The following is a 288358-nucleotide window of genomic DNA, read 5'->3' on the forward strand; positions in this document are numbered from 1 at the left end:
CATGGTGTGTCAAATCTACGTGGATGAAACCACGACTTTAGTGAAGCCAAAAAGCATATTCATAGTGCTGACAAACCTATAAACATAATTATGGCACATCAGGGATTTCAAACCACATTCACAGGTTCCTAACACACCTAAGGGAGGCAACTCTGGACAGCAAATTGTGGGGCCTTTGATTACAGGGCCAGACATGGCCAGTGTATTGGACTACAATAAGACTGAAGCTGTTCCTGGTTGAGCAGTCGTGGCAATATCATCGGAATAATGGTCATTCCACAAACACAGGCAAGATCGGTCGTTTCATTTTCCTTCATCCAAACTTTCTAGATGATGTACTTCTACTGTTTTAGTCAAACTAATTCATATCAGATCTTTAACTTCATCAAGGTACCTCTCTGCATGAAAATCCCAAATCTCTATAGTAGGTTGTGTCTTCTTAACTCCTTAATCAGTGATTCACTGTTAAGGCTTCTAAATTCTCAATAAAACTACTGACTGAGTTTGGTTTTACGCCGCTTTTAGCAATATTCCATCAATATCACGGCGGCCAATAAAACTAAGTTATAGTAGTGAGATGATCTTAACTCCCATACAATATTTAAATGACTGTTATTTTGTCATGTTCTCTTTGAGGAATGGGGCCAAGACACTACTGATTTCTGCATTTCAAAGATGAGTGAGTGAGTATGGTTTCATGCCGCTTTTAGCAATATTCCAACAATATTACGGCGGGGGTACACCAGAAATGGGGTTCACACATTGTACCCATGTGGGGAATCAAACCCGGTCTTGGACGCTTTAACCACTGGGCTACCCAACCGCCCCTTCAAAGATGAACTAACCTGATCAGTCCCTAATGTAGATATATAGTCACTCAAATATATTTCTGTAGGTGTTTTAAACACTGTCACTTCTTTAAACATGGCAACTACACCCAAATGGGAGTACCACTGATGAAATAGTTTTCCTTATGGGTGTATATTAAAATATATATTTCTGAACTGAATTCTTAAAGATACAACGCCAAACTGTGTTAGCGAGCAGTCCGGTTAGCCAAAGACCCAGTTCAAACTTTAGATATAGGCAGTCATAGCAGCGGTTCACCCGACACAACCTCCTTAGGAGACATCTTCATGCAAAGAGGTATATTATCAACTATAACATCTGATTTGACAGCTACTGTCTCTCAATCAACATGAAATAAGTTACTGGGCCTAGATTTTTTAAGCTTTCTTAGCACTAAGAAAGTCGTAAGTGCCACATATTAACATTAACTTACAACTATCTTAGCGCTAAGAGAGCTTCTAAAATCTAGGCCCTGGTCTATATGCTAAACATCAAGTACAACACTACGTCTTCTGCCTTCAGATCAGATACTTCAGACAGTCTTCATGTAAACAGGCACTGGACATTGGACAGATGACAGATGAGAGCCAATTGGCCTCATACAAAAAATTAGACAGTATTGCAATTCTTCGCACTCGGCAATATAATAGACATAAGATTACCACATGAAATTAACCAGCAATACATTTTATAAAATAATTATATTGAGGTGACTCAATTCTGTATAGGATTAAATAAAACTAGGGGTGAAACGGTACCCTCCTGCAGTATAAGGCCTTCAGTTCGGTATATGAGATATTTATTTTATAATGTAGAAAAATAGACAGGAGCCAAACCTTACATTGTTTAATAACATGGAAATCAAATAACCATAATCTTTGTTATTTTGAATGAACAAAACTGTCATTTTATGACTAGATAGAAATGATGGTACGAAAACACCGAATTTTTGGATTGCATTACAGTATACAGAACTGAAGGCAATATACCGTGATTCTACTAATACCTCTGTATACGGTTTCACCCCGAAATAAAACCCTTGCAGTACATCTTCACAATGGTGTATGTGACCTCCAATTGATGATATGGTGTATCCCAAACATAAGAAAAAACAAACCTCATAGAATCCATATTTCCAAATCTATTTTCACATTCGTTGTGAAGCATCAGACATAACAAGATGCCATCTCCATTTTGTGTATCCAAAACTCCATATGTAAGTCTCGTTGGTCACAAATCTAAAACTGAAATCCTGGACTCAAATCCTAAATGTTTTTACACTCTTAGCAAACTAACTTGTAAAAATCACGCATTTCGTTTAATTTACTGTAGCTTGTTCCATGAATAATATTTCAAAAGCCACACTCCTTGTTTGGAGTGACTTTTTTGCGATGATCGGTGAGCCAGACACGTTTTGTGGTTCTCAGTCGAAGGCTGTCATGATGAAACAACATCGATGGCAAGAATCTCCTATCACAAAAGCGTCACTGCGATCAACAAACACATAAACATTAGTGTCTATTAGGAATGATTCTACACTGAAACACACAAAAACACAACCCAACAGTTGTTGATTTCAACAGACTCGAAATATACATCTTCCTTGGAAACAACAAACACAGAATGAAAGAAAGCGAAAATGATAGATCCTTCCATTTCTGAATGAACCTGGCAAATTTCCAAAGGAAATCTGGATTCCTGAAATTAAGACACAGTACAAGTATATATATATGATGAATCCGGCGTTGAAATAAACGTTGCTGTCGAAGTTACTGACCCACGAGGGATAACAGCTGTGCAACACAATCACACAAATCAAAATAGATCCCTGCTAATAAGTTGTCAATAACAGTCATAACACGTCACTTTCAATCCTGAAAATAATTCTCCATGTACACCGATAAATTTCTTCTAAAATATAGATCTCATGTATTTAGATTAAACACTTCTACAAGCAAAGGTTCGAGCTTTGACACGTCAAGCTGAGATGCAAGCTGGGAGCTTGTTTCACCGAGATTTCGTACATCCAATAGTTTGAGAAGGAGCTTAGGATATAGAGATCGAGCTTCCCGTGACTGAGTACAGGGATTCCAAATACGTTTGCAGCCACGTGGAGTATTTTTCCTGGCCCTTGGCAACCATCACTTTGTCTTTCAAGTTTGGACGATCCGAGGAAAAGAGTTCGATGATGAACAAGAGCATCATTACGATACGATTGCTTCCTGTCAAAACGTGAAATGACTTGACGAACTTGATGTGTTCGGTGTACATTTCCTTTCCGAGTGTGTCCTTGATGACAGTGGGGCTGAGCTTTGAAGTCCCTCCTCCCCCGATTTTGTATTTCCACATTTGTTGTTGTTTGTCGAAGCCCATTGCGGATCTCAGCACAAAGATCTCCATGATTCCGCCCTGATTTCAAAGAAAACAGAACAACAAATATCAGTAAATGGTGAAAAAAACATGTTCACAAAGGATCATAGTGCATCTTAGTTCGGACATAGTAGTAGGCTAAGTTAAAGTACTCCCAGTACAATTAAAGATCAACTCCTTCACAGACAATGACTTTGACCTTGTGTTTGCAAATAAATGGCTGAATGAATGATGTTTAATGCTGTAGTCAACAATTTTCGAGCTGTTAATTCATCCTGTAAATAATAAAATTTGGACCATTAACACCAGTAGTCGAGTAAGTAACATGAGTGAGTGAGTGAGTAGCATGAGTGAGTGAGTGAGTATGGGTTTATGCTACTAGCAATGTCACATGGGGGGACACAAGAAATGGGCTTGACACATTATATCCATGTGGGGGAATCGAACCCGGGTCTTCGGCCTGATGAGCAAACACTTTAACCACTGGGCTACCCCACCGCCCCTTCACACATTAAACCCATGTGGTGAATCAAACCCGTGTCTTGGCGTGATGAGTGAAAGCTTTAACCACTGGGCTATGCCACCACCCCTTCACACATTGAACCCATGTGGGGAATCAAACCCGGGTATTCGGCATGACGAGTGAATGCTTTAACCACTAGGCTACCCAGGGCTGGAAATAACTTTAAAATTGCTAGTGTACTCCCGGTACAGTGGCACAAGTAAAATCACTTGCCCTGATAATTTTTCCACTATACTGGCCGATTTTCTTGTTGATTTTTTTAAATACACAACATAATCAACACTGGAAAGTCAACTGGACACTTGTACAGTGTGATATACAAATTTGCTTGCCCGACAGAAAAAAACACTGGACTCAGGTCGGGCAATGGGTTATTTCTGCCCCTGCTACCCTACCACCCTGACAGTATGAGCAACAGTCTACAGTCCTAAACTAAACCATAAGGTCTAAAAGGCAGTTTCTACTTGTTCCCGTGTAACCAGTTTAGGCAGAATCTATGACAGCTCCAGATAGGCAAATAGCAATAACCCAGAGAATTTTGAGCTGCTTGCATAGAAACATGAATGAAAAACACTGTTACATAGCCCATAATTTTCTGTTCCTATCCCCAGAATAGCTTTTCTACACTTACTGACTGAATTCTGAGATCGCCCACGCATAAACTCTATTGCAGTGAATTATACACAAGTGCTTCCTCTTTCTAGTTGCAATCAATACATTTATCACTGTAGTGAGCTTATATAGCTTCTGATTATTGAGGCAACACAAAAAAGGAAAAGGAAAATGAGATGTAACCTGGATCTAGTTCTAAAAATGTCTTTCATTGGTTAAAAATAACCCAAAATGGGTCAGATCAAATCGAAAAAGGAGGCAAAGGAAAAAAAATATGTTGCATACCAAAAGAAAACTAAGATACCCAACAAGAAAGAAAACAGGTGTAAAATACACAATGGCTAAAATTATCATCTGGAGCAGTGTTCTGTGCAGAACACTTCAGGTTTGAGGTAGGAATCTCTACAAACGCAGTCGAAAAACATGCAAATATCATTGCTGAAGTCGTTTGAGCTGGTATTACACATTGTAAATACAACGAAGGAATCAGGTCAGGATGATAAAACAACCTTTCCCATTCAAAGCATAATACAACAGCTTCATCCTATGATGATATTTGTGATGTTAGATTCAGCCGCAGATTATGTGTTGCATCTTTCTTGCATGGTATTTGTAAAGTGTACCTCAGCCAGTACTTGTGATGAAGGTCGTTGCGACCTCTGATTGATGGCTTTCCATAAGCCTGTCATGCGAGTATTGACTTTGTCATGATATTGACAAATACAACAATGTCTGTTAAACACTAAGTGTAAAAACACCAATTCCTCTTCAAATAAATAAGCCAAAGATTGACGGATTGTTATTCTAATGAAGGATGAATAAAATTAGAAAGTGATAAAGGGAGAAGGAACCAAGCAGTGAGTGAGTGAGTGAGTTGAATTTTACGCCACACTCAGCAATATTCCAGCTATACGGCGGCAGTCTGTGAGTAATCGAGTCTGGACCAGACAATCCAGTGATCGATAGCATGAGCATCGATCTGCGCAATGGGAACCAGAGACATGTGTACATCTCCTAGTCTGTCTCACAGTCCCTAAAACCATATTATTTTCCCTACCACCCAACTCTTCCACAGTGCTTAAGTCCCAAATGAAGCAAGTCTAGATTTACTCTGAATCTTCCAACTCATTGGGACTCCTTTTTAATGGCATCGCCAGCGTTCTCACGGTTTTGGGCTTCATCATATCGACCCTGGTCGTATCGCTGATGGGCGGTGGTGGTACACCGCCAACACCAACTAGCCCATCATCAGGCGACGACGTCAGAGACTGGATAAAAACACATTTGAAATATCTCGGCGAAGCCCTGGCTAAATTTGCCGGCAAAGCTGCCAAAGCACTGCCTGGCATCTTGGGCAGCATCATTTCCTGGTTGTTAGGCTCCTTATTGAAAACCGTCACGTGGCTCGGTCAAAACCCTCATCGCCGTGGAGGGTCTGGTGTACGTCGCACCTAAGGAATTTTTAACCTGACCGACCGACCGCGTTCCCCCCCGACCACCAGTGCCGTTTTGCGATCAACGTGCCGCCGATTGTTCAGCTGCATCTGCGGGGGCAGCTGCTGCTGTTGTTGGCGTGGTGGTGCTACTTCTACTTCCAGTGTCGGTTCCACGATGCCCGTTTCGTACTGCGATACGACTCGACTCGCGTTATTGACGTCCTGGTTCAAGCCCAACTTTTGATCGCTGGTGGCGATGATGATTTCGTTGTTGTAGCCCACCACTCTGTTCACCCTCAGTCGCATGTGGCTCGGAGCCATGTACAGTCTCGTTCCAAACAGGTAGTCGACTTTCGACCGGACGTATTCTAGCGTGTTTTGATAGCGTGCGATGGCACTCGGTAGATCGACCGGTCTAGCAATGGCATCCTCGACGTTAGCCACAAACTATTTCTGCGCGTCATAAGCCGTCCCTTCACGACCCACGAATCCGGAACGCGTTTGCGTCTGAGCGCCCAGCACGGCCCACATGTACGTTCGAATAGAATCATCCATCTGACTACACCGGCACGAGTAAACCCTTTCAAAGTGTCCAGCATGAACATTTCCAATCGTCCGACAGGTCCATGCTCAAACCTCCAAACGTGGTTATCCTTGCTGTCGTTGAAAGCCATGTAATCGTCGTTCGTCTTGACGTAATGATACGACTTGTAACCCCAATCTTTCACTAGCTGTTTGCTGGCTTTAACAAGAGACATGTTGTGAACGATGGGAATGCCCAAACTGTGGTTCGGACCCGGCAAACGCCAATCGACTGTCTTCGGATCTAGTTTGAATTCATCGCAAACGCGTTCGTACGCACGTCGGTCGTATGGATTGTTTACGCCATTCCATGCCTTGTCCTGCGGAATCGGGGCACTGATTTCTTTCAGGATACATCTGATCTGGTAGTACACGTGAAACGAGAATACAGACCGACTCAGCACACCCTGTGGTCGCGCACCACACGGCGAAATTGAATTGATTCTGCCAGAATTGCATCGGGTTGTTAAACCAAGAATGTACCGATTACAAAATTCGTGACTGGAAACCATGAAATGTAAACCATCATTAGCATTTACCACAATACTCGGTTGCGTGAAATAGGTAGCACTTACATTATCACTTTTAGAATAAAACACTCCTGGTTTGTACATATTTGAATTGTTATAGTATACATATCTACTTTTTCAATAGGTACATGACGCTTCCGGGAATCACGAGCGGCGAGTCCTTTCAACTGCTGAACACGATCGATAACACGTCCGGTCAGCTCGAAGTCGCGCTCTGCGACATCACCTACTACCCACGATTGACCAACATCCACGGCAGAAACAACAGGCTGTTCGTCAATAACGCCCGCAACCAAATAACGGACAGCTACTACAGCGTGTGCTCGCTCAACGAAAAAATCTTCAAACCCGTTGGAGCCGAACTCAAAATGAACAACTCGAACGGCACGGTCATGTTAGCCAACAATGGAAAAAACGACTTGAGACTCAGTCGGCTGTTGGCTTACACGCTCGGGTTGACGTCGAACAACATACCACCAAAATCACTGTGAACGGCACAAAATTACCCAATCTTGTTCCGTATCGCGAACTGTGCATTCATTTGATCAGCTGAGCACGACCGAAAACGTTCAAGGCGAACGACCTTCCACACTGTTGAGAGCCGTGCCGGTGAAAACGGAAAAGTACAACGATGGCAAAAACGAATCGTTTTCGTCGCGGCATTACAAGAAATTAATCCGAGGCAACATCACGGAATTGAAAATATCGGTTTTAGACATTAAACTTGATCCCATAAGTATAGGATATCTCAGCGCTACGCTGCACAAACGCCAATGACGGAGTCTCATGGTCCAGGAACATGCATTAGAAAATGCACCAACATAACGATTCCGACCTCGGGGACACGCGCTGATTCGATGAACCCGGAGTCGACGGCAAACTGTACGCCTTGCAACTGAAAAACAGCATTTACAAACGCGTCGAACTTCTGCCCTCTACTGCCACTGGTGGTGGTGGCAACGACCTAGGCGATTTCATCGATACCAAAGGAGCGGTCAACAACACTCGGTACGACCTGATACGCAATGATGAGGACGAATGAACGATAACCCCAGCCTTCAGCGGCAGGCTGTTCCACCTGGACGACGTCAAGACCACGGCCGTCTCCAGAAACACGCAGTTCACTCTCATCTTCAATGACGACAACAAATGGGTGTTAGTGCCATCCCAAATCGACCGGAATCTCAACATCACGCTCCACTCCCCACGTTTTCATGGACAACAAAGATCACTACCTGACGAAAGTCGTGAACAACGGAACGCTGCTCGTGGCTTACATCCCTACACAAAGACGCAGCGTGATCGTCAGCACGTTGAGGCAAAGAGTAGCCCACATGCTGTCGAGCAACCCCAATCGTGGGATTGCAGATGCTGTCGGAATTCGACAGCGTGGTAAACGTCCTGCAAAATGTGCCGGCGAAATCCATGCTGTACATCCAAGCCTACCTCGGCGAACTGCCGTCGGCGTGTAACGTCGTCAAAATTGTGAAAGGGATCAAACTCCGCTGGGCCAAACCACAACAATACCAAGTTTGGTCCGCTTACATGCATGTGAACGTTAACGCCTACACCAGTCTGTAGGGAGTCACCGTGACCGTGGAAGACACGATATCGCTCACCGAAATTTTCCTACTCGACAACATACATCTCATGGGTTTGAAGTGCACGTCCGAGGAATTATCCGATAACAAATTGAAAACCATTTCGTAATACATTATATATAAACGAGATGAACCATCATCCTCCCAACGTCACGCTAGCCAATCTCGGGGACACGCGGGGATTCGATCTGCCCGGCGAGGAAAACGCCTTGTACGCCATGCGCTTACAAGATAACGTGTACAAACGACGAGACGTCATCATCGAATCTCACTTGAACTTGATTATTAACCTGGTCCTGACCTACCCCTATCTTATCATGAATAATAATGATGGTGGAGTCTCGCTAAAAAATAACGAGATACTGCTGGGGAGGTTTGATCCGGGAAGAAAAACGTGGATGAGCGTAGCTCCATTACCACAACAAACGGCTAACATGTTAGTCCCCAATGAGAAAAAGGGCGTTGGGGTAGCCTAGTGGTTAAAGCGTTGGCTCGTCACGCCGAAGACCCAGGTTCGATTCCCCACATGGGCACAATGTATGAAGCCCATTTCTCGCCGTGATATTGCTGGAATATTGCTAAAAGCGGCGTAAAACTAAACTCAGTCAGTCAGCCAATGAGAAAAAAGCAGAGTTATTTTTACTAAAATATACTGATATGCCAGACTCGTGGATCAGTATGATAAGGTTCTATTTTTATTATCTTTTCTATTGTCATTTCTTGGAGATGCCCCCCGGAGTAGATATAAACCTTCTGCATGAGTTAAAAATACGCTTGCATGATCGCCATCAACAAAAACGTTGTCGTATTTGTATACAACCGGAAGAACCCCAACCGCAAACCTAGATATTATGATATTTCAAAAGGATTTTATTGAACTCCAGACCATTTATATATACGAAAACTTGTACCTCATCAGCTTAAAGTATATTCATCAAACACTGACTTAGGACCAATTAAATACTATTTTATAAAAAGAGTATATATACAGAATGGGACTGTACCCGGTCATGGATGAAGTGGCGAAAACACTGGAAACCGTAGGCGGGTTTCGTTTGTGACAGATATGCGAGATCAAACAGCAACTAGAACGTGAACGCGATACGCGGTTGGCATTACAGAAAACATATCACAGGGCCGTCAATTCCGTGGGCGGTGTTGACAGCGCTCTGGATTCAGTCGGCATCGGATTAGGCATAGCAGGTATCGGGTTATTATCCAACATCGTGGCCGCACCCGTGGTGCTAGGCATCGAAATAACAGCCGGAGTGGTAGGGTTGATGGGATTGACCCTTAAGTATGTGTCTCGCAGACTGCAACGTAAAGCATTGAAACACGACGAAATTAGAATTGTAGCCGAAGTGAAGTTAAACACGATAGACGATCATATTTCCACAGCGCTCACGACTCTAAAATTTCTGAAGAAGAGTTTCGTTTGGTGCTATCAGAAATCGCAAAATATCACAGAATGAAACAAGAGATTCGGACCAAGTCTCGTAAAAACGCTGTCATTTGCGAAGACAAGAATTTTTTTTTCATAGAACAAGGGTAGCAACAGGCCTGACATGTATTCATTACGACAACCAAACAAATCATACGAGATTCACAATAAACTGTTTCGCGGACATCAACATACCGTAGCCAGCCATCTCAGCGAGCTGTAGATAAATAGCCGAGCCGAGACATACACACTGCGACTCGCCCACAGCGCTCGCTCAATGCTACCGAGTCGACCCATGGGAACTGCCGAGAGATGTGGCATGATTTAGTGGAAATCTACATAACATAGCCAGCCAGCCAGTTGCCTGTACAAGCCGAACTGAGCCACACACTGAGTCTCGCCCACAGCCACAGCGCTCAGCGATCTTCAAACATCTCGCTAGTCAGCTGGCCATGCATCATCATCATAGCCGAGCCAAGAGACACACACACTTATACTCGTCCACGGCGCTCGCTCAAAGCAACCCCCGAGACGGTAGCGAGGTGATGACTTCCGAGACCTGCGATTCATTCAGCTAAAAGCACCTCTCGCCTCGATAATATATAACAAGTACAACAATATGTTGGATTGTTAGCCTTTCGCCAGACCGACCCCATGCTCACTAAAAAGAGATTATTTCCTAAACTATTTAACCGATTTTCGTGTAAATTTTGCATGCATCTCGGCAGATGGTTACGCTATAGGCAAAACGGCATTGGGAACTCTCTCGATGACTGCAATAGATTAATTAAGACTTAATTACGACAAAACGTTGGACATTTTGCCTTTTCCCGACCGACCCCATGCTCACTTATAAGTCAATATTTCAGAAACTATTCGACTGATTTTCATCAACTTTTGCATGCACCTAAGTAGTAGTATACACAATGGGGTTAAGGGATTAGGGACTCATCAAGGGCTCAATTTAAAAATGTCGAATGGAGGTGTACAGACTAATGCTTAGTCTCTGAACATATAAAATAGTATTATGATAATACAGAAAGTATGCTGAATCTGAGGAAGTCTAGACTTGCTTCATTTGTCGTTCAGCATTGCTGAAGGAGCTGGTCGAGAAGGGCTTACTGATAAATAAGTGGGACATATTCACATTACAAAGAAGAGGCTTTTTGAGCAGATGCTTTCAAGCATAAGACTGACTGAGTTTGGTTTTACGCCGCTTTTAGCAATATTCCAGCAACATCACGGCGGGGGACACCAGAAATGGGCTTAACACATTGTGCCCATGTGGGGATTCGAACCCGGGTCTTCGGCGTGACGAGCCAACGCTTTAACCATTAGGCTACCCCACGCCCCTCAAGCATAAGAAGAAGATGATTCAAGTGATAAGTTAGTGATAACAGTGATAGAGATGACGGTGTCGCATCTGAAATGAAACTACAGTAGAATGTTGGAGTAGAGCGTTGGAGCGGAGTTGAGTGTCGGAGAAGTCGAACGTTGGGGCTCAGTTGGAGTGGAGATGGAGTTGGAGCGGTGTTTGAGTGGACAGTTGGAATTGAGTAGAGCGTTGGAGCTCAGTTGGAGTGGAGATGGAGTTGGAGCAGTGTTGGAGTGGAGAGTTGGAATTGAGTGTTAGAGTAGTCTTGGAGTGGAGGGTTGGAGCTCAGTTGGAGCGGAGATGGAGTTGGAGTGGACAGTTGGAATTGAGTGTTAGAGTAGACTTGGAGTAGAGGGTTGGAAGCTCAGTTGGAGCGGAGCTGGAGTTGAGTTGGAGTGGAGTTGGAAGGGAGTTGGAGGGGAGATGGAGTTGAGTGTTGGAGTAGAATGTTGGAATGGAGTTGACGGGTTGGAGTTGAAGTAGAGCGTTGTAGTAGATTAGGAGTGGAGTTGGAGTAGATTGTTGGAGGGTTATAGTTGGAGTGGAGTTATAGTGGAGTTGGAGTGGAGAGTTTCAGTTGAGTGTTGGAGTGGAGTTGGAATAGAGTGAGAGGGATGACGTTGGAGTAGAGTAGCTGCATGAGATCAGTAGTGAGTGAGTGAGTGAATGTTACATCAGGCCCATTCAACAAAGCGATCGTACCTACGACAGATGTAAGTCTATGTAAAAGTGTGGGAGTTACAATAATCTTTGTGCTAAGACCATTTTGTGGAACGGATCCATGGCTGTAAATTAGAATGAATGCATGAGCGAGAATGTGAATGGGATCATATGCTGGTGATCAACACAGTAATATCTATATCATATATATTTCAATTAAACCCCAAACCCCAGTATCATCTTACCTTTAATAGATGAATTTGATCTTCTTGAGCTAAGGCTCGGAACTCTGGGATGAGCTTGGCAAACTTGATAAGTCGACGGATGAAGATATCGGTCATGTTAAACAGATCGTTGGATGTCTGGGGTTGAGTCTCAAGTCGCAAGGCCTGGGTGTCCTTATATGGAGCGTCAAAAATTGAGGTATAGACTTGCTCGATTTCTGCAATACTTTGTCGTACATCCTCAGGCAGAGGCACGGGATATGAGTTGTCCTCTGGTTCTGATTTTGTGGTGACGCTGGTGGTTACGGGATGGGATGGAGTTGGTTGCACTGGGGAGTGTTCGCTGAAGGTGGGGCTGTAGATGCCGTCAGAGTTGTAGCTGGTGCTCACCTCGTCGGAGCTCCCCGATGGAGACTCTGACGATGACAAGGGTTCCTGTTCTGACCGATCTGGGGACTTTGTGTCTTTGAATCTTCGCCGCCGTTTCGCAAGCTGGTCATCACCTGCAAGAAGCATATACAATGTAGACTGCCCAAGGAGTTGAGAATGTAATTTGATGGCATGATGATCCATTGACCAGGGTTAATTATGTTGTACACCATTGCCTATTACTATTGTCATCATTTGACGACGATGACAATGATGATGATGATGATGATGATGTGTGGAGTAAACGGTGAGAGTAAACACTGCCATCTGAAAATGTATGACTTAACATATAATCTAAAGGGAGACAACTGTCAAACACTTTGATGCTCTTTAGCTATGGTGGGTACAAACAGACTTATCTGTGGGCCAAGGTTTCCGATGTTTTTACTTTTACAATAAGAATTGGAGTATCAAGACTACACATCAAATTAATAAATGAATTCTTCAGTTTCTACATCTCATGTATGTCATGACCTGACGCCACCTCTGAAACAAAGTTATGGCAGTGAATGGTTTCAGGGTGTTTATTGCAACAGGATACAAATATTATACCCTGGATATACGCAGATGGTTGAATTTGGGATACATTATTTCATAGTTACTATACTCTGTGCTAGACCTATGTAAAGGCAAAAGAACTGAATTTCAAGGTATTGTGACAAAGACAAGTATATTGCAATATGAAATTCAATATATATGGGATTGATACTGACCAGTCTGCAAAATAGCTATGGGCTAGCGGTCCAATCGGGCCAGTAAATCTTCACAATCACTGGCCTGACTTGCTAATGAATTTTCATGGGGTCATTTTGTAAATATATCACTCTCTCTGACTTGTTAAGTTATAATACACTTCTAAATCATGCACGATTATGGCCTGATAAAAATATTCATCATATCAGCAGCTTAATGATGTCATGCCGACAATATCCTATTCTCATCTATTTTTGTAATCCTTTGCTTAAGTTTCCACATTCAAATTTTGGGCTTGTGAATTAGTTTGTGGGCTAGTAAGTTTCAGGCATAGCTTGCCCGACTGGCTAGCAAAATTTGGAAACTATTTCGCAGACTGATACTGACTGTACATTTAGATCCTATTTTCTACATACTTAAGTCAATTTTACAATTTTAAAATCAGAAAAATCTGTCATGTATACTTGACAAAATAAGTTAGGGATATTGGTATTTTTATGATTGATATTTTTTCAGTGTGTCAATGATCATAATTTCAAAATTTACATATATCCCGAACTATTTTTGTCCAGTATATTTCCGAAACTTTATTATTCAAAATGGAAACATCATTATGAATGAAGTGTAAATTTCAGGTTGCTTGCTTTACAATTCTTGCAGAATGTACTTGAACACAGAAACATTACTGCAATACATATTGTTAGGAAAATACCTGCATACCTGCAGTCCTATTGCATTCTAGAATCTTATGGATATGGTGAGTGAGTGAGTTTAGTTTTACACCGCTTTTAGCAATATTCCAAAAACATCACGGTGGGGAGCACCAGAAATGGGCTTCACACATTGTACCCATGTGGGGAATAGAACCCAGGTCTTTGGTATGACGGGCAAACGCTTTAAACACTAGACTACCCCACTGCCCTTATGGAAATGGACCATTAATCCTCATTAATATATAAATAAATGAAATGAAATAAGGTTTTGTTGTATCATAACAGACTTGGAATACAATCAGACAACCACATTTCAGCTAGAAATTCATGCATGCATGTAACTTCTTTGAGTGGCATGTTTACAAGTTGGAGACTAATGAACAGACAAACTTTATGGATAAACAATTTCTTTATTCGGTAGATGCGACGTTTCAATACAGATACCTGTTTCTCCTTCAGCCACCTGAACTAAAAACCAGTTGCAACACCAGCCGTTGTTTTCAAATTGCCGGACCAAACTTGTGGAATCAACTCCCACAACACCTGAGATCTAACCACGACCTGGACTCATTCAAATCACAGCTAAAGACTCATTACTTCCGTGAAGCATACAGCAACTTTCCATCAGAGTCTCAAGCGCAGCAGAGCAGTTTATTTCTGGATATGACGCTATATAAGTTTTCCATAGATAGATAGATAGATAGATAGATAGATAGATAGATAGATAGATAGATACTTGCTTGACAACGATACAAGAATCTGTATCGAAACGTCGCATCTACCGAATAAAGAAGTTGTTTATCCTAAAGTTTGTCTGAATATGCATGTATGTGTTTCCACTCACCAGTGATGTGAATTTGCAGATTTCTGACAAACATTTTTTAATTCATTTGCTCAAATTTACTTCTCCAGTATTTATTGATAGTCAATCAATATTTATTGATTATTGATCTTTATGACCTGCATTGATATCTACCCCTGGCGGAAGCGTTCCCAGTTAACAGCTCAACTACCAAACAAAGATGGCCGCACTTACTGAGTATCCAGTCCTTCTTCATCCCGATCGTGAAACATTTCTTGAGACGACATCCTGAGCAGAATTTCCTGGTGTGAGGGTCAAGTTTACAGTTGCCGTCAAAACTACAGGAGAATGTCTGCAATACAAGACGCAAGATTACACAAATTGAAGACGTTAGCCTTAACATTTGGAGTGAGTTTAGTTTTATGCTGTTTTTAGCAATATTCCACCAATATTAAGGCGGGGGACATCAGAAATTGGCTTCACACATTGTACCCATGTGGGGAATTGAACCCGGGTCTTCAGCGTGATGAGCGGATGCCTTTATAAACCACCACTTTAACCACTGAGTGAGTAAGTTTTGGTTTTACGCCCCTTTTAGCAATATTCCAAACAATATCACGGAGGGGGACACCAGACTTCCTATCAACAAAATATCCTCAGCACCCTCACCTTTGCTTTCAATGCATTCCTCCTGAAGAAAGCCTTGCATGATTCACACGTGACTGCGTCAAAGTTGTAGCCGAGGGCCTTATCGCCACACACTCCGCACACCATCTGCGTCCCATCTTTCGGTTTGGGACGCCGCTTTTGTTCCTTCTTAATCTTTGGACGGGACTGGCCAAACTGGAAAATGAAGAAAAAAAATATATTGTAAAATATACATCTAATTCTCATGAAAAAGATACAATCTGGCTGCTAGCAAAGAAAGCTATATGACAATCATTCCGTTCACAACCATCACATTAACCCTGACTCTCAAAAACTCATTTTTGCCCTCTTTCATTTGTCTGAGAGACAGATCAATCATTACTTTTATCATATACTGTCAATACCATCATCTATCACAATACCATCATCAGTACCATCATCAATACCATCATCTATCATCAGTACCATCATCTATAACAATACCATCATCAGTACCATCATCTATAACAATACCATCATCAATACCATCATCTATAACAATACCATCATCAGTACCATCATCTATCACAATACCATCATCAGTACCATCATCTATCACAATACCATCATCAGTACCATCATCTATCACAATACCATCATCAATGCCATCATCTATCACAATACCATCATCAGTACCATCATCTATCACAATACCATCATCAGTACCATCATCTATCACAATACCATCATCAATACCATCATCATCAATACCATCATCAATACCATCATCTATCACAATACCATCATCAGTACCATCATCTATCACAATACCATCATCAATACCATCATCTATCACAATACCATCATCAATACCATCATCTATCACAATACCATCATCAGTACCATCATCTATCACAATACCATCATCAGTGCCATCATCTATCACAATACCTGATGATCATCTATCACAATACCATCATCAGTACCATCATCTATCACAATACCATCATCAATGCCATCATCTATCACAATACCATCATCAGTACTATCATCATCTATCATCAATACCATCATCAATCACAATATCATTTATCATCTATCACAATACCATCATCAGTACCATCATCATCACTATCATCATCATACCATTCATCAATCATCAGTACCATCATCTATCACAATACCATCATCAATGCCATCATCTATCACAATACCATCATCAGTACCATCATCTATCACAGTACCTGATGATTATCTATCATCAATACCTTCATCAATATCATCATCTATCACAATACCATCATCAGTACCATCATCTATCACAATACCATCATCAATGCCATCATTTATCACTACCTGATCATCATCAATACCTATCAATATCATCATCTATCATCATCAGTACCATCATCTATCACAATACCATCATCAGTACCATCATCTATCACAATACCATCATCATTACCATCATCTATCACATACCATCATCATCTATCATCATCATCTATCACAATACCATCATCAGTACCATCATCTATCACAATACCATCATCAATGCCATCATCTATCACAATACCATCATCAATGCCATCATCTATCACAATACCATCATCAGTACCATCATCTATCACAATACCATCATCAGTACCATCATCTATCACAATACCATCATCAGTACCATCATCTATCACAATACCATCAATACCATCATCTATCACAATACCATCATCAATACCATCATCTATCACAATACCATCATCAATACCATCATCTATCACATCTATACTCATCATCACCATCATCTATCACAATACCATCATCAGTACCATCATCTATCACAATACCATCATCAGTACCATCATCTATCACAATACCATCATCAGTACCATCATCTATCACAATACCACAATACCATCATCATCATCATACCATCATCATCAGTATCATCTATCATAATATCATCATCAGTACCATCATCTATCATCAATACCATCATCAATGCATCATCAGTACCATCATCTATCACAATACCACCATCAGTACCATCATCAATACCATCATCTATCATCAGTACCATCATCTATAACAATACCATCATCAGTACCATCATCTATCACAATACCATCATCAGTACCATCATCTATCACAATACCATCATCAATACCATCATCTATCACAATACCTTCATCAATACCATCATCTATCACAATACCATCATCAATGCCATCATCTATCACAATACCATCATCAATACCATCATTTATCACAGTACCTGATGATTATCTATCACAATACCTTCATCAATACCATAATCTATCACCAATACCTGATGATCATCATCATCATCATCTATCACAATACCATCATCAATGCCATCATCTATCACAATACCATCATCAATGCCATCATTTATCACAATACCATCATCAATGCCATCATTTATCACAGTACCTGATGATTATCTATCACAATACCTTCATCAATACCATAATCTATCACCAATACCTGATGATTATCTATCATCAATAATCATACATCATCAGTACCATCATCTATCACAATACCATCATCAATACCATCATCTATCACAGTACCTGATGATCATCTATCACAATACCTTCATCAATACCATCATCTATCACAATACCATCATCAATGCCATCATCTATCACAATACCATCACAATGCCATCATCAGTACCATCATCTATCACAATACCATCATCAGTACCACCATAAGTGCCATCATCTATCACAAAACCTGATGATCATCTATCATCAATACCTTCATCTATCATCAATACCTTATGATTATCTATCATCAATACCATCATCAATACCTGATGATTATCTATCATCAATACCATCATCTATCATCAATACCATCATCTATCATCAATACCTTGATGATTATCTATCATCAATACCATCATCTATCATCAATACCTGATGATTGTCTAGCATCAATACCTGATGATTATCTATCATCAATACCATCATCTAGCATCAATACCTGATGATTATCTATCATCAATACCATCATCTATCATCAATCCTTCATCATACCATCATCTATCATCAATACCTGATGATTATCTATCATCAATACCATCATCTATCATCAATACCTGATGATTATCTACCATCAATACCTGATGATTATCTATCATCAATACCATCATCTATCATCAATACCTGATGATTATCTAGCATCAATACCTTCATCAATACCATCATCTATCATCAATACCTGATGATTATCTATCATCAATACCATCATCTATCATCAATACCTGATGATTATCTAGCATCAATACCTGATGATTATCTATCATCAATACCATCATCTATCATCAATACCTCATGATTATCTGTCATCAATACCATCATCTTTCATCAATACCTGATGATTATCTATCATCAATACCTTCATCAAAAACATCCATACCACTACCAGTACCATCATCTATCATCAATAAACCATCAAGCATCAATCATGTCAACTATATAGATGACATTACCACACAGAATCACATACAGTATCCATCTTCAGCTGCTAACACTGATATACCTTCGGGGACCCTGAGATGCTATCCATCAGTATCTTGTAAGTAAACGTTTCCAAGACTGTCGTCTGCTGACGCTAAATGCTAAACACACAGAACTCATGTCTTGTCTTAGAATAAACTGTGACAACTGCGACACAACTCCTAAACAACGGACTTGAGCTGTGTGTGTGGGAAGATCCCGACAGATGCTGCTGCACTAATGCATCTGCTGTATTCAGAACAAGATTGAAACGACCTGTTCATTAAAACCACAACAGCACAATGAATCAAATTGAGCAGAAGAAACCAAACTCAGTTCAAACATCAGATAAAACAAAGAACAGTGCAATGATAGGTTTGTCAGAAACATTGATAGATAGCTTCAATTACATTTCCCATTTTAATAAGCTTTTTAAAATGCCATTGTCCAGGAATAGTTCAATAACAAAATGTGTTATTTCCTGCAAATATTTTGGTCCTCTATGGGGGCCTTTAGGGACCATTCATATATTTATGGCTTGGGGGGGGTTGGGGGGGTTGGGGTTGATGATGATGACTTTTATGGAGAAGAATGTACAATGTGAATGACCCCCCTAAAATTTATGTACAAAGTGACCCACCCCTGCATGTCATGTACAAAATTGCTGATACATCCCTTTGTACATGTGTACAAAATTGATGACTTCCATACCTCCCCAGAACAAAATGGATGACCCCCTTATATTCATCATCACCCCCTAGCCATAAAATTAATGAATGGTCCCTTATTGGCCTTGAAGTTGGTCAGGAGGTGCTTAACAATACACGTCCAGATCTAGCAGATTAAAGTAGAAACTGGTCAAGGGTGCTTATTTAAGCAGAACCCATATTAAGGTCAAATATGTCAATCTGGCTATTTGATGGATGTGATCTTGTCTGTCAGTCTATGAGTCAAATTATTTTGGGATCCTAATTTTTTTCCCTTCCTCCCAAACCTTAGTGTAAATGTAGCAAGTCTAGACTTTCTCAGGTTTTGAATCTGTTGTCTCAATGGGGCTACTTTTCAATTTACCTAAAAGGAGTTAACAGTTTTCATGAAAATATTGTGTTTTCAGAAACTAACCGTTGGTCGAGATCGGATCTTGATGAGGATGGTAGAACATAATGATTCCTTAAATTCTAGTCGACTGCTTGGAGGACTAATACAGAATTTCCCTTTCTGAATAAGTTCTCTGTCAAATTAACCTGCTTATGGTTGCGATGGCATTCTCATATTCCTAGTGTTTTGAAACATTTAATAAACATGATATATTGGCATATAATGCCTGAAGATAATTAATGTATGATCCAAACATAGCATAAACTCTTTAGATTTTCTTTTCCATTTTGTCAATGTTTCTCGAAAAGTTCTTTGAATGGGAACATGGAAGATGATCACATATGCTACTTCCCCGAAAAAAGTATGATAGAATTATGGAAGTTTAGCATTGCTTGTGATCTCAAGACAAATTGCCCAATTGTTTAGATTACTGAGGTCGCATCAGAAACATGTGAAAAACAGCTCTGGTGACAAAACTATGCAGTTTTTAAATTAGCTATGAAAGAACTATTTCACATGAAAGCCTGAAAATAGTGTAAGAATCTACACTGAAACATCGCTCTAAGCAATAAACAAGAGTGAGTGAGTTTAGTTTTACACTGCACTCAGCAATATTGCAGCTATATGGTGGCGGTCTGTAAATAATCGAGTCTGGACCAGACAATCCAGTGATCAACAGCATAAGCATCGATCTGCGCAATTAGGAACCGATGACATGTGTCAACCAAGTCAGCGAGCCTGACCACCGATCCCGCTAGTCGCCTCTTACGACAAGCATAGTCACCTTTTGTGGCAAGCATGGGTTGCTGAAGACCTATTCTACCCCGGATCTTCACGGGTGCAATAGACAAGAAGTTGTGTGCTTCAGCATTGACTCACAAGCCAAAATGCCTATTAAACAACTAGATATGAGTAAGTTTGGTTTTTCGCCTCTTTTAGCAATATCCCAGCAATATCACATCAGGAGGCATCAGAAATGGTCTTCACACAGTGTACACATGTGGGGAATCGAACCTGGGCTTTCGGCGTGATGAGTGAACGCTTTAACCACTAGGCTACCCCACCCACCCCCAATTAGATATGAAAGGGTAGTTTTGTCAATTTAACATGGGCTGAAGCCTTTCTCCAAGGCCTCAAGTCTTAGTGACCTGTGCAAGTCTAGCCTATATCTGCCAGTACCATTAGATGGTTCCTGTTGTCTGTATACTGAGACAGGCCTCAAGTCTTAGTGACCAGTGCAAGTCTAGCCTATATCTGTCAGTACCATTAGATGGTTCCTGTTGTCTGTGTACCGTGTACTGAGAGAGGCCTCAAGTCTTAGTGACCAGTGCAAGTCTAGCCTATATCTGTCAGTACCATTAGATGGTTCCTGTTGTCTGTATACTGAGAGGCCTCAAGTCTTAGTGACCAGTGCAAGTCTAGCCTATATCTGCCAGTACCATTAGATGGTTCCTGTTGTCTGTATACTGAGAGAGGCCTCAAGTGCAGAAGTGCAGGCTCAAGTGCATCGTATTCACGTCAGTCGACATATTTCCAACCCACCACACTAATCCATGGACAAATCCTTGAATGAGGGGAAAAACAAGAATTCAGATGACAAAGGCAGTGATCCAAAATAAAATATTCCCTCATTAGTGGTTCATCTCCTTATCAGAAGAAAATCATCTTTCCACAAATTTTCAAAGCAAACTTTACTGTGTTCAAATGTGCTTGTTACTATGGTAACGGTCAAAGCATTGTAAATATACAACAATCATCCTTTGATAAATAACATTTCGATGACATTTAATCATAGGTGGTTTGTTTTTCTGCCCATCTGCCAATGCATCAACTTGTCTCAAAAAGTTAGCAAGGAGATTTAATAGGAGAATCTTTTAAACCATCTCTTTTAATCTGTTGTTTCAATAAAAATTAATGTCATCAGAATATTGGTTGTCAGTGCCCTCTTTACAGATTTACGTAGCACCATCCTGATGCTGATTTAATGAAAGCCGTCTGGTTTTACAATATTTAACAAGAAGATAAAGTCAACAATATCCCCCGCAATGGCAAAATACTCTTCATGAATATGTCTATGAGTTATGATTATGTCAAATTTTTGGTGTGTATATAGAAAAGTGGAAGGAGAGTATTGAAAGGTTTTTAAATTTCTGTTCCAGGAAGCACTACCACCAGTTTCAGTCTAAGTCAAACTTGTTGGCATGGAAATGCAAAGATATTTTATTCAGAATTCCAAAACTACCGAAAGGCACCAGTACACCACCACACCTATCTATGTGGAAAGTCTGGTGAAGAAATAGTGATCAATTTTAAAGCTCTGCTCCAGAAAAGAGCAGAGCCACCAAATTCAGTCGACGTCGAACTTGTAGCCACGGAAACACAACAAATATTTTCTTATAATATACAAAACTACCAAAAGGCACCAGTACACCACCAGACCAATCTATGTGTCAAGTTTGGTGAAGAAATATTGAATGGTTTTAAAGTTCTGCTCCGGAAAAGAACACTCCCACCAATTTCGCTCAAAGTCAACTTTGTTGCCATGGAAACGCAAAAAATATCATGATCAGAAATCCAAAACTACCAAAAGGCACCAGTTCACCACCAGACCTATCTATGTGCCAAGTTTGGTGAAGAAATATTGAACGGTTTAAAAGTTCCGCTCTGGAAAAGACAAATGTGCATGGACGCACGCGCGCACGCATGCACGCGCGCATGGACGGACGGAGTGCATTTTAATACCCCCCACAAAACGCGTTGCGGGGATAATTAGTTTCATTGTGAAATATACATCTAATTCTTACGAAAATGTTACCTGCTGTTGCTGAAGAAAGTCATATGACAATCATTACATTCAACAAGAAGACATGGTCATCAATATCCCCATGTCAGTCAACTCTGTCAGAAGTTGGTTTTGAGTAAACTGTCAAATTCCTTCATTGTTTCCTTTTTCTTTTCAACACAAATTCCATGTATTTTTTTAGCAATAATAACGGTAATGCTATTTTAGGTCGTGCCGCCAGGGCACATTGACAATATTTCATCCATGCCATTTCAGTATGAACTGGCCATGACACGCAAATGAAGCAGTATTTGCATCCCCCGTTCAGGTTTTTGTTTTCAAGGCGTCACCCACATTTCATACTCATATAATCATGTCACATTGCACATGCATGAAGGGCAGGGTAGCCTTGTGGTTAAAGCATTCACTCGTCATGTCAAAGACTCAGGTTTGATTCCCCACATGGGTACAATGTGTGAAGCCTTTCTGATGTTCCCTGCTGTGATATTGCTGTCATATTGCTAAAAGCGGAGTAAAACTAAACTCACTCACTCACATGCATAAAGGGAATGTATAACATTACATTTCTATTCCAATTTCTATACACTTTACATATAGCTGGAATATTGTTGAGTGAGGCGTAAAACTAAACTCACTCATTCACTCACTCACTCATATATACACTTTACATATACTCTTAGAGATCGAACACAGTCCTAAGTCCCTGACAACAAGAAGACAAAGTCGTCAATATCCCCCTCAACGGCAAAATACTCTTTATAAAATGTCTACAAGTTATGATTATGTCAAATGTTTTGGAGTGTATACAGCAAAGTGGGAGGAGAGTATTGAAAGGTTTTTAAGATCTGCTCAAGAAAGGAGCACTACCATCAACTCCAGTTGAAGCCTAACTTGTTGCCATGGAAATGCAACAAGATGACATCCTCAGTCACAGCTTAAGTCATGTTTCCATGGAAACCGCAAAAATAAAATTCGCATCTGGGGCAAACCCCCATAAGGCATGCATCTAGGGATCATGGTTGACATGTGTACCAAATTTGGTTTAGCTATCACTAATAGTTTAGGAGATATGCTTTGGACAAAGCGTGACGGACACACGGACGCACGGCAAAACTCGTTTCTATATCCCCCGCAACTACGAAGTTGCGGGGGATATAGAAACGAGTTAATAACAGACATCATATAATTGGCTTTGTTGTTTGTTAAAATGAGCATTAGTACAAGCATCAGCATATAGACGACATACAAATACAAAACATACAAACCTGCTTTTCATCTTCTGGGCATTTACTAGCACTATGAAACCAGCTTAAGTCTGGGCTAGTACAAGCAGCCACACATACACAGGCATGCACGTTGTCATATGAGCGAAATATTCTCAAGTACACTGACAGTGAACATTAAACCCCCTTACATCTCACCAGACCGTCTCTGGGCATTTACAGGGATGAGCAGATTGCTTATCATTAACATAACATTTACCTTCACGTACGTTTTGAACACCAAATGTATTATATCCAATTCTAAATTTCAGCCATGCCTTTCTGTAATTCTGCACATCAATAGTTTGGATATACGATTCGAACTGAAAGTTTGGATTTCATGACTGAATTAAATGAATTTTTATCTGCAAGAGATGAAGGCAACTTTAGTTCAGCACAATCATGAACAGGTTGCTTCAAGAAAAGATAGCTGCTTCTTCATTACCAGAATATCCACAAACATGCCTGAAATGGCAGCTACACAGCATAGTTGTAATCTTTATAGTATTGTACAGGGATGGATGAAATGATTGATAATTGGATATATCATTCATGGGAAAAAGTATGATTATCGATAAGAAAATTGTGTTATTAATAATATCACACATATTGTGATGAATTATAGTTTTAATTTATTCAGATAAAACACAAAGTTAGGTCTTTATTCATTAGTTAGGTCTAAATCACGTTCAGGGCATTTTCCTAGTAATCCAAGCCTTAATACAGTTGAACACTGTTGTCTCGATATTCATGGGACGAAGAAAAAATATCAAGTTATCCGAACTTCGAAACATCCGACCACGGCATATCATCACATATCACTATAAAAGAAAATAAAACGCTTCTCAGTATGCTTTGATTCGAAACTATAATCCGTTATCAGTAGTGTTTAGTTGTAACAGTGAGTACTTCCTAATTAATTCCTTCTTAATTAATCCTAATTAAATAACAAACAAGCATCACCTTCAACTCAATTAGCCCTAATTAGTTTACACAACTGCATCCCTTTGATTCATGCCGCACCGTGTGTAAACGTGTGGAAAGAACCTCAGTTCAGAGGGATACTTGCCCATGAAAGGTAGGTGGATATCGAGTTCTTTGAAAATATCGAGTAAAAGGGTAATTTTGCTTGTTGGGACCATGAAATTATATCGAGATATCCGAAATATCGAGACATCTGTATCGAGTTAAAAGAGCTTGAATAATGATAAATTATGAAGGATTTTGCTGGGACCGAGATGTTATATCAAGACAACCGAGATATCGAGTTATCAGAGTTCAACACAACGGTGCTCGACTGTATTTCACAAATTACCTGTGATACGAAGTATGCTGCTTTTGCTCAAAGTAAATTCTGCAATATTTATTGATAATCAATCGATATACAGTTAACGATTATCTTTCTCTGTGATCTATATCAGTAATTACCCATCCTACTATTGCTTAATATGAAAAACAAGACTTAACTTGCAAATCAATATATCAACAAAATGTCACTAGATGTGAAAATCTACAATTTCTGAAATATTATGCAATTGTACAGATTGAGATTACTTTGTGTAACAATTTTGTGATATATGCTCGAAATAGCATTCTAACCTGAGAGCTGACCGATATTATAACTGTGCTGTATCTGAAACCAAGTTTTTCTGTGGTCATGCTATTTCAATCATGTAAACAATATGTTGATACAGAACGTCTGTAAACTATATGTTGATACAGAACGTCTGTAAACTATACGTTGATACAGAATACTCAAACAACAAAGAAGAGTTTTTGCAACTGAATGTTCACTGACTCTATCATGCTCCCTCAGGCTCAGGATTGTTTAGACTTGCTCTAAGGCTGCACCAAATGTATTAGTCAGTGGATGTACAGTAATTCTGTCCTTTAAAGAATCAAGTCTAGATAAGCAGACAGTACACTATGACATCTCATCGGGCCTGCTAGCCTGTGGCTAGTAAATATCCAGTCGGGCCAGCAAATCTCCACAGTCACTGGCTTGACTAGCTAGTGAATTTTCATGGGGTCATTTTGTAAATATATCACTCTCTCCTACTTGATAAGTTATAATACATTTTAAAATCATGCAAGATTATGGCCTGAGAAAAATGTTACACCATATTAATAGCTTAATGTTGAAACCCGTGTCATTCCAACAACATCTTATTCTCATCTATTTTAGTAATCTTTTGCTTAGTTTCTACATTCAAATTACGGGCTTGTGAATTATTTTGCAGCTAGTAACTTTCAGGTATAGCTAGCCTGACTGGCTAGCAAAATTTGGAAACTATTTCGCACACTGTCTGAGCACCAGTTGTTTACAGGGACATCTTGTTCTATTTATTTATATAATCTAGAAACTCTCATTTAAAGTAATAATTACCACCTCAGACACTTGTCAAAGGATTGATCTGTAAGTGGAATTATTACAATTTTGAGCCATAAATCTACCAGAACTTCCTTCAGTGAGAACTCTAAAACAGACAGTGCAGCAGTCCTGATAGCTTGACTTCAGGATCTAAGAATGTCTTAAATGACGTCTATTCACTGTGTCCTATTCAAATGTCCGACAAAGACGACCTTCAGTTCTCGATGAGTCCTTTCAATGCCAGACATGTTCGAGCAGAACTTACAATGGAGAAGTCGGACCACAAGTTGACGCACAACACAACATTGCGTTCTCCATTGCTGTGTGCAGGTGCTTGTGACAATAGTCTTGTGAATGTTTTCAAATTCTAAGTGAGAGTGCGTCAGCATGCTGGAACGCGGTAAGCATCTACAAATCCAACAGATAGCAGACATCAACCATAGTTATGAAATGCATGTGGACCCGTTTTTTTGTAAATATCTCTTCATCCAATGACCCAATCGATCTCAAACTGTGCAAGTGGATGTTTTGTCAGACAACCTAATCACATTGTAAATCACCGATTTTATGCATTTGTATTAAAGAATCTGTCTATGTAACTGTCAACAAAATAAACAGCAGAACGCAGAATTCGTGTAGAGGGAGGGAGCCAATGACCTGTAACAGCGTCAGTGTTGGGTCATAAAGGTCAACGTTCGTCAATATAGGTCAGCTATGCACGTGACAGGTATGAAGAGGTGTCACAGGTCGTGAATAGGGTAAGGTGGGTGCCAACTGTTAACCATCATACAGAGTTTGTTTCTCTGAGTTGTTCAACATTAACCACAAAACCCATTAGTGAGAATTATTCTGTAAGTTAAAATCTTTAAATTTGGCAAATAGCCGGCGAATAACATCTCTGATGACCCTGATGTCAAAAAATCTAACTTTGGATGCCAACCTTTTTGTACAAGGTTTTGTTTATTGGTTGTTGGTTTATTTTTCACAATTTTTAGCACGATGTTCTTTTCATGCCAAGAGCAAAAGTTGTAGTTTCATGTAATCCGACACCGTATAAATCGGTTTGCTACGTTTGCTCTCTTTTTAAAAAAAAATTCAACACATTTCTAATTAAACGTTTAGCATCATCTGAATAAGCTTTCATGATGACAGCTAGAAGTAGTCAATGTGAATGATCCAAACGGTCTATCACTGTGCAGTGCACAGGTAACTATCATGAACTGCACGTGCATTGACCTTTATGACCCAACACTGCCGCTGTTACAGGTCATTGGCTCCCTCCCTCTGCAAAAATTCTGCGTTCTGCTGTTTATTTTGTTGACAGTTACATAGACAGATTCTTTAATACAAATGCATAAAATCGGTGATTTACAATGTGATTAGGTTGTCTGACAAAACATCCACTTGCACAGTTTGAGATCGATTGGGTCATTGGATGAAGAGATATTTAAAAAAAACGGTCCACATGCATTTCATGCCAAACTATAGGATAGGATGACATGTTTGGTATGTTAGGAACATATATTTCCTGGAGTCTTTAAGATAAATCCAATCATGACAAGGAACGAGCTAGTAGTGCTTACGAAACGTAACAGACAAACCAACCTTGTGAAAAATATTGTTAATGCAAACAAGTGTTCCAAAATTGTTTTGTGTTAAATTATGAGAAAACATGTTCGATTGCTTGGTCGTTTAGTCGTTGCGACCAGTCTTCGATTATTTCAATTAATCGGACCACCACTAGTCAATCACCAATGTACCCTTGGCGTGTAACCAGCCCGAGTCTCCAGTTTTATGAGCAGTTACACTTCCACCACAGTGCTAATCCACTCTCCCTCAAAATGAGTGAGTGAGTGAGTTTAGTTTTACGCCACACTCAGCAATATTCCAGCTATATGGCGGTGGTCTGTAAATAATCGAGTCTGGACCAGACAACCCAGTGATCAACACCATGACCATTGGGAGACGATGACATGTGTCAACCAAATCAGCGAGCCTGACCACCCGATCCCATTTATTAGTCACCGCTTATGACAAGCATGGGTTACTGACGATCAATTCCAACCCGGATATTCACAAGTCTATTGTATGTGATTGAGTTTAGTTTCATGCTGCTTTTAGCAATATTCCAGCAATATCACAGTAGGAGACACCAGAAATGGGCTCCACTCTTTGTACCCATGTTGGGAATCGAACCCAGATCTTCGGCATGACGAGCATACTCTTTAACCATTAGTCTATTCCACCATCCCCTTGTGTAAATAGAATGCTAATTTCAATTCTTGAACTATGTGCAGTATGACTCCATTTGAGAGTTTGTCCTTGTGCCAAACCAAAAATCTCATCCTTCTGGGCGCCAGTATATAGATCTAGAAAATTAGAGAGACGAGGAATACCGTCTTGGACTGAAGTCATCAATACAAGACTTCTTTAAGATACAAGACATCGATAATGGTCTTATTGCACAGTAAGCTGGTAGATATATATATCTAGACATATACATAGCTTCGTCAAAGAGTTCCGATCCATCTGTTTATCCGTGCAGACCTCCCTAAGGCAAGGTCAATAAGCTAAAACTACTTCTCTATAATTATAAAATGCCTGCAAGATTATCAATGGATACCATAATCCTCATTAAAAGACAAACTTCAGAGACCTGTGCTCAGACTGAGTTTTGAAGCTTTGAAGCTTTGAACACTGAACAGTGCTTCAGTTACTGACACAAGTCAGCCACAAGATGCTTCTGGTCTGTATAAGGAATTTCAGACTTTATTTTTTAAAGACATTTAAAGGTATTCATGTTTCAGGGCTTCAGATAACTTTTGGGGGTGTGAGTGTACTTACACATCATATTGCAAGTGGAGGTGTACTGAGAATTTTGAAGGAGTACTGACATGTTTTTGTGTGAGCGATTTGGTGATGTGCTTTATCTGGACGATTCATCGATCACTATTTCCAACCATGTATTTGTATTTGAAGACGCGTGAGAATTAACTGAGCGACCGTGTGATGCGCGAAATGTCAGGTCCGACTGGATATAAATAGGAACAGTGTAGTTTTTTGCCACTTGAAAAATAGTGACACATATCGTTGCATGGCAATGCAAGGGATTCCTAATGTTGGGGTTTCCTTACATGTCAAATCGTGTTTCTCAAAGAAACTCTTGACAAGTATTTATCCGAAATAATTTTTTTCCATTTGCAAGATACGCCTACGGAAATTAAATGTTAGACGAAGATATTTATGTGCGTACACGATACGCTTGAAATCTTATATTGTGTCGTACTTAATTGATTTTGAGGCGTACATTACGCCTGTACGCCCCTTATCTGTAGCCCTGATGTTTTTTTTACTACAGTAAACTATGGTGATGACAAACTCAAAGGGGAGACTAATTCTAGTCCATTCATTCCAACCAATACATAGCACAAGTGACAGGACCATAAATGCAGTTCATTACAACATTCATTACAAGCGTGTTCATTGTAAGGTGAGGTGAGGTGAAATTGGGTTTAACGTCGTGCTTGAGAATATTTCGCTCATATGACCACGTGCATGCGTGTGTATGTGTATATCTGCGGCTGCTTGTACTAGCCCAGACTGAAGCTGGTTTTATAGTGCTAGTCCACTGAGATACCATGCCGCAGTGAAGCATGAACACCCCACTCAGACGCATTATACCGACTCCGAGCCGATCAGTCCTTGTTGTACCCATTAATGCCGAGCGCCAGGCAGGGACCAACAAGTACCATATTTTAACTTCTTATGGTATGACGCTGGACGAGGATCGAACCCGCGACCTTCCGCTCTCCGAGTGGACGCTGTAACCACTACACCGCGGAGGTGGTCTGTTCATTGTGAGCGAAGTTTACTGTATTTAATCCACCTGCCAAAATAAATAAACCAGGTGGGTCAGTGGACACGTTACTTGGATAACCACACCTATTACCTACATAATTAAATTCACATTTTGCTTCAGATCACACAGGAAAATTATTAATTGAAAACAATTGAGAAAAGAAGCATGTTTGCTTGGGACAGTTTTTAAATGTGATTTTCCTATGGGGGTATATCAATGGAATAAGCAACAGCCGTAGATAGAAGACATAGCTGATGGAGCTGAGACAATCCAGTGATCAACAGCATGAGCATCAATCTACAAAATTAGGATAGGATGACATGTTTCAACAAAGTCAGCAGGCCTGACCACCCGATCCCATTAGCTGCCTCTTTAATGTAACGATGAGCATGGGTTGCTGAAGATCAATTCTAACCCGGATCTTCTCGATTTCCATGGAAACAGACAACTTTGGCTTTCTCATCGGCCATCACTAGTGGTCTATTAGCAACACACATACTTCCATCTACAATACAATATCAGATTGCACTGTTATCTTAATGTATATGTCAAATGCAATAATGTGCCTGTGCAAAGGAATTGATGTTAAACAAATGCTTGATCTCAACTAGTGTTGGGAATTGGTTAAAATCTCATAATTGATGATTGGTTTATTACAACCGATCAATCAATGAAAATAATTGGTTAACGTCATTTTACTGGTTATGTTTGTTAACGCACAAAAAATAAAGAAAAAAACACGTAGTTCTTTCGAATTTTTTGCAAATTGAACAAAATGAATTTGCAAATTTTACATCTTTAAAGAATGATTTGTATGACTCGTTAGGAACATCAATTCCTGGAGTTTTTAAGATAAATTCAATCCTGATTTGGAACAGGCTGGTAGTGCTTATGAAATGTAAATTTAATGACACAGACAAAACCAAACTTGTGAATTTTTTTTGTTAAAGCAAACAAGAATTCCAAAATTGTTTGTGCTCGATTATGAGAAAACACTATCGATTGCTTGGTCGTTTAGTCATTGCGACCAATCCACTAATCTCAGCATGGTTACTATCTAAAAATATCTAACTATACTGAAAGAACAAATAAGGGAACATCACTTCATGGCAGTGTTTCATTATTTATTCTCAGATTTCCTCCCAAAGGGCTGGTGATGAAAAACTGAAAAACAGTAAAGGAACGCTTGAATTTACCTGTTTCCTTTATTTGTTCCTCTCAGTATATATTCCTCACAGTGACACGTGGCTATTTTAGGGACTGTGTTCTACTGGTTATAGACAAAAGAATTAACTCATAGGACTACCTCCCATATAAATTTCCAACTGGCACACATCAAAGAACTGTCAACTTCTGGGGCTACTTCCTACATAAATTTCCCAAAAGCATACATAAAAGAATTATCAACTCATTTCACTACTTCCTACATAAATATCCCCCCTAGGTCATAAATACTGCATGTGACTTTTAAGACACCAGACTTCAGCTGACATCAAGTATGATTAAACACAACTGACTGTACCTTGGGTATATTTTTACTTACCAAATGTATGTAAATCATTCCTGAGGGATTCTGAAGTCATGCTCAGTGTGATTGGTTTGGTATTTTTTTGCCTGTAACTTTTATCAATGGGGGAAAATTTTCTATGGACATTCTGAGACAAATCAATAATACATGATGTCAAAGACTGGAGACTTAAGAACCTGGTCTAACGTTCTCGACAGACCAGGGCACTTACCAACACATACATACCACTCCCAACAGATGGCTCGCATACATTGAATCACCTGCCAAACATCAATAGTAATCTACGTCCACTTAGTCTATTGTACAATGCAGCCCATGCAAGTCTAGAATGTGTGGCAAGTTTAGATTTCCACAGGTTCAGAAAATAAAATATGTATGGGCTCCTTTTTATTGTATTTTATTTTAATCTAAAACCTTTTTTTCTGCAAAAAATGTTCATTTCAGAGACAAGCTGTTAGTCTAACACCCTCTTTGATAACGAGTCACAGATTCAAGCAGAAAGTTCACTCAACAACCTCACTTGTTACAATTCTGTTAAACAAACACCACCTAGAATTATAATATCTATAAAATTTGAGTAATTAAAGAAATACATCCTCATTGACTTGTGCATTAAGAGTGATTCTTTCTACAATTTCTGCACTTCATTAGTGTGTTGTCTGAAACTGATATTGTCTCGGAATAATTAAGATAACTAGTCAGTGCTGGTTGATTAGGCCAGACCAATTTTATTTCTTGTTTAACGGATAACCTACAGGCAGGAGGGAAAAAAATAAAAATAAAATCACCAGTTAAAGTAATATTCCTTCTCAATATTAAAAGTATTTTGCTTCTGGCAATTTATGAAGTGTATATGGGGCAAAAAACAATCCCAAAAAAGTTTTCTTGTACGTTTACATTTTTGGCCAATAAAAACATAAGGATTTTATTTTTTGAGTGGGGAACATGAATTTTTATTTTTTTTCTTATTCTTGAACAAATATGACCAGTGGATCCGTAAAACAAGAAATAAAATTGGTCTGGCCTTATAACCAAATATTTAAGTAAGTGCCTAATTGTGGCTCAGTGGGTTTGCAAACCTACATAAAAAAACTGAAGTATGAAAACAAAAACCAATACTTTTGACATCAGCTGTTTGGGAGTGAGTGAGTAATATTTATTCATAATGCTGTATCTATTCTTAGCAACATTGATGCAATATCCCAACGACGGACACCATTTACCCAAGATACAGTGTGACATGAACAAATCCCGGGCCTAAACCAAACCACCTTGCTCTGTTGAGAATTAGGACTCCTAATTGAATAACCGCAATAGGTTCCCAGTTCCTTGAACAGCAGTAATTACACCGCTACATAATTGAAGAGGCCAACCTTTGACAGCTCAATGTTTCTAAGGAAAGGGCCATCAGTAGGTATGGGCCCACTGGCAATTTCAGAGTGCATGTAAGTTATATGTTTAATAATTAATTAGCTTCCAGTTACAGCATCAGGCTTTAAGGGGAACGGAATGCTAAATGATGAGGGAGCATTAGCAACTAACGCAATCATACACTGCCCAATATCGATGATTGCTGTCTTCTTGCTCTTTAATGCCACACTCAGCAATAACAGCAGTGTGTAACATAATCCCAGTCTGGACCAGACAATCGAGTGAGAAATTTGGGATACGATGGCATGTGTCAAACGAGTCAGGAGCCAGTCTAAGCAAACTTAGGCTCAGTATTATTCGTTACACTACTATACTGAGTCTAACAAAACCTAGTAGACAGTCGCGTCAGCTAACCTTTGAGCGACCTATGACCGTCCAATCAAACGCAAGACGGCCAAACAGACTTAACCAATCAGACAACGACTACTTGTTAGGGTTCGGCAGGACTCACAAAACAGTTTTTGGATTTTCTCTTTCCTGGTCGCTGACACTGATCTCTCAACAAACGAAAATCCGCATAAAACCCAGATATTTGACCTGCAGTATATACGCTTATGGGTTTCTAATGACATCGTTACTATTAGCTTATATTTCCGAAAGATGACATCCTTGAATATTGACAAAAACGCTTGATCAGCGACTGTTTACTCATTGCGTCTCCATGTGTAACACTCGGAAGTGATCGTGCAGAAAATAGCATTCAGAATCGTTTGAGTTTTTGAGGTAAAGGTTCAAACGGTATGTGCGAATGTTAACTTTCACAATTTGGTGGGCTGTGTATTGATTGGTCAGTCCAAAAGGTTAGCTGATGCGACCTTCTATTAGGTTTTGTTAGACTCAGTAATGAATAATACTGAGCCTAAGTTTACTTAGACTGAGTCAGGAGCCTGACCACCCGATCCCGTTAGTCGCCTCTTACAACAAGCATGGGTTGCTGAAGACCAATTGTAACCCGCAATCGTCACGGGTCCCACTCAACAAGTGGATTTGTCTGTTTCACCTTTAGCAATAGTGGAACAATTTCAAGTTTGGGGATCTTCATGGGTTCCATCAATGATGAATGCTGATGGTGAATGATATATGTTTTTGTGAACACGTGCAACCATGATTCCCCACTAGTAGGGCTCTGAAGGATAGAGTGAGTGAGTTTGGTTTTACGCCGCTTTTAGCAATATTCCAGCAATATCACGGCGGGGTACACCAAAAATGGGCTTCACACATTGTTCCCATGTGGGGAATCAAACCCGGGTCTTCGGCGTGACGAGCGAACACTTTAACCACTAAGCTCCCCAACCGCCCCCTAAAGGATAGAAAACGATTAACTCAAATACCTTTGTCTTATAACCTGATTGCCTGATATGTATACGTTAGCACCCTCCTCAAGGGTGATATGGATTTCAACGCTCGAGCCATCAGGCGAGAGCGTTGAATCCATATCACCCGCAGAGAGGGGGTGCTAACCTACTTATACCACGTGGGCGCCGAATGGACTCGTACATTGCTTGTTGCACGTGCGTTTCCTGCACCACCAAGGTTGTTATCCACATATCAACCTCTGCACGTGCAGATAGAAGGTTGATACGCAGAAAATCAACCTGCCGGAACAATGGACATAACATACCCTAGTGGTATAACGATAGTAATATGCCACTCAGTCAACCTTTGTATGCTTCCCAGCAGAGACTATTGTTTCTGTTACTCCTGTAAATGCATGTATGAGTTATCTCCCCTGGTTAAATAAGTCCTTGACCTCAGATGAGTTCATCTAAACCCAGCAGTATTACTTCTGTTCCTCCAGTCAACTATGACAGTGAAGTCAGGTGACGGATGATGGATTTTGAATAGGCCCAACCCAATTCTCCATTGAACAGGAACACAATAAAGATCATATATTGACAGATAAAATGTCTTGAAAGATGGGGCATTATGCTTTCTTGCATCCAAGCTAAAAAATATGGGTCATTACGCTTCCCTGAATCTGATCATCCAGCTTAATACTGGTGACATTTGAAACTATATACCTTATATCGCCACATATAAAGCAACCCCATGTATAAGGTGACCCCCTTGTACAAACCCTACAAATCAATGTTAATTTATACACTCCATCAATAACGCAACCCTGACTGAAGCACATCATCAGAGGAGTGAGTGAGTGAGTTTAGTTTTACGCCACACTCAGCAATATTCCAGCTATACGGCAGCAGTCTGTAAATAATCGAGTCTGGAACAGACAATTCAGTGATCAACAGCATGAGCATCATCTGCTCAACTGGGAACCAATGACATGCGTCAGCCAAGTCAGCGAGCCTGACCACCCGATCCCGTTAGTCGCCTCTTACAAGCATGGGTTACTGAAGATCAATATTCTAACCTGGATCTTCACGGGTTCATCAGAGGATACATGATCCCTTACATCTGTAGGTAAAACATGTTTGTGTCCAGGAGTCTTTCATACAAATTCTGGACGAATAGATCTTCATCACAAGGCACCGTTTTATGTTTTCACTGCATAGTCCACCTTGTACAATCAATATGCTACGATAGAACTCAGATACAAATCTAAAAGTAGCACATCAGTTGTTGGTCTTCTGCAACGCTTGCTTGTACTAGTATTTGACTAACGGGATCAGGTTGACTAGGTCGATGCAATTGTCATCATGTTCCAATTTCATACACCGGTGCTCATGATGTAAATCATCATATTGTCGGTCCATACTGGTGTATTTACATACTGCCATCACAGAGCTTGAATATTTCTGCATCTGTCATCAAACAAACAAATCCCAGATGTGTACTATCTCTAGAGAACATCACTCAAGTAGTGTACAATGGCAGTCATATAGTCTGTGATACAGACCCTGAAACAAACATATAAATAAAAGACAATGCAAGTCTAGATTATGTGGCAAGTCTAGATTTCCACAGTTTCAGGAAAATGAAGAAAGTCTCAAATCTCCTTTTCATTATATTCTATTTTTTTATTATGAACATTTATTTCTGTAAAATATGTTAATTTCTGAGACTAGTTGTTAGTCTAGTAGTCTAAGAAATTAATTGTTTTCTCTTATGCCCTGTGAAACATACCATTTAAATCTGTCTGTTTATGTTTCTCATCTGACGCTAAATTTCAAAAACTTTTAACATTTCACTCAGAAATGAATGTTTAAGCAAACCCACAGGTTCTGGGACATTTTAACCATGCTGTTTTGATTCTAACAGTGCCACTGGCTCTCCATTGTTCTATTTAAAATCTAGATGCTGATATGATACAATAAGTAGACACAGATCTAGGACCAGCTGTTGTCAGGAGGACATATAAAGGTGTAATAATGGCAGAGAATACCACCAGAACAATGATCTATAGAGAGATGAAGAACTAGGGCAAAGATCTGCTGAGAACATCCAAGAGGTCATGTTTGTGTCTGACCTCTTTTTCTTTTTCTGGTACAGATGTACCGGTAATTATTTTTACACATTTGAGCTGACAGAAGCTATGAAGCACTATGATTGATGGTGCAGACGACGCTGCTGAATAATGTTGCAGGAAAGAGTTGACTCGGATGTGTTTCCTTGATGTATAAAACTGATGGGGTTAACATAATTGGAACAGAATGGAGGGGGGTCATATGTGTTACAGTTACAGAGTTGAAAAGGAATAGTTGAGTTGAGTTGAAGTTTTATGTCACATCAACATTGTTTCAACCATATAGCAACAAGAAGACAAAGTCATCAATATCCCCCGCAATGGCAAAATACTCTTCATGATTATGTCTACGAGTTATGATTACGTCAAATATTTAGGTGTGTATATAGAAAAGTGGAAGGAGAGTATTGAAAGGTTTTTAAAGTTCTGCTCCAGAAAATAGAACTATCACCAATTTCAGTCAAAGTGAAACTTGTTGCCATGGAAACGCCAAAAACATTTTATTCAGAATTCCAAAACTACCAAAAGGCACCAGTACACCACCAGATCTATCTATGTGCCAAGTTTGGTGAAGAAACATTGAACGGTTTTAGAGTTCTGCTCAGGAAAAGAGCACTACCACCAATTTCAGTCTAAGTCAAACTTGTCGCCATGGAAACGCCAAAAATATTTTATTCAGAATTCCAAAACTACCAAAAGGCACCAGTACACCACCAGACCTATCTATGTGCCAAGTTTGGTGAAGAAATAGAGAATGGTTTTAGAGTTCTGCTCCGGAAAAGACAAAAGTGCACGGACGGATGGACGGACGCACGCACGGACGGAGTCCATTTTAATATCCCCCTCAAAACGTGTTGCCGGGGATAACAATACACATGGTCATTACAAAGTTTAAATGCGTTTCTGAAAATAATACCTTTCTCACAACACTATTATCTACGGAGTAGTGGATTGGATTGGAACACAGTGAAGTGGAGCGGGAGTGGAGTGGAGTAGATTTGAGTGGAGTGGAGAGGAGTGGAAAGGAGTCAAGAGGAGTGGAGCGGAGTGGAGATCCCCATGAGAGCCTCGTGAAACTACACAGGGTGGGTAGTGAATGAGTGGGATGGGTTAAAGGCACAATGTCACAAATTTTCAACAATATTTTAACCAAAATATTTTATATTTGGGGGCCTATGCACTCACTTTATCTTCCTATTGATGCTATCCCTTACGACTTGCCTAAAATCGACAATTGAAACTTCGAGGTGAACAGGTTCCAAACACAGAACATTTGCCATATATGGAATGTAAACAATTGCTCCGTACATTTAAAACTGACGCAGGGTTGTCGGTGTTTGCTGAACTGGTTTGAATCACAACTTGTCATTAGGATATTTGTAAAGAGCGTTCCAAGGGGCATAACTCTATGGAGTTTGCTTGAAATAATTGATGATTGGTAGAGGGGTCGAGAGACGATTTAATGCAATGTTGCATTAATTCATTCGAACTATTTAATTTAATATTGTAATCTAAATACACAATTGTTTTTGGAATATATATATACATTATATTATATGGTAGTTTCCCTGAGGGCAGATAGTTAATATTATTGAGGGAAATGCATTATTTATTTTAGAGAAGTGTTGTATCCATATAGTGCCTTTAAGGTTACCTTTACTGCATGTCAAAGTTAAAGTGGACAGAAAATTATGCTGGCAGTAAATATGACAAACAAGGAACAGAATGGAAGCTTAACATTCTAACCCACAGTCTACTGATCCTATGCACAACCAAGGGGCACAACTCCACATAAACAGGAACAAGTCATCATATCGATATATCTCTGGATGTCTGTAATAACAATATCTACAGCATTTCATGCCATCTGTCTATTATATTCTATTCTTTCATTTTCAGGACATAATTTATGAATAGAAGCTTGCACAACTAGGTCATATGCAGCATAGAGTGCCCTGCTTGAGTTCCAACACCACACACATGTGTGTTTACTCATTCAGCTGGTAAACATTATCAACACATCAGCAGTGGAATACAGTCACAGTCATGACAAGTCTTGAACCACGTTCTGCATGAGTGAGTCCCAAACAGCAGAGCACCAACATGACATCCAGTGCATAGCATCAGAGCCCTAGAGTGAAAGGTCTTCTATATTATTGATATGTGCTCTATACAGAGCTGTGCGACATCAATGGGGTCGAAAATGTGTGATCTATAAAAGAGGTAACTTCAAAGCCAGCACAAGCAATGTCTTCACAGAAAGGCAGATTCAGTGAATGCCTGGCATGAAGAGGTGTGGGTGTATAGGTGTGTGTGGATGTGTGTGTGTGTGTGTGTGTATGAGAGAGAGACAGACAGTGAGTGAGTGAGTGAGTTTAGTTTTACGCCACACTCAGCAATATTCCAGCTATATGGCGTCAGTCTGTAAATAGACGAGTCTGGACCAGACAATCCAGTGATCAACAGCATGAGCATCGATCTGCGCAATTGGGAACCGATGACATGTGTCAACCAAGTCAGCGAGTCTGACTGTCCGATCCCGTTAGTCGCCTCTTACGACAAGCATGGGTTACTGAAGATCAATATTCTAACACGGACCTTCACGGGTAACAGACAGACAGGAAAGTGTGAGTGAGTGAGCGAGAGGAAAGTGCGGCATGTGTCATTGGGTCAGTGAGTGAGTGAGCGAGTATGATTTTATGGCCCTTTTAGCAATATTCCAGCAATGTCACGGCTGGGGACACCAGAAATGAGCTTCACACATTGTACCCATGTGTGGAATCGAACCCGGGTCTTCTGTGATGAGTGAACGCTTTAATCACTAGGCCACCCCACCACTCCCGACAGTGGAATGAGCGCTATGGAGTTACTGATTGTGTGGGTGTGTATAGATTTTGTTTCTTGTTTAATGCCGCACTCCTCAATATTCCAGCTATATGGCAGTGGTCTGTAAATAATCAAGTCTGGATCAGACAATCCAGTGATCAACATCATGGCGGTCGATCTTCACAATCGGGATACAATGACACGTAGTCAGTGAGCCTTAAACCATCCGATCCTATTTGTCACCTCTTACAACCAGCATGGGTTGCTGAAGACTAATTCTAACCCGGATCTTCATGGGTAGCGTGTAGATGGGCAAGTGAGCGACCGATTGTGAGCTGGTGTTTAATATGCGTATGATTACATGTAATTATTCTATTTTACCAATTCTAGCCGGGATCTTCATGGGTTGCGCGTAGGTAGGTAAGTAAGGGACATATTGTGAGCTGATGTTTAATATGCGTATGATTACATGTACATGTGTATTTATGAATGGCATTTGGGTGAGTGAGTGGGTTGATGTTAGATGGACTATTGAACACGTATGTGACGTGTAATAAACTGAGGGAATCACATATGTGGGTCTGTGAATGAACCAGTTGATGAACTGATAATCATTATGTGAAGAGTGAGTGAGTGAGTGAGTGAGTGAGTGAGTGAGTGAGTGAGTGAGTGAGTGAGATTTTGCTGAAAGATGGTGAGATGTTATCAGCACTGATGATAAATGTACCAGAGCAGTAAATGAGAGATTGAGAAACAGCAAAAGAGTATGACATTTATCCAACAAAGATAAACTGAAATACAAAGTGTAACATTTGACAAAATGGTAAAAAAAAATCAAATGAACTAGTTCTTGGTGTTTAGCATGAGATAAACACACAATGTAATTTGAATCTAATGTGTCATGTTTAGAAATTAACATGAGCATGAACAATTTTTTTCTGATTTTCTGGTGAAGTATATCATACATTTTCATTGTATTTCAATGTAAAACACATATACTGAACAGCAAAAGAAATGCAAGACTGGCTTTTTGTGACTTTACCATGAATGTTCCATAAAAATTAATGCTTACTTTAATGAGATTTTTCTTAATCTTGCATTTCTTTTGCTGTTCAGTATATATTCATCATTCAAAGTTTGACAGATCATGCCACAGGACTCACAGAAGTGAGATCACTGGCAAAACATTAAAGTGCCTTCAGAATATTTACCCATCATAAAAGAGGTTGAATGGAATCATTGAGTATAAAAGCTCCTTTATTTCCTGATATATCCTTCACTCCTTCCTTTCAAATGAACCCATTGCAACAGACGGGATCAGATCCTGGAGTACAGAACAGGTCCCCATCATAAAATGATGCCACACTTACATGCAGTGAGAACCAACCATCGTAGATATGACAGTATCTAAATGTCACAGTGACTACAGTAAAATCGCGATTGTTGTTTAGCTGTGTAATTCATATACGTGAGTAAGGAAATGGGTCACTGAATTATATAACACTAGTAGATCACTTCAGTTCGACGTGGGAGGAAATCAGTAGTCTGTCTCGCAGTCCTTGAACCACATTATTTTCCCTACTGCCTTGCCCTCTCTACAAAGTTAAAACCCTCAAAGAAGCAAGTCTAGATTTCCCAATGTTCAGGAGCCTTGCTCAAAGTCTGTACTGAAGGCTCTAGCCTTGCTCCAAGCCTGCACTGAAAACTCTAGCCTTGCTCCAAAGCTGTACTGAAAGCTCTAGCCTTGCCCCCAAGGCTGTACTGAAGGCTCTAGCCTTGCCCCAAAAGGCTCGAGCCTTGTCTCAAGGCTGAACTGAAGGCTCTAGCCTTGCCCCAAGGCTGTACTAAAGGCTAAGCCCATAGTGTATAGCAATTACATCCTTTAAAGAGGGAAGTCTAGATAAGTGGAAGGACGCCAGTCTGTTAGAGAGATATTTATATTCTTTAGAAATTACCATTTAAACTATTAATCATTACCGTAGAGACTTGTGCAAGTCTAGGAATCTCCCAACTCCCTGGGGTTCCCATTAAATCTAAATGAGTTATTTATTACTATCAAAATATATTCAGAGACTAAGTGTTAGTCAATGACTGCAGCTGCTTGCAATTGAGTGCTGAGTGAATTAAGATCATTTGAGAGTTGATGACATTTTATCACTATGCAACTTGAACCCCCCTGAAAAGTCCAAGTACACTTACATCAAAAGTATATATCTTGCCTCTAAAATGAAACCTCTAAAGGTTTGTTTGCAAAGGAAGGACGACAATATATGGATGCTCCAACTTCTAAATGCCTCTCAAAGAAGTGATTTGTTTGCTGTCTTGAAGTATACAATAGCTATGGTCCAACAGATGAAATCTAGACTTGTCCAGTTTTTGTACACTTGTTTGACAGTCTTTTGAATATTATAGAGTCATTTGTTTTTATATTCAGACCTGAGACATTAACAAAGAATCTGTATCTTCCCTGATATAATTGTAACCACAGGCATTTTGATTCCAGATTAAACGCGTTGTCAACAAGACCAAAGAGTTTAACTCAAAGAGCAAACTCTGAAAGCCAGTTTCTAATGGTTGCTTTTCCTTTTGACAGTTGTGGGCAGTTCTGTTTGTTTATTGTTTTGCTTTTAATGCCGTACTCAGTGATATTCAAGCTTTATAATGGTGGTCTGAATAATCAAGTCGGGACCAGGGCCCCGATCCATGAAGCTACGACATTCGTTAGCCTATGATAAACTATATAGTTACGACAGTTCGTAACATTATGAACTTTTGAGGATTGGGAACAGATTATCAAGCACACATCTACCTTGTCACAGAGTGTGACATCCTTATCCTCCCTAATAAATTGCGAAAGATCAATTCCAACACTTTTCTACAAAGGTACATGTAGGCAGTCCCATGCTGAAGCATATGATATCCATCGTTCCAAATCATTTAGATTTTTATCTACGGGATAAACAACTTGCTGGCATTAAACTATCAATCTGAAACAATAGCAGCTGATGCAGGGGGTGTATGTAATTTGTCTCGTAGTCCCTGAACCCCACTATTTTACCATCTGTCCATCTGTAGCTGTAATACTCCAGCCATAAATGAAGTTTCCACAGGTTATGAATTTCCCATCTCACTGTGGCTTCAGATTGTTTCTAATCTGTCTTACAGTCCCTGAGCAGCACTATCTAACTGTCTGCCCATCTGTTACAGTAATGCTCTATCCCCAAGCAAGTTTCCACAGGGTGTGAATTTACCGTCTCTCAGGGTCTCCTTTACAACTTAAATGTGGTAGCTTGTTTCTATCAAAATTATACATTTTGGTCTAGGACTGTCCTCACTGCAGTGTAACAATGAAACCAAAGTCAGTGAGTATGGTTTTGCACCACTATTAACAATATTTCAGCAATATCACGGTGGGGGACGCCAGAAATGGACTTCAAACATTGTACATGTGGGGAATTGAACCTAGTTCATCAGCATGATCAGCAAACACTTTAACCACTAGGCTACCCCACTACTTCATTGAACACCCGTGAAGGTCCAGATTGGAATATTGGCCTTCAGTATCCCATGCTCGTCGTAAGAGGCGACTAAGGGGATCGGGTGGTCAGGCTCGCTGACTTGGTTGACACATGTCATCAGTTCCCAATTGCGCAGATCGATGCTCATGTTGTTGATCACTGGATTGTCTGGTCCAGACTTGATTATTTACAGACCGCAACCATATAGCTGGAATATTGCTGAGTGCGGCGTAAAACTAAACTCACTCACTCACTTCACTGAAACCAGACAGATTATATTACATAACACTGGCATATTTCTGGGGGAAACATGTTCCTCGAGCCCGACCGGACATTTGTGCAGGAACTCTGAGTACATCACGTCAACACCAATGAACACACACGTCCTTTTCAACTCAACTTTTTAAACAGTAATATCAACCATTTCACAGACAAATATCATTAAGAATTTTAAATACAGAACAAACAGATAACAGCTAGCCATGTTGACTTAGCTCCTCAAATACAAGGTTCATGAATCCACAAACTTTTATGACATAAAAATATGTTCAGTATTATACAGGATGCGTTGGCGATACACATAAGCTAAAGCATATTCTCATTTCCTACACGCATATGATGCTTTTTACTTTCACCACATTGACAAATTTGTCAACAATAGCGAATATAATTGTACTGAATCATCAACAAAGATATATTTTAAATTACTGAGCAGCTCGTGCGTGCACCTTAAGCACCGCTATCCTCCTCACAACTAACTCTTCAAACATCACATTGATCAAGCTTGTTATCAATAATCTTGCTACATTCCTGCTAACAAAGCCATTCTTCAAAAGTAATTTTTTATGTCTATCTATTTTTATGTTTATCGCATCAGTTGGAGAAAAGAGCCTTCGATCAAGCTTTAATGGCTTGGAATGCATACATGGGTACAACAAGTGCAAATGTTTCTCCATCAGTTGTCAGGTAAATGGTATATTGATTAAGTGATCATGCATTCATCATGCATTAAACTAGTTATTATGCAGGCACACCTGTGAAGGTTGGTTGCATTACTCATCTAATTCAGATTATGAACACTTAATAGGGAACATGACAATCCATTCAGGTCCTTCAATGGGAGGAACAGTTGCTCGTGCTGAGTCCTCCTACGGGAGTTGGACCAACCCTAGATCATGTGGCCCAGGGTTCCGCCAGGACCCACTGCAGAATGTTATGTCGGTGAAGGTTGTCATTTACTGAGCAGGCTGTTGTCACGCAGACCTTGCCGAGCAGGTGGTGGGCTTTCTGGGAAGGGTACTGGGGAGGGAGGGGAGGAGAGAGTATAGATGTAGAATTGGTGGTTACAGGGGGCAGGGATTGATGGTGACCGGGTTGGGCGATGGTGATAGGGTGAGACAATGGTGACAGGGTGGGGCAATGGTTACAGTGAGCGGAGATTGATGGTGACAGGGTGAGATGATGGTGACAGGGTGAGATGATGGTGACCAGGTGAGACCAGGGTGACAGGGTGAGACGATGGTTACAGTGAGCGGAGATTGATGGTGACAGGGTGGGCTGATACTGCTATAATACATAATACATCTACCTGTAAATGATCAAGTCTGGTTCAGTCAAACCAGTGGTAGATAGCATGAACAACAGTAAGACACAAACAGATTTTAACAGAGAGTATTGAATCACTGGATATTGATTGTTTCCTTTCTGTCTTTGATACATTGTTACCCCTTGGGTTCAGTCTTGTGGGTTTAATTTTAAACCCAATGAGTGGCACTTTTTAATCAAAGTTCAAGGTCGAATGCTGTTTCAGGTACTTCTGTTTTTGTCCATGTTTATGTGCCAAAGTATGATATGTTGAAATCGCAGATAGATAGAGTGAGTGAGTGAGTGAGTGAGTTTAGTTTTACGCCACACTCAGCAATATTCCAGCTATATGGCAGGGCTCTGTAAATAAATGAGTCTGGACCAGACAATCAAGTGATCAACAGCATGAGCATAGATCTGCACATTTGGGAACCAATGACATGTGTCAACCAAGTCAGCGAGCCTGACCACCCGATCCCGATAGTCACCACTTACGACAAGCATAGTCGCCTTTTGTGGCAAGCATGGGTTGCTGAAGACCTATTCTACCCCGGATCTTCACGGGTCCAGCTAGATAGATCTTTATAGTGTATTATTTCTGTACTTTATGTAGATGTGATTAATGCATTTTAATAGTAAATATAACCCTGTAAAGAGAATTGATGTGGTACTGTGATTGTAAATACTTGGAACTTATTGAAAGCAGCTACAACTTAACCGAGGATAGTAGAATTTCAGAATACTGACAAAAAAGCAAAATTTGCAAAAAGGTTTAGACACACATGTTGAAAGCCGCCGTCCATGACCACTAAGCCAGGTTCGAAGAGAGACCGTGTTTCTCCTAAAACAATCCAGGAAACACCAAGGAGACCCAGTTTCCCAGGAAACATCCAGGAGACTGTGCTTCCCCAGGTGCCATTGTACATTCGTTGAAGTTCACACTGAATTTTAGTTTCAAAATTCAAGTCCCCTTTAAGGCTTACTCAATGCACCTTCACAATAAATACATAAAACTTTGAGCTTTTACAGATTCTGGTAATTGTGAGTCCATTGGAAACAGATGACCAATGAAATGGACATAATGCTATTGAGGAAATGGAAATGACTTATAACCTTCAAGCACCTAACAGGCTGCTTGTGTAGTATACTCCCCAGGAAGCTGAGAATAAAAACAGAGTAAACACTCATGCAGGGACTAGAGCATTATCAGATCGATCATCATAGTCTACGCATATTTGAGCATGTTTAAACTGGGCAGTGTGTTATCAGTGTATGAAATAAGGCCCGGCATCCGCCTGCCTGAAACGGTCATAATTTCTAACGGACGGTCTAAATTTACAGCTAGCTAGCCCGATGGTCTGGTAAAAAATTAGATGTTCCATACATCTGAGTAACTTCACCATATTTGGTCTGGTTAAATCCATTTGGGGCTGGTAACATTTTGAAATTTTTTGGCTTATTTCATACACTGGTGTTATACAACTTCATGACATTTTAATATTAGACATATTATATAAAACTAACATTGACAATTTTTTCAATTCAATCTTTTCAATATATTTCAACTGACTTCTCTCGAGACTATAAATGATATAATAACAGTTTCAATCTTTAAACCATGTATATACCATAACCCTTTGCCATTCTGAATGTCAAATACTGGTTCAAGGTACAGGTCAATAATCAATGAATCATACAGCGTTATATTATAGTATCTATGAATAGAACAAAAGATACATTAGAGCAAGTTCAAACCATTTCCTACTTGTACATTCTGAAAGCAACACAATTAGGTCGCACTGACCTACATTTATATAGGACAGCAAGTACAAATTAGCCATAGCTGTGACCATTTATTGATTAACCCTGTTTTGAACTGTCTGGCTGTATATCGGCATCAAGTGATGTGGAGCTCAGTGTTTCAAAGTTTCGTGAAAACCACGACTATGCATATGGTAAATGACAACTCATAATCTGGGATTTCATCTCATGGTCAAAGATTATATTAAACAGGGGTGTAGCTACCATTATAAAAGCCCAGGCTTACACATAATTGTAGACTAACAACTAGTCTCTGAAATGAACATATTTTACAGAAAGAAATGTTCACCATAAAAAAATAAAAATATAATGAAAAGGAGCCCTGACACTTTCTTTGAAATCTATACTTGCCACATTTTCTAGACTTGACTGGGCTTTCTTGGATATATTTGCTTCAGGTTCGGTATGACAGACTAACACGATTGTTGCTGAGAAAGTAGGGCAGGCCCTCAATTCTATCTATACATAAAGCTTTCCAACCTATCGGGCTTACACGAAAAACTTGGCTTGCTGCGCACCTGTTAAACATGTTACTTTTCATATTGAAACTACTGTGACTTAACAACGGGACAAATGTGTAACAGATGCAACGTAAATCTAATCAGTGACATGGTCTGACCATAATATTTTGTTTATTTGAGATTTGTTTCATCAGGAGGCAAAATATGCCATGCAAACTGTGTTAGGGGTGGTATGAGGTTAATATTTTAAATAAAAATGAAATATCTTCCAACAAACATTCTAGTTATGTTTTATTTTAGCAAAATCACAACTAACAAAAGCCCTTAAAACAAGAAAATCACCTGATCTGGTTTAAATCTAAATCTAAAGTAGACTGAAACAAATAGGAATTCAAATATACCTCTTTAAAACTTCATGAACGGAATTCCATTTTCAAACCAGATTTTCGAACAGCATGAACAAAAAATGATACCAGTCACAGCCAAGTGAAAACAGTTTAAAAACACTGAAAACACTGAAAATTAAATGAGATCATTCATCTTTGTGACAGACAGATTTCTCCCTTACTCAAAAAAATATTATTAAAAACTTGCTGTTCAGTATGAATTTAATAGATTAGTGTCAGAATAACAAAGACCTAAAGTAATTAACATTCTGATTCAGTCAAAGATATAAAGCATAATTTTTTTGTTGCTGGAAATAATCCAAGTCATTTTATATCTACACTGATCTACACTGCTAATGGTCTTGATAAAGGAAGCGGAGCACATCTTTTGAACAGCGGCCTACTGTGTCATCAGTTATGACCTATATTCACCAAGTGAATGATGTTTACGATATATAAAAGACATGGCTGAGTTTATCTCACCCTCTTTGTGATTGACAGTCTCTGGTGTGCTACATGTCTTTGACATGGCCCCTCGGCAGTCAACTCACGTTAATCCCTCTCAGAGTGGTGGCAAATCAAGAATAAACCAATTTCAGGCGGTTTGAACAAGTCTCTCCACCTGTCTCAGCAGCACTGGGTTTAGAGTGAGTGAGTTTGGTTTTATGCTGCTTTTAGCAATATTCCAGCAATATCACGGCGCAGGACACCAGAAATGAGCTTCACACAATGTACCCATGTGGGGATTCGAACCCGGGTCTTCGGCGTGACGAGCAAACGCTTTAACCACTAGGCTACCCCACTGCCCCACTGGGTTTTGAAACCCACCACTAAACACATACATGTCATCGTATCCCATTTGTGTAATCGATGCTCATGATGTTGATCACAGGATTATCTGGTCCAGATTTGATTATTTACAGACCTCAGTCACATAGCTGGACTATTGCTGAGTGTGGCATAAAAATCACTCACTCACTCACTCACTCACTCACTCACTCAGGACATGGTGGGTTATAGGCCCATAACCTACTGGACCTGATTGATTTGAGAGCCAAGCAAAATGTTTAGAAATTGTTGTGAAGATCACATAATATTCACATGAACGAAAACCTGAGTCTTTATTTAAACAGCATTTGTGACTTATGACCACAGATAATATATATGTAAATATGCACCATGGAACAAATTTGAATTTTAGAGGCTTTATAATATTTGAACATCAACAAATCTTTGACTACATCAAATTTACTTGTCAGTTGTGGAACACCTGGTAAAAATATCAATTTAAATTATACACTCGCTCATGCATAGATTTTCACTTAAAGCTGCCTTTTCACTAATTTAAACATTATTCATATAGCTAACAATGTCAGAAGAGTATGAAAGTAAAAGTGGAAAATGTTAACCATTTTTTCAAATGACTCATAATTTTGACAACAATATTTCAATGCTTTCCACAACATTAATTTTCGACAGAGGGCTCTACAGAGCAATTGTCCCACCTCCTCCGTCTTTGTACAAATACACCAATTGAGCCTTTTGTGTAGTCCTACAGTCATATCACAGTCGGTTATACCAAGCCAGCCCAAACAATACGTATCCTTATACCATAAAGGATAGATACAATTAAAAAGCAGATGTCAATGAGATCAGGCAAGAGTCTTCAATATGGAGTGAGTGAGTTCGGTTTAACACCATTTAGGATTTCAAAACATCGTGGTCGCTGTGCTTGATGCTGAAGAATGCATACAAGTTGTTAGTCTATCAAGAGTATCCATTTATTCAGTATTCAAAAATTCATCCGAAAATTATTTGGATAAATTTATACTCTGCCACATCACAGAAAACCAAACAAGCATTGTCACTAAGGTGACATAATCCCCTGCCGCAAATTATGAAATCAAATTTAAAAATTAATGAAAGTGAAGGTCGTAATTTAAGATGAAGTTAAATGTAAACAAAAACATGACGAGTCAACCTCTCTTGATATCTTGCTCTGTAGTTGTTCAAACGCACAAATATTTTCAAGACTCACTTTGACGCGTGGCGGGGGATAAAAATTAATCATCTTCAGCTTTGTTATCAAACTGGCAAAATACAAAGTCGAAAACTGACTTTCAAGAACTATTTCTTATAATAGTGAGTGAGTGAGTTGGATTTCACGACACTTTTAACAATATTCCAGCAACATCAAGGTGGGGGACACCAGAAATAGGCTTCACACATTGTACCCATGTGGAGAATTGAACCCGGGTCTTCAGCGTGACGAGCAAATGCTTTAACCACTGGGCTACCCCACCACCCATATATCTTTTTAGAAAACAGTACGACCATACATATCCTTACATATATTCTCTTTATATGCAACTATCACAGAGAACTATCACAGTATCACAGAGAACTATCACAGAGAACTATCACGAAGAACTATCACAGAGAACTATCACGAAGAACTATCACGAAGAACTATCACAGAGAACTATCACAGACAACTGTCACAGAGAACTGTCACAGAGAACTATCACGAAGAACTATCACAGACAACTGTCACAGAGAACTATCTAGAGAACTATCACGAAGAACTATCACAGAGAACTATCACAGACAACTGTCACAGAGAACTGTCACAGAGAACTATCACAGATAACTATCACGAAGAACTATCACAGACTACTGTCACAGAGAACTATCACAGAGAACTATCTAGAGAACTATCACGAAGAACTATGACAGAGAACTGTCACAGAGAACTATGACAGAGAACTGTCACAGAGAACTATGACAGAGAACTATGACAGAACTATCACGAAGAACTATCACAGAGAACTGTCACAGAGAACTATGACAGAAAACTATGACAGAGAACTATCACGAAGAACTATCACAGAGAACTGTCACAAAGAACTGTCACAGAGAACTATCACAGAGAACTATCTAGACATCAACAGGGATCATTATTCTGCCCAAGACTGCAGCCACTGTCTGTGGAAATTCTCGAACAGGAATTACAAATATGCCATTTGATGTAATGAAAAAATTATCACCATCACTGACACTATTACACTATAGGTTTTCTTATAAATAAAAGGGCTTTAGTGGCTTGCTTTAGCTGCCTGAACACAACTATAAAATACCTCCTGTTTTCAGAACATTACAAAAACCCTAAATTCTTAAAATATTCACATTTCTTCTCAGTTTGTCCATCAATGGCACTCAGTTACATTCCTAGATGAAACCCCATACTGGTTTATCATAGACAGCTTACACTGACATAAATATTACACATAAACAAATCTTTAAATTCAATATCCCAAAACATATCACTTTGTAAACAGTGACATTAACATGGAAATCACCTAACACATGTTGAAATTCTGTCTTCAGACCGGAAGCCATATTACCAGTTGAAAACTCATTAAACAATATATCACAATCTGAAAACCACCCAAGCATGGCAATTCAGCAATGACAGGAATTTATACATAAAAGGAGCCCATGAAGACTTTGTAACTGATCATAACCCACGTTAGTGATAAAAAACCAAGTCACACTCAACATCAATCTACACAACAACTCGAGCAAGTATTCCGTGGCATGTTAGTGAAGGAGAAACAGGTCAATCCAGTGCAAACAGCTTGTTTGTCCTCCTGACAGTTCATTACGACACTTTCAGACAAACTCGCTTAATGTAAGTATCAACAAAAGCAAATAGGTGAAAAATTTGTCATTTTTCATTCATCTTACCATCTTGTCCATGAGAGCAAACCTCTACCTGGCTAGATCGTCATATCGTAGCTGCCATCTTGGGTAAACTATACGCCTAACAGGAGTTGTCTCCCTTTGAGTTAAGTGACAGCTGTATTGTGAGACAAGCTTCTATATGTTGCATGGGCGGATTCAGGATATTGAAAACAGGGAGTGGGGTTTGGGGGTGTACATGCTCAATGTTCAATTGCGAAATGAAGTCAAGAGACCTCTGTGATAGACACTTGAGTTGAAAAATAATTAATGGTTAATAATAGTTGATAATAATTAATGGTTAGGGACCGTTCATAATTAATTACTCGGGGCGGTGATGATGATTTTTATGGAGAAACATGTACAATGTGAATGACCCCCTTAAAATTTTTGTACAAAGTACATAAATGTGAAATGTGACTTGCCTATTCTAAACAGGGGACTGTATGTTAATACTTTTAGTGAATAAGGTTTTTATTTTATTAACATCACAGATATTAAAATGAACAAATATCAGATATATATCAGATATTAAAGGTGTGTGTGTGTGTGTGTGTGTGTGTGTGTGTGTGTGTGTGTGTGTGTGTGTGTGTGTGTGTGTGTGTGTGTGTGTGTGTGTGTGTGTGTGTGTGTGTGTGATTTATACTAAAATCCCACCAAAGCAAACTGTAAAAGAACTGATTACATCAAATATTATGCCAAAAGATTTCCTCTATGTCAGTGCCCTTCATTTCCTGGCCTGAAGGTCAATGTTTTGTAACAAGGGTGGATGAATAAAATGTCAAAAAAATAATAACAATAATTGAATTTACAAAATGAAATTAAGTTAATAGAAATAATTCATAATATTTTTTTCAATAAATTGTATCCATCAATTAGAATGATAACAGAACAAGTCTGATATCGATGAAGCCGTACACGAACAGACACAAGAAAAATTCAACTTCTGACCTTTCTGATAAAAAGACAATTTTTCGTTACCATTGTAAACTAAATATCTTTTGAAATCTCTGTTGTCTTCAGTTTCATCATGGAATTACAAATCAGCTAGAATATAAATACATTCTTTTATCATTGAACGGAGGTTGCTATTGGTGCAATAAAGCAATCTGATAAACTTGGTATCCAAATCTGATAACTATGCAAATTACGTCAATCCACGAACTACTTTCACAAAACTCCATACACGCCATGCGAATCCTAAAATGTTAACATTTCATTGATGACGTCGTCGACGAGTTTACATTGTTTGTAAACAAACATGGCTGCCCCCATTCTCAAAATTGGTGATTCTGTAAGAATTGATGACTGAGGTTCTGGAGTCGTTACTGCAGTAATTGACTTTGGAAAACATGAAACGGAGTACTTCGTTCACATTGAAGGTACGGATTATGAGGCACGACTGAAAGGCAATAGTCTAAGAAAGGTACCAACCAAGGATTTCGATCTATCTATCACGATGCAGACGACGAATCGATTCTGTCAGGTATCAGAAACTGATATTGATGAGGTGATTACCCGCAATGAAAACAGAAACCCTGCCAGGAAAACCCTGCCCGGTTTTGTTGTTCCTTTTAGACAGAAAGATCTCATTTTAAGCATGAGTTTTGTTTGCACTGTATTAGCAACTAGTCACAACCATATGCCGCTGTCATAAATCACCTTCACCTTGGTGTACCGCTAAGTATTCTTACGCGAATGCTCGATTCTCTTCATATAAATTCACGTACGATTTGCTTCTTTTTTTAGAGTAATTTTAAGAATGCCATTACATGATAAAGAGATTATTAACCTCGTGTGTTTCCATATCATTAATATCATATATTAGGAATAAAAAATTATGTATTACGCTCGCCAAAGGCTCGCATAATACAATTTTAATTCCTAATATATGATATCAATGATACGGAAACACACGAGGTTAATAATCTCTATGTATCTATTATTAATGCACAGTGTATACTTGCATCTAGTGGTTGTCACCATTTTGGTCATATATTTATATGCTGATAAATTACAGTAAAATGTACAGATTTAGAGGCATGAAAACCCGTACTTTGTGAAACATGTACATATCAACATGAGTGAGTTCAGTTTTACGCCGCACTCAGCAATATTCCAGCCATATGATGGCAGTCTGTAAATAATCGAGTCTGGAACAGACAATCCAGTGGTCAACAGCAACATTTTAACATGACAACCCTTACAGAAGAAACAACTGACACGAGACAAACATAATCAGATATTCATTAAAAAGAAAATTTAACAATATTTGATTAAGTTCACATATTTTTCTTTAAACGAGCAGTGAAACAGTTAATTTATTTACAGGCTTCAAAAGTGACAAAAACAATGAATTTCGTATGTCTGATTCAAGGTACATAATATCAATGAAGTGATGGTCTGATTAAAACCTGTTTAATTTAATTTAGAAACAGTCACCAAAACGTAGAAGTTCAAAGATAATAATAGTTAGTGTCATATTTGTGAGGACTACAACAAATAAGCATTTCTGCATTAAATCTGAGGTCCTCATTTTATTTCTTATGTTCCAGCGGCGGTGGGGTAGCCTAATTGTTAAAGCGTCCGCTCGTCACGCTGAAGACCCGGGTTCGATTCCTCACATGGGTACAATGTGTGAATCCCATTTCCGGTGTCCTCCGAGTGATTTTGCTGGAATATTGCTAAAAGCGTGCAAAACCATACTCACTCACTCACTCACTCACTCCTATGTTCCAATGGTATATTCCACTGAAATTGCAAAACAAATCAAGTAACATAGACATGTATGGGAACATACAAGTTTCAATTAATATTGTCCATTATCTAAAAGTGTCAACCACCACGTACAATTAATCCTCAGGTTTTAACAAGGATTTAAATTTGCTTTGACGTCATCTATGATAGCAGAAGTACTAAGTGCAAATTTGAGGTGATGGAGTTAGATCGTGAAAGCTTCAAAGTCATAAAAATTATGGCACAGTTTAATATCAGATAAAGTTGCATTTTCACTTGCCTGAGATAACCGTATGACATCATCACTATCCATGTTACTAATTTTCTGATGAAATTGTTCACGAACAAGCAGGATATCAATTTGAAGGATAGGGGCATGCTGGGGTATGTTGCTGAACTGTACAGTGTTTATAAAATCATGCTATCTGCTTTCAATGGGAGTGGGGAGTGCCTAAGTGAGTTAAGTTTTACGCTGCTTTTAGCAATATTCCAGCAATATCATGGCGGGGGACACCAGCAATGGGCTTCACACATTGTACCCATGTGGGAAATCGAACCCAGGCCTTTGGTGTGATGAACGATTGCCTTAACCACTAGGCTACCCTACCACCACCGCGCTTAGTTTGTGGAATTATAGTATTTGCCTGTGCTGTAATATATACTCACACGCATAAGAAATGCAAGTTTTTTTTATCCAAATAGGAAACAAACTCGGACCCTAAATTGATATGGGTTTTGGCATATACTGAAGCCTGATGATGTTATCAATAATTTTTGTTGCGCTTTGGAAGGCCCAAGCAAAAACACATCAATAGAAGGAATCACCAAAACGCACCATACCAATGAACATGTGGGTATCATGCACACACTTCTCGTGAAATACAAGATGCATGAAGTGTCACCACCATTAGTGGGTATAAGACTGCACAAAAATTAGATTTGTTACTGCTTGTTCAACAAAGCCATGCTTAACTCCTATTGAAAGAAACCAGGCTATCAGGCGTTCGGAAGCTGGAGTGTCTGCCAAAAATGGTGCCCGTCAGTTTGACATAAAAATAACCACTATTTACCGTCTTCAGCATCGATACAACGCTACTAAGACCACAAATGACCTTCCTCAGAGCGGTCGTCCAAGGGTCACCGCTCCTCGACACGATCGACACATTACCCATCAACCCCAGCGAGATCTGTTCTTGTCAACCCCTATACCTATCGAAAACTTAATGATGTCATCAGTCTTGGTAGCCAATGAAATGTCTTCACTCAATTTTTTGTCTATCTGACCCTGTTTGCATTTCGTGTGTTTAATACTGAAAATTACATACATATCTGCTTTATACTTTATTTGCATTACTTTTGCGTGTGAGTATAGATAGAATTTGTGCCAGTACTATATCAGAATATTTACGTAGTTTTGCGAGAACAAAGGGCTCGTCTTCACCCCATTCTTTGTTCCAGCAAAGGACGAAACTGTTTTCCTAACAAAGTGTTCCCACTAGTCCTCTATCTAGTATTTAATGCAAATTCAAGTACAGTTATGCTAAGTTTAAAATGTGAAAAATTGTACCTCTCAGCATTTACTGTACTGTAAATCATGAAATTAATGCGTCACGATGTTTAGTGCGAGTGCAAGGGTCTAGTCTAAAATGCGTCACGAAATTAATGCGAGCTCAGGAATGTGTGTTGATGATAAAATGTGACACCCTGAATCTTTGGTGTTGTTCTTTTTCTTTTCACACTTGTTATTTACCAAATAACCTGAATTGAGCTTGTTAAGCAATGAATGGAAATGAGCTGACAATGTTTTGATTACGCTGCCATGTTTCATCACGTGATTCCTTGCTACTACTTGTCTTATGACAACATGTATAAATGTAATCCGACTTGAAAGACACACGTCATCTACCAAGGTACAACAAACAATTGGCTGAAGAATGTCCTGTCTGTCTGATGTGCTTGAGTGACTTTAAACAATGACCAGTGATTGTAACCAGTGATAATTACATGTGGTTTGAGATACCTGTAATGAGGAAGTGACCTGTATTGGTGTAATGTGTACTGTCAACAGATTTATGTTTTCTGTCTTTCATTAAGTTCTCAAAAGTAGACATGGTCAGACTGAAATGCGTCATTATAATAATGCGAGAAGAGTACAGACGCATTTTTCGCATTAATTTCATGATTTACAGTATTTGAGTATCTGAATTTGAACAATGTACTAAAAATAAATGTTGCAAAAGAGATAAAAATGGCCACCAAAATAACTTAAGAGAAGTTCGTATAATTTCTTTGTCTGCTTAGCTAACATTAACTTCTGAACAAGGAAATTATACTCAGTGACTTACAAAAGCATAAAGAGTTGTTAGTGTATAGGAATACGACAGACACCGGCTGTTGCCTGGTGAAAAACCCATAGTCATTGATCTGTCCTTTCATTCCATTTATACGGCAATATTTAATTAACAGTTGAATGCTCTTCACAGTATATTAATATTACCCTGTTCAATGACTAGGCACACATACAAAATTCATTATCAACTCCCTGGGGATCACTCCCTAGATTTACTATCTCTTCCTACCGGGTACCCTTTTATTGCTTGGTGAACAAAAACATACCTTGAAAAAAAATTATTTCCTGAGTTAGCAATACTCCAGCAATATCAGGCCGGGGGACACCAGAAATTGGATACATACACTATTCATGTGGGCAATCGAACCCGGTCTCCAGAAGCTCTTTAATCACTAGACCACCCCACTGCCCTTCTTGCCAAAGGAAACACATGTAACTATAAGTATCATCAGTAACTTTGTGTAAATATGTATTTATTAAGGCCAGACCAATTTTATTTCTTGTTTTACGGATTATTGTCCTCAGAAAACCCCAAAGACAGGAGAGAAATGACCAAAAAATCTCGCCAGTCAAAGCAAAAACCCACATGAGTTTCCATGTTAACTCTTTCGGTTTGTTTATATCAACTAAATATAAGGTGAGTGAGTTTAGGTTTCACACTGATTTCAAGAGATTTAACTTGTATCACATTAACATTAGGATTTTATATTTTTTTGAGCGGGGGAAATCTTTATTTTTTCTTATTCTTGAAAAAATATGCCTGGCGGATCCATAAAACAAGAATACAATTGGTCTGGCCTAAACATACATAAAAACAATTTCCTAAATAGAGTTAATTACTTCACAGCGACAACAAACTTGGCATTACCTCATCAAGGACAATTTTTTAATCCTAAACATATCACCTACATCCTTGTATCTGGAAAGCTTAATGGAGTGATGACAATACGTTGTCTATCGCTCATCCCGCAAGCCATGCTGTAATTGGTAAACAGTGTGGGTCGTGTCCCTGGTGAAGACGTAAGAATTAAGGCGGTAGCAGGACTAAGACTCTTCTCCCGGTAATCCCAGCATCCAACAGATCAAAAAACACTTTCATTTTGTGAAGCCAGCTAGTCTCATTCTTGTTTTTTGGATTGATGATGTGATCAAATTGCCAGTTGAACCATCTGTTTTATGTTGATTACACAAAGGCAAAATATTTAAGGTTTCTTGCCAGGTTTTTCTGTTGGAATTACATTTCATTGGATTGATGTGTGGCCTTGGTAGTTAGCTTCTTATGTGGAATCAGAAACAGGTGTACATATCAGGCTATATGTAGAAATATACACCACAGGCAGAGTGAGTGAGTGAGTGCGTGCGTGCGTGATGGTGTGTGTGTGTGCGTGAATGCGTGAGTGGGTGGGTGGGTGAGAGTGAGTAGGCGTGTGAGTGAGTGGGTGAGTAGGTGTGTGAGTGAGTGAGTGAGTGAACCTGTTTGTGCATGTGCATGCATGTGTGTACATTGTGTGTAGGTTTGTGTCAACTTGTGGGTGCATTAATTTATGAGCTTTTGTGGGATCATGTAGGTATGCATGTGTCAGCTTTTGAGTGAACATGGGGGTGCTGCATGTGTGTGGGTTTGTGTGAACATGAGGGTGCATGCATGTGTTTGGGTTTGTGTGAACATGGGGGTGCAAGCATGTGTGTTGGGTTTGTGTGAACATGGGGGTGCATGCATGTGTTTGGGTTTGTGTGAACATGGGGGTGCATGCATGTGTGTGGGTTTGTGTGAACATCAGGGTGCATGCATGCGTTTGGGTTTGTGTGAACATCAGGGTGCATGTGTTTGGGTTTGTGTGAACATGGGGGTGCATGCATGTGTTTGGGTTTGTGTGAACATGGGGGTGCATGCATGTGTTTGGGTTTGTGTGAACATGGGGGTGCATGCATGCATTTGGGTTTGTGTGAACATGGGGGTGCATGCATGTGTTTGGGTTTGTGTGTGTGAACATCAGGTGCATGCATGCATTTGGGTTTTTGTGTGAACATCAGGGTGCATGCATGTGTTTGGGTTTGTGTGAACATCAGGGGTGCATGCATGTGTGTGGGTTTGTGTGAACATGGGGGTGCATGCATGTGTTTGGGTTTGTGTGAACATGGGGTGCATGCATGCATTTGGGTTTGTGTGAACATCAGGGTGCATGCATGCATTTGGGTTTGTGTGAACATCAGGGTGCATGCATGCATTTGGGTTTGTGTGAACATGGGGCATGCATGTGTGTGGGTTTGTGTGAACATGAGGGTGCATGCATGTGTGTGGGTTTGTGTGAATGGGTGCATGCATGTGTGGGGGTTTGTGTGAACATGGGGTGCATGCATGTGTTTGGGTTTGTGTGAACATCAGGGTGCATGCATGTGTGTGGGTTTGTGAGAACATCAGGGTGCATGCATGTGTGTGGGTTTGTGTGAACATGGGGGTGCATGCATGGGGGTTTGTGTGAACATCATGCATGCATGTGTGGGTTTGTGTGAACATGGGGGTGCATGCATGTGTTTGGGTTTGTGTGAACATCAGGGTGCATGCATGTGTGTGGGTTTGTGTGAACATCAGGGTGCATGCATGTGTGTGGGTTTGTGTGAACATCAGGGTGCATGCATGTGTGTGGGTTTGTGTGAACATCAGGGTGCATGCATGTGTGTGGGTTTGTGTGAACATCAGGGTGCATGCATGTGTGTGGGTTTGTGTGAACATGGGGGGCATCCATGCATGTGTTTGGGTTGCATCAGGGTGCATGCATGTGTGTGGGTTTGTGTGAACATGGGGGTCCATGCATGTGTGTGGGTTTGTGTGAACATCAGGGTGCATGCATGTGTGTGGGTTTGTGTGAACATGGGAGTGCATGCATGTGTGTGGGTTTGTGTGAACATGCGAGTGCATGCGTGTGTGAGAGTGTCTGTGAAAGAAAGAGGTGAAGAGGGACCATGACAAAAAATAAAATAATAATAAGCTGCATATATTCAAATACAATCTGGACCAGGCACACAGCATGAACAACAATTAGGATGACAACAAGAAAACTATAAATGTCATCTTTGAAAGGAAGTGCCAAACACTATTGGCCAACCCAGAAAAAAACATGCAAAACCCCTCAATTTGCACATTTTCACATAAAAATATACCAACTTGGCCAGTGTTGAAAATAATACTGAAAATCCCTCACCAAGGTTAAAGTAAAATTGATCCACTCATGGCCAAGAACACATAATTCTCCTAGCAATTACATCCTATAGGAAACTGAATCATTGAAACACTTGAAATAGATTGAGTTGAAACAATCCATGAAATTGTCAATAATGAAAGGTCACGAACACTCACTGACATCTTATTATGAGGCTAGACTAATGATTTTGTGATTGATTTATAGATGTTCAATATTCCAAAATGCAGTTGGCCATCAGGATTTACTTAAAATAAAAATCTTGAAATGAAAGTTAGTACAAGAGTAAATTCTTCAAAACCATGAAAATATTTTCAAAAGAATACAGCATTCCACATTTTCTCATTTTAGTTAAACTTAGGACATGCTATTAAGCTGCTTAGTGAGTAAAAGTACATCTTAATTATGAATCAGTTTAAGAATGACATAATATAATAAAGAACATATTACCCTTGTGTCTTCCTTATCATAACTATTATTATCTAAAGACAAAATATATGGCTTCAAAATAAAAAAATTACTTTAAAAATAGGATATTTACGATAAGGAAGGACAGAAATTTAATAACCTGTTTTGACCCATGGCTATTACTAAAAACTTGTTGTGATGTGGTCTGATAATGGATTCCTGACAACTGTTTGGAGTTTTATCATGAATATACTTTTTATGAATTACCTAATTCTTCAACAACAGCGCTGAAAAATCAATTATCACTGGAAATATTTGGCAAATAATATCTGATGAAAACCAATAAAGATCACAGTAAAGAGTTAACTTAAAAAAATAAAAAATATCCAGCACAAATATTGGCCCTAATAAATAAGGTAACAGCATAATTAGTTGTTGGGTAACATCACCAATCAGAGTCAGGAACATCCTTAAGACCCATTTAGAACCATACAAGTACATATCAGGGGATTTAGATGATATTTTCAGCCATGTAATCATTCATGGGTATTAAATTTTTCTTTGGATATTGAGTACTGATTACTTCCATGGGTCCAGTCTGTTTGGCGCTTTTACACCAAACAGATCCTGCTCAAGTAGCTGTTCCAGGTGCCACTATATGCCACGTTCATTGTAAGCAAGCACATGAAGATTAATTGGGTAATGGTGGATTGTTGTTGTATATTTCACTCTGATCCACAGCTCTTCTGGAGTTCTGACAAGACAAATTGTACATTACTTTTCATTCTAGCTAATCCCAGCACTATAACAGTGCTCTGTAAGTAGTACAGATTTGGACCAAACAAACCAATGATTCACATCATGAACATTGATTCAAACCAACAAGACCCCAGTATGAGAGAGTGAGTTTAGTTTTACGCCGCACTCAGCAATATTCCAGCTATATAACAGCGGTCTGTAAATAATGAGTCTGGATCAGACAATCCAGTGATCAACATCCTGAGTATCGTTCTACGCATTTGGGATAAGATGACATATGTCAACCAAGTCAGCGAGCCTGACCACCCGATCCCGTTAGTCACCCCTTATGACAAGCATGGGTTACTGAAGATCAATATTCAAGCTATATAACGGCGGTCTGTAAATAATCGAGTCCAGACCAGACAATCAAGTGATCAACAGCATAAGCATCTATCTGCGCAACTGGGAACCGATGACATGTGTCAACCAAGTCAGTGAGTCTGACCACCCGATCACGTTAGTCGCCTCTTACAACAAGCAAGGGTTACTGAAGATCAATTCTAACCCGGATCTTCATGGGTATATGAATATGTTTGCCTTTAGATAACAGGGAGATCATTTTCGGAATAATGTCAGGAATTCCCAACAAGCATCCTCCCTTTCCCCCCCCCCAAGATGATGCATTTTGTAAAATATTGCTTCTGACACTTCAAATCAGAACAGCAACTATAAAACCTTCCAGAATGTTTTTACATTTCCAGCATGTTTGTTCATAGCCAAGAGAAATCCATACTGTTAAGCATCTCCTCATTGATGTCTGCTGTATCATGTTTGACAATATGCCACTTCATATTCAGATAACAGAGTATTTCTAGCCTCCGTGTTTATCTAAATGAGACCAGATGTATTCAAGATGATGTATTGATCTGGGGAACATTGTCCTTCTACCCAGCCAAATACATCAGCAAAAGATGGATCTGTCACATGATATTTATGTTTATACGAGTTTTGATCAAAATCTTGTATTCCAGATCTGTACCTACTCTTGAGTTAACTCTAAGGAATGAAGTAGACTTGCACAAGTCTCTAAGGTAAGAATTAACAGTTTAAATGAATATTAGTTCTAAAAAAATATAAATATCCCTATAACACACAGACATCCATATCTAGACTTGCCTCTTTAAAGGATAGAATTACTATACATCCATGGGGTTAGACTTCAGTATAGTATTGGAGCAAGGCTAGGAATTCAGATTTGTATGCAACAGAGTGAGTGAGTGAGTGAGTGAGTGAGTGTGTTTTATGCCGCTTTTAGCAATATTTCACCATATCACGGCAGGGGACACCAGAAATGGGCTTTGCACACTGTACGCACACTGAATCGAACCCAGGTCTTTAGCGTGACGAGCCAACACTTTAACCACAAGGCTATGCCACTGCCCCATATGCCACATGGTACCTTACCAGGTTTGTACATGATTCACCTGTATAGATTTTCTATCCTGAATCTTACATGATAACAGCTTGAGGCTTATCAATAACAGACTGCCCATTAAAACATAACCTGATTTCTACTATTACTTTCATGTGATGAAGTTGGCAGTATTAATGGCTAAAATGTCTGGTTTATAATTACTGAACACAGCATCAATAGAGGCATGGGTAGTACAGTCATCTCAGGCACAGGAATTTGTTGTGAAGAGTTTCATCCCTTGGACAGGCAGGATCATGTGATTACAGGTTCGAATCATAAATGTCCTGATTATGATCCTTGGCTTGTGGGTACCATATACATGCTTGTTGGCTTCATACAGGTGCTTGCTGGTTTCATACAGGTGCTTGTTGGTTTCATACAGGTGCTTGTTGGTGTCATACAGGTGCTTGTTGGTGTCATACAGGTGCTTGTTGGTGTCATACAGGTGCTTGTTGGTTTCATACAGGTGCTTGTTGGTGTCATACAGGTGCTTGTTGGTGTCATACAGGTGCTTGTTGGTTTCATACAGGTGCTTGTTGGCTTCATACAGGTGCTTGTTGGTGTCATACAGGTGCTTGTTGGTTTCATACAGGTGCTTGTTGGTTTCATACAGGTGCTTGTTGGTTTCATACAGGTGTTTGTTGGTGTCATACAGGTGCTTGTTGGTTTCATACAGGTGCTTGTTGGTGTCATACAGGTGCTTGTTGGTTTCATACAGGTGCTTGTTGGTGTTGTTGGTTTACAGGTGCTTGTTGGTTTCATACAGGTGCTTGTTGGTTTCATACAGGTGCTTGTTGGTTTCATACAGGTGCTTGTTGGTTTCCATATACGCTTGTTGGTTTCATACAGGTGCTTGTTTGGTGGTCATACAGGTGCTTGTTGGCTTCATACAGGTGTTTGTTGGTTTCTTGTTTGTTGGTTTCATACCAGGTGCTTGTTGGTTAACATACAGGTGCTTGTTGGTTTTGCACACAGGTTGGTTTCATACAGGTGCTTGTTGGTTTCCATACAGGTGCTTGTTGGTTTCATACAGGTGCTTGTTGGTTTTATACAGGTGCTTGTTGGTTTTATACAGGTGCTTGTTTGTTTCATACCCATGCTTGTTGGTTTCAGGTGCTTGTTGGTTTTATACAGGTGCTTGTTGGCTTGTTGGTTTCATACAGGTGCTTGTTGGTTTCATACAGGTGCTTGTTGGTTTCATACAGGTGCTTGTTGGTTTCATACCAATGCATGCTTGTTGGTTTCATACAGGTGCTTGTTGGTTTCATACAGGTGCTTGTTGGTTTCATACCCATGCTTGTTGGTTTCATACAGGTGCTTGTTGGTTTCATACCCATGCTTGTTGGTTTCATACCCATGCTTGTTGGTTTCATACAGGTGCTTGTTGGTTTTATACAGGTGCTTGTTGGTTTCATACCCATGCTTGTTGGTTTCATACAGGTGCTTGTTTGGTTTCATACAGGTGTTTGTTGGTTTCACACAGGTGTTTGTTGGTTTCATACACATGCTTGTTGGTTCAATACAGTTGCTTGTTGGTGTCATACAGGTGCTTGTTGGTTTAACACAGGTGCTTGTTGGTTTCATACTGGTGCTTGTTGGTGTCATACCCATGCTTGTTGGTGTCATACAGGTGCTTGTTTGGTGTCATACAGGTGCTTGTTGGTTTCATACCCATGCTTGTTGGTTTCATACAGGTGCTTGTTGGTTTTATACAGGTGCTTGTTGGTTTCATACCCATGCTTGTTGGTTTCATACCCATGCTTGTTAGTTTCATACAGGTGCTTGTTGGTTTTATACAGGTGCTTGTTGGTTTCATACCCATGCTTGTTGGTTTCATACAGGTGTTTGTTGGTGTCATACAGGTGATTGTTGGTTTCATAACCATGCTTGTTGGTTTCATACAGGTGCGTGTTGGTTTAATACAGGTGTTTGTTGGTTTCATACCAATGCTTGTTGGTTTAACACGGGTGCTTGTTGGTTTCATACAGGTGCTTGTTGGTTTAATACAGGTGCTTGTTGGTTTCATACCCATGCTGTTTGGTTTAATACAGGTGCTTGTTGGTTTAATACAGGTGTTGTTGGTTTCATACTCATGCTTATCGGTTTCATACCCATGCTTGTTGGTTTAATACAGGTGCTTGTTTTTATTTTAAATATACATTTTGATGACATATATTATCAAACAAGATATTTCTGGACTAAATATTAGTTTATACAGAAACAGGTAGCTGGTGATCCATTCTAACCCAGTATTCTGATGTCAAAGGTGAACACATCTACAACTTCTTCATTTCTGTACCCATGAAGATCTGGGTTAGAATTGATCTTCAGTAACCCATGCTTGTCGTAAGAGGTGACTAACGGGATCAAGTAGTCAGGATCACTGACTCTGTTGACACATGTCATTGTGTCTCAATTGCGTAGATCAATGCTTATGATGTTGATCACTGGACTTGATTATTTACAGACCGCCGCCATATAGCTGGAATATTGCTGGGTGCAGCATAAAACTAAACTCACTCACTCATTTTTCACCTCTGTAACCTGAGAGATCCATCTAAACCTGGTAAGTCTCATGTTTGGTTCCAAATCTGTCAGATATTCCGTAGTTCACATTAAAATGGTCTAAACTACATCTATGGTTTTGTAGAGGTGTCAAAAGGACCAATAAACATGAAGAGACTATAATCCTCAGTTCTTCATCACTGCTTGAATACAGTGATAAAATGCCATGATATAACTACCTCAACTGATTTTTTTCAAATTACCCCAATTTGCCTGCCAAGTGCAGTCACTTGGGAATCCTTCACAAATCCCTGGAGATGGGAATGGTTTACAACATGGACGGAACAGTTCAACTATTGCCTTCTGTGGATACAGAATCTGAACAGATGAATCCAGCATGAGCTGGGCAAATTTAAACATGTCAGTTGCAGATAAATTCTGACTGCAGTTAATGTTTAATAAAACGAATATGAACAAAATAATAACAAAATCGTAAAGATATTTTCCCTTTTTAAAAGGTCAAACAAAATGGGGATCGTGAGACTGGAACATAGGAAAACGAAATTGCTTGAGCTTGACAGATAATATGTAGAAAAATAAAACATAAAAATAACTGCATTTGTATCGTTTTCTTGGTGATTCTGCATACTTGTTGATTGCCCCTCGTATATCTATGTCATGCAGTAGCGTAACTTGTGTTATTTTACCAAAGCCCATTACGCCAGTGTCATTCAACTATTATAAAGCAGCATTGTTCACAATGTATTGTTCTTTTCGCTTTAGGTCAGACCAATTTTATTTCTTGTTTTTTATGGATTTTTGTCCTCAGAAAATCTAAAGGCTGGAGGGAAAAAAATATTTAAATAATCACCAGTCAAAGTAATATTCCTTTTAAATGCAAAATGTATTTTACTTTTCGCAATTTATGAAGTGTATATGGGGCAAACAAAAATCTAAACACATTTTCTTGTAAGTTTACATTTTTGGCCAATAAAAACATTAGGATTGTATTTTTTGAGCGGGGGAAAATTAACTTTTATTTCTTTTCTTATTCTTGAAAAAATATGACTTGCGGATCCGTAAAACAAGAAATAAAATTGGTCTGGCCTTATTGGAAATTTCATTTAAATGTTTCAACTTAAGTGATTCCATGAAATGTTGGTTATTTGAATTTTTTCAAATTAAACAAAGTATTCATAGATAAATATTCATGTTCGTGACAATATATTCGTAAAACATTTCACATTTTACTCTTAGCGTATTCGTAGCAGGCCTAATATTAACAGTCATTCTTGCATATAGATCAGATTGATGAGTTACCGTTTGGCTGCCCAACCGATCTGTAATTGTGCAATAAAGCATTTCTGTGGTTTTGTCAAACTGATCATGAAAACAATACACTGACATTCATTGCCAAAGATGTCGTCTTATGTGTACTAGAATGATATTTATGATAAATGCATCGAATCTGAGGTAAACTCAGTTAATTTGAACTCATTGGAAATCTGATCTTGGTTGCTGTAAATGTTGGCTGGTTTGGTGCAACAGACCTGGGTTCAAATCCCCACATGGGTACAATGTGTGAAGATTTTTTCTGGTGTCACTTGATGTGGGGTAGCCTCGTGGTTAAAGTGTTTGCTCATCATGCTGAAAACCCATGTTCCATTCCCCACATGGGTATAATCCGTGAAGCCCATTTCTGGTGTGCCCCACTGTGATCTTGCTGGAATATTGCTAAAAAAAGGCATAAAACTAAACTCACTCACTCTCTGCATGGGTAAACTGGCAGGCTGTTTTCAGGGTTTATTATTATTTTATTATATGGCGGCACTTTTCAATCAGCTTTTGGATAAAATAAATATCATTGTCTGTGTGTATAACATGCATCCTCTCTACATAGGTATATTTTTAAAAAATGTTTACAGTAAATTATGATTATGGCAAACACTTTCAGCGAACTGATATTCATGAACTGGTTTTTGTTGGTCCTGACCACTTGCTGTGTTACTATTTCAGACAAAATTTGTGTTACAAAGACTGACTGACTGACTGAGTTTAGTTTTACGCCGCTTTTAGCAATATTCCAGCAACATCACGGCAAGGCACACCAGAAATTGGCTTCACACATTGTGCCCATGTGGGGAATCGAACCCGGGTCTTCGGCGTGACCGCTAGGCTACCCCACTGCCCCCATGTTACAAAGAAGGGTTATTACCAACTATAATTAGTGGTCCCTTGAATTAGTTTGAATCGAACCTGTGTCTTTGGCATGATGAGTGAACGCTTTAACCACTAGGCTACCTCGCTGCCCCTGAACTAGCTATAGCTATACAGTATACCACATATTAATCCAAACAAACGAGTGAGTGAGTGAGTGAGTCTAGTTTCAACCCACTTTTAGAAACTACTCCCACAATATCATGGCAAGCGACACCAGAAATGGGATTCACACATTATACCCATGTGTGGAATCGAACCTGGCCCTTTGGCATGACGCGCAAAAGCTTTAACCACAAGGCTAACCTACCACCCTCCAAACACAAGAAAATATGGTACTGGAAAACTTGTATTTGTTACCTATCATTCATGACATATTTCCTCTCTATACAGGTATTTTGGGGGAGAAATGTCCATCTACCTGCATGTGAGAAAATATGGTATTTGTGAATACATCGTTGAATTCAATACCTCATATTCATGTTCGCCGCCACGTTGCATTCTGTATCTGTTACACCCATAAGTTTCATATACTGAAGCTCTGTTATGATATTGATCATGTGTACATATGCAGAGCAGTTGAGATTAGTATCTAACATCTCGTCACCATCAAGCTGAGTATCAAGACACATGAATCGATCCAAAGATCAAATAGCTCTCTTCAGCCTTGTACATATCTGATTCCTGTGATCAACAAGATGTTTCAAAGCAAGATAAAAATGTTTTTATATGATACAACAAGCGTGTAGTGAAATTTCAAGTTCACACTTGCAACTCGCACACCTGGCGGTTCCACCAGCAAGTGGTCCTCCCTCATAAAAAATAGCAAAAGTGATAACAAAATATCGATCGTTTGTTAAACAATTTTTTATTCAGGTGTCCAAAAATATGAGACAAATCATCAGAGTTGGTCAGTCGATTTCACATGACTGTGCAAAATTTGGTTTTGTTGCAATTATTAGATTTTGTGTTAGTGAGCAGTTCATCGGTCTCAAATGAAATCAAACGGGCAGTAACTGCTGTTTAACATGGAGGCACATTTGAGACAGTCACATTCCTGAGAAGCCACCCTTCTTTGTAGAACTTGCTGTTCAGTCTGAGGCAAAACCCTAGCACGCTCTTAAGGTCTCCTTCCATCTACTTTTCCCTGACAGCACGGGTTAATCTCACCAGAGATCTAAGATGTTTGTTGTTGAATGTGAGGCATAACATAAGATATATTTGGGATTACCTTTTCTGAGTAAAGAACAGGTTCAAGCACTTCTGCAGGTTGAGGATTTGCACCCCCACACTCAGTGAGTGAGTGAGTGAGAGTGAGTGAGAGTGCAGTGAGACAGTGATTCCTCACATATACAGTGAGTGCGTGATTGATTGATTGAGTGAGTGATTGATTGAGTGAGTGAGTGAGTGAGTGAGTGAGTGAGTGGTAGAGTGAGTGAGGATTGAGTCACATAGTGATAACTGCGTGCGTGAGTGAGTGAGTGAGTGAGTGAGTGAACGTAGAAAGAAGACAGGATTCCTCACATATTAACACGATAACTAGTCAAACTAACTCTAAAGTAGGTTCAGACAGAAGAGTCTGCAGTAAGTCTAACTGTTTATGGTTAATACAGCAACACAATAACAATAATTATTCCCTCCGAAAATGCTGTCTGCTTTGGATACGAAATAAGTAAAGTGTTCTACTTTCCCTGCATATGAAGATTGAACATGTGGTAGAACACATGGTACAGAGTGAGTGAGTGAGTTTATGTTTACACCACTTTTAGCAATATTCAGGCAATAACACAACATGGGACGCCAGAAAACAGGCTTCACACATAGTACCCATAAGGAAATCGAACCCAGGTCCTCGGCATGATGAGCAAACACTTTAACCGCAAGGCTACCCTACAGTCCCCCAACACATGTAGAGTGAGGCACCTAATTGCCAGCATAAAAGAACAGTAATCTAACCCACTTATCCACCACAACTTCCCAAAAATGGCATTGTGTACTCATCAGCATATTTGATACCTGAGAACTCGAAGAACGAGGTTACAACCAGCTCTTTACCACCTGATGCAATAAACTTTACCTCATCTGAAACCTGAGAATACACATGGTGATAATCGATAGGCAAGAGAGAAGCATAGTGCACTTTGGTGAAAGTGGGATACATATCAAATACTGACTATCAAATATACAGGCAAGAGAGCCATATTTTATGCATTCACGTGCTCATCAAGCTGTCTAACCCTCTGCTGCTTCTGACCTGTGAAGATCTGGGTTAGAACTGATCTTCAGTAACCCATGCTTGCCGTAAGAAGCGGGATCGGGTGGTCAGGCTTGCTGACTTGGTTGACACATGTCATCGGTTCCCAATTGAGTAGATCGATGCTCATGCTGTTGATCACTGGATTGTCTGGTCTAGACTTGATTATTCACAGACCGCCATTATTTAGCTGGAATATTGCTGAGTGCGGCATAAAACTAAACTCAGTCACTTGCTGAACTTTACTGAGGAAGAGTAGTCCCCAATATAATATGCATTACATCTGACCACTTTCTAAATGGGATTGTTGGTTCAAACCTTGTGTATCTCCCAGACAATAGAGAATACCCTGGAAGCAGACTCCCATTCAAGTCTAGAAAGATTTGGAAAGTTTGGATTTCTCAGCTCTGAGGATTATTCTGGGGACCATCTGGACTGCTTTTATAGTAAATATATATTTTGATATCATTGAATACAATAACTCTATTTCTGGGACCAAATAACAGACTAGAAACCCAGAAACAATGTTTTTCAGGTGGGTTTGAAAGACGTGGTGGTGCCTTGGACATGGACGGTGCTTGTTTGTCTCCCAGACCCCAGGGAATACATGGATAGAACTCCAAATGAAGTCTCGAATGATCTGTCAAATCCAGAAAACCCTAACTGACATGAAACCAGACAGTTAACAAAAAAGAAGCAAGTCAAGATGGCCTCAGTTATCTCCCTGAAATTAAAAATGGTTTGGGGCTCCATTTAGATTTAAGTTTTATATATTTTGTACACATTCAAAAATATCTTTATTTGTTATATTTATATCAGTAGAGAACAGGGCTGTCCCTGACTGTTACTTCAAGAGATAATTGACCTTTTCAACATCAAAGAAATGAATGACCATTTTCATAATTACCGTATTTCCTCTAATAAGCGTCGGACCTCTAATAGGCGCCGGGGGTAAAGCAGCGGTTTAAGAAATAAGCGCCAGGCCTCTAAAAAGCGCTGTGTACATTTTTTATTATAAATGTATTCTCCCTGGATCCACAAAATAGATTTATTAAGGAATGGTCCCTTCAGTCATAACTTGTTGACAGGTTGATGGATAATATGTAATTGTCGATGATGCAGTCAGGGGGTTTCATGTAAATAAATATGTATGGGATTCAGTGCTAGATGAATGTTTGAACAAGAGCCGGGTCTGGAAGTCCGTTGAAAAATAAGTGCCTGGGCGCTTATTAGAGGAAATAAGGTATCTCCCAGGATATATAAATCTGTCAATCAGACTACCTTCCTTCAACTAGTATTCATATTTTTCTTATCACTGAGATGAACACTGACATTTTAATCAATATGATGTGTCAATATCACAGTATGGGATTCACGCTCGGAGATCACTTTGTGGAGAAAGGAAACGCTGATTTCAGAAACACAAAATATTGGACAATGGCTATATTCTTCTCTGACCTTCCATGACATTATGTAATAGAGAGCGTTTACATGCATGCATGCACAAACACTAATTTACTGCTGATTTCATTTCTTTCAAGGCATTAGATTTAAAAAATTACACATATACATATATTCTAGACATTTGCATATGCATCAACTCTATTTTACAGTTGATTTAATTTTCCTTAAAGGTATAAGAATTTAAAAGTTAAATATTTATATATTCAATGCATGCACACATGTCACTATAAAAAGAAACAGATAGGAGTGTTCGTCTCAAAAGCAAAACCTGGATGGGTGTCGCAGACGATCGTTGGGGCCAGGCTTGGGGAAAGAGATATCAGCTAAGATATGATAATCCTTTAGGGCAATTATACTGGGGAAGTACATGGCATGTCATAACGATTTACAAATAATATCCAGTCCTGTCGATCTTCGCGATCGGGTGGTCATGCCACCTATATATTTTGAGACATTTAATATGATGCGTTTCTATGGTTATCAGGTATCAAACTCTTTTACATATCTCAACATAAACTTTATGAAAGAAAGACACTTAAGCTGTTAATCAATAGATGATGCATAGTCAACACACATGAAAGAGCACAAAATATCTTTGAGATGACCCCTTGGGCGCCTGTAGGCAGCACATGCATTTCATGCCAGGTGAGTCGACGGTCTGTCGTCATACCTGGCTGAGCAATCTAATTGCCATCTATAGTCTGATCTATTGTTTTCAGCAGCTATTCGTATTTTTTTCTAAGTTTTGCCCGATTTTATGAGTAAACATGCTTTTCTGGATATCTTATTACGCATCCCACTGAATGCCAAGTTAGGCCGAAGTGGGTTATTTCGACATATGCTATTTGCAGTTGTGTAAATTTTAGGGATACAGAGTAAGAGCCTAAAAACAGGTTATTTTCTATTTCCGACAGTACTTTAATTTTCAGCTGATATTCTTTTCCTTCAAGGTATAAGATCTCCCAAAAGTTTAAATTGTCAGAAAAATGGAAATTTTAACTGACTAAACATTTCATAATTAACAGATAATATCAAACTGATCATAACGATTGATCAGTTGGAAGATACAGTTTATTTCAGAAGATTGATCACAAAATCTCACCACTGAGTTGTAAAGTCATAAATGTCAAAAAGGAGCTATTTGCTTTAAAAACAAACTTGGTAATAAATGTCAGAAGAGATTAAGATACATTATGACCATTAAATAAATCAGTTACAAGCTAGTTAAATGTTTGACAAAAGCAAACCAACAGATTGACCAGAAAATAAAATAATAAAACCATTTATTTCTCTTCTTTGAGTGTCATTTTAGATGTTGGGAAGTACAATATTTAACAAACTTTATGGAACTACTTCCTTTATTTCATGGTTGTGACGTTTCGATACAGATTCTTATACCGTTGTCAAGCAGGAATTTCTCATCCATCATTTTTGTTTCTGATTTATACATAAGATACCCAATCTCACCTTCCCAGTAAACTCCCAAAATAATTGGTAAATAATCAATCACAGATCAATTTCTTAAAACTGGAACCATTAATCATAAAAAGAAAATAATAATTAGAACAAAAGTACTGACAATACCTTCTCGTCAGATTTCTCCATAGTTTTCTGGAATTTATATCCATAAAAGTCAGAATCGGTTTGAAAGAACATGATCCAGAGCTGCAAACTAAAGTGGGTCAGATCCTCTACAAGAGCATCATCTGACCTAACTGACTCCCCAGCAGGAACCGATGGCACTGAATGACAGGCTGAATCAGGGCTTCACCATCAACAGCCTGACCATCCACAGAGTGACCATCTGTGCACTTCCATTACTGCCTCAGCAGTGGGTCAGCCAGGGAATTGTTGGTCAGTGGGAGTATGGATGATATTAGTGGTCACCGGAAGGAAGGACCATCGGAAAAATCAATACTTGACTTCGAGATAATCCTGTCAGTTCGATTCTCGCTCATTGTACCTGACAACATCGAGGAAAACAAGGGCAGAAGTTGATACCTCATTTGTCTATCAATTTCACATTTTTTCTGCTTGCATACTAACAGTATGTCTCTGAAATGGAAATAGATCAATTTGGTGTTTCAAGATATAAAACTTGGTTCCCAAAAATCTGTTCATGAACTTCATTAAATGAAAATAGATCATTTGAGTGTTTCAAGATATAAAAAATGGATGCCAAAGAATCTCTTCATTTTAAGTCTGCTGTATCTAAAATCCCATGGTACTGTATAATGAGTTTGTAGGAGAATTATTGTGACTTATGGACTCTGATATGAATAAGTGTTAATCAACAAGGACAATTTGATGTTACTTTTAGATATAATAACATTATATTTGTTAATGTAATCATCCTGTGATGGTAACAAGAGCTGATAGAGAGGAGGAAGAAGATCAACCCAATTGAATTGTCATAGATTTTAAGTCCAACTGACAGTCCATAATATACTTCACAAACAAGATTCATGAACATCGTGAGTGAGTGACTGAGTATGGTTTTACGCCACTTTTAGCAATATTACAGCAACATCACAGCAGGGGATACCAGAAATAGGCTTCACACATTGTACTCAAGTGGGGAATCGAACTCAGGTCTTAGCTTGACAAGCAAACGTTTAACCACTAGGCTACCCCACCGCCCCTAATGCTTGATAGCTGTAAACTACTAAAAAGTTAAAGATTATCTGATTTTTTCCACCGGACTGTAGTTAATAATGCAAGGCAATTTCTATAAAAAAAATTAATAAATAAAATAAATTTGCAAATATATTCTGGTTACTTTTATGTTTTGAAAATAAATATTGTTAGAGTAAATTATAAAAAGTAAAAGACCTCCCTTACAGACCATCTCGTGCCATAAGACACTATTTTCTTGTTCACTGTGTTCAAACAGTATAAAGGACTTATTTGCACCGACGTTTATTGTAACAGACCCACAGGCAAGGCTTGTTTCTTTGACAGTTTAATGAAATGATATATCATGACCCCAAGTTTACTGTCATGTGATTAGTAAGCCACTGCGACATCAAGATCTCAATCGACAACAAAGTCATTTACATACATCGCTGTCAGCAACAACACCAATTGATATTGTCTTTATTTGTTACTGGTTTTATCGCTTGTTTTTATTTCTTGTTTTACAGATCCGCTGGTTATATTTTTTTCAAGAATAATAAAAAAAAGAAAGAAAGAAATTCTCCCTGCTCAAAAAACAAGTGTAGAAGTGAGCACAGCTCACATACCCCCGCTTCCCACTTTTGGGACATGGAAATGACTGATATTGATATATATAATGTGACAAGGATCAGCAGCTCACAAGACTTTCTCCTTGACTCTACTAAACTTTATATACATGTTAGATAATAGTTTTGCCATGTACTGATTACAGTAATAATTTATGGAAACATTATTTTTTTATACAATCGAACTTGACTGTCTCATGTTGCACACAATGAATCTAGATAAAGAGAATAAACCACATACTGGTACATATGACACGAAGAAAGACGATGAAAAGTGAAAAGTTAACATCACACTTTGAATAATCACATTTTGCAAATAAATAGCACATGGCATATCTGTACATGATTAACTTGTGTATTAAGTTTGGTGAACCTAGTAGCATGTATAGTTTCGATGATATGCTGTGGCCAGGTAACCATCAAACACATTTTGCACCAAGTCAAGTTTCCATGGAAACAACAACAAAACAAATTCTGAAAAATTTTAATTAAAATAGCAAAAGGCACATCAATGGGTAATGATATCATATCAAGAGATATGCTATGGACAAAACCATCAAACACATTTGGCACTAAGTCGTGTTTCCATGGAAACAACAACAAAACAAATTCTGAAAAACTTCAAAATAGCAAAAGGCACATCAATGGGTAATGATTAACATGTGTGGTAACGGAAGGACAGAATGGCGCTATATACCCTTTACTTCGTGGCGGGGTATAATAAAATCCTAATGTGGTTTTTGGGCCAAAAATGTAAACTTACCCCAAAAGGTTTTTTAGATTTTGTTTGGCCTCATAAACACTACAGAAATTGCCAAGTAAAATACTTTTAGTATTTAAAAGGAATATTACTTTCACTGGTGATTTTTTGTCCCCTACCGCCTTCTGGCCTGAAGGCTATTGTTCATTTTGAATACAAAACATGACATATACATAACCATGGTGACAGAACATGACATTCAATGACATTCATAATCTCAGACAATACTTAGCTTTCAATCAATTTTTATTACTTATAACTATGACAAATTTCTTCTATATTCCTAACAGTCAAGGCAAAGTTCTTCAGTATTTCTAACAACTATGATCAAGTTATATACATAGAGATTATTAACCGAGTGTGTTTCCGTATCATTTATATCATATATTAGGAATACAAATTGTATTATGCGATTCCTATCAACATTGACAAAACCATAAATGAATCACTAGAGGCATTTGAAAAGTCTAACATGCTCCTGCCATAATGACACAGAGCAACCATGTTCCTCACAACTAAGAAGTAATACTGTCTTCCTAACAACTTTTTTCTCCAAGAAATATGTAATCAGTGTTTTATTAATTGTAATGACAAAAATGTTTACTGCAGTGTGGATCCGAATATATAACATCTGTTTGTCTTTGACAGATGCGGGCGATAGTTTCATTCAGTTCGCATACAATCACAACATTTAACTTTGGTATAGATCTGTACACTATTTCCTGTTTATGTCAACAGAGCTGAGACTCCTCAGTATACATTCCATGCCCTGTTGCAAACCAGGTAGTCTGTCTCACAGTCCCTGAACCACATTAATTTCCCTACTGCCAAGCCCTCTCTACAGTGCTAAAGCCCTAAATAAAGCAAGTCTAGATTTCCTCAGGTTCAGGAATCTCTGGTCTCCCTAGGGCTCCTTTTCAATATAAATGGGCTTGTTTGTTACTATCAAAATTAAATATATTCAGAGACTAAGCCTTAGTCTACAAACCAGGAAACAATGACAACTATATTAATGCTAGTAGCTTCATGAAGCTCACAAGTGGAGGAAGGGGGTCAGCGCATGATTTAATTACACTAAGCAGGATCCATTTAACACCTTTGATGTCAGCTCCAATGTCAGAATACAGGCCACCTCAAAATAGCAGGTCAGTGAAATCTGTGGACACATGCACCAAGGTCCATTACATACAGTACAGTGAGAGAGTATGTTTTTACACTGCTTTTAGCAATATTTCAGCAACATCACAGCAGAGGACACCAACTATTGGCTTCACACATACAGCCATGTGGGGAATTGAACCCGTGCCTTCCGTGTGACGAACGAACACTTTAACCACTAGCCTACCCCACCGCCCCTCATAGGTACAGATTGGAAACAATCACGGTGCACTGTATTTATAGTGAGTGGGGGTGAGTTTAGCCCCAGGTCTTTGTGATGAGCAAACGTCTTAACCACTAGGCTACTCCACTGCCCTACTGTATTTATAGCATAGGACCTAGTTCAACAATTTTATGCGTGCATGCATACATCGATCTGTGTGCATGGGTGCTGGAGCACTTGCTGATATGTTTGCATGCAAATGGGCATCTAAGTATGCATATCGAGGGCTTGTGCTTGTATTTTGAGATTTGTATTAACCACTCAATCCAATTATTCAATTTACAGGCATTGTCACAGTTTCATTGTACACATTAAGTCATCCTGTGTTCATCTGTCTGACGAAGAAAATGACAAATGGTTCCCGTGAAATAAAACAAATGTGACACACTGACTCAATTCAGTTTACGTGGCTGTGACATCATGAAAGTCCATCAGCACAAAAACATGCCCTGCGTTCCTGAACAGCGTTCCTGAACAGTGTTCTGATTTCTAATCAGTAGGCTGAAAAGATCAATAATATAAGGTGTAGCATTGTGATGAGTGAAACATATACACATCATGCATGACAGTTTTATTTTTCGTCCCATGTTAGGTTTTATCTGCCGAGCTGGAGGTGAAGTGGATAAAACCTAACGAGGGACACATAAAACCCTGTACACTCTGAATCATGATGCCACAGCGAATTTATCTTATCAAATGCTTAAATTTATCTCAAGCATCATGTGTGAGATTCACACATTTTACTTCAATGTCACACACGTATTACCTCTCTAGAGTCATGCATTACTGATTTTTTTCCATACACTAGCACCAAATGACATAAAAATCATCTTTAAATAACCTACAAATCAATTTTTTGGACCTGAAAGGCGGCTGTGTGGGACCTGAACGGGGGCTGGAATCTGATATGAGTGAGTGAGTGAGTGAGTTTAGTTCTACGCCTCTTTTAGCAATATTCGAACTATATCACAGCGGGGGACACCAGAAATGGGTTTCACATATTGTACCCATATGGGGAATCGAACCCGGTCTTCGGGCGGATCGAATCTAACGCTTTAACCACTACGCCATCAAGATCCGCTTCCCCAAATCTGACATGAGACCATATGGTCTTTATATCAGATTCATTGTCACCAACACTTCTTATAATGGTCTCATATCAGACTCATTGTCACCAACACTTATAATGGTCTCATATCAGATTCATTGTCACCAACACTACCCATCATCATCATCATCATCATCACCATCATCATCGTCATCATCATCATCATCGTCATCATCACAATAGCATTTTCTTTACAACCAGTGCCAAAAATCAACTCTGTCCTCCTCTTAAACCTGTTTCCACAACCTACAAGTCATACAAGTGAATTTTACAAGTTCAAAACTTCATTGTGTTTGAGTGAGTGAGTGAGTTGGGTTCAATGACGCTTTTAGCAATATTCCAGCAACAGTGGATGCTTTAACCTCTTCCTATTCCCATCAATATGAACTCTTTCAATAGTTTCCAGAGGGTTCTGTTGAAGGACTCACGGCCTTAATCACACCTTCAGCTTCCAACATCGACCCCTAACACCATAATAAAGACATTCCAGCAATATCCAGGACAGTATCTGTCCCTAAACTGTGCAAACAAGTGAACTTTCATTATGACAGACCAGTAAATCACTAGAAAACAGCTTTCTCTAAAAGCTCTCTTAAATGTTCCAATTAAAAAGGTCTACCACCACCAAAACATCAACTGAGAAATTTATGAGAACCTTTAAAATAATCAGAAACGAATTTCCTTCCCTGACAAGGTAAAGGTTAAAAAGTCATAAGGCTATTTTAATGCCTACCGGTGTATTTCGGACAAGAATTACCGGATTACTCTCAATCAATGAACTGATGTGTGATAATTTCCGTGCTAATCTTCGCTCTAAGCATGCCGACATTTCCTTTCAGGGTAATAGCTTAATAAGGAAACTCTTGGTCCAGCACGGCTCCAAGAGAGCGGTCCCACAGTGGAGACTCGTGTCTCAGGTTCCTAGTCGATTAAAGGCCCTCTTGTAATGTATAGCCTTATAATTCCTCTGACAGAGGAGGTAAGAACTGACTGAGGAGGTTAAGAAACTGAGACCAGTTGACATGAACATTATTCTTGTTACTGATGAAGGAAATGAAAACATCACTTGTCCACTTGAGGAAATAGCTGGATGTTGTTTTTCAAGTTCCTGACTTTATTCTCAGTTGCACCACCATCATTGCCTACACTGCCGCCATTAAAACACCATTGCTTTCATCATCATCATCATCATCATCATCATCATCATCATCACCAGCAGCAGCAGCAGCATCTCCATTGTCTTTGTAACACAATGTAAATATTGTGTATTTTAAGTATGCATTTACTCAGGTAGATAATTTAGTTAGGTAAGACATAAAACTCTTAAAACTAACCCAAGACCTCTCTACTAATCCCTAGGGAAAGTAGTTATGTAAGCTGGCATTGGGTTCTCTTTGTCTCCAGCTACCTCGTCAAGCCAGGGCTTGGCCAGTGATTACTTCTATTGTTTCTGTAACATGTGGCCAGATCTGGAGTTTTACATACTTCAACATTTCTTCTCTGTCACTGCTGCCTGACTTGCATAGCACTGCACTTCTTGGGGTAAGTTCATTTTGATGTCTTTTGTATTTATCATAAGTAGGTTAGGGTGCGGTGTTTTTGTCCAACTAAAACTATTTATTTATTCTTTATTATTTATATCGTGCCTTTTCCAGGCTTTCATCCTGCTCAAAGTGCACAATCTGATCATTTTACCCTGGATAACCCAAGCTGCTTGTGAAGTGCTAGAAGGTTAATAGTCACATGCCTTATCCCACCGGGTACCCATTTTCTGCTGGGTGAACTGAGGCAATTTGGAACAAACTCACTTGCCTAAGGTGAGACCACATATATCACATGTGCTTCATTGTGGGGCAGGACTATAGTCCTAGAAACTCTCAGGAGTCAAGGTGCCACACATTGTCACACCATTCCAGCAATATCCAGGGCAGTATCTGTCCCTAAACTGTGCAAACCTAGAACAAGTGAACTTTCATTATGACAGACCTGTAAATCAAGGTAAGAGTTCCACCCATAACCCCTGCTTGAAATGTATTTTATTCACTAGGATTATTTCGAGGGTTTAGGGTTAGGTTTGGGGTTAGATTTTAGGGTTAGGTTTAGGGTTTAGGGTTAGGTATAGGCTGTTTATAAAAGCACATAGGCGTATATTCTTAGTAATTTAATGATTAAAAAAAATATGGGTTGCGTTGAAATCTTTCCTAAATCACTAGAAAACAGCTTTCACTAAAAAGCTCTCTTAAATGTTCCAATTAAAAAGGTCTACAACTATTAAAACATCCATTGAGACATCAACTGAGAAATTTATGAGAAACTTTAAAATAATTAGAATTAGATCCTTCCCTGACAAGGTAAAGGTCAAAAAGTCATAAGGCTATTTTAATGCCTACCGGTGTATTTCGGACAAGAATTACCGGATTACTCTCAATCAATGAACTGATGTGTTATAATTTCCGTGCTAATCTTTGCTCTAACTATCATGGAATAATAATTCATACGAAAATTCATTTTTAATTACAACCACTACAAGCGATATATCTGTATTCAGATATTAGGAAAATATAAATATAGAACTTTAGTTTCATCATGTATCAATAATAGCTTAGAGAAAGACTAAAGTCAAAAGTAGTAAAACTCATCTCACAGACATACAATTGAAAAAGGTATAAGTTACAGCTGCACAATTTCACAGATGTTCAAGATAAATCCTAGCCTAGATTTCAAGGACTCAAAAGACAAACGTTATGACTAGACGATTTAATGAACTGCTTTGATAAAGTAAACATGTCATTACCTACATTAAAATATATTGTGCAAACACTTCAAATTAGGGTCATTAAGCCATCTATTGTAACACCATAACCATCCAAGCAACATGTCAGCACAATTAGTGCCAGTAAATTAGAAAGCATCCAGGACATGTGTCAACACAATTAGTGCCAGTTGAAATAGGATTAGCAGGATTATTTATTCCCCTTGTCTGGTCATTTCATTTGTAGGACACACCCAAATTTGTATATTCTGTATTTCATTGGCTTTTATAGGGCACACCCATTTTGTATCAGTCAACCAATCATAATCTCTTCCTTGTTTCAATTTTAGATAAATAGTCACCAACTCTGATTTTTTGTCAGTAGGGTTGAGACTCCCAACACAAGTCATCTCTAGCCCTCAGCCCAAAGGGTTGTACCGACTCTCTGTGGCCACCCCATGTTATTTTTGTTTTGTTAATAAAATTGTAATTAGCTTCTTGTGACTTCGGACTCTTTGCTGAGCTAATTCCCCCAAGCAGGCCAGCACGCCAGTAAGATAAGGGGTTTCACCAGTACCCTCACTTGGACCCAAGACCCTTATCATAATATAAGCACGCCGACATTTCCTTTCAGGGTAATAGCTTAATAAGGAAACTCTTGGTCCAGCCCGGCTCCAAGAGAGTGGTCCTGTAGTGGAGAATCGGGATTCATGTTCCTGGTTGATAAAAGGTTAATAGTCTCATGACTTATCCCACCGGGTACCCATTCACTGCTGGGTGAACAGAGGCAGTTTTGAGCAAACTGGCTTGCCACACGTATCGCAAGTGCTTCATTGTGGGGCAGGACTGAAGTCCTAGAAATTCTCAGGAGTCAAGCTGCCACACATGGTCACCCAGCCAAGGAGTCTCAACGCCCAACATTGCTTAACTTCACCTGATTTTTTACCCGAGCTCTACAGGGCCACACACCACCACATTTATCATTTTAACTGTATGTCTATAAAACTGAACATTCTGTAATGTCATCTACAACATATGCAAACTATATACTTAACGTCATGATACACTGGTATGTTGTGATAAATAACTCCAGTAACCAGTTGAATATGAATTAGTTAGAATGTTTCATAGTATTTCAGTACACTAGTCTTGAATAAGTTGGTGAATTATTATATACATAATTCTGTGATGTGCATTAATGTGTACCAAGGCAGGGCATGTATTAGGTATGCATTACTGTGTGCGAGCATGTGTGTGTGTAATATATATAATGCTTAGATATTCCATTCTATAATTAGCCATTGGAGGCACACTTTCGTTGCTGGGTACCCATGTCCCTGGGATGAGGATTATAAGTATTTATGTACCGACTTTTATTTGTATATGTTACGATCTTGATGTGTATTTTATTTTACATATAGGATTTGTATCAGTAACAGGGGCGGTGGGTAGCCTACTGGATAAAGCGTTCGCTTGTCATGCTGAAGAGCTGGGTTTGATTCCCCACATGGGCACAATGTGTGAAGGTCATTTCTGGTGTCCCCTGCAGTGATGTTGTTGGCATATTGCTATTGTGGTGGTGGCGTGTGGTCCTGTGCACAGAGCTCAGGTCACGAATCAGTTGAAGTTAAGCAAGGTCGAGGTCGGACAGTCCATAGATGGGTGACCGTGTTTGGCAGCTTGACACCTGAGAGTTTCTAGGACTTCAGTCCTACCCCACAACGAAGCACATGTGATACATGTGGTCTCACCTTAGGCAAGTGAGTTTGTTCAAAATTGCCTCTGGTCACCCAGCAGAAAATGGGTACCCGGTTGGATAAAGTCATGTGACTATAACCTTCTAGTGCCTCACAGACAGCTTGGGTTATCCGGGGTAATAATAATCAGATTCTGATTAAGCGCCGCGAGCAATCACTTGGTGTTTGAATAATGTGCGCTATAGAAGATGACTTATTATCATTAAAAGTGGCGTAAAACTAAACTCACTCACTCACTGTATCAGTAACAGCATACTGGTGTCTGTCATGTAGGGGCAGGGTGGGCGAGCTGGCTAAGGCGCCAGGCTAGTGATCCAGCAAGGTTGAGGTGTCGGGATCAAGCCCACCTGTGACCGGGTGTAAAAACCTTGGAGTCAACTTTGTGTGCAGACTCTTTCAGTGTTGTCACAACCCCTAGTGTACAGTACACAACCCTGTGCACTTAAAAGATCCCACGAATCCATTGGTATATGACTGGGAGATGGTGGCCACATGAATACCTGCAAACACCTAGTTGGGGGTACAGCAACGTGCAGTAAACTTGGACAAATTACTGTGACTACGTGTCCCAGTCCACCCAGCTGTAAATGGGTACCTCGTTAGGATGAGAAAGCCACAATAACTCGGTGCCCCTAGTGGCTGCAAGAGTTGTATACTCCTCAGGGAGTTGAGATTGATAATACGCTGTGCCGTTGAGATTAGACATCCAATGATCGAGGGAAAAAATACCAATCCCTTGAGCAAGCACTAGTTGCCATGATATGTGCGCTATATAAATATCCTATAATAATAATAATGTATGATTGTAATGTGTAAATATATACTTAGATAAAATAACACTCATCGCAAAATGAAGATGCTAGATGCAATGATATGTTTGTTTACTTACAGATACTTATAGCTGAAAACCCGCAATTTAAGGTAACTTTTATTCATCATTTTAGGGTTGTTATCCTATCTCTACTGTGTGGGATCATCATATCCTGGATTGTACAGACAGTAAATCTCATAAACAAAAGAAATCGTCATTACTGATTCAAGACGTGAAACCTTTGTTACATCTTCACCAGTTTACATTATCACCACTGTTTTCATTACATATATCATTAGTCACAAAAAATCATTATCATGATGATGATGGTGATGATGATTAATAGTGACTGGTAATATTTGTAATGAAGATAATGGTGATTACATAAAGTATGATGATGATGATGATCATCATCATCCCCATCGTCGTCTAGACCACCACTTATCATCACCACTGACTTCATCACTATTACCATTATAGAGTCATTATAAAATCATCATCATAAGCATCATCATCATAAGCATCATCACTTCCACCACCACTTATCACCATTGTCTTCATCACCAGATTCAATATGGCCACCACCATCAACACTGTCAACACCACCCATGCCATCATTGTCTTCAATACCATCAGATTCATTGCCATCAGCGTCAAACTAAATCTCCTCCACCGACAAATCCCAAGATGGAGACAGTAGATGGCTGCAGTGTATCAATGATTATACAAACAGCTCAATAGAACCTGTCTCCAAGTCAAGGTCAAATCCTGCTGAGACCAAACAATCTGTGCTGACACAAAAAAACACATCAGGGAATACAGAACCATCCTAAAATAGTCAAAGCAATATATATAGGCAAGCCTTCCATTTCCGTCCACGCCATGATTTCTTAACCAACATAGCCTTAGCAACATAACTGATACATTCAGAGTGAGCGCATGAGTTGAGTTTTACACAGCTTTTAGCAATATTCTAGCAATATCACGGCGGGGGACACCAGAAATGAGCTTCACACAATGTGCCCATGTGGGGAATCCAACCCAGGTCTTCAGCCTGATGTCTCAGCAGGTTATTTAAAGATGATTTTTATGTCATTTGGTGCTAGTTTATAAAACAAATTCAACAAGAAGACAAAGTCATCAATATCCCCCACAATGGCAAAATACTCTTCATGATTATGTCTACGAGTTATGATTATGTCAAATACTTAGGTGTGTATATAGAAAAGTCGAAGGAGAGTATTGAAAGGTTTTTTAAAGTTCTGCTCCAGAAAGGAGCACTATCACCAATTTCAGTCTATGTCAAACTTGTTGCCACGGAAAAGCCAAAAATATTTTATTCACAATTCCAAAACTACCAAAAGGCACCAGTACACCACCAGATCTATCTATGTGCCAAGCTTGGTGAAGAAATAGTGAACGGTTTTAGAGTTCAGCTCCGGAAAAGAGTACTACCACCAATTTCAGGCTAAGTCAAACTTGTTGCCATGGAAAAGCCAAAATATTTTATTCAGAATTCCAAAACTACCAAAAGGCACCAGTACACCACCAGATCTATCTATGTGCCAAGTTTGGTGAAGAAATAGTGAAACGGTTTTAGAGTTCAGCTCCGGAAAAGAGCACTACCACCAATTTCAGGCTAAGTCAAATGACTGCCATATAAACCGAAAATATTTTATTCAGAATTCAAAAACTACCAAAAGGCACCAGTACACCACCAGATCTATCTATGTGCCAAGTTTGGTGAAGAAATAGTGAAGCGGTTTTAGAGTTCAGCTCGGAAAAGAGTTCAACCACCAATTTCAACAGAAGTCAACTTTGTCAGTATGGAAATGCCAAAAATATTTAATTCATTCACTACCAACAGGCACCAGTACACCACCAAACCAATCTGTGTGCCAAGTTTGGTGGGAAATAGTGAACCGTTTTAGAGTTCAGCTCCGGAAAAGAACACTACCACCAATTTCAGTCTAAGTCAAACTTGTTGCCATGGAAACACCAAAAATATTTTATTCACAATTCCAAAACTACCAAAAGGCACAAGTACACCACCAGATCTATCTATGTGCCAAGTTTGGTGAAGAAATAGTTAACGGTTTTAGAGTTCAGCTCCGGAAAAGACAAATGTGCACGGACAGACGGAGTCCATTTTAATATCCCCCGCAAAACGCGTTGCGGGGGATAAATATACATGACTTTAGAGAGGTATTACGTGTGTGACATTCTGGTAAAATGTTTGAATCTCACGCACGATGTTTGAGAGTTGACAGGTATGCTGTTGTGCACTTGCAATTCACTCTTTGATGAAAGTCAGCAAGGACTGGTTGTTGTTACTTCTACACCTCATTCTGCCTAGCTCTGACTTTGTCTGCCTCATTGTGATTAGCCCTCTATCTATCTGCATGGCTGCTCACATGAGCTGAATGGTTTTCATTACTGCATTAATTTCTTGCTTGTTCCTTGACCTACAAGTGATTGGGCAGTCCCCGATGGACACTGATCAGTGGCCTAGATCCTGGATGAAATAGGGAATCTACATCATGTGATGCTCATCCATAACCTTGTTCGTTGGTCCTGTGGTCATATGAAGACTGATTGCTAGGACCATCGATTATTGCTAAATATCAGCAAGGTAACTTTGATCCAAAATGACCAAAAAATCTGACAGAAATCTACTCATCTGAGTGAGTGAGTTCAGTTTTATGCTGCTTTTAGCAATATTCAAGCAGTATCACGACTGGGGACACAAGAAATGAGCTTCACACATTGTACCCAAGTGGGGAATCAAACCCAGGTCTTCAGCCTGTCTCAGCAGCCACTTTAACCAGAAGGCTACCCTACCACTCCTGATACATTAAGAAGCATGGAGATCCTCGAACTTTATATTGCTATAAGCGGGGTAAAACCCAACCCACTCACTCACTCTCTCCTGGAACCTGGATTATACATTCCTGGGGGCCAATGCTACTGTATGAGGAGGTATTTTACCAGCGTTTAAAATTCCCGCCTGCCCGACCGTCCGGAACGGTCTATTTTCATCTTGGATGGTCAAACTTCAAAAGTAGCCTGTCCGGTAGTCTGGTAGATGTTTTTACCCCTAACAGTAAATATTTCATAATATCACACAGGATCTCTTGTCGTCAGTTTGAGGTGTTTAAGGTATTATGATAATTATGTTAACCTATTTACGATTGGACAGTTTATTTTACGATAACCAATCACAACACATGTACTTTCAGTTTACCTATACTCTGTGCATTATCCTGTTGGTGCTATGTTGTTCATTGCGATGCCTACACACAATAAAGTATTCAGAAAGCTGATTTTTTTTTTCATTGTTGGAAACCGGACAGGATAGTTTGTATCTGAACTGGTAATTTTTTAAAGTTACCAGTCCGGCTGTCTGGCTTGGAATTTTGGGAGTTTTAAACACCGATTTAACACAGGAGGACTCAGTTTGTCGCTCTGTGTAATGAAGGACTTTATTTGGTTGTACTGATGTGCACTTTGACCACTGCACATACAGTTTCCAGACAATTGTCTTCAAATGGTACTGAGTGTCTGGACAGATGATGGTTTCTTTGCTGCACTGTCCTCTGCACTGCATCCATCACTTGCCCTGTGGAGATCCCAAGTCAGATTATGTATATCATATGCTGTTATCTCCTAGTGGGGTTTCTAGCCAGACTAGGTGCCTGGGTCCCGTTCCTCAAAGCGATCGTAGTGCTACGACAGTCGTAAGTCTTTGTTAAAGTATGGGAGTTACGATCACCTTAGCGCTACGATCGCTTTGAGGAATGGGGCCCTGGTACTTAATCCTATTCTAGTGGGGCTTCAAGTGAGAGTGTCTTAATACATCATAGCAATATGTTTGTAGTACAGCCAGGGCCTTGTTTCAGAAAGCAGTCTTTCCGAGTGAGTGAGTGAGTGAGTGAGTGAGTGAATGGCATGGCATGGTACATCAATTACATCAATGTGACAAGCCTTTTTTCAGAAAGCGGTCTTTTCTCGAGTGTCAGAGCAAATAATACGGTACAGTACATCAATGTGACAAGGCATTTGTTCAGAAAGCGGTCTTTCCTTGAGTGAGTGAGTCACAAGTACAGTACAGTACATCATATCAATGTGACAAGGCATTTTTGCAGAAAGCAATATTTCCTCACTTTACCATTGACAAGCATACCACAGTACCAATGAAGGCATGTTTATCAACCATAGTCACTGTAGACTAGAATAATACTCCACCAAAAACATAAAACATCAAGTGAGTTTATTGTAGTGCCGTGTATTGGTAAACCACTTGTGACAGCATAAAATAGTTGAGTATTTTACACAGATTGAAAAGCAGATTTTATTTCCTATTTACTGAGTAAATATTACGCCATACACCGCCATTCTGTTGTCATGGATACAGGGGAGAACATACAAGTGAAATATCACTTTCGTGTTTCTGCCATTTTGTCAATTTCGAGGGAGGCATTATATGTGAATGAACAGTTTTTGTGTAGAGCTCTGTGTCAACAGAAGATTACCAGGGTAACATATATATAGAATTAGGGAACTGTTATATCTTTTACATCCAATGTATTGAAAATTTCCCAAACATTTTTGCAGCATGTGTTATTTGAAAAGCCAAGTACAGTGTACCAGTATAGTGGTAAGGCTTTACATTCAGCATAATAAGGTTAATTATTTTGAGGAGATCATGAAACAAATCCATTCTAATCTCATTGTGTGTGTCAATCAATCTTCGTGAGTCCCATTCTGGAACAGCTCATTGCTTCCGGACATGTGACAAACCAGAGGTTTCAAAAGTAAAGGGCGGAAGAAATTTATGGATGTCAACTTCTGTAGTGGTGTGCTTGAATGGGTGACCGTGTCTGACAGCTTAAATCCTGATAGTTTCTAGGACTTCAGTCCTGCCCCACAACGAAGCACACGTGACAAGTGAGTTTGTAAATGAATTGCCCTCAGTTCACCCAGCAGAAAATGGGTACCCTGTGAAATAAGTACAGTCAGGCCGCGTTAATCTGAACGCTTCCGTATTTCATAAAAAATGTTTGGATAGTGAAATGTACGGACTACTGAAACGAACCATTATGTACACCACTACAGTAGAGTTACTTCCCTTTGTCATACCGAGATAAGAACGTATACATGTTTTGATGGTGCCAGTTGCGTTTGCAAAAGTAAGACCTATTAATTGATGAAAACCACATACTAACGACATGTTCAACTTGGAAGTGTCACCTCACTTATCAATTACCACTGAAGTTTACTGATGAAGATCAGCTCTAGTCAATGGTGCTCACAAGGTAAGGGGATTATCCGAACCTTTTTGATGTGCCGCTGGATTAATGAAGCAAAACCAAGTGTAATTAGCTAATCCGTTACCGCTAATTAATGTCCGGATCTGGAGAGTGAACACCGGATTAATGAATCAACAGTTAATGAGTTTACATAGAAAACAAGATTGGTTACAGCTAGCTACCGTTCGGATATCGTGGGAATCAGATTATCGGGGTAGCAGACTAATGCGGCCTGACTGTAGTGGGACTTAACCTTCTGGGGCTTCACAGGCAGCTTGGGTTATCCGGGGTAATCATTATCAGATTGTGTGCTTTGAGCAGGATGTAAGCATGGAGATGTGCGTTTTGTTAGACTCAGACTCAGTATTATTCGTAACATTGCTATACTAAGTTTACTTAGACTGTAAATAATAAATGTTCAAAATTGCCTCTGTTCACCCAGCAGAAAATGGGTAGCAGCAAAACACAACATTTGGAGTATAATCTTATTCCATCAGATGAGACCCGTGAAGATTCGGGTTAGAATTGATCTTCAGCAACCCATACTTTCGTAAGAGGCGACTAACGGGATTGGATGGTCAGACTTACTGATTTGGGTGACACATGTCATCGTATACGTATATCGATGCTCATGCTGTTGATCACTGGATTGTCTGGTCCAGACTTGATTATTTACAGACCGCCACCATATATCTGGAATACTGCTGAGTGCGGCGTTAAACAACAAACCAACCCAAACCAACCATCAGATGAACTACGACTAAAAAGCTAGGTAAATATGTACATGTGAAAACAAAACTGCTAAGACCACAATGGTAGACACTTACAAAAGGGAAGCCAATAGTTAATTTGTCTGGAAATTACCTATCAATTATCATGGACTAATCACTTATACAAAATTGAATTATTAATTATTACCATAGCATAAACCAAAACATGAGTCTCATTAACCAATTCAGACAATGACCTACTTTTCAGCTGATCCGAAATTTCTCATGTAAAAGTGAGAAGAGACACTACACATAAATATGGTTACACGAAATTCCAATTCCTTGATTCATAAGAAAATGGTGTTTACAAATGAATTTTAATTTTTCAACTTTAAAAAAAATCTTATTTCTATATTTTATTCTTTGCGCTTATTAAGTGTATGTTTGTAATGTACAATGTGATTGGATATAATATTAAGGCCGTACAAGACCTCCAAACTTTTCTAGCTGCCGAGCCTCGTTTTGAGACTTCCTCAATTTCCAGATTTCCGTTAGTCAGAGCACGCTGTACGACAGACCACGATGCACGATGCGTTTGCAAGGATAGAAGGAGCGTAGCGTTGCAATATACAAGTGAATAGATGTATCAAATAAAACTGATTACTATTTATATATCCATTTGAATGAGTTGGTCTCAAAATATTGAACTGGTCATTGTACTAAGTTGCGCAATAGGACGGAACCCAGTCAGCAGGAAACAAGACCGTTGTGTAAGCAATGTTTTAATTGGATGATATGTCAGGATTCAGATATAAGGACTGACTGAGTTTGGTTTTACGCCGCTTTTAGCAATATTCCAGCAACATCACAGAGGGGGACACCAGAAATGGGCTTCACACATTGTGCCCATGTGGGGATTCGAACCCGGGTCTTCGGCGTGACGAGCCAACGCTTTAACCATTAGGCTACCCCACCGCCCCTCAGATATAAGGAACATATACATACAAAACATTGATTTCACTATGATCAGTAATAGCTTTGAGAAAGATGCCAATCTAAAGTAATAAAACCCATATATTTATATTGCACATATTCAAAAAGGTAAAAGTTACGCCTACTTCGTTTAAAAGATGTTTCCAGGTAAATCCTAGCCTAAGGTAACAAGAATTCATCCCTTAGACACACTTTTCAATGAGACAACTATTATGTCTACATTTTTTAAGACATTGCCTTAATCTACTTTATAGACATAAACCTGTCATCCCATTTATCAAAATAGCATTAAGCTAATACTGTAATTTAGGCTTGTTAAGATTTATTGTCTGTTGAAACATCACAATCTCTTCACAGTGTCTAGTAAATGTGTCAACCAGATCAGTGCCGGTTTAGTGTGGATTAGAAGGATTGGTTGGTTAGTTGTGTTTTTCTTTAACGCCGCACTCCAGCTATATGGCGTCTGTCTGTAAATAATCGAGTCTGGACCAAACAATCCTGTGATCAACAGCATGATCATTGATCAACCCAACTGGGATACGATGACATGTGACAACCAAGTCAGCGAGTCTGACCACCCGATCCCGTTAGTCGCCTCTTACAACAACCATGGGTTACTGAAGATCAATTCTAACCCGGATCTTCACGGATATGGAGGATTGAAGACTCCCCTCTTGCTGATCCGTCATTTATGGTAGGGCACACACCTTTAATTAGCAAAAGCCAATCATATTCTTTGTATTGAAGCTTTTTTATAAAAACAAAATGAACTGCTAGGCTGGAGGTAAACTTGCACAATTTCTAAGTTACTAATTAATAGTGTAAATGTTAATTTCTAAAATATATATTCCTCTAACAGTCCGTACTGTCTGCTAATCTATACTTGCCTCTTTAAAGGATAGAATTACTATGTATCCATTGGCTCAGCATTCAGTATAGCCTTGGAGCAAGGCTAGGTAGGAGGATATAGACTTCCCAACTCAGGTCAGTTCTTGCCCTCAGTTCAAGGGTTGTACCGACTCTCTATCACCCCCTGAACTATTTGTTCTACTAGGAGTTTTACCTGTAGGTGAGTGAGTGAGTGAGTTGGGTTTTACCCCGCTTTTGGCTATAATCCAGCAATATCACGGCGGGGGACACCAGAAATGAGCTTCACACATCGTACCCTTGTGGGGAATCAAACCCGAGTTTTCGGCATGACAAGCAAACGCTTTAACCACTAGGCTACCCCACAGCCCACATTTCACCTTTGAAACCAGACTGGTACCATACACAGTATCATAACACATCCATTATATATAAGAGCTTAGTTAATGTATACATATAGTTATTACCCATACGGGTGAGGAGTGAGTGAGTGAGTTGATTTTCACGCTGCACTCAGCAATATTCCAGCTATATGGCGGCAGTCTTTAAAAAATCGAGTCAGGACCAGACAATCCAGTGATCAATAGCATGAGCATCGATCTATGCAATTGGGAACCGATGACATGTGTCAACCAAGTCAGCGAGCCTGACCACCCGATCCCGTCAATCGCCTCTTACGACAAGCATGGGTTACTGAAGATCAATTGTAACCTGGACCTTCATGGGTATACGGGTGAGGAGATCCCATGTAATATCTTTTTGATATTTGCACAGTGTGCAATTTAGTGATTCTTGACGTTGATTGGTCGATCGTATATTTGTACATTTTCATTGGATGCTGGAACTACTTTCACACTACTACGTTCATTCATAATATTTCATCGATTCATTAATGACACTGTGCTGTAATCGCACTGATTCGAGATTTTGAAACAGAACAAAAAAACATACAGGATTTCGATTTTGATGCTTATTTAATGCTTCATTTCATACCTCATTAACAATATGGTGTTGTTTACTTTTTGTTAATAAAAATTCCTAATCCTATTTTGTAAATAAACATGACTACCCAGTTAACTGCAGTCAACAACAATGACCTGGTCAAGGTGGACTGAGACATTACTGGTCGTGTAACAAGAATAATACAACCACTAAATTCCTTTCTCATGTATGTGATAAACACTGAACATGGTGAAATGGAAGTCGCAAGGTATAGACTGAAAGTGTTCCCAGAAACGATACCAAGCGAGTAGGGATCTTGCCAAAGTCCCCACTTACCGGAGAGTGTCAAAAATGACTTACTGCAAAATGATTTTATTTACCTCCCAAGCGAAAACAAAACTTTTGATAGGTTTGTTCCTGTTTTTGACCATGACATTGAAAACGTTTTGTCTGTGAACGAAAACTGTTGTCAACTTGGACTTAGACTAAATTTAGAGTTATCGTTCCTGACAAGGACACTGACGCGAGCAAAAACTAGGCCATTTCAGCAAAATGCTGACAAACATTCATAATTGTGTATCGATTCCTTAAAAAAAAAGTTCACCATTCCTGCGTTTTATTGTTCCCTTGCAGATTTTCAGTTTTATATGCTAACGTTAAAAAATATTGACATGTTTTTTGCTGTTTTGTATCCAACAACAGTCTGACTAAAGTAGGCTTGATCGACACGTTTGTGATGTATGACTAAAAATTGAATATGTGATTGTTGAAAATATACTTAAACTTTACCATGGGGTGTGGTTAATAAAATCGCCATCAAACGAATTTGGAAACTCTTTAATTGCGTTGTTTTTCATACCCTTTTCTACAGCACTATATTGTGGGTCGAATGCGATTCCATTGAGCTTGAGCAGTTTGGTTTCATCCGCGCATTAATACAGATTAGCTGATTTAGTTGCAAACACTTAAATAAGAAGATTTGAGTACATAAAGACTGGTTTCTCGGTTTAGTTATAGAATGGGTAATAAATAGAATGTCCCACGAGGTACGAGTGATTACGGGAAATATGTCCCTCGTGAAATTAATGTTCAAGTCCTTTGCTAAACCTCTGGGACAGTGAACATTAATTTCACAAGGGACATATTTCCCGTAATCACTCGTAGCTTGTGAGTTATTTTCTAACTATCTGCTTCTAAGCTTTCATTCACATGATGGAGTATACATGTTCTCATATTATCGAAGTTAGCATTTGTAAACTTCCATTCTTAAAGTGTATCACTTCTAAAAGCCATTCAGACAGTTTCAATACAACATCATCAAAATTCAGCAAAATATTGTCATGGTCTATCCTTATCCATCTGCCTACACACCTGCCTACACGTCTGCCTGCCTGCTACCTACCTGCCCCCATAACCACCACCGGTGGGGTTGCCTGGTTATTGAATATGGTTCCATTCTCTACATACAGCTGTTAGGCTTCACAGAGACCCACCTTTAGTAATCAAAGCTTATCTCTTCATGAACATTAATGTATAATAAAATGTCTACAGAAAAACTGACGATTTTTCAAATCTCAAGAAAAATTCTGAGTATGTGCAAAACTAACTCAGGCTTAATCTTTTGCCATACATTTGTGCATTTTTAATCTACATCGAAGGAAATCAGCTCGCTCGAGGACTTACTCATGTTCAAATATTAGAAAAAACACTTCGCGAAAACATTTAAACTCAGCCATTTTTGGTTCTGTTATTTCTTTTAGTCAAACTCCCATTTCACGGAACAAAATATATTTGGGGGGGGATCTCCATTCATGGCCTCAAAGTAAACTAATTTCACAAACATGCAACCTGGTTTCCAGAATTCAGAAATTCCATCTAATAATCCCTGAATTTGTAGATTTTAGTTCCATTAATTTGGGACTTTGTTTCCCCGAAAAGATTGCAAAAACATTTCTCCATCATTTAAACATTAAGCTCTGGCTCTCCAACAATGATTTGGATTCATTTTAAAGGAACGTTAACCTGAAGCAAATACCAGATCCTATCAAATTAACACAGTAAAACCCATCTGACCCAAAATATCATATTTCATAATCATGTGTTACATCTCCAGTCCAAAAATAGGTCAATGGCTTCTGTGGTGTAATTGATACAACATATGGCTTCAGGATGAATATCCCCGACCGCGTCACACCAAAAGACGTTAAAATATGGTACTTGTTGGTCCCTGTCTGGCGCTCGGCATTAATGGGTACAACAAGGACTGGTCGGCTTGGAGTCAGTATAATGTGTCTGAGTGGGGTATTCATGCTTCACTGCGGCATGGTATCTCAGTGGGCTAGCACTATAAAACCAGCTTCAGTCTGGGCTGGTACAAGCAGCCGCACATACACATACACACGCATGCACGCCGTCATATGAGCGAAATATTCTCAAGCATGACGTTAAACCCAATTTCACCTCACCTCACCTCACCTCAGAATGAATGCTATACGACAAACAACAAGCATGCACAAGCACTATGTTATAAATGGTAACATATAACGAACACATTTATAACAAAATAACAGCTACAACAAACTGTTGAGGTTTTGGTCACTTACTGTATATTTTAGTGGAATTGCATATATCGAACGATGTTTATAACAAAAATAAAATAAGAGATCCTTTGAGTTTGTTGCACTTGCAGCAAATTTTTTTGTAACAATCTTGAATGCGGGAGCGCACCATGTTCATGCTTCGGACAGACAATTTTACTAAGAGTCCCCTAGACAGGAAAATATATAGACTGATTATGAGATGGTCCCTGGAAAATATATAGACTGATTATGAGATGGTCCCTGGAAAATATATAGACTGATTATGAGATGGTCCCTGGAAAATATATAGACTGATTATGAGACGGTCCCTGGATATTATATAGACTGATTATGAGATGGTCCCTGACTTTTCCCCCATCAAACATCATCTTGTCACACTTCAAGTTCTAAAATGGTCGCTTCTTCTGTAATCACTCCAGAAAACAAACAGCAACCTTCTGACAAGTGGTTTCGCAAGATCGACAGATTAATCTTAATAATTGTAGCTTTGGTATTAATCTTCATCAATCATGCTACATTTATACCTTTCATGTTGTAATATTGCCGAGGACATTCTCAGGAAATTGACATTTCAGTATTTATCAAAGAGAATCATTAAGAATTACTGAGGGCATGGATATTAATGACAAGTATATATCTTTGCCAAATTTAAAAGGAATCACAAAAAAGGTTCTGTTGGTCGACATTAAACATGAAATTCTTAACTGAAAACGTGGTGTAGACGGTAGGCCATGTATGAAGTGACTGTATTTTAATCAGGTTTGGTTGGTTGGTTGTTTAACGCCACACTCAGCAATATTCCAGCTATATGGCGGCGGTCTGTAAATAATCGATCTGGATCAGACAATCCAGTGATCAACAGCATGAGCATCGACCTACGCAACTGGGATACAATAACATGTGTCAACCAAGTCAGCGAGCCTGACCACCCGATCCCGTTAGTCTCCTCTTATGGCAAACTGGGTTGCTAAAGACCAATTCTAACCAGGATCTTGATAGGTATTTATTAGGAAAACATTGGAAAGGTTACTCGAATTCACAGAAATTAGAAGATAACATCATGTTACTACAGATTTGTAAGTTTCACAAAATATATGATGATAAAAAAGTTCACCTGGAACTGTCAGTATTTAATTAGCTGTAGCTTCCGAAGCTAATTATTTTGTACACCTAACACCAAGGCAAGGTTTCTATGTCAACTTCAATAAAGTTGTAGGGTTGTAATTTAAGGCAAAGGTATCCTTTTCCCATTCTCTGTGTCATAGTACCATGCTCAGTATCATACAGGTTGACCTAATTTGTTAGCTTTGAGTCAAAAGGCCAAGGATGCTAAATAGGTCAATTGCTGTATAACTGTTATTCCCATGAGTCAAGTAGGTGAGTATGTCAGTAGGTCAGCAGGTCATTGGACAATATTCCAAGAAATGCACACTGGCACCCTATTTCATGTATTCAAAAAGCTACCCTTGTTGTGTAAAATGTGAATGTGTTAAATTGCAGGTTTTCTTAGACTCATTTGAGAACCCCAAACTAAAAATATCCCCCTTGATCAACTCAAAGTTTTATCAAGGTCCCCAGAAGTTTGACACGAGAAGATTCGACTGTACTTCAGCATTTCAGGTGAACTACATGGGATGGTTTGGTAGCCTAGTGGTTAAAGTTTTCGTTCATCACACTGAAAACCCTGGTTCAATTTCTCAACAAAGGTACAATGTGTGAATCCCATATCTGGTGTTCCCCGCCGTGATATTGCTCGAATATTGCCCAAAGTGGCGTAAAACCTTACTCACTCAATCACACAGATTAACATTTGTAAAGAATCCAGATGTTCTGCATCAATCAATATTCTAAATGTGCTAAATCAGTCATAACTCCAGGTGCGATACCAATTAACAGGTAATAATTCCTAGTGCTCTTAATATGTCAACTTTCCATGTGTGATAAATTGATAACAATTCCAGGTGAGAGAAAAGTTAGCAGGTAATAATTCCTAGTGCGCTTAATATGTCAACTTTCCATGTGTGATAAATTGATAACAATTCCAGGTGAGAGAAAAGTTAGCAGGTAATAATTCCTAGTGTGCTTAATAGGTCAACTTTCTAATTTTGATAAATAGGTAACAAGTCCAGATGCGATACAAATTAACAGGTAATATTCCAGGTGTGTTAATTAGGTCAATATAAGGTATGTGAACGGGCCATCGTTTCAGGTGTCAGCTAAACATCTTTACAAAACAAAGAATTTGTTACAAGTCAATGACCAGAAACCCCCTCTGTTATAAAACCATCTGAGAATAATGATGACAGATTTAATCATGACTGCACTGTCAATGTAACATTAAACTACACATTTCATATCTTATGTCTGTACCGCCTGATTTAATTTCATGATTTGGCTCATTCAGGACAATGTGTCTTCTGTAAAGTAACCCGATCACCATTTTCTTTTTGGAACTATTTACAATAAAAGCACAGAGCGGAAATTAAGCTGAATCACGAGCAAAACAACATCCATTGATCTTGTCAGAAAGGTGGGCGTACAGGGATGTCAGGTGTCAGAATAAGCAGCCCATCATGTTAAATCAGTATCACAATAAGAGATCATGCTGAAATGAATATGTTTCAGCGATAAGTTGAAAATCTAAGTCATGGCTACAGGCCAGAGTTGCAAGTGAGATACTGATGTGTGTTGTGATTACGACTTTTGCTAAGATTGTTATGCTGTGATTTTATCTTTTCCTTCTTGGGCTCCATGGGGTGTGGCGAGAGGGACATGAAGATCGATATGCAGAGCTGTTCCTTGGGCATCCCAGAGGAGTGAGTGAGTGAGTGAGTGAGTTTAGTTTTACGCTGCACTCAGCAATATTCCAGCTATATGGTGGCGTCCTGTAAATAATCGAGTCTGGACCAGACAATCCAGTGATCAACATCACGAGCATTGATCTATGCAATTGTTTAACATCGCACTCAATTTCCAGCTATATGAAGAAGGTGTGTAAATATTTAAGTCTGGACAATCCAGGGATTGACATCACGAGCATCGATCTACACAATTGTTTAATATCGCACTCAATTTCCAGCTATATGAAGGAAGTGTGTAAATATTTAAGTCTGGACAATCCAGTGATCAACATCACGAGCATCGATCTACACAATTGTTTAATATCGCACTCAATTTCCAGCTATATGAAGGAGGTGTGTAAATATTTAAGTCTGGACAATCCAGGGATTGACATCATGAGCATCGACCTATATCGCACTCAATTTCCAGCTATGCAAGTGTGTAAATGGGACAATCCAGTGATCAACATGACATCGATCTGGCTCAATTTCCAGCTATATGAAGGAGGTGTGTAAATATTTAAGTCTGGACAATCCAGTTGACATCATGAGCATCGAGCAAATGGGATACTGACAAACCAATTCAGTGAGCCTGACAACCCGATCCCGTTAGCTGCCTCTTACAACAAGCATGGGTTACTGAAGATCAATTTCTAACCCTGATGTTCAAGGGTTCATCCCAGAGGAGTGAGTGAATGTTCTTTATGTTGTTTTTAACAATATTATATTGATATCAGAGCCAGGGCACCAAAAGTTGGCTTCAAACATTGTACTCCTGAGAGTTTCTGGACTTCAGTCCTCCCCACAGCGAAGCACACATGATACATGTGGTCTCACCTTAGGCAAGTGCGTTTGTTCAAAATTGCCTCTGTTAACCCAGCAGAAAAAGGGTACCTGGTGGGAAAAGTCATGTGACAATAACCTTCTTGGCAGCTTGGATAATCCAGGGTAATAATTAATCCGTTCCTCCCTGTTGTACAGCTCGTATTTGGATACCAGGAGCCATAGAAATCCTGGTATTATATATATACAGTATACCCTGGTTATAATGCCACTGTATGTCCAAGAGAAAATATGGCATTATATCCAGGGTGGCATTATAACCAGGTAGAACACCTAGCAGCCCTATGCAATCAACAAGGTGATTGAGCTGATGTCTCCTGTAATGAGCCTTGAATGACTGGATAATCCCAGTGTCTTGGGGCTGCAGGTGACTTTGTATATGCAATGTTTCTATATATATATATCTCCTTGTGGTGAATCAAACCAGGTCTTCAGTGCTTGTGCATGCTACTTGGACTTATCGGGAGTAATCCTGGTTTATAGTACCAGCCCACCATAGCATACACTTTAATCAGACACATTATACTGATGACGGATATGATATATATAGATAAACAACTTCATTTGCTTGATAACAGTGTCAGAGCCTACACTGAAATGTCATTCCTATTGAAATATAGAAGTCGTTCATCCATAAATCTTAACCTTCCTTCAGCACAACTTCTAATGCCTCTCAAAGAAGACATTATATAGACTCCGAGTCAACCAGTCCAAGTTCTTCACAACACATATAGAATCTCACTTTCACAATCTTGGAAGTGATGTTCTGATTGGTCAGATGAAAGGTCATTCTGAGGAGACCTGGAATGAAATGTCCTCAGATCTCTACATGTGACCATAGTGAGCGCCAACATCTGATTTTCATGAGAACAGCTCCTTACTTTGAAGAATATTGTAAATCTACAGCATGGAAGGATGCCAGTGGAGCATGAATGATGCTATATTTCAACTCCATCACCTCTGTGACAGCAACTTGAGCTGGTCTTCAGTCTGAATCTCCAAGGTTGCTGATGACCTATTCTCACTGGGAATGAACACTAGTACAGAACATTGTTTGAGGAAATTACCATAACAGATGGTGGAACTCCTTCTTCTGCTTCATCAGATATCAACTCCATCACTTCAGCATCAAAGCGGCAGCTACTTACAGTCAGTTGTCAAGTTTGGAATCCACAGTCGTTGTCCTTATTGTTTTGCGGCATGAGTGGCCAAGTCGTCTGAGGTACTGCAATTTGCTGTGCAGAATTGCCTCCCTTGGGACTGTCAGGAAGCTATTACTGCAGGTTCAAATCCAAGTTCAACCCAATTACATGTTTCTAGGTTTGTCAGAACCATATCAATGCTTGTAAGAGGCGATTAACAGGATCGGCGGACAAGCTCGCTGACGTGGTTGACACATGTCAATGTACTGAGTGAGTGAGTTTAGTTTTATGCTGCTTTTTAGCAATATTCCAGCAATATTCCAGCAATATCATGGCGGGGGACACCAGAAATGGGCTTCACACATTGTACCCATGCAGGGAATCGAACCCGGGTCTTTGGCATGACGAGCGAACGCTTTAACCACTAGGTTACACCACTGCCCCACATGTCACTGTATCCCAAATGCGTAGATCAATGCTCATGATATCAATCACTGGATTGTCTGGTCCAGACTCAATTATTTACAGACCTCCGTCATATAGCTGGAAAATTGCTGAGTGCGGTGTTAAACAACAAACCAACAAAATTACAAGGCTGTTTCACAATGAATAAAACATAACGGCATATCTTCCTTCTACGAAGGCTGCTGGATCGACAAACCTCAGCTGTTCCTATCATTTGTTGCATAGTTACCACTGAGTTTAAATGGGAAGCAATCTATTTGCGGTACATCTAAAAGCAAACCAAATTAATCATGCCGAAGCTGGTCATCCTACGGAGTCATTAAAGTTCCCCAGTGTACACAGACAAAACCTTATTGCTCGTTTACATTGGCTGCGAGGTTAATCTGCACAGGAAAAAAGGAAGATCTCAACACAAGAAAGTAGTTACATAAGTTTGGACTGACTGACTGACTGACTTTGGTTTTACGCCGCTTTAAGCAATATTCCAGCAACATCACGGCGGGGGACACCAGAAATGGGCTTCACACATTGTACCCATGTGGGAATCGAACCCGTGTCTTCGGCGTGACGAGCCAACGCTTTAACCATTAGGCTACCCCACCGCCCCACATAAGTTTGGAGTACCCTATACTCACACAGCAAGTAACCATGATTTTCCTATCCATGGTATTGGTGTGTTTGGAATCGTGAAACATATTAACCTGAAAACTTATTACAAGGCTAGAAAGTAACAAAAAGTCCACTGGTTCCAGCAAGTAAATTTCAGGAAGGACTAGTAGAATTTTGTGGCATGTCACTCTAATAGAATTAGGTAGATGACAGCTCATATTTTATTGAGAGCAAACCTCCAAATTATATTTCAACTTTCTCCTATTATCTTAACACTTAAATCTGGATGTTGTTATACAAACTGTTCTTAGCACTAAGGTTTGTTGCAAAGGTTGCCATTGTCTGTTATACAGACCTTGAAGCAAATATATCCAAGAAAGCCCACGCAAGTCTAGAAAATGTGTCAAGTCTAGATTTCCACAGCTTCAGGGCTCCTTTTCGTTATATTTTATTTTTTTCACTATGAACTTTTTTTTCTGTAAAATATGTTCATTTCAGAGACCATTCCTTAGCCTGAGGTTGCCACAAATTATGTTCTAACATTCTCCAAAATATGTTACACCTTAAATCTGGGTGGCTCTGTACAAATCACCCTTAGCACCAAGGTGACTACAACAGTCTTTACTAAGCCCTAAGATTGGTTTGTATAATGGTGCCAAGAGCATTAGCAGCAAAGATTACTGTTTTGATTTCATAAATCCTGTTCCTCTATGCAATCCTCCACTGATGTTTATGATGATGTTTCTCAAAGCAATCATCCATGATGAAAGGTTTCAGTATAAAGATTTCACATAATTTGTGGCAAGGCAATTGGGGGAATTAGAATAACAGACAGATCAGCAGAATTCACCATTAGCATGTGATTTACAAGGAGGCTAGTATGCCATTTTATGTTTCATGTGACCGTAAAGGGGATTGTTACTACTTCAGCTTTTGTTCAGAGACATTAAAGTCAAAAGAATATTTTTCAAATAACATTCAAACATCTTGAGTCATTGTAAGGCATTTACTGTTGACAATTGTTGCAAGGATTATTAAAGTTTCTGACTGATTAACATTGGTAAGGAATTGGGTGGTCCTATGTTTTCATGATGGAATTGGGTAGTAGGAATGACAAGTCTTTATGGACGATGAACTTCTTTATTGTGCAATAACAATGTTTCGGTATAGATACTTATAAGTATAAGTACCTATACGAAATGTCGCCAATAAACAACTTGATCATCCATAATGACTTGTCATTCCTATTACTTACAACTTCTAGAATGCCTCTCGGGGCGGTGGGGTAGTCTAGTGGTTAAAACGTTGGCTCGTCACGCCGAAGACCCGGGTACGAATCCCCACATGGGTACAATGAGTGAAGCCCATTTCTGGTGTCCCCCGCTGTGATATTGCTGGAATATTGCTAAAAGCGGCGTAAAACCAAAGTCAGTCAGTCAGTCAGTTCTAGAATGCCTCTGAAACAGCGTATTGGATAGTCTTTCGCATTTTCTGAGTTTTGGGGCTTTTTTTTGACAAAATTGAACCAACAGAATTTTGTATAAAACCGTTGTCATACTGGCAATTCCTGTTAGGACTATGACACCGATTTTACTTGAAAATCTTATTTTCCACCTTGGACAGTAAACAGTACAGCATAATCAGTCACCACCATTTTGTCGTCATGGATACAGGGGAGATAACCATGTGTAAGAAACATCGTTATGTGAATGATATTTGCATTGAAACATCACTTGTATAAGTAAAGTGTAGATTTCAGGTAAAAAAATAATAGGAATGAAAATTAATGTGAAGGGGTCGCAGATCTCAAAAGCAAAACCTGGGGTCGGGCTTGGGGATAGAGATATCAGCTAAGATAAGATAATCCTTTAGGGCAATTATACTGGGGAGGGGTACACGCGCGTCATAACAATTTACAAATAATATCAGTCCTGTCGATCTTCGGATGCTCATGCCACCTATATACTACGATGCGTTTCTATGGTTTTCGGGTATCATATTCTTTTACATATCTCAACATAAACTTTATCAAAGAAAGACACGTAAGATGTTAATCAATAGATGAGACATAGTCAACACACATGAAAAAGCACACAATATCTTTGAGATGACCCCTTGTGCCTGTAGGCAGCACGTGCATTTCATGCCAGGTGAGTCGACGGTCCGTCATCATACCTGGCTGAGCGACCTAATTGCCATCTATAGTATGATCTATTGTTTTCAGCAGCTATTAGTATTTTTTCTAAGTTTTGCCGATTTTATGAGTAAACATGCTTTTCTGGATATCGTATTATGCATCCCACTGAACGCCCAGTTAGGCCGAAGTGGGTTATTTCGACATATGCTATTTGCAATTGTGGTAATTTTCAGGGATACAGAGTAACAGCCTAAAAAACAGTTTTTTTCTATTTCCGACAGTATACTTTAATACAATTTGTTTTAATCCAACATACAGGTTCGATTCCCACATCGCTACAATGTGTGAAGCCCATTTCTGGTGTCCCTCACCGTGATATTGCTGGAATATTTCTAAAAGCGGAGTAAAACCCAACTCACTCACTCACTCACTTTAATCCAACATACACAGAAAGAAACTGTGTTGTTACTGGTAATATGCTCATCACGTATCATGTGTCGTACGATCAGGGTTGGTTTCAAATTGCTGATCTATCAGCCTTGATTTAGCCAGGAGAAATGACTCTAGCTTAAGTGATAGATAGGTTACTTGAAAACGAACATTTGAACATTTATCATTGCACAACTAATATGCTTGTGTTTTTCACAAACTAGCCTGCCAGATAACTCGTAATCCTATCAGAAAGCCTGCAGGAAAGGTTGACTAAATGTTGGCCAGTGTCTATTTTGGTAGTGATAATGCTGAAAATGTCTTCATAGAGGCAGAGACATATGTATGGGTTTATTTTTCAGTTACCAATATGTCCATCCTGATCGTTTGGCTTCAGATAAAGGTGACTAGAGGGAGGGTAATGCTATTGCAGAGCTCGTTAGACTTTCATGGTTTTATAAGTACTTTTGCACCAAGATTCTTAAGATGAAAATTTGGATTAAAACCTTTGAGAACCATGCAGGTGATCTGTAAGCAAAGGGACACAACTCTGTCCCAAAAGTCGAGCTGTGACTACGACAGTTTTGTTTTGTTGTTGTTTAAGGCCGTACCGATCAATATTCCAGTTATATAGCAGTGGTTTGTAAAAAATTGAGTCTGGACCAAACAGTCCAGTGATCAACAGCATGAGCATTGATCTATACAATTGGGATATGATGACATGTGTCAACCAAGTCAGCAAGCCTGACCACCTGATCTTGTTAATTGCCTTTTACGACAAGGATGGGTTATTGAAGATCAATTCTAATCGGATCTTCATGGGTCGATTACGACAGTACTGCTGGTACTACCCAATATGCAGATCGATAATCGGAGCTCAGTAATCGATCAATAATCGATTGCAATCGTACACCCATCCACAAATCTCATGTGGGCAATAATGGGACCCAATCATAACAGTACTGTGGAAACGAAACAGGCACCGATTAAGTCTACGATCAAGATGATTGAGGTTACTTCCTGATGCATATCTGTGGGTTGTGCACCTTCATTGCGGCTTTTGGATGCTTAAGAACAATCTTTTATTTTTTATTTTTTTATATTTTTATCTTTATTTCCACATTTTACATAGTACATGAAGAATGCATTCACATAAGTATATTCATATACAATATATCAAGTATATTCAATACACTTTCACAAATCCCCCTCATACAATGAATAGACGTCTTTGAATATGTTTTGTATATCTTATCTCAGTGATTCCAATACTAATAATAGTAATTATATACATTTATTATATGTTTTCTGACCTAGTATTTTCTGTAAATAGATTGTGGAAAGATGACCAGAAGGTAAAAAACTCACTGTTGCTGCATGTAGAATAAGCATTATATTTTGTAGTTTCATAGTATTTTGATATCTCTCTTACTACATGCTTGAAATTTGGAACTTGTTCTTTTATTTTTTGTGTGTATATTACCTGTTTCACAACAAGACATATTGCATTTAAAGAATTATTGTTTTTCCCTTAAGAACAATCTTATATCGCATGGCGGATGATTCACTTCATTAGGTGACTGTACATGGCTCTAACAAAACAATCATTATTATTAACAGACATCAATGGACCGCTTGATTTTCATACCAACCCAAGCTGTCTGTGAGGCAGTAGAAGCTTATCAGTCACACTACTATCTCATCCCACCGGGTACCCACTTACTGCTGGGTGAGCAGAAGCATATTTCAAACAAAGTCATTTGTTGGGGCCACCACATGTAACAAAGGGCAGAACTACAACCATCTTACAGCGGACTCTGGTGTAATGTAACATGGTTGAGCGTGGACGTTGAGAAGCGTGAAGTTGTGGAGCAAGATGATATGGTGAGTGGGTGAGTGAGTTGAGTTTTACGCCACTTTTAGCAATATTCCAGCAATATCATGCCTGTCGACACCAGAGATGGACTTCAAACATGGTACCCATGTGGAGAATCGAACCAGAGTCTTCGGCATGACGACAGAACGCTTTAACCACTAGGCTACCCCACCGCCCCCACAACGATATTGAAGACAATGTGGAACGTGACAAGATGCATCCACGCTTCATACTCGATCTACTTGTCTATGCGATACGTCGACTCTACACGTAAACAACAAACACACCTTCCAATCCTGTCTTTGTTAATCAGTGCACTTTTATTCCATCCCCCACACCCACCCAAACCCCCACGACCATGTGACATTACGGGCCACTGAGTCTTTACTATACATGCCCTGAGTGATTAAAGGCACCACATCACACCACACTTCTCTAAAAATGAATAATGCATTTCTCTCAATAATACTATCAGCCCTCACGGAACCTTAGTGAACATGTAATTTATTAAAAAAAAACCCAACATATTTAGATTACAATATTAAATTAAAAAGTTTGAATGAATTAAAGCAATGTTGCATTAAATTGACTCTCGCGCCCTCTACCGGTCAAACATTATTTCAAGTGAACCCCATAGAGTTATGTCCCTTGGAGCACTTTTTACGAATATCCTATGCACAACATGTGATTGAAAGCAGTTCGGCAAACACCGACAACACCGCAATTGACAGTTTTCGATGTACGGAACAATTGTTTACATTCCATATATGGCAAGTGTTCTCTGTTTTAATTATCGATTTCAGGAAAGTCGTAAGGAATAATAAGTCTTTCATTCCATCAATAGGACGCTAAAGTGAGTGCATAGGCCCCAATATATATAATATCGGCCAAAATATTGTCAAAAATGTCTGACATTGTGCCTTTAACTATTGTGACATGAAAGTATCAGGTGATCCTGAACCTTTTTTCATCAGTATATCTGTACAAGCCTCCAAGGTGTACACATAATACTGCCTTTTTGCATGCCAAGTTGTTTTTCTGTCTTGAATTACTGTTGACATTTAAATCGATACATAAATGTGTTATGTCGACCTGAGCACAGTAGCAGATGCTCTGGACCCATTTTGTTGCTAAAAGTACCCCTGGGGATTGGACGCGAGTATTCCTGTGGGATCTTTCATGCATTAAAGCCGCTCCTACTGCTGCATGTTATTGCAGCAGCTCGTGATAAATTATCTTTTTGTAACTGAGGCCAGACCAATTTTATTTCTTGTTTTATGGATTTTTGTCCTCAGAAAACCTAAAGGCAGGAGGGGGAAAAATAAAAATAAAATCACCAAAGTAATTTTCCTTCTAAATACTCAAAGTATGTTACTTTTGGCAATTTATGAAGTGTATATGGGGGGAAAAAACAATCTAAAAACAAAATTTCTTGTATGTTTACATTTTTGGCCAATAAAAACATTAGAATTTTATTTTTTGAGCGTGGAAAATTAATTTTAATTTTTTTTCTTATTCTTAAAAAATACGACAAGCAGATCCGTAAACCAAGAACTAAAATTGGTCTGGCCTGATATTTTATTACTGAATCCCTGTTACAGGTAGGGACAAAGGAACCAGGGAATTCCCAGCCCTCTTGGAGGATAATAAAAAAAACATGAGGCAGGATTCAGAGTTTTAACAAGATAAAACTGTCACACACACGCATACCAAAAGAACACACAGTATAAACACACAATACAAAAGATCCACATGAATAGTGATAAGCTGCTGGTGTGAATACACAGGTACATATCAAGCAAAGCTAAGATAGAATTTTTTCACAACTTTCATTCACACTTGACCAAGAAATATGGTAAGGGACCCCCCTGCATGTCATGTACAAAATCAATGACCCCCCTTCCCATAATTTCTAAGCAAAATTTTAAACATATTTAATATTATGTACAAAATTGCTGACCACCCCTAGTGCGTGTGTACAAAATTAATACCCCCAGCTCCCCAGAACAAAATGGGTGAACCCCCCCCTTAAAAAATCATAATTCACACACACAATCCCCCACCCATCCCCAAGCCAAAAATTATGAACAGTCCCTAAATAGTTAATAGAATAGATTATTCAGTATTCTGAAATCAGTTAACTGGAGTCTTGAAACAGTGAGTGGCAGGACATCCACTGCGAATAAAATTTATTTTGTTCACATTTATCAGTAAAGATTTGTTTTTCTATTGTATATGTATTTTTTTATTCATATTGAAAATTCTTGAGAGATATCGTGATACATTATCATCAGACAAAATCGTTTGCCACTTAAATTGTATTTTCTCTCTATTAGTTGTTGTCCTATATGCAGGAATTATGGGGGGGGGGGGACCAAACAGTAGGAAAAATCAAACTGCATGATGCACATTTTCTACGTATTTTACCAGTGATTCATTTGGATGTAATTATCACGTGGGTTTTATCTGAAACTACTAGTTCATAATATCGAGTTATTTTAGTTGCGATGAATGAAATCGTACAGTCTTTCTGTTCATAGGGCAGAAATAGGACCTAGAAATAGACTGCATGATATATGTTTTCCACCTATTTACCTGTGATTCAGTTTAAGCTTGGATGTGATGATCGCCTGAATTTTAAGTCAAACTATCATTTCATAAAAAATGTTATACACGATCATCAAGTTATTTTAGTTGCAGTGAATGAAATCGTCAAGTCTCACTCTTCATCAGGTGATGTCATAAGGGTGTCTTGTTTCTTACTTTACATATCAGTGACAGAAAGAATAATTGCACTCTCTACAAAAGGAGGAAGGTTGTTCAGCAATGAAATACAAAAAATAACTTATATACTACCCATCAAAAGTTTAAGGTGAGGTGAGGTGAGGTGAAATTGGGTTTTACGTCGTGCTTGAGAATATTTAGCTCATATGACGACGTGCATGCGTGTGTATGTGTATGTGCGGCTGCTTGTACTAGCCCAGACTTAAGCTGGTTTTATAGTGCTAGCCCACTGAGATACCATGCCGCAGTGAAGCATGAATACCCCACTCAGACACATTATACTGACTCCGAGCCGATCAGTCCTTGTTGTACCCATTAATGCCCAGCGCCAGGCAGGGACCAATAAGTACCATATTTTAACGTCTTTTGGTATGACGCGGTCGGGGATCGAACCAGCGACCTTCCGCTCTCAGGGCGGACACTCTTACCACTACACCTGGCATGGAGGCGGTCCTCTTTAAAGGTACTGTTTACACATGAACTAATGTATTGTAAAACAAATTTGTAACTTTGAAACGATTATTGTCATGAGTTCAGTAAATGATGAAAATCAGTGAAAATTGGCAAATTCTTAACAAAACTTTACACCAAAACTCAGCTGTTCACATGCATTATATTTGCACATGCTCTTTAGCAATTTGATGCATGATCCTCGTGCAATTCATCTGCATAAATTTTGCAGTTGGTTTTCCCCAAGTTATTGGAGAAATTCATCTTTGATGTGACCATATATATTTACATAACATATAGCAAGTGCTTTAAGTGAGTCTAAACTTTTGATGGGTAGTATATTATGCTAGCATTTGAGAATCTAAATTAACAGTAATTGATGTACATCACATCAAAACAATTATCATGAAAAACACGACAGTTATATGTCAATTAAAATCTCAATTTCTGCAATTAAAAGATCACTACATCTTTTTATCTGAAAATAAAGAAAGATCAAAGAAATAAATAAAAATTACAGCATTATTAAAAAAAACTTTGCATTTTATTGTAGCATGTAAAGATGAATTGATTCTGTTCCTCTGCAGATCTGATATATTTGACTTGTTTGTTGGTTTTTATTATCAACATTGGTTCAAACAGTGTCAAACAAATTCCATGCATTACCAATTATTTTATCGACTAAAATGTTTGTCACAAATATAAAGACGTTTCTATGAGATTTTGAAACCCATTAACCTCCCCAGAAATTCTGCAGCAAAATATGTTCACAGTTCCAAGAAATACTGGCACCAAAATAATGGACAATAACAACAGAAAATATGGCTATCATGGATTACTGATAATTGCAATGGCAAGCATAGTGAGGTTTATATCCCACATACTATTGTCAGCAATCAATCTCGAAATTTGTGATCAATATTTGCTATAATCAGTCAAGTTCTTGGAGGATCAGGAAGATGTTTTTCTGATTTTCATGTGAGGTTGAATAGCTCGATCTCTAAATTTGACATTAATATTTAATATAAACAACTGATAAATTATCAACAGAGAATGTTGAAAAGCTCTTGGAGTGAGTAAGTGAGTTTAGTTTTACGCCGCTTTTAGAAATATTTCAGCAATATCATGGCAGGGGACACCAGAAATGGGCTTCACACATTCTACCCATGTGGGGAATTGTCTTTGGAGTGACGAGCAGACGCTTTAACCACAGGACTACACCTCCGCCCCATAAAGCTCTTGTAAGATTACAAAAGTATAATTCAGGTTTCCTTGTCAGGTAGTCAGTTGTCTGTGTGTTCCCTCCTGGATATATATATACGGGCGGTGGGGTAGCCTAGTGGTCCTTTCATCAATTTTGGCTGGCCACTAACATAACTAAAAGGAAGTCAACATTGATTCAAAATGGCAGCCATTATTCCAGACTGCACTTTGGAAAATATCAATTAAAAGATATATAACAAAACTAAAAAAAATTCTCAAATGTTTAATGACAGCGGAGTATGTATTGCAGTACTTGCTATGGAAAGTCTGTTCTGTCTCAAATGTTTATCCCTTTGAAGCGAGAGACCGACATTTTAAGATTTGAGATGGAATCAGTCGTTGTACAGACTTTCATGGAATACCCAGTGTTAACCTGTCCAAGTTTGCATGATTAGACTGTCTGACTGTCACTTGGTTGGTCAAATGAAAGGTTGCGATGACATGACCGGTCATGGCATATCTTCACATCTTTGTTGTAGTGAGAGCTAAGAAGTGATTTCAATCAAATTTATCACTAGTTTATGGGATTCTGGCACGACATCATGAAGCACTGAAACCTACGTTATCCAAATTATTGTGAATGTGTTGAGTGGATGAGTGGATGAGTGGGTGGGTGGATGAGTGGATGGGTGGATGAGTGGATGGGCGGGTGGGTGGATGGGTGGATGAATGGGTGGGTGGATGGGTGGGTGGATGGGTGTGTGTGTGGGATGACTGGATGGGTGGATGAATGGGTGGGTGGATGGGTGGATGGGTGTGTGTGTGGATGAGTGGGTGGGTGGATGGGTGGATGAATGGATGGGTGGATGAGTGGATCAGTGGATGTGTGGATGAGTGGGTGGGTGGATGAGTGGGATGGGTGGATGAGTGGGTGGGTGGATGGGTGGATGGGTGGATGAGTGGGTGGGTGGATGAGATGGATGAGGTGGATGAGTGGGAGTGTGTGTGGATGAGTGACTGGGTGGGTGGTTGGATGAGTGGATGGGTGGATGAATGGGTGGGTGGATGAGTGGATGGGTGGATGAGAGGGTGTGTGGATCAGTGGATGGGTGGATGAGTGGATGGTTGGATGAGTGGGAGTTTGTGTGGATGAGTGGGTGGGTGGATGAGTGGATGGGTGGATGACTGGGTGGGTGGATGGGTGGATGGGTGGATGAGTGGGAGTGTGTGTGGATGAGTGTGATGAGTGGATGGTGGGTGGATGAGTGGATGGGTGGATGAGTGGATGTGTGGATGAGTGGATGGGTGTGTGGATCAGTGGATGAGTTGGTGGGTGGATGGATGGATGGGTGGATGAGTGGGTGTGTGGATGAGTGGATGGGTGTGTGGATCAGTGGAAGAGTAGGTGGTTTATGTGTGAGTGGGTGGGTGGATGAGTGGATGGATGAGTGGGTCAGGTCACCCATCTTACACCTGTTTCACAGCAATCCTAATATACACTGTCCTACAAATCATCCATTCTTCTAGTGAATCACATCTGACAACAGTTAAGGTACACAAATTCTTTGCACACATTAGTTAAAACTCCTCCCTGACATTCAAAACTCACCGATTAAAAACAAAGAAAAAATCATTGCAACTATATTTCATTAACATGAAACATGAAAGTCAAATCACAGCAAATCCTTTCTTTTAGATCAATTTCCCAAAATGTGCATAGAACAACCTTGATATGTGTCAAACAAACAGAAACAGCATCAATAATAAGCCACAAGACATTCATAATTATCCCTGATTCCTGCTGGTCTTGGAATAAGGGAAATCAAAGAAGTCGATGTAGGAATGATGTTCCTTCAATGGACAGGCTGCAGACTAAATTAGATTGGTTTTCTGTTTCTTATTTCATCAAGAACCGAGTAATAACTAGTTGGGTTTCTGTATTTAGGACAGCTGAGGATTTCGGTCAAGTTGTTGTGCTTCATTTCCTGGAATCACAGTCAAGCTGCTCCCCATCTTTGATAAGTATCATTTCTGAAGGTAGTTAATTGGCAATTTTTCAGCTGATTTGAAAAAGTGAAGGGAGATCATGCACAGCTAGCAAGAATGTTTAATTTTCAATACATAAGGCACATTTCTGGTGTCCCTCGTATGAGTGAGTGAGTGAGTTTAGTTTTATGCCACACTCAACAATATTCCAGCCATATGGTGCCGGTCTGTAAATAATCAAGTCTGGACCAGACAATCCAGTGATAAACAGCATGAGCAGCGATCTGCGCAATATTGGGAACCGATGACACGTGTCAACCAAGCCAGCGAGTCTGACCACCCGATCCCGTTAGTCGCCTCTTACGACAAGCATAGGTTACTGAAGGTTCATTCTAACCTGGACCTTCATGGGTCTTAGCACTATGACTATTGTAAGTCTAGTATGAGAGTTACGATCTTTGCAGTGCTATGAGCGCTTTGTGCATTAAGCTTCAAGTGTGATGGTTCCTTAACCATATTTTGAAAGGTGTCTGAGTGAGTTTTATGCTGCTTTTAGCAGTATTCCAGCAATGTCACAGTGGGGGACACCAGAAATGGGCTTCACACAATGTACCCATGTGGGGAATCGAACCCAGGCCTTCAAGCATGACGAGTGAACGCTTTAACCACTAGGCTACCCCACCGCTCTCGAAAGGTGAGTTCACTCAGCAGTGTGTGGGTACCATGTAGGAAGTGATTGCAATATGGCTGTTAACCTTCTAGCACCTCCCAGGCAGCTTTAGCTGTATACTCCTCAGGGAGATTAGAAGACAAATTAAACCTTGTGCACACTGATCCACTGCCTGGGATAAAAATACTGCGAAGTGCCTCCGAAATGCCTGCGAAGTGCCTGTGAAGTGCCTGTGTACAGTCTAGCTGGAACTCAAGGCTATTGAAACAGATCATGACTATAAAATATTCAAATATGAAACATAAAACCTGGATTCTGAATTAAAATTTCATATCATATAGTACTCTTCCTGAGTAGAGATTATAGACGCTTAACAGATCATTGAACAAGTTTTGATTAAATGGCGATATTATGACTTCACATTCCAGCACCTCATAACGCAGCTTGGATTGAATACTCCCCAGAGTGTTGAGAAAGAAATGTGACAACACAGTAATCCAATGACAATTGTGGAAATAGCAAATAAATAATATTAGTGCATAGAATGGCATTTAATCAAAAGGCCTGTGTACTGGCATTAAAATTACATTGCAATATATTGCGATACAATTTTCTGTTGCAATATTGACACCAGCTGTACATACCGTCAAGGTCAGTATTGCCAGACATAGCACTGATGAAAAAATCACTCCCGCATTTCAGCCATTTTGTCGATCAAATATTAACAGAAGCATTACTTGTTTTAACAGTCAGTGTAGACTGTGACATACGAAAACAGAATGAAGCTTGTTTTATTTTTATAATCCCAAATACCATGCACAAAAATAATATAGTAACATATGATTTAAAATGCGAACTGCAACATCCAATGGCTGTCATTATTATTAGTACAGCAAGGGCATGTGAAAACAATCCTACTTCAATTCCACACCGAAATCAAAGAAGTTCCATCTGCAACACTTTATCCTGTGCTCTTCAGAATTCCCTGATCCTTTTCACTTCTTATGAATATTCAAGCATTAGGCCAGACCAATTTTATTTCTTGTTTTACGGATTTTTGTCCTCAAAAAACCAAAAGGCAGGAGGGACAAAAATAAAAAATAAAAATCAATAGTCAAAATAATTTTCCTTTTAGATACTAAAAGTATTTTATATTTGGCAATTTATGAAGTTTATATAAGGGAAAAAACAATCAAAAAATTGTTTTTGGTAAGTTTACATTTTTGGCCAATAAAAATGTGAGGATTTTATTTTTTGAGCGGAGGAAAATTTCTTTTTGATTTTTTTCTTATTCTTGAAAAAATACAACCAGTGGGTCCGTAAAACAAAAAAAATAAAATTGGTCTGGCCTTATCCCAAATCTACAAAATAATTTCTTTCCATGCAGCGTATAGACGTAGCGGCTACAAACAGCACTAAGTTTGAACTCTAAGTACTGAGCATAACCATATGTCATTAGTCTGAGGCGATTCCTCCGAGGCAGCTGGATCGGGAATAGTCACTTAAATCCTACTTCTGTTTCACAAATCAACCTGTCTGCCAACCTGTTTTCTCGCATGATGACAAGAGAATTGCAAAAACAAATTGCAGTAACGGAATACATTGGCTAAACTGATATGAACTATGAGACATTTGATGAGAACAAAAATGTCAAAAGTAAATTAGTACTTTTAAATACATTATTCTCAAATTCAAATGATTGGTTTGGTTTGGTTGTTGTTTTACGCCACACTCAGCAATATTCCAGCTATATGATGGTTGTCTGTAAATAATCGAGTCTGGACCAGACAATCCAGTGATTAACAGCATTCATGAGCATCGATCTACGCAATTGGGATATGATGACATGTGTCAACCAAGACACAAGCCTGACCACCCAATCCCGTTAGTCGCCTCTTATGACAAGCATGGGTTACTGAAGACCAATTCTAACCCAGATCTTCACGGGTTTCAAATGATTAAAATTCATATATCTTACGATATTTTCATGACTTGGATACTTTCCGATAATTAAACTGTCCATCACATTAGTTAACCAGACCCAGAGTGCCAGCATCTCAGCAAAATTAGTGAGTAAAATATCTGACTCTCGTTGATCACTGGATTGTCTGGTCCAGACTCAATTATTTACAGACCGCCTCCATACCTCAACATTTTATCAGCAAGTTTTAATAAAGTTGAGCTTGGACAACACAGTAATAAGATTCTACTTATCATCTAAAATTATTCATCAATCCTTTTTGTGAAAAATAAACCAACTAATTACTCTGACATAGCCAATACGAAAATGGCAGTAACCTTAAAAACAATTAGTGCTCTGCTCAGAATGTAATTGCATAAATGTAACACTGTCACAAAACTTACATATAATGTTATTAGTCAAAACCTAAAAAGACTAACCCCATTACGTTTGGTAGAAAAGTAGAAATCTTCAAAGTTATAAACTAGCAATATAATTAGTTACATTAATAGTTTGACCTGTGGCTGACATCTGACTTGAAGCAGAAATGGATTCTCATTTGGGAGGTGGCGTCTCCTCCCTGACACAATCTGGACCACCCCACCCCATCAACCACCCCTCTGACAGAGTCTGTCAAATAATATCCTGATATCTCATTAAGTGAAGATCGGGTTAGAATTGATCTTCTGCAACCCATGCTTCTTGTAAAAGGCGGCAAACGGGATCGAGTGGTCAGGCCTGCTAACTTGATTGTCACGTGTCATCGTATCTCCATTGCGTAGATCGATGTTCATGCATCACTGGATTGTCTGGACTCGATTATTTACAGACTGACGCCACATAGCTGGAATATTGCTGAGTGCGGCGTAAAACAACAAGCAACAACAACAACAAGTGAAATATCCAAATGTCACTTAAATTGAAATAAATATTTCATCAATGTAAATTTCAACTTAAACAATTGTTTGTATCCACTCAAATTCTTTTGAATTAATCACATATTACCTTTACAAATATACCTTGTAACCACATTGATGACCTCGGTGGTAATTAACGTGTTTACCAAGATTTCCGCAAACAGTCTCGTGTTTCTACGACAGAGTATATTCAAACATAGAAAGAATTGTATCAAACTAAGTAATGAAGATCAAAAGTTATTGTTGGCAAAGGAAATTTAATCATACTAAATTATATTTCTTTCTTCCAGACTTATGATCAGCAACAGCTTAAAGTTATATAAATCAATTTATAGCCACCATCTTGCCATGTAACATAATCTGTTAACAAAATTGATTTGTTTAAATCCACAATTTGTCCAAACATATAAAAAATAACTGTGCAACACAGAAAACGAGATCAAGGTTGGTTGAAGCGCTTGTCAACAGGCCAAAACTGAAATCTTGTTTTTTCTATCAAATTAGTTCAAGATATATATTTCTGTCTGGCTTTCATTCTGATCAATGAAGTTTGTATTTTTTGTCTGGGACAAACATTCTGTGTTGTCAAAGTAGAGCTAACCACCTGTAGATTTAACCATGTCGTATTTGATTAAGAACCAAACTCACAGAGTGAGATTTCAAATGTTACATTAAACATGCTTATATCTGCAGGAAAGCTTGCTACATTGAAAACACAGTCTGTTCATCTCCATTCTACCATGGTAAAACTAAACACAAATGGTGTTGGCATTGATATTGAGTGAAGCCGACGAGGCTGAGTTCCATGTTCATCGATCCGAACTAATGAAACACTGAAGAGCCTATATGTTAACAAAATACAGCAAGATGAGTGAGTGAGTGAGTGAATTTAGTTTTACGCCCAATTTAGCAATATTCCAGCAATATCACGGCGGGGGACACCAGAAATGGGCTTCACACATTGTACCCATGAAAGGGATTGGACCCAGGTCTTCGGCGTGACAAGCAAACGCTTTAACCATTAGGCTACCCCACCGCCCCATAGAGCAAGATAAATGTTCAGTCATCAGCATTTCATATCATACTTGAAGGGGTAGTCTAGTGCGAGTTTGCTGGTCACTTCGAAGAACCGGGTTTAATTCCCCACATGGTTAAAAATGTGTGAAGCACATTTCTGGTGTACCCCGAAATGACATTGCTGAAATATTGCAAAAAGTGGGCATAAAACTAAACTAACTTAAACAAGGACAACGATACAAGAATCTGTATCAAAAACGCCGCAATAAAGAAGTTGTTCATCAATAAAGTTTGTCTTATCTGACTCTCCTACTTCTGAAAATGCCACCCAAAGAAGGAAAACTCACTCACTCACTCATTATATCATATTTCATTTTCATGTACGACATGCTTTGGATTTTGTGTGTAGGTCAGTCCTTTGCAAACCAAAGGGAGAAATAATTTCAGCAAGGTTAATTTCCACAACGCAGGTCACTGTGACCATTGATAAAGAAGTACCTTTATACAATAATAACATCTATGTTGAAGCAGTCTTCTCATTAGCTCATTCAAATACAGGTTGTTATTGATATTTGATATTTCATTGACCGATGAGTATTTTCCAAATTCATGATAGTAACAAGAGGTCTTATCAGGAGAATTCAGAACTGATTGTGGCCCCAGTATCCATGGTAACTGTGGTAAGTACCAAGTAAAGATAGGATTCATTTATAATCACTGGTTTGTCTGATCCTGGAACTGTGAAGGTCAGGGTTAGAATTGGTCTGCAGCAACCCATGATGCTTGTCATTAGAGGCGACTAACGGGATCGGGTGGTCAGGCTCGTGGACTTGGTGGACACATGTCATCGGTTCCCAGTTCAGTAGATCAATGCTCATGATGTTGATCACTAGATTGTCTTGCTGACTGAAGATCAACTTCACAATGAATAAATAACTCACTACAATTATCAGCTACATCACACAAGTACATGTGTAATGATGGTACTAAGTTCACCCCTCCTGGCGTTCGGCATTCAAGGGAATAAAACAATGACTGATTATCTTGGAGTGAGTGAGTATAGTTTCACGCCACAAACACTATCACATTTTTGGGGACACCAGGAAAGGGATTCACATGTTGTACCCATGTTTGGAATTGAACCCAGGTCTTTGGCGTTAAGAGCAAACGCTTTAGCCACTAGGCTACCCCACCGCCCCTGATCAGCTTGGAGCCTACTGTCTGAACAAGGAATCTGTGCTGAACTGTGACATGACACCTTGGACTGGCATAAAACTAGTCCAGACTAGTAAAAGCAGCCACACAAAAAACAACACACACACTTTGGTATATAGGGGCGGTGGGATAGCCTAATGGTTACTGCGTTCGCTCGTCACGCTGAAGACCCAGGTTTGATTCCCCAATGGCTATGATGTGAAGCTCATTTTTGGTGTTGCCCACAGTCATGTTGCTGGAATATTGCTAAAAGCAGCGTAAAACCACACTCACTCACTCACTCATTGGTATATAAGTGCAACAATTTTAACCTTTAGGCCAGGCCAATATTATTTCTTGTTTTACGGATCTGCCGGTCGTATTTTTTCAAGAATACAAAAAGAAGAAAATTAATTTTCCCCGCTCAAAAAATAAAATCCTAATGTTTTTATTGACCAAAACTGTAAACTTAATTTTTTTAAAAATTTTTGATTGTTTTTTGCCCCATATACAATTCATAAATTGCCAAAAGTAAAACACTTTTAGCATTTAAAAGTAATATTACTTTGACTGGTGATTTTTATTTTTTTTCCCTCCTGCCTTTAGGTTTTCTGAGGACAAACATCTGTAAAACAAGAAATAAAATTGTTCCGGCCTTAGCCTGCTGAATTAATTTCAAATTTCAGCATATAAGGCGTTGTAAGAGGGTGGGTGATTTCAAACAGTTGGGGTGTCATTAAATAAGGGACAACTGAACCAATATTTGTGAAAATTGAAGTTCATCACAACCCACAGTAATTTACAGTTACCAGCCCAAAGTTCGACATGAAACAAGCAATGGAAGACATATGAAATATAGAGTTGAACTATAAATGGTTCAAACCTATCTTTTGATTTAATTGAAAGACAAGCTGTCACCATATTATTTCATCCAAGTTAGACATCATAACACATTACCTGTGCCATATTGCATAATACAGTCTTTGTTGCCATCGATCTTTGGATTTACAACTGAGTTTACCAAGTTTTATGCTATTGATATTTGTATTCTACATCTGACGGTCCTCCTGCTTCGGTCGTAAATGTAGGCTGGATATAAGATCATAAATCTTTGGTTGAATAATGTCTCAGCCTCCTAGAGCTGTGTAGATTAACTATCAGTAATCATGGACAAAACATCCAAAGGTTGGCATCCTTGAAACTTTTTTTTTACCATACAGTCTACACAGTGTATTGTTATAGGGACTAATTCAAGACAACCATCGTCCAAATATTTAAAAAGTAAAAAACTATGTAGTCAAGACATGTGAGACTTTATTGTAATTATTTATATGACGCTAATCTGTATTCTATGTAATCCTTATCACTTCCGCATTGTACATTGACTTGTCAGGCAATTAATTACTGTATATGACATCTATAACCTTAATTGGTCATCCCCTTGGCCGGGTCTGCCATCACATCAACTGGTCAAGGAAGTGCTATTGTTTTTCTATCTGTCCATTGTTGAGTCATCGCTTGTACACTTCGTCTTAATTCCGAGGTAATTCCCCAGTCGACGTATATCCAAGCGTTGACAGTATTATTATTATGTCCAGAATCGCATCATTTTCACAATGACATCAGGACGGTGGTGTTACTAATGCCTAGTGAACCCGGGTTCGATTCCCGACATCAATGTGAAGCCCATTTCTGGTGTCCCCCGCCCACAGACTCCAAGAGCTTTTCAACATTCACTGTTGATAATTTATCAGTTGTTTATATTAAATATTAATGTCAAACTTAGAGATCAAGCTTACTCAACCTCACATGAAAATCAGAAAAACATCTTCCTGATCCTCCAAGAATGGGTACATTTACGTGTGAAGCCCATGTGTGTCCGCCGCCATGGTTACATTGCTGGAATATTGCTAAAAGCGGCGTAAAACTAAACTCACTCTCCAGGGGTGGAAATAACTTTAAAATTGCTAGTGTACTCCGGTACAGTGGCACATGTGAAATCACTTGCCCTGAAAACTTTTCCACTATACCGGCCGTTTTCTTGTTGAATTTTTTAAATAAACAACATAATTAACATGGGAAAGTCAACTGGACGCTGGTACAGTGTGATATACAAATTTGCTTGCCCAACAGAAAAAAACACTGCACTCGGACGTCAGGCAATGGGTTATTTCCACCCCTGACTCTCTCACTTGCCCAGATTGCTACAAGACTCTTTTCCTTAAGGTTTGCTATAAGATTTTCATTTCCTTTGAGCCTTTAATAACTACCAGTAATGTACTATCAGTTACCAGAATGACAGATGCAAATTGATCTTTCAGTCTAATATTGGGTGAATACAACTGACATTACAGTCAGCCAGACATAAAAAAAGATATTTCACTGAAAAAATCTAAAACAACAGCTGTTCAAAATATTTCAAACTTTAGCTAGACAATACATTCAATGGATCATCAGATCATGCAACAATGCCGATTGAATTGTTACGCATGCAGTAATAATCAATATTGCTTTGATTTATTCATTAAATTACAAGAGTGAGAAAATCTGGTTGAACTCTGCTCTTAACAGCTTTGAGGAATATTATATCACCACAGCTTATTGTGTGGGAGGAAACTCTGTGAGTGAGTGAGTGATTTGAGTTTTACGCCGCACTCAGCAATATTCCAGCTACATAGCAGCGGTCTGTAAATAATTATCCTCACGATATGGCTGAAATATTGCCGATGTGACGTTAAATAATAACTCACTCACTCACTGTAAATAATTGAGTCTGGACCAAACAATCCAGTGATCAACAGCATGAGCATCGACCTGCGCAATTGAGAACCGATGACATGTGCCAACCAAGTCAGTGAGCCTGACCACCTGATCCCGTTAGTCGCCTCTTACGACAAGCATAGTTGCCTTTTGTGGCAAGCATGGGTTGCTGAAGACCTATTCTACCCCGGATCTTCACGGGTCAAGGAAACTCTGTAATGAACAAAGTCAGTTCAAGCTATTGTACAACATAAATACCTGCTGAAACCAGACTTCATCTCACACAGTGAGTGAGTGAGTTGGGTTTTACAATGCTTTTAGCAATATTCCAGCAATATTACGGCAGGGGGCATGAGAAATGGGCTTGACATATTGTAGCCATGTGGGGAATTGAACCCGGGATTTCGGCGTGACGAGTGAACACTTTAACCACTAGGCTACCCCACCGTCCCTTCATCTCACAGAGACTTTTTGTGTGAATTATCTTTACAGAACAATAAGACTTATTTATGACAACTTAACCTGTTTTGCAGACTTTTGGGGTCATTTTCCGCAATCTCTAAATTGAGAATCATAATATTCAAATTTTATAATAGTAAATCAGTTACCAGCCAACACATGAAATAAATATACTTACCATAAATAAGATCTAAAATGTTTATCTGAAAATATGCTAATTTGGAACAGGGTGTTGATTACATTAGAGATAAAATACCAGACAAAAACTGTTCAAAATTAACATACGTTTGATCAAACAACATTTTTTGTCTTATCTATGGTAGCTAGACGGTTGATCTGCAACAAAAGAATTAATTTGGTCACACCCAATGCCATCAAACAAAATGACGCAATCCAGCTGTTTATATAATCCCTGAGATGAAAAAGAATTCAATCCATTGTGTAATTGTCACAAATCTGATTTTCTTACGCCTGGTCAAACATATGCTGTATTCTTAGAAAATCGATAAACTCAATGTGAATAACACATTATGTATGAAGCTTCGAGAATAATATATCATCATCTGTGTTTGATGACATACCTTTGATGACGAATTAACATTTCCGAAAAAAATACCAGCTCTGTTGGTGGATATATACTGAGGGAAACAAATAAGGGAACACCACTTCATAGTAGTGTTCCTCTATTTCCTCACAGATTTCCTCCCACAGCGCTATTGAAAGCTGGAGATGAAAACAGGAAAATTCAAGTGTTCCTTTAATATTTTCCAGTGTTCCTTTATTTGTTTTTCTCAGTATATAAAAACAAAGAAAAATGACATGAAAAACAAACAAAATATGTTTTGTGTTTGCTTTGTTTTTCAACTACATTGAGCAAACTTTGAGGTTGAGATCGCATTTTTGGTTGTAAATAAAATCAGGTTCAGACAATCCAGTGATTGCTGTTATGAATAACAATGATATATACCAGCAATCGAGTCACCAAGACTCATTAAGTCACATCTGACAACCAGTGTAGGCTGCTTAACATTGGAACAAAACCTTTTGAAAAATCAGGGCTCGAAAGAAAATTAAAATCTGCACTTGCCCTGTAGGGCAAGTAATATGAACTTTCCACTCGTCCTTCTAAAGTTGTACTTTCCCAATAGATCATGCATCACATAAATTTAATCTATTTTATTTCAAAATGTTTGCTTGGAATAAAACTACAATAAACATTACTTACTTTGCCTTCTGTACAAAATCTTTGGCAAAATTGAATTCGTTCACCATTTAAGATAGCTGAAAAAGAAAAATGTTGCTTTTGGGTCAGAAAACGTACTCGATCCTCTAGGATGAGCAAATTATGTTTTTCACTTGCCCAAAACAAATTTTACTCGTCAATATGAGCGGACGAGTGGAATTATCGAGCCCTGAAAATTCACCATTTTTGATGTTCTTATGCGATAATTTTCTTTGTGAATTCCTAATGGACTGGACCACATACACAAAGCCTACTCGTCCATCAACTGGTCCATCACCTGGTCCATCAAACCTCCCATCACTTGTAAATTACTCCTCCATCAACTTGTCCATCAAACCATCCACCAACTCCTCCATCAACTTGTCCACCAATTCCATCTATTCATCCATCAATTCATCCATCTACTTGACATCTGCTCAAACATCAAGTCGTACATCTATTCATTCATCAACTTGTCCATCTACTTTTGCATCTATTTGTCATCTACTCTTCCATCAATTCATCCATCAACTCTTCCATCCATTCATCATCAAATCTTCCATCGATTCAACCATCAACTCTTCCAACCATTTATCATCAACTCTTCCATCGATTCAACCATCAACTCATCTATCAACTCTTCCATCTATTCATCCATCAACTCTTCCATCAACACTTTCCATCTATTCAATCATCAACTCTTCCATCTATTCAACCATCAACTCTTCCATCTATTCATCCATCAACTCTTCCATCAATTCATCCATCAACTCTTCCATCTATTCAACCATCAACATTTCCATCTATTCAACCATCAACTCTTCCATCTATTCATCCATCAACTCTTCCATCAATTCTTCCATCAACTCTTCCATCTACTCCTCCATCAATTCTTCCATCTATTCAACCATCAACTCCTCCATTGATTCAACCATCAACTCATCCATCAATTCTTCCATCAACTCTTCCATCTACTCAACCATCAACTCCTCCATTGATTCAACCATCAACTCATCCATCTATTCTTCCATCAACTCTTCCATCTACTCTCCATGATCAGTGTAGCTTGACATGTGTACTGATCTGTGACTTAGGGCTAAGCACAAGACAATAAACCCACTCTATACATTGCAACATCAAACAGTGGTTCCAACAGGTTACGTGATCAACGATCTTACAAAACAATTAAATAAAAGGCTTCTGATTGTGATCAATGATTGATTGCTTGAAACAAATCAAATATGACCATCGATCAAAGTTGAACTTTCCACCAGTTCTAGCAAGGTGAATATGTTGTTCGGGACACGCAAGTGAAACATAACCAGAGTTTAGGGCATGGTGATCTCTCTTTGTCTGCACATGTATTCTCCTCAAAACAAGTTAAGAAATGCCTGATTCTTTCAAAATAATAGTTTATCTCTCAAGGCATCGCAGATTAACCATAGTAATATGAAAGAATCATTTTTTCTTAACTTCTTTTAAGTGGTATACATAATGTTTGAAGTATTTTTAAGAAAAAATTAGTTATTATTTAAACACAAATTCAGGCATCAGGATCTTGTGTTTAGAGATAGTAAGGGCTGTGTATTTGAAATGTCAAAGGTGGTATCTTCTTACCGAGTGTGTAGTAATGAATAGTTTTCATCCTGCATTTCAATTACTGAAGTTAATATTGATTGGTTGATAACAGAAGCTTTTATTACATCTATTATTGTAACCGTATATGATGAAACAAGATATTGCTGATAATTGCTTTTAACAATTGCTCTATCAAGTTCTGGAACAATCTTCAAATAATAATGGCTATGTGAGTGAGTGAGTTTAGTTTTATGCCGCACTCAGCAATATTCCAGCTATATGGCAGCGGTCTATTGCTTAATTAATTCACTTTGTCCATTTCATAAGCTATGTGTCAAAGTATATACCAGCTGGAAATGTATATATGAAATGCAGCAAAATATGAATTAACAAAAACCGGAAAACAAAACAAACCTCAAGGTCATTGTAGTTCTTAATGTTTGTTATCTCTTTGTTTGTTATCCATTTTTCTTCAAAGCTTGGTTTGATTGTTTGTTTGTTTAACACAGCACTCAGCAATATTCCAGCTGTATGGTGGTGGTCTGTAAATAATCTAGTCTGGACCAGACAATCCAGTGATCAACAGCATAAGCATCGATCTACGCAATTGGAAACCGATGACATGTTTCAACCAAGCCAGCGAGCCTGACCACCCGATCCCGTTAGTCGCCTCCTACGACAAGCATGGGTTACTGAAGATCAATATTTTAACCCGGACCTTCACGGGTCAATGGCTATGTATAAAGTGCCTGCTTCCAGGTACTTATGCATGCTCAAAGCGCTAACACATTATTATCCCGGATAACCCAAGCTGCCTGCGAGGCGCTAGAAATGGTTAACAGTCATATGACTAATCCCACCGGGTACCCATTCACTGCTGGGTGAGCAAAGGCAATCCTGAGCTCTATGCACAGGACCACACAGCACCAACTAAACATATCTCTAATTTTGTGATAAATGCATAGATAAAGCTGAATTAAATTACCGACTTGCCACATTAACATAGCTAACAAAAAATCTTTAAAAATTCAAGACTAAGTGAATAATGCATATTTTGTTTAATTCATATACTACCTAACTTAAAAAATCCCTTTCAATAACAAATGTCAAATCTTCATATTTATGATATGGTCCAAAATTCAGAGTCAAGTCAAACCAGTCAAATGTGATTTTATCAAAATTGAGAACCAGGACAGATTTTCAGATTTTTTCAGTCAAATGAATTTGACTACAATGAAAAACACTACTTGTTTTCTAGCTTCAGGGAATTGATATGTCAATCAGCAAAACAAATGGTGTATAATATTCGCAAGAAATGAATAAAATCCAATTAAACTATTTTCTAACTTGAGTAAACTTACCAGAGTAAGTTTTCAAATAATATGTCTCTGATAACAGTAAGACAACACTAAAATATAGCCATCGATGTGACAAATTTTTACTGAAAGTTTTGCCAGAAATTCAATACCTAAAAAGCCATTCAAATTTACATGGTAGTTAAACAAGACCATTATATTTAATATTGATATTGATCTGCTGTGTCTGTGACCCTGAAATGAAGGTCACCAGTTAGTTAAACATGTTACTTTCAACAGTCTGTTGTCAATCACAGGCCAGCTGTTGACGTATTTAGTCAATCTCATATGTTACATGTCACAAGGACTGTCAAACAGACATTAACTGACACACATTTCACTGACAAACAAAAGCATGAGCAGAAGCATATAGATCCCCAACCACATTATGTAACACCTACATCATATATCTGGGGCAGTGAGATGCTGTATCAATAGCTATTACCTTTTAGATAAATTTAGATGTTTGACTGGTGAGTGAGTGAGTGAGTGAGTGAGTGAGTGAGTGAGTGAGTGAGTGAGTGAGTGAGTGAGTGAGTGAGTGAGTGAGTGAGTGAGTGAGTGAGTGAGTGAGTGAGTGAGTGAGTGAGTGAGTGAGTGAGTGAGTGAGTGAGTGAGTGAGTGAGTGAGTGAGTGAGTGAGTGAGTGAGTGAGTGAGTGAGTGAGTGAGTGAGTGAGTGAGTGAGTGAGTGAGAGTGAGATTATGGTTTGACACAGTTGTTACATTCCAGAAATATGACTGGCAACATCAGAAATGGGCTTCACACACTGTACCCACGTGGGGAATCGAACCCTGGTCTTAGGCATGACAAGCAAACGCTTTAACCACTAGGCTACCCTACCATCCCCCTCAATCACATCTGCTTGCATGTCTTTGGGATACAACTCTGCACAGGAAATTGTAATTTATTTAAAATAACTATAAAGTATTATCATGAACAGACATTTTCCTTCCTCTGCTATTTTCATCTGCTAAATGAAAAATAGATTTGCTTTACTTTGATATGAACTTGCTTAGTCGTTGAGCTAAAACAGTTTAAAAACTATGAATTATGAAGACTCAGACTCCTGTAGCCTGAAGGCAAGAGAGACGTCTCTGTCATCCATGAATGGCAGCCATTGCACCATGATGTCTGGAACCAAGAAATATTTAAATCCCCGCCAGGTTGTGTTAACACTTTGCAGATGTGTTCGCAAAATAAACCACATCGTAGTATTTTTACTGGTTTCTTAAAGTGTCAATCTCTTGATTTGTTGAGGTAAATCAGAGAAAATGGCCATTGTTTCCTTGCTAGCTTGCTGAGCTTGTCCATGCAATGGAACTTGACATATTACGTATTACTCTTCTCGACATGTGTTATTTGTTGCAGTCTGTCGTGTATCACATTCATTACTTTTCATCCTCATCAATCATAGAGGGCGGAGGGGTAGCCTAGTGGTTAAAGCGTTCGCTCGTTACGTCAAAGACCCAGGTTCGATTCCCCAAATAAGTACAATGCATGAAGCCCATTTCTTGTGTCTCCCGCTGTGATATTTCTGGAATATTGCTAAAAGCGGCGTAAAACTCACTCACTCATCAATCATAGAACCATCTGATTCTTAATGATATCTGGGTCCCGATCCATAGGCGTTCTTAGCATTACAAGCTATTGTAACTATATAGTTTACCATAGGATTACGAATGACTTAGTGCTACGATTGCATTGTGGATCCGGCCCCAGTTTATGGTAACATTTAGGATATTGAAGCCTGTTTTGGACAAGAATGGTGTTATTTCATCAAGTTCAGAAACAAAGCAATGGTAATATGCCACACAATTATCAAGTTGTCAGACTCGATTATTTACAGACTGCCCATATAGCCGGAATATCGCGGCGTTAAACAACAAACAAACAAATTGACATGTTGTTTTTCTCATAGCACATCTAAGTCAATGTACAATTAGACATTGAACCGCCTCCCTTCCCAGCTGCTTTATGCATGGCTGTGAAAATATTCACCCTGAATTGTCCCCCCTTGGCGGATTCTTGTGTGTACGATTTCGGTTCATCTGAGTATGACAGAGCCCTCCATCATCACTCATTACACAATCATGCTCTCTTATTACCACTGGCTACATCAATTGGTCAGCCTGACCATCATAACTATGTAGCAGTTATTCCATTCCTCACTTAATCCGACCCCTGAAGATCCGGGTTAGAATCGGTCTTCAGCAACCCATGCTTGTAAAAGGCAATTAACTGGATCGGGTGGTCAGGCTCGCTGACTTGGTTGACACATGTCATTGTATCCCTATTGTGTAGATCGACATGCTCATGGAGTTGATCACTGGATTGTCTGGTCCAGACTCGATTATTTAAAGACCACTGCCATATAGCTGGAATTTTGCTGAGTGCGGTGTTGAACAACAAACAAAGAAAAAAAATTCTCTCACTATCACTAAAGATACTTTCAATGCTTTCAGTAGCCAAGGTGCCAGCTTACTAAGTGCCTGCCTAAAACCAAGATAAATCGAATGAAAAAATACTTTGTACAGGTCACTGTGGTTTATTTTAATTGGATCTTGTCAGATATTGTGAAAAGTAGAATAGCACTTAATAATCCACCCTGTCTATGGTGTGAATTACAACTAGGGCTGTAATATATGCATCGCACTATCGGTAGATTGCAATTGTTGAGTCTCTGATAGCAATTACTCATTATAAGGTACGAAAAACTATCGATGCATAGATAGTATGTGTGACTATCGATAGTTCTGTAATTGACTTCCGTTGATAAATGTGCAGCGCAAAATACAGGAAGTACCAGATTTGTTAACTTTGATTTAGAGTTATCCGCCCCTGTAAAGTCTTAAACAAACTTGATCTGGGTTTCAAGTTTCTTGTCAGCTACTAACAGAGGCTGAAACTACTTCAGCTTGTTTGTATTTCATATAAACTATACATCCATTTGGGAATTGACTTCAAATGAGACAATTCAAGGAGAAAAAAACTATTGCAATAGTATTGCAATAGTTGGTTGCAATAGACCATCGCTATCGCAATAGTTGTTTCCCCATCAATAGTCACCCCAAGTTACTGTGTTGAACCCAGTGATGACTGATACTGTGTCAAGGCAGATAAGATAAAGCCACAGAAATGTATTGGGCATTATCGTGTACGAGTCCCTTCAGCGAGAAAAAATGTGACAGCATTTGTGACATGTGTAACTATAAAGATAGCAACAGCACACCGAGCTCGCTATATATCTACAACAAGTTACAACACTGGTCTACATCCTGCCCTTCAATGTTAAACAAACGGAACACGCAGGTGAGCATGATACAGCTGCAAAGTAATCTGATCTTTTGGTCTAATCAAAGACATTCCTATGACCATGAACGCCAGATATAGCATGTCAGCCAGTTCGTACTGAAGTTCGCCATTGCTTCCTGTCATTCCACTGTATCGTTATGAAACATGTATATGTAGATTCTGTAATATATTTTATCAACATTTTTCAAAATTTCTTTCAAAATTATTCATATGAATCTTGCTGAAATTGTGTGATGTATCAAAGGTTTGTGCCAGACTTTGTTTTTTATTTCATGAATTTCATTCAATATTTTTCACAATAATCTTGGTGAAATTGTGTGACGTATCACAGGTTTGTGCAAGACTTTGTAATTTATTTCATGAAATTTATTGTAAATTTCATTCAATATTGTTCACATTAATCTTGGTGAAATTGTGTGCGCAAACTTACCGTTATTTACATCAACTATGTTCAACCTACCGTTATTGACACTTTGAAACAAACCTCAGAACGGCTTATTTGACAGACAAAAGACACATCTTTCATAAATGTCAAAATTATATGCCACCCTTGGTAACCATAGTAACATGTACATAATATACCAAGGGAAACAAATAAGGGAACAAGACTTCATCTCAGTGTTTCTTATTTTCAGAATTTCACCCATAGTGCAATACCAAGCTTGTGCAGAACCGTGAAGAACCCATAGTTTAGAATTGGTCTTAAGTATAAACCCATGTTTGTTGTAAGAGCTGATTAACGGAATTGGGTTGTCAGGCTTGCTGACTTGGTTGACACATGTCATTATATCCCAACTGCATAGATGCTCATGGAGTTGATCACGGGATTGTCTAGTCCAGACTCGTTTTTTTACAGACCGCTGCCATATAGCTGGAATATTGCTGAGTGCGGCGTAAAACAACATACAAGCAAACCAAGCTTGTGAAGAAAAAATGGAGAAGAATAAAGGAACACTTGCACTTTCATGTGTTCCCTTATTTGTTTCTCTCAGTATATATGTAGCATATTCAACTTGATTACACATCAGGGACATGGCATCTAATCGGCTGAGTCATATGCACATTGTGGTAAATTTTTATGACATGAGTGAGTGAGTTGTGTTTTACCCCGCTTTTAGTAATATTCCAGCAATATCACGCCAGGGGACACCAGAAATGGGCTTAACACATTGTGCCCATGTGGGGCATTTTAATGACATGAAGGCATTGAGTGATGTCATGTCGACAGGTCTTTGAGTACTCTAGGAAAGTGTGGGCCAAGGAAACTTGCTGATGACCTTTTGACCTTTGTGTCTAAAATGATGACAAACATTATCATGATTGCATTGTATTTTATTATATAGGTTGTATTTTTCCTGTACCACGATTGGTCAAAATACCGTCACATGATTGACTACAAAACACGATATTGACTTGAGTTTTCAGATAAATTACGATATTGACTTGGGTTACTAAGAATAGACAAGGAATCCCGTAAGAAAGGGGCTTCCCCCGCTTTTCAGCCAATCAGATCACTCGGATAGATGGCACAGTGTGTGCATTAAAAGTTTATGTTAAAACCCGTTTCTCTTTCATTATATAATAAAACAATTATAGACTCTTGTAGAGGTCGATATCGGTTTTTATTGACCTGAGAAAAACAATATCGACCTCGCAAGCTCGGTCGATATTGTTTTACTCAGGTCAATAAAAAACGATATCGACCTCTACAAGAGTCTATAATTGAATAATGTCAGCAGATGAGTTTTTACTCCTGAATTAATACTCTCAAACACGTGCAAATATAAACATACCAAAGTAAGAACTTGTAAGAGATGAAAGACAATATTCATTTCGTTACAATTACAATATCTATTTTATTTTCTTCATCACTTTTAACCACAGAATCACTCATGGCGCCAAAGGCACTTTCATTTTCACAACCCTTTACAAAATATGCCAATTATCTTTCCAACTTTTAGAATAGACAATTATTGATGGACATATTCAGATGTATATATAACCATACTTTGCCATGTTTTACCATGTACAAATTATTAAATCAAATAAATGGAATATGGACGTTTAAAATTTCATTCCAATTCCTTTAGGGTTGCAATAAGGTATAGCTTTTCGAGTCCACTAAAACTAATCGAAATTGCAGGTTGCATTTTACATACAACTGACATTTCTGTTCTGGTAAGAAAAAGGCTAATATTTCAGAGTGCCAGAGGGACAATTGGTAGCATTGAAATTGCTGTCTTTTAGCGATGGGTATTGGCCTGACTCTCGTACTGCAATTTGATTCATGTATTACGTGTCATAGATTGCAGTTTCATGTGATGGTGTCTAGCATGTGCGTCATTAAAGTTGTGGTGGTGAGTGAGTGAGTTTTACGTCGCTTTTAGCAATATTCCAGCAATATCACGACGGGAGACACCAGAAATGAGCTTCACACACTGTACCCATGTGGGGAATCGAACCCGGGTCTTTGGCATGGGGAACAAACGTTTAACCACTAGGCTACCGCACCACCCCCATTTTACAAAAGAATCACAGTGTCACGTTACGATTATATATCATACATTTTTTATTATATTTTCCTTCTTTGAGAGGCATTTTAGAAGTTGAATGTGACATTTCGGTGCTTGATAACAGTGTTAGTGTCTAACCCGAAACGTTGCATTCATTGCAATTAAGAAGTTGACTATCGACAGAACTTGGTGTTTCTGTATATTTTCCTTGTTTAAGTTCAAACTGGACCCATGCATGCACCTTTCCTGACATCTTTTTTGCAACTTTGTACTCGTTGGCCATTTTGTTGGATGTTGTTCTGGTCACAACACATGCATGAGAGGCACATATACATAAGTTGGTCACAAATAGTATTTCCTAATGCTAATTTCATTACAACTTGTCACTTATATAAACATTGCAAAAAAATGCCTTATAACAGTATTTTACAAATGTGCTGTGATACATATTCATAGTATGTATTTCAAATCATGGTATTGAGTAAACAGCGCACACTCTACCATCTATTATTGGCTTAAAGCTTTTGAGTAAGTAAGTAAGGTTTTACACTACTTTTAGCAATATTCCAGCAATTATAATGAAAGCAGGAGACACCAGAAATGGGCTTCACACATTGTACCCATGTGGGGAATCGAACCCGGGTCTTCAGCGTGACGAGTGGACGCTTTAACCACTAGGCTACCCTACGACCCCATAAGGTTTTGAGGATGTGCATCAGTTAAAAAAAGGTTTGGACATAATTTAAAGGACATCAACATGTCGATACACTGGAACAGAAATGTTTATGATCACACAAAATTATTCCCTTGGAGTTGAAAATTCTACAGATCTAATAAAATTGATCCAGTACATTTGATGAAGTTCATGAACAATCAGCTGGGATCCTTCCTTCCAAGACCACATACATGTAATGGCTGAACTACATGGTATAGCGAGACAGTGTCTCTCCGACTGCAAGCAGTGAACTGATGCAACTTCAAGGTCACTGATGTTACCAAAGCTGGACTTGGTAACATACAATAAAACTAGCAGCTCCAGCTCAACTGAACCAGAACTTCCATATTGTAGCAGGGTAAACCCGATCTGGCAGCTACTTGAGAATGGGTTTTTCACAAAAACAGAATATTTTAATCGGATTCCCACAGAAGCACATTGATCCTTAAATGTGATATTGGTTCTCTTCAAACAGCTAATATTCAAATAGAGAATCACAAAAAGAATTCCAGCTCTCCAGTTCCCGAAAATTGAATTGTATGACCATTACATCATTACACAAGGTGAGGAAATTTGAATTTTCAAGACTGAATATCTTACACAAATCCTGGTCCCCCTTTCATCTATTGCTTAAATAATTCACTTTGTCCATTTCATAAGCTATGTTGTATATACCAGCTGGAAATGTATATATGAAATGCAACAAAATATGGATTAACAAAAACCGGAAAACAAAACAAACCTCAAGGTCATTGTAGTTTCTTAATGTCTGTTTTTTCTTTGTTTGTTTTCCATTTTTCTTCAAAGCTTGGTTTGATTGTTTGTTTGTTTAACACAGCACACAGCAATATTCCAGCTGTATGGTGGTGGTCTGTAAATAATCTAGTCTGGACCAGACAATCCAATGATCAACAGCATCGATATACCGCTGTGCAGTTGGGATACGATGACATGTGTCAACCAAGTCAGCAAATCTGACCACCCGATCCTGTTAGTCGCCGCTTAGGACAAGCATTGGCTGCTGCCTTAAAGGCCAGGCGTAACCCAGTCTTTCATGGGCGAGTTTTTTAATGGGATGAAACTGCACAAAGACAAATCCCCATGAGTTGCGCCTTCTGTAAACAGAGAAGTGATCATTTGTTGCCAATACAAGAACAACAACCAAACACCTACCTCGTCTCGTTTTCTCAGGTCTACGGATTCATCTTCAAACACCCAATTACTTTCCTCGCCTGACGATGCCATGAAGCTTTATCCAAGGTATCCAAATGACAGAACTGACTAAAATGAAGAAAAAAGACACAAAATTGATATTTGGTTCTGTATATATTCACCATTACAAGTGATCATAAAGTAATAAGGGATGATTGTCGTTAATGTAAGAGTGAGTTAGTTTGGTTTAACGCCCATGTATTATTTTAGTCATACAAAAGAGGACGGTAGACTAAAAACATTAATTATTTAGACACGAGAGTCTAAAATTAGAGACTGCACATATGAAACATGAATTATATATGTTTATTTCACTCCATCAAAGCTGCTGATCAAACATAAATGCACAAAAATAATTAAATTACAAAACAAAGGCGGCCTGTTTAACAAACCATGCAAATATGGCCAATCATTCAGATAAAACTAAAGCCCCCGCCTAAAAATTCTGAAATGTCTGTACTTCATTTTATTCCGTCTCCCATTCCGTTGACCAAACATTTTTACCCCCAAATTTGTAACCCTCAAAAAATTTACATAAATTTACATAAAATTCTGGTGAGTATTCCAATGATACACATAACATATAAACAGTGTCTAAGTCACAACATAATGTGAGGTACATCTTCAAGATCATGTTATCTATTCTGTTTATAGTTGTTTCGATATCTCCATAGCCGAACTGATAAGGATATTCACCAATGCAAGGATTATCTAGTATTCCAGACTAATGCCTATTTTTATACAAAATATTAGGGATGTCAACTTCTTCTTTATTGCATATACAACATTAATGGACTTTTCCTTGCCCATTCATCAGGTGCCCCTTCGTAAGTGCCTTTTGCTTGCAAATTGAGAAAAAATGTAATTACTTTGATCAAAACTTTATTTTTAAGGTTATTTTCCTAAATTCCAAGAACTTAAACAGTCAATTGCTGCAGATGATAAATCCGTGTGGTCCAAAAGCAGTCTGACAGTTCTGTCAATAAAACAATTTATTACTACTGACATCTGCGTTTCTGTCCATTTATATAAACATGTATGTCAATCAATACATACAACAAAGTCCAATAAACTGAAATAAATAAACTTAACAACATTTAAGGGCAAGCATATGACAATAAATCCACGCGAACAACAGTTAGTCATAAACTATTGGTTTATTTCCGTAAGTGTCAATGCCCATTGAATGATTCACCCCAATAGCACACCAGGAGTTGTCTACCTTCGTATCTTTGACCTATTTCCATGATTCACCTATTACAAAGCCCAAGGCGACATTATTCATATCATGGAGCAGAATGTTTTGTTAGGTTGATGCCCTACTTCGTTGATAGACACATAAACCAATATACAAACTAGGTCAAGCATGGCTAGCTATACCTGGTATAGTCATAACAAACAAGCACATGATGAGACTGTGGTTCTTTTCCTAACAGGTACGTCAGTACTGACTTACAAAGAAATTAAACTAATATCAATGTCAGTCTGACATGTTATAAGTGTCTATATGAAATTCACAGTATTTAACACTCCTAAACAATGAAGACATAATGGTTTGAAACTTAACAAAAGTAAAACAATTGTAAATTAATCAATTCTTTACAGTTGTGAGTGAGTGGGGGCGGTGGGGTAGTCTAGTGGTTAAAGCGTTAGCTCGTCACGCCGAAGACCCGGGTTCGAATCCCCACATGGGTACAATGAGTGAAGCCCATTTCTGGTGTCCCCCGCCGTGATATTGCTGGAATATTGCTAAAAGCGGCGTAAAACCAAACTCAGTCAGTGTGAGTGAGTGACTCAGCAGTATTCCAGCTATATGGCAGCGGTCTGTAAATAATCAAGTCTGGACCAGACAATCCAGTGATCAACAACATGAGCATCGACCTACACAATTGGGATACGATTACATGTGTTAACCAAGTCAGTGAGCCTGACCATCCGATCCTGTTAGTCGCCTCTTATGACAAGCATGGATCTTCACAGGTAAGGAGTGAGTGAGTGAGTGAGTTTAGTTTTTAATGTTGCTTTTAGGACGGTCAATATTAATATCAATATGAGGAATAACAGGGTCTACACTCTCCAAGACCCTAGATGATACAGTCCAACTCAAGTCCTGAATAATTAAGCAAGTCTCTGCACCAGAAATTAAGAATTGTCTGGGCTCATTTTAAGATTATATTTAATCCACTAGTCACCTCTTACGACAAGCATGGATCACTGAAGATATATTCTAGCCCCGATCTTCATGGGTGAATTCTCTACAGTTTAGTTTGTGTATAATAACACTTCACTTGTTCACCATAATCAAAACTGCTTAGCAACAATATGTTTAGATGCACGACTGAAGAATCAAACTAAACCGCTCAAGCGTTACAATTGTCTTCACTGAAAGTTAATGTGATATTAATTTAACATGTTTAAATATCATTTTCTTTTTTATCCATTTACAGATTTGGATTGTCACAACATAATCTGTAACCAAACAGCTTCTGAAAATCTTAAAAACTGTTTTCCAGAACACAGTTTATTAGAACTCACTTGAGTGAATACAAGAATATATACCATTACATCATGACACAAAGATTTTTATCTTACCTCACACATAAATGTCGCTTTCTGATTGGCTGAGTGCTCTTCTGTTATTTTCAATGTACCCCACTTACTAGTTGTAACCACCTCTTCAAAAATTGTCGGCCTGAATTTTAACCCCCTTTTTTATATGTATAAGAATCGTGTTTTAATGTCTGCGAACAAAATATTTTTCAGACCCGTCCAGAGATGCCAACCCTGAGTCAAATGAAAGTGGAGTCATGTCTTGCTAAAAGCAATTCCCGAGCCCTGAAGGTGTGAGTTGGGGGTGAGCGTGAGAGGGGGCTTAGGCCCCTTTTGACGGTGGGGGTCAAATTTGGAATGCAATTTCTGGGCATACTTAACCAGATAATTCTTAACTTAAACGAACATATTTACAAAAAAATTCTTTCAGATATTCTAAATTTATATAGATATTTGTATTTTTTAAAAATCGGAGTTTTTAAAGACAAATCGGAGTGTGGATTTTGTATTTGTAAATCGGAGTAACTCTTCCAAAATCGGAGTGGTTGGCATCTCTGCCGGTCCCACGATTTAGATTATTGTTTTAAACTTTTATCATCTGGATCTAGATTCCTCGTTTCTAAACTTCACACAAAAAGGTCCCAAAACATAGTTTATACCTGTTAGCATTAAAGTTTTAAATGAACGTTAGACCTAGCCACGATTTTAAATGTATTTGTCTACTAGTTTATTACAGTACACACTGGTTATCTTTTTCATCCTGTTTATTTGTGTGTGTGCTTAAGGTGAGCGTGTTTTCTTTGTTTTATTCATTCTAACCATGCTGAATGTCTCACTGTTGTGAAAAGAATTCCTTTGTCGGGAAATAAAGTATTATTATTATCATTATCCCGTTGTCAGCAAAACCCAATATCATCAAAATCAGATCTGTCATCGCTTGCAGCATGACAAAAACAGACGATTAAAATCTATTCACAAACCGATTATACATTGCTTGAATTTATCATTATCTTGTTTCCACGAAATCTTTCTTTGCATTAAAATCTTAAAAAGTGATTGTAGTTTCTAAAATAAACAGAAAGAACAGTAGCTCAATTCATCCATGAGTGAGTGAGTGAGTTTAGTTTTATACCGCTTTCAGCAATATTCCAGCAATATCATGGTGGGGGACACCAGAAATGGGCTTCACACACTGAACCCATGTGGGGAATCGAACCTGGTTCTTCGGTGTGAAGAGCGAAGGCTGTAACCACTCCACTCCAGAAAATGATAGAAGGACAACTAATGTCCAAAGCCCCATTGTAGTGAGTGAGTGAGTTAAGATCACAGCGGCAATATTTCAGCCATATCGTGACTAAAAACAAATTCTATATTCATGATAAACTCTCATAATTTATAAAACCCTGTCAACGAAGGACAGTAAAATGACTAGATTATCACAAAATGGGTTAAAACTAGCTAGCATATATCTTTAAATGCAGAGAACTATTTTGGACAATGTATACTATGTAAAAACAGGCTGTAGATCACCAACAACTGAAGGTAGATCACCATACTAGGATCCATGGGGACTTACAGTACTTTTGCTACCTGCATGGACCCTAGCTGGATTTACACAATCCGTTCAGCTGTTGGCGTTTATGCTGAGATTTAGCCATACACTAAAATGATAAAAATACTACATTTAAAAACCTGGAGGAATTATGTTTATTTGAAATGCTTTGGGGCTTCCGCACCCTCTCAAGAGGACAATATTTTTATGCTACGTCAACCCCCTTCAAACGTATAGCCACTCACAAATTCAGTTTCTAGTTTAAATCACCAATACTACAAATAAATTTATCTACAAAACATATGAATCAAAATTCATCTATCAGTTCTATTTCTTTCAAAAATGAAATGATAATTAACATTACTAAAAAGATCCTTAACAGTTTTTACATTGAAATATTTATCCCTTATGATGGAAAATTCAGCACAGTCAGGCCCCATTGCAAAAGATCTCGAAATATTAAGGTGATTATATAGCCGTAGCACAAGGATTATTTAGTTTTATTGCTGTTTAACGTTGCACATCTTTATGAGATAGTTTCAGGACTACAAAACATCTCAGGGCCAGAAGAACACGAAGACAAAGTGATCAATATCCCCCGCAATGGCAAAATACTTTCAGGAATATGTCTACGAGTTATGATTATGTCAAATGTTTTGGTGTGTATATAGAAAAGTGGAAGGAGAGTATTGAAAGGTTTTTCAAGTTCTGGGCCTAGATTTTCGAAGCTCTGTTAGCGACTATCTTAGCACTAAGAGAGCTTCGAAAATCTAGGCCATGCTCCAGAAAGGAGCACTACCACCAATTTCAGTCTAAGTCAAACTTGTTGGCATGGAAATACAAAGATATTTTATTCAGATGAAGATCATACTTTTAGGGATCATTTCTATAGTATGCATCGCCATGACTTCAGGTAAAACTGACAGTCTACCAAACCACGAGGACTACCAAAAGGCACCAGTACAGACCAATCTATGTGCCAAGTTTGGTGAAGAAATAGTGAACGGTTTTAGGGTTCTGCTCCAGAAAAGAGCACAACCACCAATTTCAATCTAAGTCAAAATTGTTGCCATGGAAACGCCAAAAAATATTTAACTCAGAATACCCAAACTACCAAAAGGCACCAGTACACCACCAGACCAATCTATGTGCCAAGTTTGGTGAAGAAACATTGAACGGTTTTAGAGTTCTGCTCCGGAAAAGAACACTACGACCAATTTCACTTGACCACCAAGTCAAACTTGTTGCCATGGAAACGCCAAAAATATTTTATTCAGTATACCAAAACTACCAAAAGGCACCAGGACACCACCAGATGTATGTATGTGCCAAGTTTGGTGAAGAAACATTCAACGGTTTTAGAGTTCTGCTCCGGAAAGAGCACTACCACCAAATTCAATTTAAGTCAAACTTGTTGCCATGGAAATGTCAAAAATATTTTATTCAGAATTCCAAAACTACCAAAAGGCACCATTACACCACCATATGTATGTATGTGCCAAGTTTGGTGAAGAAACATTGAACGGCTTTAGAGTTCTGCTCCGGAAAAGACAAATGTGCACGATCGCACGGACGGACGGAGTCCATTTTAATATCCCCCGCAAAACGCATTGCGGGGAGATAACTCCAATGTAACAAACTCCAATGTAACAAAATCTATGTGCAGCAAGATCACCATGTTGTTAACATAAGGTTCAGTGTTACGTAATGTCACGGGACAAAAATACTGCAGAAGATGAAAGAGAATTGCTAGCATGGTTAGACATGAAATAGACAGAACCTTACCCGACATCACAGAGATAATCATGATAATAGTGGCCGTATCGAACGACATCGGCTTCATCAAAAACATTTCATCTCAGGGCTTCAAATATGAAACCCTCTACCTGACTTGATAAACAAAAGCTGGATAATGTTTGCGACCAAAATATCTCTAAAATAGGAAAATGACCACTCACAGGAATTATTACTCGCCACACATGAAAGGAGATTAATCTACAAAGATATTTCTTTGGATTTCATCTTACTCGGCTGCATTAGACATGATTGGCAGAGGTTATATAATTAAGTTACACAGGGTAAACATATATGGCTTTAATCTTTGTTGGTTGCCAACCGAAAAAATTGACACTAATACAGATTAAAACATCATTTTTTTAAATCGTTGAGTATACTGACATGGTCACACTGTGTTTGGACCTGAGGACATCTATAAGTTTTCTTTATCTTGAGAACAGTTTGATTGTTGTTTAACGCTGCACTCAGCAATATTCCAGCTATATGGCAGCGGTCTGTAACTAATCCATTCTGGACCAGTCAATCCAGTGATCAACAGCATGAGCATTGATCTACGCAATTGGAATACGATGACATGTGTCAACCAAGTCAGCGAGCCTGACCACCTGATCCCGTTAGTCGCCTCTTATGACAAGCATGGGTTACCGAAGATCAATTCTAACCCGGATCTTCACGGATATGCAATACCATGAACTGTATGACAGAAACAAATGAAGAAGGTCTACAATAGTCATGAACAGTAGTAAACATATATCACAGATTGACAGACTGTCAGGTTGACGAGGGAAAAAAAAGTAATTGAAATCACAGGCCTCTTTGTGTGAGTGAGTGAGTGAGTTACTTGGGTTTTAAGCCACTAGGTTACCCCACCGCCCCACCTTTGAAGAAGGAAAGCACCAAAAGTAATATATAAACTTTGGTGAAAGATCCAACCCAGTGCATGGAACAAATGTTCAGCAGATCCCGACACAGCTAAGGGAAGTAACTCTGAACAGATGATCCATAACACCACAAGGCAGCTACTACAGCAAGTAAGCTTTAACATACATCATCTGTGAATACGCACACACAAAGAACAACCTCCGGGTCAGTGTGTCCAGAAACATCAGAAACAAAACAAAAAAGACCTTTGCCTTTGACTGTTAACACCCTATTCAGCAAGCCAAAGATTAGTCTGGAGACTTCCAAGATCAATCGATAAGCATTTCTAATGATCAATCAGGTTAAGACTATATGGACTGTGTCACAAAGGATCATGCTATTGATGTACATGTATATATTGGAGTTCAGTATGTTCCATATCCTGTGATTAACATGACAAAGGCTATTACAATCCAGTATTAGTTATATTGATTATGGATAATCTGATCACCAATGAAACTGAAATCAAAATATCTATAAATTATACAAAAACAGTTACTATGTTTTCACTCTAGTTTTGATTTTGCCTGACCATATCCAATTAAAACATACCACAGTGACCTTTGAAAGTAGTTTTTCATTTGATTTATTCATGGTTTTAGACTTAGTAACCCAGTACCATGGCAACTAAAACCATTGACAGTTCCATTCGTGTTAGTGAGAGAATGGGTTTTTTTGTTTTTTGTCTGACAGTAGTCTGTAAAAATTCTCGTCTGATCCAGACAATCTGTTTATTGAAAATGTGAACATGGAAGGAAGAGAATGTAGTCTATCAATACACTTGTCAATATAACAGCCTCTGACATACACACTAATCAGTATAGCTCAAGATTGCTAGATAAATATACATTGATGGGAGTCTCCCAAAACAACTAACACCTAAAGTTATAATGCCCTACAACTGCTGGTACTGGAGTACATCTGTAGTGACATTCTCAGAAGAAATATAAGTTCTCTGGCACTCAGCAATATTACAGCTATAATAATTGAGTCTGGACTAGACAATCCAGTGATCAACAGCATGAGCATCGATCTATGCAATTGGGATACGATGACGTGTGTCAACAAAGTCAGCGAGCCTGACCACCCGATCCCGTTAGTCGCCTCTTATGACAAGCATGGATTACTGAAGATCAATTCTAACCCGGATCTTCATGGGTCCTGGTCTAGTTTTATGAAAGTTTAATAAAACAATTTTAAGACAATCAAACACATCCTAAGAAAGATAAAATTATGAAATTCTCTTGCAAGAATTATGATGCTGGACCCTGGTCCACTAAGCCATGATAGCATTAAGGTGATCACAGCTACTATGCTTTATCATAGAATTATGACAGTTGTAGCACTAATATCACTTTGTGGAATGGGGCTCTAACCACTAGGCTACCCCACCGCCCCCCGTCCCTTTTGTGGAACCTGTTAGACACATTCTGCACTGGAATCATTGTGCTCTAAAGTTCTCAATACTAACATAAACAGGAAATGACATACCCCCTGGTCTGCTGCAATTCAAAATGGAGTATATATGGTTCCATATACCTTACGTTTAATTCATTGCTATTGGATACCTTCAGCCCAGTGAAGAAAAACACGCTGTTCAGTATTTTTCAATATTTCAAATAGTCACAGGAGACAAGTTTTCGTCATAAGTTGATGATCTGTATTGCAAGTTTCAATGAGAAATTTTCAACAGTTCAGGAGTTCTGGGTCCTAATCCACAAAGGGTTCGTAGTGCTATAACATTCGTAAGCCTATGGTAAACTGACAGTAGTGTAGAGTTACTACAGGTCGTAAGGTTACGAAGGCTTGTGGATCTGGACCCTGCTCCGGAAATGAAAAATGGATGACAGACAGATGGACAGACAAACATGCTAATCCTCAATAACCACAGGGATAAAGATACAGAAAGTGAGTGAGTTTAGTTGTATGCCACACTAAGCAATATTCCAGCTATATGGCGGTGGTCTGTAATTAATCCATTCTAGACCAGACAATCCAGTGATCAACAGCATGAGCATCAATCTACACAACTGGGATACAATGACATGTGTCAACCAAGTCAGAAAGTCTGAACACCCGATCCTGTTAATCGCCTCTTATGACAAGCACAATTATAAACCTCCAGTGACGTCACTCTATTGTTCTTGCAAGGCAGTATTTTTAGTCATATCCTGCCCTCTGCCCCGGGATATTACTTCAATATTGTCCCTCTGCCCAGGGATATTACTTCAATATTGTCCCTCTGCCCCGGGATATTACTTCAATATTACTTGTTTTGAAAATTGATGTAACTTTGTCTTGCTATCACTGAATGCGATCGTAAAACATCACATTATTGAAAACTTCCAACATATAGTGCCGATATCTGGTTTCGAACCTGCAACCCTTCGCTTATTAGCTTGGCAGTTTTATCCACTAGGCTACAAAGGATTGCTGTGAAGAATAAGATTGTTTGTCAGCATGAACCATGTGTTCCTCACAAGACGGGTAGTGCGGGCAGCGCATGTGCAGGGCACGGGTAGCGCGTGCAGAGCACATGCATTGCGCGTGCAAGGCAAGGTGTCGGCTGCCAGTCTCATCCCAGTTGAAACAGTAAATACCAAATATTGAAATTATATCTTCGGTCGGTTTATAAGTTGGATATAACATGACCTGTGGGCATTATTGAAAAGTAAGCCTTCTTCCCTCTTCCATTGCGCGTGCAAGGCAAGATGTCAGCTGCCAGTCTCATCCCAGTTGATTTCAACAGTAAATACCAAATATTGTCTTTGACTAAGATACAGAAAGTGAGTGAGTTTAGTTATACGCCACACTCAGCAATATTCCAGCTATATGGCGGTGGTCTGTAAATAATCGAGTCTGAGCCTGACAATCCAGTGATCAACAGCATGAGCATCGATCTACGCAATTGGGATACAATGACATGTGTCAACCAAGTCAGAAAGTCTGAACACCCGATCCTGTTAATCGCCTCTTATGACAAGCATGGGTTACTCACGGAAGATCTATTCAAGCCCGGATCTTCACAGGTCATATACAGAAAGCAAAAGGCAGAATTTGTTAGCATGTCAACATGCCTGTACCAACAACAAATCAAACATAAACATTCACAAAACAGTTTGGTTACAAATTTTTTCACAACTCAACAATCATAAACAAATTCAGACATGAAAGTTTTACTGACACCAACCCACAATCCTTCACCTTATCAGCATCTTTTAAACAGACACCGCACCACACAAGATCAGATACACGATAACTGAGGTAACACCAGATTTTGACAAAAACTGTACAAAAGTATAAAGGTCCTGACGCCAGTCATACAAAGTCACTCCCACCTGATCCACAAAGAAGCAATAGCTTCAGAAGCAACAAAGATCAAAAAGAAAAGGGAACAAAAAAATCCCTTGGACCTGTGTTAACTCACCGCGGCCAGTCGTAAGGTCAAGTGAAATATTCCTCCAGTATGCTGCTCATTCAAGGTAACCGAGTTTCAACATTTGGCGATGACAATGCCTCACGTTGATTATGTAAAGACTAATCACTACGGAGAACACACGTAGGCAATCAAGCTCAAACACTTGGTGAGAAATAAACAAAGATGTAGGGCACTTGGTAACAAGGGCCTGTTTGCCTGCCGGCAGAGTGGTCCTATATACAAGAACATTCAAACAATATCTGGTGCTCCCCATCTAAAAGAAAGAATTGGTTCTAATATTCTGTATGAACTGTGGGTGTATGTCATATTCAAGTGCCTGGTGTTCTGTTATTATTGTGTTCTTTAACTTAAAGTGAAGTGTCTTGACATTTTGAAAGCACGGTTATCATGATAGTCATTTGAAGTTTATAAGATCAGCATTTCTCATTATTTATTCATTTTTAGAATATTGTAGTTTCAAGGCTGAATTTGCTTAATGCTTCATGTCAAAACACCAGTATATATGAATCATTTAAATCGTCACCATCATCATCATCATCATCATCATCTTTGTACTATCATCATAATTATCATGCAATCTGTACAATCATCCTCATCATCACCATCATCACCAATATATCCTATCATCATGTTCATCATCATCATAATCATCGGCATCACCATCATCATCAATCTGCACTTTCTCATCATGTAATATATATTATTATAATCATGTAACCAGTACATCATCATCATCATCATCATCATCATCATAATCAATCTCTGTAATATATATTACAATCATCATCATCATTGTATTGTCAATCTGTACTTTACATATCATCATGTACAATCCATCATCATCATCAATATATCCTATCATCATCATCATCACCATCATCATCAATATATCCTATCATCATGTTCATCATCATCATAATCATCGGCATCACCATCATCATCAATCTGCACTTTCTCATCATGTAATATATATTATTATAATCATGTAACCAGTACAATCATCATCATCATCATCAATCTGTACTTTCATCATCGTATTGTCTTTACTATCATCATGTACACCATCATCATCATCACTATCATCATGTACACCATCATCATCATCACCATCATCATCAATATATCCTATCATCATGTTCATCATCATAATCATCGGCATCACCATCATCATCAATCTGCACTTTCTCATCATGTAATATATATTATTATAATCATGTAACCAGTACAATCATCATCATCATCATCAATCTGTACTATCATCATGATGTAATCTGTACTATCATCATCATTACTGATCATCATCATCATCATCATCATCTTCATCTTCATCCATTACCAGATCACCCAATATGTTATGCTACATACCACAATCCATATATGACTTCAGACAGTGACAGGCAGTGTCTAATTTCACTCCCCTGTCTAAGCATGGTAAATAATATTAACAACTGATCAATCAATGACAATGTCTTACTAGGGCTCCAGTAGCAGTGGCTCTGGTTTTACAGAGCAGAACATTCAACATGGTATATAGTGCTCCCATGTTTGCATGACATCATTGATTCAATGTCTGTATCAAATCCTGGCCGTTCCATGAGCATGCTGGCAACATCAATACATCCTACGACAGCTATTACGCTACTGATATTTGGTGACAACCATTAAGACATGGATACATGACTGAATTATTCATATGTTACAAACATTAACCAACATAGAGATGCAAAAGATGCGATGATCATGTTAATAATCTTATCCTCAGAGGAAAGAATATTTTTTAACATTCAACACCAGCATAAAATATCAAATCAAACTCTGGATTTCTGCTGGTGCCAAAAAAATTAAAAAATCTTAGCTGGCAGCTAATTCATAAAGATAATTGTTTTATTTACTCTTGTTACCATGGATACATAATAACACAAGTTATTAGGTGAGCAGATTAAGACTACTTCAGTCACATGTATTTTCATGCTATACAGAGTTGTTTACTAAATCCAAGGTAGAGAAGGCAAATATATACCAATACAATTGTACAATTTTGTACTAAAGTCTAATGTTGCTGATTTGGTGGCATATATTGTTGAGTATTTTTGTTTCAAAATTGTTTCATATTATTATTTCAATTATTTGACATGTTTTCACAAACTTTCATAATTTATTCTTTTTTGCAGTTGCTTCATTCATCATTTATTTTCTAGCTATTTCATTCAATTTATTGTTTCCTTTCATTGCCATTTCACTAAGTATGTTGCTATTATAATTGTTTTCATTTTTTACAAATTTCAATTCTTTTCTCAATATCTTAAAGGTCACATGCTAAGTAAAACACAACTTTGCAGATTCTGATACCTTTCGGTATGGACTTACCGAAACAAATCATCAAAAATGCAAATTCAACTTATAAAGTTGAAAAATAACGCGATGAAAAAACACGCGCGAAATCAGAGTTCAAACGATTCACTAATTTTCCCCCAGCATTTTGGGGAAAAGTGGACCGTTTCAACAGCTGGGCTGGGCTGCGCTCATAGCACATGCGCAGTGAAATAGGTTCGCGCAGCTTGGAAGCGGGTTGTCCGGTGAATACTCGGTGAAGGCTTTGGTGTGAGCTATTTTTCTAATGTTTTGTTGATATTTCACAGGTGCGAGCTTTTAATACATTATGACAGTAGATTACCGATTTAACTGTGTATATAATTTCATTTGTCTATTTCACCACACGTTCTTCTTACCGAGTCACTTTCTCAGTTCGATACTTAAAAGCAATGTCATTATTTAGCACTGACAGAATTTCTAACTGTGACATAAATATGTCGTCACAGACTCAATGTCTGTTTTATTGACACCTATGTGTCTGCCTGCCTGTCTGCTAATGACAATATTCAATACACAACTTCGATCACTGACCACATGCAATTTGAAATTACACAGACAGGCAGGTGTGATACTTGTACACATGACATGTTATGATGTCTGTTGTTTGCAAAATGTTACACACAAATAATGAGCATGCATTTACAAAACCCAACATCTCTATATATACACACACAATGAGCCGTGAGGGCATCGGCAAATGAACCAGCCGTTACACTTGAGTTCAAACGATTCACTAATTTTCCCCTAGCGTTGGGAAATGAACCAGCCGTTACACTTGAGTGCACACCCACCCACTCTGACTGGGTTCGCTATCGCGGCTGCTTCGTTTCTAGAGAAGTGAACCCAAGTACAAAATATTGCACTTTTTATTTTGCGATTGTACGATTTTAATTTCGTTTATATGTTTTTTAATAACCAGCAATGTATATTATATGTCATGAATTAGTGATAATTGTGTTTTAATTATGTTTGATTTTTTGGTTGCATGTGACCTTTAAATGTTAAAATCTCAACAAAATTTTGAATTATTTTTTTAAATTTCAGTTATTTTCTTGAAAGTCAATTATTTTCATAGATGTTTGATCATATATTCATTACTTGCATTATTTATTTCAATTACAATTATTTTATCTTTATTTCAATTATCTGATTCCTTTAAATATTTCAAGTGTTTGAAAGACCAAGAAAATACTCAAAATTCAGAGAAACTGATCACAGTACAAAAAAACCCAAAAATCATAAAATAGTGAATAATTAAGAGAACAGGAAATGAGGAAAGAGAGAAATTGAAATTTTGAGTTTTCATCAAACACTTTAAATAATGAGAATAAGAAACCAAGATTGTGATCTTAAGTGCAGTGATTTCTTTAAAGAGCTAGTTCAGACATAAACTACATCAGTTTTTACACACAACTGTTCACTGGACATGCTCATTCTTCTGTTCTTAATTGGATCGGGTGGTGGGGCACCCTAGTGGTTAAAGCGTTTGCTCGTCATCGTCAAGAACCCGGGTTCGATTCACCATACGGGTACAATATGTAAAGCTCATTTCTGGTGTACCCAGCGTGATGTTGCTGGAATATTTCTAAAAGCGGTATAAAACTAAACTCACTCACTCACTCTTACCAGGATGATTATTTTGGCACTAAACACTCCAACACAGCCCTCCCTCAGCGTATTGAAATCTTGGTTCCTTACTCAGCTCGGTCTACAGAAGAACTCTTCTGTGTCTAAGGAACCAGGAAATATGAAAAGAGGCAGGGACAGGACAGCACCTTGTATGTGCCGTTGGTTAAATGGCTGACAACAACTCAAAGAAAAAATATATGGTGGCAATATATGGGATACAATGACCGGGGGATGCCAAGGTCGAACATGAAGCGGCCAGACGAAAAGAATGGCTTCAACATCAAATGTCTCATTATTTTGTCTCTTGTCTCGTTCACATTTCAGACATTTGCGTATGAGATTCTTTGCTGTTTCGGGGCAGTGGGGTAGCCTAGTGGTTGAAGTGTTCGTTCGTCATGTCAAAGACTGGGTTCGATTTCCCAAATGTATGATGTATGAAGTCCATTTTTGGTGTCCCCCGCCGTGATGTTGCTAAAAGCGTCATAAAACTACACTCACTCTTTGTTGTTTCAGGACGAAGTGGTCAAGGAATATTCAAGTAGACATCTTTTTTTATGATGTAAGCCACAATACAGTATTTTGGAAATAAATATATATGAAGACTTTCTGTGAGACATCAAGCCTGGACCAGTCTAAGAAGTTGTTCTTATGATCAATATCCCACGTCAAACGTTAATGTCCCTTACTGCAAGCATTCAGATGATCAGGACCTATTTCAACCCATTTCTTCACAGTGACCTTTAATGTGAATCTGAATCAGAAGCGTTGAATCATTTTCCTGATCCAGGGTCCACTCAGTATCAAAACCCTGGTGAAACTATAGACTATCTAAGCTGGGACACTCTTGCCTCCGGAAGATGCACCCCAGTAAAAACAACAAATTTTGAAACAAATCTTCTTTCCCCGTGAAGATCTTGGTTAAAATTGGTCCTCAGCAACCCATGTTTTTCGTAAGAGTTGAATAACGGGATCGGGTGGTGAGACTCGCTGATTTGGTTGACACGTCATCGTATCCCAAATGCGTAGATCGATGAAGAGCCAGGTTAGAGCTGGTATTTAGCAACCTATGCCTGTCCCCACTGTGCAGAAGCGACTAACAGGATCGGGGGTCAGGCTCACTGGTTGACACCTGTCGTTGCATAGATGTAGATCAATGCTCATGCTATTCGTCACTGGATTCTCTGGTCCAGACTCGAGTATTTACAGACCGCTGCCATATACCTGGAATATTGCTGAGTGTGGCAATCAACCAATCAACCGTCTTCCCCAAAGCAAGGTTCTGTAAGCAGCAATGGTTAATAATTTTGTTTTATACGACATTTATTGATTTCTGAAAGTTACAGTGAACATTTTACAGTCTAATCTTCAGTTACTGTAAACACTTATCTCCAGATGGGGGCAGTGGGGTAGCCTAGTGGTTAAAGCGTTCGCTCGTCATGCTGAAGACACAGGTTCAATTCCCCTCGTGGCGGTGTGTGGTCCTGTGCGTAGAGCTCAGGTCACAATCAGTTGAAGTTAAGCAATGTTGGTCGCGGACAGTCCTCGGATGGGTGACCGTGTTTGGCAGCTTGACTCCTGAGAGTTTCTAGGACTTAAGTCCTGCCCCACAACGAAGCACATGTGATAATGTGGTCTCACCTTAGGCAAGTGAGTTTGTTCAAACTTGCCTCTGTCCACCCAGCAATAAAACTGGGTACCTGGTATGATACGATGGTAGTCTGAATTTGAATCTTGAGCTCCTGACAGGCGGACAGGCGACCGGTTGTATTCTCCACAGAGAGTGTTCTGTACTCGTTGACCAAGGGTAATATGTCAGCGCTTTGAGCATGCAATGTGCATGGATAAACGAGCAATATAAATGGACTATTATTATTATTATTATAATGTGTAAAGTCGATTTCCGTTGTCCCATGATATTGCTGGAATATTGCTAAAAGCTGCATAAAACCAACCTTACTTACTCGCTCACTCCAGATGATGGAGTTGTATCTTATTGTGATTAGTACAGAATGCCTTTTGACCTTATTCTTCATTTGTTTTGTTGATAGCTCGGATATTCATGACGAGTTCAGGCTCCCTTGGGTCACAAAGCTGAAGGCAGCTTTCTCAGGACATGAATTATTTTTGGTACAGACAAATCACCATGAATTCGTCATCTGGCTAGAAGTCTGATCTTTGAAAACATGATCACCATGGCAACAGATTCATTTGCATAACACTTCAAAGAACTTTCATTGAATATTGTAATTCACCATGCCCAAGTTTCCCCTTTTCAAGAGTGTTTGGTTTCAGACCACTGATCTTGCCAGACAGAATGAAACACCTTCATAACTGAGACCTGTAAAACCGTTAGACTTACAGCCATTGTCTGTACACGTTAACATCACTACAAATGTTCGGGAAAATATTTATAAATTGTCTTATAAAATATCCTGAAAATCCTAGAAAATATATTATCCAGTTCTGAATCCTTGTGATGGTATTTGTTGGTTTGTTATTTAATGCAATAATCAAACAATATTTCTGTGAGTGAGTGAGTTTGGTTTCAGTTGCTTTTTAGCAATATTCTATCAATATCACGCCGAGAGACACCAGAAATGGGCTTCACACATTGTACCCATGTGGGGAATCAAAACGGATCTTTGGCGTGACGAGCAAACTCTTTAACCACTAGGCTACCCCACCACCCCCAATATTTCAGACACACCTGCAAATATCCAAGTCTTTATTAAATGTCTCAAACACCACTGTTCCTCCTAGAATTGGTTACTCATAAGGAGAATAAACCAGGTTGTGGCCTGACTAGATCACATGAAAAAACCCACTCCATCAGTAGCAAGAATGTGACAGTGTCTCTTTCCAATAAACCTTCAATAAACCGAGATTCCATAACAGGAAATAAAAGGGATTTTTTTTTTAACAAAAGAAAAATAAACTGCAGAGACCATATAATAGGTAATATGATATTATATATGGTCTCTGGAAACTGCAAGCTGCAAGCTGTAGGATGACATGCTTTTTATTAAGAGTCTCAAAAGTTACTATTCCTCCTGAAAAGGTTAAGTCCTAAGGAGGATAGGCCATGTTATGCCAACCTTTAATGATGATCTGGATAGATTAAAATGACATAAAAACACTCTCAGTAGCTGCTGAAAGTGACAGTGTCATAGTTGTGTAATAAACAAAGGCCGGTTCCTGCCATCACCAGACTGATTCTATCTATTCCACACCCAGCGACCAAAGTCAAGGTCAAGGTCAAGGTCAAGGTCAGAAATGGGTCACTTGGATATTATCAATAGAAGTTTACAGCATTATCAAATATTGCTTCCTAATTTGAATGATGGATCTCATGTAATCGGAACAGTCACTCATCTAGGGACGGTTGCATGTCGAGTTCATCTCAGCCTAGCCATACTCTTTAGAAAATGAGGTCAAGGCTACAATGGAAAACTGTCTGCTCTAAGCGAGTGAATGATTCATTCATGAGACAGCTTACAAGTTATTCTCGGGTCTGAGTCTTTGTATCTCTTTAAAAATGAAAACTACAAAATATGTTGAGTTATAACACTCTGATGACATCATGTGATTAGATTACAATGTCATGTGGAATTATGCTTAACAATGTTGGGATTAGTATTTCCGTATATCACGTTTTATGTCTGCTTCACGTGTGTCTGGTTGGCTGTTTTTCCTGTATCTTGGACAAGGTGAGTATTTATGATTTAATGGTAGGTATGTCATAATATTTCGCTTTAGAAAATGTGATGATTAACTGGGGTGAAATATGATTGGTGTTATTGATGTAGTTAGTGACATGACAATTGGTTGGTTGGTTGATTGATTGATTATTGATTGATTGATAGATAGATAGATTGATTGATACGATGTCCATATGGTATGTGTAAAGCCACCGAGTACATAGTGTGCTTTTTGTATCCAGCGTCCAGAGTAGGTGATGCATGTCAACTGAGTCAGCGAACCTGACCACCCAATCCCATTAGCTCTTCTTACATTTATAAAATATGTAAGACGCTTAGTGAAAAGCAGTTCTACCTTTAGAAAATGTGGACCAATAACCAACAGTGATGTGTGGTATTTTCCTCTTTGACATTTTGACAGCCAAAAAGAGTGAGTGAGTGAGTTTAGTTTTACGCCGCACTCAGCAATATACCAGCTATATGGTGGCGGTCTATAAATAATCGAGTCTGGACCAGACAATCCAGGGATCAACATCATGAACATCGATCTACGCAATTGGGATACGATGACATGTGTCAGTCAGCGACCCTGACCACTCGATCCTGTTAGTCGCCTCTTACGACAAGCATGGGTTGCTGAAGATCAATTCTAACCCGGATCTTCATGGGTCACAGCCAAAAAGATTTGATGATAAACTCTGTACAGTGAAACAAGCTCCTTAACAGCCATTCATATTACAGATCTGTATGCAAATAGACATACTAGCAATGTGCAGAGCTTAGGAAGCCTCGTTTTGAATACCGGAAGTTTCAATATAATGATTTTGATATCTGACTGTCTGACATCGCTTTCAATAAAGTCGCATTTTGAAATAAATTACACACCTGATAATTAAAAATGTGTTATAAATGAGAAATTTGTGCCATTGTTGGCCCATTTATTCATAAATCATGCTCAAAGGTAAGTACAATTAGCAGGAATCCCACATTTACGTAGGCTGGCTGCAGCCCTGAACTTAATGTTTAGTTTTATTGTCTGCCTGCTTTCTTACCTGTTGAGTGAGTGAATGTAGTTTACGCAACTTTTAGGCACTATTCCAATGGGGTAATACCAAAAATGGGCTCCACCATGGCTGTTGAGGTTGGAGAAGAAAAACAAATAAATTGACATATATGTACTAATCCCATAAAATACTGATGATACTTCCTTGTTTAGTCCTCAATCTCCATTAATCTTCTCTTTGTAACATGGCAGCCCTCAAGCCAAGTTTGAATATCAAAAGAGAACTTACGTATTCATAACTTTTTATGAAGCTGTCATTATTGAACTGTGCACCTAAAACCACAAAATGGAGGATTCAGCACATGATAAAGACTGCCTGAGGAATTTGGTCGTATCTGGAGTCTGTCTACTCACTAAACCTTGTCAGCCATTTTTGATTTACTCGCTTTTTATATATCTACATATTATTCTTGGTCTGGAGTGAGTGACAACTTTATATGAATATACATCGTAGGATTTGTGGGGCAAACTGTATATGTAATTATTTAAACTTACCATGTGCTCGAGATCAAGGATGCTTGAATTGATAGCAACTTGGTATTTTCATCAGTTGTTATTTACGCTGCCAATCAATTAGTAAAAACATTCATTAGAAAGAGTGAAAGCAATCTTCTGCTATATTCTTTTCTTTCAAAACTGCTCATGATGCCTTAGAGAATTATTTTCAGTTATTTAATTGTTGGTTCAATCATTTCATTCTTATCAAAATTTCAAGTGTTTTTCTCTTTGCTTTGATCATTGTTTGAAAATTTAAATAATTTCTAATTATTTCTATGCTCTTTCTTATTGTTTCAATTTCTTTTGGAAATTCAAATTCTTGAGTGAATAAATTTGAAAATAGATACCAAACAAAGTACGGTAACAAAGAAACTCCAGAAATTTTCAGAAAAAAATGAAAGTCCAGACAGGTGCCCCCCATGCAACACACATTGTTTGTCTTAGAGGCTGTTTGATAGGCCGACGCCATCCCACGGGCATGGATAGGTTTCATCTCACTTATCCAGAGATCAACAGCTTTGGTGATGTCAATGTAAACAATTCAATATTGGCATTCCAATTAATATAACCAGAACATATTATATGGTCTCTGATATAACCCTTTGAACTGTTTTAAGCTTATCTGGCCTGTGCAGCGTGTGTTGATTTTGACTGCACACTGACTGCACACTCACGGAAGTACTCTACTGAGCTCAGTTCAAGATTAGCGGCAACCTTTAATATGTGATTGGAATAACATTTGGTACAGGTTTCAGTTGCAATCTAGTTGTGATAATTAGACAAGTCGCAAAAATATCATGACGCAAAAATGTCTGTTGGTCGGTAGTCGCAAAAATATAGTGACGCAAAGATTTTGTGATTTACAGTACATCAGCGTGTCATGGAGGTTGTAATTTGGCAGATAAAACAAACACAAATCACCATTACCAAATGAAATATGGGTGGCTTGCATACAAATATGTAGTTCATCAATTAATGAATATGGTGTTATACTGCTTATAATACATTCTATTAATCCTCTCTCAGGGCTCCAGATTAGGGTCGTATCGCCGTATGTACGGATATAAAATGTGCATGATACGGTAGGAAATAATTTAGAAAACGTAGCAGATACGCACCACAGCATTGGTGTACGGTCTTAGAATCCTTTATAGACATATTTATCTGAAAATGTATTGTTTTATTGATTATTGCAATGTTGTGGTGCATATATGAAACGAAACACAAGATTACTGATACTCCATTAAATCCCATTCAGTACTCTAAATGTACTCTTAAGGTTTTCCAGTACTCCTGTATTGAAAAAAATTATTCAGTAGTTCTACAGTAGCACTGGGTACAATGTGTTGCTGGAATATTGCTGGAATATTGCTAAAAGCGATGTAAAACCAAACTCACTCATTCACTCCACAGTAACACCATATCGTGTATATTACCCACCACATCCTTCCTAGCTTGGCCTTTATATAATGGCCGGTGGGGTAGCCTAGTGGTTAAAGCGTTCGCTCGTCACGCAGAAGACCCGAGTTCGATTTCGCAGATGGATACAGCTGTTGCAATCTGTTGCTGTTTCCTGAGATAGCCGCACAGGAAACCTAGGGCTGCTTGTTCACCACTAACAAGAAATGAGGTAGACTATCAAAAGCCTTTGATATATCCATTAGTATGGAAGCAACATGCTTATGGTTCTATTCTGCTTCCCGCCACTCTTCATCCAATCTTATCAGCGTTGTCTGACGTCCAAACTACAGAATTGTGCTGACTGATTAAACATTAAATAAATACTGGGGTAGGCTAATGGTAGAAGCGTCTGCTTGTTTGATAACCCACTTGGGTACAGTGTGTGAAGCCCTTTTCGGTCGTCCCCTGCCATGATATTGCCAGAATATTGCTAAAAGCGATGTAAAACCAAACTCACTCATTCACTCTACAGTAACACCATATCGTGTTTATTACCCACCACATCCTTCCTAGCTTGGCCTTTATATAATGGCCGGTGGGGTAGCCTAGTGGTTAAAGCGTTCGCTCGTCACACAGAAGACCCGAGTTCGATTTCGCAGATGGATACAATGTGTGAAGCCCATTTCTGGTGTTCCCGCCGTGATATTGCCAGAATATTGCTAAAAGCAGCGTAAAACCAAACTCACTCACTCACTCCAAGCTGGCTACCTGTATGTTACAGGCATTCATTTACTGACCGACTGCATATTACATATAAACTCTACTTCACTGAATAATGCAAAAACGTACTGTGTCTCAGTCTGCAAACTTAGACAAATATCACTGTTGTGAGCTTGTGCAATGTGACGCACTTGGAGCATCATTTGAGCATCATTTGACCAATGCAAAATTATTTTCTAGAAAGGTCGACATACTAGTTATAAATATCCAACAGATTGGTTTGTTTGTTGTTTAACGCAATATTCCAGCTACATGGCAGTCTGTAAATAATCTTGTCTGTATCAGACAATGAAGTGATCAACAGCATGAGCATCGATCTACGCAACTGGTATACGATGACACGTGTCAACAGTCGGCCAGCCTGACCACCCAATCTGGTTTGTTGCTTCTTGTGACAAGCTTGAGTTGTTGAAGATCAATTTGTAAGATCTCTTTGTGAACATGGCCCTTGTCACTATTGTCAACAGTTCAACATGTCAACATTAAATAGCCACTTCAAAGAAGCTGTTGTCAGCATTGCTGTTCAAATATTTTCTGCATTAATATGAATGTTCCTATAAAACAAATACATAAATGATGCACAATGTTTCTGTTTTTCTTCTGGAATAATACAAAAGTGTTAATATTACTTTGCACCAAGTTTCAACTCCAGGTGTAAAAACTATCACGATGTGACCATTTGACAATCAGGGATTGGCAGGGTGGGAGAGAGTGAGTAAGATTTTGCACTGCTTATAGCAATATCGCCAGCAATATCATGACAGGAGACACCAGAAATGAGCTTCACACATTGTACCCATGTGGGGAATTGAACCCGGGCCTTCGGCATGGCGAGCAAATGCTTTAACCACTAGGCTACCCCACCAAGGGTTGGGACTTTGAATGGAGATATATTTCAGCGACAGCTACTGAATCAGATTTTATTTTCAATTCAATCTATGAGCCTGAATGGCAGAGCAGTGACAACAAATAGGTTTTTCATGATAATGGCCATGGTAGTTTCTTTACGCCGCTTTTAGCAATATTCCAGCAATATTCCAGCAATATCACAGCAGGGGACACCAGAAATGGGGGTCACACATTGTACCCATGTGGGAATCGAACCCAGGTTCTCGACGTGACGAGTGAATGCCTTAACCACTAGGCTACCCCATCGCCCCAGTAGTCTCTTGAACCAATTTCGCAGGAGTTGTAACGACTTAGTTTAGCTGTTGATCATTTGGGGCATGTTGAGAAGTCAAACACAGGTCAAAATTTAAAATATTGTAAAAATGGAACATAAAATTTTCCCTTGGGCCTCAGTATATGAATTATACTAAATTATACAAATACTAAATTTCATTACATTTTGAACAATATGTTTCAATAAGGCCACCATGTCGGCCATATTGAAAATTATATGGCCATTTCATATAATCAGAAATTTGACAGGGGCGGATCCAGAGGTGCTCAAAATTTCTTTTCCCTTAGGAGCATTTCCCCCTAACCTTTGGACTTAATTTATGTGCATCCCCCCTTCTCCAAAATCCTGGATCCGCCCCTGTTTGAGCTTCTTAAATGAATTCTGCTGTCATAATTTGTCACAAATCAGCACATATAGCTTCAGGAAATTCACCATCAAACCATTCTGGAAAAGAAGTTGAAAAATGTAAAAGGTCAATAAAGACAGCTGACAACTTCAGGAAAGATTAGCTTAGGCATTACATAATGCCTTTCATGAAAGAGAAGAAATGTCCTTTTACTGGCTTTTTATCAATTTTCCCTCGAGCCTTACATATTCCGGATATGTGTGCAAAGTGTCCAATGGTTGCAACTGTTCACGTCACGATGCAGACAAATTTTGGTAAAGGTCTGTTAACTCCAAGAACTTGTGCGATGCATGTGAAATGCTCCCAGTTTCTACACACATGAACTTCTGGCAAAAACGATTTTGAAATACATGTTCCTGTTTAGTATACCATGCATATCGGACCAGCTCAAGCATATTTATCAATCACCTTCATTATAACTGTCCATGTTGATGTGCCTATTACAAGCAAACGTGACCCTGATCATGACAAGATACGTGAAGATCTGGGTTAGAATTGATCTTCAGCAACCCATGGTTGTCGAAAAAGGCGACAAGTAATGGGATCAGGTGGTCAGGCTCACTGACTTGGTTGACACGTCATCGTATCCTTATTGTGTAGATCGATGCTCATGATGTTGATCACTTGATTGCCAGGTCCAGAGGTGATTATTTACAGACCCGCCATATAGCTGGAATATTGCTGAGTGCGGCGTTAAACAACAAACAAACAAAACAGACTTGACAAGAGTAATATCTGTTCATTTCTTTGAACGACTAGTTACCAAATGGTATTTGTGTACAAGGCTTAAGAATAACATTAAGAATGTACCACATGATACACACTTTTCACTAGTGTTGGGAATCGGAAACGAAATCCACTATCGATTATCGGAGGACTGGTGGTGAACGATTATCGATCATAATCAAACTATATACATTTTAATGTAATCCCCAATTTTAAGGGTTTCTCCTTATGTTTTTCTAAATAATGTTTTTTAATAACTAATACTGTCATGCAATAAAATGCACGCATGCAAGTAAGAAACTGGAATTGTAATTAAACAATAAAAGTGGTTAAAATTTTACGATATTCGTGAATATTCATCAAATTAAATGGTTAGTATACTTAATTCAAGGGTGTTATGCAAAACAACAAAATTCGATTAATCAAACATATTTTTTTTTTAATTGATAATCATTTTTATCATTCTTTTGATCTATTTTCGATTTTTTCAATCATCAGAACAACACTACATTTCACTATTCAGAAATGGACAAACTGTTAGTCCAAGTTAGTTAGTTATTTGATCACATTTGCCATGCCTTTGTGGCTGGGAACAAAATTTGTTCAGATTCAGTGAGTACTGGGCTGGTTCAATCCCTGTAGATGACGCTAGTTTTCCTGAAAGTGTCATCAAGGGACTCATAGGAATGAGTGAGTGATTTGGGTTTTACGTCGCTTTTATTAGCAATATTCCAGCAATATCACGGCGGGGGGCACCTGAAATGAGCTTCACACATTGTACCCACATAGGGAATCAAACCCAGGTCTTCGGCGTGACAAGGGAACGCTTTAACCACTAGGCTACCCCTATATTTTAGTGTGTTTTGTTACACATATGAAGCATATGTTACATATCACATCTTCACATCCACATATCAAGGTTCTTGCTTCTACATATATTTATGATATCTGACCTGTACTCAGAGGCAGGTCAAACAATAAGTAATGTATTCATAGCCATTCACAAACTAGTTTTTAGCTCAAAAGGCTAAGAAGGCCTTCATAAATATTCATCAAGTTAACGAACAGTCACAGACAAAGAATGGCCTGAATGTATATACACATAAGCTTAATTGTTTTCAGAGGTTGGTGTAGCAATAATGAATGTATTCATAACCATTCACGAACGTAGCAGAAACACTGTCATGGGACAAACTAATTGTTGAAATTGGGATGGATCCTGGAAGTTTTGCTAAGAGATCAATTCCTAAAATTTACATGAGTAATTTATGGAATGACTTTGCCTATATATATCCTGCATCCCAAAATTCTATATTCCTGTTATTGTAGAGGGTCCATTCTCCGCGTATCTTTATGTATCACCCACCAATGGCGTGGGGTAGGGTGGGTAGGTAGGCCCCGGGCTTAAATACGGAAAATCACTGTTCTAGTAATGAAATATTTTAACCATATTTAAGCCTAGGGCTTATAATTCAAAAATGAGCAATATTTTGATAAAATAAAAAGAATTGTTTTCTTAAAAACTCTTTTATCAGGAAACTGGTCTATAAATTCAAAACTGAATGACCACATGGTTCAGTTTAACTGCAACTGCATGTACATCATCATTAAGGGGTTAAGATGATCAATTTCCATTTCTAATAACTGCCCTGTAACCGGTGTCCAAAATGTTCTGTAAGCGTGATAACCTCGCAGAGGCACTACTAATTTTAAAAACGTCGAGGTTCGCCATGTGTTTGGAAAGGGACTTAAATACGGAAAAAATCCCATGGGCTAAATTTCGCGTGGGCCTATATACGGGAATTCCCGGTAGCTAACCTCACACCCAAGTCATATTTGAGTTCTCTTCCCAACCATACACAGAATTACTTATATCTACAGTCAGCTCTCGTTAATCCGACACTCATTAATCCGACAATCACGTTAATCCGACAAAAAATAGGGAACCATTTAAAACAGTGATAATTACTCCCGGTAATCCGACATTCTCGCATTCCGACTCCGACACAGCAATCTAGCAACTGATTATTGTAAATACATTGTAAAAACATTCGTTAATCCGACAATATATTGACTACACACTTCCAGATCCAGATTAGAACTCATATTCAGCACCCTATGCTTGTCGTAAGAGGCGACTCACGGGATCAGGTGGTCAGGCTTGCTGACTTGGTTGACACGTCATCGTATCCCAACTGCAAAGATCAATGCTCATGACGTCAAGAACTGGATAGTCTGATCCAGACTTGATTATTTGCAGACCACCGTGATATAACTGGAATATCGCTGAATACAGCATAAAACAACAAACACACCTAGTTCTGAACCCCCATGTCGCACATTCAAACCCCCATGTAAAACCCCCATGTCGCACATTCAAACCCCCATGTCGCACATTCAAACCCTACAGAGGAAGTATCAAAATCTATATTGACAACACACTTGAAATAGAATTCCACCGTAGCCAAGCCTGGTTGTACTTTAACAGGTGATTCAGACACTGTGCAAAGGTAGCGTGTACTCTTAGAGGTTGTTATTGTGTAACAGCTCTTTGCCTGTAACATACAGATGACCCTGTGATCAATAGATGAACCTCTTTTCTTGGGATGATTAACAATTGCATATTTTATGTGGAGCTTACTGACCCAGTGGACAGGTCACTTTGACCGGTGATATAAATATAGCTCTTTATCATGTTAGCAGGTGAACACTTGTGCTGGAGTCATGTGTGCAGAGTTGCCTCCCTTAAGTGACCCAGAAACCAATGCATCTGGTTCAAATCTAATTTTCGGCTTCATTCTGTTTTCAGGTTTGTGTGTCAACAACCCATCCTTGAGTTATACATGTCTGAGATGTGCGTGACACTGCAGGCTTAAAACAGCAAATCTGGAATACCATTTGGCATTGAACCAAACTCTTGCTCTACATACACCTTTTTATTTATCAAAATCCTAAGTGATCCGCCTTTGTTTTGTAATCTATGAACTTCTATTGCGCATGACGTAAACTGGCTTATCCAACACCTGGATCAGATTCTAATGAATGTTACCATATACATAACAGACAGAATCCTTCTCGATGAAATGTCACCATTTTTTCTATGCGAAATGTGCAACTTACAACATTCATAAAGTATCTGCAGGGTTTTACCTCGACTCACAAACATGGGGGTGCCAGGGACCCCCAGTTATTAGTTTTAAGGGTCCTTGCAGGCAATAGGGTCCTGTGTAGTAACGGTGGTCATTATTTAGAGCCTAGAATGAATGAATCATTGAACACGTGGACTGATGGATGAAATGATGCACGAAACTGTTCTGAAAGAAACCAAAATCTTAGCAAAGTCATAGATGTGTTATGGGTACAGAGAATAATATTGTGCGTCTCTCGGGATGCAGTGATTTTTTTCTGTGTCCATTCTCTACATTTGTGCGTACTGGACGCACATTTGCGTGTCATGCGTAAAACCCTGGATATATGACCTTAAAAAAACACAATGATCAAACAAGGAATTGCCAAAACATGTACAAGCTTTTTGTAAAAGTGCACATTTTAAAGTGCAACTTTACGCTACACAAACAGACTCTTTGGTTTTAGCAAACGCTTGATAATAGGATCACGTGTGACTTACGACAAAACTGGATTACAAGCTGACGATAGATTCGGAAACATATAGAAAATTTAGAACTGTAGCAATAATATTGTCAATCACTTATGTGATTTTGAGCACGGTAAAAATGACGAATGTCAAACTTAACAATGCTACAGCGAATTCCTATATCTGAGATTTTCATTATATTAAAATTAATAAAGAAAAAAAGAAAAAGAAAAGATGAATGTCACTTCTATACACATACAATGTTTGAAAATACTTGTATTTTAGGTGTGCAATACCGTGCATAACTTTACAAGTTGTCAGACCAAAATAAAAGATTACTACAAGCATGGGTATCAGATGGTTAGACTTGGTATTGTAGGTAATACCAGTGGACCGGAGTCAAAAATAACCATCTGTCATGTCATAGCAGGAATATTTGGTTTTGTTTTGTTTTGTTTTGTTGCTTAATGCTGTACTCAGCAGTATTCCAGATATATGGTGGCGGTCTGTAAATAATCGAGTCTGGACCAGTCAATCCAGTGATCAACAACATGAGCATCGATCTATGCAACTGGGATACGATGACATGTGTTAACCAAGTCAGTGAGCCTGACCACCTGATCCTGTTAGTGGCCTCTTATGATAAGCATGGATCTTCACAGGTAAGGAGTGAGTGAGTGAGTGAGTTTAGTTTTTAATGTCTCTTTTAGCAATATTCCGTCATTTGACGGTCAATATCAATATGAGGAATAACAGGGTCTACACTCTCCAAGACCCTAGATGATACAGTCCAACTCAAGTCCTGAATAATTAATCAAGTCTCTGCACCAGAAATTAAGAATTGTCCAGGGCTCCTTTTAAGATTATATTTATTTGTTTTTTGTATGTACATATATATTTTCAAAAAAGATAACTTTATTTAGAAAGATTAATGTCAGTCTTCCTAAACGCAGAAATTTATGGATGCGAGTTTTGTAAAATAAGGAGCATAGAATGTTGGAGTACATTCTTACTCTTTCATTAACTGAAGGTCAGTCCAGTCATATTAAGCACTCCCCCTAACAAACATTAACCCCAATTTGTTCGGAATCTTCATCAGCACCCCAAATAAGCCTCATCCTTAACCTAATAGACAATGTTTTCAGTGAGTGAGTATGGTTTTATGCCCCTTTTAGCAATATTTGAGCAATATCATGGCAGGAGCACCAGAAATGGGCTTCACACAATGTACCCATGTGGGGATTCAAACCTGGGTTTTTGGAGTAAACCCATGAAGATCCGGGTTAGAATTGATCTTCAGTAACACATGCTTGTCGTAAGAAGCCACTAACGGGATCGGGTGGTCAGGTTCGCTGACTTGGTTGACACATGTCATCGTATCCCAATTGCGTAGATTACTGCTTATGCTGTTGATCACTGGATTGTCTGGCCCAGACTTGATTATTTACAGACCGCTGCCATATAGCTGGAATATTGCTAAGTGCAGCATAAAACTTAACTCACTCACTCACTCTTTGGAGTGGCAAGCAAACACTTTAAACACCAGCCTACCCCACCGCCCCGTTTACAGACATCAGTCCAAAAGAGTGTATAACTACCAAGTGAAGTTAACATTTATACTAAGTTTGGATTCTATTGCTCAACCTGTCACAACAAATAAGATGTTTTGCATGGCTTTAGGGGCAGTGAGGTAGTTCAGTAGTTAAAGCGTTCGCTCGTCACGCCGAAGGCCCGGGTTCAATTCCCCACATGGGTACAATGTGTGAAGCCTATTTCTGGTGTTCCCCACTGTGATATTGCTGGAATATTGCTAAAAGGGGTGCAAAACCCAACTCACTCACTCACTTGCATGGTTTTCAAAATACCTCAATATTGTCAATTTTATATGTGAAAATGGTGAATATTTGTTTGAAAAAATGAGAGAGGGAAAGAGAAAAAGAGGGATTGTTTTTCAGAAATGTCAATGGAAGATGTTGTAATTGACATGAGTATAAAATCAGGTTTGCCAATCCAAACATGCTTCATTTACAAATGTCAAGGAGTATTGCACTGTAAAGAAATATCAACTAGGAAAAAACAATTCAGAGAGAGGCAAGCACCACAGGAACACGGAGGTCACGATGTTACAGTCATTGCACTAACTGTTTTCCCAAACAACAAAAATAACGTTTGTATTGGAAATATCAACATGTTCATTGGACATGGGCCAAACTTGTAGGAACACAAGCACTAGGTTCAAAATCAAGTGTTTAATGAAATTTGCCAAAGAAAATAATTTATTGACAATAATTCTAGAAAACAATTATTTTCCAGCTCTAGAAACAACTTGGTCTATTGGGGAGAAAACCATTTTCTTTATGTACATTTGATATTGTCTTGTATGTTTGATGAATGTTCTGAATGAAAAACTCATGACAAACACACCGTGACCCATTTCCTTCAAACTTAGAGTAGGTGAGTGAGTGAGTGAGTGAGTGAGTGAGTGAGTGAGTGAGTGAGTGAGTGAGTGAGTGAGTGAGTGAGTGAGTGAGTGAGTGAGTGAGTGAGTGAGTGAGTGAGTGAGTGAGTGAGTGAGTATGGTTTTACGCCCTTTTTTAGCAATATTCCAGCAATATCACGGCGGGGGACACCACAAATGGGCTCCACACATTGTGGCCATGTGGGGAATCGAACCCGGGTCTTTGGCGTGACGAGCGAACGCTTTAACCACTAGGCTACCCCACCGCCCCTTCAAACTAAGAGAGCCTGACATCGTGATCAAGTCCTTCTTACAGATTGGCTGGCAGCAATTCTTCTGCTGCAACTCCATTATTTTTTTTATTGAAATCAATGTGTTTCCTGGGGTACTCCAGTACTTCTAGTGTATTTCTAGTGTATCCTGTGACACTTATACCTTTTACTTCCATAAACAGGGTTATGAGAAGAACCACTTAACATTCATGATTATCTTAGACTAGGGCTGCGCAATATAACCAGTTTACTGGTATTTACCGGTTCAGACATGAAAACGATACGCATTGCGATACGCTGATCGAAAACCGGTATTTTTACATGCATTTAGAAAACGTCGTAACACTCGGAAATCTTCGGATATTTCCTTGTTTCATTTGTGCCAAATATTATTCACGTTTTTATTTTATTATGATTAAAATTTGTTATTAAAGCATAATCAAGCATAGTGATTTTGTTGTGTTTTTGCTCTATAAATCAAGCAGTAACTTGATTATAAGTAGTTTTTTGTTTAAAAATACTTCATGCAATATATTGCAATGCATATCGCAATAAATGCTTTCGCATCGCATATATCGCAATATGAAAATTCTCTGCAATACCCACCCCTATCTTAGACCAATACATATTGTACGTTATGTACTAGGGCTCATACAATCCTCTTGCATATTTGATGAATCGAACCATATCACTTCATGAATTTGATCCCTTTATGATCACTAGAATTGAATATTCATGAATATTTTTAAAAATGAGTGTTTTCGCTTGAATTTGGATGTTACTTAGGGAATGGGACCATGGGCCATTTTACGCATTAGAATAAAAAAGTTTGAAGTTTACTATTGATACAAGGGCAGTGGCCCATTCTAAACTCAGAAAATAGCTAATAATCATGAAAATGGCCCATTGTCAAAGTTCTCTATCCCAACCCCTGCAATACTTATCAAATGAGATGTGAAAAATGGAACATACACAATTTTTCTATCAATAATCATAAGTAATTCTTCTGATCAATGATATTTCTGATCAACAATCTTTTCAGCCAGCCCTTGGTACAGCAGACATACCTTGTCATACATTGCTTGTGCAGAAGTATGTGAAATCATCCAAAATACGACAACCTAACAAGCCGGTGAGCCTCTTTGGTCATGTGGATCAGTCGTTGTGATCGGATCAGAATGTCCCTGGACAAAATCCAATCACAGTACCCAATATCACACACTTGCCCTAAGCAAAGCCAAAAGTTTGTGATACCTGTAAAGATCTGGGTTACAATTGGTCTTCAGTAACCCATGCTTGTCGTAAGAGGCGACTAACAGGATTGGGTGGTCAAGCTTGCTGATTGGTTGACATATGTCATCGTGTCCCAACTGTATAGATCGATGCTCATGCTGTTGATCCCTGGATTGTCTGTTCCAGACTCAATTATTTACAGACTGTCACCATATTGCTGTAATATTGCTGAGAGAGGTGTTAAACAACAAACCAACCAACCAAAGGTTTGTGTTGAGACAAAGGGCGGTGGAGAAGGGGATGCACATAAATCATATAAAATCCAAAGGTTAGGGGGAGATGCACCTCAGGGATAATTTTTTCGGGGTCCGCCGCTGCTTGTGATGATATCCCAGAAACGTCTTGGCAAAACAACAGTAATGGATTTCACACATGGACCCCAAGTTTCCTGTGATCAGAATATCTCACTGACTCCAAAGACATGAACTGTTATCTTTGTATTCAAAGTATGTGATCTCGACGAACAGTTGTCAGACTTCCACTTTAAATTATCACAGTGAAGCACGCCAAAGTCTCACTGAAGACATACCACAAATTACAACTCCCACCTTCACGAAATCCTAGATTTCTGCTCACAACTCACGTATCCCAACATAATTGATTCATCAACATTTGTCCTGAATATCATCTACACATAATCCATCTACGCAATTGAGATATGATGACATGTGTCAACTAAGTCATCGAGCCTGACCACCTGATCCCGTTAGTCGCCTCTTGCAACAAGCATGGGTTACTGAAGATCAATTCTAACCCGGATCTTCACGGGTGGAGAAAGCATGGGTTGCTGAAGATCAATTCTAACCCAGATCTTCATGGGTGGAAACAAGCATTGGTTGCTGAAGATCAATTCTAACCCAGATCTTCATGGTTGGAGACAAGCATGGGTTGCTGAAGATCAATTCTAACCCAGATCTTCATGGTTGGAGACAAGCATGGGTTGCTGCAGATCAATTCTAACCCAGATCTTCATGGTTGGAGACAAGCATGGGTTACTGAAGATCAATTCTAACCCGGATCTTCACGGGTGGAGACAAGCATGGGTTGCTGAAGATCAATTCTAACCCAGATCTTCATGGGTGGGCCAAGCATTGGTTGCTGAAGATCAATTCTAACCCAGATCTTCATGGTTGGAGACAAGCATGGGTTGCTGAAGATCAATTCTAACCCAGATCTTCATGGTTGGAGACAAGCATGGGTTGCTGAAGATCAATTCTAACCCAGATCTTCATGGTTGGAGACAAGCATGGGTTGCTGCAGATCAATTCTAACCCAGATCTACATGGTTACAGTGATGGAAAGTAAAGTTGGTGTAGGGGTCTTTGGAATTTGCTCCTTGGAGGTTCGAGTCTAAGGACCCAGTAAATCTGTTAACATTAGGGACAGGGACCCACTGATGTTCATATGTCCAAGCACTTCAAACCCTCATTATATTCTTCCATACCATTCCTTTGTGGCTCAACACACCTTTCCCAGACTTTGATCAATTACGTCAATAGGCAGAATTACAGGCTTCTGTATATAATTAGCACACACCTTTTCTATTTTCTGAATATTGATCTGCTCCTGTTCCAAGAGGTAATTGTTTTTCATTGGGGATTTGATTGGATAGCTGAGCATTGTTCGATGCACAATTTAACACCTGTGACTCCGAGATGAATCAAATATTACTTTTTGTCATTTAATTCATTGTGTATGGATGCATTAAACAAATCTGTTCCACATGATAAACTTGGTATCACAATAGGATAAAAATGCAGAACTGATCTATGCATTGATTCAATGTTCAATGTTCAAAGTTCAATAATCTATCGAATGTTCCAAATATATTTAGATTGTCGTGTCTCAATGTGATTGCATGTGTGCTGGCATGCTTAAGTGTGAGTGTGAGTGAGTGAGTGAGTGAGTGAGTAGTGAGTGAGTGAGTGAGTGGAGTGAGTGAGTGAGTGAGTGAGTGAGTGAGTGAGTGAGTATGGTTTTATGCTGCTTTTAGCAATATTACAGCAATATTGCCGCAGGGAGACACCAGAAATGGCTTCACACATTGTACCCATGTGGGGAATCGAACCTGGGTCTTCAGTGTGACGAGTGAACGCCTTAACCACTAGGCTACCCCACCGCCTCTTCCTTGCTTAAGGGGGTTGTGTGTGTGTGTGTGTGTGTGTGTGTGTGTGTGTGTCAGTGCGTGTTGTGCGCCTCGTGTGTGTGTGTGCATGCATGTGTTTTGACACAATAAATAAGGCAAATCATTTAAACATTGTATTCATACAGTTTTATAACCTTGACATTGACTATTTTAAGCATGACAATACTCGATTACAGTATTATTCCTCTCATCACTTAAATTTGTTTCCACATAAAACAAAATAGATTTTATGGTTGCCTAAAGCTAACACGAAACAATTCTGATTCCTGATACATGATATTTGTGATAAATGCAAAAACACATGGCTATTGATCTCATTTATTAATAGCAGTTTTTTTCCTATTCATAAAATACTTACAACTCTAAAATAACATGGTACAGTACCTCACGAGCTACTTTTAAGGAGCTGAATGATTCCGTGGATTCACTTTGAATCAGACTCATGTGTGACCATGATTCAACATCTGACAGAGTGAGTGAGTGAAATTAGTTTTATGCCGCACTCAGCAATATTCCAGCTATATGGCGGCAGTCTGTAAATAATCGAGTCTGGACCAGACAATCCAGTGATCAACAGCATGAGCATCGATCTGTGCAATTGGGAACTGGTGACGTGTGTCAACCAAGTCAGCGAGCTGACCACCTGATCCCGTTAGTCACCTCTTACGACAAGCATGGGTTACTGAAGATCAATATTCTAACCCGACCTTCACGGAGTCACACAACAGAAGTCAGATTCTACCAAGAGTTATGTTCCTTTATATAAAAGACATATTTACACCCATGAACGAAGATGCCCTCTTGAACAACAATATATTTCTTGATAAATAAACATATTCATTGCATTTGAAATTTCACTCTATAAGGATTGACTTAAAAAACAACAACATATTTCGTTAGTCGTTAACAATTATTTGGATGCTTTCAAATTGGCAATAAGAATAATTGATTTCTTGAGTTATTGAGAGCAGGAGTGATGTGTTCAGAATCACTTTGTCCACTCCCCAGGTGACTGAAGCTCTTCCTCAAAATCGGACAGACAGACCAAGAGTACGGATTTGCAATTGCTGGTTGGAGAGTTTAGGTTGTCATCAGAGAGACACACGTCAACACAAAGTGGAAGCCATTCTCAGCATCAATTGTCTTCAAAACATTGCCTGCTGAGGAGAAGAGCTTTTGTTTGTGAGAAAAAGTCAACTGGCTAATAAATTGACTCTTTGTGACAGAATCAGCCATGAATGCAAGGAGAAAAGAAGACAGGATTCTGCACATATAACATGATAACTAGTCAAACTAACTCTAAAGTAGGTTCAGACAGGAGAGTCTGCAGTAAGTCTAACTGTTTATGGTTAATACAGCAACACAATAACAATAATTATTCCCTCCGAAAATGCTGTCTGCTTTGGATACGAAATAAGTAAAGTGTTCTACTTTCCCTGCATATGAAGATTGAACACATGGTAGAACACCTGGTACAGAGTTAGTGAGTGAGTGAGTGAGTGAGTGTGTGTGTGTGTGGGTGGGTGAGTTGGTGTGTGTGTGTGTGTGGTGATTGGTGAGTGAGTGAGTGAGTGAGTGTGTGGTGTGTGTGTGTGTGTGTGTGTGTGTGTTTGGTTGGTGAGGTGAGTGAGTGTGGGGTGGGTGGGGTGAGTTGGTGTGTGTCAGGTGAGTGAGTGAGTGTGTGTGTGTGGGGGGTGGGGGTTGGTTGGTGAGTGAGTGAGTGTTGTGGCAGCAGCGATACAAGTAGATCACATATATATTCCACTGTAAATTATAGTTAGTGAGTTGACTTAACACTGCTTTGAATAGTATTCCAGCTATATCCCAGCAACTGAGCGTGTCAGCTTAATACGGGAGGAAAACCTGAAGGAATGGCTGCCTTTAGATGTTTACCATTTTGTTGACTATGTATTGCATAGATTGTTCCTCATTATTTTATGAGTCAAATTTAATCCCTAGGATAACATTACCAAATAAAAATAAAAAATGTGACCAAAGAAATATCCTCATAAAAGAACATTGTTGCACATTGATTCCATTGTACATGTATATCGGCTAGTAATGTGTTATGACAGGTATACTTCCTGGGTGGGCAGACAATAAGCCCACTGGGATAAAAAGCCCTCAGACAAAAAAACCCTAGGCTAAATGCCCCCAGGACAAAAAGCCCTTGCAAATTTCCACCCATAGGATAAAACACCCTCTGTGTTTGTTTTGAAATGTCAGGTGACATGATTTTTTCTGAGCAATTCCTCCCACTGCTGCCAGTTGTTACAGGCTCCTCAGTGACGATGTTGTTATTTTAACAATGGAATTAAATCTGCTAAATGTTGTTTCAGACTAACTGACTGAGTATGGTTTTACGCTGTTTTTAGCAATATTCCAGCAATATCACGGCGGGTGACACCAGAAATGGGCTTCACAAATTGTACCCATGTGGGGAATCGAACCCGGGGCTTCAGCGTGACGAGCGAACGCTTTAACCACTAGGCTACCCCACCGCCCCTGTTGTTTCAGAGAACTGGCTTAAATTGGTCACTTCCTCTTATGTTTGATTTTGTTGGGCAGGTACTCATTGTGGCATGTCAATGAACATGGTGTCTATTAAGATGGTCTATTAAGATAGTCAGCGCTATTGTAATTTAATTAAATTCCTGCTTCCTTTCCTTCTTTAAAGTTTGGAGTAGCCTATCAATTAATGATGTATTATCAAATCTTCCTTCCCCACCTGTATATAAGAGGTTTAGATGGTCAAGTGTGAGAAGAAAGAGGGATATGCACAAAGACAGATTCCAAATCTGTGTTCAGACTTCAACAGTGGTGACAAGTCATTGCCAGAGTTTCTGACTGGTATTGGACACAATATTAGACTGGTATGAACTGTAGTACAAGTATCATCTGCACAACTGCATTATGTGCTTGGTGATTTGTGAATTTTGTATATTACATATGCTATTTAATGTTATATTATATTATATTATATTATTTTCATGTGAGAATAAATCCATGTGTTGCAAAAAGATTTGCTGGTATTCTATTACATCTTTTCATTGAGGACCTTTTGTCCTACCCATTGAGGGCTTTTTGTCCAGGGGGCATTTAGCCTAGGGTGTTTTGTCTGAGGTCGTTATGTCCTTGTGGGCCTATTGTCCTACCACCTACTTCCTGTCTGGCTGTGTGTTACTGTGTATACTGCCTGGTGCATGTATATTGCACATGTACAATTCATAGCTGATGTGTACACAGCTGTGTATCATGAGCAACCTCAGCAAACAGTCTGCTAATCACATACCCTTATATGGGCATGCATTTGTACTCTTGTGTAAATAAAAAAAAATTGTTGACATCCCTGAGCATTGGCATGGTACCAACAAACCAAGAGACATACTTAGTTAACCAGGATTCAAACCCAGAGGATTCTGGTGTGCCCAAGGTATGCAACTCTGCACATATTCTCATCTATGTCTTGTCTCTCTGTCACAGAATGACTTCCTGTGGACATTACTTCTTAAATATTAAACAGTCTAGGTTTAAAAGCTACTACTGACTAAACATTTCCAACATCCAACAAAGTTTGAAACAACATGCTGAATCAACAGCTTAAAGAATTAATGAACCAATTATATTCAAACAACCTCAAAAGAATCTCCAACCCTTGTGTCATCATGCTAGAAAATCATAATTCGTCACACCGCTCAAACAGCTCGAGAATCTGGTCAATAACTTGTCTGCCGTGTGGTAATCCAACCAGTAGAACAAGCACCAGCTTGCTGCTTAGCCTTATGATACCACATCCTGAACAACACAGACAGCATGGACGTCAAACATACGCTAGGCATCTGTGACTACTTACACAATACACCGTGTTTAATCCACTAAAGCAACACATTATACTGAGATGTGAAAACTGGTCTGTGGCATGGCTGTTCTCCCTCTCGCTGTTAATTTATATACACTTGTTAACAAACATCACATGTACCAAAACACCAGTGAATTGTTTTAGGCAACAAAATAATCTGTATTGTGCCTAACACAATGTCACAATTATCACCATACTGATTGTTTGTTTTATTTATGCTATTTAATATAAAGAAAATAAATAACTGTCGTAGGAAGCATTATTTTACGTAATGACCTTGTTTTCATTTAATCTCTTTTGGACCTCAATAACATGAAAAATGAAACCTTGCTAATCCAGACAGTATAATTTCTCATGAACTTGGCCAGACTAACAAACGTCTAGATTATCAAGGCTACAGAGTAATTATAAACAAATGTTCAATGGGATCACTTGTGGAGGAAGATACTTGGCAAACGGGATCCTGACAAACGTCTTACGTTTCACCACAGTAAAATCAGTAATATGCATATCAAGCAATATAATTATCTTATTAAAAAACAGCTCCCTTAGATTTCTAAACAACAGTCTAAAGAGCTACAAACACGACCAATTAACAAAAGTTACTGACTGAATGATTGTTCAAATATTTTCTCTATAAATTATGGGAACAAATAACAAACACTGAAATCCTAATGTTTTAAAAATAATTATGATTTCAAAAGAAATGTTAGTTTCCTTGAGTCAGAATTCAGAGATATGTGCAAAATAATTCTAATGAAAATAACCTGAAAGGTCAAAACAAGGACCACATTAACATTATGTGTTGAGTCCTTCTACTAACAAAGAGCGGTGGGGTAGCCTAGTGGTTAAAGAGCTCAATCATCATGCCAAGGCCCTGGTTCAATTCCCCACATGGGTACAATGTGTGAAGCCCATTTCTGGTGTCCCCTGCCATGATATTGCTGACTCACTCACTATTACTAACAAAATATATCCCACTTGACTAGAAGCAAATAAGTCTTTTAACTGGCAATATTTCCAGAAGTTTTATCATCTCTCTAAAACAGAAAGTCAGTTTAATGTGAAGGGTTGTTCTTGGCAAATACTTCTGCAATACTAACATCTTCAAGGCATTTACTTGAAATTCAAAACCTTTTGAAGGTGACCTTGTATCGAAACAAAAAATCCAGTCTCCCATCCATTTTAACAACATTAATGTCTAAAACCTCCCTCCAGCTTATACATCCTAAGAGTAAGAGAGTCTGCATGGGTACCTGTGTACTGGAGCACAGCCAGGTTCAGAAGAACTTGAGGTTAACATTTAGGTGTTGTGTACATGCCAGGGGAGATAACCCACGCACCTGTCTGTTTACACTTGTTTACACTGGCTGATGTTGCAGACAGGACAAGAGGTGGGTTAATGTCTCAACGCGAACTGATATGACAACATGGCAAGTGTGTGGCATCTTACGTGTTGATTTGTTCCTTTACTTGATAATTTGGTTTCGTGTTTAATGCTGCATTCAGCAATAATATGATGGTGGTCTTTAAAAATTGAGGCTGGACCAGACTATAAAGTGATTGACGTCATGAGCATCGACCTACTCAAAAGGGAAGATAAAACGACTGACTGAGTATGGTTTTACGCCATTTTAGCAATATTCCAGCAATATCACGGCGGGGGACACCAGAAATGGGCTTAACAAATTGTACCCATGTGGGGAATCGAACCCGGGTCTTCGGCGTGACGGGATCATAAAACGAGTCAACCAAGTACTCCAGCCTGATCACCTTATCATCTCTTATGACGAGCACAAGCCCATACTCTTTTAACAAACATCCATTGTTCATTGTCGATCTGTTACCATGAAATCATGCAAACTATTTGAGCTAATAACTGACAAAGTTACTGGTATTTCTAAAAACATAAAACAATAGACATTATTTCAGGATCATTAGGAAGATTGAAGTGAGTTAGTGAGTTTAGTTTTATGTAGATATTAGCAATATTCCATCAATATCACGGTTTCACACACTCTACCCATGTAGAGAATCGAACCTGGGTCTTCGGCATGACGAGCAAACACTTTAATCACTAGGCTACCCCACCGTCCCTGATTGTCGTGAGAAAACAAGAAAATCCTTTATCCATGTAAAATCAAATTCATATCTTCAGTTATATATTAAGATAATAGAATGTACGTAAGCTAGCTGGGATAACATTTTCAACACGATTTTGGTTGTTGTTTAACACTGCACTCAGCAATATTCCAGCTACGGTCAAATCCCGATGAGTCGAATCGCTGGGGACCAAGTAATAAATTTGACTTATCGATGTATTCGAGACATAGGTATGTCTATGAGGGTAGAAAAAAAGATGATCCAGTCCTAATTCCTCCGCCTAAGCATTTGTTTATCTAATGATTTCCATATCACTAATAGGCGCACCTTATCAGTTCCAGTCTGATTAGCACAGACAGTGATTTCCGTAAAATCACTAATCTGACTTTTGAACTCACCTGTCAATGGCGGAAAGGTGTGAGTCGCGCTGGTTTGTTAATTGTATCAGTTTGCTACACCAAACAACTTCTCATTGACTGACTTCGGCTTATGTATACAAGATTGCTGTTGTTTGAATCTCATGGGACCAAATTTCCTTCTCGAGTCATCGTGTGTATTTATGAGACGAATTCGTGTAACCGGGAATCAAATGATGACAACTATAACAGGGAATGGTCGGGACCGACAGGTACTTCGAGTTATGCATAATAATCGAGATACCGGCATTCGACTCATCGGGATTAGACTGTATATGAAAATAATCCAGTCTGAACCAGACAATCCAGGATTAACATCATGAGCATCGATCATCACTTGGGATATGATGACATGTGTCAACCAAGTCACCGCCCTGACCGCCCGATCCCGTTAATCGCCTTTTACGACAAGTATGGTTGCTGAAGGCCAATTCTAACCCAGATCTTCACAGTTGGATTCTAGACATATCATGGCACACCACCAAGATGGAAGAAAGTTGCTGGGGCAGTCGGGTAGCCTAATTGAGGCGTTTGCTTGTCACGCCGCAGATCTGGTTCAATTCCCCACAGGGGTACAATGTGTGAGGCCCATCTCTGGTGTCCCCTGCCATGATATTGCTGTAATATTGCTAAAAGCAGCATAAAACAATACTCACTCACTTGGCTTCATCATCATGTGATCTCTGTCCATAATTATATTATTATCACACTGTCACGACTATTTAACATACCAATGTTAACCCATGTTAACTGTAATATTGCTGTCATATTACTGTCATGTTGCTAAAAGTGATATAAACCCAACTCACTCACTCATCATAATACTAAAAGACTTTCATTATGAGAGTCTGAGTCATGAGTGAGTGAGTGAGTGAGTGAGTGAGTTTTAGTTTTACGTCGCTTTTAGAAATATTCCAGCAATATCACGGCGGGGGACACCAGAAATGGACTTAACACATTGTGCCCATGTGGGGAATTGAACCCGGGTTTTCGGCATGACGAGCCAACGCCTTAACCACTAGGCTACCCCACCGCCCTGTCTGAGTCATGAAAACAGAACACCAGGTTAATCACTGTGACAGGCAACATGTAGCAAATTCGTCCTCCATAACATTGTAACATGGTCCACTATCTGAATCCCCATGCTAGATGTTTTCATTTCCTAAAGGCACTATTTCCCACCACATTTCTCTAAAAGTAAATAATGCATTTCTCTCAATAATACTTACTATCAGCCCTCAGGGAAGTTACCATATAATTTATTCAAAAAAATAAATTACTTATTTAGATTGTACGGAGCAATTGTTTACATTCCATATATGGCAAGTGTTCTCTGTTTGGTAGCCGTTTGCCTCGAAGTTTCAATTATCTATTTCAGGCAAGTCGTAAGGGATAATAAGTCTTTTATTGCATCAATAGGAAGCTAAAGTGAGTGCATATGCCCCAATATATATAATATAGGCCAAAATATTGTTGAAAATGTGGGACGTGCCTTTAAGCATTTTAAAACAAGACTGAGTGATTGAGTGAAATTATATTTTTTTTTAAAAGATTAAACACTATTTATTGTCCGTGTCATTCCTCTCTCTAAGGTGAAAAAATAAATATTTATAATGCTAGATTAACATATATATTCCTATAACACACACACACGTACACACATATATGTTCCAAGGAAAAAAAGCAGCCCCAGGAACGATCATTCTGACAATGCAAATCATAATTTCTTTATTGATATTTTAATTTTTTATATTATTATTCTATGATAAGGTCGGTTTTCTTGTAGTATCAGTTGTAAAGAAAATAGTAAAGTTTTTATCATTGTGCATAAATATAAATGATGAACCATTACCACAGTTAATAATTCATTTTTCTCTATGAATTTTTATGCGGCTTTTCTGACACGAGTAAACTTGTCTTGTGTGATCAGCAGTTCTACCAAGTTGACGGATGATAATGTTGACACGATTTATGACTAACAATGTCTTTATAATATTGCTATTACGAAGATTCGATGAGATCGTTATACCATTGTCAAGCAAGACTGAATGGGAGCACAAAACTTCAACCAACAAATCAGTATTTGTTTAATATAGACAAACTTTTTGGATAACAACTTCTTTATTTTGTGAGTGCAACATTTTGATACAGATTCTTGTACCGTTGTCAAGCAGTATTTTTTTTTTTGTTTGCTTGCTTAACACCACATTCAGCAATATTCCAGCTACATAAGAGCAGTGTGCAAATAACTGTGTCTGAACCAGATAATCCAGTGACTGACATCATGAGCATACATCTACGCAACTGGGATACAACTTTGATTTGGTTTGGTTGTTGTTTAATGTCACACTCAGCAATATTCCAGCTATAATCGAGTCTAGACCAGACAATCCAGTGATCAACATCATAAGCATCGATCTATGCAATTGGGATACGATGACATGTGTCAACCAAGTCAGCGAGCCTGACCATCCGATCCCTTCAGTCGCCTCTTACGACAAGCATGGGTTACTGAAGACCAATTTTAACTTGGATCTTCACGGGTCAACTGGGATACTGCTCATTTATTTTTTTTCACTTTATTTCTTAATCGCACTGGTACAGTTTTATCCTTCATACACATCACTATTTCAAATACATAGCACAATTAAAAAAACAAGCATAAGTCAGATCAAATAGATTATGTAAATAAGTGGTATATTGGATACTGCTCATGCTGCTGATCACTGGATTGTCTGGTCCAGACTCAATAGCCGAAATATTGCTGAGCATGGCGTAAAACTAAATTCACTCACTCACTCAACTGGGATACAATGACATGCATCAATCAAGTCAAATCAGTAAATCAGACGTCTCAATCCATATCACCAACTGCCCTAGTGACAACAATTGGGAATTACACTTAAACAAACTGGCAGATGAAGTCCACATTTGTTGTCACAAGCCATCATTTAACAGAGATCAAAGCTGTTACAGTAAAGTACACTTAGTAATGACATGCTTGGAACCAACGGACGGAAATTACAAACTATATGGTTGTGTCCAAACCATGTGCTGTATATGTTCGTTAAACATGTGTACACAAAACAAACTATTGTTGTGGTCAAAATTTTTGTGGTCCCTTTAACTTTACTGTCCCATCTGCCTTCTTTGAACTCATGAATAAAAGGTTTTACAACCTTAATCTGGTTTACTGGCTGCAGCAGGAGGTGGGGTAGCCTAGTGGTGCAAGCATTCGCTTGTCATGCTGAAGACCCAGGTTCAATTCCCCAAAAGGGTATTATGTGTGAAGCCCATCTCCTGTGCCCCCTGCCATGATATTAATGGTATATTGTTAAAAGTGGCATAAAACAATACTCACTCACTTGGCTTCATCATCATGTGATCTCTGGCCATCAGGTAGTAACAATATTATCACTGTCATTACTATTAAACCAACCCACGTTAATCTCTCTAAACATACCAGTGCCTTGAGCATGCCTTAGTTGCGTGGCTATGTGCGCTATATAAATATCCTATGATGATGATAATTTTATAAACATGTCAAGGTATGCAAATTGTTATTGTTAATCCTTCACCTAGTATCATCTTGTACCTTGTTCATTATTTCATCTTTCCTGACAACGATATAATGACATATTCCGGACCATTACTCTCGCAGTATAAAGTAGCTACAATGCATACAATGTGTGACTGTGTCAATATACTGGCCTAACATGTCAATGAACATTTCTGTGTGATGACACAAAATGTAGACCTAGGTCACAAATAATTTCATTCATAAATGACATGATATAACACGCGAATAAAAGATTATTTCATTATTGATCGGCCTAATTAGCTCCAACCGAAGGAATGCAAGACATGAATTCCAGTCGCATATCGATAATGCCATGATCAGCACATGTATACAAGATGCATCGGCTGTCGTACGTATATGTGTCAGCTGTAAACAAACCTAGAAAACATGGACAGGTATCGGTGTTGTATGGCACATTTTTAATTCTAATTCCTAGCATTCGAAACATTTTTTACGACTTTAATGAACTACACCTTCAGACAATTGGACAACTGACGAAACATGCGGAAGGATCGGGCTGACGCGAAATGTACACACCTTGGAATGCGAAATAGACCCGTTGTTGGATTCTGCTCTCTGACACAAGTGACACAGAAAGACAATGTCAAGAAACTTGGTGGAAAGACACGCTGCGCTAATGTGAATCGTAACAAAACTACACTCACCTGAAAACACACAGAGATGATTGTAACTTGGCATACACTCAAGCTAACGTCGCCATATCACAAACGACCTTGACCTGAAAATAGGGTCATGGGGTCAGCGATGTGTAAGGTCACGGGAGTGCTACAGGGCAAAGCGAACGAAGCACTCGCCGTATTTATTGATTGCGCTCTTCGTTCAGACTATGTCTGTAATTAACAGAGCGACACGGCAAGGCAAATGGGTTATTCATTTATATATTCATTTTAAGTTGGAGTAAAAGTAACAAATAGGTATTTCCTAAGTTTCGGTTGTGACATACACCGGCATTCAACACTTGGTTTCGTAGATTGTTGCTCCAGTTCATATAAATAAACTCGTATTACAGCCAAGGCAAGCACACCTTGGTTTAGTGCAAAGACGTCTAGTTATATGCTGGATTAATTGTTGCTAAACGGAGGCCTACACTCTAGCTAATTATAACTCATTTAAACCAGCACTTGTAATATTGATAAAAACAGCCGTATTCGTCGCGAATATACACTCTGTACCTAAATCGATCGATTGCTGTGTAACATGAATGTAAAACAACTTACCATACTGTGACCTACTTATGTTTTGTTTACGTACAGATAGAGTTCAACATAGCTGCCTGTGGGAAGTATTCTACCTTTTTATCTGCTCTCTATCTTTTCTTCCTTGTTTGATTAGTCAATAAAATTCACAAATTTATCAAATATCATAATGAATTGTTTCATCCTCTATAAAAGGGTCTCTGAAATAACAAAAATAATATTTAAAAAATAATAATTTAGTGACATACTAGAATTTGATATGATTAAAAAGCGTTAGAAATTACATTGGATGTGCTCACCTTGCCAAAATGGTTTGTGTACTTGTTCGGTTTTCCTGGTTTAGTAAATATCCGGTTCACGTAGTCCCCTGGAAGGTCGGTGGGGTAGCCTAGTGGTTAAAGCGTTCGCTCGTCAAGCCGAAGACCCGGGTTCGATTCCCCACATGGGTACAATGTGTGAAGCCCATGTCTGGTGTCCCCCGCCATGATATTGCTGGATTATTCCTAAAAGCGGCGTAATAATAACAAACGCACTAACGTTATTTGATATTAATGCTTTCAACGTTACGTTGTTTCACGACCTTCTAGTGATTTTTGCATCCAGTGACACAATCCTGTATGAAGTTTATTTGATTATCATATCCAAGTTTAAAGTGAGTTGCATCCAGTGTGGGTGTAGTTACCTATTAACCCAATTGCATTTGAAGAAAATAGGCCCCACATGACAGCCCTTCAGCGGTATGAAAGTAAACAGGCCAAAACTTGAGAGCAGGGCTCAGTAATACCCCCGACGTGGCTCCCAACTTTAGCTGTAGGCTACAACAATTAACAATGATTATTCTTGACTAAAATACAAGATTGTGTTAGATTTTGCCCTGCTCCTTTCCCATAAACAAAGAAGCCATTACCCAAAGGAATTCATTGAATCATTGTAAAGTTACTGGTTGAACAAATTTTGGTGTAGCACTTTTCCCCTGAGGTCAAAATGTGTAATATTTGTGATAATTTTGATAAATTGAATATGCCCACCAAAAACGTGCACCCCATCTCTCCTTCTGATGTGTACGGTGATCCCCAAATTTGAAAACAATCCTTTCAAATGTGTTCAAGTTATTGGTTCCCAAAACAAAAAAAAATCACATGTTTTTCAAATATGTAGATTGACTTCACTCTTTCAAAAATTACAAAACTGGAAATGTGCCCATTAATGTCGAGCGCTAGACAGGGACCAACAAGTACCATAATTTAACGTCTTTTGGTATTCTGCTTTAAATGTGGATGGTGGTGTTTGCGCGATTCAGCGCATAATTTTCGAGTGAGTGAGTAAATATTGCTTAACGTCGCTCTAGCAGTTTTGCAGATATTCTCGGTGAGTAAAGTTTGTGGAAGATAGATAGAGACAGTGTGCCAGTGCTATATCGGAATATTTACGTACTGTAGTGAGAACAAAGGGTTCAGCTTTGCCTCATCCTTTGTTAAAAATACCCGAAATTATTACACAGCATATTAATTCATCCTGTTTAAAACAATTGTTAGTGAGTATATTTTAATCACAACACGCAAAATGAAAATGCAGATGTAAAGGTAATTCGTGCATTAGTTGATATTTATGCACAGCGCTATGCGCCCCACGTGATTGGTTTTGGTTTGAGATATACATGTATACTGTATGCACGGGTAATATGACATGAGCAATAGTTGAAAAGATATAATAAAACTTTTGAAAGAAACCTCGTTATCTCTGTCTACCACACGTATAAGTATATACCTACATACGAAATACGTACTTCATTATGAGAATATTTTAATAACCCAACTTAATTCTTAAGTTGTTATAGTAAATACATCTTTCTTTATCGGTGAACATCAGGTTTACAATTATTGGTTTTCAGCAACTCATGATTGTCGTAAGAGGTGACTATCGGGATCGGGTGGTCAGACTCGCATGTCATGACACATATCGTATCTCAGCTGTGTAGATCGATGTTCTTAAAGTCATAAAGTCTAGCCCAGACTCGATTATTTACAGACCGCTTTCATATAGCTGGAAAATTGCTGAGTGCGGCGTTAACAAACGACAAGCAAACGAAACGAGAGGGGAAGGCACTCTCTGATATAATAACAGTTAGAAAGATCTAAAAAACTATTAAAAGAAACAGTGTAATGCTATGTGTACATACGAATTATATAAATAGCTGTGAATTTTTTTTTGAAACATTCCTAACGGTAAATTATGACACTGAATGCGGTTGTGGTAGTCGGTCACGGCGATCAGAGGGAGGCAGGTTCCGTCATATGTACGCAGACCCAGTTTTCGTCCAACCAAGTGTGAGGACCTTAGGCCAGTGTCAATAGTTGACATGCCACGCTTCAAGAGTAAACATACAGGACCCAGTTTCACAATGCAGTCTTAGTGCTACAGCTCTCTTAAGTCTGTGTTAAGCTGTTGGGGTTACGGTCACCTTACGCCAAGATCGCTGTGCAGACCGAACCCCAGTTCAAGCATTAGAGATGTGACTCGCATAGTGAATTATGCTTAATGGTTATATAAAAATAAGCACTCACATTGGTGTTGATATCAGTTAATTTTAATAATATCTACTGACCACGTTAATTTCCAAATAATAATAAGGCAGTGTAACTTTTTCTTTGAAAAAAAAGTAATAAGAAAGCGTTGCTAACTTTACCACTGTAGATTTATATATCAACAGCAAAATTCACATGCAATTTCGAATTTATGTACAATACCGAGTATATTGTGTACAACATGTTAAGGACAAAGGAATTTAACAAGTGTATTTCGTTTAATTAACCCCGACTTGTGAACTTGATTCCGGATTCGGGTCGAGGAAAGAGGAACCGTCATTCCTCAATGGCTGCTATAAGTGAGTGAGTGAGTTGACGCCTCTCTTAACAGTTTTGCAGTTATGTAAGCTTCTTGAATGCTCAAAACAATGCAGGCCTCAGACGTTCGCAACTGAGAATGAACGGTCTGGAAACATAAGAAGGGAACCAGGGATTCGAACACACGGTCAAAGCTAACATGGCATCGGCAACCCAAGGGACGCAACTCTGCACGGCTTATTGCTGAGGCTTTGGACCAATTGGAATTTCGATTGTATATAAAAAAGTAGAGCATTTGTATAGCGCCTTTCCAGGCTAATTATCCTGCTCAAGGTGCACAAAATGTCAATAGAGTCAAGAGAAAGCTTCACGGAAGAGATGAGTTCTTTTTAGACTTCTGAATTTGGGATAAATAGAGCAGGGACGGATGTGGGGAGGCAGATCATTCCTCTCTTTAGCAGCAGCGTAAGAGAAGGAACGTTGTCCAAATCGTGTGAGCTTGACTTTGGGCACTGTCAAGAGGTTCTGGTTTTCTGATCGAAGTGGTCCATATGGACAATAAGGTTGTATCAGTTCTGAGAGGTAGACAGGAGCTGAGTCGGTCAAACATTGATGAGCCAGGCAAAGGATCTTGAGGTTGATCCTGTGCTTGACAGGAAGCCAATGGAGTTCTTGTAACACTGGAGATATGTGGTCGTATCTGTGACTCTGAGATGTGATGCGAGCAGCAGTATTCTGTACACGCTGTAATCGATCTGTGAGGCATGAAGGCGAGCCCGCCAAAAGACCATTGCAATAGTCTATCCTTGAAGACACAAGACTACGACAAAGAGTGACAGCAGCTTCCTTGGTAAGAAGTGGTCGGACTCTGCCAATATTACGTAGGTGAAAGTAGCAGATCTTGGCAACGTAATTCACATGGTCAGCCATATTCAGTTCTTGATCAATAATGACGCCTAGGTCCTAACGGCCTTATTGTAACTTAAAATAATCTTAGCCTACAATCGCTTTGTGCAAGTGGATGGTGATTGTAGCCGAAGCTTAAAATCGCGGTCTTAAGGATTTACAATAATTGTAGCGCTAATATCGTTCTGTGCAAGTGGGCCCTGGATCGTACGTGTTGTGTCCACATGACCGGCATATCGCCGAAGATCTGCCACGTATATCGTAGAATTGTTTTCTCATGTTCCACATGTACTGCCACATACGTAATCCGGAATCACGTTCACACACTGCATCCGGGTGCTGTGGGAATGTGAACAACTGCGCATCACCGACTTACTCATATATATGTCAGTGATTGAAGTAAATGCGGAAACAGCCTTCACGCGTCATTAAGGAAATGATGATATTCCAGAAACGCCCCCCTCTTTCCTGTATATGTTTTTGTTTACGTTTAGGTTACGATTTTCAAGTTACATCTAAAATGCAACATGTATGTCTTTGTGTGCGTGCGCGCGCGCGCGCGCGTGCGTGTATGTGTGTGGATTGAGAGAGAGAGAGAGAGAGAGAGAGAGAGAAGAGAGAGAGAGAGAGAGAGAGATGTGACCATGTTTCACGCAAGGTGTCTGTTGACGGTTGTTGACCTATGAGAATGCCCGTATGTTTGTGTGTGTGTGTGTGTGTGTGTGTGTGTGTGTGCGTGTTAGTGGTAGTATTTTCACGTACATATCATTTTATCTCCATGGGTCCAGTCAATGGGTATTTTTATACCAATGTGAGAACTATTCCTCAACAAACTTCCAATGCTAATGTGCTGCCCAAAGTGTTTCTCATCTCGCCCAAGAAAATAATGATGCAGAAAATCACAATCTATCCGTATTTGAGGGACAGCAACTGTTTGCAACACAGAACAAAATCTAAACCGTCATTCCATTTTGTACTACACTGTACAATGTACTCTTCATCAAAGCCAATTTCTCTGCTAAGTTCAAGAAAACATTTCAGATCTTTCAATTCTTAGAAAACTACTTAAATTATTATCAGTTTGACACAAACCACAAACCCTATCTTCAACAGTTACGTCTGGCAGGAAAGCGCAAAAACTGAAAATTAACATTCCCGAACAGTATAAGAGAACATTTTGTGCCAATATTTCAATACATGTATTTCCGTCTTGAAAACTTGAAATCTAAAATATAAAAACATCAGCAATAACAAGAGGAACAACTTATACTGTTTGAGTTTTAAGCAACATTTTACAGTTGAAATTGAATAACTTCTCAGATAACTTCCTGGAAATGAGTGAGTGAATATAGTTTTAAGCCGCTTTTAGCAACATTCAGCAATGTCATAGCGGAGACAGCAGAAATGGGCTTCACACCCTGCACCCATGTGAGGAATCGAACCGAGTTCGTTTGTGTGACAGGCGAACACTTTAACCACTAGGTTACCCCTCATAGCCCGTGGCACGAAATGATCCCTTCTCCCGATTGATGATACGACCGACGCGTTCCCTTGATTGGTTGGTTGGTTTGCTGTTTAACGCCGCACTCACCAATATTCCAACGATATGGTTGCGGTCTGTAAATAATCAAATCTGGACCAGACTATCCAGTGATCCACATGTTAAGCATCGATCTACGCAATTGGGATACGATGACATGCGTCAACCAAGTCAGCGAGCCCGACCACCTGATCCTGTTAATTGCCTCTTACGAGAAACATGTGTTGCTGAAGATCAATTCTAACCAGGATCTTCACGGGTTAATCTTCTTGGAAATTTGTTGCTTAATGCATGTGTAACGTGGGATGTCAGTTCGGATCTTGTCTGAGGTTTGCACTCAGATAAATAAATAACATTGAAAAGCTTATGAATTATGTACTTTCATTTACACATGATTTCGACTTTCTGGATCTGAAGAGCTAAAAAACTCAACAAACGTAAAACTATCCTAATAGCAAAAGTACTGATTTAGTTTCAACACTTTTTAAGTCCCGAACCGAACGCTGAATGTCTTATCTTACCGTAAATATTAAAAAAACCCGCCAGTTTAGCTGACATAGAGGAGTGACCCAGGAACAATAGGAATACTATTGCTACAAAACAACGCCAATTTCGGACAAAAGCCGGTACATATGACAGCAATACATAATAAATATGTTCAGGAAAGAGGTACCGCCTCCGTGGTGTAGTGGTTAGAGCGTCCGCCCGGAGAGCGGAAGGTCCCGGGTTCGATCCCAGACCGCGTCATACTTGTTGGTCCCTGCCTGGCGCTCGGCATTAATGGGTACAACAAGGACTGGTCGGCTCGGAGTCAGTATAATGTGTCTGAGTGGGGTATTCATGCTTCACTGCGATATGGTATCTCAGTGGGCTAGCACTATAAAACCAGCTTAAGTCTGGGCTAGTACAAGCAGCCGCACATACACATACACACACATGCACGTGGTCATATGAGCGTAATATTCTCAAGCACGACATTGAACCCAATTTCACCTCACCTCAGGAAAGGGTACAGCCAATGTGCTCTTCAAACTGAAGCGTACGTAAAATGACCTGTTCAAGTGTCTTCAGCGAATACTTGAAACCAAGAAATAACATCGCTTTCAAAAATTGACACGGCATGCATTTCTCTTTCAATTAAGCAGAATTTCCACAAGCCACAATTTCCATCGCTAATGATTCGCTTGAGGCGCCTTTCCGTCTGAACTATTTTTTATTGCCTAAAACAGTTCAAGATGTCGAGTTTCATGGGTGAGTCAAAGTTGTAAGCTGCTTCTAAACCGGAATGAACTTGAGTCTAATCCTTGATGACAGGCCACATTATACGGAGAACTGTCACTGTGATTACGAACAACTCATAAACACGGACAGATTGAAAAATGCTCTTTGCCTCAAAGGAACCAGTTTTGTCTGTTTGAATGTCTGCCGTGTCTGTTTTGTCTGCCTGATTTATGCTTAATGCAAAGAGCTTCTCTTTGTTGTGTTTTATAATGAGAGTACCTCAGAGTTACAACGCCAACGGGCTCAAGAAATGAGTCCCACATTGTTATAGGAGCCAGGACTGAACACATACCGAAACAATAAGTTCAACATTTGAGCGCCCAAAGGGTCAACTGGTGCAAAGGTTGAGTGTGTTCAAAACGCAAATAAAAATCCATAGGGCAGTAGATTCAAGGATCGCGTGCTAACAGTTAGTGAGAGAGTTTAGTTTTACGCCGCTTTTAGCAATATTCTAGCAATATCACGGCGGGGAACACCATGCAGAAATACATTGTACCCATGTGGGGTATCGGACCCGGGTCTTCGGCGTGACGAGTGAACGCTTTAACCACTAGGCTATCCCACCGTCCGGCGTGCCAACAAGGTCAACATGGCATGAACTGCTCCCTGGTCCAAGCGGTTGTATAATATATATATGAATAATAAAATACAGGTTAGTGAGTGTTGTTTTACGTATCTGTTATATTCCAGAAATATATCACGGCAGGGGACGCCTGGAATCAGCTTCACACAAACTACCCATCTTGGGAATCGAGGTTTGGGGTCTTATCTTAGGATATTCAATATACATATTGGAAGGCCTATGGAAAGACTGAGTAAACTACGTAGTAGTCAGCCAGATTCCAGGAATATGAACGCCGTCAGTTGATAGCCACTCACTCACTTAGTGAAACTAAAGGCTGCTTGCATGGAAATTCACACATTAGAATGCCAGTACTGTGTTCTCCTATTTTTTTCAGGGACAAGGGGACTAGCCTTAGTGGTTAAAGCATCCGCTCGTCACGCCGAAGACCCAGGTTTGATTCCCCACATGGGTACAATCTGTGAAGCCATTTCTGGTGTCCCACGTCGTGATATTGCTGGAATATTGCTAAAAACGGCGTAAAGCCATACTTACTGGGGGCGGTGGGGGATAGTAGCCCTAGTGGTTAAAGCGTTCGCTCGTCACGCCGAAGAACTGTGATCGATTCCCCACATGGGTACAATGTGTGAAGCCCATTTCTCCCCAACATCACGCCGTTATATTGCTGTGCGATCGTAAATATCCAATGCAATGAGCAAAGCGACGATGTCTATAGTTATGACATCACAAAGTTATGTGACGTCACAAAGCTATGACGTCATAGAATGTTTCCAAGTCGGACAAGACAGAAGGGTCATTAGCAACTGTGTTGATCTTTACGGCCTCACATGCGGTTTATCAGCTCTTCAAAATGAAAGCTTTACAAGTTGAAGGTTTGGGAGGAAGGGATCCCCCGTGTATAGCGACGGGAGGAGACGCCCCTTGGAGACAGTCGGGGGTACTGAAGACTATCAACGCCATCTACAAGGTAAATAACAGAAACGCTTTAATCCTTTTGTCCTGCATACTAGTAAGGGTATGTTATATGAAGCAAACGCGAGGTCTCATCTCTATAGTACGGCACTCGTTTGTCCGGACACCTTACAAGTCGGATGCACATACAAGTTACTACAATGAGTTAGACAACAGCAATCTATAACAATTCGGGGATTTGTTATTCGTAACTAATTCAATAGGGACGTTACTATTCGGATTGACAGGGTTTTATAGCTAATTTGGACATTTGTCTTAAAGAAGCTATGATTGAGACCTGGCGTGAACTGCAATATTACATTATATAACTGGTCATCAAATGATCTCCCTATACTAAACCAATCTTTATTTGAACAATTGTATTATTGTAATGGTAATTGACTAAAACAACATATATATGTTCAAAGAAATTTCTGCATCTCAACCGATCACTGCTGAAGGTAGGAAAGCTATATCAGAAAATGTTTCAATCTGTCATGTGTGTATATTGTATTATTTTTAGGTTACTCGAAGAGAAATTCAGATATGCTCTGAAATGGCCAGAAATGAGAATAATCTGTGGACCAGAAAGGACGCCCGCTCACTGAGTGAAAGGTAAGTGGAAATTTTAACGCAAAACTCCGGTCGTTATAGCAACAATTGTGATGGTAAGTGTCATGGAACCACTTTCAATCATCTTTTAGCTTGGCCACACTGCTCCCTCTGTCCGTCTGTAGTTTATTTGTACGCCGCGTTTAGCAATATTCCAGCAATATCACATCGACGGACACCAGAAATGGGCTTCACACACTGTACCCATGTGTGGAATGGAACCCGGGTCTACGGCGTGACGAGCAAACGCTTTAACCACTAGGCTACCTCACTGCCCCAGTGCTGCACCCACTGACGTGGACATATACACCATTACAAGAGGTTTATTATTTAACAGTTCTAAGGCTTTTTAGCTATGCTGATAATTGAATTAATTATTGTAGTGCTAGTTTTGTTAAATGTATTCAGCTCAGCTGTATGCTATGGATCAGTTATCAACTGGAAAACTGTTTTCTACGAGCTTTTGAAGACCTAAGCAAAGGTTAAAAAAGATCCGCAAAGATCCGGATTCTTCACCAACCCATGCTTGTCGTAAGAGGCGAGTAACGGGATCGGGTGGTCACTGACATGGTTGACACAATATTCTCATCGTATCTCAGTTGCATAGATCGATGCTCATGCTGTTGATCACTGGATTATTTGATCCAGACTCGATTACTTACATACCGCCGCCATGTAGCTGCAATATTGCTGAGTGCGGCGTTAAAAAGCAAACAAACAAAAATAACTTGCTCTACAGCAGTGGCTTGTCTCATGCATACTAGATTGATGCTAATATTGGGGCGGTGGGGTAGCCTAGTTGTTCCGCTCGTCACGCCGAAGAATCGTGTTCGATTCCCCACATGGGTACAATTTGTGAAGCGGCGTAAAAGCAGCATAAAACCATGCTCACTCATTCACTACCATTATGCTTAAGTACATTGCTTCCAATTGCGTAGAACAATGTTCATGATGTTGATCCCTGGATTGTCTGGTCCAGACTCGATTATTTACAGACCACCGCCATATATATATAGCTGGAATATTGCTGAGTGCGGCGTAAACTAAACTCACTCACTCACTAATACATTGCCAACTTAGACTTTTGAGAAAATAGAATACATCAACATGTCCATTTTAGCCCACTTATCCAAAGCAAATACTAATTGTGAATTATTTCTCTCTGTGTGTGCGTGCGTGTGTGCGTGTGTGTGCACTGTACAATGAAACAACTCTTTTGTTTTACAGAATGGAAGTCAAGCTTGGGGCCACTAACATGACCGTCACGTGTCGAAGCTGGAACGCCATTCCCTCCTCATACATCTATCAAAATGGCTACCAGCCTCGTTCTGATCAAAGTGGTTGTGGCGATGAAGCCTGGCTGAGGACCCCCAAAGGAACCACCTTCTCAGCAGTGAGGAAAGATGGAAGCCGATCCACTGTTGTCTTCGTGCCACTGTCTTCCAACAAAATGTGCACAGGTAACCTGTTCCCAGGCAACTCAGGACAAGTTAGTGTGGTGAGTGCAGATGAACTGAAGGAGATCATCCTTAAACATCTTCAAACCAAGGACACGTGTCTGCAGATCGTCACACAGGTCGATGGGCAGAAAACTACCTCTCACTCCACCTGTTGTAGCAAGGCAGCGTCCAACACCTCCTGTGGCAGTCAGACATCCACCAGCACCACCTCCTGTGGCAGTCAGACATCCACCAGTACCACCTCCTGTGGCAGTCAGACATCCACCAGTACCACCTCCTGTGCTACGCAAGCCTCTGTTGCCACCACATCAAGAGGGATTCAAGTCTCTCCCAGTACCCGCCAGGTAGAGATCCAAGTTTCACCTGCCCAAGTGGACGTCGCCTGTCAGACGGATCCAACTCCAACTCTTGATGTCCAGGTCGGTGGCTCAGTGGACTCTGTGAACACAGAACCTGAGACCTGTGACACTAGAGGCCTCGGCAAAGACTCAGCTGATACAACTCCTCTACTGCTGACTCCAGACTTCTTCACCAAGTCACCATCAGCAGCACCAAAAGGCGTCCTTGAACCACCTGTGACGAAGAAGTATGAGCTCATTCCACCATCCTTCTATGAACAAAGGGCAATCAAATCGTTTGATGTGTTTGTTGACAGACAATCGTCCAAGGTGTTTCCAAAATATAGATCTGCAGCGGCCAGGTTGTTTGTGGACAGCAGTGATTGTACCAATGTCAGCAACACTGAAATATCGCCAGTGACCCAATGCATTGGAGGCTCACATCAGAGACAACTGAATCCCGAGGGAGAGCCAAAGTCATCCCAGAAGAAAGTGCCTGTCTGTGATGACGTCGATGATCACGTGGATGAGTATGACGTGTTTGCTGCTGGAGAAACTACCTGGTTTAAAGCAATGGCCCAGGAACTTACCAAGTCTTCTGAGGACAGAAATGAGCTTTGCCTGGCTGATGAACTCGCTCCACAAAATCGCCATTTAGCCCAAGAAATGAGACTTGAGAATTCCCACAGAAATGATGTCATGGATGATGTGATTACCAAAACAACGAGCCGCTCTGGCTTGAGTCTGGTCGAGGATTTCCCTACTGAATACACAGATCCTCATTTTATTGACAACCTCATCCGCAGGTCTTCCAGCGGTGAAGCATCGTCTTCCAGAAACATGATGTCACTTGCCGATGAACTACAGACCTCAAGCATGGGACTGCAAACCCAACATGGATATACAAGGAATACAATGAGTCTTGCAATGGAACTCGCCCAGACACAGGAGATCTCACCAAGGAAATCTACCCCATCTGTGGAAGTGTCAGGACATACATCCTCAGATATGTCCTCCCAGGAACAGGAGCTAATGAGGAAGCAGATGACGTCCTTTGAAAAAGCGAAACTTTTGTCCCACAAAGCTGTCGTTGGTAAATTACTATCTGCACGTAGTGAGAAGCAGATTTCGAACACTCTGTCACCTGTCAAAGTAGTCAGTGATATTAAAGTTGCCGAGGAATCGCCAAGCAAAGTCACTGATGATGTCATGCTCCGTGTCTTTGGTTTTGATCCCAGAGTTTCACCTTTCACAGTCAACGGCTACCCACTTCTACCTTCCATAAGCGAGGATCTGGACCACATCGACCTACCAATTCTAGAGAAAAGGGATGTGCGGTTTGCTAGGAAAGATGATGGCATGTTTGTGTGTGTTGGTCAGGGTGCGTACGGCCGTGTGTACCTGGCGGAGATGTCTGGACGAGAGGGGAAGCTTGTGGTGAAGGACTATATCAATGAAGGCGTCACGTGGGAAGTGATCCAACACGAGGCCAGGCTCTTGAAGTACCTCACAGACACCAACTTCGTCCCTGAGTTTGTGGGATTGATAACGTCCTCTGCATCCGAAGGTGGACACTCCTTGGTACAGGAGTACTTCGGCAATGGCCTGACCATCCTGAAACTGTTACAAAGCCAAGATGAGCTGAGCAAGACGACCTGGATGAGCATCTGTTGCCAACTTGCAGAAGGACTCCAGGCAATCCATGCTAAGCATGTCCTCCTCAATGATGTAAAGAGTGACAATGTACTTGTGGACCTAACTTCTGGATTGCCTGAAATCAGATACATCGATGTAGGAATGGCTACTTACAGACAAGGGCTTCAGTTCGAGTGTTCCCGACCTCATATTGATGATCATAATTACTTGGCCCCAGAGGTGTGCATGGGGTCCCACTCTAGCCCCTTGTCAGACATCTACAGTCTGGGACATCTCCTGGGACATATTGGCAGGAAGAGTCAGATCCCAGAGTTGGAGAGTGTGAGTCAGTCCTGCACCCAGCAGCTGCCCATAGACAGGATGTCACTGACCACTGTCAGGGCCGAGCTGGACCTCATCTCCAGCGCTGTAGGGGGATAGAGGAGGAGGGGTAGAGAAGGAGGAGGAGTAGGGGAAGGGGGCCTAGGGAAACAGGCAGATTCTCAGTAAAAGACTGTCTCCACGATTTCATAGACACTCGCAACGAAATCACATCCACTCCTCCTACAGATATTTAGAAGCATCTTTGCATTAATTAATGCAATTGATTATGTATATACGTTAATTGTTATAATTATTATTGGGGCGGTGGGATAACCTTGTGGTTAAAGCGTTCGCTCGTCACGCCAAAAACCCGGGTTCGATTTTCCACATGATTACTATGTGTGAAGCCCATTTCTGTTGTCCCCCGCCGTGATATAGCTGGAATATTGCTGAAATCGGCGTAAAGCCATACTCACTCACTCACTCACTATAATGATCGTTAGTTGTGAGGGATGTACAGCATGACGTGACAGGTCAAAACAGGCACCAACATCCTCCTGTACAAACGAAGACACAACAGCTTCCGGGTAGTCCGCTTCCTTGCCTTGGAATGTGGCGAACAGAAGTGGCTTAATAGGTAGAGATGTGGATTGAGTGAGTGAGTTAAGTATACAGTGAGAAAACTCTCTTAAAACATTCAGATAATAATTTTAAAAAATGCTGAAAATATATTTTTGATGAAATGGTTTGTCACAACAAAATACATTTTTCATTGGATACTTCATATTGAAGTGTGCTATCTGAAGGTATATTAACATGTTCCATCCATATTGATTATTTATATAACATTGAAGCCAAGCTGTGTTCAGCCAGTGCCAAACTGTTTGTTAATTATTATCATAAAGATTATTATATATATGCTGTTATGTTTTGTTATGTAAAAATGGTCCCTACATATATGCAGGGATAATCTACAACCTATAGCATCCCTGATATATGTAAGTGTTACACACACTAGTGCTATGCAAAATGTATAAAAACATATGTTTAGATATACAATTAATGGTATTTTTATTATGTTTTTGTTTACATAATAAATTATTTATTATGAAAAGGTGTTTTGTGATTTTATTGACAAATATTAGGGCAGTGGAAGAAAGGGAAGTGGATGAGGTCAAGTTTCGGGGAAGCTGGAGGGTGTGAATTAATTCTGTAGCCTTAGCTACTAGTAGAACATCATCTATTGTTTACGGTTTGTGTTCCGGAAAACAGACTAACTATCCTCTGGATCCATTCCCTTGGATCTTGTGATGTCAAATTATAACATATAATTGGGCTAATTTCAAAAAAGCGGAAAAGGATTCTTCTCATACTTTATTTTTATGCATCAATGTCAACACTGTTTTACACAACGGACCAAACATATCTAAGAGGTATTTCCCTTGGAATTGATGACGCGCCCTCTTTCGTCACTGTCGCTGATTTCATTCTTCCGTTCAACACCGCAGTGGTTGCATCCCGTTTGTTTGGTACATCTTAGAGTCACTACGTCCCACCATGGTTGATCTGAAAGCTTATCTCTTGTTCATCCAGACAATTGGTCTTCAACAACAAGGCTTGTTGTACGTCACTTATATCCGTAAGACCGGATGGTCAGACTTGGTGACTTGGTGACTTGGTGACTTGGATCGATGCTTATGCCGGTCACATAAATTGCATTGTGTGCAACATCTATATGCACTGTAGGCCTGTGGCTTGACAAGTTCCTGAATACAGATTGATTCACAGGGGCTTATATTGCTGAAAATAATACGTCCTGGGTCCTACAAGCGTACACTGATATCTAAAGAAATCTTTATATGTTTATGGATATCAGTGTACGCTTGTAGGAGTAGTGAGTTTCTGTGAGTTTCTGTGCGTATGCAGTTAACCAATCTGATAAATTTCATCTGCACGCATTGGACATATTCTAGCAAGGGTCCACGAGGGCTGCCAGGCGGGTGTCTGATTGGATTCTTGTTCAGGACATCCTGTATTTTTACACTTCTGAGAAAATCGCGAAATATCCTTTCTAGAATTATTTAAAATTCACCTTATGTATTGAAATAACCAACCCAATGGAACGCCTTTATATGCATTATATCGTGATATTTGATTGAACCAACAAGGAAACTGGATACTGACTCACCTTTACGGGACTTGGTAATGTCTGGCCGTGAAGGTCCGGGGTAGAATTGGTCTTCAGTAACCCATGCTTGTCGTAAGAGGCGACTAACGGGATTGGGTGGTCAGACTCGCTGACTTGGTTGACACATGTCATCGTATCCCAATTGCGTAGATCGATGCTCATGCTGTTGATCACTGGATTGTCTGGCCCAGACTATTTATCTACCTCCGCCATGTAGCTGGAATATTGCTGAGTGCGGTTAAAGTCTCATTAAACCAGTTATCTACTGAGTGAAAGAAACAGGATGAAACTGTACTGAAGCAAAGTCCACGGATACCCTGGCTTGATAATGATTGTGGACAGACTGAGTAATAACATACACCTCGTATATTCCAACAACGGACTGTTATCCATGAGGTCGTTCAAAAACTTTCAAATGCCTGACAAAGAGACGAATTGTTGTTGGCTGGGATAAATCTTATTTAACGAAACCCAAATCCTACGGGAAGACCTTTGTCTGGACTGCACATTCCTGTAACGGATTGGTTTCTCCAAACTTCCAAATCCCTGACAAATAGACGAACCATTGTGGACAAGGATCTCATTATAAAGAGTGCGCAAATCTTTCGAGAAAACGTTTTTCTTGGCGTCCTGTGTATCAATACAATGCATTACATTATTGCTGTCAGCTGGTTGTATATCTCAGTATCGTTGTCAGTGTTAGCTTGCCATAACATGAAAGACATAAAACTGGGACAGCCTTAATAGAATAAAAGTCTATTTTCAGTCGATTTAAAACAGGCGTAACCTCACATAAAAACGTAATCAACGATCGATTTCAATTACATCTTCACGGCTTTCCAGATCCGCTGAAGAAGCTGCCTGTCGATTGCATTTTCAATCACTTAGCTCTTCACACACATATATAAAACATTACTGAAACAAAAACGCTTTTTGTGTGTACAAAACACGACTGTACACATGGATGGAATGATGTTGTTAACAAGCCTAAAACGTTTTTCCTTTGACAAGAATGCATTATATGTACATGTCAGGTGGGAGAAAGTAGGCGAACGCGTGCTCTGATCCAATGCTCCGATCCAGACACACGACAAATTGGAATAACGTTTCTGGATGATTGAAACAGAATACACGAGCCACAAAAAACTGTGCAGACGGGAAATCGGATTATATATTGGAACTACATATGTACAAAAATACAGATGCAAAGGCAGTAATAAGGGAATTGAATTGAATACATATAAGTGTTCCGTTCCGTGACGTCATTGGTTGTAGGAACATGCAGCAAGTCTGTGCATGTGTCTCTCGATAAACTGCGTGGAGGATATGAATTTAAAAAAACACCGAAACTTAATTGTTTGGCGTTTGATGTTAAAATAAATAAAAGGCTTATAAACCGCACATCCTGACACGACTCACGACTGCACAACAACATTGGGATGGTACCTGGTGGAATGTTTCCATTGCCACCGAATCACTTCCAGACCGTAGAGATGTCCCCAGAACAATAATGAAGTGCCGATCGCCCACGTGCAAGACGGGTTCAATCCCGGGAAGTCGACAAATGAAGATTTACCACCCAAAATTAGTGTCGACTCTGCGGGCATCGCGGACTATTGTTGTGCTTGGCTGGTTTCACCCCACCCCCAACCCCCTCCACACACACACACACACTGACTTAATCTCATAGGCAAACAGTGAACACAACAAGGATTAGCACTGGTTTAAACATTCAATGGAATCTGAATATGCGAAATGTTTCAAACAAATAACGAGAATACAACGAGAATGATCAACACGTGTAAAATGTATAAATCAGTCTTTCATTGAAAACTGGCATTGATACAGCTGAACAAGCATTTAGGTGCCCTCATAGTCTGCAATGTCTATCCCAGGTGAAGGAGTTCCGAGGCGTGATCTATGTAGTCCATCTCACACAGTCCCTGGGCGATCAAATCATCCTTCAGAGATCTGATTCTCATGTAAGTTTTCCGATACTTCCTCTTTCTAACAGGTCCTCTGCCATGTCCTTGGATCTGCTGGATCTTAACCTCAGCCACTGACTGTTCTTTCTGAATGAGACGTACGGGTTCATAGATGTTCGGATGGGTTTTCTTTGCAAATTTGTTTATTTTATGGTGCCAGCCTTCAAGATTGTTGTTGGTACGATGTCAATCATTGCCAAAGTGGTTCCACATAGACAGTGGCCAAGAAAATTCGATCCAGGATGACGTGACGAGGTCCATCAGCTTTGTTGCCTTTTCACCTTGAGGAGCATTACCGATGGCGTCTACCCAAACATCTTCAACTTTGTCCACGGGCACAAGGGGAAGTGCAGCCGCTCGTCTCAGAAGCTTGGTTACATCCTAATCGTGTTTGTATTCAGCTGCTAGTCCGATCTTTTGGACACGGCACCATATACACTGTGTGTAGTGGAAAAAACAACCACGTCAGACAGCAGCAACAGCGTTGTGGGACGCACGCTCAAAGTCCATCTGGAAAGTTGTTGGTACCAGCTGATGTCCTAGGTTCGCCGAGGTCAGCTTCAGATAGGTAAACATCCGTGTGTATGAGTCCTCGGTTCTGTCTGACATGAGTCCATACACCAGTGGCAACATATGTCCTTGGAATTCAGCATGGATGGAATATATCTGGTCGAATAGCCTAGGGCATGTTGAGAAAGTCCCGTCAGCAAATATAGGACGTCGGCATCAATTAGTAGTTCAGCACCTGTAGAACCTGTAAGTTCACAGGCAATTACTCTCAAAACATCACTATTTAATTATCTAAACACTACCCTGGAAGTCGACAAAAGCGATACAGCACCTGTCTACAAACGGGGACTCATAGTGGAGCAGATAACTGAAAATTTCAAGAGAATCGTTCACTTCCGGAAACAAGCACCAAAATTGGCACACATACTCCTGGGGGATTGCTCTTTTGATAAAACCCGTTAGCCACCTAAGAATTCAAGGTGGCCGCCATTTTTCAAGATGGCCGCCATTAAATATAAAGAAATATTGCATTTCCCAGAGACCTGTTCGATTTGAACTACCTTGATGTCAAATCATACATTTTTGACTATGTAGAATCCGAATTTTGAACCTTGGACTTTCACTGGCTTCCTTGTACCATATATCAGTCCCCAAATCTTAATATTCTGCAAAATAAGAGGTTGACGATACGTCTGACTCTGCTAAAGTGCATGGTAATTTATATGGCAGTTGTGTTTGAGGTTTTGTATGTGTTATTTAGCTATACAAAACTCATAATTCAGCTGATACTTAACCCCATGCTGAGTTTCACAGCAGCGGTGCCACCAGTGTGCCCAGGTTGTGCGTTAACATCCGCTCTGTTGAGCTACTACTCTACACCTTCCCATGCAGGTCTCTCAACGTCCAAGTGTCACAACGCCCTGACCCTCACCCCGACCACCCCATCCCACACCCACCCACTTCGTGTCATGTCCAGTTTGGAATCCTTGCACAGAAAGATGCTACACATACAAAACCTCAAACACAACTGCGATATAAATTACCATGCACTTTAGCAGAGTCAGACGTATCGTTAACCCCTTATTTTGCAGAATATTAGGATTTTGGGACTGATATATGGTACAAGGAAGCCAGTGAATGAGTCCAAGGCTCAAAATTCGGATTCTACATAGTCAAAAATGTATGATTTGACATCAAGATAGTTCAAATCGAACAGGTTTCTGCAATTGTATTGCGAAATGCAATATTTCTTTATATTCAATGGCGGCCATCTTGAATTTTTATCCCTCAGGAGTATGTGTTCCAATTTTGGTGCTTGTTTCCGGAAGTGAACGATTGTTACAGTTATCTGCTCCACTATCAGTTTGTCGACTTCCCGGGATAACTGAAATTTCATTTGTCGACTTCCCGGGCGGACACCGCAGGACGTCCACGTGTCATAACGCCAAGACATGACAGATGGATACCGGTCATCCATGTCCGGCCTAGGTTCCTGGCTGCACCGAACACTGCTCAGACCATTCCAGGACTGCGGCACATCCAACCCTGCAAAGTCAGGAACCGCTTACGTCGTCCCGCCATACGACCTACCTGACGTAACGTCATCGACGAAAACGACCAAGATGGTGCCGAAATCACGTCCGTCACCCCTGTTGCGGTGGAGTAATGTTGTTTTTACAGACGCTACCCGTTTTTGAATTTGTGACATTACTGGTAGCTCCCTGCCTCCCTGACATTTCAACGTCAATGTCATGGACATTGAAAATGCTGTTTTGTCCTCTTCTTTTGATCTCAGCATCCACCTATTAAAGCTTAAATGGAGGCTTTTCATTGATATTATATTTTTAAAGTTAGGCGTAATTTTAACAATGCACGGTTTCATATTGTGGCCAGTATATTTCGATAGAAACAAATTACCATGCCAATCGATTGTTCTAAAAGGAATTTGGAAAATACTCGATCATGGTTGGTCGACTGGAGGTTAAAACTCACAGTATTCCCTCTGAATGAAAACGCGGATTTAGCTAATATTTTACTACAATTCCATTATTCTACATTATAAATGAAAGGTGTTGTTTCATCTGCTCTGAAGCCTATCCCTACAACATAAAACAGACAAGATGTTCCAGGAAACGAGTATTAACACATGTCAGCATGAGTGGAGTGACTACCAGTGTCGGTGTTAATATACAATTTAAAAAAGTAGGGGATGTTTCAATTTGGGGTCATATTATTTGGAGGCTTGGTTGTATGAAAATGATTATTCCATTCACAACGCGTAATGACTTTCGTGCAAACACGCCATTTTCGTGCAAGCGTGTTTTCAATTATGTCCACCACCACCACGTGAACATGGTGTGGGTAACACCGAAAATTTACAGTGAAACGTGTCAGTGTGTTTATGAACTGTTCAATGACAAAAACCAGACTGAAAAAATCAGTTAAACGTATTTTGACATGCGATGTTTTTACGTCAGGAACGTCTACGTGTAATTGGCATGTTGGAAGTTGAAATAAGACACAGCATTGTAGCACAAGCTCATTACGTTTCACAGTCAGTTATTAGCAATTTACAATCACGACATCGACAAACAAATACTGTCGATGACACACTTCAATCTGGTCAGCCAAGGGTGACAACTGGAACACAAGGCCGTTTCATCGAAACCGTGGTCAAAGCGCCACTGAAATTGGAATGAGTGAGTGAGTTTGGTTTTACGCCGCTTTTAGCAATATTCCAGCAATATCACTGCTGGGGACACCAGAAATGGGCTTCACACATTGTGCCCATGTGGGCAATCGAACCCCTTCGGTGTGACGAGCAACTAGGCCACCAAAATCGCCCCTCTGAAATCGGAGATAAGGTTCACTGACCTACAAGTGTTAAAATGAATGGAAAGACGATCCGTAATCGGCAACAAAGATGGAACCTGCATGCCCTACGTCTACATGTTATCTTCAGATTAGCGGACTGTCACATGAATGTCAAGAGCGGCATCGCTGGACCAAACGTCGTTGGGCAAACGCTATGTTTTATGATGAATCAACGTTTACTTTGGACTGGAAATTCAAGGTCCTGGGCCCCGATCCACAAAGTGTTCGTGAGGTGAGGTGAAATTGGGTTTAACGTCGTTCTTGAGAATATTTCGCTCATATGACGACGGGCATGCAGGGGTATTTGTATGTGCGGCTGCTTGTACTAGCCAAGACTTAAGCTGGTTTTATAGTGCTAGCTCACTGAGATACCATGCCGCAGTGAAGCATGAATACCCCACTCAGACACAGTATACTGGCTCCGAGCCGACCAGTGCTTGTTGTACCCATTAATGCCGAGCGCCAGGCAGGGACCAACAAGTACCATATTTTAACGTCTTTTGGTATGACGCGGTCGGGGATGGAACCCGCGATCTTCCGCTCTCCGGTCGGACGCTCTAACCACTACACCACAGAGGCGGTCACAAAGCGTTCGTAGCACTAAGCCTATGATAAACTATATACTTACGATAGGTCGTAACTTTACGAACGCATTGTGGATAGAGCCCCTCGGCCCCTGACCACAAAGCGTTCATAGCGCTACGCCATCCGTAAGCCTGTGATGAAGTATAGAGTTACGATGGGTCGCTAACTCTTACGAACGCATTGTGGATAGAGCCCCTCGGCCCCTAACCACAAAGCGTTCATAGCGCTACGCCATCCGTAAGCCTGTGGTGAAGTATAGAGTTACGATGGGTCGTAACTCTACGATCGCTTTGTGGATAGAGCCCCTGGGCCCCTAACCACAAAGCGTTCATAGCGCTACGCCATCCGTAAGCCTGTGATGAAGGGTCCTAACGCTACGATCGCTTTGTGGATCGGGCCCTGTTTATTTCTGTGTTTCAACAGAGTTACGACGGACGTAGCACTTCCGAAACGGGACCAAGGCAACTATGTATCGTCGTTCAGTTATTGCTGTCTGTTTTATATTTCATGTGCATATTCCATATGTCATGAGTTTTGTTTACAAGACAGCTCGACAACTGCTCGGAGCAGAACAAATCCAAGTCACCTGCGCCGCATGCAGAGTGTTTTATTTAAAGCGACACCGTCAATACAGAACAGTTTCGACCGTGAAATACGTATTATACATACATGTTCATACTAATATTTGTATAGCACCAATATTCAGCTCAGCTGCTCAACGGTTATTTACAGACCGCCGCCATATAGCAGGAATATTGCTGAGTGCGGCGTAAAACTAAACTCACTCACTCAGCTGCTCAAAGGCGCTTTGTTCTCCCTCGATCATTGGATGTCAATCTCAACGGCACATCGTATTTTCAATCCCAAAGCCCTGGGGATCATACAACTCTTGCAGTCATTAATGTGGCTTTCCCATCCTTACGAGGTACCCATTCACAGCTGGGTGGACTGGGACACGTAGTCACAGTACTTTGTCCAAGTTTACTGCACGTTGCTGTACCCGCAACTAGGTGTTTGCACGTATTCATGTGGCCACCATCTGGTCATATACCAACGGATTCGTGGGTTCTTTTAAGTGCACGGGGTTGTGTACTGTACACTAGGGGTTGTGACAACACTGAAAGAGTCTGCACACAAAGCTGACTCCAAGGTTTTTGCACCCGGTCACAGGTGGGCTCGATCCCGGCTCTTCCAAGCTTGCTGGATCTCAAGCCTTAGACAGCTCGCCCAAAGGGTGTTATGAAACGTAAGACATAACAATTGTTATAGTGATAAATCTTATGGATAACAACTTTTTTATTTCGTTAGTGCGACGTTTCGATATAGATTCTTGTTATTCCTGCTTGACAACGGTTCAAGAATCTGTAATTAAACGTCTCACTCACGACATACAAAAGAGTTGTTATTCATAAAGTTTGTCAATATTGTACTTCCCAACTTCTAAAATGCCACTCAAAGAAGTTAAAATAATGTGTTACATCTAATTAGTTTCAATTTTTAATGTATTAAATTTCAGTTATACAGTGGTTAGAAGAATATCAGAGGACAAAAAACCTGGATGAGTGGTTTATTACGATGCAAAGTTGAATAAAGCGAAACGTAACTAAATACGATGAATATGTTTTGCAAAGATTTTAACATAAACAAATTAAAAATTGAATTATTGTAGCATAATTCTTACCATGACTGTGCGGCTTTAAGATCAGTGACAGGTTTTGCTGTGTAGTATTTTTTATGTGATTTCTACATGTCTGAAATATTAATAATTTATATTGTGTGAATCTGTAGGTCTACTATTCACATCTGTATCCGACGCAACCCAAATTCGACCGTTGTATTCTCGAGCCACGTGGCGACCATGTTGTGGTAAGGGGCAGGCGAATGATGAAGAGACTGAGGTAAGTCGTGTTTCTTACATTTAAGAGTGTGGCAGATTCATTGTACCATGTCTTTCAGGACGGCACCTGTTTTGGTTACAATTATATGTGAATGAGTGAGTGAGTTTAGTTTGACGCCGCTTTTAACAATATTCCAGCAACATCACGGCGGGGGACACCAGAAATGAGCTTCACACAATGTGCCCATGTGGGGAATCGAACCCGGGTCTTCGGCGTGACGAGCGAACGCCTTAACCACTAGGCTATCCCACCGCCCCTACAATAACATGCATTACCTGATGGTCGTACTGACACACAGGAGGGGACAGTCAGGTATCTCTCTGTATGCATTGTAATATGACGATGATTGTGGTGATGACGATGATGATGATAATGATGATGATGATGATTATGACATTTGACAATAAACTATCTATATGCACTGTCAAGATGATGATGATGATGATGATGAGGAGGAGGATGATGAGGATGATCAGGATGATGGTGGTGGTAGTGGACGTGACGACGACGACGATGACGATGGTTGTAACATCCACGATGATATTAATTCCTTGTTCCATGATGTAAGAAGACGACGACGACGATGGTGATGATGGTGATGATCATGATTTTACTATGAATATATTCCAACATGATAATGACGAAAAGTGTTAGTAATAATCATTCAATACAGCATAGAATATGCCATTGCAATAGTTCTATGTTGCTGTGGCAACGACGATGACAGGTAGACACTCACTCATTAATGCTAAAACACTGTGTATGTGATAAGCAGCTGTCATAGCATTTGCTGATTCGCCACGCTATTGCTTCCGCTATAGTCTGTCTCACAGTCCCTAAACCACATTATTTTCCCCAATGCTTAGCCCTCCCTGCAGTGCTGAAGCCCTAAATGAAGCAAGTCCAGATTTCCTCAGGTTCAGGTTCCTGATTCTCTGGTCTCAATGGGGCTCCTTTTCAATTTAAATGGGTTTATTGCCTACTATCAAAATTATATGTATTCAGGGACTAAACGTTAGTCTACTTCCGCTATTGAAGCCGCTGTTGTTGCTGCTGCTGTTGTTGCTGTTGTTGCTGTTGCTGCTGTTGCTGCTGCTGTTGCTGCTGTATGCCTTGTTTCTTATACCCCGGGCTGTTATGATTTGGGGATATCTGTCTCTTCAAACACAGAAGTCTATCAGTGGGTCCACAACACTTTATTCGGCGTCTAAATAAACAATTACATGATTGTGCAGCAACGGCCAGGCAGCATCACAGGGGTGATCGTCAGCCCACCTGCCTAGCCGCTGTCCGAGGGTCAAGTCCCGTTACATTAGAATTCATTGTCTATATACTACTGACTGTCAGGCTGCCCTGTATCGTATTACGATACGTGTATGGTCAACCTGCAGTATCCAGCATGCACCTCATCCACAATGTTATACTTCCGTGGCCAACCGGCCATACTCTAAAGTTAATTAGGGTTAATTACACGCAGGCAGCTGATCTGTACATGGCTGTGCTGATGGTCATGATAATAAGCTGCTGATATTTCATTTATATTGTCAGCACTGTAATTTAGTTTCTTTGAGTGGCATTTTACAAGTTGGGAAGTACAATATAGAACAAACTTCTTTTTATTCGTGAGTGCGACGTTTCGATACAGATTCTTGTACCGTTGTCAAGTATAAATGGAACATGAAAAAGGGGGAATTATATATATACTGAATGTAACAATGTAACAAAGAAAACAACATAATTAACATAATTGGCTAGGCAGTAAGCTGATGAGGCCAGAGAGTAGACAAAGGACAGGCGTGGAAGCCAATGATGTACAAATAATAATGAGATGTTTATACAGCAGAGTTTGTACAGCTTACATTCAGTATATATATAATTTCCCCTTCTTCATGTTCCATTTATGCTTGACAACGGTACAAGAATCTGTAACGAAACGTCGCACTCACGAATAAAAAGAAGTTGTTATCCATAAAGTTTGCTCTATACTGTAATTTAGATTTAGGTAACACAACTTTAACTTAACTCAGAGAATATACAAACATGTATATATTCCCTGATAAAACCCATATCCCGCCAAAGTGCCTACGATACTTGCTCCTTTGTATAATTCTGATGTCAGTCCGATAGCGCTGACTTTAAGTGAGTGAGTGAGTATGGTTTTACGCCGCCTTTAGCAATATTCCAGCAATATCACGGCGGGGGACACCAGAAATGGGCTTCACATATTGTACCCATGTGGGAATCAAACCTTGGTCTTCAGCGTGTCGATCGGACGCTTTAACCACTAGGCTACCCCACCGCCACTCTGACTTTAAGGTTAAAACAGGTTTTAATTTACTACTCATTAAAGAAATATCCGTAATTCAGAATGGATCTACGTAATGCCTTTTTTAATATCATAATTATTAAAGCACGCCTGTGGGAACAGTTCTCCAGTTATATCAGGGCGTGTCTGCTTAATGTGGGAGGAGAGCCCGGAGTAATGCAGTTCTCAACAATGACGTATGGATCCAGGGTATTTATAATAAAAGTTCGAGATAAACTGTGGGGAGAAAGAAATCACACACTATGCAATTGGATTACACCAAAAACTTACAAATAATATGCAAATTTTACAAGGCTGAAAAGAGACGCCGAAATGGTTCACCAACTTTGAGAAACGTCCATATTAACAGTTGTCCGGATAAATAGGTGTCCCGATATCCGGATAAACAAGAGTCCGGATAAACATGTGTCCCTTGTATGAAAGCAAACAGGAGTTTCCTCACTAAGGAGGGTTAAATATACCATCATATTTGTGGAAGCTTTACAATAGCGCAAGTTCGCATGAAGATTTTATCCTAGAAAAAAATAGATCTCAGATTATCTGAAATGTTTTTATTACGGTTGTTTAAAAAAACGTTCAACATCCCTTGAAGCCATACGAGTAGATGTATCAAACTGGAATGTGAGACTCGACAAGGAAAAACGTATCATGATTTCAATTCTGTGGTATTTATTCAACCCTTTTTATTTTCCTACTTTGTAGTTGTAAATCAATGCCGTGTTCAGCAAGAACTGCGCTGACGAAGCAAGTTATCTGTTTGATCGATCTTCTTTGAGACACAGACATTCTGATTAAAATCAGGTCTTAGATCCGTTATATAAACACCAGGTGACATTCCATAGGTCAGGTCATCACGACCTTCCGTTCGACTAATCAAGTTTGTATCAAGATCAAGATTGTAATCAAGTGAGTGTGAGTGAGTGAGTGAGTGAGTGAGTTCAGTTTTACGCCGCTTTTAGTAATGTTCTAGCAATTTCACGGCGGGGGAGCCAGGAATGGGCTTCACACATTGTACGAACGCTTTTACCACCATTCTCCCACACCGCCCTGTACGTGGAATCTTCTCAGATCAAGGTGAAGCGGTAGCAGGCACTGAGATCTTGTTTTAGGTGAGGTGAGGTGAGGTGAGGTGAGGTGAGGTGAAATTGGATTTAACGTCGTGCTTGAGAATATTTCGCTCATATGACGACGTGCATGCTTGTGTATGTGTATGTGCGGCTGCTTGTACTAGCCCAGACTGAAGCTGGTTTTATAGTGCTTAGCCCACTAAAATACCATGCCGCAGTGAAGCATGAATACCCCACTCAGACACATTATACTGACTCCGAGCCGACCAGTCCTTGTTGTACCCATTAATGCCGAGCGCCAGGCAGGGACCAACAAGTACCATATTGTAACGTCTTTTGGTATGACGCGGTCGGGGATCGAACCCGCGACCTTCCGCTCTCCGGGCGGACGCTCTAACCACTACACCACGGAGGCGGTCTATACCCAACTGGGATACGATGACATGTGTCAACCAAGTCAGCGAGCCTGACCACCCGATCCCGTTAGTCGCCTCTTACGACAAGCATAGTCGCCTTTCGTAGCAAGCATGGGTTGCTGAAGATCAATTCTAACCCGGATTTTCACGGTTCTGTCAAACAGATACCTGATATACAGAAATATGCCGTGTTTGAGATAGCTATTATTGAGCTGCAAGCCGTGATGTCGAGCTCAGACTAACATTCAGACGCCTGGCAACAGAAGATTGGTAATCTCCAGCGTGCATTCTGTCAATGGCGATGTTCCGTGTCGCAGAGTCAATAGTAGCGTAGTGATTTGACCTTGAAACTCCTTCAAAACGGATGCCGATTTCCGAAAGTAACCTGGATTTTTATAGCCAGACAGTGCATGCTCTTTGCTGCACAATTTCAACTGGAAGGTGATTTCTGTTGCATTGTGGCGATGCCTTTTTAATCCTTGTAAGAAATCTCATAAACATCAACATTTTCAGGTAAAGTTCATTTTTTTGTGTAATTGTGCAATTGTGTAAAATCATGTTATCAACACTGTTCTTACATATTTTGACGAATGTTTGAACACAAAAGGTAATTATTAGATTTTTAAAAATACAAAACGCCTATGCTTTTCTTTTTGGGGATAGTATATATTGTTATAATACACAACTCTGATACGTTAAGAAGGGGTTTTATTTCTGGACAAAGCTGCCATTGTAACTTGTTCTGTGTCATGCATATAAAAACATTGCCCAAGCAACATTACGCTGCTGTCTCCACCCCTCTCTTCCGCAATTCACTCACTCACTCATTTTAATATTCAATGCGACGCTATTTTCCCAAACATTTCAAACATACGTGTTTTCGATTCGTTTATTTTACGTACGCTTCACTAATCTGGCACACTCGTCCAAACCATTCAGAGTGAATGAGTGAGTTTAGTTTTATGCCACTCTCAGCAATATTCCAGCTATATGGCGGCGGTCTGTAAATAATCGAGTCTGGACCAGACAATCCAGTGATCAACAGCATGAGCATCGATCTGCGCAATTGGAACCGATGACATGTGTCAACCATGTCAGCGAGCCTGACCACCCGATCCCGTTAGTCGCCTCTTACGACAAGCATAGTCGCCTTTTGTTGCAAGCATGGGTTGCTGAAGATCAATTCTACCCCGGATCTTTACGGGTCAAAACGTCTATGATGATAAGGTGACTTGAAGTAACATTTTGAAGTGCTTGAAGGCAAGATAATGAATCTGTAAAAACAATGAAATTTTTGGAATGGTTCCGTTGTTTAATATAGGTCAAAGCTGTGAAGATAGCTTTGGCCTCAGCAGTGAAAATGGAACTATTGTCGGGAATTCTGGAGGAGACAGTCTTGGATCGAATGACTGTAGCACTGGCAACTTGGCCATCATCCTTGGATCCGCCTGTGAAAATGGATCTATGGGTGTTATACTTGGAACGTAACTGGTTGTATTCCTGTTGGAACACCAAGGGATTTGTTTCTGACGTTCTGAGTTTGGTGAGGGTAACATCGACCTGTGGTTTCACCATCTGCCACGGTGGCGAACACAGAAGTCGGTATTTACTATCAAAACCAACATGAACTGCCGCAGCAAAAATGTTATATATGTGTTTTTTGTGTTTTATTTGTTTTCTGTTGGGCAAATCCATTTAGCAGACGCAGGTGACAACATGTAGTTGATCTGTGCACTGGACCATAACATGTGTTGTTTTAAGCTGTAGTTCTTATGGGAGGACACCTGATATCGAGGAAAATCAGCGAAAGTCCTCGTTGCTTCGATTATTTTCTCGCTGCTTCAACTATTTTTCTTTTGCTTCGAATATTTTGCCGGTGATCGAAGAACTGATTCAGGCTCATAACGCCGACCTTTCGACCAAACTTCACGGTTGAATGGAAAAAAATATCGGCTTCCTGAGACTAGTTTCACTTTGCCAATTAAAAAAGGATTACGAGGACAATGAAGGATCAACGAGTTGTTAGAAGAGGATAATCCGGATTATGCGGATGAGAGCACACTTAATGAGAAAACGACAACAGTCTATCAGTTTATTTCCATACGTGAAGCACTCATCAACAAACTCAGTTGACAGATTTTAACGGGTTTTTTTTACAATGATTCACATAAGTAAATACGTGATTTTTTTAATAAATACATCGCATATCCTATGCGTGTTCATGATATATAGGACACAATTTTTCACAGAGATTGATCCACAGATTTTAACCCAAATGCAACAGGTGGAATGCTGAATCAGGAAACTGTCTCACGGACAGTGTTCTTTGTCTGAGCTGGTGACGGATGTCATCCAGTCGTCGCTCCAAGTCCCTGTATTTCTTCTTCTTGGACGGAAGCTTCTGGCCAGCAGCGTACTGGACCAGTTTGATTTCCGTGTTGGTCTGTTCTCGTGACAGGAACGGCACGATCTCGAAGATGTTTGGGTGAGCCTTGCCGACGTATCTCTTCAGACGCCAATGCCACAGGTGGTTGTTGGTTCCATTGCGTTCCACTGCGATATGTTCTCCTAGTGCGACGAGTTCACCTTATCAAAAATCTCGAGTAGATTATCCGCAACCTTAATTACGCCTAATCAGAACGTAACCTTCAAAGGGAACCGCAGGTCGGCGTCCTGACACTGTTGTTGGAAACACGTAAGTAATCCAGGTTTTGAAGAGTAGATCGAGTAATGGTTCCTCCAGGCGATGTAATAGACTTATGATCGCAACATTAGCCCTGAGATTGATATAGCCAAACGAGATCAAGCTACACTGGAACTGGAGTAATTGAGTAACTGATTAACTTGCGTATTGTTGATGAACTTGCGTATTGTTGATGAACTTGCGTATTGTTGATTAACTTGCGTTTTGTTGATGAACTTGCGTATTGTTGATTAACTTGCGTATTGTTGATTAACTTGCGTATTGTTGATTAACTTGTGTTTTGTTGATGAACTTGCGTATTGTTGATTAACTTGCTTATGGTTGATGACTTTGCACATTGGTGATTAACTGGGTATTATTGATGAACTTGCGTACTATTGATTAACTTGGATATTATTGATTAATTTGCGTATTGTTGATTAATTTGCGTATCATTGATTAACTAACGTATCGATATAGTTGATAATGCCTGCCATTCCGCTGGAGCTTCCGCAAGATGGACCACGTCGACGGGTGTTGGGCGTTTGGTGTACTCTCTCCACCCGAGATCCATCCCACGGGTGTTGGGTGTTTGATGTACTCTCTCCACCTGAGATCATCCTACGGGTGTTGGGTGTTTGATGTACTCTCTCCACCCGAGATCATCCCACGGGTGTTGGTCGTTTGGTGTACTCTCTCCACCCGAGATCATCCTACGGGTGTTTCAGGGATGTGAGGGGTCTCGCGCAGGTCCAATGTTCATGTGTGTTCTCGTCAGAATAATCCACCAAACAACGTGACGTTACAGCAATGACAACTTTGCCTCTATTCCTCACGTAACGATGGCAATAGATCAGACAATTGTTTTTTTCATAGAGCAGTGAAACTGACTTTTTCTATATGAATTCAAATATTCAAAAATTGGCATTTGATGAGTTTTTTAGAAGTTTTTTAAATGAACTATAAGGTAGATAGATTACCAGCTACTTATAAACCAGCTGGTTAACGTTAATTTGGGATGGACCTCATGTGGTCATAATTGTTTCAAACAAACAAACAAACAAACAAACAAAGAAACAGTGCGCAATTCCGAATCCCAGTGTGAACCCAACAACTCTAAACAACTATGGTTTCGTATCATTCCTCTCTTCTGTCAAGCACGTTTCTGGTGTCCCCTGTAGTGATATTGTTGGGATATTGCTAAAAGCGGCGTAAAACCATACTCACTCACTCACTATTGATCTCTTGTGGTGTGAAGCACACGGTTTCAGGTACTTGTGTATTTACAAGGCCTAACCCCACTGTGACCTCGCCCGGCATTGTTGGCTTGTAATGTTGTCACAAGGAATGGCTTTGGTGAGGGCACAATGAGGTCTCTTTCTTGTTCTGTACTGTGCTATGGTTAAATGGTAGCCGTAGCCAGTCGCCCGAAACGATAATCACTGACCCAGAACAAGAATAAGGGTTCTCCATCGCTACTCTGGGTAATGCAGAAAGCTGCAGTGTTTGGGGAATCTACATATTCTACGGAAAGTTCTTGTTGGGTTCGACTAGGCATCTCTTCCTGGGAGAATTATTTCAAGGGGTTAGGGTTAGGGTTTAGGGTTTAGGGTTTAGGGTTAGGAGTTAGGGTTAGGGTTGGGGACCTAATCCAATATAGCAGGTACATGCCCGGTGTAATACGTGAGTACCATTTGTTGTTTTTCCTTTTTGCATTTTAATACTTTTTTTTCACACAAAACAGAAACCAAAACGTCAAAAATTACATTATGGAAATGATTTAATGTAGAAATTTTTGGGCTAATGGAAGTGGTCTGGAATTTGCACTCAAGTCTCTTTCATACGCAACATAAATTTTGTAAAGTAATGATTCGAAGGCTAACTCTCCCGAGTGCCGTCACTACATGTCTCATGTCTCCCTCGTTCATTAGTGCGATCCACATTATCCTTACAGTGTTCCCTACATCACTTTTATGTCACAAAATCACCGATTTATATATAAACGAGCGTCATTCATGCATGCACCGTGAAATCTACGTCTGACGCCTGACGTCAACAACCCTTCTCTGGGAGAAGTCCCATTCGGTGTCTGGGCTGCGTGTAGAAGGGGCAAGGGCCCTGAGCTGATAATGAGCCTTACCAGCCTGACTGTGCCAGGATCACCCGAACCGTCTCTACTGCATTTTTATCTTAATCTGTAAAACATAATAATAATAGCAATGGCTATCTATATTCATGTTTTAATGTAAACTAGTGTCAGGTTTAAAGTAACACGACAACACAAGCAATCGTGACCGAGAGGTGAGCTTAATCACCTGCAACACGTCTTCAGCAACCAGTATCCCACCGAGTTAGTGAAGAGGACCATGTCGAACACACTCCGGCCCAAACCCAACTGACCAAGCCTGAATCTGCCCCCATCAGAATCGACATACCCTACATTGGCAAACTGACCAAGCAGGCATCGACCCCATTTACTCTAACTCACCAGAGACCTCTATTATATGGTCTCTGGACTCACCCTCACTCATAACCAGGGGCGGATACAGCTTTCTGACAAAGGGGCTTGAGGGCGGGGGGTTGCACTCTCTTGTGAAAGGGGGAGGGTGCACCCCACATTTTCACGAGAGTTTCATTGGTCATTTGATTAACCTTCAGGACAAAAAGTGGTCACATATGGATTAGGATGTTTCAGTCGTACATTAAACCCCTCCTCTTCAGTTAATGCCAAAATGTAAGCTCTCATTATGCTCTATATTTACCTAGCATACGCCCGTAATATATCAAGCTAATCAATTCATTCATTCTGCAAATGTCATTGCACAATGGCAAACGTAAAGTGCATCGTTGGATTTATTTTAGGCCTAAATGGGGTTAACCCGGAGTGCTGTAAGGCTGATTGTCCTGCAACTATCAACAAGGTGGTATCAACCTGTTTCGTCTAATTTTTAAAACAGGTAAACAGTAGCAATTAGACGACCCAGGCATTGTCAGGATAGAGTGACTTTGCTCGTTAGACGAAGCAGGCATGTGGACCAATCCATTTCAAACTTAACAGGGGTGTTACCACTAAATAAAAACAAAGACAACATAAATATATTTCATCGTATATTTTTATTATTTTACTGTACTTATTTGCATATATATCTCACACATATATAACATTCACAAATATACATAAATATATTTTATCATATACTGACTTGTATTATAGTTATTTTGCACCTTATTCATCTTATCACCACTTTTCACATGTAAATATCATATCACCGCATCATATCAGGCATACTCTCATAGAGGTGTGAGACTCTATCTGTATAGTCAATTACAGAGACTTCATTGCTTAAATGTTCGTCTTTTGCTCGACGAAGACCTTGGTCAACTGTCACATACTGTCGGCGTCTTGATGGTTCACTTCTGTTTCCTCTCTGCTGTGCAAGTTTCACCACAGTTACAGACTGTTTCCCTCTTGATGAGCTGAATGAAATAAAATATATTCGGGTGGCATGGGATGAGGGAGTTGATCTTGTTCTGCCAACCTTCAATGTTGTTGTGTGTTCTGTGTCCATCATTAGCAAAGTGGTTCCAAGTCAGTTGGTCCAAGGCTCCCTCAATCCATGTTGTTGTCACAAAGTCCATAAACTTGACACTGGCCTCTCCCTCGGGACTTTCACTGATAGCCTCTAGCCACACTTTTTCGACTTGGTCAAGGGGCACTAAGGGAAGGGCTTTAGCTCGGCTCACCAGTTGATAATAATCTCCTTTCTCCCTATACGTTGCTGCAAGTCCGAGATTTTGAATCTTCCTCCATAGTGCCTGGTCATTAATCTTATTACAAAGTGTTTGAAAATGAACTTACTGCTTGTAATTTCTTTATTGCCAGATCACGTGGACATATTTTAATTGATAAACCCCTTTAATTAATCTAATCTCATTAGTAAGCATCTTGAGATCCCCAAGGTCTCCAATGGCCTCTCCCAAACAAATTTTACGGGTAAGTGACTCCACGGCTCACACTGACCCATGGAAAAATCACTCATGCCTGGTTAGACAATCCAGGTATATAGTCACCTATCACTACTTTCCCGCAGGTTATAAAATGACCATCAACACCATCCTTGCAGCCATAGGCTATTGTAAAAGAGAGATTAGCGTTTATAGACGCCATTGGGGCGCTAGGATAGATGAATAGGCACCTCGCGTTAACTCGGGTATAGTCATGCGAAGGGACTGGAAGGATAAGTGTGTTGATTAGGGTGGACATGAAAGGATGTACCTGAGGTGACCAGGTCTCAGGTGAGGTCTCGAGACAGCTTGGCTGCTATAGTACTAACAAACATCAAGTAGCAATACATTGCTGGAGATACGTGGACTTCTGGGTCGGTGTTTGTGAGACGGCGGTCATATATTACCTAAATGACCGTGACTGCTATAGCACTAACGATCAGGAATCTTAACCTCGTGTTTGTGAGACTGGAGACGACATGTGGTAAGTGGACTTACTATATGGACTTATTCGTTAAATATAGGAATTATAATCTTTCATGAAAGATGTTTCGTAAGGTAAAGAATCATTGTCAAAGTTGTTGTTCGGGGTAGTTCATGGGTTCGTATAAAATAATTACAGTTACAGTGATGACCTATTTCAGTCACAGTTTGTTTAAAATACGTGCCCTGCTTAGCGATTCAGGCGCGTAGCAAGCCATTTTTTTCGTGTTAGCCCGATAGGTTGCAAAGCTTTATATTTAGATAGTATTGAGGGCTTGCCCAACCTTTTTAGCAACAATCATGTGTAAGCCCGGGCTTTTTTTAATAATGGTAGCTACGCCCTGCGATTCAAAGAACCTCCCTCTCATCCTACTGCAGTACCCGGATGTTGAGGGGAATTAAGGTCTAAATCATGTGCTTGTAATATATAAATCTGGATAAAAATCCAATAGACTTTACCTATGTGATGCTAAGCGGGACTGCACCAAGTATCTGTTGACTTTGAGTTTTCAGTTATTGTTAAACGTACAGCTACAATTTATTTTGCACATAATGCGACTTAACACTTGCATGCAACTGAATAAAAAACCAAAACACAAATATCTCGTATATATCGACAATCAATAAGTCACCACCATATATTAATTTTACATTTACATAATATTTGCCATCGGGTTATTCATTACCTACAAATTACACAAAGGTCACGCTTGTCAGTATTATATTTAAGTAATGGATCCACCAAACTGTTTGTGGTTTTAATCATGGAAAAATATATCAGTGTTTAATTATCATGCGGTAATATCATGGGTTTTATCCAATCAGGTGTCTACTCTGGGAAGTTGAACGTACCAATTACAATTCTTCTATCATAACTCACTTCCGTTTCTTCGGTAAACAGTAATATTATATGTCGGAGCCAGCAAAGGAGGGTAATAAAAATATCGGACCGAGACCGTAGATGCATCCAGTATACTAGCTATAGTGGAGATTTATCAGAACGTAATTACAAACCCTGGAGATGATCGAAATATAATTCTGACAAGCGTGACCTTGTGTGTAATTTGTAGGTAATCCGATAAATAACCTGTGTGCTGTAGCATAAAGCATAAATAAAATCAGCGAAAGTTCTCGTTGCTTCGATTATTTTCTCGCTGCTGCAACTATTTTTTCGTTGCTTTGAGTATTTACTTGTTGCTTGGAATATTTTCTCGTTACTTCAAGTTCATGTCAAAACTTGTTTTGGAAAGAAACTTGAAGTAACGAGCTAATACTCGAAGTAACGAGAACATTATTGAAATAACGAGAAAATACTCGAAGCAACGAGTAAATAATCGAAGCAACGAGAATTGTCGCTGGAAAAAAGTGGCAGCATAAGGTTTTCGTAGAATAGCGACTCTTGTCCCTCTGGAAGTAATTCATATTGGCGTATGACAATCAGAACTACTTCAAACAAGAACGATAACTCTATTATTGTTTCATTCAAGTAGACATTACCGAGGCACTCGCATATTGCTGCGTTTAAAATATCTTAACCTGTTTTAAACATTCATAATGATGAAGAGGACCACTTTTATTGGATAGACAACTTTTTTATTGCACTAGATGCACCCTCTTCATTATACCAGCTTCTAAATGCCACTAAAAGTCTTAGAAATCATAATGGTGATTTGTCTTCCCCCAAAGGCCTTGGTGCTTTTAGTATTTCGTTTATTAGTTTAGGTTGTTTTTGTTTTTTTATTGCTTGGTGGTTGCTGAGTGAGTCTGTTAGAATTAATTAAGATTTTAATGTGCTGTTTGACGAGCGGGTCAATTAGGAGATAAACATACTGTGTTGGAAAATGAGATTTTCGGGCACAGTATGTTTACCTCCATTCTATCATAACCGCGTTATTAGATTAAAAAATACATAATGTGTTGGAAAATCAGAGGTATATAACGTGATTATATACCTCTGAATGACTTTAATTAACCAATCACAATCCAGTATTTACTGAAGTCATGGTAGAATATGGGCACAATGTGTTAAGCCCATTTCTGGAGTCCCCCGCCGTGATATTGCTGAAATATTGCTAAAAACGGCGTAAAACCAAACTCACTCAACCATGGTAGAATTAGTGTTGCTGTGTGTCTGGTCGATTATTTACAGACCGCCGCCATGCAGCTGAAATATTGCTGAGTGTGGCGCTCAACAACAAACAAAACAACGATTGCCAAAACATGCTTGCGGTGCATTGTAGATTGTTTGATAGCTTAGACATTTCTTGGAGGTTGGGCCCGTGAAGATCCGGGGTAGCCGTCACACGGCTTAATCTGCTACTAACATGATACCTCGTGCAGGAAGGAAGTACTGATATTGCATGAATCACGATACTCATTGAAACACCTGGGGCAGCTCAGTATCTTGGCATTTCAATTTTTTTTATGGCCCTAGAAGGCTTTCGTAGAAAATTCAATTCTTTAGATCAGTAGTGCGTGATTGTGCCATGGTGTATTCACCCGAGGCCAATTTATGTTACCCCCCGCCGGGATATTGCTGGAATATTGCTAAAAGCGGCGTAAATCAATACTCACTCTCTATTCACTCGAGGAGGCATGCTGCTTAGAGGAGAGTTTCAGGGAGTTCTGCAAAACACTTCTCCCCCTCATACCCAGACCAAACCATGAAGATCCTGATTAGAATTGGTCTTCAGTAACCCATGCTTGTCGTAAGAGGCGACTAACGGGATCGGGTGGTCAGGCTCGCTGGCTTGGTTGACACATGTCATCGGTTCCTAATTGCGCAGATCGATGCTCATGCTGTTGATCACTGGATTGTCTGGTCCAGACTCGATTATTTACAGACCGCCGCCATATAGCTGGAATATTGCTGAATGAGGCGACTGCGGCGTAAACACGTGTCATCGGTTCCTAAACGATCATGCTGTTGATCACTGGATTGTCTGGTCAGACTCGATTGACCGCCGCCATATAGCTGTATTGCTGTGAATGAGAGAGTAGACTCAGGCTATGGCTAAAACTGTAATATACCATTGCAGCGACTGACTGACTGACTGAGTTTAGTTTTACGCCGCTTTTAGCAATATTCCAGCAATATCACGGCGGGGGACACCAGAAATGGGCTTAACCATTGCAGCGACGTTTCATATAGATGCACAGAGTAAACTACATCTAATGCATGCTCCAGTAACTTTACCTAATGCTCCTACACGGCATACATATATAGTATAGGGTATTCAGAAGCTGATGATGAGGCTGGCGATGTGGGCAGTGATGGAGGTGTAGAATGTTACCTGAGACAAAGGACTAGATAAAAAGGAATACGTGTCTAACCAGCCCTCGTGTAAACCAACAACTTGTATAAACCGATGCCTACATAATACAACTCCGTGTCTGAACCAGCCCTCGTGTAAACCAACAACTTGTATAAACCGTTACCTGCTTAATACATCTCCGACTACGTGTCTGAACGAACCGTCGTGTAAAGTAAGCATCTTACCTGACTACTACGTGTCTGAACGAACCGTCGTGTAAACCAACAACTTGTATAAACCGTTACCTACATAATACAACTCCGACTACGTGTCTGGACCAACCCTCGTGTAAACCAACAACCTGTATAAACCGTTACCTACATAATACAACTCCGACTACGTGTCTGGACCAACCCTCGTGTAAACCAACAACTTGTATAAACCGTTACCTACATAATACATCTCCGACTACGTGTCTGGATGAACCGTCGTGTAAACCAACAACTTGTATAAACCGTTACCTACATAATACAACTCCGACTACGTGTCTGGACCAACCCTCGTGTAAACCAACAACCTGTATAAACCCTTACCTACACAATACATCTCCGACTACGTGTCTGGAACAACCTCGTATAAACCAACAACTTGTATAAACCGTTCATAATACAACTCCGACTACGTGTCTGGACCAACCCTTGTGTAAACCAATAACTTGTATAAACCGTTACCAACATCCTAACACCCAGACTACGTGTCTGAACCAACCCTCGTGTAAACCAACAACCTGTATAAACCCTTACCAACTTCACAATACCCAGACTATCTGTATAAACCAACAACTTGTATAAACCGTTACCAACATCCTAACACCCATACTACCTGTCTAAACCAACAACTTGTATACACCGCTTCCAACATCCTAAACCCCATACCCTGTCAAAAAACAGCAAATTGTGTAAACCATTCCAACAACCTAATACCCAATCTACCTGTAACTTGTATAAACCGTTCCAACATCCTAATACCCAATCTACCTGTAACTTGTGTAAAACCGCTTCCAAACATCCTAATACCCAATCTACCTGTAACTTGTATAAACCGTTCCAACATCCTAATACCCAATCTACCTGTAACTTGTATAAACCGTTCAAACATCCTATTCCAACATCCTAATACTCAATCTACCTGTAACTTGTATAAACCGTTCCAACATCCTAATACCCAATCTACCTGTAACTTGTGTAAACCGCTTCCAACATCTTAATACCCAATCTACCTGTAACTTGTGTAAACCGCTTCCAACATCCTAAACCCCCTACCCTGTCAAAAACAGCAGCTTGTTTATATAAACCGTTACCAACATCAATATTCCCAGTCAATTCAAATAAATCAAGTCATCATTTAATTTACTTACTTATTAACTTTCACTACGGTATTATGAAATTATCACACCCAGTTTCCTGAAAAATGTAGAAACAAACTCCAAAACGCAAAAGATTGCTCTCTGAGAGCAAATTCCGTTGAAATCTTTAAAGTATTGACCAAATGACCCTGAACCTCCTCGGCATGTTTTCGTCATCTATTAAATAAATATACCAACACCCTTTGAACTTTAAACAATGGCCCGAACGCTGGGTTCGATGGGCTCGATGACCTCAAAAGAAGGAAAAGAAATTCGCACGGAGAGCTGTTTAAAGGGGCATTGATCTTTGGCTTCACCTCGGCCGTCTAACACTGTCTTGGTTTCATTGGCTGTCGTAAGACCATTTGCCGGAAATGTTGACACTCACCTATATGGAATCCTAGAAGGGACATTGTCGCGTTGTCGCCCTCACAAAAAAACCCATGAAGAGTTTAAAATTAACCAAACCCCGACAATGCGACAACGCGACATTTTGGTCATATGTCGCATAATATTCTTTATTTCTCCAAAAGGGAGAGAATGCGACAAGGCAACACTGCAACATATTTATTATGCCGCGTTGTGGCCCATTTTAAGTCTTTTTTTTCACATCTTAGATGGGGCGACAATGCGATAACGCGACATATTAAGATTTTGAGAATTGTCGCTATGTGGCTATGTGGCATTCTTGCCCTTTGGAGGAATATAATAATATGATTCAAAGCGCGACAATGCGACATTGCGACATATGGCCAAAATGTCGCGTTGTCGCACTTTGGTTAATTTTATCTCTTTTTGCTTGTTTTTGTTAGTGCGACAACGCGACAATGTCCCTTCCAGGATTCCATACATTTACCCATACCGCATGGAGCGCATCATCAACCTGAACAAACAACAAACCGAGCGGAAAATGCCCATCAGATGCCGCTATCTGGAAATATCCATGATGATTCTAGTCTGATTTAATTAGGCATCCCAGCTTCTCAAACAATCCACCTGGGTAAATATGTACATAAAATTAAAAACTCTAATACACGGTAAAGGTATGTACTTGTTATTTACCGTTACATTATTAAGAACAAACATCTGTTTTCTTAGCCATAAGCTAAATCATCCCGCTTTTGTCATTGCTGTGATTAAATATGTATAAACAGTTAATAACCTTACTACACAACAAATACATACACGTTCTTTCTTCAACATTGGGGGCAATGGGGTAGACTAGTGGTTAAGGCGTTCGCTCGTCACGCCAAAGACCCGGTTTCGATTCCCCTCTTTCTGGTGTCCCCCGTCGTGATATTGCCGGAATATTGCTGAAAGCGGCGTAAAACTAAACTTAACTTCCAGCAATATTACGGCGGGGGACACCAGAAATGGGCTTACACATCGTGCCCGAACGGGGAATCGAACCCGGGTCTTCAGCGTGACGAGCGCACGTTGTCATCGGCAGATCGATGGGGTATTGTTTATTACCCTCCCCTATTAACAGATGTGACTTGCCTAGTCCCAGCAGCAGACGGGTGGGATGTTGTTACTTAAGTCAATATAAATAGATACATTCCTGGAATAAGGTACCTGTCGTTATATCACTGAACAAGTCTTTTCGTTGTAGGCAATGTATGCAACGATTCACTTGGCAACATATGAAAAGCGTCATTTCACAAATGCACTGAAACACCACACCACACCTCTCCTTTCTCCCCCCGCCCGGGCTAAGTTCAAATGTGCATAAAAGTTCAAACCATAACGTGTCGTGCATGTATTTTATCAAAACTGTAAATCAATTGTGGAAGGTTGTAAGCGCAGCATTGTTGACACAAGCCGTGATATGCCGATTGTCGTGTCACGTGACACGAGTGTGATGACAAGCCGGAAGATGTAAGTCCGAGTGAAATTAAGCTCCGAACTGAACCGACGATCGTTGAGGGAAATGTAAGCATGGGAGCGAAGTGAGTATAGCCTGTCGAAATTTTAATTTGAGTAATTTCAACGCTTGCATTTTGAAAATATTAGCAACATCAAATGTACATGTAAGGCTTTCGTGAGTAAGATCTATTCAACAATGTTTGTTGTGGTACAACTTGTGTTGAAGGGGACGTTGTCGGCACAGATAGTACATATTTGTACCCCAGGTAACCCTATCCAAAATCTGAATACAGAAACGAACCCTAGGACGGGTCTATTCCGCATTGTGCCGTTTTCTTGATCGGAACTGTCATACTTTTGTATTAGATACAATTGATTGTGTTCTATAAGAAACGAGCACACACAACAACAAATATTTCGCGATGCACCTACATACGGCTTCGGTTTGGGGTTGCAGTATATGGACTCGTCCGCCGTTGAGGGTACCGGGTACGTTTCTGAATTTTGATTTTGTTTTGGGTACATTTCTGTATACAGAAACGTACTGGGGTACACATCTGTAGTACCTGTGCCGACAACGACCCCTTCAGTGGAACTTGTGGAAGTATTAGAACAACGCAGAGTTTCTCATCTGTGACAGGTATGACAGACAACAGGTGTGACAGGTATGGCAGGAGTCACGTACTTACTCCAAGTTAGATGTTTTCCGAAAAGCCAGCTTGTTATTCCCTTTACTTGTTTTTCTCTGTTTGTGACAGCATCATTTTCAGCCTTACAAAACCTGCCTTGTTTTCTCAGAAATATTGATCTGACTTGTTACACAATTTCAGAATAAATTATGCATTTAGCTTGCCTTGTGAGCCAATTATAATTTATTTTAAAACCTGATCACACGCGGATCCAGAATGGGCGAAAGGTTGGGGGTGGGGTGGGGGTTGGGGTTTGGGATTGCGGAGGTGCGCACCCTCCTATTGTCCTGAAAGTTTATTAATTGACCATTGAAACTCTCGTGAAAACGGGTGAAAATGAAGTGTGCAACCCCCCCTCTTTCTGAAGTGTGTGTACACCCCCTTTCTTAAAAAGCTGTATCCGCCCCTGCTGATTTTGAAGTCGTGATATCATTTCAATATCCACTTATGATTTATTTGAAAACCTGATTTTGAAATCTAAAAATAACTGCAGGTCGTAAACTCGATTCAAACGGATCACTTATGTTCTTGTTTAAAAACTCTGTCCCAATGAGCCGCGTATTGACTAAGGGAAAACGGCTGCTTGAGACAACGGAATTGTTGATGCTCGACAAACAAACATGTTGTCCCAGTCGTGACCACTCGTGTCCGGGACGTACCGAACGACCTCAAAGCAGTATATCGTTGCAGTAGTATAAGACGTTGTAGTTGCAGTAGTTGTCTGTAGTAGTAGAAGTAGCTGTGGTTACAGTTGTAGTAGTTGCAGTAGGTGTGCGTGTATTTGTACTGATTGTGTTAGTAGTAGTAGCAGCAGCAGTGTAGTAGTAGTAGTAGTAGTAGTAGTAGTAGTAGTAGTAGTAGAAGTATTTGTGTTAGTAGTAGTAATAGCTAGGAACAGTAGTAGTGGTTGCAGTAAGTGTGCGCGTAGTAGTACTGGTTGCAGTAGTAGTAGTAGTAGTAGTAGTAGTAGTAGTAGTAGAAGTAGTCGTGATTTCCCTCATGTGTACAATTAGTGAAGCCTATTTTTGGTGTCCCCCACTGTGATATTGGTGGAAAATTGCTAAAAGCGGCTTAAATTTAAGCTGACTCACTTAAAACGATTGTTCATTTTATTTCATGATTTTGATTAGACCTTCCGCGTGGAAGCTGTGGTGGCTGAGCGGGTTTGGCGGCTGACTTTGTGTGCTGGCGATTAGGTGCCTGAGTCTGAGGGTGTGGGTTCGAATCCCGGAGGGGTTCAACCCAACATAAGTACGAGAATGTGTACTTACTAAGAAAGTGTAATCCCAAATATAACACATGTTACTTCGTAATTCAAGCCTTGTTTGGCAAAGGGTGGAAACTGGTCAGTTACCTCCTTTGTGTTGTGAAGATGGACACATGATGCTCCAGATTGTTTGCATTACCACACACATGAGCTAATTATTTTATTTAACAAGCTTCATTTGTTGTATGAGATTTCAAATCTTGTTGCCCTCCGACAGTTTATTCAACCTTTTAAGGCGTGTTATTTCAAGGGTTAAGATAACTGTATTAGCTGAAATCATATTATTCTTTGTCAGTTAAATGTTTGGCGTTATATACAACATGTTACAATACAACAATACCTCGGGGATGGGTGCATTGATTTAATAAAATATGTCGTTTTCTGACAATGGAACACAACAACATGATAGAGGCATTCTGGAAACAAATATATGGTTGTACATGAATAACATTAAACCAAACTATATTTTCGTTTCAGGTTGTTCAAGAAATGTAGAGCGTTCTTATGTCAGAGGCGGTTTCAGGTCATCCGATTCTACTTCCTCCTGTACGGGATAACATTCTTCCTCGTTCTGCCGCTTCTTTGTTGTGATCTTCGTCACTCCGTCTACAACTTCCGGTCTAGGAGCAGCAATCAAGAGGAAAGACGTTTGCGACGCGAGAACGACGAACGATTGGCTAAAAATGAACCAATCGTACAGATGTACGCAGATTTATTATCAAAAAGCAACAAATCACCTCCTTTGTTACATTCAGAACATATAGACGTTGGAATTACTGTTGTGACGGTCTCGAGGAACCGAAAATACGAGGGAGGTTATCAACCACGGCATCTGACTCAAGTTCTAGGTCGTTTGGTTGATCTAATAAATATAACCAACACGGAACTGAAATACGGAATATTTTTGTGCAATGTCGACGGTCATCCGGATAGCTATCGTGAAGCAACGTCATTGAATCCAACTTTTACAACATTTCAGAAATTTAAAGGAAAGCAGGCAAAGTTTGTTGATATTTTTGAAAAGGAAAAAATGGATTATATTTATTGCATCGAGGAAACACTAAAACGAAATGCGTCCAATGTATTTATGATTGAAGACGATTCCTACCCACATAAGGATTTGTTTCTAGTCCTGGAGAAAGTCATTTCATATCCCGAAGAAAACCAAAAGACTAATAATGTGACTTTTATTAAGTTTTATCATCCGGAACGGTTGCTAGGATATTTGAGTTTACAACTGGAGAGGCTTCCTGAAATGTTTGCTTTAGGTGCCGTGTTTGGAACAATATTAGTCGTTCCTGTTTGTTTGTACCTATTTAAGGAAAGTGACTCAGATGTACGATTGTTGTGGATATTGAGTGCCTTATATTTTTCCCTGGGTGCTTTGGCAATTGGTCGTGTGAATTTGATAGAACTGCGCAGGTTTTCAGCCCACATGTACCAAGTGACCCCGGCAGCATCATGCTGCACCCAAGCTATGTTCTTTCCTCAAGATGGCGCAAGGAGTATAGTGAAGCACCTTAAAGAGGTTACCTGTAAAAAAGGGTATGGGAAAGATATGGCTTTAGAGGAGATCAGAGGGAGAGGACACTACAAAGCTTTGATGGTGCAACCAAACTTGTTCATACACACAGGTCTATTTTCTACACTTCGGCGGGGAATGGTGAACCCTTTTCTTCTTGGGTAAAAAACAGGGTATGAGAAATATTCGGCTTTAGAAGAGATAAGAAGGGGAGGACACTGCAAAGCTTCGATGGTGCAGCCGAACTTGTCTGACATACAGACTCTTAAACATTTATATCCCAAAAAGTCCATGCAAGTCTAGAATATGTGGCAAGTCTAGATTTCCACAGTTTCAGGTCTCAGGGCCCCTTTTCATTATATACTTCCTTTCGAAAGTTTATACTCACTTAAAACACTCACTATATGTTATTCTTTTTAACGTTACGAATTTGTTTTACAATACATCAGTTCATGTGTTAACAGTACCTTTAAATAGTATGGAATATCGTGCAAAATTTAGTTTAGAACAGTTGCCTTAGTGAGTGAGTGAGTTATTATTTAAAGTCACATCGGCAATAACAGTTGCCTGATGAAGTATTATAAGTGGCTATATTTACACTAGTGAGTCTAAACGTTTGAATGAAAGTATATAATACATATATTATCGACTGTTTTATCTGTAAAATATGTTCATTTCAGAGACTAGTTGTTAGTCTAAACTTGTTCATACACACTGGTATATTTCGACACGTCGGCGAGGAATGGTGAACCCTTTTCTTCTTGGGTACAAAATATCTCAACGAACCTTCATGCACATGGATAATCATGGCATCAATATATATTATATAGGATGTTGACCGTTTTCAGATACAGAGCGGGGAACTAAGTTGTGCTCTTGCTTATTAAAAAGTTATTTCTTTTTACCCTTTTTTGATTGGTCTAAGGTTTTTACTTCTTTAAGTGGTATTTTGAAGCTGGTATGATGAAGAGGAACATTATTTATGGATAAACAACTTCTTTATTGTAATGAGGGTGGTGGAGTAACCCAGAGGGTAAGGCGTATGCTCGTCACGGCGAAGGCCCCGGTTCAATTCCCCACATGGGTACAATGTGTGAAGCCCATTTCTGGTGTCCCCAGTCGTGATATTGCTGGAATTTTGCTAAAAGCGGTGTAAATCATTACCCACTCACTCATGTTATTGCAATGGATGCAACGTTTCGGTATAGAGTGAGTGAGTTAAAATTTAAAGTCACTTTGGCAATATTACAGCCATATCGTGACTAAAATAAGTTACAGACTAATATATATTAAAGGTAAACAAGTGTTTGCCACTGATATGGCAATGTCCCCGGCCCCTACTACTTTTTATTTTTGGGTCACATACAAGATGCCTGAAATTACTGGTGTCTGCATAATCACCCAATGTAGGCTGTCAACATACTTGAAACATTGGGTGCAATGTTTTATGATATATCCGCTTTAAAAGCGGTCAAAGTATCGCGGTGACCTTGAAGATAAGGTCAAGGTCACCCAAATAAACTGGTGTCTGTGTAATACTCCAATGTATGCTGTCACCAAATTTGAAGACATTGGGTACAACATTTCATGAGATATCGTGTTAACAAGAGTTTGAAAAGTGTTCAAAGTGTCGTGGTGACGTTGAAGATAAGGTCAAGGTCACCTAAATAAACTGGTGTCTGTTAAATCCCCTAATGTAGGCTGTCACCAAATTTCAAGACATTGGGTACAACAGTTCATAAGATATCACGCTAACAAGAGTTTGTAAAAGTGTTCAAAGTGTCGCGGTGACCTTGAAAATAAGGTCATCGTCACCTAAATAAACTGGTGTCTGTGAAATCCCCCAATGTAGGTTGTCACTAAATTTGAAGACATTGGGCACAACAGTCCATGAAATATCGCATTAACAAGAGTTAAAAGCGTGCAAAGTGTCATGGTGACCTTGAAGATAAGGTCAAGGTCACCCAAATAAACTGGTGTCTGCGTAATCCCCCAATGTAGGCTGTCACCAAATTTGAAGACGCTGGGTACAACAGTCCATGAGATATCATGTTAACAACAGTTTGAAAAGTGGTCAGTGTCGTGGTGACCTTGACAAAAGGTCAAGGTCACCCAAATCGGCTGGTGTCTGCGTAATCCCCTAATGTAGGCTGTCACCAAATTTGAAGACATTGGGTACAACAGTTCATGAGATATCGCGTTAACAAGAATCGGGACGTACGTACGGACGCCGCTGAATACATAGTCCCCGTTCCGCATTGCGGCAGGGGACAATTATAAAAACCTGTCAACGAAGGACAGTAAAACAACTAGATTATCACAGGTAGAAATTTAAAACTAGTAACCAAATCTAAAACATTTAACTATAGACGACAATACAATATAAAACCAGGCTATAGATTGCCAACAACTGAAGGTATATCAGCATACTAGGGACCATGGGGACTTAGTTTCGGTATAGATGCTACCACTTGCATGATAACGGTGTTGGCATCTACACATAACTTGGCACCGAATCGTGCAATACTTGCTTCCATTCATTGTATGTGTTTGAACTAGTGATGAGCAGTCTGCAAAACTTGCTGACAAATGACAGAAGTCGACGTCCAGAGGCCAATACGTGCAATATTCACAATCTGTAATTTCATTGCATGGTTGTTGCTGAACGCCGCACTCAGCAATAGTCCAGCTTTATGGCGGCGGTCTGTAAATAATCGAGTCTGGACTAGACAATCCAGTGATCAACAGCATGAGCATCGTTCTACGCGATTGGTATACGATGACATGTGTCAACCAAGTCAGCGAGTCTGACAACCCAATCCCGTTAGTCGCCTCTTACGACAAGCATGGGTTACTGAAGATCAATTCTAACCAGGATCTTCATGGTTTGGTCTGGGTATGATGGGGAGAAGTGTGTTGCAGAACTCCCTGAAACTCTCCTCTAAGCAGCATGCCTCCTCGAGTGAATAGAGAGTGAGTGAGTGAGTATTGTTTTACGCCGCTTTTAGCAATATTCCAGCAATATCCCGGCGGGGGACAACAGAAATGGGCCTCGGGTGAATACACCATGGTGGAAAACTACTGATCTGAAAAATGGAATTTTCTACGAAAGCCTTCTAGGGCCATTCGTTGTTGTTTTGTTTTAAAATAAATTGAAATGCCAAGATACTAAGCTGACCCAGGTGTTTCAATGAGTATCGTGACTTCATGCAATATCAGTACTTCCTTCCTGCACGAGGTATCATGTTAGTAGGAGATTAAGCCGTGTGACGGTGATTCGAGTTCCGTGTGATCTTTGAGCTATAATTCTAAGCGCTGTTAGAAGCAGGTTGCTCGCTCGGTTTATCTTAATTTGATGATTGGGTCACTAATGTCACCAATATATAGTCGAAAATTTAACACGTTTTGTCAATTTGTGTTAAAACATGTGATTTATATTTGAACAAACATGAAGGATCGACAGCAGGAATTTCTTGAAAGATTTCCTCTTACACTCTTGCCTCACAATAGGAGCGGGAACAGATATAGATGAGGACAGACATACAGATGTGTTCTCAGATTTTGGCACGTTTCAAGATAGATAGACAGGTGAACAGACCTAATGACACTTGAACAGAGCTCCAGCCCATTCGTGACCAACTCGTGTTATTCCGGAACAAGCCGAATAGCGAGGTTACGGAAAGGGGCGAGTGGTGACGAATGAGCTCCAGCCTGTCAACAGACTTGTAGGCGCGTGAACATACTTTAGTGAGTGCGTGAATTTAGTTTTACGCCGCTTTTAGCCATATTCCAGCAATATCACGGCGGGGTACAGCAGAAATATCACGGCACTTTGGTACACCGTAGAAAACTCACTCAGGCTTCTCGTCTCACTTTGAACCCACGTGGGGAATCGAACTCGGGTCTTCGTCGTGACGAGCGAACGCTTTAACCACTAGGCTACCTTGAACATACTTTAAGACACAGGAACAGACCTCAAGCCATGTAAACAAACCTCGATCAAGACCTCTGTATAGTCATGTAGAAACGTGGATAGGGCTCTAAACAATGAAAAGACTGAGGACACAGGAGCAGACCAAGCCTCTAGACACATGAACAGACCTCTACACACGTAAACAGGGCCCTCGACACATGAACAGACCTCTATACACGTAAACAGGGCCCTCGACACGATAACAGACCTATATACAAGCAAACAGACCCCTCGTCATATGAACAGACCTCTACACACGTAAACAGACCTCCAGACATGTGAACCGTCACAACCTCTCAACACACCAACAGACAGTATACACATCAACATACCATTCCACCATTCAGTGAAAAGGCATAGCTTTTGACCACCATAACAATTGTGATTCAGTTCATGATCGTTAGATAACTCACTCACTATGTGAATGATGGCGTTTTGAAAAAATCAGGGTTTTCCAACCCTACCCTCTAAATACTTATGGATCCTTTTGTCTGTTATTTAAATTTGTATAATCATTTCTTTACATCATTTACTGGGTCTACTCGAAACCGTGGAAGATAACATTATTAGTTCATTTAGAGATCAGTAAACAAAACATATATATTCATTGGACCGAAATAGCAAATAAACTAATCTGTGTTCCCGTCAGTGACGACCTGTCAGGAAGACGGCTTCCTGTACTTCGATTGCTGGTCCATTGTCTCCAAACTGGACACAGACATTAGGGCTAAGCACCATCTTCCGCTGCAGCTTCGTCATGATGTATTGTCCTTGTATTTCTTCCTGGTTAAAGAACAGAAAATCAACCGCTATTACACCATTGTGAAATATATAGATTTTACATCCTTGCCTCCAAATGACACATAACATCTGCCCTTCCTCACGTAGCACTGGAACTCACTGTAGTACTGTGTTAAGTTTTGCTTTGTTTTGATCCTTAGTAATTACCGTTGCAAATTCCAAAGAGCTACAGCTGCTTTCACATGGTAGAGATGGCCTTGGTATTCAATCATCTTTGAACGGGACTAACTTTTGAGACTGTCATCCATATAAACCAGTGCTCAAAAGAAAGTATACAGTGTGTTTGACCAAGATTGAAAAGAAAAGAAAATGCATATATAAATGAACATCTTTCAATAGAGTATTCAATTCTACAGCAAATGTACACAATTTCATTTCATACAGGTGAGGTGAGGTGAGGTGAGGTGAGGTGAGGTGTGGTGAAATTGGGTTTTACGTCGTACTTGAGAATATTTCGCTCATATGACGACGTCATTTCATACAGGGTCGATATTACCGTTTGACTGACACTGAAAGACACGTGGTATCATAGCTTGTATCATAGACAATCAGTTTGTGTGGATCTGCTCTGGTCAATTGAATGTCAAGGTCATCTATGGCCGACAAGTGAGCCGATGATTGCCGATGATTTTGGAGAAAATACCTGCTTACTGTCGAGGAAATGATATGTAGATGTTGCAATAAGTTTTCAGACCCGCGGAGTGCAGCTGCCGATCGAATCTAGCCCTCATAGGTGCTGTCAACGTGGCTGGAATTAATAAACGAATTCAAAAGGTGAATTTTCGTTGTCTTGGCTGATCGATGATTTTGGTTTGGGATTGTGGAGGTAGCTGTTTTCGGTGAGTCGTGATGTATAACCTTTGAAATAATGATCCGATTGTGACAATTTATAGCTCATGTTGTAGGAAAATCATCTAGCTTTCGTTTCGTAGGCCTCGGCGGGGCCTTACATGTATTTTGCGTGGAGAAATCTAACTTTGATTGAGGAGGGGGTGGTTTCGTCGTTACATCCCTTTATATAGTAATAAGGTAGGGTCTATATACCTATATGTCTTTCTAACGCTGTTTCAAGGCGAGACACGCCCCTATGATCTGGCCAGCATGACATGTAATAAGTTTGTGGAGTACTGTGAAGTCATGGGACAAACCATAAATCACCTTACAAGAGCGGAACCTCTAAGTGTCAAGCCAATTCCCCCTCCCGCACCCTTCAGTCCCTTGGATTTGGTTGTCTCCAGAACAAAGTCCGTCACGACAGCTTTCAACTTTACACGAGACGTCTTTGCAACAAAGTCCTCATTTTCAAATGTTGCCACCAACTCTGGCGGTAGCCTCTTCACCAGCAGCTGTCAAGCAGCTGGAGTAGTTCCTAGTTTTGGATGCATACAGGAGGGTCATTATCTTGGATTTCATATTCTGGCTCTCATGGAGAGTCTGTTTCTGGTTGTGCTCAGAAATACCTTCAATCGAAGCATCATTTTCACCAGATATTTATATTCATCTGCTGAAAAGGATGACCTCCATAGGTGCCTCTAGCCTTCAAGTCGTATGGCTCATCTGGTTTGGGTCAAGCTATTTCATAAGCCTTGTGAGCAGTCCAATATTATAAAACATTGGAACGTAGTGTTGATTATGGGAATTGATGGCTTTCTTTGTTCTTTGTTAGTGTACATCGGTTGGTGCTGCCATGAGGATAGGGTTGAATTACAGTGTTGAACTGCTAGTCAGCTGTTTGCCTGCATTCCAACACAATATAGAACCCACATAGGAAGTGTGTATTCTGTTGCTTGCTTGCTAAAGTGGTCACTTCTTGCTATGACACAGATTATGTCTGTGAACATAATGCCATTGATATTTCCCACCTGAACATTACAATATCTGTTTCATAAAATATGGATGCTTTATCTTTTCTGTTTTCAGTAGAAGAGGACAGGAACTTGTTTTGATAAAAGCTACTTGCATAACAACAATTTCAACTACAACTGACTTTCAAAAGGACTCACTTGAAAGTTGCCATAGTGATGTATGTAGTCACATTATTTCTTTGAATTGATACCAAGGTCTAATTGAAGCATTATAAATGTTTGGGGTGTATTTTATTTCAAGCAGATATACTTTTAAAACTTATGACTTGTCTAAAATCATACTTTTTATACTTTTTGCCCTATGGAGTCTAAATATATTCAGTTTGCCCGTCTAGCAGAATTGGGACAATCACATGTTTCAAGAAAAAGAAGTTAGATAAGAGTGAGTTTAGTTTTACGCCGCACATTCCATCAACATTGCGAGTTAGGAAATAAGAATGTTTAAAAGTTGCAAAATAATATTACTATAATCTTAGTATAAAATCAATTATTCCCCTTCCAAACTCACAGGACGTGTTCACATATACCTCTGCTTGATGTGGACAAACAATAAGCTATCTATTGTTCCAATAGCCTCTATTGTTCCACTAATAGAACGAACACCAATAATACCCTGTGTTGGAAACTGTTTATCTGGCATACTGTGTTAATGATACATTAGATGAATTGATGATAGTTATGAAACCGAATAGACATCACAGTAAAATAGGACTCAGTGCAGGAGTTTATTTTTAAATGGGTTAACGTACAACATGTAAAAGAACTCAACACAACCAATAATACGACCCATGTTTTATGGTTGAAAATATTATTTTAAATTAAAAAATATATAAGGAAGAGGTTTTTTAATGGATTTCGACTTCTTTGTTATGAGGAACACAACGTTTCGGTTTATATTCATTCACTTGATGAAGGAGTAAGGATACACTCCGAAGCGTTGTCCTCCTCATGAGGTGAGGTGAAATTGGGTTTTACGCCGTGCTTGAGAATATTTCGCTCATATGACGACGTGCATGCGTGTGTATGTGTATGTGCGGCTGCTTGTACTAGCCGAGACTTAAGCTGTTTTTATAGTGCTAGCCCACAGAAATACTATGCCGCAGTAAAGCATGAATACCCCACTCAGACACATTATACTGACTCCGAGCCGACCAGTCCTTGTTGTACCCATTAATGCTGAGCGCCAGGCAGGGACCAACAAGAACCATATTTTAACGTCTTTTGGTATGAGGCGGTCGGGGATCGAATCCGCGACCTTTCGCTCTCCGGAAAATTTCACTTCACCTCTTCATGGGTTGGATTTGCATCAACGGGCCGTTGTCAGAATACATGTACATTGTCGGATACCAGGCTCCAAAAGTTTACCACAGTGACACTTCTAATCATAAGTGAGTTTTCAGTACCGCTTTTTTCAGGAAGATGTAGTCTAGCTCACCTGAAAGTTGAATGATGTGGTGTATGTGGCGGAGGGACCTAGGACAATTCTCACCCGGACAAATGCCACTCGACAATTGCCACCCAAGACATAAAAAATAATTCAGTTTCTTTACCAACGTTTACGCCACAATCAGCAATATTCCAGCCATATGGCAGCGGTCTGTAAATAATCGAGTCTGAACCAGACAATCCAGCATGAGCATCAATCTACACAATTGGAACCGATGACATGTGTCAACCAAGTCAGCGAGCCTGACCACCCGATCCCGTTAGTCGCCTCTTACGACAAGCATGGGTTACTGAAGGCCACTATTCTAACCTGCACCTTCACGGGTTCAACTGTATTGAGTTCGACATGGTAATCCATACAGTAGCAAATAATAACCCATTCTTCCATATGACTCACTTTCAGCAACACAAGACAAATCTTGTACATCAGCTTCAATCTAGACTTTAAGACCAAACACTATTAAAATAGTATTGTATTAAATAGAGTTGCATATTATGCATGTACTATTACTTGCATAATACTTTAACATTGCACTAGTCATCTTTGCACTCATAGCACTAGCTGTTAGAGTGAAAGGCGGCGACCTCCGTGCTGTGGACGTCCAATGTACGTGTCTTCAAGGTAATTCACTACTGGTTCGAGCTCTTCAGGCAGGTGCTCTGTCAGGGACCCAATCGTCTCAACCACCTCATCTTCCGGAATGAATGCAAGGGCGGGAATCATTCGGGATTGGGTCTGAAGCTCAGATGATGTGGCGTATTCGGTTTGGAGGCCTGAACTCCGTCTGTAGACATTTTGGTTCAAGCGAGAGAAACGTCCCTTGATCTCAACATCTGGGAACTCTGCCACAGTAACATTCCAAATGGCCTTCTCGTAGGCAAGCATGAATGAATCAGGAGCACAATCACGAAAGTCCTTCACCCGTGAAAACCCTTCCCTTTAGGTAACCTCCTGCTTGTCAGGCAAGATGACAAACACACATAGGACAACAGCATCAGCTGTCAGGCAGTGAATGGTGAACAACTGATAGGGGCGCCCTGTTACGACGTAAATTGTAATAAAAACGCAAATTGTAATACTTGCAGCAAATTGTAATAAACTTGACGTAAATTGTAATAAAAACGTAAATCGTAATACGCAAATTGTAATAAAAATTGACGTAAATTGTAATACTTTTCGTTGCGGTAAAATGTAATAAATATTTACGTAAATTGTAATAACAGTTTTAATCACTCGTAAATACGCGGGTGTTTGTTTTTCGTTGCATTTCATACATCAAATAAGCTTGTTAGGGCGATAACTCGAGAAAGAAATGATGGATTTTGTTCAAATTTGGTACCAAGGTATATTGGCGAGATTCACCGACACAAGTGAAATGGAGTGACCTTGAGATAATTTTCAAGGTCACAGCAAAATTCTGAGGGTTTTGCCAATATAAAGATTATTAGCGCGATAACCTAAGAAAGAATTGACAAATCTTAACCAAATGACGAAAATAATATTCGTCCTGATATAGAATCGATATAAACTGTCCTCTGTATCATGTCTTTTCGGAAATATCTTTTGAGGTTTTGATATGTATAAATATATAAAGTAGGGGTGGGGTGGGGATGGGTTTCTAACGGTTATATCAAATCAAATCAAATCAAATTAGACATTTGTATAGCGCTACATATCCAGAGTCCTGCTCATGTGCGCTTAGTCGAATGCTCGTTTGAAGAGGATGGTTTTGAGACACGATCGGAAACTGTTGATATTTTCCGATTTTCTGACATTTTCAGGTAATCAATTCCAGAGTACAGCACCCGGTCTGCTAAATGATCTGTCTCCGTATGTTGTGGTTCGGACAAATGGAATAGCCTAGCTGAATAGCAATGAAATGCATCACAAATTAAACTTCAGGAAACAAAATATGCAAGAAACATTTTTGTATGTTTGAGATTGGTAGAGGTCGGCTAGAATCAAACTTAGATATTAAACTGCACAAAAAGGCAATTTGAAACTACAATCGCTTTTTCAAATGACTCCCCCTTCGGTTTACTGAAAGAACTCGAGAAAGAAATGATGGATTTTGTTCAAATTTGGTACCAAGGTTTATTGACGAGATTTACCGACACCACTTGAATTTTGTGACCTTGAGGTCATTTTAAAGGTCACAGCGAAGGTGTAACAGTTTTGCACACGCCAAGCTTGGTAGCCGCGAACTCAGGAAAGAATTAATAGATTTTGATCCAATTTTATATCAAGGTGTATTGATGGGAATCCCCCTACACCAATTGAAACAAAATATGCAAAAAACATGTTGTATCTTGGTAAAAGTCAAACTTAGATATTAAACTGCACAAAAAAGCAATTTTAAACTATAATCGCTTGTTCAAGTGACTCCCCCTTCATGTTTACTGAAAGGGCTTGTTTTGGAGACACTACCCACCCCCTTTCAGTTGACGTCATCATAAGGATATGACTCATCCTAAAGTTTTCACTTATTCATTCATGGTGTCAAGGGTTCAAACTAAATACTGAATGGTCACACAAGTGTCAGCTCTCATTATGTTGTATATCTGGACACAATGTTTTTGAAAATTTAAAATGAGGGTGTCCTCAGTCCCCGTCTAAATGTAAATCAAGCAATCCAAATCTTTGAATGTTGATGATGATGGGAAGTCATCCAATATTATGCTGAACATATTTTATATGATACTATCTGAGGGTATACCATTATCCAAGAGATAGCGCAATGGTGCAGTTGTAAGGCGTCTGCCTATCACGCTGAAGGGCCTGTTTCGAGGAGGCACCTAGGTTCGGGTCCCGAGATGGGGCACATTTGCGTAGTATCCTTGGACAAGATACTTAGATCTACACTAACTCAGTTCACCCAGCTGTAAAATGGGTACCCGTGAGTATGTGCTGGCAATGTGAGTGTTTAGTTCATTGCGCCTAACAGGCAGCATGGGTGTACAGTCCCCAGGGAGTTGAAAAAGTATCGGAAACTACGATAGTGTCTTATGATCAGGGATAGTAATGTACGTAGCGCTGTGAGCAGGCAATGTGCCTGGATGTGAGCGCCATATAAGCGGACTATTACTATTACTAGATACCAAATGGGAGATCGTTTTCCATTTTCTGCAAATTTGCAAGAAACATAATACCCCAATGTTGTGATGACTAATATCTCGTTAACCACATTACCCACAAGGAATTTTGGATATGACTTTGCTAATGATTCCTTCAAAAAAAATCGGAAGCTGTTTTTCAAATATTGGACATCGAGAATATAGTTAGTTTGACTACTTTTTCAACGCCCCTAGTAACATACTTAAAAGAAATGAGAACGTCTAAGGAAAAAGCATTTCGATCTCTGAATACTTCTGAGCTATTTAAATACAAAGAGCAAAGGAATAAAGTAAATAATCTGAAAAGAATAGCCAAGGGAAACTTTTAATCTATTTTTGATAACTATTTATCACTTCAGTCTACTCAATCAGGTTGTTACTACTTCATCGGGACCCATTCCCCTTCAGGTTTTACAGATTTGGATAAAGCTCAAACATTAAATGAATATTTTGTATATATAATACAAAGACAGATAAGACCTTACCAGCAAACAAATCTACTGGACCTGATGGCATTAGCATGAGAGTGTTAAAACGAATTTGTACATCTATAGCTGAACCTCTTTGTTTGTTGTATAATATATCACTGAGTGACTGTATTTCCTAAACTGTAGAAAACGGGTAATGTTACTCCTATTTTGAAAGAAGGAAATGCGTCCCTCCCAACTAATTACAGACCTATTAGTTTAATATTACCTATCCTTTGGAAAATCCTTGAAAGAATAATGGTAATAAAGCAAGTGCACGACCATTTCCATGAACATAACATTTGAAGTAAATTCCAGTCAGGTTTTACTGCTAGTCATTCTACTACATCTCAACATAGACATTTATCATAATATATGCTCAGTCCTAGATAATCACCACCTTTACTGTATGCTGTTTTGTGATATTTCAAAAGCTTTTTACAGGGCATGGCATAAAGGTTTATTGCACAAATTAGAAAATGATTGTGTTCGTGGAAACGTACTTAGTTGGTTAACTAACTATCTATCCGGTCCCGGTTGTTCAATACTCGGTTATCTTAACCGCCGGTTAACTCCTAACGGCGGTTAAATCCTTAGGTAACCGAACGTTAAATATGCGTTGTTCAGAACATGGTTAGTCATGCCGTTAGCTAACGTCGCCATCAAACTTTAACAGTGTGGTTAACGTCACTGGTTATATAGCTTACAAATATCACATAGTTCCGTTTTCTGTTTACTTCCGGTTTACCAAAAATGGAAACGCATACTGTCGCCTGCAGGAAAAAGGAAAAAGAGAAGTCGAAATTTCTCTGCTGACGAAAAGAATGTAATCCAGTCAATGGTTGAGGCCAACTCTATAGTTTATCATAGGCATGCGAATGTCGTAGCGTTACGAACGTTTTGTATTGGAACACAAGGTTCCAGCCGTTTGCATAATTTATATTTCAAAGACATATGATTCCAGCTCTGTGTGGGACTTACTTCTATTCCAGCCACAGAAAAGACATTTTAATGAAAACTAGGGCTGTAACGAATACACTGTGTTGCGAATGTGATACATCTCACGAATATTAGGTAACGAATACGAATAATTATTCATGAATACAATATTGAATGCCCATGTTGACAGTGTTAATTTGTCTCGTCAATAACCAGTCATCTCATGACACTCATATTTTGTATGTACTAGTTATAATTGACAGCACAGCTATAGATAAAATATGATGAATCGATGAAAATAATATTAATATTAGAAGCATGTTGTCAGTGGATAGAAAATGTATAAATATTACACACAGAGTTACGCTTAGACGGCTACAGTCTTAATGAATCTTTGAATTCCCACAAGACCTATCGCTCACTTTTCACTCCTTAAATTGTCATGACTGTATGGCCAAGTCGTGAAGATGCTATCAATATCATTTATTAATTATTTGCCAAGTCTGTCAAAAATTGTAATGTATGAACGCACATTGCCAAATCTTTTAACATCAAACAATATCCATGTTGTGTAATTAATACCATAGCTTTTATCTGAAATATGCATTCAATACCAATAGAAACTTAATATGTTACTAGCACCACGTGCAAGTAATCAAACTGTAATCGTACTATAGGCCCCAGGGCCAACACTGCTGAATAAAATCCATCTATTATCCGACCTTACTTTTGTCCAGAATCTCATGAATAATACTGTGCAATATCGTCATTATCTGAACGCCTCCACAGACGCATATTCCGGAAAGATGTCTTGAAAAAACATGAAGCTGCGTCTAATTTTACAGATGAACATAATTTCCTCGATACTCATTAATCAGATGAACCTTCATTTAGTTCAATTCACAAGTGACTGCAGGAAATGCATAATTCTTGTTAATGACTTCAAGGACGGAAAACATGTATTATATTTCATGAGAGTATAATAGAACGCTGCAACGATTCGGCAGAGAAATACTATTGTGCCATAGTATTCCTTATATGAACCCATCGGTGTATAACATTAGCATTCAGATATTGTTATAAAATAAGTTAAAAATTCCAAATATTATCGTGTAATATGACAAGAGATAGTTTTGTGTTCGCTGTGACAAAAAGGTTTCGATATTCAAATATAACATTTAATCAAAGTGACTACGAAGTAGGCCCGCATATCACTCACTCACTGAAATGATTAGTAAAAATATAATTAAAATCCATCTATGGGAAGGGATGCCAGACGGACATCGGATAATTACTTGGAGTATAGACTTTCAAAAATAGCATATTAATTAACAATGATATCAGTTTTTAATAAAATCACTAATAATTCTGAAACGTTGCCGATAAGCCTGGAATCGTGTTCAGATGTTTTCATAAATACACTCACACGAACGCCCATGTGCATTTTGCGCCCTATTGGATAGTGTTTACAAAATCAAGTTTCGTGAAGGCCGGTATTGAAACGCCAATTACATCACTTGTATTTCATATTCAGCGGCGACAAATGAATCACTGCATTCTAAGGCTGGGACGGGTACTTGGGTACTCGAATTCGGGTCGGGTACAGCTGGAATCGAGTCCTATATCTAGGAATCGAGTATCCGGAAAGGGAGAGAGCTCTGTAATGACAAGGGCAGACAATAGCTTGTCTTTTTCATTTTTGACGTAACACACATTTACATCATTGAGTGAGTGAGTTAGTGAGTTTAGTTTTACGCCGCACTCAGCAATATTCCAGCTATATGTCGGCGGTCTGTAAATTTAATAATCGAGTCTGGACCAGACAATCCAGTGATCAACAACATGAGCATCGATGTGCGCAATTGGGAACCGATGACATATGTCAACCAAGTCAGCGAGTCTGACCACCCGATCCCGTTAGTCGCCTCTTACGACAAGCATGGGTTACTGAAGATCCATATTCTAACCCGGAAATTCACAGGTTTTTACATCATTGGTATTGTCCGATTAATGGAGCATAGTTTTAATTACTGTAATTTATCTGTGCATGAGCAGTGAATAGTTAAGTTACAGTAGCAGCAGGAACAAAACGTTCGTTGTTATAACGAGGAATGTAAGTAATGGTGTTACTCTCTATATTGGTTAAACAGACGTAAATTAAATAGCTTGAGGTCAGTTTTAATGTCTTATTACCAACTGTTCAAGTTTTCTACAATAATCTCTGTCAAATCGTGATTGAATATTCAGAAAGTTGACCCGAATGTATTTCTTACATTTCCGGGTACTCGATTCCGATTCGGGTACGTACATGCGGGTACTAAATTCCATTGTTTCCTACTCGTCCCAGTCCTACTGAATTCCTAATACATTTTAGAATCTAATTAAAACTGTTTTTTTTGGCACCAATACCCAGTGTCTAGATAAAGTGAAACGAAAGATATTGGGGGTGGAAACAACTGCTGTGCTCGAAAGACAACACCTGTTTGAAACGTAAACAAAGAAAATTTCAGACGTTATACTGTGTAGCATTTTCTCAAATTTTCAGACACCCATTTGCATGGAAAGAGCATAGTAGCAAGAAATAAGAAATTAAAAATAGATACAATACAGGAATGTGATTTAGTTACACGAAACTGTCAAGTTTCTGTGCTGCGTGACGCCATGACTGACGCAAAATCACGCAGAACGACAACGGTAATAATCGGCATTTCTGGCTTCTTCTCTATCTTAAAATGGGAGTGTATTTGGCAATTTCTCTGAGGTGAAGGTCGGTAGAATATACAATCACCACATCCCGCGGATTTCACTTTCAGTATCATAATATAATCGTTCGGATATTTTTTCATGAAACTAATTTAATTATCTACATGTAGCCTTGTTCAATATCATATCATACGTGGGTATAGGGTGTACGTGTTATATTCTTTGAAAGTGTTTGTTTGAATAATATTTACAGAAGAAATTCACACATTTAGTGTAGTAAAGCATATATAAACCTTTCCACAAGTGTTAAAAGATTAAACCTAGGCATCATGTACTTGTACAACATGTATTTTAGTTCCTGTGATGTGCATAGTTACAGTTTCGTATGTAACTTTTCGTCAGAATAATTTCCAATATCGAAGTCAAGTCCACGATACACCCTATCCTTTCTTTGCTGAACTGGCGTCATGAAAGCAGTGTTAGCCATAAACGCCCTTTGCGAGTTATGTTAGCGGCGGTCCTTAGGTGTGTTAACTTAACGTCACGTTAACAGCCTGTTAAAAGTTAACAGAGTTTTGAACAACAAGATAACCCTCTGTTATTAGGTAACACTCGGTTAAATGTACTTAACGGCTGGTTTAAAGATAACCGAGTTTTGAACAACCGGGCCCTGATAGACGACAGTGTGTCTCTGTTAATGGAACATTATGAAAAACTAAATGTTACTGCAGGGGTTCCTCAAGGATCTGCCCTTGGTTAATGTGTGTTCCTTGTATATATCAATGATTTACCTGGAAATTTACAAAATATCACAATAATGTTGGCCGATGACACATCAATCGTCGTTGCGGGAAAGTATGTAAAATCCATAGAAGAAACTCTCAACTATGATTTAGCCCAATTGAATAAATGGGCAGAAAAGTGGTGTGGTGTGTTCTAACGGTTATATCTAGCATACTTTAAGACAGAGGGGGTGGTGGTGGTTCTAACGGTTATATCTCAACTACATGTAGAGGCGGGAGGCCTAACGGGTATGAACAACAATAAAACTTTCATGCATTTATGACCCAAATTTTCGAACCTTTTATCAGTCTCTAAAAGGGAGCTGGCAATAGATTTTAATGAGCTTCGTCCTTCAAGCCTGAACACCTTTTAATGTGGTTGATTAATCCTTTGTCATTTATCAAAAAAAGTAGTGAGGTTGTGCTTTATTGTTATAGATATCTAAAATATATGGACACTATTTGTTGGTAACTGTCATCAGACATTATTTGACGACATTTCTCATGGTTTGAATATAGCCGACTTTATAGAAGATAAATATCAGTTTACAACGCAACTGCCTAAATCTTGGTATTTTCGAAACCAGAGAAGGGATATGCCGATATTTAGGTCGTTAACCTAGCATATTATGGTCATGGCACCCATGAAGGGCCACCTCCTCGTGTTGGGTGCTGGGTAACGCTAAGCGCCCTTCAAACCCCCGTTGTGGACCCGGGGGAATATTTGGTCCACCAACCTGTTGGCCGTGGGTTGCGCCCCTGTGTCGGTGGAGGACGGGATTCTGGTGGTTGAGGGCACTGGTTCCAGGAACAGTGTTCCTTTGCCCAATACACCACTTCGACCCTTACTTCACCTAGACGGGTGGTTGAATGGGCCCGGTTCAACCAATCGGCTGGTCATGCCATGCCCTGTGCTTTGTATTTGATATTGCACAAATTTGAATTTTGTAAATGATCTTGTTTTGGGTATTGGTAAAATAATTTCAAAAAATATATATTTGTTTAAAATGTCAACATATGTTAAATATGCCTAGAGTCCTATGCCCAGAAGGCGGTGGCTCATGGGCCAATCTGGTGGATTGATCGATTAATTTCAATTAGTCGTCTGCTGGAGTATACCATTTCAGTATCCCCGGTGCTGCCAGTCGGAGACCCACTGGTATATAGCATTGTCCTTGTGATACTCCGTGGAGGGTGGGGAGCTGAGATGGCGAACCTTTTCTAATTAACCATGGCACAACACAAAAAAACACAAACGAGCATTGGATGAGTGTTTGTCCTCTGATGAGGATAGCATCACAATTAGATCTTCGGATACATGGAGCAGATTTTTGGTTGTATCTTCAACTGATGGTGAACCGTTGAAATTAAATCCGTTTGCGACATCAAAGGCTATTTGTGGCATTGTTGGTGATGTTAAAGCCGTCAAGAAAATTCGATCTGGCTTTCTACACATTGACTGTAAAACAGCCAAACAATCGGCTACCCTCTTGGCTACAACACAGCTTGTAAATACTGCAGTTTCAGTTTCGCCACACAAGTCTCTCAACAGTAGTAAAGGAATCCTGAGAGACAGAGATCGCTGGCTTGCTGATATGAGTGAATCTGAGATAGAGGAAGAATTACACAATCAAGGTGTCACTCATGTGAAACGATTTACATTCAAAAGAAATGGTGAAACGCTTAAAACAAACACGTACTTGATTTCGTTTTTCGCAGCCACAACACCTAAAATCCATCAAAGCAGGATATTGTAATATCGAAGTGGAACAGTATATTCCAAATCCGCTTCGGTGTTACAAATGTCAAAGGTTTGGCCATGGAGCCCAATCTTGCAGAAATCGCACTACCTGCTACAGATGTGGTGAAACAGCTCACGAAGGTTCAGACTGTCAGTCTACTCCAAAATGTGTCAATTGTCTTGGGGAGCATATGTCTTCATCTAAGACATGTCCCATCTGGAAACGCGAATACGAAATAATCAAAATCAAACTTCAAAAAAATATATCATACCATGAAGCCAAACTTATATTAAATGCAACCCCCCTCAAACATCGGGTAGGTTATACTCTTCAGTGGTTTCTCGACCTCCTGCTCACTCTGTTACGTCTGTTGCATGTCAAGCGGATATCACCTGGACTAAAACAGACAAACATACAGTCATCACATCAGCTCCAACTGTTGACCAGACTAAATCATCATCAAGCTGTCAGACTAACATACCACAATCAATATCGCCTGCAGTGAAAAATCCATGCCATAAGATAGATCACAGCAAAACATCTGATAGAGTATCAAAGGGCTCACGTGACCCTGTACAGATGTACAATAAATTTCAACTTCTGGAAGACATGGACGTCTCCCCTCATCCCCGTGCTCGTACTAGGAGCAGTTCGCCCCGGAAGGAAAAAGTAGATCTCCCGTACTTCCACCCGCTATAACATGAATTCTACCTCCCTAATTCAATGGAATTGCAGAGGACTTAGGAAGAATTTTAATGAATTACAATTACTAGCTCAAGACTTTCAACCATCAGCATTCAGTTTACAAGAAACATATTTGAAACAAAATGATAAATTTGAGTTGCGTCAGTTCCATTCTTATCATTCTTTTTCACATCCTGGTGACAAAGCCACTGGTGGATCTTCCATTTTGGTGAGACACGGCATTATACATAGCCCTGTTCCTCTCAAAACCAATCTTCAGGCTGTTGCTGTTCGTCTTTCTTTACAAATAACCATTACCCTCTGTTCTTTATATATATCGCCATCTTCAACACTTCACCAGTCTGATCTTCAAGATGTATTTGATCAACTTCCCAAACCCTGTATCATAATGGGTGATCTCAATGGACATAACCCATTATGGGGAAGTACTGATACCAATGCTAAAGGGAAAATTCTTGAAGATTTTATCTCTAGTAATCATTTATGCATATTCAATGACGGCTCTAAAAACATATCTACATCCTGCAACTGGAAGATATTCCTCTTTAGATCTGTCACTCACTGATTCAAACGTTTATAATGAATTCGAATGGTCAGTCCATGATGATCTTTGTGGGAGTGACCATTTTCCCACAACCATTACAGCAATTAACCCTACCGATGATCCACCTTTCACAAGATGGAACTTTTCTAAGGCCAATTGGCCCTTATTTCAGGCCACCTGCCTCGAAGAACTGAAATCAGACCTTTTCATGGATGTTTTGATCCAATTCAATTGTTCTCTGATGACAAACTAAGACATATAGCTGATGATACTATTCCTAAGTCCTCTGTAAACCCACACATACGTAAGCCATGGTTTAATGACGAATGCAAACAGGCTAGGAAAAGTAGAAAGAAAGCCGAGAAATATTTTCGCAGCCATCCTACAGTACATAACTTAAATAATGTAAAAATCAGTTATGCTAAGGCTCGCCGAACGTTCAAGCACATTAAGCGTCATACTTGGAAAAAATACGTTTCCAAAATAAATTCCCGTACTCCTATGTCAAGGGTATGGAATATGATCCAAAAAATCAAAGGCAAGGGTTCCAAATCTAGTAGTATTCACCATCTCAAAGATGATACTGACATACTAACTGAAAATCTGATATTGCAAACATGTTAGGGTGAAACTTTGGCTAAACATTCGTCCTCCCTCAAATTATAATCCAAAATTTCAGGTTTATCAAACACAACAAGAAAAGAAAAAATAAATTTTCAATCTGATAATGGTGAAGATTATAATGAGGTATTTTCACTACATGAACTTCACACTGCTTTATCACAAGCTCATGATACTGCAACAGGACCTGATAATATCCACTACCAACTCTTAAAACACTTGCCTGAATCTTGTCTTGAAACTTTACTTAACATTTTTGACCATATTTGGACAACGGAAAATTTTCCTCCTTCATGGCGAAACGCCATAGTTGTTCCTATCCCAAAGCCTGGCAGGATCATACAGATCCATCTAATTATCGACCCATTTCCTTAACTAGCTGTGTTTGTAAAACCATGGAGCGAATGGTCAATAATCGCTTAGTTTGGTTTTTAGAAACCAACAATCTAATCACTGATATACAATGTGGTTTCCGTAGAAACCGAAGTACTGTTGACCACTTGGTTCGTTTGGAATCATTTGTTAAAAAAATTCTTTTATTAAAAACAACATGCTGTATCCATCTTTTTGATTTGGAAAAAGCTTATGACACCACTTGGAAGCATGGTATTTTACAAGATTTACAAGCTTTTGGGTTGAGAGGTCGCTTGCCTCAATTTATAACTAATTTTTATCCGACAGACAGTTTCAAGTTCGTGTGGGATCAACCTTGTCAGACTTCTTTAATCAAGACCAAGGTGTTCCACAGGGCAGTATTTTGTCTGTGACTTTATTTAGCATTAAGATAAATAGCCTTTCACAGGTTTTAAAGTGATTCAGTTGATGGATCACTATTTGTGGATGATTTTAATGTTTCTTGTAGAGGTAGAAAAATATGCATACAATAGAGAGACAATTACAACTTTGTCTCAATAAAATCGACAAATGGTCACTTGAAAACGGGTTTAAATTTTCTATAGCAAAAACTAATTGTATACATTTCTGCAGAAAATATAAACCGCATAAAGATCCAGAATTATTTTTAAATGGCACCCCTATCAAAGTCGTAAAGGAGGCCAAGTTCTTGGGTCTCATTTTCGACTCACATTTAACTTTTCTGCCACACATTAAATCACTTAAAGCCAAATGCCTAAAGGCACTTGATCTGTTAAAAGTCGTTTCAAATTGTAAGTGGGGTGGGGATCAAACTACCCTACTGCACCTATACAGATCTCTCATCCGGTCGAAACTTGATTATGGCTCCATCGTTTATGGTGGAGCCTGTAAAAGCAAAATGTTCTCAAAATACTTGATTCAATTCATCACCAGGGTCTGAGACTATGTCTTGGGTCTTTCAGAACTTCTCCTATTGACAGTCTGTACGTTGAGGCTGATGAGCCATCTCTTAGCCAACGCCGTATAAAATTATCCTTACAGTATATAACCAAATTATATTCTCACGAGTCTAACCCTGCATTTAACTGTGTTTTTCATCCTCTTTATGAGGATCTCTACAATAAAAAGACTTCTCTTGTTCCGCCTCTGGGACTAAGAGTCAAACCTTTCATTTCTGCTGCTGGTATTGAGCTAGACAATATATCTTTTTCCCGTCTGTTTTCTTCTCCTCCTTGGCAGTTAGTTAGACCAGAAGTTGACCTAACACTAACAACATTTAAAAAATCGGAAACAAACGAACTACAATATAATCAAGAATATAATCAATTAAAAACTAAATATAATACCTACAAATCCTTATTTACAGATGGGTCCAAGGATGGTGGCGCGGTTGCTTGTGCCACTGTCATTGGATCCCGAACAATATCTTCTCGATTACCAAATAACAGTTCTATTTTCACAGCGGAAGCTCACGCTATATTAACAGCTCTTAGATATATCAATAACCACCGTAAATATAAACAATACATCATCTTTTCTGATTCTCTTTCGTGTCTTCAGGCTATTAAAAATCTTTCTTGTAAACATCCACTTTTATTAGAAATTATTGAATTGTACAATGAGCTTGCTACTGGCCAATGCGACATCGTCTTTTGTTGGTTACCGAGCCACGTTGGCATTTCTGGGAATTCTATGGCTGATCTTGCTGCTAAGGCAGCACTCAACAAATCTGTGACACCACTTCTTATTCCCTACTCTGATTACAAAGCTAGCATTAGAACTTACATCCGCGATCTGATGCAGAAGAAGTGGGACACCCAAGTAGGTATTAACAAATTACATGAAATAAAACCTTATATTGGTTAAATATAATATATATAATATAATAATATATATAATATATAATAAATGCATATTTATAATGCGCCCCTTCCACACCCTAAGGCATGCTCAAAGCGCTACAGAATATTTACACTGGAGTGTTTACAGATGAAGTTATACATAATATACTGAGAAAAGGTGGGTTTTAAGTCTGGACTTAAAAATGTCAATTGTGGCAGAGCTTTTAAGGGCAAATGGGAGAAAGTTCCAGAGCACAGGCGCGGAGTAAGAGATGATCGGTGTCCGAAGGATTTCAGTTTGTAGGATGGGATGACCAGTCGGTTTTGTGTGTTTGAGCGCAAGTTGCGTGCGGGGACATACGGATGTAGGAGTTCAGACAAGTAGGAGGGAGCCAAACCATGGAGGCACTTGTACGTCAGACAGAGGATCTTAAAGTCAATTCTGGCCCTAACTGGTAGCCAATGCAGTTCTTTCAACACTGGTGTTATATGGGAACGTTTAGAAGTCTTGCTGATGATGCGGGCGGAAGTATTTTGGATCTTCTGAAGCTTATCAAGGAGTTTAGAACTGAGGCCCGAAAGGATGCTGTTACAGTAATCAAGCCTAGATGTAACAAGAGCTCGAACAAGGGCTTGAGTTGCAGCAGTTGTCAGGTATTGCCGAATGTTACCAATGGATCTTAGGTGAAAGTAGCAGGTCCTGCTCAGACGGTTAACATGAGCATCCAGAGTCAAGGAAGAGTCGATGTGGACACCCAAGTCCTTAACCACATCAGAGAATCTGACGTCAGAGTCTGCGACTGTAAGGGTGTCGGTTTTGACCTTGCTGAGTTGTTGCTTTGTACCAATGAGAACTGCTTCTGTTTTTGTGTCATTAAGTTTAAGCATGTTTCCTGTCATCCAGCACTTGATGTCCTGCGTACATTCAGCGATGCACTGAAGAGACGTAGATAGATCTGACAGATGAAATGCTTTCAGGAGCTGGGTGTCATCAGCGTAGGCATGATGAGAAACTGTGTGGTCTGTAGTTATCCTTCCGACATATCCGGTATACAACACAAACAGGACTGGACCAAGGACTGATCCCTGTGGCACCCCACATGTGATTACAGTGCCTTTTGATCTCTCAGTGCCAACAACAACAGATTGCTGTCGGTCAGACAGATAAGACGTCACCCATTGAAGGGCATGACCTTCAAGTCCGTACTGTTGTGTGAGCCTGGACAAGAGTCTATGGTGATCGATTGTGTCGAAGGCTGCAGAGAGGTCCAATAACACTAGAGCAGCAATCCTACCATCGTCGACAGCACAACGAAGTTCATTCGTCACTTGCAGTAAGGCAGTCTCCGTACTATAGTATTGCCGATACGCTGACTGGAATTCATCAAGCAGAAGATGGTTAGAGAGATGGTCTTTGAGTCTGACATGCACGGCCTTCTCAATTATCTTGGAAATGAAGGATAAATTTGAGACAGGTCGAAAGTTCTGAAGATTCTGAGAGTCAAGATCAGGTTTCTTTAGCAGAGGTTTGACTACAGCATGTTTGAATCTGGATGGAAATACACTACTTTCCAAACTTGAGTTGACAATTTTAGTAATGCTTGGCAGCAACAAGTCAAGATATTGAAACAGAAGTTTAGTTGGTATGGGGTCGGAGTCGCAAGTGGTAGGCTTTGAAGAGCGGATAATTGATTCAATGTCCTTGGGGGTGAAGGGCGCAAACTGTGTTACACTCATTTGGGTTGTCAGTCCAGATTTGAGGAGGTCATTATGCGACGATGTCGCATTGGCCATACAAGGTATACTCACAAATACTTGTTGAAAGGTGAAGATCCTCCGTTTTGTATCCCTTGTGATGAGAGAGTCACAGTCAAGCATATCCTGCTTGACTGTGTCGAATTCTCCATCATAAGGGATACCTATTTCAGTGTTAAAACTGTTAAGGATCTTTTTAACACTGTTCATGTTCATTTAATTCTTGGTTTTTTAAACGAAATTGATTTGATTAATGAATTTTGATTAATATGTTCTGTAGATAGATGTATTTTAAAGCTACGTAGTTTAGATTGGCAACTTAGATTGTCAGTGGCTGTACCCTCAAAGGGGGTTAAAGTATTGTAAAATTATTGTCCTCCGGAGAGGGTACGTAAGTCCCAATACATTCGAAGTGGATTTAAACCTACTACCATTTTAATCGTAGAATGTCTGTTCGTTTAATTTGTGGCTAGATTTTCTAAAATTGCTAATAGCTGAAGGGATGGTGTAAATCCAGCTAGGGTCCATGCAGGAAGCAAATGTACTGTAAGTCCCCATGGTCTCTAGTATGGTGATCTACCTTCAGCTGTTGGCGATATATAGCCTATTTTTATATTGTGTTGTCACCTATAGTTCAAATATTTTAGATTTAATTACTAGTTTTACATGTCTAACTGTGATATTCTAGTTGTTTTACTGTCCTTCGTCGGCAGGTTTTTATGATATAGATATATTTTGTTTCAATATCAAATGTTCTCGTCACGATATGGCTGAAATATTGCCGATGTGACGTTAAATCTTAACTCACTCACTCACTATTATGGTCACGAATATAATTTTCTATTTATTACCGAAGTCTTTAATTGCGGAAATTACGCGATAATCTACTTTCCAACAAATGCAGGCTCCCCGTCATCGTTGTATTTAGAAGGCGGCTTCTTGGAAGCAACGTGACGTCTTAACATTGTTCATGATGTCATGTCACCATGACAAAGGGATATTTTACCCGGTGCATATTGCATGAAAACAAATTATCCCCGATATGTTTGCCCTCGTATGTTATAAGCATTAACTTGTTTGAGTGGCATTTTAGAAGTTAAGACGTACAATATGGAACAAGTTTTTATGAATAACAACTTCTTTATTTCGTGAGTGCGACGTTTCGATACAGATTCTTGTACCGTTGTCAAGCAAGAGTGATACATGAAGTGGAGGAGCTGCATATTTATACTGTGTATAACAAAGAAACTACATATATTGTAATTGACAAAGGAAACAACATAATTGCCATAATTGGTAAAGCAGTAAGCTGATGAAGCCAGTGAGTACACAAAGGATAGTGAATGGAAGCCAGAGATGTATAAATACAGGAGTGGTACAATGAAGGAGATGTTTATACAATAGGTGCGATGTTTATACAATAGATTGGACTTGGTGGAGGAGTGGATCATAAGCTGATGGAATGAAGTATCCTTGGTCACGGTTGATGGTGGGCTTATGGCGTTTGATGTGAATGGCTTCGGTGAGCTTGCGTTTAGTGAAGTCCGTTTGGTTGTTGGCGAGAATGGTGAAGTCGGATCACTCTATTTGATGATTGGGGTTTGCTTTGATGTGGTCAGAGATAGCTGATTTGGTGTCGGAGTTAGCAACAGAGGTGCGATGTTCTTTGAGTCGGGTGTTGATGGGTCAGGATGTTTCACCTATGAAGCTTTGTCCACAATCACAGTTTATTTTATAAATAACACATTTCGGCTTGTTGTTGTTGACGGTGGGTTGTTTTCTTCCGTTGGCATGGAGGAGGTTGTTGAGGCTGGAGGACGCTGAGAAGGTTGTGTCTATGCCTGCCTGTTGTTTCAGGAGTCGGCTGATTTGATGTGATGGTTTACCTATGTAGGGAATGGATATCTTGATGGGGGCTGATTCTGGTTTAGATCTTTTGGCAGGAGGTGAAAGCGTTGCTTCGATGGTTCTGTTGACAATTTCAGGTGGGTAGTGGTTGCGTTCTACAAAGACTTTCCTTAGGTGTTCAATTTCTTCTTGTAGGTTTGTTGAGCAGATGTTTTGGCTCTTCTGGTCAATGTAGAGATGACGCCGGTCTTGACTTTAGGGGGGTGGTTGGAGTTGTAGTGGATGTATTGATCCGTATGGATCCGTTGTGGACCTATTCACCGATGTACCTCGGGAAGAAGCCCTTCAAGCACTACGCCACAGAATTGACAACCTCCAACAACCCCTCAACACTAGCCTCTCTACCGACTCTATCACAGCTATGTGGCAAGGAATAACCAGGCGCCAGCGATTTATGATATCCTTAGCAAATGTAACTTAAAATTCCCTCTCATAAAAAATACAATAATATGTAGTAATATGATGAAGAAAATAATACGAACCAGGTTAAACTATGACAACGCAATATATGAATGTATGATCGAAACATAAATCATAATAAATCACATATGATTAAAACATTAAATTAACTTCAAATGTGTCATTGCGTCAACATTGAAAATAATTCGAAAATGAAGAAAAAGAAACGTGCAAGCGTAAACAAACAATATCCTGTTATTTTGGGATATGCTATGAAGAACTTCAAAATGTAATAGAAATAACATTAAATTATTGAAAGCTATTGCTCGTAAAATATGTCCTCGCGTCAACATCGAAAATAACTCCATAATGAAAAACAATTAACTTTAATTTTCAAAACATACCCAAATAATCTCTGGCTTTTTTAAGACGTGTCACGAATAATTTCACAGCTGGTAGAATTAACATGAAATTATAGAAACCATATGCTAACAAAAATTAGTAAATTAGTAATGACAAAGCGTTAGTCACAAACATATAGCTATTACCCCCGCCACATGTCGATATCTGAATGTCGCAATTATCCTCTGTCTGACCCTGACAATTATGTAAACGTTACCGAAACTGTCATCTGATGCCTTGATACAACATGCGAACAAATTCCATCCATTAGGTTTGGAGATATCGCAAGAATACTCGCTGTGACCTTGAAAATAATCCGAAGGTCACTGAATTCGACTGGCGTTAGACGATACTCCCTTTAAACGCATGTTGGTACATACCTTTACTCATGATCAAAACATATTAATTCTACCGACTTGCAAATCATCAAAAACAGTGTCACTGAAAAAGCCGTGCAAAATGTGTTGCATCAGGGTATGAAAATGTCTGAAAACACTTTTACTGTCAGTTTTGAGCACTGATCCAAAGTTTAATAACGTGTATGGCCACCATTGACCCGAATACACGCTTCAAGACGTCTAGGCATTGACCAGATGAGTCTGTCTAGAGTCTGTTGTGGAATGTTCTGCCATTCTCTCCGCAATGCCTGTTCAAGCTGATCCAGAGTCTGAGGACGAACGTGGAGGCCGTACACACGCCTTCCGAGGATGTCCCAAGCATGTTCAATAGGATTCAGGTCAGGAGACCTTGCAGGCCAGTCCATATGGGTGATGTTGTTGGTCTGAAGAACATCAGTGACAACTCTTGCTCGATGTGGACGGGCATTGTCATCCATGAAGATGAAGTTAGGACCTGCTTGCTGAGCCCACGGAATGATCACAGGTGTGATTAATTTCGTCTCGGTACCTCACACCTGTCATGGTACCTCGTCTGATGACCACAAGATCAGTTCGTCGTCCAACTTGGATTCCTGCCCAGATCATTAAACTCCCACCTCCATACTGATCATGTTCAGCAATCGTACAGTTGGCGTATCGTTCGTTACGGTTTCTCCACACACGAGCCCTACCATCATTGAAGTCCAGACAGAATCTTGACTCATCTGTGAAGAGAACATTACGCCAGCGATTGACTCTCCAGTTACGTCGTTGGTTAGCCCAATTCAGTCTCTGTTGACGATGGTGTGCAGGCAGTGGGATACGTTGCACTGGTCTTCGGGACCTGAGACCTTCAGCATGGAGTCTGTTCCTCACTGTCTGTGTGGAGATTCTGTTCCCAGCAACTCTCTTGAGGTCATTCTGGAGAGATCTGGCTGTGGTGAACCTGTTCCGCCGGGCTAGGGTGGCCAAGCATCGGTCCTCTCTGGGAGTTGTCACCCTTGGACGACCTGAGCGTGGTCTCTCAGTCAAATCCGGTCTGTTGGTGACGAGTGATCGCTCTGGAGATGACGCTTCGATGAACATTGAAATGGTTGGCAACAGCACTCTGGGTCTGACCCCTGCACCATTCCAACAATTTGAGCAACTTCAATTGGTGTCAAGTGACGCCTAGCCATTTCTCAAATGTTACTGTCAACAATTTGTCGTTGCTGGCAGTTTTAACGCAATCAGAACGCATGTGCGACGTGTATAGCACATGTTTTCCATGCATTTTGCATGTGAGTTTTGAGGGTGGTTGCGTTCAGGCGGTGCTAACAATGTTATCAGAAAAACAATATGGGAAATGCTTTAAGTTCATCAATCGTAAAGGGTTCTCCTGCATGGCTTATATGCCAAGTAATAACTTCATATACCCATGAAGAAAATATGTGGAAAAAAATACTTGTTGCTTAACTTTTTTGTGAGGAGTATATTAATTCTGTCTTGTATTTTCGCACTAAAAAGTTAGACATGTGCAAAACACTAAATTCAAGTGGTGTCGGTAAATCTCAAATCTCCAGTCAATAAACCTTGGTACCAAATTTGAACAAAATCCTTCATTTCTTTCTCGAGTTCTTTCAGTAAACAGAATGGGGAGTCATTTGAACAAGCGATTGTAGTTTCGAAATTGCTTTTTTGTGCAATTTAATATCTAAGTTTGATTCTAGCCGACTTCTACCAATCTCAAACATAGCATATTTTGTTTCCTGAAGTTTGTGATGCATTTTATTGCAGATTTTACGTTTTTTGGGGAGTACCAAGCCAAGATACAAAGTCTCACAAAATGGGGATCGTGAGGCTGCAACATAGCAAAACCAATTTGCTTGAGGCTGACAGATAATATGTAGAAAAATAAAACATAAAAACAGCTGCATTTGTATCATATTCTAGGTGAGGCTGACTACTATTTGAACGTCCCTCGTAGTTATACCCATTAGAAAACCCACCCACCTCTCCGACTCTACATGCATGCAAGTGTGTTAGATATACCCGTTTGAAACCCACCCCTACCCCACCCCCACTTTATATGTATACATATCAAAACCTCAAAAGATATTTGCGAAAAGACATGATACAGAGGACAGTTTATATCGATTATATATCAGGACGAATATCATTTTCGTCATTTAGCTAAGATTTGTCAATTCATTCTTGGGTTATCGCGCTAATAATCTTTATATTGGCAAAACCCTCAGATTTTTGCTGTGACCTTGAAAATTATCTCAAGGTCACTCCATTTCACTTGTGTTGGTGAATCTCGCCAATATACCTTGGTACCAAATTTGAACAAAATCCATCATTTCTTTCTCGAGTTATCGCCCTAACAAGCTTATTTGATGTATGAAATGCAACGAAAAACAAACACCCGCGAATTTACGAGTGATTAAAACTGTTATTACAATTTACGTAAACATTTATTACATTTTACCGCAACGAAAATTATTACAATTTACGTCAATTTTTATTACAATTTGCGTATTACAATTTACGTCAATTTTTATTACAATTTACGTTTTTTATTACAATTTACGTCAAGTTTATTACAATTTGCTGCAAGTATTACAATTTGCGTTTTTATTACAATTTACGTCGTAACACGCCCTCGTTTTGCCACCACCCTATTGTTAAGGGTGGCGAAACAGTCATGCGTGTTGATTGTAAGAACAATAGGTGGTGGCATGGGTCGTCTGAAGTATTATAAAAAAGTATTATTAAACTTTGCACAATATTTACATTACAACGTCTTAAGTATTATTATTGAAATTGCACAAGATTTGCACACGTCTTTAATGCATTTACACAAATTACATGAAATTTTAATACAGTGAATGCGTTAAGATTTAAAGTCACATCGGCAATATTTCAGCCATACCGTGACTAAAACTAAGACTAAGTCTAAATTCATAATACATACTTATAATATACATAAAACCCTGTAAACGAATGACAGTAAAATTACTAGATTATCACAAAGCGAGTTAGAACTAGCTAGCATATATCTTTAAAAGTAGAAAACTATTTTTTGACAATACAATGTAAACATGGGCTATAGATCGCCAACAACTGAAGGTAGATCACCATACAAGGGACCATGGGGACTTAAAGTGCCTTTGCTATCTACGTGGATCTTAGCTGGATTAACACCATCCCATCAGCCACTGGCGACTGTAGTCATAATTCAAAATACTACGCTTAAAAAATTTGGTAAGTATCAATTTACCTTGAATGTTTTGGGACTTACGTACACCCACAGGAGGACAATAATTTTACAATACTTCAAACTCCCGTGAGGATACAACCACTAACAATCTTAGGTGCTAATTTAAACTACACATAATAACATATAGATCCATATACACAACATATCAATAAAATATTATCACGTAACTCTATTTCTTTTAAAAATTCAATGATTAAATGATAATTAACATTATTTAAAAGATCCTTCAATGTTTTGACATTAAAATATTTATCCCTTGTGAAGGAAAGATCTATACAGTCAAGTTTTGATACAGTACACAATAAGAATATTAAGAAATTTATTACACAGGTTACACACTTTCACAATTATAACCAAATAAAGTTCAGTGAAGTGAGATACCGAATCAGCATACTCCACTGGCGTCTTTTGTTGTCTTTCTCACGTTGAAGGCGGTCTTCTAGTTGTCTGTACTTCTCTTTGGGGGAGGCATGTGTCCACCTGACAGGATCTGGCTGGTGGTGATTTCAGTATGGGCTTGTTCTTTCTGCAGAACGTTAATAAACTTAAAACAGGTTTGGATGAGGATGCCCACTCTTGTTCATCTTGGCATGCCAGCCTTCCACGTGGTTCGTTGTTCTGGCACCATGGTCGTTGAAGTGGTTCCCAGTGGATCTGCCATCATTCTCAACCCACTGCTCGGTCACATAGTCAGTGAAACGTAGAACTGCTGGATCAGCAAGGTCAGCTTCGTCGAGAACATGAAGCCACATTTCATCAATGTCACAGAGTCTTACAAGGGGCAAAGCAGAAGCTCGTCGAACTACCAGGTTTACAGCTGGATCAGATGCCAATCTGGACTGCAGTCCAAAACGCTGGGCACTTAGCTGTATGGCTTGTCTGTAGTGAAACATGCAACCCCTGAGTTCCCACTGAAACAAATCAACAGCAGCATGTTGAGCAGCAACCTCAAAGTCGGAGGCGATGGTTGAGTTCTGAATACTTGAGTTGCAGGGTCTGGAAAAAGGTCTTATATGTAGATTGCTTCTTGTCTGGGAGCAAGGCAAACACAAGAAGAAACATCTTCTGGCCTCAGTTGCGGGGCAGTCTTAAAAGTTCCATTACTGTTTTTCTTGCAAAGTCTGTATGCTCACCGTATGAAAACATTCATCTCAGCATGTGTATATTTAAGACAGTAGCACCCAAGCTCAAATAAATTGTTTTTCTATACACGTGATCTTCTTAGCACTGTAATCTTAAGTGTTCTCAGTGCTTTCAATGCATTCTCTCAGTTACGTTAGTAAATATATCTTACAAGTTTTCAAGTTTGATCGTTTTTTTCTAATCAATGCATATTTTTCATTGTCTCAGTTGTTTTGGTAAATATGTCTTAAGTTAACAAGTTTTCATCAAAGTATAAATGACATCAAAGTCAAGAAATCATCCTAATTAAAAAATACTTCATGGTTAAAAGTTCATCAAAGTCAGAACATGAATATTCCAAGAAAACATTGACTTTTCATCATCAAAAGTTGTGTTTATTGACAACCTGCTTTCATTTACTTAAATATGACATAACAATTCTGAATGGCTATTGTCCACTATTATAGTAAAAATAACGGGGTGGTAATTGTCCTGCTCCCGTAGCGGAGCACTTTGCCAGGCATTGAATATATACTCCAGTCAATATTGCCATCATTGTTTATCCAATATGATGTTATATCAGCCCCAGCTGAAACAAACTCTTCATAAGATGGTAAAACAAGGATATTTGAGAACAGTTGTACAACATACAAATGAATACATTTGTGTGAGATAAATGTCTTCTTCAACAGTGATACCACGCAGTTTGTAGTTATTATATGAATTATCTTGGATATCAGACCAACATTGTTCAGAATCCGACAGACAATCTCCGTAGATTGGTAATAGCGTTGCTGGTTGTACTGAGCGTTCCCACCTTTGTCCCAGAAACAAGTTCACTATATACTGGTTGGACTGTTTTCAGCAAGCCGTGAATCATCTGACAGAATCAAGCCAAGAAGTGACATACAAATCATCGAGCAAGTTGAAGTGCTACATTTTATTGTTTGAGGGAATGTCCCACATCCTTACATTGCAGCGTTCATAATAATAAACTGGTCCGAAGTCAAATATACAGTCATCCAAGTTGCCATGCCAGTGTATGTTCGGGGTGACCTTTTCGTTGTTCATAAAGGCGTCCAAACATGAGTTCATGAGCGCAACAGAAATACATCTGCCATCTTGACATCACTTGTAACTACACGACAACACAAATATGGACAAGTTAGCACAAAGTAAAATGCCCAAACTTCACGTATAATGCCTATCAAAGCATTTATTGAAAAGAATAGGGTACGGTTCTTGAATTGAGCACCTGTAAAATCTGCAAACCCAGGTGCAATTTTGCGAGACATTCTGCCAAAATCCCAAGGACACTAAGCTTTGTCAGAATAAGGGCAATGCCCTTATCCGTCAACACACCCATTTCTATCCACAAGTGCAATATATTTAGCCATTCCCATAACAGATTTTGCATGGGATCGATCACTGACATAAGAATAATGTCAAAATAAGGTAGTTTGGATAGAACTGAGTAGTGTGCGCCGAACAAACGCTCTTGCCTCTCACATTCTAATGCTGTTGTCCTGGGATATTTGTGGAACATGAGAGGTTCTCGGCTGTCTTAGGTTGCCACCGTCTCCTATTAAAAAAGCTTCCACATTCACCAGGAAGAGTCTTCACCCTCCAATGGCAGCATGACCGAGAGTTTCTACACGCAGGTATATCACAACTCAAGCACATTGAGGTCACTCGGAATGCTCTGCTATCAAAGGTAAATCCGGTACTCCAAGCTTCAAGGAGTTCATAAACTAGCGGTTGTAAAATGTATTTGTGGGTGGCTCTTTCTTCATGTGAGGAATAACCCAAATCAAAATAATGTTTACATAGCAGGATTAAAACACATACATACTACCCCACTGGAATATTTGACGTCTTTAAACGGTTTAGATCAGTCGAGGTTCAGCATTGTGGATAAAAAGTCTTCGGCGTGACGGGCTAACGCTTTAACCACTAGGCTACCCACCGCCCACCAGATCTGACCATCGTAGAACATCACACAACGTGTGAGATGATCAACCCTCATGATCGCCATTCCTCGAGAGTGATATCAGGTCACGAACTGAATCTTTTGATGGTTTAACGGAACAAATATCTTTGTTCCAGAGGACAAACTACAGTCTACAGGAACCTTTGACCACAAGGGCGCCAGTGTTGTCGGACAGAACGATTTGGTTGTTTAACATGATAACAATGCCTGCTATAATTCTGGCCTTCAATGTACATCACACAGACTACATACTCATAAATGTTATTACAAGATGGGCAGACAACATAATGTACAGAATTAATTTTGTCAAACAATTCTTTTGTATAAGACGTTGATTGGGAACAGATGCAAGAGTATTGAAAGTGTCTCATAATGCTTGGATGTCACAGCAGTTGTTGAATGAATCATACAGTTACAGCACTTGTCGATATGTAAAATACTGACTGCCAAAGACAGAGAAATAGGCACGACCAAAATAGAATAGGTCTCCCGAAAGATGTGTAATTTGCAGTTTGCTTTCATGTTGCTTGTTGACGTTGTGCCTCTCGGGGCTCTTCTTTGTCAAGGTAGACGTTTTCCTCTTTATAAATTTCTTCATCTACTTCTTAAACGCCTTTTCAGGCTCTTCGAGGTGGGTTTGGATATAGCTTGATGTGCCAGCTTTAATTGACTGCAGAACACAATCCGCTGAAAGTTGCACACTGTCTTCTTTCTGCAAAAGAAACAAAAGAAAAGAAATTAAAACTTGTATCATCATGAATAAATACAGTCTATGCAGTAACGTTATCCAGTTTTGGAAATGTGGTGGACCAAGGCAAGAAAAGCAATGTTGGCATGTCGAAAGGCCTCCGTTGTCCTAAATTGGCGGTGTACGCAGAGTACGCCAACGTTTCCATTTAATAATGCAATTTTTAGCGATTAAATTCGCCTGATATAAAATATAAGATGAAAACTAAATATTTACTGTATCTTCCGAGACTGGAGAAATCAGAATTAGAGACTAGGGATATCAAGAAACTGGACTTGTAAAAAAATGTTTAAACCGTAACTAAAAAAAGTTGTACTCTTACAAATATCAGCTGTAAAATCGGATAGGAGGGGAGTAACCACTTACTGGATACTGAAGGCTTGGTGGTTCAGAGGATACAGATGACGCCCAAAGTTTAATAATCGGGTGTCCGGTGGTCATTAAGTGGACGTGGGTTGATGGGGACTGAATGTGGGTTCCGATGATGATGATTTTGAGATTTTACGTGCGCTTTCCGCGTACTTCGCGCATGGCCCCGACAGGCAAGCCACTTAGTGTTTAATCGAACGATAGGGCACCCTGAAGGGGGCGTTAGGGTTGCATACTTAATCATGTGTGAATTTTGAATTTGCCTGGGGTGTTTTTGGGAGCGGAAGTAGTGGTTAGGCTGGTATTTGTTTTTTCTTCTTTTATTTCAGTATTTTGCTTTTAATTATTGGTATTAGGGTGTTATGTGCAATAATATCCGACCTAAAAGGCCAGGTTTATTAAAATTATACCTAAGGAATTGACGGTTTGGGTGTTATTTAGTAGGCTTAGGAGTGTGTGTATTATTAGGAGTTTGCATTCCGATTGGTTAGGGTAATTTGAACACCTAATATTTCTGACCACGCCATAAATGTCCAAGCCCACTTGCCATATCGATAGCGTGTGAAGAATTTAGAAACAATATCTCGTGAGGTGCAAGAACAACAACAACGCGCGGTTGTGAAGAAAGGAACTATTTTACACCTTTCTTTATGATTGAGAACGTCCTGCCTCACATCCAAATAATTGCAGCTATGGCTAGGACTGATAGTACTGCAACAACTGCAGAGATGATAGAACTTATATCTAACCAGGACGATTTTACATTAATTTTACCATCCAAAAGAGAGTCTGTCAAACTTTGTAAGATAACCTCATTCTTTCTAACACTTTTAGCCATAAGCTTAAAACTAAGGTGATCCTTCTGTTCATTAGCAGTAACTTTTGAAAACTGATTTGGGTAAAGATGAAAATCAGGAATCGTGACTTGAACTGATTCATTATATAGGGTATTACCAGTAATAGTATAAAGTTGATTCCTAAGAAATTGCTGTAGTAATGCTAAGTTTACGGGGTGAAGGTAGGTGATATCCTCGGGGGTAAGGTTTTGACAAGTTCCTAGATGAACAGGGCAGTGGGGTAGCCTAGTGGTTACGGCGTTCGCTCGTCCCGCCGAAGACCCGAGTTCGATTCCCCGAGTTCGATTCCCCACATGGGTACAATATGTGAAGCCCATTTCTGGTGTCCCCCGCCGCGATATTGCTGGAATATTGCTAACAGCGGCGTAAAACCATACTCACTCACTCCTAGATGAGCAGGAAAGACGGGATTCTGTGTTGAGATAGAACATAAGCATGGTAGTGCGATCATGCAAAAGGAACAACCTGTGATGATTCTTTGACCATCAGGGCAAGTGAGGGTTAGTAATGGAGAGTCATAGACAAGTAATTTGGAGGGAGTTATTTCAATTAGTTGTGACTTTTGTTCCTGCAGAAGGAAATTACACTGTGCCTTGACTTCCGCTTTACTAGTAGGCCATTTCACAGGAAGTTTGTGTTCTGGTTGCTATGGCTAGTCTAAAGGGATCGTGTAAGGTAGAAGTGCATTGAGAAACCTGGTCCAAAGTGAGAGTTGTGAAGTATTGCTGGTTAAGAGATGTTGCAAGCAAAGGTTGCAAATTAAGTAGTTGTGTAGAAAGGCTAGTAGATTCATTTACAGGAACCGACATCGAAATGATTTTGTACAGTTTGAAGGAAACATCAGATGGTGCCAATGGAAATTTGACAATTACATAGACTTAAAATCTTTGAAGGGCACTTAGAAGTGGAATACATAGGAAAAGCAAGATTTTATGGATGTCAACTTCTTTATTGTGAATAACACGACGTTTCGGAGTGTATGCTTGCTCCTTCATCAGGCGACTGGTAAGGAGTATAAGGGGGATATATATATATATATATATATATATATATACACATACATGGACACTTACAGAGAAAACATGTATAACAAGTTTAACAATGTTGAGGAAAGATTATGTAATAACAACATGAGGCCAGTGATACATTAAAACAACATAATAGATTGATTGATTTAATACAAACACGAGTGATACATGGTAATTGATAGGGTGTAGAATAACACAGGGAACCAAGTGATGCCGTACAAACACGAGGTAAGGGAGGGCAGCGAGCACTACAAACAAGAGGCCAGTGGGCTGATGAGGCAGTGATAAGCAATAGTGATGTACATGAACAGGTAATTACATAGAGTTTGTTTGATTTTGTCCTGGCATACAAGAACTTAGCAATTATTGTAATAGAACTGTACATCAATTTGTAACAATTTGAGACCCTTATATTTACTTTAAGAAGATGTTGAATGTGACTGATTGTTTTCGTAAGGATTGCAGGGGAGATTAAAATGGGTGAAAGTTTGCCTTTTAGCAGATCTAAGTTTCCTGGTTTAAATTCCTGCAATTTATGCTCAATAAGTGCTGAATATGCAGTTTTGAAGATTGTTATATGAACCTTTATGCTTGCTGTAGCATATTTTATTGCCTCATGATTGGTTTTTATGCCTTAAAGAGCATTTGAGAATCGAATATCTTCATTTGCCATAATCGAGGTCAATTTGTGTTCATGCTCTGTTAACACATTGCCTAACAGCGATTCATGCTTTGTTAATGCATTGATGTGTTTGGCTAAGATGTTGACATCCTTAGATGTTGCAGTGCCAGTGCCAAACAAATTTGGCCAATGAAGCCTAATAGTGCCCGCGTGGACTTTTGTCCTTTTGGGAACGATGAGATGGGTAGTATTTGGTTTATCTGGAGTACTGTTTCGTTCAACATTATTGAACATCTCATCTTTATGGAAATGAGTTGTGAGCGAATCAATTTAACAAGATGACAAGTTGTATTGTCATTTTGACATCCACTGATTGACGTAACATGAAATGTTGACGGGATGTCGAGTTGATACGAATGATGCCAGTTTTAACTGGCAAATTGAATTTGAGCAGTGGGTTTGAAAATAACACCATAGTTGACGCTGTATGATATCATCGGAAGCCAGAGTAGAAGGAGTAAGCAAAAGAAAAGGTTCCAGATCTTCAGATTACCTTTGGAAAAAGATAAAAGAAATACGTCTGGTGTGACGTAGAGCGACCGTTTCTGTCTCCAACACTATCAATAACACCTACGTGTTACGGCTGAAGCCTATCTCATCCCATTGTTAAATTACAGTTGTTAGTGAGAAGCTAGATTTTTAGTAAGAAGCTTGAACTGAGAGTTTGAAAGGCTCAGTGAGAAAGATGTGCTGCCTATACCCTACTGAAGAACGTCTTCGTTCGCTTCCTTCGACCATTTGCATTGTATTTTGCATTGAACGGGTTTCTGTGCTCAATGTCAATGTTATCTTCTGGTTCCCATGTTGGTTGTGATCTGATCCATTCAACAAGGTATTCGGTTTTATTGTTTTTCCTTCTTCTCTTCAACAGCTTTGTGAAGTTGAAGGTTAGGTTTGACGGCTTACTTTGATCTGATTGATCCGTTGGATCACTGGGGTCACCTTGATTTGACTGATCGTTTGGACCACTGGTTTCTATCAGGGGTGAACCATTTTGGATTCCATCCTGCTGCTGTCCTGTTTGCCTCTTAGGCACCAATGCTTGCTGATGCTGAAGGATCTGATGTTTTTTGGGGTGGGGTAATTTCATCCGCTCGCTGTCCCTGATGATACATCTCCAGACCATTGTGATTTATCAGAAATTTCTATAATTTCATTGATGTACAATCTTGAAGTTTGTAGGTGTGTTTTGGTCCTACTTCCTGGATTGTAAAGGGTCCAATGCATTTCTTGTTCCGTTTACTACTGAGACATTTCTTGACAGCTGGAGAGTGAAGGTGGACAATGTCACCAACAATAAATTTAGGAATACTGGCTTTTTGCACAACTATAGGTGTTACAACGTGCTGATGACAGCATGGATGTCCAATATACAGTTGTCTCTTACTGAAATCTGTCCCACATGTCGTGCCATCATCGATTTTATGTACATTTCATCCAGCATGAACCAGTGAAGATCCGGGTTAGAATATTGATCCTCAGTAACCCATGCTTGTCGTAAGAGGCGACTAACGGGATCGGGTGGTCAGGCTCGCTGACTTGGTTGACACATGTCATCAGTTCCCATTTGCACAGGTCGATGCTCATGTTGTTGATCACTGGATTGTCTGGTCCAGACTCGATTATTTTCAGACCGCAGCCATAGAGCTGGAATATTTTGCTGAGTGTGGCGTAAACCTAAACTCACTCATCCAGCATGGCTGCGCCGGGAGCAGCTGAAACGGCGACAGAAATTGTCGGTAACGGTGACAATAATTTTGGCTATAACGACACATATATCTTTTTCAATATGAAAATAATAACTTATATTTGTTTACGTTTTTGATGTATATAGTAGGTTCACTGGTTTATTGTTGAGATTGTAAACACACAATAGCAAATTAACACTTCTTCATTTCATATTTCTTTCAGTTATAGTCACTAACATATGCATTGTCTTTTATACACATATATACAATATATACACGTCCTATTTTCCACTTCACTGGACTGGACCGTGGATCTATGCGCATGTTGTTAGGAGAGACATAAGACTGAGATCGCCATCTCGGTACTCCTTTCAGGCTTCAAAGATACACTTCTGGCTCTGTGTAGCTGTCCTCCTCAGGCGGGAAGTCAGAACACCGTTCTGCACTAGTCTCATCTGAAGGTTCACCATATCGGCCGGCTGGTATATACCTGGTATATAAACTGCCGCTTTATACACTACCAACGGTTTTCGATGAGATTGGTGCAGGCACTGGTGATGGGATCTGAAAGTAGTACAAAAGGAATTAATAACCATTATACGTTTCAACATGACAAAGGAACTTAAAATACGTAAAGATCATCAATACCAAGAAAACAATGAAATACCTTTGAAATTTTCTGTGTGATTGACATTCGAATGAACATAAACCCAGGCCAACAAGTCCTTCGTAACCTTTCCCACAGTCCGTAATAATATGACTACCTCGTGCTACATTGTCCGTAATTATTCTCTCAAGCGTCTGTCGATCACGCTTGTCCACTGGCACCAAAACAAAAGTCCCTACTCTCCCTGCAAATTCCACCCAAAACCCACTGGCCCTCGACTACTCTTCCACAATGATACTTACGTTTACCAAACGTCATGCCAGGACCCCCTATCATGTACGAATTTTCCCTTTCCACTACTGAAGAGCATACCTCCCTACAGTACATGAAATAGTCCGATACAGTTTCTCTAGATGTTTCCAGGACTCTCCCATCCTTATCACAATCAATACTGGTCTCTCTGATTGTGTGGCACCCGTGAAGAGCCACCTCCTCGTGGTGGGTGCTGGGTATCGATAAGAGCTCTTCAATCCTCCGTTGTGGACCCGGGGGTATATTTGGTCCACCAGCTCGTTTGCCGTGGGTTGCACCCCTGTGTCGGTGGAGGAGGGGAGTCTGAGTTGAGGTCACTGGGAGCCTGGAACCGTGTTCCTTTTGCCAAACACACCACTTCGCCCCTTACTTCACCTAGACGGGTGGTAGAACTGGCCCGGTTCTATCAATCGGCTGGTCACGCCAAGCCCTGTGCATGGCGAATACTTTTGCACATATTACTATGATTATTTGGTCTTGGCTTTTTCGGCTTTCAATGTACAAATTCTTGATATATTAATTTGCCTAGAGTCCAATGCTAGAAAGCGGTGGCTCATGGGCCAATCTGGCCATATAGACCTCTGAATTCTGTGTTTCTCCGGAAAGGTGTCAAGGGCGAACCAGCCTGGCATTTCTTCTGTTTGATTCAACAGCTTTTCAAGTATTTATTGGCTGGAGTATAAGATACCTGTAACCCTAGTGGAACAGACTGGTTTCCGCTGTAACACCGTCCTTGTTGACACTCCATGGTGGGTGGGGAGCAGGGATGTCGAACACTTTTCCTACACAATGGCTAATTCTATTCCTTCTGGTTCATCAAAGCATAAACGCTGGTATGTTGAATCTTCATCCAAATCAAGACCTCCAATTGAACCTCCATGAGCCGCTTAAGCAACATCATCCAGTGGAATTGTAGAGGACTAAAGAATAAATTAAATGATTTACAGTTACTGATACAGGACTTCAAACCATCGGCATTTTGTTTGCAAGAAACCTATTTTAAAGGCACTGATCTTATTGATATAAGACAATATAAATCTTATAATTGTTTTTCTTCTCCAGGACCTAGAGCTACTGGGGGTTCTTCAATTCTGGTGAGGCGGGGTGTTATACATAGCCCTGTCCCCTTGAGTAAAACACTTCAAGCTGTTGCTGTCAGGCTGACTTTGAACATTGTTTTCACCTTATGCTCGCTTTATGTATCACCATCGTCTACTCTTCAACAGGCAGATCTTCAGGCTCTTTATGACCAGCTTCCCAAGCCATGTATCATTATGGGTGATTTTAACGGCCATAATCCGCTTTGGGGTAGTTCTAATACAAACAGAAATGGGAAGATAGACTAAACACAACAGACAGCTTAAGAAAATCCGACGACAAAACATCAGTTATTAAGAAAGTTATATGTGACGTCAAACTAAATATCCCGCTAAACATAACATAAAATGTGCTATGCTGACACAAAATAGCCGTGATCACACTTCCGAAGAACAGATGGCTGGAGGAGCTGTGGCGAGCTGGAGGGCGGTGGTTCGATTTTCAGGTAAAACTGTGAAAATGTACAAAATAGTTAGTTAAGGGGAGGTAACTCGACTGAAGATGCATGTTGATAGATGGCAGCTAAAACCGGAAGTTGTGTCTCGAGACAGGCGACGGAGAGAGATAAGAAGAGAAAAGTAAACAAATCATACAAGGTAACATATTTGTTCTACTTGCCCCCCCTTGCTTCGTAAGCGTCGATGCATGGGGCGATCAAGGGTTCTGTAGGTTCTGCGAAGTGTGTCCGTAGTCGTCAGTGTCTCGTCTTGATCTGTCACTTGTCACCTGTCAGATTTGACGGGTAAGTTGATCACATGACCCGATCACACCTGGAAACATGCGAGTATCACTGGATGGCCAATGCGATGAAACCTGATGAACGAGTGCGGAAGCACCGATCACTACATTCCTCCCTTTTTTCTGGACTTGCACCCTCGCTAGGAATACGGTGAGTCTGTCTGGCTAAGGGAGGATCCAACAGGTGACATCACCAGGAAATGAGAAAATCCCTGCAGGGTTGGGCAGCAGTGTTGTGCTATCAACTGAGACAGTTCAAATAACTCATGATTATTTTAGATTACATATCTAAATAAGAAAATCCCCAACCGAGTCGGTTCGCATAACTTACTAGATGAATTAATTAGTCTAACAGTCCTAGAATCTAAACCGTATCGATGGACTCATTTTCAGTCCTGATCAAATCAGATAAGAATGATCTTTTTATGGGGATCCGGGAATCTAGACCGGATATGTGGACTCAGTTCCAGTCAGATTAAGGAATCCCATTTCTCCGAGTGTTCATTTTACACGCTGTAGAGTTGCCTAGCATTGATGTAGGTGCGCTCCAGGACATTGGCTGTGGTACTTTGTCGAGCATCAGCCACCACAGTTGCAACTTCGCCGAGTAGTCTTGGCCTGTTAATCCCTCTGCGACCTGGGCGAGGCCACAGGTAGGGGGCATCAGTTTCCAGAACAAACCGTTTCGCATTAAGGGACCGCAGACCCGAAAGCTGGTGTTCATCAAAACTAGCGACCATTCCTGTGTACCCAAACCACGTCTCCGGGAAGGTCTGTGTCCAATGGGTCAATTCTTTAAAGGATCCCGAAAAACAGTGTAGATGGAACTTTTGATGAGGAGGTATTCCAGCTACATGGGCAATCTTAATGCACTCCTCAAGTGGAGCCCTTTGGTACTTGTCTTCTGCTGTTCTCCGGAGGTGGAGGATAATAGGTTTGTTAGGGTCTGCAAGCCTGAAAGGTTCATCTAAAACTTTGCCCTCCCGTTCCCAGTTCCCTACTGTGCAGTCAAATCCCACTTCCCCAAGGGCGATCACATTGGGTGAGGACAGCAGACTCTGAAGTTTGTCCAGTTGGTTAGAATGATCAGAACTCACATTTTGGGATGCAATTTAACGGCGATCTTTCAATATTGATGGAAGGTTGGATCTTGTGGCCAAGTTGGGGATCACAAAACACCTGGACTGCTCTTACTAAACCAGAGGAGGAACCATCTTGCGGCTGGCCTGCTTGATCCAGAACTTCCTCCAGGGGTGTGGCAGCGTCCAGGTGGAGCCTGCTGCTCATTCTGTCCGGATGAAAGTGAGTGTCAAACCCCCGGGAAGTACCTCTGGAGTTGATGGCTTGTGCCTGGATTGTATTGACTGTGGAGTTAGAGGTGTCAGCATCTCAGAAGTCTGTACTGATTGGGTGGCGGCTTGTACAACATGAGATGGACTGGCCAGTGGCAGGATGGTCCCAAACTTTTTGAAATGGATCCTGACCATCTCGGATGTAATGTTTAATAAGAACGCCAAGATCCTCCAATGAATGAGGCACGCTGGGCTCTCCAGGGACAGGTTGATAGGGTCTAGAGGTAGTGGCCAACCTTTCATCTGGCACATCTGGGAAATGTGCCCGACGCAGCTTCCCCTGAGTGGTATATCCTGAGGAACAAGGCTATTCCTTAGGATGAAACTGATGTAATTCCGTCCAGGCAGCCCCTGCTCCCACGATTTGTCGAGCAAGATCTTCTATTGCAGACATCATGTGGGATGCTGTTTCTGCAGATGCCGGTAGCGAGTCACGGAGACAGTGTGGGAGATGAGCTCGGTACACATGGTGGCGTAATGTTCTAGACCGCATTCCACAAGACTGGATTGGGCAGATGGATCCCAAGCCTCGAGGGTGGTTGCTCTGGAAACGAGCGGAGATTTTCTGGGTTCCCTTGTTCGTTACTGAGACGCTGATTCCTCGGCTGTGATGAATTTGTTTACGGCCGAAACGTGATAAATATAAAAAGAGCATTGGGGTTTTACTCTATTAGACAATGAAAAAGCTTAAACGCTCCATACAGCGAGTTTTGCTCTATATCAGGACATCACGTGACCCATTCATCAGTCCTTTCCCATTGTCGTGTGACATATTCATTTTGTCACAGATTTCACAAATAGGCCTAATCCTGTTCACAACACCATTGTTGTGAAAGCCTGTGATAGGGAAAGGCGATTACTTTGCTTCGCAAGCGTCGATGCATGGGGAGATCAAGGGTTTCTATAGGTTCTGTGAAGTTTGTCCGTAGTCGTCAGTGTCTCGTCTTGATCTGTCACTTGTCACCTGTTAGATTTGGCGGGTAAGTTGATCATGTGCCCCGATCACACCCGGAAACATGCGAGTATCACTGGATGGCCAAGCCGATGAAACCTGATGTATGCGTGCGAAATCACCGATCACTACAACGTATTTGAGGAGGGGGTTACGGGCGGAACTTTTTCCCGTATTTGTCTTACCGTTCACCTCAATTGTAATTTTGAACAGTTTGAATCACGGGTATCGGATCATAGTGTGGAGTACCAGACGACCAGACGACAAGAAAAACATAAATCGATTTGCATTCGCAAATCATCGGTAATTTCCGTACGTCATACGTGATTCAATGTTATTCGAGATAAAGAATTACTACTACGAAGTACCAAATGAGTTCGGCATTCCCAGCGGGGTACATAGAAAATGTAACTCGCTTGTAAGCGGGGTACATTGAAAATAATAGAACAGCACTCAGCCAATCGGAAAACGACATTTATGTTTGAGGCAAGATAACTACGCTTGCCTGTCCGCACTTGTTGCACGTGAAGGTGGAATCTTCACAAATACCGGTTACACATGCTCGATGAGTCCGATCTTCGCATATGCCACAACTGATAGTATCTTGATTGCCTGCAACTGTCCTTCTACAAACAACACACTTAGGTCTGGTCATGTTGAAATGGGCCCAACACCGTCTTGTCATATTCTTAAATATTCTGTTATGAACAACCCCACTCTTTTCACTGTCCTTCGTTGACAGGTTTTTACAATTTACCATTAATTACTATGTATCAAATTAATTGTTCTGGAAATATTGCTGATGTGACGATAAATTGTAACTCACTCAATCACTCAAAACTGCGCATGGTCCCCTCGCGTACATTGCACAGGCGGATTAAGGGGAGGTAACCGATGCCTGACCTACTGATCAATCGGAACATCGTGTTACTGCTGTCTGTTTGAATGGTGAGAACATATCACGTTATCTCACGGGTATTTTCAATATGTCTACATTCTTCAAACTGCTCGTAAAAAAACAAACCAAAAAACACATCGACGCACACAGTTCTGAAAACCTGTTAAAAACGTCTTTTAAAATAATATGAACATCACAAAACAAACGAAGCCTTTGTCTAATATATTTTTGCTATCGAATGATGTACAGTAATGAAAAACATAATTACATCTAATGTTGAAGAGCATGTAGAGATACCCGATGTGCCACATACCCCAAACATATTTAAAGACATACTATTTATAGAAAGGTTCCATGATATTCACAACGCATGACAACATGCAGGGATGCTCATACTCCAACATCTGCATCCAACGGGTGATACAGGCAGGAAGATGCACTGCTCTGAACAAAAGTGGATAACAGGAGATCTGACAGTGAATGAGTTTAGTTTTACGTCGCTTTTAGCAACATTCCATATATATCACCGCGGGGGACACGAGAAACGGGCTTCACACATTGTACCATGTACCTCACCGCCCGGGAAATCTTAGAACATGATATTTTTGTAGATGTGATCAAAAAATATTGTTATATATTTTTTACACTTTTGTTGCATCATTACCGGGTTGCAAATGTTTAGTCTACATTTTACATGTAAAATTACATTCGGGTTAGAATTGGTCCACAATCCATGCTTGTCGTAAGAGGCGACTAACGTTCGCGGACTTGTGCTGATCGATGATCCCAGTTGCGCCGATCGATGTTCATGCTGTTGATCACGGGATTGTCTGATTCAGACTTGATTATTGACACACCACCGCCATATAGCTGGAATATTGCCTGAGTGCGGCGAAAAACTAAACTCACTCACTAACAAACTAAAACTTTCAGTAAGATATATTGCCTTGTGAAATACAGACAGACAGACAAATGTATTCTGCAAAAAAGATCCTAGGCCCATAATACATGATAAATTACAAACATATTATCCTGCATGCATTAAGTTTAAGTTTTGAGGATGATTTTATGGTGAATACTTTAGATAGATAGAGTCCAAGTTTATATGATACATCTTTGTCAGTAGATTCCATCAAGTGTATGAAGTTAGTAGTTGTTGGGTAGTCTGTAAATCGAGCTGGTTGATATTTTCTTCTTAGATGAGAGAATTTTTAAAATTCAGAAGTACACTTTAGCTTCCTGCTGAGGCAATAAGGACTTATTCTCCGTTACGACTTGCCTGAAATCGATAATTGAAACACTTGCTATATACGGAATGTAAACGATTGCACCGTACATCGAACACTGTCACACGCGGTGTTGTGGGTGTTTGCCGAATTGGCCTCAATCACAAGTTGCGTTATAGGATATTCGTAAAGAGCGCTTCAAGGGACATAACTCTATGAGTTCGCTTGAAAATATGTTCGGCCGGTAGAGGGCGTGAGAGTCGAATTAATGCAACATTGCAGGGCTTCCCTGAGGGCTGATAGTCTTTTTGAGAGAAATGCATTATGTATTTTTAGAGAAATGTGGTGTGACATTGTGCCTTTAAAATAGCATTACATTGTCACGAGTTGTATCCATACGCCGTTTCAAAGAGTGAATTTACACAATCGCTTCACTGAGCTCTCCTGTGTCGTAGCTGGCACATGAACTAACTCAGAAAAAAATCAGATCAGATATAGCTATGTATTTCAAAAGGTTGCGTAATAATAGCTGGCACATTTCTATTTAACAAAAGAGCCTTTAGATAGCTCCATAACATTATTGCAATTTTATTATTGTGAAGAGAGACAACGTAACGCCTGAATACAACCACCAGACGTGTATTGACATTTGGACATTCAATACATTCAGTCTCTCTCTCTCTCTCTCTCTCTCTCTCTCTCTCTCTCTCTCTCTCTCTCTCTCTCTCTCTCTCTCTCTCTCTCTCTCTCTCTCTCTCTCTCTCTCTCTGCGCGTGTGTGTGAGAGAGAGGAGATCAAACCGTTAAATATTTCTTCACCAACATAGTATGGTGGGGTGAACTGGGTGCCTTTTGTTTTAGTTTGACTGGAATTGGCGGTAGTGCTCCATTCCTGAGCAGAACTTTAAGAACACTTAATACTCTCCGTCCACTTTGTGGGTATTCAAGAATCTAATGACATAAATCAACAGTACCACTCTATTTCTGTATCAACATTACTGAGGTACATCAAACTGTGGAAGCACTCAGGCAGTCTGTTGTTGATATAAGCATTCTAGTATATGAATAGTTTACATATGTATGTTTTTGTTAGATCAATGTGACAAAGTTGTAACTTCGAGGGAACAACAATAGTTGGAAGTATATGATGTAATAATTTATGCAGGAACTCTTCTAGTCTAGTGTCTCTCGTGTATCGAAAGGGAACCATATTGGGACCAGTTATCAAATTGGTTATGTTTAAAAATGTTTTGTTCCAATTTCGCGCAGTGTAAATTGTTTGTCGTGATGCTTGTTATTAGTTAATTGTAGAAACGTTTGGATCCTTTTACAAATATCAGAACATTTTGTAGAACTGGGTTTTGCAATTTTCAGTTTCAATTCATGACTTTAACATGATTTGTCCGGAAGTAATGTTTAATGGTGGCAATAAGGCCATTAGAAGTTAAAAAATTATTTTTTTCTCGAAAAGTGGGGAAACATCATCAACTTGAGGTATTGTCCTCCGTATCGATTAGATCGTTGATGACTCCCTTTTGATACCAGGTATTAAACAAGACAGGTTTACGTCCAATGCATATACAGTACAACCAGAAATTATTGAGGATTTGAAGATTGTAATTTTTTATTTTTTTTCACTTATTACTCACGTAGTAAATATGAATATTAGCAGAACATAACTCCAGATTCAAAGACAGGTGAACAGTTAGTATGTTGTCAAGTCACCATGGGCAGCAGTGCAGGCTTCAATGCGGCGGGACAAACTACTGATCAAAGAAGTTAGAAAGTCGTGGTCCATGCTGTCCCAATATCGGACCACCTCTTCTTTCATTTCAGCAATATTTGTCAGATTTTCCTTCATAAGTCACCAAACATTTTCTATTGGATTTAAGTCAGGGCTATAGCTTGGACCAATCTAATAATGTCATATTTTGGGTCTGAAACCAGGCCTGTGAATGCTTTGAACGATGTTTTGGGTCGTTGTCCTGCTGGAAAATCCAAACATTTCCATAGAACACGTGAGCAGATGGAAGTAAATATCCCTCGAGAATATCTGTGTACCGCTCACTGTTCATATTCCCTTCAAATACACAGAGGGGCGTTGCCCCTAACACAGATATGCCACCCCACACGTTAAATTTCGGACTGTACTTTGGGCGCTGATACAAAGGTTTTTCAGTTTGTTTGGTCCAGAATTTCAGTGTATTAGGAAACAGTCACACACGGAACTTTCATCTGAGAAAATCACATTGTCCCAGTTAAAGTTTCTATGCTGTAAGCACCAGTTCAACCTTCGCTCCTTGTGTTCAGGTTTCATGATCGGTGATGGAATTCCTCGACTTTTCTGCCAACCCATTGCATGCAGCTCAGTTCTAATTGTCTCCTTACAGACAGCCACAGTTCCTCTATCAATCATATCCAGCCTTAAGTTTTCTAAACTCCTTCGTTTGTTATTAGAAACAAGAATACCAAGCCGCCTCCTGTCACCGAAAGTCAATTTTCTGAGCCTACCTGCGCCTCCCTGGTGCTCAATGCCATATCCATTTGAACTATTTTTCAAAACACGATAAACAGTGGACAAAGGGATGCCTGTTCTACTTGAAATCACTTTAGCTGATCTAATGTCCTTGTTATAATACTCTAAAATCAACTTCCTCTTCTCTAAATCATCAATACTGAGGATCACTGAAAATGTCGTCTGCGAGCAAGTAAACAAAGGGGATAACTCTTCACAAACTAATGAAAAAGGATTAACGGAGTTGTCTCTCTTGAATGAAACCAAGCACTTGATAGCTGGTCAAGGTTGTTTATACTAGAAATCCAATTAAACATATTCCTAAAATTCTCAATAATTTCTGGTCATACTATATCTAAAATTGCTAATGGATGAAGGAAGGGTGTAAATCCATCTAGCGTCCAGGCAGGAAGCAAATGTACTGTCCCCATGGTCCCTAGTATGGTGATCTACCTTCTGTTGTTGGCAATATATAGTTAAGATATTTTAGATTTAATTACTAGTTTTAAATTTATTTCTGTGATAATCTGGTTGTTTTACTGTCCTTTGCAATTAGGTTAGTATATTATATAAGTTTGTTTTTATTCATTTATTAATTTACAACTGTTCCTAGTCACGACAGGGGGCGGTGGGATAGCCTAGTGGTTAAAACGTTGACTCGTCACGCGGAAGACCCGGGTTCGAATCCCCACATGGGTACAATGTGTGAAGCCCATTTCTGGTGTCCCCCGCCGTGATGTTGCTGGAATATTGCTAAAAGCGGCGTAAAAGCAAAACTCAGCTAGTCACGACATGGGTGAAATACTGCCGATGTGACTGTAAATTTTAACTCACTCACTCACTCGAAAGCAAATTTCCTCATCTTCCGATGTGGTCTAGAAGCCAGAACCCCAAAATGGTGAAAACGTGGTGCAGTTCTGGCTACCGAATAGGATGTGATTTTTCATAATCAGGAATGATTTAGCTTTGATTCAAAGCCCGTTGTCATCAACTACCGTGCGTGGCTACCGTGCAGGTACCCTTTTAGGGGCCAACATATCATTTCAGTTGTGGTAATATTTTAAGCGATAACTGGATGGTTTGATTTAATAACTCAAGTACTAGTCGCCAGAACTGCACCACATTTTCACCCTTTTTGGGGTCTGGCTTCTTGACCAAAAGGGTGATAGCAAGAGAAAAAGATAACATCACCAAGATAACATCTGGTAAATGGTAAATGGTTGTCATGAAATTGTCAACTATTTATATTGATAGCATGTCAAATGTAAAGGTATTTGTGAAGTAAGTGTCTTCCACAATTTAAAAAGTATAAAAATAAAAATCATTTCATTCTCAAAAATGATTATTTCTGAATAATACTCAAAATGGTCAGGGGACTGTCGGGGAAACCTGGTGTTTAAAGCGTTGGCTCGTCATACCGCAGACCCAGGTTCGATTCCCCACACGGTACAATGTTTGAAGCCCATTTCTGGTGTCCCCCGCCGTGCAATTGCTGAAATACTGCTAAAAGCGATGTACAAGCATACTCACTCAAATACTAGTATTCAAAGGAAAATGTTTACTACATGACAAGTTTTGAGTGACTTAGACTTAACACAGTGCTCCATCAGAACTATCCATCACTATAACGGAGCTTGAAGCATCATACATGCATGCGTGATGTACATACAGTAGACTCACAGTTATGATGAGGAACATTTTAGAGAGGATCTTGTGTACATTTATGCTACTTTGTTGTGTACAGATTGCAGACAAGATGAGTGGTAATATTTCTGATATGTTTCATAAGCGTAACAAATGTAGGTACACTTTGTGTATGGAAATATAGTGAATGGAATATTGGACCAAACCTACCTAGTTATACATGTCCAGGTAAACATTTATAGTTCAAGACATTTTGCAACTGAGACTCACCTGTTCACGGGTTATGTTGAAAGTCATTGTCTGGATAGATTTTCAAAATAAATGTGAAGGGTAATTTTCAGAGTTCATTTATTTATCATTTTGACATGCTTTGAAATTAATTCAAACGAGTAGTTGTTCTCCATACATACGGATTTTGTAACGATTAATGAACAAACAGTTTTTGAGTCCTATCAAGATTGGCAAAAGTCATGCCAGTTGTATGCCTTAGTGGGCACTTCTCTGTAATATGGCACTTCTCTGACAAACAAGAAGGACATACAAGTGTAAAGAGATAGAAACTCGTGTGTTTAGATGTTTCACAGTCTTATGCCACTGAAAGAAGGACGATATGTTGGAATATCTTTTGCTTTCACTAATATGACATTATTTAACCTAACACATATTTCAATGTCAAATATGTTCTCGTCACGATATGGCTGCAATATTGCCGATGTGACGTTAAATATTAACTCACTCACTCACACCCACACACCCACCCACCCACCACCCCACACTCACTCACTCACTCACTCACAAAGAAATTGCCAGACACAAAAAAGACATCTAAAATATACACGGAATGATTGGATTTCGCACAACCAGGATGTCCTGGATGCGTTTCTTCTGTTGGGGACATGTCTGATGTACACACAACGTGCTCCTAATTAAAGATACCTTGCATGTTTCATTGTGTACGTTTGAATATATTGGTTTTTAAACCTGTTCTTTCAAACTTACGACGCAGTTTAAACCTGTTTGGTGGGTACACAAGCATGTTCTTGACACATAAAACTCTACATCTCTGCGTGGGTTGTATCAGACTTGCTCATACACGGTAGCCATGAAGGGATTCTTTGCCGTTCTGTGTTTGTGTGTTGTATTGACGCCAAGTACGATGAGTAAGTATGAAGCATATAACCAGTATTATTCTTTTATGGAAGCGAATTAGTACTAGGGAAGAATAAAGATATGTAAACATCTACGTAGATGAAAGTGTGCGAAATTTACGCTGGTCCTGTGGTCCCTGGCTAGTAAAAAAACATCAGGACCACTAAATGATAAGTTTGCAGTGGTCCTGTTGGCAAATGAATTTTGTATTGATAGTTACGTAAATCTAGGAATGTTATTTTGGACCAGTGAAGTACATACAGGACAACTAATTATTGTCCACTCACTGGTCCTGAGGTCTCGAGGGAAATTTGGAAAGGTTACTTTCCCTGTAGATGATACTTACATTTACGTAGGCGATATTATAATGAGAGGATATCCTATACTATCGAATTATCGATTTTGGTAACCAAATGGTCTCGAGTAATTGACAACAGTTATAATGACTGAAATATTGATGTCGAAATTTGAAATTGTTTTCAGTAAGTTGTGCAATTACAGAAATGGCAATGTAACTGTCACGAACGATTGTTGTTTAACGCCGCACGGGCGGGAGTCTGTAACTAATCGAGTCAGAACCAGAATGATAACCTTTTACTCAACATCATGAGAATCGATCTACGCAATTGGGATACGATGACATGTGACAACCAAGTCAGCGAGCCTGACCACCCGATCCCGTTAGTCGCCTCTTACGACAAACATGGGTCACTGAAGACCAATTCCAACCCGGATATTCAGGGGTCCCAAATGACTGTAACCAGCGAGTGATACAGGCGGGAGGATGCGCTGCTCTGAGGAAAAGCGCATAATGGGAGACCTAAGAACTTGATTTTTTCTTGCAGATGAGTGTCGCTGTCCGGAATGCGCCAAGGAAAAACAAATAACATCTAGAGAACCGTGAGCTACATATTTTCTATTTCTAATCTATACTTTTATAAACATGTTTTTGTTGCACTTTTGGACGAGTCACCTGTGGTGACATTTTACATGTAAGGTTTAAAACAGACCAGACACAACAATCAGACCCATGAACAGATGTTTGGACAGAGGAACAAAACACGTAAAACACAGACACGTGATGAACACACCTCTTGATTGGTTGGTTGTATTCATCTTTTTCAGAATCGTATCCCAATTGCGTTGATCTATACACAAGCTATTGATCTCTGGATTGTCTGGTCCAGACTCGATTATTTACAGACCACCGCTATATAGCTGGAATACTGCTGAGTGCGGCGTTAAACAACAAACCAACCAACCAACCATATGATTTGGAATTACACTGCGCATCAAAGAATGTGTATCTTTCAGAGTCTACAAGTGGGTGACAACGAAAGAGGGATACCAAGCCACCTGCACAAAATACAGGTAGTGTATGCAGATAATACAAGATTTTATGAATAGACCATTAAAAGTCTTTGTCTTACACTACTGGGAACTGTGCCTTCTACCTTGTATTCATTTGTTTTCATTTCTTTTTTATCTATCTTTTTTCATCGTGCACCCACTTAACCCTGTATGCATTTTGTATAGTATGACCAGAAATTATTAAGAATTTTAGGAATATGTTTAACTGGATTTCTAGTATAAACAACCTTGACCAGCTATCAAGTGCTTGGTTTCATTCAAGAGAGACAACACCGTTAATCCTTTTTCATTAGTTTGTGAAGAGTTTAGAAAACTTAAGGCTGGATATGATTGATAGAGGAACTGTGGCTGTCTGTAAGGAGACAATTAGAACTGAGCTGCATGCAATGGGTTGGCAGAAAAGTCGAGGAATTTCATCACCGATCATGAAACCTGAACGCAAGGAGCGAAGGTTGAACTGGTGCTTACAGTATAGACATTTTAACTGGGACAATGTAATTTTCTCAGATGAAAGTTCTGTGTGGCTCTTTCCTAATACACTGAAATTCTGGACCAAACAAACTGAAAAACCTTTGTATCAGCGCCTAAAGTACAGTCCGAAATTTAACGTGTGGGGTGGCATATCTGTGTTAGGGGCAACGCCCCTCTGTGTATTTGAAGGGAATATGAACAGTGAGCGGTACACAGATATTCTCGAGGGATATTTACTTCCATCTGCTCACGTGTTCTATGGAAATGTTTGGATTTTCCAGCAGGACAACGACCCAAAACATCGTTCAAAGCATTCACAGGCCTGGTTTCAGACCCAAAATATGACATTATTAGATTGGCCAAGCTATAGCCCTGACTTAAATCCAATAGAAAATGTTTGGTGACTTATGAAGGGAAAATCTGACAAATATTGCTGAAATGAAAGAAGAGGTGGTCCGATATTGGGACAGCATGGACCACGACTTTCTAACTTCTTTGATCAGTAGTTTGTCCCGCCGCATTGAAGCCTGCACTGCTGCCCATGGTGACTTGACAACATACTAACTGTTCACCTGTCTTTGAATCTGGAGTTATGTTCTGCTAATATTCACATCTAATACGTGAGTAATGAGTGAAAAAAATGAAATTTTGTACAATGTTAAATTCTCAATAATTTCTGGTTGTACTATTGTATTTACCTTATTTCTATAATTTCTATACCTTGTGCCTACGATGTATTTATCTTATATCATTTCTATACCTTGTGCCCACCTTGTACTTACCTTCTGTCATTTATATACCTTGTATCGAGCTTGTATTTATTTTGATCTTTTTTTATTTCTCCAGTGCATCTTGAATATATTTACCCAATGTCTTGGCTTTAGTTACTTTAGGTCCGGGTTAGAATCTTGATCTTCAGTAACCCATGCTTGTAAGAGGCGACTCACGGGATCGGATGGTCAGGCTCGCTGACTTAGTGACACATGTCATCGGTTCTCATTTGAGCAGATCGATTCTCTTGCTGTTGATCACTGGATTGTCTGGTCCAGCCTCCATTATTTACAGCCCGCCGCGTTATAGCTGGAATATTGCTGAGTGCGGCGTAAAACTAACCTCACTCACTCACTCTAGTTACTTTGCCTTCACCTTGTATCTAGCATGTGTTTACGTTGTGTTTGCTTGTTGTTCATCTTATGTCTATCTTTTACTTAACTTTTGATTGTTTTTATTCAGCATGCATTTGAGATTTACCTTGCTTCAGCATAGAATTTACTATTTACTTGTATCTAGTTTGTATTTACATTGAGCCTTTCTTGTAATTAGCCTATTTTGCCTAAACCTTGTATTTATCTTGAGCCTTTAGTCTATCCCATATCTAGCTTGCATTTGGTTTTGGTATTTTCTGTAAACTTTACATCTAGCTTTTCAACCTAGAGTTCATGTCATGGAGAATGCCATATGCACATGGTTGGCAATATGCACGTGCAGTTCTGGGGAATCGTTGCCTATATAAGGCCGTTTTGTTGACGGTCATTGGCAAAAGGTTAATGAAAGAATATCGTTATGCTGTAAATCAAAACATTGCCATTCGACATCTGGAGGCTGGGGAGTCTCAATCTACCTTTGACCTGTAACGCCAATGTTCACCAGAGTACCATCAGTTGTTTATGGGACCAATATCAACAAACCAGTTCTACGCAAGATCGGCCTCGAGGTAGCAGACCTCGGATGACCACTAGATAGGTGCATCTAGGTTCTTCATTTGCGGAATCGAACTGTCACAGCAATTGCAACTATAAGTGCAGTGCCTGGTTTGTGGAGGGTGTCGGGGTAACCCATTCGTAATCGTTTACGAGAAGCTGGACTTCATGCCAGAATACCTTATTTGGCCCTGCTTTGCGACGTCCACATCGACGTTGACGGGTTGCAATAACGTTCGATTCTGGAATCGACAAAACGGTTTACGTGTATGGTTCAGTGGCGAATCACGCTTTCTGCTTCAGTGCCGTGACGGAAGAGTGCGTGTCTATCGACGTCGAAATTAACGTTTTGCCCAGATATGTACATGTATCGCCGATATGGTGATGGGTGTGTCATGAGGGGAACCATATCCTACATGCAGAAATCTAACTTTGTGAGCCTTCAGGGCAGTTTAACTGCTAGTCGGTACGGAGACGAAATCTTAAGATTCACATGGTTCCGATCATTGACCACCAGAGGGAGCTGTTCCAGCAAGATAATGTCAGGCCTCAAACAACACATGCTTCCATGGCCTTCCAAATCACCCAACATCAACCCCATCGAGCATTTGTGGGATGACCTCTGCTGACTCGTATGTGAACGTCAACCGGATCCCCTGACGTTAGATGAACTGTCGCAGGCACTGCAAGAGGAAAGGGACTTATGCAGTCCGTTCCAAAACGGTGCAGAGCAGTTTTTGGGGGTCATGGTGGCCACAACAGATATTGAAGACAGCGCCCAACTAGGAAAGGACGCTTCACATATTAAACCATTTATAAGCTATACATGTTACAAGACAGATGGTCTTTCATATGGTGAAATTGCAGCTGATCCAAAATTATATGTGTTATCTCCATTTCAAGTTAGCAGACTTAATTCGTGAAAATACTCCTATGCGTTTCTTTTTGGGGCCATCTATTCACCTTGAGTCCAGCTTGTATCTACTCTTTCACACTTCACTCTTTAATGTATCTACATCGTTGGATTCGGGTTAGAATATTGACTTTCAGTAACCCATGCTTGTAAGAGGCGAGTAACGGGATCGGGTGGTCAGGCTCGCTGACTTGGTTGACACATGTCATCGTATCCCATTTGCGTTGATCGATGCTCATGCTGTTGATCACTGGATTGTTTGGTCCAGACTTGATTATTTTCAAACCGCCGCCATATAGCTGGAATATTGCGTGTGGCGTTAATCAACAAACCAACCAATCCAAGATCCGTGAAGATACGGATCAGAACTGGTCATCTGTCTCTCATGCTTGTCTTAACAGGCGGGTGATCAAGCTTGCTGACTTGGTTGACACATATCATCGTATCCCAATTGCGTAGGTCTATGCTCATGTTGTTGATCACTGGATTGTCTGGTCCAGACACTATCATATATATCGTGTCTTTTGTTTATCATTGAGATAGCCTTCTGTGTACCTTGCAACTCTCTTATGTTTCTAGATTAGGGAGACGCCGAGTAGTGAGCGGCTACACCACCCGCTACAACAGCATTCCCGCGGGATGTTACCCTGGTTGCAAGTGTTATTAATCCAGGTCACACTTGACTTCCTCTCGACACTTACGCAGCTCTCCCGAAAAATGACGTTTTGATGATACTTTATGTCTTTTCTTTGTATTTTCTTCTTGTTCAATAAAATCGCTTTATCATAATTATCTATCAGCAAGTAAGTAATTATGAAGTTTCGCTGTAAACTGGAATAGAGACGGACCTGAAGTCGCATTAACGGTGCCAAGTCATCTCATGAAAACATATGATATACTGTGTTCTCTTATGATTGTGTGTGATGTTACGAAGATTGTTTTCTCGAAAGACAGAGGAGAGCGTGGTCTCAGGCATTGCACTTCGTTGTTAAGAGTTACGTCCCCTGGGTATGTCCCGAACCTATGACCGACACGTATGTTTCTTGGTAACGGAGTAAAACTAAACTCACACATAGGCACTTGTAACGCAAAAAATCATCCTTGGCATCAAGTTACATATTGTGACTGACGCTGTGTTAAAAAAGTCCGTTTATTTAGAGCTTACACCCCGCCAATGACAACACATAACTTGATGACAGTTTTTAGCGATACAAGCCCCTGTGGTCTCAAGCAATTGCAGGGAGCGGTGGGGTAGCCTAATGGTTAAAGCGTTCGCTCGTCACGCAGAAGACCCGGGTTCAATTCCCCACATGTGCAAAATTTGTGAAGCTCTCACTCTCACTCTCTCTCTCTCTCTCACACACACACAAAAGCAGTTTCAAGTTGATGTATGGAATAACGCACGGACAAATACCGATGACTATACTTGAGGTTTCTTTGATCGTAGTTGTGTACAAAACGGAATCTGTCTATTTGTACCCGTCCCCACAACAGCGATGTTCGTGCATGCGGGTTGACATAGGGAGTGAGTGAGTGAGGAGGTTTTATGCCGCTTTTAGCAATATTCCTGCAATATCACAGCGGGGACACCGGGAATGGGCTTCACACATTGAACTTATGTATGGAATAAACCGGGTTTTCGGCGTGACGAACGAACACTTTAACCACTAGCCTACACCACCACTCCGCGTTGACATAGCAAACACTGTACAACCAACTCTTCAGTCAGACCCAGCAACTCCCAAAAAACATTATCTTGTTCGATATTTGTTCATCCGTCTATAAACAATAACCAGCTCTTTGCGTAAAATGCATATATTATCAAATAAAAAACATAAAATAAATATAACAAACAACAACAAAACAAATGAAAACGTAATATTTTTTCAGACATTTTATTTCAACAAATAACATATATAATACATCGAAGGTATACTTAACATGAAAGGCGAACTGAATGCTTCGTGTTCGATTTGGAAGTAATACTGCATTTGTACGTACATAGCAATTGGGGGGCGGTGGGGTAGCCTAGTGGCTAAGGCGTTTGCTCGTCACGCCGAAGACCCGGGTTCGACTTGTTTCATTGTAGTTTGATATCAAGGACAAGGCATGTGAAATCATGACAACAGCACCATGCAAACTAGTCTAACATCACCTACCCCGCAGATATACACCTCACTTTCATACTGAAACACACTGGTAAAAATAAATAACGAAACACTGCATTTGTCACCCCGATGGTCGAGTACTGAGCCTGATTCAGCTCGTAAAACTAATTAGTTCGACACATGCACGTAAAATGGAATGCTCAAATGCCACTGGTCCTAAAACTGGTATCTATGTAAAGCATAGTGATTTAATTTAGGATTTTTTGGGGGAAATCATTAATCAAGTTAATTGTTGTGCTGTCGAGTTATTACTGAATTGCATTAAAGCGTTCGCTCGTCACGCCGAAGACCAGGGGTTCGATTCTCCACATGGGTACAATGTCCTGCTTCTCCCTCCCCTCCCCCTCCGCAGTATTCCAGCAATACACGGTGGGGGACACCAGAAATGGGCTTCACACGTTGTAACCATGTGGGGAATCGAACTCGGGTCTTCGGCCTGACTAGCGAACGCTTACAACTAGGTTACCCCACAGCCCTTTCGTTTTGGCACAGGCGTCAGGAACTTTATCTCCCGTATGCACACTCAGCAAAATTACTTCTCACTCGTTTGTTTAATGTGATTGGACTGCTATTTCATATTCATCTTAAGTAAATCAGGCTACTGTTGCGAATTGGACCAATATATTTATCATACTAACAATACATGTAATCCACGGGTTAATCGAGGATGTTCTTCGTCATTCTACAGAGGTTTGCCCCAAACCCACACCACACGAGACGGACAATACCCATAGGCGTTTTAGCACTGTCTTGGAACGTGCAAAAACTTTGATATGCAGCTTACACCCATTAGGACAAAGGTTAAGCGTCCGCTCGTCAAGCATATGAACCACTTCTATTTCCCTTATGATATTACATAAATTGTATGAATATTTTAAGCCAAAGAAACATTAATTTTCTTAAAGTTCAGGAGAGTGAGCGAGTTTAGTTTTACGCTGCGTTTTAGCAACATTCCATATATATCCGCGCGGGGGACACGAGAAACGGGCTTCACACATTGTACCATGTATAGGGAATTGAACCCGGATCTTCGGCGTGATGGGCAAACGCTTTAACCTTTAGGCTACCTCACCGGCCGGGAAATCTGAGAACATGATATTTTTGACGATGTGATTAAAAAATATTGTTATATATTTTTTACACTTTTGTTGCATCATTACCGGGTTGCAAATGTTTAGTCTACATTTTTCATGTCAAATTACATTCGGGTTAGAATTGGTCCACAATCCATGCTTGTCGTAAGAGGCGACTAACGTTCGCTGACTTGTGCTGATCGATGATCCCAGTTGCGCCGATCGATGTTGATGCTGTTGATCACGGGATTGTCTGATTCAGACTTGATTATTGACACACCGCCGCCATATAGCTGGAATATTGCTGAGTGCGGCGAAAAACTAAACTCACTCACTAACAAACTGAAACTTTCAGTAAGATATATTGCCTTGTGAAATACAGACAGACAAATTTATTCTGCAAAAAAGGTCCTAGGCCCATAATACATGATAAATTACAAACATATTATCCTGCATGCATTAAGTTTAAGTTTTTGAGGATGATTTTATGGTGAATACTTTAGATAGATAGAATCCAAGTTTATATGATACATCTTTGTCAGTAGATTCCATCAAGTGTATGAAGTTAGTAGTTGTTGGGTAGTCTGTAAATGGAGCTGGTTGATATTTTCTTCTTAGATGAGAGAATTTTTCACACTTCAGAAGTATATGGTATTCATTTTACACATACACAAAAACATGTGAATTGCATGTAAACAGTATGTTTTCTAAACATAATTATAATCATCACCCATTTTCGATATGAATGATATCCGCTGTTAGGCACAATGTCACACATTTTCGACAATATTTTGGACTATAATTTTTATATTGGGGGCATATGCACTCACTTTAGTTTCCTGTTGAGGCAATAAGAACTTATTCTCCGTTACGACTTGCCTGAAATCGACAATTGAAACACTTGCTATATACGGAATGTAAACGATTGCACCGTACATCGAACACTGTCACACGTGGTGTTGTGGGTGTTTGCTGAATTGGCCTCAATCACAAGTTGCGTTTTAGGATATTCGTAAAGAGCGCTTCAAGGGACATAACTCTATATGGGTTCGCTTGAAAATATGTTCGGCCGGTAGAGGGCGTGAGAGTCGAATTAATGCAACATTGCAGGGCTTCCCTGAGGGCTGATAGTATTTTTGAGAGAAATGCATTATGTATTTTTAGAGAAATGTGGTGTGACATTGTGCCTTTAAAATAGCATTACATTGTCACGAGTTGTACCCATACGCCGTTTCAAAGAGTGAATTCACACAACTACTTTACTTAGCTCTCCTTATAGTCGCTGGCACATGAACTGACTCAGACAAAAAAATCAGATCAGATATAGGTATGTATTTCAAAAGGTTGCGTAATAATGGCTGGCACGTAATAATGGCTGGCACATTTCTATGTAACAAAAGAGTCTTTCCCATGGTTCGTCATTTGAATAGCCCCACAAGATTAATGCAGGTTTATCATTGTGAAGATAGACAAACAGCAAGACCACGCATCGAAACACCTGACTACAACCACCATGCAGAAAGACGTGGATCGACCATGTATCACGCAACATGTCTAGTCACGGTTGTTGGCCTATGAGAATGAGAGAATGACTTGTAAAGCATAAATCCCTGGCATCAAGTTACTTATTGTTACTGACGCTGTCTTAAAAACACCGTTCAAATAGAACTAGTACCCCGTCAGTGACAACACATAGCTTGTTTTTAGCAATACAAGCCCCTGTGGTCTCAATCAGTTTTAGGGGCGGTGGGGTAGCCTTGTGGTCCCTAGTCAAGCCTAAGACCCGGGTTCGATTTCCCACATGGGCAAAATGTGTGAAGCCCATTTCTGGTGTTCCCCCGCCGTGTTGTTGGAATATTGCTAAAAGCGTCGTAATACCGCTCTCTCTCTCTCGGGTGAGTGAGTGAGGTTTTACTGCGCTTTTACTGACTGACTGACTGAGTTTAGTTTTACGCCGCTTTTAGCAATATTCCAGCAATATCACGGCGGGGGACACCAGAAATGGGCTTAACACTGCGCTTTTAACAATAGTCCAGCAATATCACAGCGGGGACACCGGAAATGGGCCTCACACATTGAACTTATGTAGGGAATCGAGCCGGGTTTTCGGCGTACGAGCGCACACTTTAACCACAGGCTACAACACCACTCCGCGTTGACATAGGAAACAAAATGCATCCAACTCTTCAGTCAGAGCCACCAATTAAAAAACACATTATCTTGTTCGATATTTGTTCATCCGTCTATAAACAATAACCGTAAACTGCATATATGATCAAATTAAAAAAATAAATAAAACAAACAACAACAACAGAACAAATGAAAACGTAATATTTTTTCAGACATTTTATTTCAACAAATAACATATATAATACATGGAAGGTATACTTAACAGGAAAGGAGAACTAAAAGCCTGTGTTCGATTTGGAAGTAATACTGCATTTGTACGTACATAGCAATTAGTGTTTACATCTTTATTCAACATGATAACTAACTGACTGACTGAGTGAGTTTGGTTTTACGCCGCTTTTAGCAATATTCCAGCAACATCACGGCGGGGGACACCAGAAATGGGCTTCACACATTGTACCCATGTGGGGATTCGAACCGGGTTTTCGTCGTGAACATGATCACTACAATCATACAATTTCATTCATGAGTGATTTGGGTCTAACACCACTTTCAATAGTATTTGAATCATATTGGCGTGCCAGGTTAATATCGGACGAGAGCCCAAAGCGTTGAATATGCCACTGTGACAAAAGCTATGAACACGGGTGCAGACAAACCAATGATTACAATCGAGGCGAGTCCTGGATTCGAATCCACGAACTGCTGCATCTCCCATGACAAAGTGGGTTAGTGAGTGAGTGAGCGAGTACGCCGCTTTTAGCAATATTCCAGCAATATCACGGAGGGGGACACCAGAAATGGGTTTCACACATTGTACCCAAGTTCGAACCGCTCCCGACACCCACCATATGGCAAAGTGACATAACTCTTCATAACACCTTGCCCATCGCGGAACGCTGACGTAGTCAAACATCTGAAAACAAACGGCCAAACACATGCATGTACGCCGCAATTAGCGCGATACTCTTGAAGACGGCGTTAAACCCATTGTGCCCTCTACATCTACAGAACTAACTCCTGCCTCGCATAACATGCACTGAATTCACATCTATTCACGATAAACTCAAATTATGGGAAATGATAACGGTAAATTCAGGTTTACGACCTCAGTGTTAGTCGTAAACTGCTACATAAATACAATATTAACCAAATATTGAATATGACACCTGAATATAAATATAGAAGCACAAACATATTTCCGATCGACCCATGGTAACATAAAAACATGTGCATGTCTTTTTCCTCCAAAACAATTACGACCGAAAATAAACATTTGAGGCCACAGGGCTATATATCATGGCGTCCTGCAAACTGGTTTCAACGCTGGAGCAGAGAAACCGGAAGTCGATAATGTGAACAACAAATCATGATGTATGGGGAGGAGATGCAATTCGAAGCTAACAGGAAGGCTATAGAACGTTTGCCGTTTCGGAAAATCAACCATCTTTGTTTAACACTGCACTCAGCAATATTCAAGCTGTATGACAGCGGTCTGTCAATAATAAAGTCTGCACAAGACAATCCAGTGATCAACAGTATGAGCATACATTTACGCAATTGGGATACGATGACATGTGCAAACCAAGTCGGCGAACCTGACCACCCGTCTTTTACGAAAAGCATGGGTTGCTGAAGACCACTTCTTCACCGGATCTTCGTGGTTTTAATCAACTTGTATCCGGCCATTGTTGCCATCCGATCCATTTAGATGGAAATACAAAAGACGAACAAATGTTATCAGATGATTACGCTCATTGACTCTGTTAATAGAGTGCCATTGTACTCCAACGCGTTCATCGTGGTTCATGGTATCAACCACTTGATTGTCAAGTCCTGATTTGTTCATATTCGTCATGTACACGGAATATAGATGGGTGCCGTTATACAATAAATAGTGAGTGAGTTTTACGCCGCACTCAGCAATATTCTAGCTATATGGCGGCGGTTTGTAAATAATCGAGTCTGGACCAGACAATCCAGTGATCAACAGCATGAGCTATATAATGAATAAACAAACAAGCCAACAAAGAAACAATAGAACAAACAGCAAGACAAATGGCAACGTGCTTGGTAATTCTCGTTGAAGTATTCGACGGCATGCCTAACGCCAAGGTTTTCTTCTCCGCACTTGAACATTCTGTGAAACTTAACGACGCTAATTACACTCATTACTCATACATACTCAAGTAAGCACAAACCTTCGCACGCTTCAATCATAGCACCGTAAACCAACATCTGGGTAACTATTTGGCAATACATTATTTGGGAAAATAAGATGAATCCCCGTTAAACTGGGCCCCGTTTCGCAAAGCTGACGAGCGCTACGACTGTCTACTGTACTACGAAATTGGGCCGAGGACAGGACTGGGCCTAGATTTTCGAAGCTCTCTTAGCGCTAAGATAGTCGTAAGTGCCATACATTAACATTAACTTACGACTATCTTGGCGCTAAGAGAGCTTCGAAAATCTAGGCCCCGATCCCACCCGGATTGTCCAGTTCATTGGAGTGAGTTGGGTTTTTCGCCGCTTTTAGCAATATTCCAGCAATATCACGGCTGGGTACACCAGAAATGGGCTTCACATATTGTGCCCATGTGGGGAATCGAACCCGGGTCTTAGGCGTGACGAGTGGACACTTTAACCATCAGGCTACCCCACCAGATCATTGGAGAAGGATGGGTACAGACCCAGTTTGGCAGCTGAAGGTCACAATGTAACGTGACGGAAAACTTGGAAATAAAGCTGTGTAAATTACCACGACGGGCAAATAACTGAAACCTACCCCTTACCTAATTCAATTATGATACCGCGTCCTTTATGGATAAAAACATCTTTCATGACGGTCGCCATGAACCTTCCTGACGTTTGAAGCTTTCTTCATTTTTTTAAACTGACCATCAACATTAAACGGATCCTATGGTCCCAATAGAGCCCTTATGATACCGCGTCCTTTATGGATAAAAACATCTTTCATGACGGTCCCCCATGAACCTTCCAGACATTACTTAAGAAATCATGGTTTCCAAGCTGTAGTTTGATATGAAGGACAACAGTACCATGTAAACTAGTCTAACATCACCTACCCCGCAGATATACACCTCACTTTCACACTGAAACACACTGGTAAAAATAAATAACGAAACACTGCATTTGTCACCCGATGGTCGAGTACTGAGCCTGATTCAGCTCGTAAAACTAATTAGTTCGACACATGCACGAAAAATGGAATGCTCAAATGCCACTGGTCCTAAAACTGGTATCTATGTACAGCATACTGATTTAATTTAAGATGTTTCTTTGGAAATCATTAATCAAGTTAAATGTTGTGCTGTTGAGTTATTAGTGTATTGCATTAAAACGTTCGCTCGTCACGCCGAAGACCAGGGGTTCGATTCTCCACATGGGTACAATGTCCCCGCCCGGGGGGATATTGCAAAAGCGACTTAAAACCTTGCCCACTCACTTTTACTGTATTGCAAGAAAGAATCAGTATTAACATCTTTCTCGGTTATCCAGGGAATCAGATCTCCATGTCATGAACCTTTTTGTCTTGAGTGAGTTTTACGCCGATTTTAGCAGTATTCCAGCAATACACGGTGGGGAACACCAGAAATGGGCTTCACACGTTGGGAATCGAACTCGGGTCTTCAGCCTGACTAGCGAACGCTTACAACTAGGTTACCCCACCGCCCTTTCGTTTTGGCACAGGCGTCACAAACTTTATCTCCCGTATGCACACTCAGTAAAATTTCTTCTCACTCGTTTGTTTAATGTGATTGGACTGCTATTTCATATTCATCTTAAGTAAATCAGGTTACTGTTGCGAATTGGACCAATATATTTATCATACTAACAATACATGTAATCTACGGCTTAATCGAGGATGTTCTTCGTCATTCTACAGAGGTTTGCCCCAAACCCACACCACAATGGGACAATACCCATAGGCGTTTTAGCACGGACTTGGAACGTGTAAAAACTTTGATATGCAGCTTACACCAATTAGGACAAAGGTTAAGCGTTCGCTCGTCAAGCATATAACCCAGTTCTATTCCCCTTATGATATTACATAAATTGTATGAATATTTTAAGCCAAAGAAACATTAATTTTCTTAAAGTTTAGAAGGAGAGTGAGCGAGGTTAGTTTTACGCCGCGTTTAGTAACATTCCAGCAATATCACAGCGGGGGACGTCAGAAATGGGTTTCACCCATTGAACCCATATGGGGAATCGAACCCGGGTCTTCTGCGTGACTAGTGAACGCTTTAACCACTTAGTTACCCCACCGCCCCTACATCTAGGAACATATCTCAGAGATTTTAAGAAAAGAACAAACATTCTCTGGATTCTACATAAGAGACATACAAGTAAGGTTGCCGCCTCGGAGTGTTGGCAATATACGGACTTTTTGGCCAAATAGAAATGTCATATTCAAATGTTAAAAGTTAAAACAGTGGCAATGATTACAAGACGGTCCCAATCTTCCATGTATACCTACAAGGTTAAGTGTATTCCTCAACTAACCTATTGCCATTACGAAGCAACCCCTGCAATAGTTGGTTGGTTGGTTTGCTGTTTAACACCGCACTCAGCAATATTTCAGCTGTATTGCGGTGGTCTGTAAATAATGGAGTCTGGACCAGACAATCCAGTGATCAACATCATTAACAGCGATCTACCCAACTGGGATACGATGACATGTATCAACGAGTCAGAAACCTGACCACCCAATTCCGTTAGTCGCCTCGTACGACAAGAATGGGTTACTGAAGACCAATTCTAACCCAGATCTTCACGGGTTAACCCGGCAATAGGGGAGAGTTAGTCAACGTACAGATAGGATACTGATAGCCTTTCCTGTCAAATCTCATATTAACTCATTGGGTGACTTGCCATATATTATACTTTCAGGAGGACGAACCAAAAATGAAAACGTCACCGTTTTCTGGCTGGACAAGACGGACAAACATATTTTGGTAAGAAAAACAGTACTAAGAGTGTATTTCCTCATTATGTTTTGGTTTGGCAAGTCAGAATTGTTTCCCGACAGACTGAAAGTTCGATCTTATCTTTTTAGAACATAACTAAAATAAGATGTTTTTTTACTAATTTCATCCTTAAATGTCAGTATACATGTTTCTTTTTTAATGTGTACGTACCACCCATAATATGAGAGATTTAAGAGACAAATGAGGAAGTCAAATTTCCTGTGTTTCTGTGTACCCATGATAATGTTGCCGGATAATGTTGTTGAAATATTCATGTAGTACTTCTGGTATTTGTGGTAACTTTCGCTATTAATTTCTATCAACCCATTGTGAGTAATTGCACTGTAAAAGAAATCATTAATACACTGCAACTGGTGTGATAAACTGACATCAACATTGTGCAAGTAGAAGTTGAATCATGAATGACAACGAACAGCGTTGGTTAGATTATAAAAGGATCAATTACCCCTTTCCTTAGAGAAGAATAAAGACCAATATGCTTAAATAAGTTTGGCTGAACCATCAAGGCTGTGTAACCATGTCTTCTGCGAATATCCTCCAGAGCCATATCTTTTCCGTACCTTCTTTTACACGTAACCGCACTCAGCCGTTTCACAATTTCACGACCACCTTGTCTAGGGTACAACATGGCGGGCGTGCAACAAGATGGCGCCGAGGTCACCTGGTACGTCTGCACAGACATCCTGCGCATCTCCATCAGGTTGACGCGCCCAACGAACAATGCCACAAGGCCACAATAAAGAACACAAACAAACCATATCACCTTCAAATTATTCCGAGTCCACTGCAGAACAAAGTGCGCGTATAAAATAACCATCAGAGTTCCGAATACGAAACTAACTGCAAACAACTCCGGAAGTCGTTCCAGTTCAGTACTTATGTATCCTAGCAACCGTTCCGGGTGGTAGAATTTCACGTACGTCACATTTCGCGGTAACACTTTTGGTGAAAACTCTGCCACGGCTTTTTGTTCGACGTGACTGTCAATGGTTCGCTCTAAAACTGGGATCAGGTCTTTGTGCGGATATCCGTCATCCTCAACCAAAAATGCATACAAGGCGTTTAGTTTCAGAGTCTCCTCCAAACAGAAGATGTAGTCCCGTTTCTCTTTTTCGAAAATGTCAATTTTGGAATCTCGAGTCTTTTGATACATTTGAAAAGTTGGCAGGATTATTTTCAAAGGCTTCAGTTCATCGTATGTCTCCGGGTGATCATCAACGTTACACACAAACAACCCGTATTTCCGTTTGGAATGATTCGCTGTGTTGTTTAACAGACCGAGTAATCGGCCGACAACTTGAGTCAGATACTTTGGCTTGTAGCCGCCTTTACGGTGCCGATTTCGCGAAACCGTTATCACAGTAATTCCAACATCTACATCCTCAGAATGTAACAAAGGCCCTGATTGGCTATTTTTAATCACAGACTCGTTGTATTTCTTGACGATTTGTTCATTTTCGACCAATCGTAGGTCGTTCTCAGTGATCAGGCGCCTTTCTTCTTCCTCTGCATCGTGTAAACGTAGGTGGTACAAAGAATGGCGAAGGTTGACGCATATCAGAGGGAGGAAAACGAGAAATGTAAGAGCATACAAAAGAAAGATCTGTTTAGGGACGCCTTCCACACATTTTGTGCAACACGAGCACCATAGCATACCGCCACGCCACCTGGAACAAAACAAACAAACAATAAGAAATGTAAGTAAACATCCATCTCACATTTTAGTCAGTAATTAAAATGTTACACTTCGTCTTTCAGAGTCCTAAATAGACCCTTGGTTCGTCAGAGTGAGTGAGTTTAGTTTAGTTTTACGCTGCTTTTAGCAATATTCCAGCAATATCAAGGCGGGGACACCAGAAATGTACTTCTTACATTGAACAAATGAGGGGAATCGACCCGGGTCTTCAGCGTGGCTAGCCTACCCCACCGCCCCTGGTTCGTCAGAATCAAACACTATAATAGTCTGATCTATTGTTTTCAGCAGCTATTCGTATTTGTTTTCCAGATTTTACGAGTAAACATGCTTTTCTGGATATCTTCTTACGCATCCCACTGAATGCCCAGTTAGGCCGAAGTGGGCTATTTCAACATATGCTATTTGCAGTTGTGTAAATTTTAGGGGGAGGTGAGGTGAGGTGAGGTGAAATTGGGTTTAACGTCGTGTTTGAGAATATTTAGCTCATATGACGACGTGCATGCGTGTGTATGTGCGGCTGCTTGTACTAGCCCAGACTTAAGCTGGTTTTATAGTGCTAGCTCACTGAGATACCATGCCGCAGTGAAGCATGAATACCCCACTCAGACACAGTATACTGACTCCGAGCCGACCAGTCCTTGTTGTACCCATTTATACCGAACGCCAGGCAGGGACCAACAAGTACCATATTTTAACGTCTTTTGGTATGACGAGGCCGATAATTGAAACAAAACCTATTGAAATCATAGGTCATATGACCGAAATATTCTTCAATACGCCGTTAAACCCCATTTCACCTCACCACCTTTATATCCAAATGAAGCGACGACAGTTGTTTGCAAATGGTTGGGTACGAAACTGATGAATAAAGGTCAATACTTCCTTAATGTCTCCAGAGCAAGTATTTTGGTAAAACCCTAGTTCCTCTTCCGGGGTTCAAAAGTCAAATTGTCAAAAGTCGATAAATGGACGGGAAAGGGTAAGGGAAGTAACTCAGATTACCTAGCAAACCAAAGCCACCGCTTGTTTCAGTCGAC

General features: G+C 39.7%; 5 protein-coding genes, 1 long non-coding RNA gene and 1 pseudogene across 8 annotated transcripts in view; 3 read left to right on the forward strand and 4 right to left on the reverse strand.

Annotated features, from left to right (window-relative positions):
• Positions 1-1801: 1801 nt before the first annotated feature.
• On the reverse strand, positions 1802-175814 carry LOC124280647 (vitamin D3 receptor-like). The gene is given in 7 exon segments (XM_046716630.1): positions 1802-2921; positions 2923-3258; positions 12225-12706; positions 15075-15192; positions 15510-15683; positions 131303-131410; positions 175745-175814. Coding segments are annotated over 6 exon segments (1329 nt in total). The 5' UTR covers positions 131375-131410; positions 175745-175814; the 3' UTR covers positions 1802-2774.
• Positions 136305-136433, forward strand: LOC124280653 (annotated as a pseudogene).
• A 3679-nt stretch (positions 175815-179493) lies between the features above and the next one.
• Positions 179494-180069, reverse strand: LOC124280626. The gene has a single exon (XM_046716606.1). It carries the CDS (start codon positions 180067-180069, stop codon positions 179494-179496), a length of 576 nt encoding a protein of 191 aa, XP_046572562.1.
• Positions 180070-217219: 37150 nt separating this feature from the next.
• On the forward strand, positions 217220-220187 carry LOC124280628 (post-GPI attachment to proteins factor 4-like). Its single transcript, XM_046716607.1, has 2 exons — positions 217220-217230; positions 218748-220187. Exons 1-2 carry the CDS (start codon positions 217220-217222, stop codon positions 219955-219957), a joined length of 1221 nt encoding a protein of 406 aa, XP_046572563.1. The 3' UTR covers positions 219958-220187.
• Positions 220188-261558: 41371 nt separating this feature from the next.
• LOC124280629 (putative deoxyribonuclease TATDN2) lies at positions 261559-262339 on the reverse strand. Its single transcript, XM_046716608.1, has 2 exons — positions 262247-262339; positions 261559-262110 (listed from the first exon to the last, which is right to left on the reverse strand). Exons 1-2 carry the CDS (start codon positions 262337-262339, stop codon positions 261559-261561), a joined length of 645 nt encoding a protein of 214 aa, XP_046572564.1.
• Positions 262340-281251: 18912 nt separating this feature from the next.
• Positions 281252-288358, forward strand: part of LOC124280649 — a 10016-nt gene continuing 2909 nt past the window's right edge. Inside the window, exons 1-2 of the long non-coding RNA XR_006899732.1 lie at positions 281252-281361; positions 287751-287755. This is a non-coding gene — a long non-coding RNA (uncharacterized LOC124280649). The remainder of the gene's footprint in view (positions 281362-287750; positions 287756-288358) is intronic.
• LOC124280648 (post-GPI attachment to proteins factor 4-like) overlaps positions 285330-288358 on the reverse strand; it is an 11580-nt gene continuing 8551 nt past the window's right edge. For all 3 annotated transcript variants that reach the window (XM_046716632.1, XM_046716631.1, XM_046716633.1), the window contains exon 2: positions 285330-287292. In XM_046716632.1, the coding sequence (XP_046572588.1) occupies positions 286047-287279 (1233 nt within the window). In that variant the 5' untranslated portion in view covers positions 287280-287292 and the 3' untranslated portion in view covers positions 285330-286046. The remainder of the gene's footprint in view (positions 287293-288358) is intronic.

The sequence above is a fragment of the Haliotis rubra genome, unplaced genomic scaffold, assembly GCF_003918875.1.
Source record: "Haliotis rubra isolate DU_JTF1 unplaced genomic scaffold, ASM391887v1 Scf270, whole genome shotgun sequence".
Lineage (NCBI taxonomy): Eukaryota > Metazoa > Mollusca > Gastropoda > Lepetellida > Haliotidae > Haliotis > Haliotis rubra.

Excerpts from the sequence above, each read along its gene's own strand:
- LOC124280626 (XM_046716606.1), bottom strand. The coding sequence starts at position 180,069 with ATGGCTGACCATGTGAATTACGTTGCCAAGATCTGCTACTTTCACCTA.
- LOC124280629 (XM_046716608.1), bottom strand. The coding sequence starts at position 262,339 with ATGAGCAGCAGGCTCCACCTGGACGCTGCCACACCCCTGGAGGAAGTT. Across the intron at positions 262,111-262,246 it reads ATGGTTCCTCCTCTGGTTTA|AGTCTGCTGTCCTCACCCAA; the intron begins GTAAGAGCAGTC and ends GACAAACTTCAG.